The sequence below is a fragment of the Osmerus mordax genome, chromosome 27 (assembly GCF_038355195.1).
Source record: "Osmerus mordax isolate fOsmMor3 chromosome 27, fOsmMor3.pri, whole genome shotgun sequence".
In the NCBI taxonomy this organism is placed as follows: Eukaryota; Metazoa; Chordata; class Actinopteri; order Osmeriformes; family Osmeridae; genus Osmerus; species Osmerus mordax.
In genome coordinates, this window is record NC_090076.1 from 2,284,648 (window position 1) to 2,573,005 (window position 288,358).

The following is a 288,358-nucleotide window of genomic DNA, read 5'->3' on the forward strand; positions in this document are numbered from 1 at the left end:
TAAACACAAACGTTATTAGCTATTGAGCCTATATTTAACACAAATGTAATACACAAGCACTATAAAGCAAAAGTTTATAAAATGTTGCGCTGATAATGCCAGTGTTGTCTTACTGCTGCGAGTCCAGGGTATTGCGCAATAGCCAAGAAAACACGCATCTCAACCTCGCGTTCTTAGCGTTCTTCGGATTGATAAACAGCCTTTAGAGGCCACAAGGTGAACCACGAAAAGTCTTTTAGAAAATGATTCCCGCTCCATAGTCTGGCATCTACACAATCTTTAGCTCATAAAAAAAGAACGAGTCGTGCTTAGCTACCAAAAAAAAGTTTGGCGCTAAAATTCCAGTCGATTGTCGAAGCGTCTATGTTTTATGCAGAACTAGTTTCTTCAGAGCGTAATAGGATTTTGGTGGCACTGTTCGACACGTGATCGTTATTTAGCAGACGCTTTTGCCATGCAAGGATTTCCAGTACAGAATCATGCCAGTTTTTTATGCATTGCCTGAAGATCACAGGTATTTTTAGTATTTATTTCCCCCTTGTCCCTTACACAGAGATTTTTCCAAATTCTCAGATTTATTATATTATGTACTGTAGATGATGAGATATTCAAAGTCTTTGCAATTTTACATTGAGGAACATTATTCTGAAATGGTTCCACAATATGTACAGTAAATGCAGGTTTTCGCAGATTGGTGAACCTCTGCCCATCTTTACTTCTGAGAGACTGCCTCTCTAAGATACTGATTTTATACACAATCACGTTACTGACCTGTTTGCAATTAATTAGTTGCAAAATGTTCCTCCAGCTGTTGTACATGTCTGAAATAGAAACCAAGGCTTCTAAGTAAAAAAAAAAAAAAGATATAACATGAAACATTTTGTAAGGAGCGCAAAACTTGATTTAGTCTCTTCCAAAAAAAATTGATAACAAAAAAAACGTTTGCTTATATTTTATTGAAACACTAGTTCTTCATTTGCATTTTTGGATACAATTAATTTTTTCCAACAGGACAACAACCCTGAGCACACAGCCAAGATAACAAAGGAGTGGCTTCGGGAAAACTCTGTGAATGGCCTTGAGTGGTCCTGCCAGAGCCCAGATTTGAACCCGATTGAACATCAGTGATCTGAAAATGGCTGTGCACCGACGCTCCCCATCCAACCTGATGGAGCTTGAGAAGTTCTGCAAAGAAGAAGGGGAGAAACTGCCCAAAAATAGGTGTGCCAAGCTTGTAGCATCATACTCAAAAAGACATGAGGCTGTAATTACTGCCAAAGGTGCTTCAACAAAGTATTGAGCAAAGGCTGTGAATATTTATGTACATGTTATATTTTCGTTCTTAATATTTGCAAATCTAGAATTGTGAGGAAAAAAATGAATAGAATCCATTTTGGAATAAGGCTGTAAAATAACAATGTGGAAAAAGAGAAGCGCTGTGAATACTTTACGAATGCAATGTAAGGTCCTACAATTCAGTGTCGGTCATTACGGTCTACTATTTTAATACAGACATACCGTAGAATGATAAATCATGCACTTTTCTGTCTCAAGCTAACAAAAGCATTTACTAGCTACGAAAGCCTGTTCTCGTTTGTTCTCTCCATTGTACGTTAAATAGTAGACTAGTAGTACACTGTAGGAACTTGATTATTAGGTGCTTAATTATTACCAAAGTTATTTTTTATTTTTTAGCTAATGTGACCGCAAGTACATGTTCATTACATGTCTGGTTTGTTTACTATACAATTCAGTGAGCAAGTAAGCCTTGTCAATGACAAGGCTTACTTGCTCACTAACCCTAACCGGTGACAACGTTGTTAGAATAGCTTGTCTCAAAGGGGGTTCAGCTTGTTTCATATTAAATGGACCCATCTGCAACCGACGCAAGCAAGCAAACCCTACAAATTGTACCCTCTCTAGTTTTTGTTACATTTTGTTACATTTTGTTTAGATAAGGGGGAGGGGGGGGGGCTCCCCGGGGCTCCCCGGGGCTCCCCTCCCTACACATACACCACCAGATGCCACTGTAGAGCAGAGTAATGACACCGCGAATACGGACGTTTATCATCATTATTATTTTGTATTATTATTAAGAGGCCCCTGATTGGTCGAGGCCCCGGGCTTAAGCCCAGGTAAGCCACTAAGCCCATTAAGGCGCCACTGCTTGTCATGGCTCATACCGAACCAACTATACAATAGCTAGCCTGCAAGCTCTGAAGCACCAGCTTCAGTTTACACTTACAGTTTTGGCATTTCACATTAGCCGACGCACACTATTATAACTTATACAACTCTGAGTACAGAAAAATAATAGTCGGTCAACATATATTATTCCCTATTGTTTAAGAAATGCCATTTTACTTGCTGCTAATCAAAATTCCTGCTATCCTTGATGATTTAGTAACGTTAAAATAAACTGACACGAGGGATGGAGGAAAGAGACCTGGGGCCTCTTCCATAAAGGCTGCTCAAAAATAGATTTCTTTTGTCTGGAATCCTGTATTTACTTGCCACATTGCAAAGCAACCACATCTCAGCTACCAGGCACAGTGAACAAAAAAGAAGTGGAAGAATAACATCTGAATTACTTAAACAGACAATAAACCTTTGTTAATCTCACAATCATGGAACTCGCACACGAGCAGAGCAGTCGAACACACACACGCATGCCTGGGCGTCCACTGGAGAAATTTGCCTCTGCTTTCATCCAATCCTGCTATCCTTTTCCAGGGCAGCCACAAATACAGTGTAATAAACATATATTGATTACTGTAGTTAGCTAATAAATGTTTGATGAACAGAAAAATAACAGTGCAATAGTAACACCTCAATTCCTCAGCTACATTCTTACAATGTCTCAATTTCAGTCATGCATAGGCTACAGTCCAGCAAAAACATAAGTGCAACATCAGACTCTTCATGGACGCTGTCTCTTGCTGTACGGTGTAGGGAACCACAGCCTCATCTCAACTCCAAACATAAACACCTTTGAAGGTGTCAGTGACAAAACAAAAAACACTATGGAAAATTGGTTGGAAAAAAAGAGGATAATAATCTATGCCAGTACATTTTGAATTGAAAATAGATATCCACTGCCCTTTAGTATTTTATTTCAGTATTCAGACTGATGCATTACAGTAAGAATATGGTTCTGGTTGGATCCTTGGCCAGCAGTGTTGATTTCTTTTTACAATTTATTCTAAATTGCCTGAACCCAGCTTAAGCTATTTTTATGATATTCCATTTAAAGCCACAACATTGGTTATTAGTTTATAGTTTACTTTAAATAAGGCATTCAATTGTATCAGCGTCAAGATGAAAACATTTAATTCCGGTAAATGAAAAAAAAAATTGGATTAGAAGTTTCTTGAATATCAAGAAAGGCACATCAAGAAAGTGTCCATAAAGGTGCATTCAAACCTAACAAAGAATTTGTATTTATTTAACCGAACATGATATCACATTTCCCTGTCTGATAGCTTTTTGTTTTACTGTATAATGGTGGTCAGTCATGTCCTATCATCACTTATGTATCTCTATAGCAGTGTTTCTCAAATCAGTGCCTTTTACATTCACAATAATGTTGGTGCCCCAGATATCACACTCTCAACAACACCGGAACATTAAAGAATGTTAAATAGAAGGGACCTTTAGACTGTTTTGAAACCATTAAAATTTGTTATTGATAATAAAAGAATGTACTTGTTTTTTATTTCAGTAAAGTCTTCTTACAAAGACCTTTCTCGGACAAGTGTTTCAATTTGCCTTCCAGAGTGAAAAAATGTTTCATTTAAGTTTTAGTTAAATACTTTTTTTTAAATGGAAATAAAATCCCCAGTATTGCATCTACACAAGTATAATGTCAATTAAATTATTAAAACAATTATATTCTTTTTGTAAAGAGTCGTTTGCACTAAATGTTTCATAAGGCTTAAAGGCTGACAACAGGTAAGATTTCCTATTTTTCCATGTACATCAGAATCAGAATTCGGTTTATTCGCCATGTATGTTATACAAACACGGAATTTACTGTGGCAGGGAGGTGCAAACACTAAACATATACGAATCTTAAATTAAGTAAAGGTACAGAAGTTTAACTATTCCTAAGAACTAAACAATCTAAGAATAAAACAATTCAAATATAAAATAAAATATATATAAGAATAAGAATGAGCAGCATAATGTCTATATACTTTTTGATGGATGCCTCATAGGACATGTCATACCAAAGGATAAAAACAAATAAAAACTGTTGTGTATTTCTACATGAAATGCAAAACAAATGAAACTATTGTAAATATTGAATTTGTTTTCTTGTCACACCTTTCTTTTGGTGTGACAAGGTAAAATCTGGGTAAAATCCATGCATCTTGCACCACCGAAAATATCTGATTTGTTCTGCTGTTAAGTGTGGTTTCTCAAGAAACCCATTTAACTTTTGACAGATAGGTTCTTGTATTAAATAAACACAGTACATTTATGACAACAAAGCTTGCTAACCTTTCAAGAATTTGTCTTAAAACTAAATTGAAATATAAAAGTATGTTTACCTGATAATGTTGAGCAGATGAAGACTCTGATCACATTGGACCGAGGTTCAAACCCATGAGTTGACTGACCTCTCAGCAACTCCATCAATTGTTTTTCTCTCTCAGCAGTCATCCTCAACACTCTCTTTTCTTTAAGTTCTTTAAGCAAGTTCTTTTCTGCAGACGGAAGCAAATGTGTCTCTAAGATATCATTTATAAAAGTGTCATAAAAATAACATAACATTTCTTTCTCTTAAATGTAACCCTCTAAAACCTTGCATTACTTTTTATGTCTTCGTTTTTAAGCCGCACAACTCACTTGGCAAACACACTTACTTTGCTTTGTCTTCACCCTCCAATCCCATTCGTCACTTGTTCCTTAGAGATATCACTCCAAGACAACTCCTGTTGTTGCAGACTGTACCTCACAGGAACAAATAAGGCCCAGAGGGGCAAAGACAAGGAGGGTTCCCAATGCAGCTGAGGCTCATCTTTAATTGCACACCAGTCAAAGACAAGGGAAATAAGGTGGTTTATGGTATTGGAGCTCTTGTTGCTGAATTCTAGACAAGTGAATTTAAGAGTCAATGGACACCAAAGGGAACACTTTATCACAAACACTATATTGATCAATTCACTACATTTAGTGTTTTTCCAAAACAACCTCAGGTACTACATTAAGAATGGCTTTAACATACTTTACATTTTAATGTTGGACTTTGTTGACCTGGAATCACAGTGGGTCATGTTTTCTCATCAGTTAAAGCCTGAAGCTATTTTGACACCTGCTCAGTCTTACCTTATGTAATTCTGCTCTTTATTACATGATCATTCATGTTATACAGATATCATAGAATAACATGATTAACGTGCCATTTGAAAGCTTATGCTTTCTGTTGTAAGCAACTGGTTTGTTCTCTGACTAATTATAATAATAATGATGCAATACTGTTTACATTTATTCATTTAGCAGACGCTTTTATCCAAAGCGACTTCCAAGACAGAGCTTTACAAAGTGCATAGGTCACTGATAACAACAAGATAGCCCCAAAAAACATTGCGGGTAGCCAAAACATGAAGCACATATTGTGAACAACCAAAATAAGTGCCAAAGGGAAGAACCACAAGAGCATGTAGTTAAACAAGTTACAATGAATCACTATAAGTGCAAGTGTACCTGTAGAAAAGCAAGCAACAGTAAAAAATATTTCAACAATTTAAATCAGTTACCACTAAGCAAGGCTCTAAGCAAGAGTCATTGTGATCCTTGAGGAAACTAACATGGGGTCCAGCAAACCATTCCTAAGTACCGTTGTACTCCCGGAACAAGTGCGTCTTTAGCCTTTTCTTGAAGGTGGAGAGACAGTCAGTGTCTCTGATGGAGGTGGGGAGTTGATTCCACCACTGGGGGGCCAGACAGGAGAAGAGCTTGTGTTGGGACCGGGCGGTCTTGAGCGGTGGGACCACCAGGCGGTTGTCTGAAGAAGACCGTAGGTGACGGGTGGGGGTGTAAGGCTGCAGGAGAGACTTGATGTAGACGGGTGCAGTCCCGTTCACTGCTCGGAAGGTCAATACCAGGGTCTTGAATCTGATACGGGCCATGATAGGTAGCCAGTGGAGAGAGACGAGGAGCGGGGTAACATGGGAGCGTCTGGGTAGATTGTAGACCAGGCGGGCCGCTGCTTTCTGAATCCTCTGAAGAGGGCGGGTTGCACATGCTGGGAGACCAGCGAGCAGCGAGTTGCAATAGTCCAACTTGGAGAGGACAAGTGCTTGGACTAGCAGCTGGGTGGAGTGCTCAGACAAGTATCTCCTGATCTTCCGGATGTTGTAGAGGGTGAATCTACACGACCGGGAGACCGCAGCAATGTGGGCCGTGAGGGAGAGCTCGTCGTCCATGGTAACCCCAAGGTTCCTGGCAGAGGATGAAGGGGTCACCGTCGCAGATCCCAGGGTGATTGAGAGATCGTGGGAGATGGAGGGTTTAGCCGGGATGATGAGAAGTTCTGTTTTGGTGAGGTTCAGCTGGAGGTGGTGCTCGGTCATCCAGGCGGAGATGTCTGTGAGGCAGGCCTCAATCCTAGCTGAGATCCCCGGATCGGTCGGGGGGAACGACAGGTACAGCTGCGTGTCGTCAGCGTAGCAGTGGTAGGAGAAGCCATGGGAGGTGATGATTGGTCCAAGTGAGGTGGTGTACAGAGAGAAGAGGAGGGGTCCAAGGACGGAGCCCTGTGGGACACCAGTGGAGAGCTGGCGAGGTCCCGACAGTTTGCCTCCCCAGGAAACCTGGTAGGATCTTCCCGACAGGTAGGATGAGATCCACTGGAGTGCAGTGCCAGTGATGCCCATCTCAGAAAGTCTGGCGAGCAGGATCTGGTGGTTAACCGTATCAAACGCTGCAGAAAGGTCCAGCAGAATGATGACGGATGACCTGGAAGCCGCTCTGGCAGACTGGAGGGCAGTGGTGACTGAAAGGAGGGCAGTCTCTGTGGAGTGGCCAGTCTTGAAGCCCGATTGGTTGGGGTCAAGCAGGTTGTTCTGAGAGAGAACGTTAGACAGTTGGTTAGATACAGCATGTTCAATTGTTTTTGAAAGGAAGGGTAACAGTGATACCGGTCTGTAGTTCTGGAGGACGGCAGGGTTAAGGGAGGGTTTTTTGAGTAGAGGGGTATCTCTAGCCTGTTTGAAGGCAGAGGGGAAGGTGCCAGAGGTAAGAGAGGAGTTTAGGACATGGAGAAGAAAAGTTATGATGGAGGGGGAGCTGGTTTGAAAGAGAGGGGAGGGGATAGGATCAAGGGGACAGGAGGTGGGGCGATGAGAGAGAATGAGGTCAGAGATCTCTGCCTCAGACAGGGGAGAAAAAGAGTTTAGACATTTAGTTGGGTCAGTCATGGAGGGTGAGAGGGTAGGAAAGGTGGGTTTAGGGAACCAACTGCTAATGTCGGCGACTTTTTTCTCAAAGGAGGAGAAGTCGATATATATATAATATTACAATTAATATTAATATTACATTACAGGCTGTTCTTTGCCGGTAAATATAACTTTTATTAATTGAACTTGTTTGTAAAAAAACATCCTTTCTAATTTTAAATGTGTACTATTATCCTGAATAAACCAGATTTGCGGGGGGAAAAACAATTTGTAATTGTACAAACATATGTATGTTGTGTACGTTCACATTATAAACCCATGTTATGACACGTTTTTTTATTACTTCAGTGTAAAAATACAGCATTTTCAATAAATAAAAATATTCTAGAAAGCCAAAACAAGATATAACGATTTAACATGTTCATTCCAAAAAGTCGTGTGCACAACATACAGCATCCAGATGCTGTAATCAGTATCCAGATATTTACAACTGTAGCGTCAGCTAGTGATGGTCCGCTCGGTACTGCGGTGTTGAAACTGTCCGACACATTCAACACTCACTGCATTGGAACGTTTCGAGACGGGTTTTAAACACCCTTCCGGTCACGTGTCAAAATGTTTCGAAACGTTTTGTGACGTGATCTTGAACGAAACCTGTCTCGTACTTGCCAAAAGACTCTGACGTGTCGGGGTATAAAATTAGGCGGCAAAGCCAAGGTTTTGAATGCGTGAGACCTTGGTTGAGAGATTTGTGAGAGTTTGAGACAGTTAGAGACGGTTAGAGAACGTCAGAGACAGTTAGAGAATGTTAGAGAAAGTTAGTTACTTGTGTGCCATTAGCGAATTTGCCCATCACTAGCGTCAGCTAGCTGTATGAATTGGAGAGGAATATTGCTCGACGCACGTTTGGCTTTTAAGACAGGTTAGATCGCCATCTAACTGGACAACAGTCACACTCAGGGTGAACACTGAATTTATCCAAACTACAGACCATCACATTACACATAGAGAGAGCTTTACTAAAAGTGCATTGGTCAATGATCATAAACAACGAGATAGCCCCAAAAAGGCTTTTGTAGTCTTTGATATTGACTGGTGCATGCTGGGATTGCATGACGTCAACTACCCGAGCTCAGTTCACAATTCAAGGTTCCTATGTCTAAACCAAAAATTATGTTATTAAGAAGTTATTTGTCCGTGGGATGAAAGTAAATACATGCAAAATAACTGTTAAAAGAGGCGATCTGCCTCTTTATAAAATACTTTTGATATAATTAACATTTTATAAAGAAGGCCTATACTACAATGATAGGCTATCTATGGCCTATTTTCCACCAAACAGATTTGACTAATTAGCCTAAATAAAGGTCTATAAATAGGCTGAGGAACTCAACGTGCTGTTCATTGGCAATCATGGCGTGTTCTTTCATTGACGAGGTGGTAAACGAGGGGGCTGTTATCATGCGAAGGGCTCTTCAAAGAGAGCGTACATTCAGGGACCGGTCAGACCCGTTGGAATATACTGACAATTATCTCCATGAGCGGTACAAGTTCTCCAGGGAAGGAATCTGATATTTGTAGGTTGCTAAACCCATATCTTGAAAATTCCACCCGCCGCAATAAAGCTCTCACAGTCCCACAGACTGTGTGCATAGCACTTCGTTTACAATTGGAGACGCAGAGAATATTGACAAAGCCAGTTTGCTGCTCTGTAAGAGCAGTTTACATGGCTTTAAAAAAACTGCTGAATATATTCATCACCTTACCTGGTCACAGAGGTCTTCGTACCATTAAGGAGGCCTTTTATGGAATCGAAGGTAGGCTAAGGTCCAGCATTAACTGCATGAATGATGTTGGTGTGTAGAGAGAGGTGACAATTGTTGGCTAACCTATTTACTGACCCTTTGTGGCTTTCCCAAATGTTATTGGGGCTGTGGACTGCACCCATGTCCGTATAAAGAGTCTGTCCGGTCCGCACGAGGCAGACTTCGTAAATAGGAAGTCATTGCCCAATATCAATGTGCAGGTAAGGTAGCCTACTATTAATTGACATGAAGCTTGTGGGCATTGTAGAAGGAAGAAGGGAGTCAGATGGCTGAGCGGTGAGGGAGTCGGGCTAGTAATCTGAAGGTTGCCAGTTCGATTCCCGGTCATGCCAACTGACATTGTGTCCTTGGGCAAGGCACTTCACCCTACTTGCCTCGGGGGAATGTCCCTGTACTTACTGTAAGTCGCTCTGGATAAGAGCGTCTGCTAAATGACTAAATGTAACTGTAGAATAGATTGTGATAAATGGCCTAGCTTATAGCGCTATATGGTTAGGTTATGTTCCATCTGCTTTAGGTTTTAAAATCTTGTCAGAGTTGCCTATAGGCCTAATTCAACACTTGCCAAAATTGGAAATGTAGCCTACTTACTCACATTTATTTTTACACTTTTCATGGCTATTATTCCAGTTAAATGACCAACATTTTTTCCGATGATCTGTGATGCTGAATGTGTCATCACAAATGTGGAGGCAAAGTGGCCTGGCTCGGTGCACGATTCACAAATCTTTCGCGCCTCATCAATTTCCGGACAATTGGCACAAGGTAGTCTCAATGTAAAGGCCTATCGTAAATGTAATTTCAATGTACAGATTTACTTAAATTTGTCAGCAAAAATTTGTCAGATTATTTATTTGTACTCTACCCAGGCGAAGTCTCAAGGGTTTTGCTGGGAGACAAGGGATATGCCTGCCAGCCTTATCTCTTGACCCCCTATCAGGAATCGCAGCGCAAGTACAATCTTTCCCACGCACGCACAAGGGCGTGTATTGAGATGGCGTTTGGCTCATCAAAATTAGGTTCTACTGCCTACAACACCTCCGAGTGACTCCACAAAGGGCATGCAACATCATAATTGCATGTGTTGTGCTCCATAACATCGCCTGCCTGAGGAGAGAGAGACCACCAAGGGTGGTTGTAGAGGAGGATTGGAACATTGAACCAATATTTGAAGACAACAAAACGGGCAGGGCAATAAGGGATGTATATGCAAATAATTATTTTGGTTAGCATAAGGTTGCTGTATATGTTTTGTTGATTTTGAAACGTCCCCTCTTTCCTTTAGTGTAGCCTATAGTTGGCCCACCCGTTGGTGGTAATTTAAGTTCTTAATGCCCAATTCCCTAATGGAAATTTGTTAGAAAGATTGTCATAAGTCACAATTTGTAGAATATTTTTATGTTTTACTTTGAAGATGCCTGTTGGGGGAGAAGGCACACAGTTAGTTAAAACCAGATCAAGTTTAGTTTGAGGCATCCTCTGTGACATTGCTTGTAAAAAAGGCTATACAAATACATTTTGATTTGAGGTGCAGTTTTATGGGCGTTTGTGAAGCCCTCTGTGACATTGCTTGTAAAAAGGGCTATACAAATATTGTACTCGCCGTGAAATATATTATTGTTGCTTGCTTTGGTTTTTCCACAGGTACACTCTTGAACTTTAGAGGTTCTTGCTGTTTAATTGTAACTTGTCTAACTACATGCTCTTATTGTTATTCCCTTTGGGACTTATTTGGTTTTCACAATGTATGCATCATGTTTGGCTACCCGCAATGTTTGGGGCTATCTCGTTGTTATGATCAGTGACCTATGCACTTGACCTATTGTAAAACTCTTTCTTGGAAGTCGCTTTGGATAAAAGCGTCTGCTAAATTCATAAATGTAAATACATTTAGATTTGAGGCGCAGTTCTATGGGCATTTGTGAAGCCCTCTGTGACATTGCTTGCAAAAAAGTCAACAAATAAAATGTGATTTGATAAGTGTGGGTGCGCTTTTATTTTGTATTTATTTGTTTATTTTTCAGGGACAATGCAGCGCACATTATTACATACATAGATAATGTTGTAGATGTGTTGCATAAAAGGTTTTTAGCCAATAGGCTAATTTGCAACCCCAGTCCCTGGTCAGACCTTTCTAAAAAGTTAGGCAAATACAATTTACTGCATAATGTGAGTTACACAATCATGCAGCAGATGCAATGTATTGGTATATCAACATTTCACAGATTCATGACCACATTACACACAACAGCACATCACGTAACACAATACATTACAACAGGGACATAACAACACAATACATTACAACAGAGACACACTGTGTGCTCCTGCCTTTATGGACCTGACTTAGTGGCTACATGTTACATTTACATTTAGTCATTTAGCAGACGCTCTTATCCAGAGCGACTTACAGTAAGTACAGGGACATTCCCCCCGAGGCAAGTAGGGTGAAGTGCCTTGCCCAAGGACACAACATCATTTTGCACAGCCAGGAATCGAACTGGCAACCTTCTGATTACTAGTCCGCTTCCCTAACCGCTCAGCCATCTGACTCCACTTAAGATCAAAGTGGGCATTTGCCCGGTATGCCAGATGGGCATTTTTGGGCCGAATCGCCGATATAATCTATAGTTTTTTTTTTGTTTTGGTCGGGCCGGCCCATAAAGAACTGACAGCGGCCCATTGGTAAAAAATGTTTTTGTCGAGCCGGCCCATAGAGAACTGACAGCGGTCCATTGGTTAATTTTCTTTATTGGCACTGGCCTGACCCAATCAAATCCAGGAACCCCCTTCCCCTGATTCATAATATCGCCGCCCTGAGACATGAGCTGTTGGCTAATGCGTATGCTGGTTTAGCATCGTTAAAGTTTAGCATCGCTAAAATGGAGAAACAACAACCAGTTAAGGGAGAAAAATATAAAAAATCTTCAGGCAAATGCCACAAAATGTGCAAAAAATTCTAACATGTTTGGGGGGGGGGGGCTTTAGCTGCTTCAACATCAGCATTACCTGTAGAGGAAGGAGGAGAGGTAGCTGGTTCAGAGAGGCAGAAACAATATACTGACAGGGTCAGGGAAGAAGCCGAGGAGGAGAGTGACCATGACAGGGCCATGGGAGTGAGTGAGGAAAAGATGGAAGAAAGAGTAGCCTAGTTGACGACGTGGTAAGGAGTGGGCAAATTAACAGGGACTCAGGAAGGGAGGGAGGCTGTGTGTGTGTTTCTGTATTGTATTTAGCAGACACTTTTGTCAAAAGCAACAAAATATGAATCTTACAATAATTAAACTGAACAGTAAACAGTTTTAAAAGTTGCTAAGCCAATATTAAGCAAAATAGTAATAATAACAATACAATATCAAATATCAATATGTATATATTTTTTATACCATAAATATACAAATCATAATAAGAATTAATTAATTATTTAAATGTAAGATCAACAGATAAGTGTTACGGTATTTGCAGGAATGAGGAGGCAAGTGCAGATTCGATGGTTCTTTTAATAACTCTCCTGGGATTTGCAACAACGGAGGCCTGATGAAGAAAGTGTTTGTCCGTCTCCTCATAAACGGAGTGACTAAGTTCAGTTGAGTTCTGGATTTTAATACGTATTTATCAATCTGCAGATTGGGAGAGAAAACCAGTCTTCTGACCATAAATGACAACACAACAGCAAGCTTAGGTCTCAACCAGGTCTCTCTCCGCTCCGAAAGCCGGAGGACCATCTTTTATAGGGCACAAGAATGTAAACATAGATTGTGACAGTCAGGCAGGAATGACGTTACAACAGTCTCAGAGAAAAAGATTCACTGCTCCCAACACATAACAACTCTCACACTAGAGAGTTCATAGTTGGAGCTCTCCTTGTAGTCATGACAAGGACCGTTTAGCCAGTACTTTCTCCTGACGCCGAACATCCATTAACCTGACACATAGACACAATATACTGTTATTAATAGCAAGCTTACATGATAAACCTACTAACTAGTATCCAATGACTAGTTCTATTGATTAGTGATTAATGTAAGCACACAGGAAATCCCAATTTCTTCTACAGGCCCATACTCCGAACAATAATCAAAACCTCTGACACGAGATAGGTCAGGACAGTGTAACGCATAATAACCGACAACCAAGTAAAACAAAAACCCAGGTTATATACTCTACTAACGATAATCAGAAACAGGTGAACAAACAGAAACACAGGTGTGCTCAATGGTGCGTAACACACTGGACAGCGCCGCCCTTAGTACTCTGGTGAATCCGAGCGTTGACTTGGAGCCGCGGGTCCAGACGTAACAGTAAGTCTTGAGACCCTTCTGAAAGGATCCCAAACTATCACATGAACGCAGAACACTAGGCAACTCATATTATAGAATGCACGCATATTTTAAGGACTGTATGCAGGGAATGTGTCTGACCAGTCACGGTGGGCGTGGGCCGCCTGGGACAAAAATGCTAGGGCCGGTTTTTGGCCCAGTCCAGCCCTGGGACTATGCATAATAATTTAGTCATAGAAAGGGAAGCCTACATAATAGGCTACTGGGGTTTTTGTGGGCCCCCCCTGGGCTGTGGGCCCCTAGAATTGTCATCACCGTTCACCCCTAAACGACGGCCCTGCTGAGCACACAGCCCTGGTGGGTGCCTGTATTGGTGATCAGCAGAGGTGTCAAAAGTATTCACATTCATTACTCAAGTAGAAGTATAGATACTAGGGTTTAAAAATACTTCTGTAGAAGTATCAATTCAAGCTTTTTACTCAAGTAAAAGTATAAAAGTACTGGTTTCAAAACTACTTAAAGTATAAAAGTAAAAGTAGTAAGGGGAAAAAATGCCATTAAGGACAAAAGCGTAGGCACAGGGGTCTATAATGCACGACCCCACCTCCCCCAAAAAAACATTTTTCCAAAGGGCCAAACAGGCTGCACCTGTTTATGCCCATTGAAAATGAACGCATTTTAGTACAATGCAAATACATTAACCCTTGAGTTATCTTCGGGTCATTCTGACCCATCAGTCATTGTGACCCACCGTCGTATTGCGACAAATTTACCGCATACAAAAACAAAGTGAAGCATTTTCTTTTAACCGTTGGGCTGTCTCAGACCCCCGCATTGCAAAGGTTAAAAGAAAAATATATATATTTGTTTTTGTATTGGGTAAAATTGGGTAAACACAATGATGGTTCGTTATGAACCTTGTGCGCAGAGCTTGCAGCGCATTCGAAAGGAGTTGTTTTTGCATCCAAACATGTCGAAAAATTCTTCCAGGTACGGCCAGGGATGTAGAAGGGTTGGCTAATCTTCCTAGCTACCAACCTCCTCACTTGTGCTTGGTTCGGACATTTTGCTCGAGTTCTCTTGAGTCTCTGCCACGGACATCTTCGTAGGCTACATACGTCTGCTATTTCCTTGCTGGAGTTTGATGTGATTTTGTGTCATGTGCAGGTGATGGATCACGTATAAACCAATAGGGTGTCGGAATGGTATATGTTTATACTTCTCATCCAACCACAATCAAATTCACTCTATCCGGATGGCGCGTTTTTTCTGGATAGTTTTTTTTGTGTGTGTTTTTTTGAACGATGACAAGCCGGAATGAAAACAAGCCAAACTGAAATTGGAGTAACGAGGCTATTTTAAAAATGTAAGGAGGAGAAAGTACAGATAACTGCGTGATCAGTGTGGTTGAGGTGCGGTCACCAATTCTCATCACCTGTGGCCTCCCCGTCAGGAAGTGGAAGATCCACTTGCATAGGGAGGTGCTTACAGTGCGTTTGCACTGCAGCGACGCAAATCGCTTGCCATCGCTCGCCTTCCCACAGTTCACCACGCGCGGGGGCGTATCAAACAGATTAATATAGAATTGTAGTTCTCTAAAGTCACTGTTGTAGTTGTCATGGCTAAGTGTGCAGACTTGGGTTTACGTACTCGTAACATCGATCAAAATACAACTTGTATGCAAAATACAAAACTGTTTAATAGACATACACGTTGACATGTGTAAAAACGTTTTATTATATTACTCAAAGTCTCTGCTAATCTGTCGATACGACCAGGGAGTTCCAGACGGGCTACTACTGTAACTAGCTAGTTACCAGAACAAAGTTACGTAACTAATGTGACGAGAGACTGAATTTGAAAGTACAAAAAACCCACCAGGAGCACCGACAACGTCGGCAAACCTGCGCCTGGCCTTATTCTTTTTATTAATGTCTTTGTACAAATACAGAGACGTATCGTACAGGACTGGATATGCAGCCACACAGGCGATTAGTTTCTCCTCCATCTTAAAAACTGAAAGCTAGAAATGTTTACCATGGTTGCTACGTTACGAGAAACTGCGATTGGCCAATGCTAGCGAAAATCGCTCCTCATTTGCATAAAGTTGAGAAAATCTCAACTCGATCGCATTGCGTCGCTACCCACAATGCACCACGCAAGCGATTCGCCTCGCTCCATTGAAAATGAATAGAAAACATGTTGTCGCTCGCATCGCGTCGCTGCAGTGTAAACGCACCGTTAGTCCCAGATCCACAAGCTTGGAGACCAGTCTGGAGGGGATGATGGTGTTGAATGCTGAGCTGTAGTCAATGAACAGCATCCTTACATACGTATTCCCTTTGAGTTTTTCCTTGTCTTCCTTGAGGGTTTAGGTTGGTTGAGGGGCAGTTCTATGGGCGTATGTGAAGCCCTCTGTGACATTGCTTGTAAAAAGGGCTATACAAATACATTTTGATTTTACCAGGAGACTGTATCGGAGGCTGCAAGATAACTTCAGAGAATTTTGTTTAGTTTACATTTAGTCATTTTTTTAGCAGTCATTTAGCAGACGCTCTTATCCAGAGCGACTTACAGTAAGTACAGGGACATTCCCCTGAGGCAAGCAGGGTGAAGTGCCTTGCCCAAGGACACAACGTCAGTTGGCATGACCGGGAATCGAACTGGCGACCTTCGGATTACTAGCCCGATTCCCTCACCGCTCAGCCACCTGACTCCCTAGTCCTTAGTTAATGAAGTAATGCGATTAACAAAGGCATTTTCAATTAACCCTCACGCTCTCCTCATTGTCTATGCAGCCTGAACTTATCGTTCGTGCTGTCTCCGGGTCATTGTGACCCACAGCGTTGTCTATTACGCCACCTTCGCACTGTGTCAGGGGTCGTTGTGATCCACAGCGTGGGAATAAAAGGTTTCACTTTATTTATTTTTGTATTATGAAAAGTTGTCAGAAGACCGCTGTGGGTCACAAGGAAACGGAGACAGTGCGGGGTCTCGTAATAGACAACACAATTAGACGTTGCCGTGTCTAACAAAAAGGCAGAGACAGCGCAATAAATAAGTATCTCCCTGGTGGTCTAGTGGCAAGGCTGTGGGGCTTTCAAATCCGCAGACCGGATTTGCTTCTCGGTCAGGGCAAATGTGATTTATTTTTTATTTCGACAGATAATGTTTCACATTTTTGTATTACGAAAGGTTGTCAGCACGAAAGTGGCGTAACAGACTAGGTATGGTGAGTCACAGCGCAGACTAGGATACAGCGCGAGAGTGTACTAATAGGCTAGGCAGACAAGGCTAGAAATAAAAGGTTTCACTTTATTTATTTTTTATTATGAAAAAGTTGTCACAACGTCAGTTTGACTCACCACGACCCCGAAACGGCACGAGAGTGGCGTCATAGACTAGGCAGACAACGCAAGGAATAAAATCAAATGTTTCACTTTATTTTTGTATCATGAAAAGTTGTCACACCATGCATGACACCGTGCTTCACAACGACCCGCAGACAGCACTAGGGATAGACCTCCAGCCCGCCGTCCTGATACATAATCTATACATCCCATGCGTGTGGTCGTCCAGGGTCAACGGGAACCTCTCCTTGGCCGAAGCCCAGCTCGGTGGGGCATTTGGGGCAGTATACATGCCAACAGGATTTTCAGACAGGCCTCTTACACCCGCAACAAATGGTGAACGTTTTACGGTCCTTCTTCATCCGGGGATCTCAGCTAGGATTGAGGCCTGCCTCACAGACATCTCCGCCTGGATGACCGAGCACCACCTCCAGCTGAACCTCGCCAAAACAGAACTTCTCATCATCCCAGCTAAACCCTCCATCTCCCACGATCTCTCAATCACCCTGGGATCTGCGACGGTGACCCCTTCATCCTCTGCCAGGAACCTTGGGGTTACCATGGACGACGAGCTCTCCCTCACGGCCCACATTGCTGTAGATGCCGGTCGTGTAGATTCACCCTCTACAACATCCGGAAGATCAGGAGATACCTGTCTGAGCACTCCACCCAGCTGCTAGTCCAAGCACTCGTCCTCTCCAAGTTGGACTATTGCAACTCTCTGCTCGCTGGTCTCCCAGCATGTGCAACCCGCCCTCTTCAGAGGATTCAGAACGCGGCGGCCCGCCTGGTCTACAATCTACCCAGACGCTCCCATGTTACCCCGCTCCTCATCTCTCTCCACTGGCTACCTATCATGGCCCGTATCAGATTCAAGACCCTGGTATTGACCTTCCGAGCAGTGAACGGGACTGCACCCGTCTACATCAAGTCTCTCCTGCAGCCTTACACCCCCACCCGCCACCTACGGTCTTCTTCAGACAACCGCCTGGTGGTCCCACCGCTCAAGACCGCCCGGTCCCAACACAAGCTCTTCTCCTGTCTGGCCCCCCAGTGGTGGAATCAACTCCCCACCTCCATCAGAGACACTGACTGTCTCTCCACCTTCAAGAAAAGGCTCAAGACGCACTTGTTCCGGGAGTACAACGGTACTTAGGAACGGTTCGCTTGACCCGATGTTAGTTTCCTCAAGGATCACAATGACTCTTGCTTAGAGACTTGTTGCTCTTGTGGTTAGTGGTAACTGATTTAAATTTTTGGTTCTCGCTGTGATATATTGTTTTATTACTGTTGCTTGCTTTTTTCCACAGGTACACTTGCACTTATAGCTGTTCATGTTGTTTGGTTGTGACTTGTTTAACTACATGCTCTTATGGTTCTTCCCTTTGGCACTTACTTTGGTTGTTCACAATGTGTGCTTCATGTTTTGGCTACTCGCGATGTTTTTTTGGCTATCTTGTTGTTATGATCAGTGACCTATGCACTTTGTAAAGCTCTCTCTTGGAAGTCGCTTTGGATAAAAGCGTCTGCTAAATGAATAAATGTAAATGTAAATGTCTTCACCGGACAGACTTGACATTCTCTTACTGGCAGGGACTGGCGAGGTCGGTCCTGCCGATGAGGAGGCGGCGGCTGCTGCTGCTGCGCCATCCTCTCCGGGTTGCCGTTGAGGAGGTGGATCGCGACAGCTGGCAATCCGTAGATCTTTCACAACCGCGGCAGCAGCTCCCGTGCAGGGCAGACATCGTCTTCTTTCGATCAGCGGAGTCACGAGGGCCCTTCCGAGCTGCTCGAGGAAAAACCTCCTCTTGTTGCGCTTACGCGGCATCCAGTTGGGGTTGACCTCTCTCCATATCACAAAGGCGTTGTAGGAGGAGACGTCAACGATGTTGCTGAAGATGACGAGGGGCCAGCGGGCCGCCTTCCTTTTACAGCTGTAGGCCGTGATGACCTTATCCAGATTGTCGACACCTCCTTTGTTGAGGTTGTAGTCTAGGACGATGGTCGGTTTGCCGTCGTTTCTGTCACTGATTTCAGCATCTGTGTGGCGTGTGCTCATGAGTAAACCGTTCTTATTTTTCTTCGCGAGGTAGGAAACCAGAGTGGTGGTGGGAGTGAAGGCGAACTGCGACGAGAGCACCCGTCGCGTCTTCGTCGTCAGCAGCTTGGACGGGAGCTCGGTCCTGTTCTTTCGCACGGTGCCAACCATGGTCATGTTTCTCGTCGCCATGAGCTCTCGTCCGAGTTCGTAAGAGGTGAAGAAATTGTCACACTTGATATTGCAATCCTTCAGGCCCTCTGTCACGTCGAGCACGACGCGCATCCCCTGGTTCTTCTCCGGGACTCCGTCCATCGGCTTCCCGGTGTAGACTTCCATCTTCCAAGCGTAGCTTGATTTTGCATCGCACGCGACCCACGACTTGATGCCGTATTTCGCCGGTTTGCTTGGCATGTACTGCTTGAAAGGACACCATCCTCTGAACGCGAGCAGTTGTTCATCCACGGTCACTTCGGGTCCTGGGTCGTAGAGGCGTGGTAATCTCTCTACCCACATATCCCAGCGCGTCTCGCCGCTCGTGTCCCACAGTCGTCCAATCGTATCGACGTCGAATAGGTGTAGAAGAGTTTCAGCTGCATGGTAGCGCGGAAAATCGCTCTGCCGCTTTGCGCGTCCCATAGACTGGCAGCCGCTTCGCCTCGGGACTTGTACACCCCTGCCAGGATTAGCAGCCCTATGTAAGTCAGTGGCGTCCATGGCTTTCCACTCCTCTCTGCGTTTCAGATAACCTTCCCGATTTGTCACGTCCAAGATTACTCTTTCGATTTGTGGTGTGACAAAGAGTAAGAACGCGGAGACAATGTCGTGAGCGTGGGAAACGGCGTAAGCTGTGGGTCCTCCGATACGCAATCGAACACCATTCCATTTTGCCATTTTTCGACACGAAAGTATCTCTGTCGATTTGAGGGGCTTGGTCGGCGGCGGCGTCATCGTCGTGGTTGACCGTGTCGTACTCTTGCCCGTCTTCCTCTTCTGACACATGCTCCGCGTACTCTTGCCCGTCTTCTTCTTCTTCCTCTTCCTCCTCTTCTGCCACATTCTCTGCACACTCTTCCCCGTCTTCTTCTGACACATCCTCGGCCTCCTCTTCACACTCACTTTGCTCGATATTGGCAAATATCTGCTGTAGAACTTGCAGCGCACTGAAATCCCCGAGCCATAGCTGCGTGACCCTAGACGACAACTGTCCTGACCCCCACGGGATGGGGAGGGAATCAGATGGCTGAGTGGTTAGGGAATCGGGATAGTAATCAGAAGGTTGCTAGTTCAATTCCCGGCTATGCCAACCAAATTATGTTGTGTCCTTGGGCAAGGCACTTCACCCTACTTGCTTCGGCGGGAATGTCCCTGTACTTACTGTAAGTCGCTCTGGATAAGAGCGTCTGCTAAATGACTAAATGTAAATGTGTGTTAGTAGCACTTGCCTACAGCTTACGTGATTACATGGACAAATGATTCTAAGAACGCCTCCCTAATTCGACCGCCAAATAGCCAACCAACTCCCCACATCCATCAGAGACAATGACTGTCTCCCCACCTTCAAGAAAAGGCTCAAGACGCACTTGTTCTGGGAGTACAACGGTACTTAGGAATGGTTTGCTGGACCCCATGTTAGTTTCCTCAAGGATCGCAATGACTCTTGCTTAGAGCCTTGCTGCTCTTGTTGGTTAGTGGTAACTGTTTTAACCCTCGTGCTGCCTTCGGGTCACATGACCCAAAGGTTCATAACGAACCATCATTGTGTTTACCCAATTTTACCCAATACAAAAACAAATAAAAATAATTTTCTTTTAACCTTCGCAATGTGGGGGTCTGAGACAGCCCAACGGTTAAAGAAAATGCTTCACTTTGTTTTTGTATGCGGTAAAGTTGTCGCAATACGACGGTGGGTCACAATGACTGATGGGTCAGAATGACCCGAAGATAACACAAGGGTTAAATTGTTTTTATTAAGTAATATTGCCATCGAAAAATAGCAAGGATATCTGGGTAATATTGTTGTCAAAGATTCTATAGCCCGCCCACCCACACATGTTGCGATTGTTTCCCATCCTGTTGTGTTGTGTTGCATTGCGTTGCGTGTTGAGTAAGCGATAAGTAGGCTACCAGGGGCGTAGCCAGGACATTATTTCTGGGGGAGCCAGCTCTGGCCAGTCTTTTATTTGGGGTGGCACTTGATTGTCAAAAACTACTATTTTCAAACTCACACACCGCATCACTCAGAGCAGCAGTTTTCTAACGGTATCCAGTGGTTAGCTGCTAGTCTCCATTGAAGCGCTGTCAGAATGCAGGTATGTTGGTTTGTGTCTTGCGCTGTTGATGGGGGCGTGGCCCAACATGTTGCGAATATGGGGCTTGTAGCATAAGTGACAAATCCCAATACAAGACGACTTTATAAAAAAAATACTAATGCATTTATTTCAGCTTTATACCGTTTCTGTCCAGGAAGGTTTAAAAAAATAAATAAAATAAATAAAAGCCCCCCCCCCCAACCTTTTTGTGAGGTTGGGGGGGGCCGGCAGGGTGGCCAATGGTCAGAGAATAGCCACCACGTAGCCACCACGTGGCTACGCCCCTGTAGGCTACCCCATGCCCTTCAAACACAAAAGTGGCTGCAGGAAGCGGCACGAACGCAAAGAGCAGGATGAAAGGGTGGCAAAAAATAGTGCTGCTGCCAACGAATAATGCACTTAATAATATGGTTCCTGCAGTGCCACGGCGGGCCGGACCAAATGATTTTGCGGGCCGTTCTCCACCCCTGGCCTATAGGCTAAGGCAGCAGCCAGGTTAGATATTGTAAACTATGTGCAGGATGTAGTCAGAAAATAGCTAAAGCTATTTCATTAAAACATATTGTAGCAACCCTTAATGTGTATTGTACATCATAAGTACATTTCCCTGCACCTCGCTAAGCTCAACACTCAATAATTTTGCCTGCCGATAGGTCGGTAAGGGGCCCGTTGGTGAGATCTGCACTCGGGCCCGCCAAGTCATTGTTACGCCGCTTGGGCTATCTTGTTGTTATCAGTGACCAGATGCACTTTGTAAAGCTCTCTCTTGGAAGTCGCTTTGGATAAAAGCGTCTGCTAAATGAATAAATGTTAAATGTAAATAATCAACCATGTCACCAGAGCGCTTGGGTTGAATTCGTTTTCAACAAACAACATACTACGTTGCTCTGATTGGTTGTAGGTCTATCCAATTGAGCGAAGAGGCATTTTTTTCCCGGGTTCGGTTGAAACACGCCCCATACTCACAGCCCAACGGAGCAGTATCAGACTCATATTCTGACTAGAATTATGAGTATGACAACGTCAGGCTATGCACTATCTATAGTTCAAGTAATTTGTATTTGTGTGTTTCACTGACATCTTAAGCACCTACTGCATCACGGGTACTATGCACTATTAAAATAAATTGTTAAAACTCAAATATTAGATTTTACTGGGGCACTGCAGATTTATACTGGGGTACGTGATAGTTAGCCTACTGATTTAGTTTTAGCCTATAGTTTTCTTAAAGAGTGCTCTTGTTTATTTTCGTTATTTTATTTGTACATGCGTTTTGCTCCCATATTCGGAAATATTATCATGGTTACGTTGAACAAAAACATAAATTAGTCGCATGACCTTTGTTTTGAAATTCTTGAGAATAAGAACCGGAAATAAATTCCATTTAGAGCAACAACAACCTGGACCTCACATCTGTTCGAACTTTGTGACACAACCCTGAAACATGGCACCGACAGGTGAGCGTTGTAATTGAAGTAATGTAACAGAATGCTAGTAAATAATTAATAGTTTAGTGGAAAACTAGCTCTCCGTTAAAAGTGTCGTTAGCTTGCTACTAGCTGTAATTTTCCATGTTTTACGCTACATGCAAGCTAGTCTACAGTAGCTGCCCGCTAAAACAACCGCAGTGACGCTAGGCTATTTACTTTGACTACTAGCAGCAGCTAGCTTGTCGAGGTAGAGCTAGCTAACGGTAGTTCATTAGACCAGATCGAAATGTAATGTCAGCAATTGAGTCCATGTTAGACAGCTTGCTAACATTTAGCAAATTAATTAGTGTTTCCGTTTTCTATTGTCGTCGCCAGCTAACGTTACTAGTAACATTAGAGCTAGCTAGTTAATAGTAGTAATTACTGTAATCTCATCCATCCAATTTAGCCGGTACTGTATTGCCGAATTCTATTCAAATGGCTGCCTAAATTCTGGTAATTCTGAGAATTAACTACTTTAAAATCCCTGTTAGCCACTATTATTGTAATTTATGAAGGAAGGTAGACTAGTACTTCATTCCCAAAGGAGAATTGCGGATTTTACGTAGTTGATCAAACTCGCACGTTATCAAAAACGGCATGTAGCACACTGCTTCTATTGTGCCACACTGGACTTGATTACAATGTTATTACCTAGTTAGAAGTCGTTTACCAGGGTCCATTTACCGTTTACATAAGCATTTCATGTATTTTCATGAAACTGATTTTTAAATTTCTACCAGAGTTTTAGTCACTAATCCAAAATGTAGGATATCTTACATCCAAATTGAAATGCAGAAATGGTTTGTATGTTGATCTTCCTGCATAATATAGCCTCTGCATGTTGTTCCAATACTGGAGGAAGTGAGTGAAGGTACTTTTAAACTGTAGACAAATACAACAAGGGACCTAAATAAGGAGAATATTGAATATATCTTGTAATGCGGGACTCGGTGCTATCCACGTTTTCCTAAAACAGTTTATGCAGATCATTTCTACATGGATCGTGGTTGTCTTGGAAAGTAAACCAAGTAAAAGTATTGCAATTCTTTCATGAAATTTGACAGGAAAAATAGTATTTGGTAGTCCGGCACAAGTATGTGCCAACAACCGTCTACGGTGGGACCTGACCCCAGATCAGATCCACCAGCTCTCTGATGACCTGATTTCCAAGACCAAGATGGTTTATGATTCGGTTGGGTCTTTGGAATTGACCTCCGTGATGTATGAGAACACACTGAAAGCCCTTGCTGATGTAGAGGTGGAGTACACAGGTGAGTGGTAATTCAGCATACTACTATTTGATTGTCGAGCCCCTAATCCTAATTTTCAGCTCTCCCATTATTGTATTGTAGTCATCAAGGGGCATGCATTATCAGTTTTTTTTTATGTTATTGGTGAAAACCAAACACTTTAATCCAGTGCATTTGCATCTTTTCATACATTATTTCTAACAATTTAGTAAGAGCTAAGTGTTAATAAGAGTTAGTCCTAAGTAAAAAAAAAAAAAAAATGGTTAGAAGTCATCCTTCTACTATTCACTTTGATAAGAACTGGGACACCTTTCACAACAACACTCAGGAGATGTTGTAACCTTCATTCATTTGATCCATCTGATTCAATTTCAACAAATCCAAATACTGACTGGAGGTATTAAACAACAATGGTTGCAAAACGTCTGCGTTGGCAGGAAAGAGGTATGCAGTTGTATAGACAAATCAGCACTTTTTACATAAAGGCTAGCTAAACCATCTGACAACCTACTGTTCATTGGCTTTGTTTTGAATCCAGTAAATAGACAGAGTTGTATGTTAGCTCTTGCATGGTTGTAGCCTTTTATCAACAGAATAGTAACAGACTCATTTAAATGACACAAAATACAATTCCTTGTACCTCTACAAACTAAGTGTGGACCAGTGTAGTTTTTACCACAGTTTTTCACAGAATTAGTCACCCATAATAATAGATGCATCTCAGTTGAAGTGATCTAAGTAGTAATGCATGTGATGTTTACCTCTAGTCCAGAGAAATATGCTGGATTTCCCTCAGCATGTGTCCTCCTGCAAGGAAGTGCGCACAGCCAGCACTGAGGCTGACAAGAAGTTGTCGGAGTTTGATGTAGAGATGAGCATGAGAGAGGATGTCTACAAGAGGATTGTAGCCCTGGAGGTGAGAGTCGTGGAATCTGTCCCAAATGCCCCTTCCCCAGATCTGAGAAAATGACAGCTGCATGCCAGTTACAGGGTGTGAAACTATTTACAAAGACTGCATTTTGTAACATTGATTAATACATAAATTTTTGCAGAGAAGCTGCAATCCAAAAATCCTATTCCAACATTCTATTAGGCTTTATTGTGCCACTTTCTCAATTTCATGCACACACGCAGACAGTCTTAAGCATATCTAACCAAATCAGAATACAGTTTTAATAGCCAAGTAGTTTAAACGACAAGGAATTTACTTTGCAATACACCTGCGAGGATGAGCAACTGGAACCGTGAAAGGACATCAATTACTCGCAAAGTCATGACAACCAAATAAACAACAGCGCAAGTACAGCAACGCACTTTCTGCTTGCTCAGTCAGGCAGTGACAAACAGGGCTGAGGATAGTATAGGATACTACTTACTAAAGTAGCACTACTACTAGTAGCTAAGGAACTCCGGCTGCTCATTTTAAATTGTTTGTGCTTTATGAATGGTTCTTGTACAACCCCAATTACCAAAAAGTTGGGACGTTGTGTAAAATAAAATAAAAAACAGAATACAATGATTTGCAAATCTCATAAACCCATATGTTATTCACTATAGAACATAGAAAACATATCAAATGTTTAAACTGATGAAATGTACAATTTTAAGGAAAAAATACAGTAATTTAGAATTTGATGGCAGAAACAGGTCTCAAAGTTGGGACAAGCCCATGGTACCACTGTGTAGTTGTCCCTCTTCTTTTAACAACAGTCTGTATATGTCTGGGTACTGAGGAGACCAGTTGCTGGAGTTGTGGGAGAGGAATGTTGTCCCTTTTGTGTCTGATACAGGATTCTTGCTGCCAATGGTCCTGGGTCTTTGTCATATTTTCAGTTACATGTTCCACCTAATGTTTTTAACTGGTGAAAGGTCTGGACTGCAGGCAGGCCAGTTCAGCACCCGGACTCTTCTATTACGAAGCCATGCAGTTGTGACAGATGCAGGGATTGGGTTAACATTGTCTTCCTGAAATATGCAAGGCCTTCCCTGAAAAAGATGTTGCCTGGATGCAAGCAAATGTTGCTCTAAAACCTGTATATACCTTTCAGTATTAAGGGTGCCTTTCCAGTTGTGCAAGTTGCCCATTCTACAAACACTAATGCACCCCCATACCATCAGAAATGCAGGCTTTTGAACTGAGCGCTGATAACAAGCTGGATGGTCCCTCTCCTCTTTAGTCCAGAGGACGCAGCGTCCATGCATTCCAAAAATAATTTCAAATTTCAATTTGTCTGACCACAGAACAGTTTTCCCACTTGTTTCGGGATCATGTTCACATATGGCTTCTTCTTTGCATGATAGAGCTTTAACCTGCATTTGTGGATGGCACGGCAAACTGTGTTCACAGTTAATGAGTTCTGGAGGTGTTTCTGAGCCCATGCAATGATTTACATTAGAGAGTTATGCCTGTTTTTTATGCAGTGCCGGAAGATCACAGGCATGCAGAATAAATGTTCTCCCTTGTCCCTTATATAGAGATTTCTCCAAATTCTCAGATTTTTTATTTCTTTATGCACTGTATATGGTGACATATTCAAAGTCTTCACAATTTGACGTTGAGGAACATCATTCTGAAATGGTTCCACAATATGTAGATGCAGGTTTTCTCAGATTGGTGAACCTCTGCCCATCTTTACTTCTGAGAGATGCTGCCTCTCTAAGATACTCTTTACATACCCAATCATGTTATCGACCTGTTGGCAATTAACCTAGTTATTACCAAATGTTCCTCCAGCTGTTTTTTTGTTAGTAACACTTACTTTTTCCAGCCTTTTACTGTTTATTTTTCATTGTCCCAACTTTTTTTAGACGTGTTGCGACCATAAAATTTTATTTTTTCCATAAAATGGTACATTTACTAAGTTATTTTTTTTTTGATGTTTTCAATGATCTATTGTGAATGACATGAGTTTCTGAGATTTTCAAATCATTGCATTCTGTTTATATTTACATTTTGCACAGCGTCCCAACGTTTTTGGAATTGAGATTGTAGTTAATGTGCCCCAATTATTGTTTAAATACAACTTCAACTTTGAAAAGCCGTGCATTTTGTATCCTTTGTCCTTATTGATTTATCGATTATTGATTGTTAACGTGTTCAACTAGGAAAATGCAAGAAATGTGCAGCCCTAATTTCTACTCATGAAATGTCAACATCGGACTCACAAATTAATTCAGAATTTCCCCCTCCCTGTCTGAATGAATGCAAGTTGACCAAAGAACCGCCAGGTGGCACATGGGAGAGTTTAAAATATTTAGATATTGCAATAGGACTGGGGAGTATATTACTATATTGCTTTGTTGAAGACTCAATTGTGATTGGTTTATCTTGCCATTCAATGGTCTGTTATTTTGGAATAGTAGACTGCTGCTATGAATAACATACCTTTGCTATGGACACAGTTCTGATCCTAGATTTTGGAAACCCCCGGCAAGAAGCAAACAGAATGATTGAGGTAGAAACATTAACATCAACATTCCCAAGGAAGTCCAATTCAGCTCCTTATCAATAGAAATGTTCAGTTTAATGTAATTTAGCTGAGAAGGCTACAGGGTTTATTTCTGCATTTCCAACCATATCATTTTTAGCAGAAGCAATAAAATAATTTCTAAATCGATATTTTCTGTTTTAAATTATTGATTTCACTAGTAAGTACCTGTGTGTGGATAATGCACAGTGAATCGTGAATCATTGCAACATGAAGTTGTTCAATCCCCAGAACAAGCACTTAACATACTGTTAGAAAAGCATTGCAGGTGACTACCTCATAAAGCTAGTTGAGAAAGCCGTTATCCAGGAAAAGGATAGCTACACTCAATAATCACAAATGTAAAATATATTTATATTAGTTTGACCCTTACTATAAAGAATCCATGTAATGTCCATGTTTAGATCTCTTCATTGTCACTATACAAAGTAGAACATTTTAAAAATAAAGATGCCCTAAAATGAGTAGGTATCTCAAATTTGAACTGGCACTGTAGTTTATTAAATTGTTTTAAAGAGCGCATGTACAAAATTAATTTGATCAAATTTGATTATTGTAGGTCTACAAACTTTAGGCAATTACTAAACTTTTCAGGGTGTGCAAGGATGGCATTAAAAGGGGCCACTGAAGCACCTCAGAATTCCTTTTTTTCCTGGGAATATAGGCAAGCGTTTGAACAGTCTCTCAGTTTAATATATAAGAACTTTTACTGATATTTAGGAAAACCTTTAGTGGTAAGACAAAATGTTTTGTGAAGATGGCCCTTGTGCTATAATCGTCCACGTGTGTGTGTGTGTGTGTTTGTGGGGTACAGAGTTTGGAAAGAAATATTAAACCGAGAGAAAGGGCGGGGTTGACCTTGTTGTTAGAACTATGTCAACAAGCTTACTAACTTTGACCCAAGTGATTTCATCAACGATGGTATCATGTTGCCATATTCAAATAATATTTTCATGTTGCCTTTTAAGGGATGTGTATAAATGACGTTTATTTAAGTGTATTTATGGCAAAAAAAATATAATCCTGCCCTATGTTAAAGTGTGCTAACTCAGAACTTTATAATGTATATCGGGTGTTCTCATAAACACTTTCTCCATTTTCAGAAGCTTGATGTGGACTCCCTGAACCCTGAATCTAAGAGGTATATGGAGAGACTTATCAAACTTGGCAAAAGGAATGGTCTCCATCTGCCCAAGGAGACACAAAATGTAAATATACACATTTTCTGTCTGGCAATGGCAAGAGTAGTTCACATCCAATGTTCTAACCCTTTCAAAACGTAAATTCATAAACTTATTTTGATTCTTTGTAACAGATGATCAAGAATATCAAGAAAAAACTGAGCAACCTATGTATTGACTTCAACAAGCATCTAAATGAGGACACCACTAGCTTGGCTTTCACCAGAGAAGAGTTAGGTGAGTGTAAAAGCCAAACTTTCCTGAGGTGGGTTATGAAAGTGTCTTAGTTGATTTCTTTACCTTGTAGGCAACAGTCAACTTTAACAGAAAACTTTATTGTAAAGAATAACATAATTAATAATTTGATCCACGATCATATGTTTTCATCCAAATTGTGTCATTTGGTGCAGTGTTGAAAACAGTTGCAGCAAATGGAATGGAAATTGAGTGTTTTTCTTTTTTGGATTCATCCCCTTCAAGTGCCGCAGTGCATATGACAGTTCTAGGAAAAGTTAAGCAGTAGATCATTTACAGACATTCTCTGCTTAATTTCAGTATTATTTTATATAGAGTATATAACTTGGTTTCTTATATACTAGTATAATAATTGGACCAATAAGCTGTTCCTATTGGTCTAGAAGACGTTCTCAAAAGTTAATAAATCCGTTTATATACCTCCTGAAAGTTCGCAGAGGTAAATAATCGTTTTTACGGACCTAGCAACAAGCGGTTGCCTTGGAGATGTAGCCATTGACCTTAACAATGTGGCATCTGCTCAGCAACAAAGTAGCCTAGATTGCAAAAAAAACAAAACTAAAACAACCAAATGGTTTTTGCACAGGTCCGCAAACGCCCCGCAATCGCTTCCCGTTTTAAAGAAGTATCTGAAGCAGACAGAAGACGAATTGATGTTGTTGATATGTTGCCTTGGAGATGTAGTGACGTCACCAGTGCAAGTGCAGCTGATTGCTCTGACAACATGGCGTCTGCTCCAGATTCGACGTGTTTGATTTGGGATCAGTTTGGGAGTCAGTTGGCTGAGCGGTGAGGGAGTCGGGCTAGTAATCCGAAGGTTGCCAGTTCGATTCCCGGTCATGCAAACTGACGTTGTGTCCTTGGGCAAGGCACTTCACCCTACTTGCCTCGGGGGAATGTCCCTGTACTTACTGTAAGTCGCTCTGGATAAGAGCGTCTGCTAAATGACTAAATGTAAATGTAAATCTTCCCACGTATTGTTGTAGTATATAAGAAACCAAATGTTTACTCCTCGACAGGTCAGCAAACGCTTTGTCGCCTCGATTTGTTTGTAAACTTCGACCTGCGGTCTCGGTTAACAAACGTTTTAACAAATCTCGGTTTACAAAGGCGTTTGCAGACCTGTCGAGGAGTAGCTAAACATTTGCAGTTTACGTAATCTTCAAAATGGTATGATTTATTTTAATTTTTTATTGTTACATCACAGGGCTCCAGACTAACTTGTTGCCTTGGTTGCACTGGGCCCCTTTCGTCGTAAGGGTTGAAGCTAAGTTAATCAATTGTCCCTTTAGCCCGTTAACATTAGCAAGCTGATTGAGAACAGCAAATATCGGTTCGTCAACGGCTAATCTGCATCCAAATCATGTGGTTAATTTCAATCAGGCTAAACTGGGGAAATTGCACGTGCACGTCCTACTTCAAAAGGCAGGAAAGGTCGATCACCAAAACCGTGATTTTCTAACGGTATGATGGCGGAAAAGACGAAAGAGAGAGCGGTGATATTCTCGCCATCCGAGCAAACTAATATAATGAGTCTCTACGAAGACAATAAGCATATTATGGCTAAGTCAAAAACCGCCATTAGTGATGTGTCGTTCATGAACGATTCGTTCATTTTGAACGAATCCTTACAAGGACTCGGGAGTAACGAGTCCTCTCAAAGAGTGATTCGTTCATTTTCTCGTGGCCGTGCATCGGGACTGTTGCATAGGCTCGTCCAAGTAAACAGAAATGATTCGTTCATTTCCCGACTCGGTCTTCGGGTACGAGTCTTTGGATCATTTTTCACGTGACCTGCATAGGCTCTGTAGTGGTAGCTAGAGGAACCGCTAGAGGGAACGATTCGTTCATTTCCCGACTCGGTCTTTCTACGTTTTTTTCACGTGACCCGCATTGTATTTTTTAGTAAAGGAAACTGTTTCCTCATTCCCTGTCGTGTGGCCGCTGTTTTAGTAAGACGTGAATGATATTCGCTCAAGTAATCATACTGACTGGTTTTGTTATTTTCACTTTACATTTACACTTACAGTTTAGTGCAGTGTAATTGTTTGCCGTGATAATTAAATGCTAGTGTGATAATAAATGACCAAATCATACAAACTGTCATGATACATCATTTTAGATCTTGCTAGCGAAAATAGACACTTATGAGGATATATGTACTGAAAGCGCTTATATCATGTACTATGTATGTGTATGCATGTAGGCCTATGTGTAAATCCCTCTTTCATTGACTTTTTCATTGACTGGGACATGGCAGGGAATATGATGAATTGATTCATCAGCTGGTTAAGCGCCAAGTACACTTTTCTTACAGCAATGCATGCTGCGGCTTTGCCAATGTTTTCTGCATCGCCTATACTGTATAAAAATGTACCTGACGCAAAAAACCTCAAGGCTATGCAGAGAGTCTGAAGCACAGTTAAAGTTTCAAGTAGCTTTATTGTCAATTTCTTCACATGTCAAGACATAAAAAGGAATCGATATGACGTTTCCCACTCTCACGCTTTTATCATGCTGTTTTAAAATTTTATTTCCATCCCTGCGCTCCATATACATTCATATATTTACATTTAGTCATTTAGGAGACGCTCTTATCCAGAGCGACTTACAGTAAGTACTGGGACATTCCCCCGAGGCAAGTAGGGTGAAGTGCCTTGACCAAGGACACAACGTCATTTTGACACGGCCGGGAATCGAACCAGCGACCTTCTGATTACAAGCCCGACTCCCTCACCACTCAGCCACCTGACTCCACATATATATTATGTAAATGATCTTAAACAAGAATAAGGTGTAGGTAAATATATTTTTTATTGGAAGCACAATCATACTGTATATAAAAAAAATATATATTTTAAGTGCTTCACTGAGCTGCCAAACTAAAACATTTTAAGCAAAATAAAACATTTCAAAATAGAAAGTGCTACTGTTTAAAAGCGCTTCCCTGAACTGAGACCTAACATTTCATGGCTCAAAGTCTTATAGCGGGTCCCACCTTGCTGTCGCATGCCCTTCAGATGGCCAACACCTGTAATTTGGCCTTCTTGCCCTTTAGCCTTGGCTAAATCATCTTGCCACACTCTCCCTAGCATCATAATTCTAGCTCCATGGGTTAGCTCCATGGCCCTGCTCCGTAACTCAGGGGTCCACAATTCATTTTTACAAGGGGCCACATGAGAAACCTGAACTGTGTTGGAGGGCCGCATCAACGATAACTTGAACTTAATTCTGCTCACTATTCATTTTCTCCAATTGTAAAAAGCAGTAAAATATATTTTGATTAGCTGCTACTGGTTATCAGAAGAATAAGGATATTCTGTAAATATTTATATAAATATTTTAGATGTTGGTGTAGGTCAAATAGGAAAAGACTATAGAAGTAATAAACAGTAAAAACAACAACAGTGTTTCATTAGGATTCCTCCTAAAGGCCGAATTATACTTCTCCGACTCCGTTACGGACAGACGCACGCACGGAGTCGGACGGATTGGTTGAATTTATAGTACTCCGAAGGCTGTGGGTCCTGAAAACAATTCACTGCCAGAAGAGCAGTTGGCGCTGCACTGCGATGCTAACTAGGTTATCGAAAAGTTATAGCAAATTTACAAATTGTCCGTTTCATCAATAAAATAAGCACATTTTCAGCAACTACACTGCCCATTTCTCGTCACATTTTAATTCAGATGCTGATTTACATGTACTGTTTAGCTGAAATATGAATTGTAAAAACTTACAACAATGGCGGTCAAAGGATTTTGTTAACTTGTTGGTCACGGCAACCCCGCCCCTGACGCAAGCGGTTCTTAATACGGACCAATCACGGCCAAGGGGTATCCGTAAAATGACGGACGGACGGATAGTCAGGAAAATCAGGAGGTGCACGTAGAGCTCTCCGAGGGGCTCGGAGAGGGCACGGAGAGGGCGTTCCCTGTCTCCATCTCTGTAAAAACGCAGAAGTATAAATCGGCCTTTAGACATCTAGTCTTTATATATATCTATGGTTCGGCCCACCAGAGGAGGTTGGAGGCTAGCTGTCCTATGGATGAACCATAGTTCTATCACAGAGAATGCTGTTGAGTTACCGTAGACCTTCAGTTCAATACTGTGTATTTTTTATACATTTTCCGGTGACATATTAATATATTTAATATAGTTTCACCATTTTCTTTTCTTCCAAATTTCACTGAGGAGGACGATGATGAGCCTCCCCTGATGAGCCTCTACTGCACTTTTCCTTTATGTTAAGGTCCCATGACATGCTGTTTTTGGATGCTTTTATATAGGCCTTAGTGGTCCCATAATACTGTATCTGAAGTCTCTTTCCCGAAATTAAGCCTTGGTGCATAATTACAGCCACTACGAGCAGTCCCACAATGAGCTTTCCTCAAGACGCGCTGTTTCTGTGTCTGTAGCTTTAAATGCTAATGAGGAGGAGAGGGGCGGTCGACTAAAAGTCTGAGCATTTTAGTCTTATTTTAGTCAGACTTATCCATGACCGTTTTAGTTGACGAAAACTGATGACATTTTAGTCTAGTTTAAGTCAATGAAAATTGTATTTTAGTCTCTTTTTAATCAAAACAGAAGTAGTCTAAGCAGTAGTCTCGGGAGGCATGTTAATGCCAAAACCATTTGTTTAAATGTATGTCTAGAATAAGGTATTCTAGGTACTAGAAAGGGAGTCAGGTGGCTGAGTGGTTAGGGAATCGGGCTAGTAATCTGAAGGTTGCCAGTTTGATTCCCGGCCGTGCCAAATGATGTTGTGTCCTTGGGCAAGGCACTTCACCCTACTTGCCTCGGGGGAATGTCCCTGTATTTACTGTAAGTCGCTCTGGATAAGAGCGTCTGCTAAATGACTAAATGTAAATGTATTCAAAGTCATGTTGTTGATGCCAAATTCAGTTCAGTGTGATTGCTATGTGAATGACAAAACTAGCTACAGTATTTGGCCAACAAGGGATACTTAGTAGGCTACACATGCAGTCAGTCAGGTAGGAACTAAGAACCCACTTTACACCCTCATAAGTACACACACTAGTCACACATGTTAACCCACTTTACACTTTCTCACAAACACACACACGCTAGTCACACACGTTTGTCTCACTCAGTCGTTTTCAGCGCCAGTGGCTAACGTATAAAGCTAACGTTAAAATGAGACACATTAACCACAGCCTCATGAGTTGGCTAATAATAATAACGCGACTAAACGAGACGAAATAACATAACATTTTGTCTCGTTTTTATTCGTCAACAATATTGCATTATACATTTAATTATAGTCATCGTCACATGACCAGCATTTACGTTGCGTCTCGTCTCATCTCGTTTTCATCACATTATAAATAGGGGATGGGGATCGTAATCTTTTCATCGATATCGATACCATTTTCGAGACTGCTTAACGATCCGATACCACTATCGATTACTTTTCTGGGGTGAGCTTGAGCTAACCACCATTTAAATGAATGAATTTGGCAAATGTTAAACATATAGCAGCACCCACACAACCAACACCACACTTTATGTAAACATGATTACTGAACAACATTTATAACAATAACTTAAGTAAAACAGATGTCAAATAGAACAAGGGGAATGTGTTGCTCTCAGGAGGACGCTGGATAAAAGGAGCACATATTGGCACAATGGATCCTGGCTCTGGCTAAATCTACAATTGTCCACTACAGATGTACTACCACAACCTGGATGAGTAACTAGTATAAATGACTGTGATTGGTTGGTTGACAAAAAGTGACATTGACAAGCCATCATTGTTCAAGACTATGAAAAGTTTAACACGTTTCAACAAAAGGCACCTGATATAGCTAAATGACCAGCTAACCAAACCCAAACTTTCCTTATCTCATCCCTATTTTGTTCTATCTCTGTTATTGTTTAACAAGATGTTTAAAGCAGCCCACAGAGCCATGCTCCCGGTGACTATGTTTTGAATGATCAGCAGCGGGGCGGGGGAGGCTAGTCTTTACTACTTAAATAAAATAAAAAAAATCCTGTTTGCGCACGCATCAAATTTTAGGGGCATATGCGAGTGAAAAAGTTGCACTGTAGAGCCCTGGCTCTTATTATTGAGGCTTATTATTGTCAACGATGGATACTTGCTATGAAGTTGTGGTGCGCTGACTGCGCTCACCATGCATACCTTGGGTGGAGGAGGAGGATTGTCCGGCAGCTGGAGTTGGCACCCTTGCTTCTCGAAGACAGTCGAATGCATTTTACTTTTAGCTGATGCACAACATTGAGGAGTAGTGTTCCCCCACCCCCCCCTTACAATAAATTATCTTCGAACGTATGTTACATGTCGCTTTGTCCTTATCTTTGGTTTTATTAAAATGTAGCCAAGCCTTTGACCGCTTAGTACGTTCAGCCATCGTAGCTAGCAACAAAATGAGAAATGAAGTAGGGCGTGAGCCAATTCAATTCTTCTTCTTTTAGTTTAAAGGCGGTTGGCAGGCCATTCAATTGAATTTAGTAATTTTATTAGACAATCGATGCATGTTTGTGCACCAGTGATTTAATTTAAGTGACATGACTTATCTCTCGAGACATAAGTTACATTATATTAGCCTACCTAGTCTCGATAGCGGTATCGATAAGCTCGGACCTTATTGATCTTCGGGTTTTGAGAAATTTGGAACCGGGTCCTTACAGAACCGGTTATCGATCCCCATCCCTAGTTATAAAGGTTTGTTGACGACGATATTTAGTCGTAATTTTTGTTGACGAAAGCAACACTACTTAGGACTTTCCGTTTTTGTGTCTGTAGCTTTAAATGCTATGAGGAGGAGAGAGGTGGGGCTAACTGCCATGCTTTGGTCATTTGCAAGCCATGATGTCTCTCGAGGAAAAAACAATATCGGCTTGCACAGTCATAGCTCATTTTCTCATTGGTGGGCCAAATTCTCTGGGCTGGCAAAGCAGAGAAATGGGAGGTAACCTTTCCCCTTATGACAACGTAAGTGGAAAATTCCAGATCGGACCATTTGAGCTTTTCTCAAAGGCGGAGAAGAATACCCAGGGCTTGGTTTACACTTATCAAAATGTATAGCCGCTGGGGGACCAAAGGCAGGCTAGGAGAACTTGTATTAATGTTAAATAACCTCATAAAGTGACATTTACATGCTATGGGACCTTTAAAGCTTGGATAGGTAATGTTTGAGTTAGGTAATCCACAGACTAAATAGAATAAATAAGGTAATCTCGGGCATTGCATTGTGCACAGGATTAATTGTTATTACTTTGACCTGGTTAATCGTGATTACATCTTTCAGGCTGTTTGGAAGTAGGGATGCAGCAATTAACTGGTTTTACTATTAACCTCTATTTAGAACGTCTCGGTTTTGCAACCCTAAAGACTCAGCTACATTGTGTTTCTGTTCTCACCCTCAAAAAAGAGACATTATGGTACATATATTTTCTATGAACAACCATTGCACAGAGGGAAATTAAAGTTGCCAGAGTTTGCAAACAGTTTTGGAGAATTCAGATCCCGTTTCCCCTTTAGCGCGCTTGTGCAAAATCATGATGTTTTCTTCTGTTGCTAGCTTGAGCTGATAGTATGTGATTTAACATTGCATGTGTTAGTTTATAGTTTATTGTCTACTTACCATCAGCATAAGGTACATTTATAGTTGTTTGTTAGTTAATTTCCAAATACAGGTTTCAAAGTAATGTATTGTTTTCAGAGATTTTATTGCTCAATTGTTAGTTAGATGTACATACTAATTCTATATTTTGTCCCTGTGTAACAGCTAATGTATCCCAATTACAACAGAAAAAGCCTAGTTCTTAAGGAGCATTCTCTTGTTTGGACGGTCGTTTATATATTAGTTTATTGTTATTAATATTATTATTATTGAGTGTCATTTTTTTGTTTGTTGCAGACACAAACAGTATATTGCACTGTACGATAAGTAGCCTGCGTTATTATTTTAGGCTAGTCATCTCAGTTAAGCACTAGGGATGGGGATTTGACATGATTTCACTATTCGAATAGTATCTGAAATTATTTTCGAATATCCGGATAATCTATTTTTATTAATGCGGTTCTGTTATCTAGGCTAGTTAGCCTGACATGAAGCAAAGCATACAGTAAACACATGAACCACAACACATTCTGTCAATAATTGTGACTGTTAAACTAGATTAAATAAGGGTTAAATAAAGAAAACAAATGAAATATAAATTTATTGACGAAAAGACAATGAACTTGAGAAAACGCTGCGTCTTCAGACGTAGGCTCTTAAACTTGGTGGAATAACGCTTAGCCTATTATTATGTGAAATAAAAAGTAAAAAATACATTGGACGAAATTAAACACATTGGGTAGGCTATCCTTGATAAAAACGAAAGACACGCATGGAAAAAATATTGCATATTAACTTGGATATTAACTTGGAACCAGAATCCTATAGGATACGGTGCGCCACCACACAAAGGATCTGAGGTTGCTACGAGGTACTGCTTGGCCAGGACACTAACCTTCTACACTAACGGATTCAAATAAATAGGTCATTATCAAGCTCAACCGAAGCCTGATAACGACCCATTCATTTGAATCAGGTGTGTTGGAGCAGGGAAATATTTAAAACATGCAGGCTAGGGGGGCATAAGGACCAGGATTGAGATGTCCCTTTTGGGGGTATTTCACACTGTTCCTTAAGGTCTTCGAATAGGGTATGTAACATTGTTTGGGCTGAAAATGGCCCGGGTGCTGTTCCATGCCCCCTTGTGCTTCCTGTGAAATTGTCCCAGGAATAAACGCTAGGTTTTCTCCTTTTATGGTATGCTCATGAATATATAGATGAGCTGCGTGCTGATTGGTTGGTTTTCAACGAGTGAAGCTGCGGAACAAAAACGCAACACGGCCAACAACACTCACTGAAACATCGAAGGTGGAGACTTGAAATAAAAACGTGCAAATAAATCTATTGTGTCTACACAACACTGTTTTCAACAGATTGACTAGATATCCTTTGAAATGATAACATTAGTTGTTTCCCCTTCTGTTGTCGAAGCAAACGGGAACGACTTAAGGCCGCAATATGCTTCTCCGACTCCGTTTACGGATGGGCGGGCTTAAGTATACGGACGGATACGGATGGATAGACTGCGTTTATGGTTCTCCGTAGGCTGTGGGTGCTGAAAACAATTCACTGCCAGAAGAGTAGGTGGCGCAACGTTTTTTTGTCAAACGACCTTAGAGAAACCGTCTTTGTGTGCAAGTCGTCGTCGAGTGTTTATTTACCTAGGTTATCGAGAAGTCGGAGCAAATTTACAAATTAGCCGTTTCATCAATAAAATACTCTTTTCAGCAACTACACTGCCCATTTCTTGTCACTTTTTAATTCAGATGCTGATTTACATGTACTGTTTAGCTGAAATATGAATTGTGCAAACTTGCAGCAATGGTGGTCAAAGGATTCTGTTTGTCCTGTTGATCACGGCAACCCCGCCCCGCCCCCGACGCAAGTGGTTCTTAATACTGACCAATCCCAGCCAAGGGGGTCTCCGTAACTATCCGAAATTACGACGGATAGTTAGAAAATTCAGGAGGTGCACGTCGAGCTCTCCGGCCTCGGAGAGAGGGCGTTCCCCATAGAGGAGGGCGTTCCCATGTGTCCGTTTTTTGGAAAACGGAGAAGCATATATCGGCCTTTAGGTGGGTAACGTTACAGTTTAGCAACCAAACTATATCGTGATTCAACTCAGCTTCAGTTAGCTAGATATCTTGCTGAAAAACAAAATGAAAAATAACCTGACAAAGATCTGGACAAACATGCATCGTGAATTGTAGATTTACATGACATGGGTTATTTATTCGAATGAAACAGTCAGGAACATGAAATAACGTGTTAGTCCCATTGCCAATAAACTAAGCTAAATCATCACACATTCTACCTATGCTCTTGCATTAGCAAGCTAAACTAGTTTACATGCCTACATTCTAGGTGTTTTCGCTATCTAGCTGTTCTTGCATTTCTTGCAAATCAGCGTTAATAAAATGCAAATGAGCTAGAGTCTAGCTAACATTGACTCGACGGGCATGGCTGATGTTTGTCTATACCGTAGCGTAGAAGATCCGTGTGCAGTTCGACCCTCAATTACACATTTGCTCGAACCATTTCACCAAGGACTGTTTTGAAAATCTGAGACAATGTAAAGTAGGATTTGCTATGAAGCTGTTCCTGAAAAGAGGTGCGTTCCGACCTTATGTTCATCACAACCGCAAACTGTAGTATGATTTTGTCGGTAAGCAAACAGCAACAGCGGCTTAGCAAATCCTTCTTTAAATTGTCCAAGGTTTTCATTCAAAACTGTCTTTGGTGAAATGGTTCGAGCAAATGAATAAATGAGTGTCGAACTTCACAGGGATCTTCTCATAGAAAAACATCAGCCCTGCCCGTCGAGTGTTTGGTTCCTTAGGAAGACTCTGAAAAGTGTCAGCATTCCCAGTACAGCCTGGAACACTGCATTTACGATGGTCCATTTTCAATATACTTTAAAAACTTTCAAACTCTCTCCTTTGTTGTTCGCGTGGAAGTACACAGAGCAGCGCGCAGCTAAACTAGTGTTTGAGATCCTGGGCCAGAACACCAGCGGGCTGGTCTGTATGTAAATGATAGGGCTTGACAAGGGATATTTTTCGAAACCGATTGTTTTACAGCTGCAGTTTCAAGTTCTGAGATTTTGATAGGAAAGAGGTGTCAATGGACTTTGAGGTTCACTGTATGTCCATTTTACCCACCGAACTGTCATTATTCAACTATGACAAGGTAAAATCGGTTTTGCAATCAATGACCCCTTTTAATGTATAGTCCACTCAAGTCAAGTTACCTTCAAGATTCCAAGCATTTCAATGCTTACACAGCTCTTTCACCACCTCAAGAATAAGCTTACATTTCCTTTAGCTTTCTAAGATGTTGTAGAAAACTAATTTACTCATATGTAGTAACTCACTTGACTCATTAATATCTCTATTTCAGAAATGCATTTATTTTTGTATCCGCTTTCCAAAATGTACTTCATTTTACCATTACAATTATTGTAGAGGCAAATGTTATAACATAAGAATTGCGCTTACCTGTCTACTCAAATGGCTATGTAGTGAAGCAAATACATGCTGTACATATACATATTATTTATGTTATGACCGTCTGAATTACATACTTTTGCAAGGGATCCCTTGTGACATCTGATAGAAAACCGAATCGCAGCCTTGAAAGGCAGGGACAAAATGGCCAAATGCGCATCCAGCAGCAATTTAATAAAAACAGGAGGAAAATGGGAAAATCCCGGTGTGATTTAATACAAAAAAGTTTAAAAAAAAGTATCCTCTGGGTGATAAAACACAGACACATCTAGGATAAGTCAAGAAAGCCGGATCCTGGATTTTGATTGAGTGCAAAGGTATATTAATTTTTACTATTCACTGCATTAAAATGACCGGTGCTCTGCGCTTCCAACACAAAAACAATCACACCCTGTGTGAAGGTGTGAAACTGTTTACAATCTTTCAAGTGGGATTTCTCTGCTAGAGCATTCCAGGTTTACCAACATTCAGATTTTTTATTTCAATGTATGACAAATCATTTGAAAGATTACGATCTGCATTTAAAACTGAGGAATGACCTTGGCTGACTTAAGCACCTTTTTATGTTCTGTAATATTCAACAGAGACAGGCGAATAACTGTATAGTATGATTTGGTCATGTCAGACCAGGGGGGGGGGGGGGGCGGGGGGGGGGTTTATTTATTTACAGCGCACAGTCCAAGTATTGCAAAAATGAGAGAAGTGTATTAGTTTGGAACTTCTAAGCTAGAAGCTACGATCTCTGCTTGCTCTCCCGTGTATCCAGCCCTCAAATGTTTGCTCCCTGAACAATAAATTGGACTGTGGCTTGTGTGTTTACATCAACACAAAATGGTGCAAAAACTCTATGCTAGTTTCTAATTGGGCTTTTGCTCATCGCTGGTGGAGCTTATGACTGTTGTGTTCACACTCGTAGTTCGTTTCTCTTGAGTCTTGGATCTCTTGGTCCGGACCAAAAAAATAAAATGTGTCTGTAGCCTACATTTAGTCCTGCTACTGACAAGCTGACCCGCTAACCCAAAACTCCCTTTGCCGGGTCGCTACACTACTTTTGACTGGAGACATCGAAGTGATTGTCAGCTGACAAAATGTTGATAATATCGGGCTACGCATTCATAAACTAACTGCAGTCTAACCTGCAACTTGTGTAACATCCTTTATGATAAATTAGATTTTACTGAATGATTGAAGGGCTAAACAACAAACGCTCTAATGAAATAATCACTGACTAACAACACAGACATAAATGACAGATTGACAAAGGAACGTTCATTTTCCAACTGTGCCTTTGCTCGGTGCAAGAAGCGCCATCTAGCGACAATATGTGTCAGTAACATCGTCCCTGTCTCAAGACTCGGGTCATTTGACACCTGCGCTATATGTAGGAAAAACCTTATAGCGCCGGTAGGGGTCAAATTGACCCATTAACTTCCTCTGGAGATTTTTTTGTTGAAGTACAAGCCTTGTACAAGCCTTTGACCCGTGCAACAACCACCATCTAGCGATCATTACATGTCAGTAACAATGTCCCTGACTGTTGACATGTGGGTCAATTTATAAGTTATAAGCGTTATAAGTAGGGGAAATGGATTGGCGCTTCTAGTGTTAATTTAGTAAGTGTCCCAAAATAGCTCAAGCTCCATGCTACATTAAAACAATTTATGTAATCTACTGTATAATTTAAGGTGGTCTCCCTGAGGATTTCCTGAGCTCGTTGGAGAAGGACGTAGAGGACAAGCTGAAGATCACCCTGAAGTACCCCCACTACTTTCCCACCATGAAGAAGTGCTTTGTTCCAGAGACCCGCAAAAAGTTGGAAGAGGCCTTCAACTCTCGCTGCAAAGAGGTGAGGTGGGTTAGAGGCAAAATTCACAAAAAGTATTAGGGCCCTTAGTTTGGGTTGGCTTTTTGTTTTGTATTTTATTGACTAAAACAGGTATTTTGAACGCTAAACTTTAGTTTGGGTTTTTATTGAAACATGCACAACAAACACAAAGAAAATAGTTTTTGTTCCCCCTACATGGTTAACACTAGAAGCTGGGGTCATTTGACCCCAGTGAAGAGAGAATATTATTTTATTTTCGCACTCGATCAAATTCCAGGACCCTGCTTTCTTGACTTTTCCTAGATATGTATGTGTGTTTTATCACCCAGTATTTTTTTATGTTCAAAATCACACAGTGAAAGCTAATTTAAGGCTATTTTGCTCATGTTTTGGTTTATTTGCGCACTCAGACATTTGTGACACGCTGTGGTGAAAATGAGCTGTTGTCGGTATTCTGTACTTTACTAGCCGCAAATCCTGTCTGAAGGCGTGAAAAGGTCTATAATCTTTCAAGGGGGATTTCTCTGCTAGAGCATTCCAGGTTTACCAACATTCAGATATGCGTATCTACTTCAACAAAACATTATTTGAAAGCTTACAATCTGCACTTTCATCATCTGTAAAAAACTGAGAAATGACCTTGGCCGACAACTGCCGGAGCATTTCACATGGTTTAAGATAATAAGATAAGATATGTCTAGCAAAATATTTTTAGTTTATACATATATATATATACAAATGTAAGTGAATTCTATGAAGTGCATTAGCTTCACATGGGCGTTTGTGTGTTGACTGCCAAGCACATGTCTTATGTCATGACATAGCGGGAACAGTAATTGTAATCGTAAAATTCTAATATGTTTTGTAAAGCGTATAATAATAACATAAATTAATTTAGCATATTCACACGAGCGAAACTAATCTTATTATATTACTTTGGTAGTTTGCAACTATTTTGCAAATGTAGGCTCAACCATTTATGAATATAATAAGGTAGGCCTAATAAAATGAGATGACGGCATGAATCTGGCCGCAATGAATGCCCATATATTGTACAAAAAGTGTGTGAAAGTAACAATAAGATAAATGAAATTTACTCTTAAGCTGTAAGTATATATCAGAATTGAATGCTTGGAATGTTGGGTAACTGGATTTGAGTAAGCTAGACAACATTTGAAAGTAAATGTAACATCAAGTAAGCCTATAGCGTAGAATTTCCAAACAAATTACACATGGCTCCAATTTTTGCAATACTTGGACCGTGTCCTGACAATAAATGAAGAACATTACATGTTTTGCCAGTATAACTGGATCTACAGACCATTGAAGTTTTTTGATATCCCTGTGTGTTTATACTTTTGACTGGGGGAAAACAACGTGATCTTTTCATCCGATAATAATTGATAATAATGGGCTACTATAGACCAACTGCAGTCTAACCCGCAACATGTTTGACATTCTTTAGCCAATAAATTACCTTTTGCAGAATGATTGATGGGCTATACAACAAACGCTCACTGACTAACAACACGGAAATAAATGACAGGTTGACGAAGGCACGTTCATTTTCCAACTGTGCCTTTGCTCGGTGCAAGAAGCGCCATCTAGCGACCAATATATGTCAGTAACATCGTCCCTGTCTCAAGACTTGGGTCATTTGACACCTGCACTATATGTAGGAAAAACCTTACAGCGCCTGTAGGGGTCAAATTGACTAATTAACTTCCTCTGGTGATTTTTTTTTGCTGAAGTACAAGCCTAAACTACAAGCAGTTCATGATTTGAACCTAGATGCCAAGTGTAGTGGCTGGCTAGTGTAACTAATCTGACATTTGTGGGGAAAGATTTAAAGGGGTGATTGACTGTTTTTTTTAGGTATTTCACACTGTACCCTATGTCTACGAATAGGGTATGTAACTTTGGTTGGGCTGAAAATGGCCTGGGTGCTGTTCTATGCCCCCTGATGCTTCCAGTGAATTTGTCCTGGGAAAAAACGCTAGGTTTTGTCCTTTTATGGTATGCTCATGAATATATAGATGAGCTGCGCGCTGATTGGTTGGTCTACAACGAGTGAAGCTGCGGAGCAAAGACGCAACACGGCCAACAGCACTCACTGAAACATCGAAGGTGGAGACTTGAAATAAAAACGTGCAAATAAATCTATTGTGTCTACACAACACTGTTTTCAACAGATTGACTAGATATCATTTGAAATGATTACATTGGTTGTTTCCACTTCTGTTGTCAAAGCCAACAGGATCGACTTAGGTGAGTAACGTTAGCACTACAGCTTAGCAAACAAAGTATCGTGATTCAACTCAGCTTCAGTTAGCTCTAGCTATCTTGCTGAAAAATAGATCTGGACAAACATGCATCTTGGATTGTAGATTTACATGACGACACAGGTTATTTATTTGAATGAAACACAGTCAGGAAAATGAAATAACGTTAGCCCCATTGCCAGTAAACGAAATCATCACACATTCTACAGATGCTAGATACAGGATACGTTGGCATTGCTAATAACTGTTAGCGACAACATCATACTACAGCTTGAAGCTGTGATGAACATAAGGTCGGAACAGCACCTCTTTTCAGCAATGGCTTCACAGCAAATCCTGCTTTACATTGTCCCAGGTTTTCAAAACTGTCCTCGGTGAAATGGTTCGGGAAAATGTGTAATTGAGGGTCGAACTGCACAGGGATCTTCTCATAGACAAACATCACAGACCGTCGAGTGTTTGGTTCCTTGGGAAGACTCTGAAAAGTTTCAGCATTCCCTGTACAGGCTGGCACACTACATTTATGACCGTAGTCCATTTTCAATATCTTTGAAAAACGTTCTTCTTTGTAATTCCGTGGAAGTACACAGAGCAGCGCGCAGCAAATTTTGGGGCGTGACAAAGGTACAGACCAGAGCCAAAAAAAAGTGGAGCCTTAAAAAAAAAATTGGGAAAAAGACTACCGTTTTACAGCTACATTTTTTAATTGTGAGATTTGCATAGGAAAGAGGTGTCAATGGACTTTGGGGTTCACTGTATGTCCATTTTACCCACTGAACTGTCGTTATTCAACTGACAAGGTAAATTCGGTTCTGCAATCAATGACCCCTTTAAAGAAAGACCAGCAATTGCTCTTGGTTTTCTCTTGGCAGCAAACCATTGACTGATTTGACTGTGCTTTCCATACACTATACCATTGCTATTAAACTGATTAATGACAGAAACAATAACTTGAAAAAACCTTACTGTTGTCCTTGACAAGCTGGTGCTTGTGCCAGCTAGTGCCAAGCTTGCAACCAGGTTGGATTTTCATTAACTTGTATCTAGGACAAAGATAACCAGTCAGACAAAATTGCATTTGGTCAGCAATTGGGCAACATTCCAGAGCTATAACCAGGTAACAACCGTAGATACTAGCTTGCCACATTTATATATAAATTACACTTTTTATACAAATTACAACAAATTACACTGATTTAGGATGCTGGGACGGGGGAATATTTAGTTAAAATAGCTGCAAAAGAGTCTGCACCAACTCAGTGTGGCACAGAGCTGCTAATATCTGACAGCGCTGTTATTCCAATAGCCCAGCAAATAGACTATATTTGTACACTTGAAAAGCACCAATGTCCTCCAAGGATCAGTGTATTTGCAGAAGACTTTCTGAGTTATGGTGTGTAGCTGTTACTCTGGGGGGAGACATTGAAGTTATGTCCTAGTACTGTAGATTTCTTGAGGTAAGCAAGTCAATTTTGTTGACAAAACAATCTGCTAGCTTGTATTTAAATGACCTGTAACTGGGTACAGCAATATCTGAGTCTTCAAATGAATGGATTCCAACCTTCCTTATTTCTGTCATTTTTTTATTAGGAGAACTCAGCCATCTTAAAGGAACTGGTACAGCTGAGAGCCGAAAAAAGTGCCCTGCTTGGCTTCAGCAGCCATGCTGACTTTGTCCTGGAGATGAACATGGCAAAGTCTGGCAACAAGGTGGACACTTTCCTAGGTGGGTATTTCTGATTAGAGAAAATTAACTTAAATTATTAGAACATTTTATAAACTTGGGGAACAGCTACAGCAGGGGAGTCAGGTGGCTGAGCGGTTAGGGAAGCGGGCTAGTAATCAGAAGGTTGCCAGTTCGATTCCCGGCCGTGTCAAATGACGTTGTGTCCTTGGGCAAGGCACTTCACTCTACTTGCCTCGGGGGGAATGTCCCTGTACTTACTAAGTAAGTCGCTCTGGATAACAGCGTCTGCTAAATGACTAAATGTAAATGTAAAATGTAATGTACAGCAGTTATTTACATTTAGTCAATGGACAAACATAGTTGCTAAATGTATGTTTGAATAGGTTCTTAGTACACACATCTGAAATTGTTATTATTGTTTTAAGTTACAATTTTTTTGTTGTTGTTGTTTGATTAGTCAAGTCTTCAACTGGTATGTTTTTTAGAGGAGCTGGCCCATAAGCTGAAACCCCTTGGCGAGGAGGAGAGGGCAGTGATCCTAAAACTAAAGGAAAAGGAGTGTCTGAAGAGAGGCCGGCCCTTCAATGGGGAACTGTATGCCTGGGACACACGGTATTACATGACCCAGGTAAAGAACTAAATTGCCAACTGATGCAAACAAAGGGAAATATTTTGCTCCCACTCTGCTCCATTTTCTCTGCTCAATTTTGCTCCATCTGCAAAGTTTGCCTAGGCTTGTCATGGGTGTTTGGGTGCCCATTAGAGTCGTGCTGCTCCTCCACCCAAATGGCCTCTTCATCAGCGATTGCTTTACAGAACGTAATTTACAAAATCACAATTTGAATAAAGATCATCAGTCAACAACCAGGGCATCATTCAGCACAGGTAAATAGGGACCATTTGGGCAAAATGTTGTTTACTGCTTGGTAAGTAAATACCCATAGATGTCATTGTCAGTGGGGGATGTTGAGCTTGTCCTTAAATATATATTTTTTTTTAATGGTGAACTTCCATCTTGGTCAATAACTTTTATAAGCATTTCAAAACCAAAAACTTGTGATAGACGTTGTCTTCCGTAGGAACTCCCTAAGAGTACCATCACACAGGGGCCTGGGTTTGAATCTGACAAAGGCCATTTCCTGCATGTCTCTGTTTTTTCTCTGCACATAATTGTGCAGAGAATCATTCAAATCATTCAAGCCTTCGGCGAGAGCACAAGTTCTTTCACATATATATCATTTTTCTTCTTTCTTTTCCCACCCCTAAGCATCCCTCAATATTTGGGCTACATAGACAATGTCGGTGTCAAAAGGTTCATTTTGTTAGCGATTGCGTTGCTTGTATTTTTATTTACGTTCCGTTGCACAGTTTAGGATGAAATTAAGGTTTTGTGCCAAAAAGTGCCTTGTGTCAACAAAGGGAACTCAGTGCTAACGTCACAACGTCAGCACACGTTAGCAGCAAAAAAAATGCTTTTAAATCTATGTAATCTTTATAAATTATAAGTATGCATTTTTATATAAAATATACTGAAATATCAGTTGTAAAGATTTCATTAAAAAACGGACCCCTCTGCAACCGAAGCAAGCAAGCACACCCTACAATTTCCCAAGAAATACCCTCTCTAGTTTATATTGTGTAGTTGTTGCCAATTTATTGAATCCATGGATTACTTTCTTCAAGATATGGCATAAACATTTCAAAAGGCTTGTATGCAAAGTTTAGCGCCCTTGGTGTGCAAAGTGCATTACTTCTGCATTGCATCTTATATTTAAACCTTTCCTGCCTAAACCAAAATGCAGAAAATTCAATTTGCTGTTGGAATATGATATTGATATGCATATTCATATTTATAAATGTGTATATTAAATCATACACCATAACTGTTTATAGTATACCATATTGAAGAGAAGAACTAGGGTTTTTGTAATGATATAAATAAATAAATACATATATGATTACTTAAGGAAAATCAAAATGTATCAAGGAGATTTCAGGAAGCCATTTTTTTTTTCTTTTACAAAAATCTTCTCTGTTTCACCATACTTCATCAGACAACTTCATTTTCAACCACTTTAATTACAAGATAGAGGAAAAATTAGAGCATATGAAACTAGAGAGGGTACAATTTCTGGGGAAATTGTAGGGTGTGCTTGCTTGCGTCGGTTGCAGATGGGTCCGTCCCCTTAAGTTTTTCCCTTCTAGTGATATTTTCAAGCATTTAGCTCATACTCATATTGCATAATTCATTAAGAACCCCCTTTGAAACAAGCTGATCCCCCTTTGAAACAAGCTATTGTAACAACGTTGTCACCGGCAGTATTTCAGATGGAATCGCGATTCAAACAGTACCATCTGCTAACTGAAAATATGCCCCCAAAAACTTAAATAAGCTTGACATTTATTTAGGGGGAAATGGCTAAAGCGTCGGAAATGAGAATGTTTCTTTTGACATAAAGTTTAGGCTGTGGCATTGAAGACAGCAACGCACCACACAAGCTTGAGTTTGAATACATTGTGACATTACTTACTGTACTTGCGAGTCTTGATTTGCTTAAATGTACATGTGCTGCTAGTACACCACGGCACGATAAGATACTCGCTGTGCAACAGCACATCTATGTACGTTGTATCCATGCGTCGTTGCTAACGTGTGCTGACTTTGTGACGTAGGCTAGCACTGAGTTCAACTTGTTGACACAAGGCACTTTTTTCCACAAAGACTTAATTTCAGCCTAAACCATGCAACGGAACGTAAATAAAAATACAAGCAACTCAATCGCTACTGAGACGAAACTTTTGACACCGACGTTGTCTATGTAGTCCAAATATTGACGGATCCTTAGGGGGGCAAAAATAAATAATAATAATAATATATATGTGAGAGAACACTGGTTGTGCTCGCCGAAGGAATGAGCACACCCAATAAACATAAATCTGTGGGCAATGTAGAACAGAAGACAGATTAGAAATATCATATTTTGCTTAAGTTATGATGACTCTAGTGATTAGTGGAAACATTTGAAAAAAAGTAGATAACGCTATGGCTGAATACTTTCTTCTACAATCGCCAAATTGGCTAAACAAGGTATATACATTTAGCTTGAAGTGTAATTTTTTTTTTTTACAGAAATATGCTGAAATCGAGGCTAAACAGTGTTACTACTGTCGTGGCTGCCTGTCACGAATGGCGAAACCGGGTCACGGGTTCTTTCCTGTAATAACTTGCGTTACTCCAAACAAATTCTTTGTGACTAAAAAGTTTAGACTTTCAATTGACAATATTGACAACACATATCAAGAAACTTGTCTTTACTCATAATATCGTCTCTGATTTCAATTTGAAGTGGTAAATCTAACACTGTAGGCAATCTCCCATGGCAGTGTTTCCCACACATAGACTAATTTGTGGCGGTGCGCCACAGAATCAACACCGCCCGCCACATATTGCGTTTCGTTATTATTATTTTTATATTATCGATATTTAAAACACGCAGCATATTCGTTCAGCTGCATTTCCTTTCCCTGCTCTCCCTCCGTCTCTCTATCACTCACGTGTCTCTCACATACACACACACAGTCAGAACGTCAGCACAAGTTAGCAACGACACTATGCGATATCAGCGAGCCTTCAGCATTAGTACCGTAGCTAAAAGTCTAGGAAAGTTGAGGTTACTTTTCCCTGGGTACCTACGAACATGTCTTAATCTGCTAGAAAAGTGGGTTCCCCATTGTTCTTTTAGTGAGCTGTCTCACGAGCCCTGCTTACCCGGCGTCATGGAGCCAACCAGCTAAATAGTTATTTAGCACTAGCGTTGCTACCTGCATATATGCAGAAATTGTTTACAATATTTTCAGGCTTCAACCAGTGCTGCTCAAGCAGAAAGACAGGGTCAGGGAGAGAAAGAGATAGATTTGTTAGGCATTGAAGAAAGAGTAGGAGAGGAAGACAGTATCCAACATGCTGCTGTGAGAGAGCCAGCTGAACATATATATGAGCTGAATACATATTGAATAAAAAATATTTAAAAAGTTCTGTGTAATGATCTGTGTAACGACACTCACCATCTCTAATGTCCGATCAAACCCCTCTCTTATGTTCCCTTTTGTCCTCAACCCCCAGTTCACCCCTTCTACTCTGAGCCACAGCCCTCTTCTCTGGCTTGTGTTCTATGGGTTTCTCCTTCTAAACTTTGGCATGACCCCTATTCTTCTCCCCAAATGAACATAGATATGACGGCCCTGGGTTTGAGTTACTTCGGACACAAGCACACACCACAGTCCCCCATAATGCTGACTCACCCTGGCCCTCCTTTCTCCTTCGAGAACATTCTATCTTCCTTTGGCACCATATCTGCTGTTGTCCTCTTCTCAACCTTCCAAACCCCCTGCTTCCACATTCCTTACTGAGACTAGTTCAAGACATGTTTCTGCTGTGTAGACCATACAGCTCAGACCTAGGCTTTTCTCCTGAGTACCCCTGGATACCACACATATGCCTGCCACCCTGCCCAATAATCAATAAACTACGACAAGCACTAGTGCAACATTCACAACAAATGTTGTTAATTTACATAAACGTTTCTCTATCGCAACAATCAGCAGGCAAGACTAGGCTAATTTAAGTTTAATGTGCTGGCTATAATTTATTATCATAGTCATTAAGTCAACACACAAGCTTGCCAGTCATGCTACAGTTTCATTAAACAAATTAACTTTTAATTTACAGTATTAGATGCTAATATATGATGGTTTCTATACAGTGTCTTTAAGACTATAGTTGGCAACTCTCACTTCAGCTACGTTCATTTTGCTGTCCAATTCAATCCGTACATTTTTGTTCTATTAAGTACTAAACTATGTGACGCATGAAACTGCTATGTTTACACTGGCACACATGCCATATATCATTGGAAAGCTAAAATTAGTGTAATTCTATTGACTAGTACACAGTGCCTGTGATTCAGTCGGTGATTAAGATGTCAGTGAAACACACAAATACAGTTTAGTTGAACTATACGACTCAACGAAAAGTTGAGAAGGACAATTTTGAGTGAGGAACTGTCCTTCTGAACTGTTTATTTACTTTATTTATTTTTGGGTTATTTGGGGTTTTTTAGTGGAGAAACCTGTTACGACCCTCCCTGAACTTATATGGCTGAATGGTGTAATCCAATGTCTTGGGGCAAAATGAGGGTCTAACAACTATAGCCAACACAAAGCAGACAGGGAGTCAATAACCATGTGTTTATTTACAAAGAAGGCTTAACAGGAGAACAAGGGGACCATGAACGGTGCCAAAGAAAAGAAAACAATAAAAGTGCTAAATACCCTGCCTAACCCAAATAATGCCACCGTTCCTTGCCTACTTTGGTAACAGGGAGTTAGCTGCGTGATGGTAGTGTATTCCCATGGGCGGCTTACCTGTCCCCTCTCTCCTGTGAGCGATTGAACGAACCAAAATAAACCATAAAACGCAAACGACTTAGATTTAACAGACAAAGCTCGTAAGCTACTTCAAAAACACACGACAACGTTGCAACAGAACACGGATGGCTGGCTTCCCAACCGAGGACAGTTCCGGCTTTTTAAAAGGCAGCGGGGCAGACAGACGGGAACATGATTGGGCAGAAACCGGAGCGAACACGATGATCCTGGCCAATCGCGGACAGACACCTGCGGAGAACGAGAGAGGGGCAAACACAACAGGGGAGACAACACAAACCGCAAGGCCCTTTAGGCCGTAACACTCCCGCCCATAAAACGAAATGTTGTAGGGCCAATAGTAGGGCCAGAGTCTCTTGCTCTATCATAGAGTACCTAGACTGGGCCTGAGAATTTACGAGAAAAATAACAGACAGGGTGATCAATTCCATCTGCAGCTTCCTGGATCAATACTGCTCCGGCCCCCAGAGCACTTGCGTCCACCTCCAACTTGAAGGGCTTGCTAAAATTTGGGCCAGAGAGAACAGGAGAACTGCACAAAAGGGTTTTAACAGTGGCAAAGGCAGACTTGCATGCATCAGACCAGGCAAACATCATCGAGGGGCTCAGTAAATCGGTTAGCGGAGTGACAACGGTCGAAAACCCCGATAGTAACCCACCATTCCCAGAAAACTACGGAGGTCATCTGCACGTAGTAGGGGGTGGATATGCATCTATGGCAGAGACTTTTGCAGACACCAACCGCACTTGACCGCGGCCAACCTCATTACCCAGATAGGTGACAGTAGCCCTCCCAAAGTCACATTTGGCCAAGTTCAAGGTTAAATTGGCCTGAGCCAAGCGCTCAAACTGTTAGCAGTGTGCTGACATGCTCATCCCAACTCTGGGTGTAAACCACTAGGTCATCCAAATAGTACAGTACTGCACCTCCAACAGCACAATGTTAATAAGGCACTGGAAAGTCACCGTCACTATATGCCGAAGGGCATAACGGTGTACAGTAGAAAATTGTCTGGAGTAACGAAGGCAGACATCCCAATGGCCAGTCCGCTACTGCGGGGCTGTGCCACGGTGGTGGATTTTCAAGTCATATTTTAAATTCTCGTGCTGTCAGGGGGTGCTGCAGCACCCTCATCACCCCTAGTTCCCGTGGCCATGAGTATTCCCTCCACTGAAATCCAAAACTCAGCCAGTGTCTTGGCTGAGAACGCTGCTTTTAACGTTCGGTGGCTTGAAAGTTCAACTAATGCGTCCTCCTGGTTGGATGTCAGATGGTTTGCCGTACTTACAGTGAATGGAAAATCAAAAGGCTGATGGATTTTTTATTTGCATGCATTAATTTAACTACTATTTTTAACTTGTAAAAATGTTGGCTAAATATGCTATTTCAAATTGTTTTAAAAGGTTCCTTGATTTCTGGAAATCATCTCGCGACCCCCCCCCCTCGCTGTCTTGTGACAAGGAATGGGGATCGATACCCGGTTCTGTAAGGACCCGGTTCCAAATTTCTCAAAACCCGAAGATCAATAAGGTCCGAGCTTATCGATACCGCTATCGAGACTAGGTAGGCTAATTTAATGTAACTTATGTCTCGAGAGATAAGTCATGTCATTTTAAATTAAATCACTGGTGCACAAACATACATCGATTGTCTAACAAAATTACTAAATTCAATTGAATGGCCTGCCAACCGCCTTTAAACTAAAAGAAGAAGAATTGAATTGGCTCACGCCCTACTTCGATTCATTTCTCATTTTGTTGCTAGCTACGATGGCTGAACGTACTAAGCGGTCAAAGGCTTGGCTACATTTTAATAAAGCCAAAGATAAGGACGAAGCGACGTGTAACATACGTTAGAAGATCATTTCTTGTAAGGGGGGGGGAACACTACTCCTCAACGTTGTGCATCAGCTAAAAGTAAAATGCATTCGACTGTCTTCGAGAAGCAACGGTGCCAACTCCAGCTGCCGGACAATCCTCCTCCTCCACCCAAGGTATGCATGGTGAGCGCAGTCAGCGCACCACAACTTCGTAGCAAGTATCCATCGTTGACAATAATAAGCGCCAGGGCTCTATAGTGCAACTATTTCACTCGCATATGCCCCTAAAATTTGATGCGTGCACGAACAGGATTTTTTTTACGAGCACAGTCAGTGTGTGAGTAAAGACTAGCCTCCCCCGCCCCGCTGCTGATCATTCAAAACATAGTCACCGGGAGCATGGCTCTGTGGGCTGCTTTAAACATCTTGTTAAACAATAACAGAGACAGAACAAAATAGGGATGAGATAAGGAAAGTTTGGGTTTGGTTAGCTGGTCATTTAGCTATATCAGGTGCCTTTTGTTGAAACGTGTTAAACTTTTCATAGTCTTGAACAATGACGGCTTGTCAATGTCACTTTTTGTCAACCAACCAATCACAGTCATTTATACTAGTTACTCATCCAGGTTGTGGATAGTACATCTGTAGTGGACAATTGTAGATTTAGCCAGAGCCAGGATCCATTGTGCCAATATGTGCTCCTTTTATCCAGCGTCCTCCTGAGAGCAACACATTCCCCTTGTTCTATTTGACATCTGTTTTACTTAAGTTATTGTTATAAATGTTGTTCAGTAATCTTGTTTACATTAAGTGTGTTTGTTGTGTGGGTGCTGCTATATGTTTAACATTTGCCAAATACATTCATTTAGATGGTGGTTAGCTCAAGCTCACCCCAGAAAAGTAATCGATAGTGGTATCGATAAAGACTCGGATCGTTAAGCAGTCTCGAAAATGGTATTGATATCGATAAAAATTGACGATCCCCATCCCTACTCGTGACTCCTCAGGGGGAGAACCACTGCTTTAGAAGACCGTTCTGTTCAAACTAGCTAAGAACATTAAATGTAGCGAACTAGCAAGCTTGTCTAAAGCAGTGTTGGGTAAGTTACTTCAAAAAAGTAATTAATTACTAATTACTTCATCAATATTGTATTTAAAATACTTTTGTAATTACTGTCTGAAAAGTAATTTAATTACTCAATAAGTAATGTAATTCATTATTTCTTACAATCCCTATAAACCTTTACCAGATAGACAACAGAAAGGAAACTCTTTCAATAAAAAGTCAAACTTGGAATAGTTTAGCCTTTTAGCTTTTTAAAACATACTAATACTTAAAGGTCCCATGACATGAAATGTTCACTTTAGGAGGTTATTTAACATTAATATGAGTTCCCCTAGCCTGCCTTTGGTCCCCCAATGGCTAGAAATTTCGATAGGTGTAAACCAAGCCCTGGGTATTCTTCTCCGCCTTTGAGAAAATGAAAGCTAAAACGCTCGGTTTAGAAAATGTCCCTATTGTGACGTCACAATAGGGAAGGTTACCCGCCTAGCTCAGACCCTCCAGATTTCAAATATTGCATGACCTCTGTTTCAGCTGAGTAGACACAATCCTCCTCAAATGAAAAAAAGTCATCAGTGGAGTCAGCAGGCTTACATTTACATTTAATCATTTAGCAGACGCTCTTATCCAGAGCGACTTACTGTAAGTACAGGGACATTCCCCCGAGGCAAGTAGGGTGAAGTGCCTTGCCCAAGGACACAACGTCATTTTGCACAGACAGGAATCGAACCGGCAACCTTCTGATTACTAGCCCGATTCCATATCCGCTCAGCCACCTGACTCCCAGGCTTGTTGTCATGTTGAGCTTTATGCTGTTGGTCTTCAAGGGGCAACCCACGGCACTCTGTTGTAAGCATTGCCCTAACAGTGTCTTTTTTCTCTTCTTCTCTGATCCAGCGTAATTTAAATTTGGGCAAAGTGACTGTAGCCAGGAGAGCTTCTTTATTGCCCATCATAAAGGAAAAGCGTATCTTGATCGTCTATGAGGGAAAACAAATACATCAGACACTTCACATTCTACAGGAGTATGAAAGATAATATACTAATATATTTAAGACATGGGTAAACCAAGAATTGAGCAATCTCAGATTACCTGAACAATGACATCAGGGAGAGATGCTGTCATCCTAAGCTTGTCCCTTGTTCCAAACTGAGTGCAAACAGTATTTAACGCAGCAACTGGAATGTCAGTGATCCTGGACAGGGCGTCGTGAAATTAATTCCATCGTGTTGAAGTTGGCACTATTGAGTTTTTTTCTTGAAAAAATACTCTGAAGCCACAGAAGAACGGTTTGCTTTTGTCCACAGTGCAGAACACTTTGAAATTGCATTTTTGTAGATTACTTTGGACTCGTTTGCTTTAAGCCATTTCTCAACATCATGAAAAATTAAGTTTAATTAAGTGGACAGTTTTCTCTCCCTCCTCACGTGTGCATCACGTGAGGAGGGAGAGAAAGTCTGTGGAGAGTCTGTTGAAGTCTGTGGAGAGTCTGCTCCATATATATGTCTATGGTCTGCTCAACATCAGTAAATGTCACCTCTTCCTCTGACTCCTCATCAGAATTTGATTGTTTGAACATTCTAAAAGCTTTGAGAAAATTTGGCCCGTTATCTGTAACAGTTGCAGTCACTTTAGAGTTAAGTCCATAAGCTGAATGGACTTGCTCGATTTCATTGGCGATTACATCACACGGGTGTCTCCCTCTAACTCTTTTACAAGCTAATGCTGCATGTCCACGTACGAAAGAAAAAGGATCAATCCAATGTGCCGTCATTCCGAGAACTTTTGTTATGGCTCGTCCAAATGTCGGCAGTTGTGGAAATATATTCAAAACTCTCGAATGTCATTTTAAGCTCTGTTTCCATGTCGATCTAACACTTATCTAGGTAAGAGGAAAAGTTTTTCAATCAGGTAGGGCTGCTTTTTTTCTACACACAGGTACTTTGTTTAATATGCGCCTAAAAGACGGAGATTCTACAGTACGCAGCGGTAGCATCTCTTCCGCTATGTAGCCTGCAAAAAAAAAATTAAGCTCACCTTCAGACACTTTCTGCACTGGCGATGTAAAATCACGTTTTGCCTGCTTAATAGGTGTTGCTGAGGTGTTATCAGTCGATGAACATGGATCACTCAAATGTGTTCGTCGATGCTGCCCTGTGAGGTGCTTCAGTAGGTTACTTGTGCTAACCACAGCCGCAGATAGTTTTTTCTCCCCAGGACATAGCTTGCACTTTACATTAATGTTCTTGTCAACCTGTGACAAAAAGGTGAAGTACTTGGAATATTTCCATTTGCTAAAACAGCTATAGCTACTCGCTTCGGCCGAGTCCTACATCTTCCACTTCAAACTGCTAGAGCCCACGCTTATGCAGCAAACTCACGTCTCACGTGCAACTGCACTACAGCTAACGATTTTAAAGAGGCAGCGTTCACTTTTACCCTAAGACAATAAATTTAAATTCAATATTGATTTATACAGAACTGTTTGACTAATTTACAGTATGTAACGCAAGTACATTACAAGTAACTGTAATTAAATGACCTAAAATTGAACAGTGATCCCTTACTTTACTTTTTCAGTGGATAAGTAATTTCCACACCAAACACTGGTCTAAAGACACATTAGCATGCTAGCACAGCTAGCCCAGAATACCGTATTTATTAAATTAAACGGCACCCTCAAATAAACGTTGAACAAAAAATGAACATTGTGTAATAAACGCTGTGGCGTTAAATAGAAGAAATAGTTCTTTCACAGGTTGCATCAGGGCGCATAGAACAGCACCCGGGCCATTTTCAGACCAACCAATGTTACATACCCTATTCGGAGACCTTAAGGAACAGTGTGAAATACCCTATAAAATCTGTCCCCTTTTAAAAAGTGGAATAAAAAAAACAAAACTCTTTGTCAAACAAACCATTGTTCTCTCATATATATTATTATTATTTTCCCACCCCTAATGATCCCTCAATATTTGGACTACATAGACAACGTTGGTGTCAAAAGGTTTGTCTTGTTAGCAATTGCGTTGCTTCTATTTGGGATTTACGTTCCGTTGCACGGTTTAGGAGCTTACAACGTTTTTGTGGCAAAAAGTTCCTTGTGTGGCAGAAGGGTCCTCAGTGCTAGCCTAACGTCACAACATCAGCAACGATGCATAGATACGACGTGCATAGATACGACATGTAAGACTGTTGCTCAGCAAGTATCGTGCCGTGGTGTACTAGCAGCATCATACATTTAAGCAGTTCAAGACTTGCATGTAAGTAAGTGTTTCCTCTAATTTAGCCACGGCTAAATTTCTGTATAACTTATGTTGTCAGTTAATTTAAGCCTGTTATTGTATTAGTCTATAGTTCTTGCAAATTTAAATTAAGTTAACTGGTGATTTTCGTTGTTTGTATTCTTCCACTGCTAGCTAAATTGCACGTCTGTGGTTCGATAGCGATTGCTGCCTTCGCTGACGTTTGTATTTTAGGTGGATTATTATGCTGAAGTAGTTTTAATTAAGAAATAGTGGGTTTATTGTTATTATTTGCTACAGAATGCTTAGCCTATCAAGATCAAATGAAGGAGACAGTGTAGGCTACATGCTTCAGAGTGGCCTACCTTAATCGATAGGCTAGGCTACTGACCATTTACAATAAGTTGTTACGTCAAATATTAATTGGCAGCATTTATGCCATTGAGAACATACCTTGAGTGGAAGGTGTCTTTAAGTAGCCTAACCTTATTGATTTAGGGGAAATAGGATGAAAATATGTGCAATATTACATTAGCTATTAGACTTAGGGTTAGAACTTTGTTTGGCGGGGGGGGGGGGGGGGGGGGGGTCTTTTTAATCTGTCATCTTCATAAATACTGTAATAAGTATGCATACTTATTTAAATTACCCAAATATGACTTGTACAATTTAAGTTTAAAAAACGCACACATCTGCAACCAACGCAAGCACACATTACCCTTTCTAGTTCATCTTAATGTCACATTGGAAAAAAAGATCCATAATCCAACCTCTTCAATTGAAGTAGATTTATTTTGAGAGAAAAAAATCTGTTGGAGGTTGGATCACTGTGAAAGTTGTATTTCTTGCATTTTTTCCAACATGACACTAAGCTGAATATAATTGTGTGAGAATGGCCATTGCTCATGATTTCCCTGTACTGACTCTTCTAAGGTGGAGGAGACCCAATATGCAGTGGACCAGAACCAACTGAAGGAGTTCTTCCCCATGGAAGTGGTGACGCAGGGTTTGTTGGAAATCTACCAGGAGTTGTTGGGCCTTTCTTTCGAACTTGTGGAAGGCGCCCCTGTGTGGCACCCAGACGTCTCACTCTACTGTGTTAAGGACAGTACATCAGGCCAGGAGCTGGGCCAGTTCTACTTGGACCTCTTCCCACGGTAAGCATATTTTTAAATATCCAAATAGTTGTATGGACTTCATCAATCCAATGTAGTGATTTTACATAATTGGGAGTTTTTGTGTTTGGTAAGGCACAACCTATATTCTCTTTCATATTATTGGGTGTGACTGCCTTTGGCAAGGCGCAACCTATAGTTTCTCTCTTATATATATATTATTATATATATATTTTTTTTAAATTATTTTCACACCCCTAAAAAACATATTCTTGCACTACATAGACAATGTCTGTGTCAAAATGTTCATCTTGGTCCCGATTGCTTTGCTTGTATCCGCGTGAACTTTCCGTTTGACAGTTTAGGCATAATTTAGAAAAGTTAAGCTAACAGTGGCTAACTAGCTAGCCACAGTCACAAACCTCACTAATGTCACAAACCTCACAAACCCATTACCTATAGTAGAACATTAGTTTAGCTGGGCTAGCTACCTAAAACGGCAAGACAGCTGCAGAAATGCCACAGGAAAAGGCCAGGGTGATAACTATTTTCTCATTTAACATTGTGATAAAAATAAATAAATTTGGAAATGTAATGTACAATACAATATACGTTGATATTATTAGTACATCTACTATTGGAAACAGTAGTCAATTTTTGCTATTTCACTGAGGCGTTAGCATTAGCCTGTGTTGGATGACACATATGACAGCAGGTTGTAATACATCGGTTTTCAATCGTTAAAATAACAAACTAAATAAGAGGGTACAATTTCTGGGGAAATTGTGAGGTGTGCTTGCGTCCGTTGCAGGTGGGTCTGTTTTATTGCTTACATTTTACAACTAATATTTCCGTATATTTTAAATAATTTGCCTATTTTTTAAGATTACATAGATTAAAAAGCATACATTTGTTGCTGCTCATTTACACTTGAAAATTCTAAGAGTGAAGTGTAGAATGAAACAGGGTTGTCTTCTCATTTCCCTTAGTGCAAAAGGTAATCGTGATAGGCTTTCTGGTAGCCTCACATAGTTACATACCATCCCCCAGATATGGTGTGTCTAGGGCTGAAAAGGGGAATGCAACTGCTGACCCAAGCACGTACGTTACGATGGTGGACTATGTAGGGAACACCGGACCCCAGAGATATACAGTGAGGGGAAAAAAATTGTTGATTTGAACAGTGAGGGACAGAAGAACAGTGAGGGACAGAAGAACAACAACAAAATACTGAAAAACACATGTCGAAATTGTTAGAAATTGGTTTGCATTTTAATGAGTGAAATTTGACCCCTCTGCAAAACATGACTTAACCCTTGTTGGCAATCACAGGGGTCAGACGTTTCTTGTGGTTTGCACACATCTCAGGAGGGATTTTGTCCCACATCTCTTTGCAGATCTTCTCCAAGTCATTAAGGTTTTGAGGTGTGAGGCTGACCTTTGGCAACTCGAACCTTCAGCTCTCTCCACAGACTTTCTATGGGATTAAGGTATGGAGACTGGCTAGGCCACTCCAGGACCTTAATGTGCTTCTTCTTGAGCCACTCCTTTGTTGCCTTGGCCGTGTGTTTTTGGGTCATTGGTCGTGGATGGGTATTCCAGCATGACAATGACCCAAAACACACGTCCAAGGATAATTGCTTAGTGGCAAACGTACACAATCAGCAGGGGATCCCAAAAACATTCCCCTCACTGTATATGTAAATAATGTTTATTTTAAACTAGTGCTGTCAGTTAAATGCGTTAACGGCTAATTTTAACGGCGTCAATTTTTTTATCGTGAGATTAACGTTCTTTTTGGCCTAACAAACCTTTTCGTTTTTTCACATGCTGTTGGAAGAACTACTGACGTTAGAAAAACTACAACACCACAGCGGATCTAGCTAGACCGGAAACAAAACAACCGGCACGCCGCACACATTTGTTTGGGCTTGCGAGCCGGCTAAAGAGTAGTAGGCTAACGTTACGTTTTGAGTGGATGGCGAGCGCGAGACGCCGAAATGGATGCCAATAAGATTCTGAATGGAAAATTTACTTTTAAAAAGTTGCCAAATGGTTCCATTGACAAGACCAAAGTGATCTGTGTGTTTTGTCATTGTAAACTGAGCTATCATTGCAGCACGTCCAGTCTGAAATACCACTTGATGGCCAAGCACACAGCTGATGCGAATTCTCCGCCCCCTCGTTAAAGCCAGCCGATTGCCGATGTTGTTTTCAATAAAAAAAAAAACCTTTGCACTAGGCAATCTGATCCACTTTTCCATGTTGATGAGAGCATAAAAATGAGAAAAAAGAATTGGACAAAAAGAAATCAAGGGACATTTAGAATAGATAAAAATGTGCGATTAATTGCGGTTAACTATGACATTAATGCGATTAATCGCGATTAAATGTTTTTATCGTTTGACAGCACTATTTTAAACTAGGGAACGGAGAGTGGTGCCAAATAAAAAGAGTAAAATGCCCTGCCTTACCATATACCAACTACACAAGTACCCGCTCCTTACCTAATGTTCTTCAACAGGGTTTTAACTACGAGATGGGAGAGTAGACCCATGGGTAGCTTTCCTATCCACTTATTCCTTGTCGGGGAAACGTAAAACACGACACTTGAGTGTACACACAAAAAGGTACAAAAAGAAACTATTACAAAAATACGTACAGCTCAAGACAAAGCAACTCAAGACAGCTCTCCCTGACAACACTCGACACTATAACACGCGACAAGTCAAATACACACACAAGACTTGGTCTGGAGGTGACAGCGAGTGGGCTTTATGTGTAGGGATGGGAGTTGGCGATTGGTCGGTATGGGATGGACAGGTGAGTGGTTGGCTGAGGGAACCGGCATGAACCCATCAGGACAGTTCTGTGAGATGGATGAAGTAGGAGACAAAAAGATGGGGAGAGAACACAAAACACAAATATAGCTGCAAGCAGCAATGGGGTGGCCAAGCAGGTCAGATGCCCCAGAAGAAACTTAGGACATCCTCAGAAGAAGGTTCCGAGTACACGCAGCAAGTTTGGCGTGAATCCATCAAAGATTTGCTTAGATACGACACAACTTTCTGTTTGACGGTTCTGCTGCCGATTTTGGCTGTACCGGACAAACGGTATCAAATTATTTTGATAGTTTGTGTGAGGATTGCTTTGACTATATACAGCTAGACTACAGGTAGCTAGCGACTGCGGTGTACCTGGCTTCCTTTGCAGTGGCTTACAGTCTCGCCAAACAGAGAATCAGAGGCATGACAAGCTCGTCGGCTTTGGCTGGATTCGAACCTCTGACGTTGCCGTTGCCAGGACACCAATTTATCCTAGTGAGCTATTCTCAGTGCTGGATATCAGAGTTCAGTTACTGGGTAAAAATATAAGCAGTTTTTCCTGTGGCAAGCGGTTGTCAGATTTGGCCCAAGTTTAAACAGCTGTAATTCAGTCCTATGTCAAGGTGATTGTGGTCTGAAGATAATCTGTGCCAAATTTGGTGAATATTTGATAAGTTAACAGAATTTTCAAGAGGCAGAATCCCCGCAAAGCAGCTGGGCCGGACTCTGTCTCTCCAGCCACTCTCAAGCACTACGCTGACCAGCTGTCTCCGGTGTTTACCTACATCTTTAACATGTCCCTTGAGATATGCCATGTGCCAGCCTGTCTCAAGTCCTCCACCATCATCCCTGTGCCCAAAAAGCCAAGGCCAACAGGACATAATGACTACAGACCCATCGCCCTGACCTCTATGGTAATGAAGTCTTTCGAGCGCCTGGTGCTGGCACACCTTAAATCCATCGCAGACCCTCTACTGGACCCCCTGCAGTTTGCCTACAGAGCCAACAGGTCTGTGGACGATGCAGTTAACATGGCCCTCCACTTCACCCTACAGCACCTGGACTCCCCAGCATCCTATGCCAGGATCCTGTTTGTGGACTTCAGCTCTGCCTTCAATACCATCTTCCCCGCCCTGCTTCAGGACAAGCTCTCCCAGCTGAACGTGCCTGATTCCATCTGCAGGTGGATCACAGACTTCCTGTCTGACAGGAAGCAGTGCGTTAAGCTGGGAACACAAGTCTCTGACTCCCGGTCCATCAGCACTGGATCACCCCAGGGCTGCGTCCTTTCTCCTCTGCTCTTCTCCCTGTACACCAACAGCTGCACCTCTAGTCATCCGTCCATCAAACTTCTGAAGTTTGCGGACGACACCACCCTCATTGGGCTCATCTCTGGTGGAGACAAGTCTGATTATAGGTGGGAAGCAGCCAACCTGGTGACCTGGTGCAGCCAGAACAACCTAGAGCTCAATGCTCTTAAGACAGTGGAGATTGTTGTGGACTTCAGGAAGAAAACAGCCCCACTCACCCCCATCACCCTGTGTGACTCCGATGTCAACACTGTGGAGTCCTTCCGCTTCCTGGGCACTATCCTCTCCCAGGACCTCAAGTGGGAACTGAACATCAGCTCCCTCACCAAGAAAGCACAACAGAGGATGTACTTCCTACGGCAGCTGAAGAAATTCAACCTGCCAAAGACAATGATGGTGCACTTCTACACAGCCATCATTGAGTCCATCCTCACCTCTTCCATCACCATCTGGTACGCTGCTGCCACTGCCAAGGACAAGAGCAGACTGCAGCGTATCATCCGCACTGCTGAGAAGGTGATTGGTTGCAATCTGCCTGCCCTTGAGAACCTGCACACCTCGAGGACCCTGAGGTGAGCAAGGAAGATTGTGGCCGACTCCTCCCACCCTGGTCACTCCCTGTTTCAGTCACTCCCCTCCAGCAAAAGGCTGCGGTCCATCAGGACTAATACCACACGCCACAAAGCAGTTTCTTCCCTTCCGCTGTTGGCCTCTTCAACAAGGCCAAGGGCTCACACTGACTTCATGACTCAATGCCCTTAAAACACACTGCTTTTTGCACTGCACAATGCAATCTTGTACCATTTGTATTTTTTGTAATATTTGTATTTTTATATTGTAAATTACTGCAACTTATATTTTATTTTATATTTTATTTTATAGTTTATTTTAATCTAATTCCACTTAGTATTGCTAGTTATGTACCCTTAGTATAGTTAGTCCTCGTATTTAAATTTTAGATTCCTATATGTTTAATGTTTGCACCTTCCTGCCAAAGCAAATTAGCCTGGTCCTAACCAGACTCTCATACATTTCATTTGTACAGAGAGTCTGACCTCGCTCCATTGACAAGCGTTGACTTCCTTGTAGGCAGGTACTCTGTTGAAGTTTAAAACTATTGGATCTGTCCAGAGCCACTCTGATCTGCCATAACCAATCGCTAGCGTTCGCCAATTCCTTCACCACTACTGTAACAGAGCTAGCTGTCGTAGCTGCAAAATAAAACTGTTCCCGAACCCCGTGGGGAGGAGAGCCACAACATCATGGCCACCAACAAAACTCAGCAAAACTTGTTCTTGCTCTGGGTTTAGCTTATGGATATTCGGCAGCTTTGCCACAACGGACCGAATGGCTTCGCTCGCATCTTTCTCCGCCGCCATTACGGAACTACAACACAAACTAGCGCACAACATCAATGTCATCATTCTCAGCCACTCCCTCTGTTCGCTGATTGGCCGGTTGAAAATCAACCTGAAAAATCTGACTTGCGTACCGAATGGCCAGACCTAGTACAGAACCAAAATAAAAATTGAGCGGAAGTACGTCGGAGGGCAGATCCAGGCTAAAAGCAAATTCCTTGTCTGTGCAAACTTTCATGGCGAATAAAACCCATTCTGATTCTGATAATCATTCAAAATTCAGTCCTATTTTGATGTCAAGGTGATTGTGGTCTGAAGATAATCTGCGCCAAATTTTGAATGAATAAAACGTATTTGGTGAATATTTCACAAAATGTTTTATTCATTCATTCAAAATGGCGGCCGCATCAATTTAGCTGGTATCACAATTTAACATTTGTCAGACACGGGATTGCCCCCTAGCGGTTAGATGACACAACCTTTTGTGAACCTCCTTGGAACAGGGTCCTGAGCGCCTGTACCATGTTTGATGTCAATTCAGCAAATATTTCCTAAAATATGATCTCAATTCCTGTTTTGGCGGCTTCATCGCCGACTTTGATCAGCTTTACCAGAAAAACTGTTTTGAAAATCAAAAACCATGTGAAAACTTTTGTGAGGCTTGATCTGAAGATAATTGGTGCAAAATTTTTGCTTATTGCAGCGCCACCTAGAGGTGAAATGTAGTGTTATTTACTTATATCAAACGAAATTCGCTGCTAATGGAGTTTAGTTAAAACTGTAGACATGCATGGAGTCCATTCAAGGCTAATCAGAGAAATGTGGGACTGTTGTGCAAATCAGCAATGCAATTTTTTTAAACATTTCAATTAAGAACATGGTTGCAAATACATATGTACAGGACTGTGTAGACCACAAAACAAGACTGTCATAATTTTTTAATCAATGATTTAAGCCGAAAATATTACATTTATGGAACTCTGGATGATCTGTCCGCCATTGTTGCAGGTTGAGCAGGATTCACATACCCCTAGGTTTCAAGTAAGCTCCCGAAAACACTTGGTTTTAAGGGGTGTATACCCCTTCGTCTAAGCCCTACCCCTCGATCAAAAAGAGTATTGGGACGCCACTTACTCTAATGTGAACGCGCAAAAATAAGGGGTAGGGGTAAGACAGCATATTAAGATTCGGCCTATGACTTCCCCTCAAGTTTTTTCCTTCTAGTGATATTTTTTAACATTTACTCATATTGCATTTCATTAATAAAGAACATCCTTTGAAACAAGCTGATTCTAACAATGTTGTCACTGGCAGTATGTTCGCTGGAATTGCAATTCTAGTACCACCTGCAAACTGAAAATATGCCCCAAAAAGTATGCAGCCTAAGCTTGAAATGTATTTCTGGAAAACTGGCTTCTATAACAAGTTTACTGGAAGCAAACTGCCATTTGGTCACAGTCTACAACCCTGACTGGAGAAGCCAGCTGTGCTCCGTTTTGCTCCTAGTTTCAGACTTTACCCCCGGTAAGTTGTACAACTGAGCTAGCTAATTACTAGACTACCGCTGTGTGGGAATTGCTGGAGCTAACCAGTTGGAGGGTACACAAAAATACAGGGTGTTGATATCACAGCCTGGAAACATAGCTAGCTACATGTTATCACCCTGGCCTTTGCCTGCTTCGTTTCTGCAGCTGTCTTTCTGTTTTAAGTAGCTAGCCTAGCTAAACTGTGTGGAAGAACCTGACTGGCCTGCACAGAGTCCTGACCTCAACCCGATAGAACACCTTTGGGATGAATTACAGCGGAGACTGCGAGCCAGGCCTTCTCGTAACCCAGCCTTCCCATAAACACACTCCTAAACCTTGTGGAAAGCCTTCCTAGAAGAGTTGAAGCTGTTATAGCTGCAAAGAGTGGGCCGACATATTAAATCCTATGGTTTAAGAATGAGATGTGACTCACGTTCATATGCGGGTGAAGGCAGACGAGTGAATACTTTTGGCAATATAGTGTATCTCAATTAACCTCTTAGCGTTTAAGTACTAAACCATGCAACGCACTTTTTTTATTGGTAATACATTTCAAGCTTCTTATGTTTTTTGGGGCATATTTTCAGTTGGCAGATGGTACTGTTTGAATCACAATCTAGCTAAGATACTGCCAGAGTGACAATGTTGTTTGAACGATGTTTGATATCAGTTTTAAAAAGGTTTTTGGGGTGAAATAAAAACTGCCCCAGTGCAGCAGATGCAAGCACAACCTCACCATTTCCCCCAGAAATTGTACCTTCTTGAGTCTTTTTGTTGTGTGTTCAATGAATGCTGAAGCAGTCCTTGTGGGCAGAATGCTAGGCGGCAAACTATGGAAAATTGTGACACCTTCTGGTGAAAAGGGTCTGTCGTCTGCATTCCATATTCCAAGGTTTTTTGGGGTGTTTTTTTGTTTTCTTTTCCTTGCATATGTTAAAGTGTTGAAGTCACTCAATATAATAAACGACATGTTTAGGATCACAAAATACTAATAATTTGTTCTTGTTTACCGAAGCTTACAGTTGTTAGACTGCAGTTGGTTTATACATGCGATATCTGACATTATGAACATTCTATTGTTGGCTGACAATGATCACGTTGTTGTCCCAAGTCAAAAGTATAAACACACAGGGACTTCATAAACATTCAATGGTCTGATAGATCTAGTTATCCTGACAAAACAATTATTGTTTATCATTTTATTGTCAGGGCACGGCCCAAGTATCCTTATTGTAAATATGAGGCAATTTTAACTTGTATGGAAATTCTCAAATTTCTTCTGATATTTGTCATTTTACTTATTACTGTAACATTAGGACTCCATCTCCCAGTGTGGATCCCGGATTACAGTGCGTTCACACTGCAACGACGCGATGCGAGCGACAACATGTTTTCCATTCATTTTCTATGGAGCCAGGCGAATCGCTTGCGTGGGGCATTGTGGGTAGCGACGCGACGCGACCAAGCTGAGATTTTTATGTAAACGAGGAGCGATTTTCGCTAGCGATGGCCAATCGGAGTGTTTTCTTGTTTCTCGTAACATAGCAACCATGGTAAACATTTCTAGCTTTCGAGGTTTCAAGGTGGAGGAGAAACTAATTGTTTGTGTGGCTGCTTACTCAGTCCTGTACGATACATAGCTGTATTCGTACAGATGTAAAAAATAAATAAACGATGCATGGCGCAAGGTTGCCGAAGTTGTTGGTGCTTGTACTTTCAAATTCAGTTTAGTCACATTACGTAACTTCGTTCTGTGGTAACTAGCTAGCTAGCCCGGATGGAACTCCCTACTGTATCGTATCGACAGATTAGCAGAGACTTTAATAATAATAATGATTAAATAATAATAATAATTATTAACTTTAGTAATATAATAAAAACGTTTTTTACACATGTCAACGTGTATGTCTATTAAACAGTTTTGTATTTTGTATACAAGTTGTATTTTGATCGATGTTGCGAGTACGTAAACCCAAGTCTGCACACTTGGCCATGACAACTACAACAGTGACTTTAGAGAACTACATTCTACATGAATCTGTTAGAAACGCCCCCGAGCGTGGTGAACTGTGGGAAGGCGAGCAATGACAAGTGATTCGCGTCACTGCAGTGTGAACGCACTGTTATGCATGAGCGGCACATTGTGTGCAAACAAAATTTGCATTTGATAAATCTAAGCTGGCGGCCTATCTACAACAACTAGAAGGACCTGATAAGACGGTTAACCTTATGTCATAAAAGAAGCAAACTACCCCTATTTCCCAACTCCATTCAGTAGGCTAGGCATATCTTTCTAGTGCAGTTCCCATAGAAGTCGATCAGCCTGTTATGTAATGTTTCGTATGAAGGCAGTCTTTGTCTGTACAAAGTGCAATATCCTATCCACCCTCCTAATCACCAAGTGAATTGGCAGATTTGGTCATGAGTCAAATACCCTGTGAAGTCAATTCCATGATTTGCTTCTCAGTACATTATATACGTATGAAATGAGTTCCTGAAAGCATGTGCAAAGCGCTAAAACTTTGTCGCACCGAAATGTGTAGTAAGACCATAGAACAGTTTCTCTTCCGTTTTCGGATCAGGTTTTAATGGGCGGAGCCCAAAAGTTACCCATCTACATAATTTCGACCCATCTACGTCAGATCACTGACTGCTGTACTGTTATTGTAGCCTATATCAGCTAGCTAGCTAGCTTCAGGATGTCTCCCTCCACCCGCAACTGCATCTTCCCTGGATGCAAAAACTTCAGCTGTGCTGCAACACTATTTAATTTCCCTATTGATGAGGAAAGGAAAAATAGGTGGATTGATTTTGTGAAGAGCCATGCTGATGGAAAGCTTCGGATAAACTCCAACAGCCGCCTCTGCAGTGGATAAGAGAGTCTGCTAAATGACTAAATGCAGTGACCATTTCGCGGCGGATAGTTTTAACATGGACCAGAGACAGACGGGGTTCGCGGACACACAGCTTCTCTTGCAGCGTGGAGCCGTACTGAGCATCGCCCTCCCGGCCGTTCCTCCTCCAGTCACACCTGGACAATCCACCTCCGCCAGCAGTTCATCACTCTGTTATGTGTGCTTGTTATAATTAAACTAGATAACTTTTCCAGAGGTGTCTCTGCTTTGAGTTAGTGCAAACCGCTAAATTGATACTAGGCTACTCGGTGTAGAATGATGGTATCTTGGTGAAATGGTAGCTAATGTGTTAGAAGTAGCCTAGTTGGAGAGCTCACTGTCTGCTGTCTCTGGTGTCCATTTTTACTGTTACAGCTCAGGGGAACATTTCATTTATATGCATCTGTATGTTTCACTCATTGAACAAATAAATTCAAATTCTCGGTTTTGTTCGGCTTGACGTAGCTTCCATTATCTGAGTCGTAGGTAGGCAGCGAGGGGCGGAGCTTCAGCTCCTTCAGGCGACACGCCCCCCCAGTCTCAAGCAGAGAAGACTGCTGATAGGCCGCAAAGTAACCACGATAAGTCTTTTAGAAAATGATTCCCGCTCCACAGTCTGGCATCTACACAATCTTTAGCTCATAAAAAAGAACGAGTCGTGCTAAGCTACAAAAAAAATGTTTTCGCTGAAATTCCAGTCGATTATCGTTGCATCTATGTTTTATGCATAACTAGTTTCTTCAGAGCGTAATAGGATTTTGGTGACACAGTTCGACACGTGATCGTTCTACACCAATAAGGTAGCTGCTTTTTGTCAACATGGATGGATATGTTTGGCAAATAGAGGATGGGACCTTGCACGTAACAGAAATTCGGCCCCTGACAGTGTTTTGCATGTGATACACTGTGGCTGCAAAAGTGCCTGAGAGACAGGCAGATGTTCATGTTTTTCTGCAGGACTGTGTTGCACAGACTTATGTCGTTGTTGTAATTGTGCCAACACAAAAGAAACTGAGGAAGTGGAAGATAACTGTCCTGACACTGACAGAGGACTGTGTCCTTAATCTGTTATTCCTTATTCTGTTTTGTACAGTTTTATATTTCATATTTTTCACAATGATTGTTTTTATGGTTGATCAGTGTTTTCATTTGTGGAAAAATGAATGAATTGAATGTTACAACAATGAGGGGGGGGGGGGAGACAATGTCTGTCTCTCCCCCCCCCCCCCCCCCCCCCCAAGTTTATGTAATAGTTTAATAACTAATGTAATATTGCACATATTTTCGTACTATTTCCCCTAAAGCAATAAGGTTAGGCTATTTAGAGACCTTCCACTCATAAAGTATGTTCTAAATGGCATAAATGCTGCCAATTATTAATTGACGTATTAATAATTGAAGTTGGTCAGTAGCCTATAGCCTAAGGTACTCGAAAGCATGTACTCTGTCTGCTTCATTTGAGCTTGATAGGCTAAGCATTCTGTAGCAAATAACGTGCAATTTAGCTAGCAGGGGAATAATACAAACAACGAAGATCACCAGTTAACTTAATTTTAATGAGCAAGAACTATAGACTAATACAATAACAGGCTTGAAGGTCTCATGACATGCTGTTTTTGGATGCTTTTATATAGGCCTTAGTGGTCCCCTAATACTGTATCTGAAGTGAGCAGTCCCACAATGAGCTTTCCTCAAGACGCGCTGTTTCTGTGTCTGTAGCTTTAAATGCTAATGAGGAGGAGAGGGGTGGCACCATGCGTTAATGTTTACAATGGATGTATCGTAGCCCCTTTGCTGTAAGATGCCTCGAATTTGCCCATTCTCATCTGATCACCCTGGTTTGCAGAGGTGCACACTCATAGTCATTTCAATGAGGGGAAAGGCGGATATAGCGCGCGCCATAACACCAAAAGCAGAACGGTTATCGAAATAACAAAGAAGTTTACAACACTCGCGTTACAGCATGTGTATTCACACATACTTGATGCTATCTACCTTTACATTAGCGACAGTAACTCAGCTGTTAGCTGCAGAGCTAATGTTACAGCCAAATTCTAAGGGTAGCAAGCTAGGTAACCATATACAGTAAAGCAACAAAATTATATAGCGTTAGTTAACTACTTGGTTTGTAGCTGGACCAAGGAGAGTTAGTACTGATCCAGAATTTAATTTCAGCAAGTCCAGCTTTGTATTGTCCCGAGTTGTGGAAACAGTTGTCGCTGAAATGTTTGGCGCAGACATGCAAAACTTTGGGAAGTTGTGTCGGCGCATTTCCAGCGAATATAAAATTAAGATACTGGTTGTGCAGAGGCTTGGATGAAGGAACTAAAAAAATACTTTATCTTTTCATTTGTACATCCAAGCACTGAGCAACTGTTATGCTTCGTTCGATTGCTCGCCATGATGTCTCTCCAGGAAAAAACGATATCGCACTCGCCCTTGCACGGTCGTAGCTCAGCTTCTCATGGGCGGGCCAGATTATTTGGGCGGGCAAAGCAGAGAGAGGGGAGGTAACCTTCCTCCTTGTGACGTCACAAGGAGGAGATTTTCAAACAGAGCAATTGAGCCTTCATTTTCTCAAAGGTGGAGAAGAACACCCAGGGCTTGGTTTACACCTATCGAAAGTTCTAGCCACTGGGGGACCAAAGGCAGGCTAGGGGAACTCATATTAATGTTAAATAACCTCCTAAAGTGAAGTTTTCATGTCATATGACCTTTAAATTAACTGACAAGTTATCTATACGACTTCTCAAAGACGAACACTCATCTGCGGTGTGAAGCGCGTATCCGTGCTATTCTCAGACATGCACTCTAACAATCACATAGACGTCCTTACATTTTGTACAGCCCTATTTCTGATACCATGGCGGCAGAGATGTAGTCGTGGTGGGCCGCCACGGCAAAATAAACAGAGGAAACACTGTAACGTGCAAGGTCCCATCCTCTATTTGACAACCATATCCATCCATGTTGACAAAAAGCAGCTACCTTATTGGTGTAGAACGATCACGTGTCTACCCGTGCCACCAAAATCCTATTACGCTCTGAAGAAACTAGTTATGCATAAAACATAGACGCATCGACAATCGACTGGAATTTCAGCGAATAACTTTTTTTCGTTCTTTTTTCAAATCAAATCAAATTTATTTGTATAGCCCTTTTTACACGCAAGCATGTCACAGAGGGCTTCACATATGCCCATAGAAGTGCCCCTCGACCAACCTAAACCCTCAAGGAAGATGAGGAAAAACTCCCAAAAAACTCAACAGGAGAAAAAAATTGAAGAAACCTTGGGAGGAGCAATTCAGAGAGGGATCCCCTCCTCCAGAGACGGTTGGTGAGAGAGAGGAGCAGAACACAGGCTAAACATAGTCATACAGTGTCGATGGGTTTTTAAAACACCAAAATCCATTGTTCAACTTTATAGATGTAGGACAGGACCGGGAGACTCGCGACCAGGTCCAGCGTTGGCTGACCGACGACCAGGTGCTGACAACTCAAACCCCCCACACCACAAGGGATGTGTGTGGGGGGGGACAGAGAGAGGAGAGCAGGGATTAGAGAATGCCAGGAGCAGCTAACAGTTACAGTCATAATAGAATGAGATCCCCACCGGTCAAGTGTGGACTGGTGCAGCAATTTAACAGAGCAAAAAAGGGGAATTTGATGCAACCCCACACACCAAGACAGCGACAGCCCCTCTCATTTGGAACATGAAATCTGTTCCAGGGGAAGAGAACTCTAAAATAAGTTATACTTATAGAATAAGGATGGAAGCAACCCGTCCCCCGTTGCCTCCAACTAGTAACATACTTACCTTTAACAGTCGTAGAATTGACTAAACAATAAAGTTTTTAACCTAATTTTAAATGTCGAAACAATATCAGACTCCTTAATTGAGACGGGTAATTTGTTCCAGAGAAGAGGTGCTCTATATGAGAACGCCCTACCTCCAGCTGTTTTTTTCTTAATTTTGGGAACCACCAGATAGCCGGCATCTTGAGATCTAAGTGTCCTTGCGGGGCAGTAGGGTACAAGGAGACCGGAGAGGTACAGTGGTGCCAATCCATGCAGAGATTTGTAGGTTAGTAGTAGAACTTTGAAGTCAGCTCTGGCTTGGATAGGGAGCCAGTGTAGAGAGACAAGAGTAGATGTTATGTGATCAAACTTTCTTGATCTGGTCAATAGTCTAGCAGCAGCATTTTGCACCCGCTGTAAAAAAATTTAGGTGGGTAATTGGGAGGCCAGAGAACAACACATTGCAATAGTCCAATCGGGACGTAACAAATGCATGTATTAGTTTTTCGGCATCATCCTTTGAGAGAAATTTTCGTATTTTGGCAATATTACGTAGATGGAAAAATGCAGTTCTGGTAATTTGCTTAATATGGTACTCAAACGAAAGGTCTGGGTCCATTGTGACTCCTAAATTTTTTACTAGCTGGCTTTGAGAGACTTTGACGCCGTCTTGGTCTAAGGTCAGATTGGAGAAAAAAAAATCTATATTTTTTTGGACCGAAAATTTGAACCTCGGTTTTATCCTAATTTAGAAGAAGGAAATGTGCAGTCATCCAAGCTCTCAACCTAGAAACACATTTTTCCATAGCATGTGGAAATTCTCCAGACTTTATAGACATATATAGCTGAGTATCATCTGCATAACAGTGAAAATTTACCCCAGAGCTTCTAATTATGTTTCCTAAAGGCAGCATATAGAGAGAAAATAACAGAGGGCCTAGAACTGAACCCTGTGGTACTCCGTATTTTACAGTGGAGCTCCTGGATGAGCAGCCATCATAGTGGACATATTGTGATCTATCAGATAGATACGATCTAAACCACTGAAGTGACGTACCAGAAATCCCAACATAGTTCTCCATACGTTCCAAGAGAATCTCATGATCCACCGTGTCAAAAGCTGCACTTAGGTCTAGAAGAACCAGGACAGAGATAGAACCCGCGTCAGAGGCTAACAGTAGATCATTGACTACCTTGGCTAATGCAGTTTCAGTGCTGTGGTGGAGACGAAATCCAGACTGGAGAGGTTCATAAAGCTGATTTGAGGAGAGGTGCTCAGTGAGCTGTTGTGCCACAGTCTTCTTTAAAATTTTGGAGAGAAATGGCACATTTGAAATTGGCCTGTAGTTGCTAAGACAACCTGGATCCAGGTTTGTTTTTTTTAAGAAGGGGCTTAATAATAGCTTGTTTGAAATCATTGGGGACTTGGCCAATTACAATAGATTCATTAATAATACTAAGCATGGGTGGTCCAATAATAGGGAGAAGTTCCCTACAGAGTTTAGCAGGGAGGGGATCGAGAAGGCAGCTAGTGGGTTTCGAGGAGTCTATCAGCTCGATGAACGCTTCCATAGAAATAGGGTTAAAGTGAGTGAGAGCCTCAACATGCAGCATGCTTGGTATAGGGGAAAGTTCAGTGTTGATGGCAACTCCTCCAGGACTAGTCTGTAGTTTGTCCCTTATTGCATAGATTTTTTGGTCAAAGACATCATTGGGAGAGAAATCTGAACTAACACAGTGTACTTTTCTTAGAGAGATTTGCAACAGTATCAAATAGTAACTTAATGTTGTGTTTGTTCTTACTAATCAACCTAGAGAAATAATCTGATCTGGACCTGATGAGGACTTGCTTGTACTCCATTAGGCTGTCCTTCCAGGCCAGGCGGAAAACCTCCAATTTAGTGGTACGCCACTTATGTTCTAGTTTTCTAGTGGACCTCTTAAGAGTGCGGGTTTCCTCTGAATACCATGGAGCCAGTTTCTTGTCCTTTCTTTTCCTTGGTTTGAGAGGGGCAACAGAGTCTAGGGATAGCTGAAGAACCAAATTCAGATCCCTCGTTTTAGTATTTAATGATTTATTTGGGACGTCAAGGACTTCTAGTGCAGCGGGTAGAATATTAGCCAGTTCCAGAGCTGTGTTTGGGGTTATGCAGCGGCTAGTAGAAATATTCTTAGTGCCTCCAAGGCTCTGGCAGAGGTCCATTTTGAAGGTGACCAGGCAATGGTCTGATAATATAGGATTGTGGGGGTGGACAATGACGTCACTAATCTTGATTCCCCGCGTGAGAACTAAATCCAATGTATGCGAGTGAAGATGGGTAGGTTTGGAAACCACCTGAGTGAGACCTGTGGAATACATTAGAGCAGTAAAGGCCTTACTTAAAGGATATTTTGGGTCATCCACATGAATGTTAAAATCACCGTTATCAGTAAATGTCACAAGATCAGCACTAAAATCTGCAAATTCCTCCAGGAAGAGAGAATAAGGGCCGGGGGGCCGGTATAGAGTAACTATACAAAATGAGGGAGGGGGGCCAGGAGTAGTAACATTATTCCTTTTTAAAATAGTTGGTGGTTTCATGCAAATTACTTCAAATGATTTAAAGGTATTTACATATTTTAGGCTGAGGTTGAAGCTAGCTTTATATATCATAGCAACACCACCACCTTTCTTTGATACACGAGGGATGTGTGAGTACGCAAAATCCGGAGGCGATGCTTCATTCAGGGGGGAATATTCATCAGGTTTTAACCAGGTTTCGGTGAGTCCAATCAAGTCCAGGCTGTATTCAGACATTAGATCATTAATAAAAACGGCCTTTGTGGATAGAGATCTGATGTTTAGGAGCCCAACATTCCAGTATGGGTTTTTGGCAGATTTAGACGTAGATAATTATTCTGAGAAGGTGGCACTGTCATCAGAAAACTTAGTAGGAAGCGCAACGGGGGAGCAAGGCTGAATACATATTAAATTGGTATAATTCCTAATACTTGAAGGCCGAAATTTAGAGAAAGGGCGGGGGACCGACACTGTCTCAATGGGAGAAATGACATCAGCAACCTCACTGACTACACTACAAGCTAGGCTATCGGGCCCCCAACAGCTCACAACATACCTATCAACAAACCTATCAGACTCTCTAAGAGACTGTGGCCCGGCTTGTTCTAGTGAGTGTCAGGCCTGCTCTAAAATAGCTTCAATATTCCTAGACAAAAGAAAAGCACCTCTCCAGCTCGGATGGAGCCCGTCACTTTTCAACAAGCCAGGTTTGGCCCAGAAACAAGACCAATTATCTACAAATCCTAAACCCTGTTCTGAACAGAAGCGAGCCAACCAGCGGTTAAGAGAAACAAGTCTGCTGTAGATCTCGTCAGTCCCCCTAACAGGTAGTGGGCCAGAGACTATTACTCGATGCCGACACATCTTTTGGGCAAGGTCACATGCCCGAGCTATATTAACCTTCGTGACCTCTGACTGCCTTAGCCTAACATCATTGGTGCCGACATTAATGACAATATTCTCATACCTATCATCAGTGCGTGCGCCATGTGCCTTAGCTTGGGCCTTTGCCTTAGCCCTAGTGCTAGCCAGCACCCTGAGATTAGCTTTTATATCAGTAGCTCTGGCCCCAGGTACACAGTAAACTGTCGCTGGTTGCTCCAATCTAATGTTACGAGTGATGGAGTCACCGATCACTAACGTCTGAGGAGTCCCACTCCCACCATGCTGCAAAGGTGAAACCGGTGGGGCTAATCTTGAGTCCTCCCTAGCGCTAGGACTCCCTGCCAGTGATGATGCGCCAGTCGCATCTAAAGTTACTAGCATACGTTCTTCCTCAAGCGACTGAACGCGACTCTCTAACAGAGTCAACTTTTCGAGCAAAATGGCACATGTAGGACAATGTGAGTGGGTGTGAGACATTATAGTTAACTTACGTTAATAGTTTATGCCAGCCAGGGAAATCCGTCAAGAGCGTTGAGTTGGCTAGTTCAAGAGGAACAGTAGTGTCGGGCTCCAAGGAAGAAATCCGCGAAGAAAGCTACGCCGAGTAAACCTATAAGTAAGATAGTAAATGTATAGGTTAAATCGGGAAGGACAAAATAAATGAATAAATTAAGTAATATATATATTCGATTAACAAGGAGCAAGAACAAAAGCTTGGGAAAAAGTTTGGAGCAGTAGCTCAGGAGCAGCGTGGTGGCAGCCGGAAGCACGTCAGGTGGGGTGTGTATCCATGCCACGTTACAAGATTTAGCCATTAGATTTTTTATGAGCTAAAGATTGCGTTGTGCACAGGATGAATTTTTCTTAGTTTGAAAAACAGGGCACTTAATTGGGTGTGCTCAAGCCTTTGGCGAGAGTAGCACTTTCTATTTTGAAATGTTTTATTTTGCTTAAAATGTTTTAGTTTGGTAGCACAGTGAAGCACTTAATATTTATATATATATATATATATATATATATATATATATATATATATATATATATATATATATATGTAGTATGATTGTGCTTCAAATAAAAAATATATTTACCTACACCTTATTCTTGTTTAAGATAATTTACATAATATATACGAATGTATATGGAGCGTGATAAAAAGGTGACCTTGAAATTGTGGCGACGCAAGGAACAATTTGGGTGCACCTAAATTTTGTGCTGGTGCACCTAAATAAAAAAGTTAGGCGCACCAGTGCAACCAAGGCAACAAGTTGGTCTGGAGCCCTGCATATATATTATTATTATTATTATTTTTGCCCCCCTAAAACTCAGTCAATATTTGGCCTACATAGACAACCTAGGTGTCAAAAGTTTCGTCTTGGTAGCGATTGAGTTGCTTCTATTGGGATTTACGTTCCGTTGCATGGTTTAGGCTCAAGTTACGTTTTTGTGGCGAAAAGTGAAGCTAACAGTGGCTAATTTGCTAGCCACAGTCACTGACGTCACTAACGTCACGAAAACACGCGTGACTACCTGTAGCAGAACATTCGTTTCGCATCTGTTAATTTGGGGGATAGCTAGGCTAACTATAGCTTTACTGCAAGGCAGCTGCAGAAACGCCACAAGCAAAGAGGCCAGGGTGATTACTATTTACTCATTTTACTTTGTGATGTGAAACACAATTGTAAAATGTAATGTACAATATTAGCTGATATTATTAAGGAAGTAGGCCCACATCTACTTTCGGAAACGGTAGTCTACTATTTCACTGAGGCATTAGCATGACATTAGCCTCTGTTACCCGGGCAACACATACTACAGTGGTCTATGATGCATCTATTTTCAATCATTAAAATAAACATTCCTCACAAATACATTTTCGTTGTAGGATTTATTATGACATTACAGGGTTTTTCCTGCATAGAGAACATTTTGGCGCGCGCCAAAGCCGTTTTCCCGAGCGCCAATGACAAATCCCGAGCGCCAAAGGCAAAAAAAAGTCAGTGATGTAGAAAAGAAAAAAACAATGTTCATCACGCGTGCAATGCATGTCAGCGAATATGTTCTCATTAGTATGTTTCAAGTAGGCTACAGCCAAACCCTCGTTCTGTTTTGATCAATAGCAATCGAGTTGATAAGCGTGTCTTCTTGTCTGATCAATACGCAACTGTGAGGTGCGCGAATGGACAGAGTGGCCACTAAACTGTCGTTCCGCTGCGAGGGCCAGCCCGCCGTGCACGAGTACACCTGTACAAATGCAAATGAAATTTCCACTCAAAATGCTGACAAAAGTTTGATTTACGATTTCAAACGCAGCCTCCATTGGTATTCTTAAACTGGAATGATAATATATAGTGCAGTGTGTCCTGTATGGCTAAATTTCTACCGCCACGTTATCAGAAATCAGGCTGTACAACATTTTAGGCCGTCTATCAGAGTGCATGTCGGAGAATTGCACGGACACGCGCTTCACACCGCAGTTGAGATTGCGTGTGTGCGTCCTTGAGAACTGCAAGTCGTATAACTTATGTTGTCAGTTCATTTAAGCCTGTTATTGTATAAGTCTATAGTTCTTGCAAATTTAAATCAAGTTAACTGGTGATTTTCGTTGTTTGTATTCTTCCCCTGCTAGCTAAATTGTCTGTTGATTCGATAGCGATTGCTGCCCTTGCTCAGGTTTGTATTTTAGGTGCATTATTATGCTTAAGTAGTTTTAATTAATAAAAAGTGGGTTTATTGTTAGTATTTGCTACAGAATGCTTAGCCTATCAAGATCAAAAGAAGCAGGCAGTGTACATTCTTCAGAGTGGCCTACCTTAATCCAGGCTACTGACCATTTACAATAAGTTATATGTCAATTATTAATTGGCAGCATTTATGCCATTTAGAACATACTTCATGAGTGTAAGGTGTCTTTAAGTAGCCTAACTTTATTGCTTTAGGGGAAATAGGACAAATATGTGCAATATTACATTAGCTATTAGACTATTACATTAACCTGTTAACCTGGGAGGGGGGGGATGCAAAACACCTGTGAATAAATACATTGATTAGAAAAAAAGAAGAAAAAAAAGAATATATATATATATACATATTTATTTTTTATTTTTTGGAGCACCGAAGACCCATTTTGACCCAGGAAAAACCCTGCATTACAAGTAAACGATTTGTTGGTGAAATTATTATTACCTGTGGTTTCAAACCAGTGTTGCTCACTGCAACGCTGTAGCCTACGCGGGACACACTACAAAAACATCTACACAGCTGTTTAGGAAGTCAAACGGCGACAGAACATGTTCGGCACTCCCCTTACTTAAATCAAAAGTCTTTCAATAGGTGAAACTATCTGACTACTAACCTGAACTTCATTGCCACAGCCTAAACTTTGTCAATCTGTTCATGAAAATAATTAATTTCAGCCTAAACCGTACAACGGAACGTTAAATCGAATTCAACCAACGCAATCGCTACCAAGACGAACACAGCAGTAGTCTAGTACTGTACTGTAGTAGTAGAATTTATCGGGGCAGCTTCTCCACACAGGGCTATATCGCATTTTGCATTGTTACTGACAATGATCGCTACCAGTGAGCTTTTTATGAATGAGCGATTTTCCACTAAATAAATGTCAAGCTTATTTAAGTTTTTGGGGGCATATTTTCAGTTAGCAGATGGTACTGTTTGAATCGCGATTCTATCTTCTACTGCCGGTAACGTCGTAGAATAATCTTCAAAGGGGGTTCTTTATTAATGAAAGAATGCAATATGAGTAGGCTAAATGCCTGAAAATATCACGAGAATGGAAAACTTAAAAGGACGTTTAAGTCATAGAGATTAGGTCCATTTTTACACCGGTCTGCCAAATGTATCCGTTTTGATTCAGCTATGAGGCTGCCTCTTGCAGGGGAAATGAGAAGATATCATATTTCATTCTACACTTCACTCGTATTTTGAGTTGTAAATGAGCAGCAAAAAAAAGATGCTTTTAAATCTATGTAATCTTTATAAATAATAAGTAGGCCCTATGCATTTTTATATAAAATATACAGACCCCTGTGCAACCGACGCAAGCAAGCACACCCTACAATTTCCCCAGAAATTGTACCCTCTCTAGTTACCATTACAATTATTGTTACAGCTAATGTCATGACATAAGAATTGCGCTTATACACAAATGGCTATGTAGTGAAGCAAATACAATTCATAAAATTCAATAACATTTCATAATTTTGCATAGGCTATATATATAATCGTATTTAGGTTATCTGTCTGAATTACATACTTGTGCAAGTGACCCCTTGCAACATCTGCTGATAGAAAAGTGAATCACAGCCTTGAAAGGCAGGGGGAAAAAATAGTTTAAACTAGCTTTTCCCGGTGTGATTTTGAGAATGAAAAAAAAGATATACTGGGTGATAAAACATACACAGGATAAGTCAAGAAAGCAGGATCCTGGAATTTGATCAAGTGCGAAGATACATTTATTTTTCTCTTCACAAAAACAATCACACACTGTGAAGGTGTGAAAAGGTCTAGAATCTTTCAAGGGGGATTTCTCTGCTAGAGCATTCCAGGTTTACCAACATTCAGATACGCGTATCTTCAACTATTTTCAGATTTCAATGTATGACACAAAATTTGAAAGCTTACAATCTGCACCTTCACAATCTGTAAAAAAAACTGTGAAATGACCTTGGCCGACAACAGCCCCATTTCACCAGAGCGTGTCACAATTGTAAACGGACTGCACCTCTGTGGCGCGTTTTCTATCTTAAAGATACTCAAGGCAAATTTTTCCCTCTCATTCACCCATTCACACACACACATACCAAAGGCAGCGGAGCTGCCAAAAGAGGTGCTGCCCTGCCCATTAGGAGCATCATGGGGTTCAGTGTCTCACTGATTACAACACATGGACAGGAGGAGCCGCACATCAAACCACCAACCCTGCGGTTAGAGGATGCCCCGCTCCACCTCCTTAGCCACCTCCGCCTAGAACCCGTTATATATTTGCCGTCTGACCGTCCTTAGGACCTGAGCCATGCACATGCATGTGGATGCCTTAACCCTTGTGCTGCCTTCGGGTCACATGACCCAAAGGTTCATAACGAACCATCATTGTGTTTACCCAATTTTACCCAATACAAAAACAAATAAAAATTATTTTCTTTTAACCATAGCAATGTGGGGGGTCTGAGACAGCCCAACGGTTAAAAGAAAATGCTTCACTTTGTTTTTGTATGCGGTAAAGACGGTGGGTCACAACGACTGATGGGTCAGAATGACCCGAAGATAACACAAGGGTTAAAAGTGAAAGGACATAAAAAACATTTGCAATGCAATTAACCATTTCTAGCACACGATTCATGTGTAGGAAATGTTTGTGGTTGATGGTTTTAACCTTAGTGTGAATTTAAGCCTTAAAGTTTTGACCAAAAAGGTACACAGTTGTTAAATGGAGACTTTCTTAGCTGGTGAAAAAAGATTGAAATATAAAACTGTATAAACAGATTTAGTGCTATCTATTTAGCCTTCTTAAGCTTTTAAGTCATAAACTAACCATCCTTGCATTATTTTTATGTTTCCATTAAAGAGAGGGTAAGTATGGCCATGCTGCCTGCTTTGGCCTGCAACCTGGCTGTCTGCTGCCCGATGGTACCCGGCAAATGTCTGTTGCAGCTATGGTGGCCAACTTCAGCAAGCCCACAACTGACGCCACCTCATTGCTGCAGCACGACGAGGTGGAGACCTACTTCCATGAGTTTGGCCATGTCATGCACCAGCTGTGCGCTCAGGTCAGGAACCAACTGCACACACAAGACAACTTGGTGTAACGTGATTGGAATAAGTATTTTCACTTTCCAAGGCTAATGAAAATAATAGGTATCTCTTTACGTTCGCTCTTTACGTTAGTGTTTTTCTTACTGTAATCACATAAGTACTGTGTTATAAGCAATCTAACTACCAAGGCAGGAATTATGCGCATGCATGTGTGGCTTGAATACTTTGAGAACTGGACACTTTGTATTTGATGTTTTGTTCTTAACCGAAGGACAGGCACTGCAATGTTGCATGTAAAGTTGTTTGGATGAGCAGTTTACGACACACGGTATACACACATTCACCGTTGGATCACTCACACGTTCATAGTGCCAGAGTGAGTGATCCATTGCTTCATTGCTTGGTGCAGCCAAGTGTTACCTTAATATTATTCCCATGTTTCAGACTGATACTGGTTGCTAGTTCTTCTAGTTAGACAGATTCATTTCCCAATTTCTAATCAAATGGCATGTTGAAGATGTAGAGAGGGTACAATTTCTGGGGAAATTGCCAGAAATTGCGTCAGTTGCCGATGGGTCAGTTTTGTTACTGAAATTTCGGTTCATTTTAAATAAGTATGCATACTTATTATTTAAGATGGCATAGATTAAATACATTTGTTGCTGCTCATTTACACTTGAAAATACTAAGAGTGAAGTGTAGAATGAAACAGGGTTCTCTTCTCATTTCCCTTAGTGCAAGAGGGAATAGGGATAGTGATGTTACAGCCTCACATAGTTGAAAAAGTTGCATCAAAACTGATAAATTGGGCAATCCTGTGAAAATGGGTCCTAACCTATCTATAAACTGAACCATAAAACGTAAATAAGCTTGACATTTATTTTTGGAAAACATAAGTAGTTTACTGGAAGCGATCATTGTCAGTAACAATGTCCCTTTCTGAAGACTAGGGGCTCATGTGACCGGCTATCCGGTGTATCCACATTGTAAGTGGGGAAAAGTGCATTTAACTTTGCTTCTCTTATACTCCCTCTATATCAGCCTCTCTTAATCCTGGTCATTGATCCTGGGCCTACTGTAGCCCTGCATGGTTTTAGATGTTTATCTGCTCCAAATGACTGGGTTGTCAAAACAAAAGCTGGAAGCAAGTTAGATACCACTAATAAGTGTGCCCTTTGTGCACCTCCCTCCACCTGTCACTGAAAGTTAGTCTGCTGCTGTCACTTGTCAGCCAACCTTCACTGAGGGGATTGTTTGAATGCCCCAGGATATATATTTTTCTTTATGTATATTTGAGACCACACATTCGTAGATATACATTTCCACTAGGGCTGTCCCCAAGTACGATTTTTTTGGGTTGACCAAGACTCGACTAAACACTTAAAAATCGACTAATCTAAATTTGATTATTTTATTTTTTTGCTATAAATGTCACAATGTTTTTCATCAAACCATTTTGTGTGATGTTTTACCTCACTGTTTTAAGAGAAAATCTGAAAGAAATACTTACGTACGAAGGGAGATTGACAACTAGATAAACATAAATGTACAAACATTTTCCCGATCTGACTCAATGTAGCTGCTGGACATTCCAGATTCAGCTGCTATCCAATTTGCTATTAGGCCACTAATTATAAGCCTTGTGTCACCAGTCCTGTTGTTACCGAATGCCGATATAATAAAAAATGACTGATTGTAAGAGATAATAACCAATGTACTACATATAAAAAATATTGTTTCTTTAACATGCAAATCAGAGCACGCTGATCACTGCCTGAAAGTGCAGCATGCAAATTTATGTAGAAGAGGAGTGGGGAACAGTGCAACAGAGAAAGATTTTGTTGTTGGAGAAGATAATGTAATTCGATTTGGATGTGATATCTTTAACCTAGATTATTCAAATTGTAAACTTCAATTTAGGGAATAAACGTGCTATCTTGCTTCATGTCTTTGATTATACACACGTATACAGAAATAGCTATTTGACTAGTAACAAGAGTCTAACAACTTTGCACATCCAAAGCCGACATAATTGTTGAAAGCGTGCGGTCTCTCAAATCGAAAACTAGGCTGTTGTTCAAAATAAAATGCAGATGATTAGACCTACAGTAGCACAGCATAAGCAGACATAACCTAAAGCTTTAGTTCCCGAAACATAAAAATCCTATGCCTAGCCTATAGGCTACACACTGTAAAATAATGATCCGATGGCCAAATTACGGTTTTCAAGTGGTAGGCTACATCATATTCGACGTCAAATTATGGAATATGAACCATTGTTGGCAGAGTGTGCATTCAACATGTTTTGAGTGACCCAGTACTTTGATAAAATGCTTCCATACCACAGATATATTTGCCATTTTGCCTAAAGGATTAATAACACCAATTGTAGACAAAGTATGGTAGAGTTTGGCTAACCGCTACAATTGTGCTCATGTGCTGTGCAACAAACAAAACAAAACACAGATTAGCGAAAGGGAAAATGGTAACACCGGCAGCTTGACTAAAAAAAATCTTAGTCGACCAAGAGCATATCGACCAAACAATCGACTAGTCGACTGAGTGGGAACAGCCCTAGTTTCCACTATATGAAAACGGATTATGAGGTCGATCCGAATAAATGAGCGAAAACGAGGCACAATTTTCCCTCCTTTGTCCATATTTTTATTGTGCAGCCGGGAGGGAAATGCTTGTGGCAAGTTGACTAGCTAGATAGAGCGAAGGGCAGTTTGTCAACGCTCAAAATGTAGCTCTAAAACAGGGGCACTCATCGGACCCTGGAAAGTCCCAACTGGAAAATGTTAGCTGTTTTCTCAGCCCTGTAGAGGAGACCTTCGTAAACAGATTGACATAAAGTTAAGGGTGTGGCATTGAAGTTCAGGTTGGTAGTCAGATTGTTTCACCAATTGAAAAACTAATCTGGGACTTTTGATTTAAGTAAGTGAAGGAGTGCCGAAAAAGTACTGTCGCCATTTGGCTTCCTAAACAGCGGTGGAATTGTTTTCATCAGTGTGTCGCATACAGTGTTACAGTGAGCTACACTGGTTTAAAACTACAGGTAATCATAATTTCACCAACTAATTGTTTACTTGTAATCTAATGTTATAATAAATCCTAAAACTGAACATTTATTTGCGAGGAATATTTATTCTAAAACGGGTGTATCACAGACCGCCGTCGTATGTGTCATCCAACAGAGGCTAATGTCATGATGCTAATGACTCAGTGACTACCAGACTAGTGACTAGCAGTCTGTTGTTTCTGAAAGTAGATGTACTCATAATATCAGCGTATAGTATATGGGTAGATGACATGACACATGATTTTTCTGTAATTAAATGTATGAATGTTTATTTAGATGTATTTTGCATTTTACCACTTAAACAACACATGGTAGTGAAGCATATTATGGTTCTTTGTTTTAAACTTATGATTTTGCATGAAATATCTGTTATGTTTTGATTATATTTTAAGGTGAATACGCAAAATGTCCTGCGGTGTGACCGTAACATAGGTGAAGCATTAAACTTACATATGAACAAAATAAACCAGAAATATCTGGAGCAGCTAATAACTGCCTTGGCATTATATTGTATATATTTACATTATTAATAGTAGGTTTTAATATGCGCAAAACTAGTAAATTAGTATTTACAGCAAAATAACTTTCGTAACACAAATGCTGTCCTGTGGCGTGACATGGAAAATCAGATTTTTGAAACGGCAGTTACATGGACAACTATAGGGGTCCTTAGTCAACCCCCCCTACCAGGAAGCCCCCCAGATGTTGGAATGTACAGTGAAGGTTAAAAGGTGAGCGTTTACATCTGATTAATTTAATAAATTTCACTGTTTCTGTCAGACAATGAATGTACCGGTGTACAAATGAGGTCCATTTGTACACCGGTCTGCCAAATGTATTCGTTTTGATTCAGCCTGTCAGCTGCCTCTTGCAGGGGAAATGAGAAGACATCATATTTCATTCTACACTTCACTCGTATTTTGAGTTGTAAATGAGCAGCAAAAAAAAGATGCTTTTAAATCTATGTAATCTTTATAAATAATAAGTAGGCCCGATGCATTTTTATATAAAATATACAGACCCCTGTGCAACCGACGCAAGCAAGCACACCCTACAATTTCCCCAGAAATTGTATCCTCTCTAGTTTTGTCATAGTGACATGTCACACCGCAGGACAAATTGTGGCTGAAGCTATAAGAAAAGCTTCAAAAATAATGAAATTATATAAAAAATCTACGGAACACTAGCAGTTTAAAAGAATTCCGCATTTGAACACTATAATTTCATACAAAGTTCATTAGAACTTTATTTAAAAAAATACAGTTTCACCCTTATTTGTCAACTACCCATATCGTATTGTACATTACATTTTACAATTGTGATTTTATCACAATGTTAAATGAGCAAATAGTTATCACTCTGGCCTTTGCCTGTGGCGTTTCTGCAGCCGTCTTGCCGTTTTAGGTAGTTAGACTCTCCCAGAAGTTAACGAGCTGCTAAACTAATGTTCTACTATAGGTAATCACGTGTGTTTGTGATGTTAGTGACTTTTGGTACTGTGGCTAACTAGTTAGCCACTGTTAGCTTCACTTTTTGTCACAAAACCTTTATGCCTAAACCGTGCAACGGAAAATCCAATACAAGCAACGCATTTGTGACCAGGACGAACATTTTGACACCGATATTGTCTATGTAGTGCAAAAATTGAGGGACGAGTTAGGGTGGGAAAATAAATAATAATAAGAAAATATAGCTGCAGGCAGCAATGGCGGGTTCCTCCTCAACATTGCAAACTTTTGCAAAATTGACATGATACAGACATGTATTTCATACATATATACAATAGGGATGGGCATTTGAAATTATTTCACTATTTGAATAGTATCCAAAATGATTTTCGAATATCCGGATAATCTATTTTTATTAATGCTGCTGCAATTCCGTTATTTAATTAGACAGACATGACGCAAAGCATACAGTAAACACATGAACCACCACACATTCTTGCAATAATTGTGACTGTTAAGATATTAGATTAAATAAGGGTTAAATATAGAAAACAAATGAAAGATCAATTTATTAAACATGACGAAAAGACAATGAACTGCGTCTTCGACGTAGCCTCTTAAACTTGGCGGAATAACACTTAGCCTATTATTATGTGGAATAAAAAGTTACAAAAATACATTGGACAAAATTAAACACATTGGGTAGGCTATCCTTGATCAAAACGAAAGACACGCAAATATTGCATATTAACTTGGAACTGGAATCCTATTCATAGTTTCCAGTCACGTGACATGCTCGGTGACCTGGAGGGCAGAAAGCTGCCGGCGATAGCAGCTCGCACCATTGACACGCAGCAAAATACAGCAAATTTACCTTTGGATCACCTCTCAGCTAAAGAAAAGGAAAGATATGGACACAAACTGCTAGTGTTGGTGTCTAACACAACAACCCAACCATTTAGCTAACTTTATCTCACTATGACCACTGCAGTTGGTCGCCTCGATACACAACAAACTATGTCAAACCAATTACATGAAGATTTATGGCTAAAAATACAAGAATTAATATACTTGTTTAACTTTGCTTGTGCTTAGCTTTGAAGTGTTCGCTGCAAATACGTGTATATTTGGACGGCTGCCATTGTATGCCCTCCCCGGGGACAGAGGTAGCGCTACGTTTAATGGAACAAATCAACAATCTTCTCCTCTATATTTTCTTTATCGGACGGAATTCTGTAGAAACCCAGCCCAGGCTTGTCTCCTCTGCAATTAGTGCATCCGATAGCACAACAACTATCCGGCATTATGCCTAAACAAAAGCAGCAGACTCAAAGTAAATGTATGACTTTATAATGGGTGGCGGGCAGCGGAAAGTCTTTTTTGCCCTCCAGGGGGGCGTGTCCCTTGGAACGTGAGGTCACGTGAAAACTATGAATAGGATACGGTGCGCCATCACACAAATGCCCCAAATAATTGCCGATTACGCTACATGGCTACTGGTAAAAAATTTAATAAGCCACAACTGCATTAGCCATACGCATTTTTATTCAGGAAAATGAGCATATCCACATGCTCAGGGGAGAGGCGAGTACGGAGTCGATTTACGAGCAGGCCGGCAGTAGAAAATACTCTCTCTGCAGGAACTGAGGTTGCGGGTACTGCAAAGTACTGCTTAGCCAGCACACTAAGCTTCTTGTACCGGTCCTGGTTGATTCTCCACCACTCCAGTGGGTTGGCCTGGGGTGGGATGCATGGCTCGCTGAAACACAGCGCAACTTCGCTTTTTTGGTTATCATTATAGTTGTAGTAGTCCTCTACAAAAATTGTGTTGAGGGTTGCAGCCCTGGCGATGTGGGTGCGGGAGTGCGTCAGCTGCTCATCAAAGACATATGGCTGAGCATTATCGGTGTGGCTGGTGTTGGGATTAGGGGTGCACGATATATCAACTCAATATCGTTTTTGCGATATCACGTTGTGCAATATCAATATCGAAAATGTCCCAAAAAGTATGCAATATTTTGTGGAGAGATGCGCAGGGGGCTGTGTGTTGTGATCAATTTAGAGCCCGCATAATTCATTGGCCAGTTGCCCCGTCACACATGCACACTTCGACAGCGTGAGTGAAGAGGGAGATAGAGACAGCGAAATAAAGAAGCGAGAAGTGAAAGGACAGAAAGAGAAAGTGCGAACTGCGAATCGAGTGTGTGGAGCGAAAGGAAAGAAGAGACAAAAAAGTAAGAATATGAGTGTGGCTCAGGGAGACGACGAAATTATGGAGATTGAAGAGGAAATGTTAGTAGCCTGGAGATAGAAAAACTGGAATAGGAGAAGAAGGTAGTACATGACTGAATGAATGAATGAATGACAGTAAACTTAGTTACACTGACATTCTTTTTCTGTGTTCCTAGGAAAGGGAGAACACATGAGGATGTATTTTTTAAACTTTTTTCTATGTTTTGGTCTTTTTATACCTTTTTGTGGCTTGTCCCAAATACTTTTTTGTTGTGCCTTTGAGTCTTTTGTGGGGGTTTTCATCATTTCTTTCTTTCAATGTCCTATTTATTGTTTTTGAAAAACGCTATAAAAGTGAATGAAACATCCAAATTCAATAAAAGTAGTGAAATGATCATTTATTTAACTTGTGAAGAGCATTGTACAGTACCATACACGTTGTTCTTTTTGGTTTGAAATGTTTTGGTTGAAGGAAACCCAAATTTCTGGGGCGGTGCTTTACCGGTTGATCTCTGATCTCCAACTTAACCTGCTCCCGACCAGGTTAGGCGTTCAGCATGAGTTACAATGGCGATCTAACCCGGTAAGAAGTGATCCACCGTCGTGATACAGAAAACCCTGGGTTGAACCTGAAGTTACCTTGTTAACGCCAAATCATGATTCGTAGTACAGGCCCCTGCTCGACCTTTGCCTGTAAACAGTGATTCTGACTGTCAGAGACCTTTAAATAGGCTGACCGAGTGAAGCAGGCAAAACTAGCCTGGCTATGACGAATGAAACAGGCTTGCTTTGAAAAATCCTAGATACTGGCTATCTTCAGCAGGCTCGTGTCTACAAAAAGCAGTCCTCCCTGACGTTTTTGGAGTAGAATTGAGTGAAATACAAAATTGTTTACACACGGCCAGTGAGCGACCCAAGTCTAAATCTGAGGCTAACGTCAAAACAATGCACTCTCACTCAAATTGCAAGTTTTCCACATATCACAAAAATAATCGGACCATCTGGCTAAAAGCACAATTCCCACATCTCTTGAAGGCTGCCCTGCTCGACTTTTTTGGTGTAGAATTGTCCGAACTGTAAAATGGTGAACTTATGTCATGAACATGACGCGACCAAGATATGGCTGCCGCGTAAGACTATGCGGTCCAATACACAGCTACCACACCATTTAATGGAGAAATATAATAATAGGAATACTAACAAAAACAATAGGTTTCCTCCTACCGGAGGAACCCTAATAATAGGAATACTAACAAAAATAATAGGTTCCCTCCAACCGGAGGAACCCAAAACTTCAGTATTGTCTTTAGGAGTGTGCTTAAAGACATGGGCTGGTCGTTCTTTCAAATATCACTGCCTCTGAGTGAACAATTCTTTGTAGACGTTTAAACTTTTGACTATTGGCAGTTTTTTTATTTGAAAACCATAAAGACTCCCAAAAATACTCAACGCAATAATATATGTTGTTGTGAGGTGTGTTAGTGAGGCTAACGGAGTAAGCCATTATGGATGACAACAAATAGTCAAGATCCAGTCACATGAGGACATGCTAAACAATTACCATCAAAGAGAAACAGGCCATAACTATGTTTTTGTTATTCAACTATGACAAGGTAAACTCGGTTTTGCAGTCAATGACCCCTTTAACATGTGCACCATATCTTTGTTTACTCCCCAGTTCAAAAGTTGTAAGATAATTTGAATTCTATAAACTCTGGTAGTTACATTTACAGTAACATGTCTTTTATATTATGCATTTGTTCAGACAAACATTTGTAACACAGAAAAATTGTTTCTGCATTTTTAAGTTTGCAATGACCTATCTGCTGCTGAGTTGAGGCAATAGATGTTTGGTAAAAAGATCTGTAACAGTTTTCTAATTTTCTCGCCTCTCATCCCCCTCAGACGGACTATGCCATGTTCAGTGGAACCCATGTAGAGCGTGACTTTGTGGAGGCACCTTCTCAGATGCTGGAGAACTGGGTGTGGGAAAAGGACCCACTACAACGCATGTCCAAACACTACAAGACTGGAAAGCCCATCCCCGATGACCTGCTGGACAAACTCATTAAGTCCCGGCTAGCCAATACTGGTGGGTGAGTCCTCTTACTTAAAAATGACATGTCTAGGTAACATAACCTATTTTAAGGATTTATAAACTAGTTATTTGAATATTTATTGGAAAGTTCCTGTACTACTATTTTACCGATCCACAAACAAGGTTTATTCCAGTACACAGCTACCACACCTGTCACAGATGTTGGTTTAATGTACTTCTAACTTCCAATCAAAAAACACCTTTTTGTGCATCGGTAGAGTTAGGGTTTAATTTACGAGATTTGTTGTATTTCGATTGGATGAGACAAATGCACATTCACAATACTCATTGGATCAGTGTTGCCAATTTAGCGATTTGTTCGCTAGATTAGGCGAGTTTTCACCTCCCCTGGTGACAAATTCTCATGTAGCGACTACCGACAAATCTGCTGACTATCTGCTACTTTAGCAATCTCCGTTTTTGTTGTTGAGCAGCAGCAAAATAACTGTAATTGTACTTCTATGTTGTCATAGAAAGTTGCCAATAGTGACTTCTGGTGAGATTTTTTGGGCAATACCGCATTGGATAGAATGCGCTGCTAGAGACAAATAGGTTGTGCTACACTTGGGGAAACGGCTCTTAGTACTAAAAAAATTTAAGCTCTTTTAAATTAATGTTGACTTCAATATTACACTTGATGATATTCGTTCCCTATTGACACGGATTGTGGTCCACAATTTTAGTATGACTGGCCTTAAGCATATAGATTTTCTTGCCTCCCATTAAAAGTACAGTAGGTTTTTTTTTTCCCCAAATGTCTACTTATAAATTGTTGTGCAAATGTATACGGTCCACTGAAAGGTGTTTAACAACACAGACAGCTCAGAAAATAGGAAACGGAAATGTCAATTTATAGTTTTGACGCGGCCCGCTACTTTCCAGACAATTATGTTCCAGAAATTATGTTTCAGCCAATCACCGTAGTCTTTCTCCTTGGCTTATTTTGTGAATCCACTGTCAATCAAACTCAGCGGAGGAAAGCATGGGAGAGGTTAGACAATAATTGGGGGTGTTATGTCTCATATTTGAATTTTATAATGTTACCTACTGCAACTTTAAACTGATGTATTTTAACTCAGCATGCCTAATATAAAACATACTCTATGTTTTGCATTGAAATAATGACAGGGGCTGAGAGATACAATTGAATTACCAGGCCGATCTTGAACGCTTGACCAGTTAGTTGATAGTTGAATCCTGTCAACTCCTCCTACCTTACTGCTTTTGTAAGTCATAAAAGAACTGAAGATAGCGTTTATGTAATTTTCACAATTTATTCCATAATGCAGGTACCATAATGCAGGGGGAACCAGCAAGTCTCAATAATCTGACAGCAAACAGCACTGCTGACATGATTATACTGTAGTGGGTTTACAGGAATCTGCCTGTGCAGAGACAGTAGTCCCTTTCGGGGTGAGAATATGGCCATTAACCGTATTTTTGTCGGTTGCTAGGTGTTGTTACATTTAAGTAATTTACTGGTAACTTGTACATATTAAAGGATAAATTCAATCATTTGTTAACCTCCTAGGCCTGTTCAACCTGCGGCAGATCGTACTGGCCAAGGTGGACCAGGCACTGCACACCAAGAATGGTCTGGACCCAGCTGAGGAGTATGCCAGACTGTGCCAGGAGATCCTAGGAGTGCCCGCCTCTTCAGGTCAGAGGGACAAGCATGTGTGCATGTACACACACACATTCTTGTGGTCTAGCTTGGCATGAGCACTGATATTGCCAAGAGGAAAAGTAGTGATCAAAATTGTTGTCTTACCAACCCAATCTTTACCCGCTGTGCTCTACAGGGACCAACATGCCTGCTACATTTGGCCATCTGGCTGGTGGTTATGATGCCCAGTACTATGGCTACCTATGGAGTGAGGTCTTCTCCATGGATATGTTCTACGCTCGCTTCAAGCAGGAGGGCATCATGAACCCCAAGGTTAGAGCTGTGCGATATGACCAAAATCTAATATCCTGATATAGATCCTTTCATATCCCGATAACAATACATATCACGATTTGGCACATTTTCTGAAAATTCTATGAATAAAATGAAATGACCACATAGAGACGCCAGTTTCTAATTACATTTTTTATGATATACTCAACAAATAAAAGTACCGTATTTTTAGGAAATAAAGCCGCGGCTTGTACCCCGATTTTACAGTTTTCTTGTGGTTGTACGGCTTATATTTCGAAGCATCTTATAGCCCGGTTTTAGAACAAAAAAGTGGCTTCATCCCAAGATCTCTACAGGCCGTGCAGCTAATTTAATGCTCAACACTTGAACGGGGGCTTATTACTTGAAAGAGGAATTCTTTCTACTGAGTCAGTTACACTATCAGGGCTTGGAAATACAGTGACTTGCAAATGGCTAGTAGAACATAAGATTTCAGAACATAAGATTTCAAAGCAAGCTAACGCTAGCATCGCTAACGACATTGGCTAATTCAACTTCGGTAGTGTTACGACCCTACCGGCCTAACACAGGGGAGAAACAATGGAACGACGAACGGTGCCAAAGAAAAAAACAGAAAAGTGCCCTGTCTAAAGAAACCATAATTCAAACTCAACATTCCCGAACTCAATCAAATGAAGGACACGGGTCCGTAACAGGTAGTGTAACCGAGCTCTTTGTAGGTTCGTTTTAGATATAATTTTATATGGTCTTGTGGACAATAACACACGGACGCGGTCTCTTTTCACAACTTGTATTTTCCCACTGCTCTTCTTGACATCGCCATTCGAACAGCCCTCACTGACTTCACGTAATGCTTACGTCTGCATCATGGCTACGGCAACTCCCGAGGGACAAAACACCCTTGTCCGTTTAACATAGAAAGGTCTGCTACAGTAGGCTATCCTCATGATTTGCAAGCTAGCTAAAATTATACTTTATCTAAAATAATTTTGTAGACATAACAATGGATTTTGCCACTGAATGAGTGACGTGGCTTTATTTCTGGACATACTATACACAACCGAAGTGTGTTAGACAATTCTGTAAGATCGCCTATACTCGTGCATTGCTTGGTATTGTAGCGACAATGCTCTTGGTACCCAGAATGCCCTGCGGCAAGCTGAAAAGCTACGAAGTTAAGGGCATTAGCTTAGTTAGATAAGCATTGTTTGGAGTTCTGTTGTTGTGTTCGTTCTGTTTTGATATGTGTAATGCTATGGTCTGTAGTTAAGATAATTTGAGTGTTCACCCTGATTGGGAATGTTGTCTAGTTAGATGGCTATCCAAGGTGTCCAAGGGAAAAGTGCTTCTGGGCAAATAAACAGTCGTGAGCATTGTTCCGCTCAACGCTAGTCGGTGCTACGGTATCGTTGTTCCCGTTTAAAGTGCGGCCTATATTCCAGTGCGGCCTGTACTCCGATTTACAAACATGAAGCTCCCATTCTGGTGGGGTGCGGCTTATAGAAAATGCGGCTTATTTTCCAAAAAATACGGTTAAAATTGTGACCATTTTGGTCACATCTACTCCCAAAATGTTATCTGTGCGACCTCAAAATATATTTGGGAGTGTAGCGGCCTACTTGTACATAATTCACTGGACAGGTTCAAGTGGACACTGCACCTTTAAGGGCTCAGTGAGTTATGGGCTATGCTGTAGATAGCTAGCTACGTTTTCTGTTAAAGTATTGCCTACTTAAACGACACGCAAAGTTGTTTGCCGACTTCACGTCCTTCCAACTCCTTAGGAGCATTTGTGCAAACTACAAATTATTATTGTGGTGCGACCTGTTTTAATTTCTCTACAAAACGTTCCCTAATTACTGCACAGTATGTGCCTTCTGTGAGCTGATAGTGACTGGTCCACAGGGCTGGACTGGGACAAAAAAATTGCCCTGTCATTTTTGCTCAGAAGGGCCCACCACAATCAGTCAGACTCTGAGCCACTGCATCAGACACAAGAAACAGAGGGGGAGGGGTGGAGCCTGTTAAGAGATGTGATTGGGCCAGCCCAGTGTCAGTATGGAAAATAAACTAATGGGCCGCTGTCCCTGCTTTATGGGCCAGTCGTTGACCAATTTTACGTTTATAAAAAAAAAAAATACATATCATATCGGCCCACCAGGCATTGGCCCGGTATGCCAGATTACCAGTCCAGGCCTGCCGGTCCATCCAACGTTACATAAACAATTAAACTTCATCTTTAGATTCTTAACTTCTATGCATATGTTATTTTGTTTAATTTAACCTGTCAATCACTCCCTTTCACTGCGCTTCGTATATTTATAAATATTGCGGTAACGAGTGGGATTTTACGATATAAACGATAGGAAAACGTCTATCGTTTCATATTATGCTCTATCATCAAACAATATATATCGGCATATTGCCCAGCCCTACCCAAGGTCCTCATTCACATTGTGCTTCTCAATCATTAATGACTCCCAGTCTATGACTTGCTTATTCAGGCAGAGGACAAATTTTAGTCTGTGTCTGGACAATATGGGATATAGTTTTCTCACATTCATGCTTTTCAGTGTGCCTTAACTCAGTGTTGTTTTGGGTTGTTGTTTGTATTGACTCAAGCTTGACTGATAGCTAGGCAGATATTTTTATTCTAGAACACATGCATTGCTTGTGTCAAGAAAGAAATGCAGAGCATTTTCACATATGATTTGAAAGAAAGTTCCTGTGTAAAAGATTTGTGGATGCAGTGGATATTGAATTTTAAAATCCTTCAGAATTGTTACTAGGTGAATAGCTGTTGTACTAAGGCGGGAAACATTTAGCAAATGGGTAAAATAACCAATATAAAAAAATAATCATACAAAACAATCCTACTTGGAATGGGCTTTACATAAGCAGGTACTTCATAACAACAAAGTGTTGTTTCAACATTCCAGGTTATTCTTGTCACATACACGTTAGTTTTTGTTGTTTCGACTGAAACCGTATGTGGAATCACTTTCCAACCACACAATTAAATTAAAATAAGGGCAATTTGGTACAAGTTTGACCGTAACAGTTTGGTGGCCCTGTTCTCTAGCTTTTCATGTCTTAAGGCCGATTTATACTTCTCCGTTTTTACGGAGACGGACACAGGCAACGCCCTCTCCGACGAGGAATTCTCTCTCTGTGCCCTCTCCGAGCCCCTCGGAGAGCTCTACGTGCACCTCCTGATTTTCCTGACTGTCATTTTACGGATACCCCTTGGCTGTGATTGGTCCGTATTAAGAACCGCTTGCGTCAGGGGCGGGGGGGGGTTGCCGTGATAAACAGGACGAACAGAATCCTTTGACCGCCATTGCTGTGAATTGCAAGTTTTTACAATTCATATTTCAGCTAAACAGTACATGCAAATCAGCATCTGAATTAAAATGTGACGAGAAATGGGCAGTGTAGTTGCTGAAAATGTGCGTATTTTATTGATGAAACGGCTAATTTGTACATTTGCTCCGACTTCTAGATAAACTAGGTAAATAAACACTCGACGACGACTTACAAAAAACCGTTGCGCCACCTACTCTTCTGGCGGTGAATTGTTTTCAGCACCCACAACCTTCGGAGTACTATAAATTCAACCAATCCGTCTGACTCCGTCCGTCCGTCTGTCCGTAACGGAGTCGGAGAAGTATAATTCGGCCTTTAAACTACCCGGAAAAATTGGAGATGGAGACTGACCTCGCTTGAACATGCACCATATCCAAACTGGTCCTTTTCCTGGTTGCTTAACCCTTGTGCTGCCTTCAGGTCACATGACCCAAAGGTTCATAATGAACCATCGTTGTGTTTACCCAATTTTACCCAATACAAAAACAAATAAAAATAATTTTCTTTTAACCATTCCAATGTGGGGGGTCTGAGACAGCCCGACAGTTAAAAGAAAATGCTTCACTTTGTTTTTGTATGAAGTAAATTTGTCGCAATACGAAGGTGGGTCACAATGACTGATGGGTCAGAATGACCCGAAGATAACACAAGGGTTAAGACACAAAGAACTAGAGAACCAGGCCAATATGTTCCAACATGACAAAACAACGTCTGCATTTTCAAACCCGTCTGCTTGACTGTCACCATGTTATTGAACTATTTCATGCCCTTATTCTGCTTCTACAGTAGACTGTTTAATTTGCCTTAGTTATACTGTTACAAACTATAGTCTTCCTGGCCCTTTCGTAATCATGAAGTAATGTATTGTACTCAATACCACAACTCTGTATTAATTAGTTTCACTATTTAACTCAAATGGAATCAAGACATTGGCCACCAAAATACAGGTTAATCAACCTATATTTTGACCACAGGAAGTCCAAATAGTCTCCTGAAAATGTTTCTCAAATTATCCTTATTCTTACAGGTTGGTCTGGACTACAGAAACTGTATTCTGAAGCCTGGTGGCTCTGAGGACGCTGCTGCAATGCTCAAAAACTTCTTGGGCCGGGAGCCAAAGCAGGAAGCGTTCCTCCTCAGCAAAGGACTGACAGTGGATATAGAGTCAGGCACTCCATGTGCCTGTTGACCAGTCACATCCAGCTCACTGTACTCACTGCTGATCAACCATACACACAGGATTAACGTTTTAGAAACAATGTAAAAAATAAAATAAACACCTTAATGTTTATTCCTATGCAGCTCCACATTATACTTTTACTGTTTCCTTTTTCCACTTGTGGAATGGAGTACTGTGTTTTGGGAGATTTGTCAACTGATTTGAAATTGTATTTGATAATGGTTGAAAAAACTACATAAACTATTAATTGAGTCAACCCATTTGCCACTTGCTGCTTTCTCTTGCTAGTCACCATTTTTGTCTCAGGTGTATTTATTTGTAGACACAAGGGTTGCATTGAGGACAAAGGTTTTACAGGTCTACATTTCAAACATTTTAACATTTACTTTAACAATAACTGATGACCTAGGGTACAATAACCAGCATACTTGATTTTTTTCTTTCTGTACTTTTGGTTCTTAATTCAATTATGAAGTGCGTCTCCAAGAATTTGAATATTGTGGGGGGGGGGGGAATCCCCGTAAGTGACACCATATATTCTAGAATCATAACACAGTGAAATATTTCAAGCCTTTTTTGTTTTAATCCTGATGATTACGGCTTAAAGCTCATGGAAATCCAATCCAGTATCTCAAAATATTAGAATAAAGAATGTATAATACTGAAATGTAGACCTGAGAAGAGCTCTAGTCAGCGAATTAACTCAAAACACCTGCAAAGATCTCTGTCTGGTTCAGTACACGTAACCACAATTATGGGGAAGACTGCTGACTTGACAGTTGTCCAGAAGACACTCATTGACACCCTCCATGAGGAGGGTAAACCACAAAAGGTCATTGGTCATTGTAAAGAAAATACGGTAAATGAGGGCTGCCAGCCTAGTATAACCTTTTACTTGATGCCTCACAAAGTTCACCAACTCTAATGCTTTCTGCTTCTCATAGACCGTCGTTAGCTTTAGCATTGTATTTTTTTGAGTGTTACTAACAGAGAAGCCAAAAGGCCTGTGGTAAATTAAATTAATTGGACATACTTAACAAAGGCACACAGCTATGGCGTGTGATACGGGCCAAAAATTAGTCATAGGAGAGTCACTCACCTAATGCAAGCGGCATCTCACTACTACTACTGATTGGCCAGCACCGATAAATGATATGCCCGCGTGAGCAACTGATAGGCTGCCTATAAAGACACTCACTCAAATTTCCCTTGCCCAGTCACTGACTTTCCTAGGCAAGTCAAATCAATTTAAAGCATATTTAAAAACCAGTTCTGAACAAGGTGCTGTACAAAGATGTGCACCAATCAAAGAAGACAGACCACAATATATAAATACAGTGCATCAGGAAAGTGTTCACAGCGCTTCACTTTTTCCACGTTATGTCACATCCGTATTCCAAAATGGATTAAATCATTTCCTCAAACTTCTACACACAATACCCTATGATGATAACGTAAAAAAAAGGCAAATTTATTAAAAAATTATCACAGCAGTATTCACAAAATTTGACATGGCATTCAAAATTGAGCTCAGATGCATCCTGTTGCCACTGATCATCCTTGAGATGTTTCTACAACTTGATCTGAGTTGACCTGTGGTAAATTCAGTTGATTGGACTTGATTTAGAAAGGCAGACACCTGTCCATTTAAGGTCCCACAGTTGACAGTGCATGTCGGAGCACAAACCAAGCCATGAAGTCCAAGGAATTGTCTGTAGACCTCCGAGACAGGATTGTGTCGAGGCACAGATCTATGGAAGGGTATAGAAAAATATATGCAGCATTGAAAGACCCGATGAGCACAATGGCCTCCATCATCCGTAAATGGAAGAAGTTTGGCACCACCTGGACTGAATGACTGGAATGATCGAGAGAGAAGGGCCTTAGTCAGGGAGGTGACCAAGAACCTTCACAGTGTTGCTGTGAAGAGGAGAAACTTCCAGAAGGACAACCATCTCTGCAGCACTCCACCAATCAGGCCTGTATGGTAGTGACCAGACGGAAGCCACTCCTCAGTAAAAGGAACATGACAGCCCATCTGGAGTTTTCCAAAAGACACCTGAAGGACTCTCAGACCATGAGAAACAAATGGTCTGATGAAACAAATCTTGAACTCTTTGGTCTGAATGCCAAGCGTCATGTCTGGAGGAAACGAAGCACCGCTCATCACCTGGCCAATACCATCCCTACAGTGAAGCATGGTGGTGGCAGCATCATGCTGTAGGGATGTTTTTCAGTGGCAGGAACTGGGAGACGAATGTAGAGGGAAAGATGAATGCAGCAATGTACAGAGACATCCTTGATGAAAACTCATGATGAAAAATCCTTGAGTGGCCCAGCCAGAGACCAGACTTGAACCCGATTGATGGAGCTTGAGAGGTTCTGCAAAGAAGAATGGGAAAAACTGCCCAAAAATAGGTGTGCCAATCTTGTAACATCATACTCAAAAAGAAAACGTTTTATGGGGTATTGTGTGTAGAATTTTGAGGAAACAAATGAATTGAATCCATTTTGGAGTAAGGCTGTAACATAACAAATGTGGAAGAAGTGAAGCGCTGTGACATTCCAGATGCACTATGTTCTATCCCTTGTACTGAAACTTTGCTAGCTTCCCTAATTAACTCATAAAATGAGTTAATTATGGATTATGTAATCATGTCCAACTATATGTATAGTATGTGTAGGTAGTCTCTTACCTCAACCATTTAGAATATATATTTTGGAAATCCAGCTGCCAATCCTCTGTCACTGAATATTTTAGCTGCTGCTAACCCTCCTCCATTTGTGAAGAGAGCATTAGCAAGCTCCTAACATGTCACCCCTGAACTCTCAGATACATTTTAGTCTGCCTCCCAATTTCCCCAAGATGGCTAGCATGCGAAGACTCTGCAGTGTGTCCTGTCTCTAGCATCAGACATTAAATATTATTTCTTCATTAGTGGCATTCTTCTGACTTATATTGCCTGTTACCTACTCTCCTTCAGCAAAGAAGCCAGTCGGGCATGGATATAATTTGCCAGATGGTTCTCAAGTTTCCCACTGGCCATCATATTTGGTCCCCTGTCCTCCTTTTGTCTAAAGGGCTTCATAGAGGTTCTGATATGCCTTCCCCTGCCTGTCTCTTTCTACTTCCTTCACTCTTTTCTTCTAATGCTGCAAACCCATGGTCTATAATCAGGCATAATTTAACACTATCAAGGCCGTAGCCATGGAGTCAACATTGGGGGGGAATAATTATTTTTTTAATTATAATTTCAGACAGCATGCGTGGTTGCCTGTCGTAGCGTAGCATATTTATATTTGTATTTATATTTTTATATCAATATATGGGGGGGGACATTTTGACCAGATTTGAATATGGGGGGGATGTGTCCCCTCCAATATATATTATGATTACGGCCTTGAACACTATCATACATCCCTTTAAATCTCTTCAGTGTTTTTCAATAAACTAAGCAGTGGGAAATTAAACATGGATGAATTTGAAGTGTGGGTGAAATCAGTGTTACTGTAAATACTAGCCTACTATAATATGATCCCATATGTGTGCTTACATTATAATTTCACTTTAGTATATCCATTAGTACTTTGATTAAATTCTCTCTGGCTATGTTAATATGAATGATTATCATGTTATGCTGTTTATTTGTTACAGTGAGCTTTGTATGCTATAGCTGTACTCAATAGGCCTACTTTTATCTGAGCAAGGTCAGTTTTATTGTGGTAACAACCGTAGTTCGCGGACGAGAACTGGCGGAAGATTACTTCGGTGGAAGGAAAGCAATGAGTCGCGGAGCTAATTTGAGTCCCGATATTTGCGCAGCAAGAGCTTTGGGACAGACACATGCTTACCTATTTCGACCAATGGGCTACCATTCTGTATTTTAGAGGCAAAGGTGATCTCATCCAAGTGCAAATAGTTCCTAAAGTAGGACATCATTATTATCTCCGTATTCAGCTTCGAATAAATCTCTTAGACGATGTATCAAAAACACGAGATGCAAACTATGCGACACCTGTTGGTGTTACGTAAGCGTTGTTGGCAACAGAACGTTCCTCTTAGTTTAAGTATCAGTCGTGATCCTTGACTATTCCCTCCACATGCGCAAATGACGCTTTTGTCCAGTACGCAGTAAAGCGGATTACATGCCGACGGGCAGGATATCTCGTCACAGTACACATTTCATTCAAATCATACTGATAGACCAAACGGAATATCCATACTAGGCAATTTCAAGACGCCGTTCGAGCATGGGCCTGATAGAAGTGTTAACTAAAGTCAAAGATCGAGCAGAAAACTTCTTAAATGAGAAAAATATTGTTACAGACTGCCTTGGGAAACTAGAAGAGAAAACAGGAATTAAGAAAAAGATAATAGCATTGGGTTTGTATTTTCATACTAGCAACTGGATATACTTGACTAGGTTGATCCTTTATGTGCTGTTAGATTATGTTTTTGTGTCACGCTGTTGCATTTGTCTTAACTTCCTTCAAATATTAGGTAGGTTATTACTATAACAGCTATGTGATTGAAATCAAAACGTCAGCCACTATAAAATTGACAAAGGATTCAATTTCATTGTGAATAGGTATTCACAAATGTGTATATTTTGTTCAAGGGAGGAGGACTAGCCTACTTCACACTCTCACACCTCTGTAATATTACATTTTATTTTTTTCTTCAAAAGTAAAATAATTATTACCAATACAATACTGCAGCCTATGTAAAATTGTATTACCGTATTTCTTCGAATAAATGCAGCAGCGTTTATTAAATAACGTTAATTTTCGGTGCAGCGTTTATTCAAGGGCGGCGTTTATTCGAGGGCGGCGTTTAATTAGTAAGGGTGATTTTGTGAATTGTAGCTGCAGTGCAGCCATAAGCAACTTCGTTGCTGGCATTGTGACAAATGAATCATGCTGCTAAAAATGCAGGTTTCATTTACTACCGCTGACCTCCTTGTCTATTCTTTGTTTGTCTATGAGTGCGGCAACTCCCTTTCTCATTGGCTATCAATTAGGTGTGCGTTGGTAGTACAACTGTCTCAAATACAGGTGTTCTACATTGTGTAGAAATCTGAAGCAGCATGCCTAAATGTTCATACACGTTAGCTTTCAAACAGAAAGTTATGTACCTGTGTAATAAATACTGGGGTTGAATTTAACCAATTAAATAACCGTTTTTTTAACAGATTTTTTTTGGTGCAGCGTTTATTCGAGGGCGGCGTTTATTACACAACGTTCATTTTTGGTGCGGCGTTTATTCGAGGGTTTATTTGCAGAAATACGGTACTACATTTAGTTGTTTAGGTCAGTAGGTCACAGATAAACATGACATTGGTACAAATAACTATCCTATTATTCAGTAGTAACATTGAAATTATGTAATATAATTATAGCATAATTATATATATGTAATATTTTTTATTATTATTACTATACAAATTGTACAACTGTATACAAACAGTATAGGCCTTCAACACTTCAAATAGAATAAAACATTTTACCGTATATGTCGTAACATATTTGAATGTGATGACAAAACATTATTGCAATATCAATAAAAACAAATACAGATGCTTTTGAGAAACATTGTACAGTACACATTTCAGTTGTATCCGTCCCTACCTGCCCCCCCTCCATGTCTAAAGATACACATGAAAAAGCGAGGCTTAACCTGATACACACCCCAGAATGATACAAAATGTCAGGATTATCCATTTTTTAATACTAACTATTACTTGTATTATCAACAGGTACTGTATCTCTAACGGGACTTTATTTGGTGTATGGATATGGAGCTGCCCTTCTATGTAACATGATTGGTTTTGTGTATCCTGCATATTACTCGTAAGTATTGCTATGATAGTGGATAGGAGATAAGAGCATCCATTGTATCCATGTCTAGCCCATTGAGCGAGACTGAATTTGACAAAGCTGATTTGTAATTGCTTTAAGTGGCAAAAAAATTAATGTTAAATTTGTAATTGTTCTACTTCAGGGTAGTAATACATCAACATTGTTAGGTTTTAGAAGTTTTCACAATGACTTCCCTTTTGTTTTTGTTAGTCTTAGTTTGATCCATAATTAGTTAATACTAGGACTGCACTAACTCATAGCAGAGATACCTCTGGAAAAGTTATCTAGTATAATTATAACAAGCACACAGAACTGAGTGATGAACTGCAGGCGGCGGTGGATGGTCCAGGTTAAAACTGTCCGCGTGAAATGGTCAGTGCAGAGGCGGCTGTTGGAGTTTATCCAAAGCTTTCCATGAGCGTGGCTCTTCACAAAATCTATCCACCTATTTTTCCTTTCATTATCTTTAGGGAACCTAAATGGCGTTGCAGCGCAGCTGGAGTTCTTGCATCAGGGAAGATGCAGTTGCGGGTGGTGGGAGACATCCTGAAGCTAGCTAGCTAGCTGATGTAAGCTACAATAACAGTACAGCAGGAGGAGCCATTCAGTGATCTGACGTAGATAGGTCGAAATGACGTAGATAGGTCGTTTTCTGACCTCGCCCATTAAAACCTGATCTGAAAACGGAAGAGAAACTGTTCTTCGGTTTAACTCCACATTTCAGTGCGACAAAGTTTTAGCGCTTTGCACATGCTTTCAGGAACTCATTTCACACGTATATAATATACTTAGAAGCAAAACATGGAATTTACTTTACAGGATCTTTAAGGGTATTACACTACCTTTCAAAAGTTTGGGGTCACCCAGACAATTTCGTGTTTTCCATGAAAACTCACACTTTTATTTATCAAATAACTTTCAAAATGAATAGAAAATATAGTCAAGACATTTACAAGGTTAATTATTATTATTAGAAATAATTATTTTTATTTGAAATATAAATGTTGTTCTTCAAACTTTGCTTTCGTCAAATAATGCTTCATTTGCAGCAATTACAACATTGCAGACCTTTGGCATTCTAATTCTAATCCTTCTAATCATCCATTAGTTTTCTAAGGCAATTAGCAAACACAATGTACCATTCGAACACATACAGTAATAGTTGCTGGAAATGGGCCTCTATACACCTATGTAGATATTTCATTAAAAACCAGACGTTTCCACCTAGAATAGTCATTTACCACATTAACAATGTATAGTGTATTTCTGATTCATTTACCGTTATCTTCATTGAAAAAAACAGTGATTTTCTTTGAAAAATAAGGACATTTTTAAGTGACCCCAAACTTTTGAACGGTAGTGTATTTCGCCAAGTCTCGCTTACTTCAGCGAGAGTTCCGTTCCATTAAGGTGGCTTATTCTAGTTCTAGCTACGTAACTTATACTTCGGAACTAGTCTGCTCCGTTTCAGGCTAAAAGTCGAGCTAAACTAACCAACATTTTGATGGTCCGTCTGTTGACACACTATAGGTTATCAGTAACTACTCAGTAGCATATCAACAATGTATCAGTTTACATTCAACAAAACGGTTTCAACAGATATGTAGTTATGCATTCAACTAACTGTAGATTATCAGGTGCATTTCAAGTGTTGATCTACAGATTTTACTGAATGTGTCTGCTGACTTTCAAAGCTTGTTTTCAACAGGTCTAACCCTAACCCATAAACCAATATTGAACTAATTGTCGGTAGATTGTGTGTTGCATTTTGATAGTCCATCTGTTGGCACATTATAAGCTGCAAGTAGCTACTCAGTCGCATGTTATCAATGTATCAGTTGACGTTCAGTTGACGTTCAACAGTTTCAACAGACAAGTACCATGTATTCAACTAACTGTCTGTTGACTATCAGGTGCATTTCAAGTGTTGATCTACAGATTTTACAAAATGTCTGCTGACTTTCAAGGTTTTTTTAACCAACATTCAACTAATTGTCAGTTAACTGATACGTTTACTATCTGTTGATAATGCATTGATTCTCAACTAAAGATAGTGTGCTTCTCTTCTTGATTATTTACTAACTATTAATAGGCATTCTCCACTAAATGTTTGTAGACGTGTTTTAGGACCATCCAATTAAAGTTAAAAACCATTGAGTGTAGTAGAATGCCTATAAACTATCAACAGAACGCATATTAACCATTTGTACATAAAGAGGAAAGTTTTGCAAAACTGATCACTAACACTGGTTAACTAAAGTCAATACCAGGCTATAAAGTACAGTAAAACAAACATGATAGGCAGCAAATGAAAGAAAAAAAGCTATTTTATTTGTACTTTTTTATTTTTTTTACACATTTTGGTCAATACCTGACCAAAAATAAAACATAAATACAATCACCACACTGGCGACGTTTCTTTTTTTTACAGTTACAGTAACAATTTACAGAAGAACAGAACATACTGCCAACTGTTAGAAACACTACATCACCCCCTAATCTTGTTCATGAACTTGAAGCTTGTTACAAGCATTTAGTGTTTTACAGTAAAAGGGATGAGCTCTTTGTTGCTTTTCATCTTGATTTCCCTTACTGCTAATTCGCCAACTATTTACCACTTTTGTGTAATAAATCCTTGTGGTGTAGCGTTAGTGTAGCTTCTGAGTAATGACAAGCAGGATTACGTTACAACTCTTTACTCAAACTTCAGCAGCATGAAGGTACATAACTAGTCGCATGGCGGTTGACTGTTCTTTTGCCCCCATGTACGTAAACTAACTAGCATTCATTTCGGAACAGTGCCTCCTAGTGGTAGCACCATATAGAACAGTATTACAGAACACAACATCTCCTCTTTCTGTAAAAGAATACTCTTACTTACTTCAGCACTTATATCTCTCCAAGAACATACAGTTACATTAGCCAGGTAGAGTAAAAGGAAAGGCTCTAATGTAAGTAAATCAAGTCAATAAACAACATAGTCCTGATGCCACATAGGTTTGACTCTGGTGCGTGAATGGTCTGTAGGAGTGGGTGTATAGTCCTGTGAGTGAGGTAGAGTGTTGCTGTTTGCATGTGTATCAGTTCCCAGTGGAAAGTGGCCTGGTGGTCTGTGTGCAGAGTAAAACGATGGCCCCATAAGTATGTCCTCCATTTTTCTGTAGCCCACACACATGCCAACGCTTCCTTTTCCACTATTGAGTATTTGCGCTCTGTTGCAGTCAGGGTGCGGGAAGCGAATGCCACTGGTTTCTCCGTGCCATCAGGCTGTGTTTGGGCAAACACAGCACCCAATCCGTAGTCACTCGCATCTGTAGAGATCACTGAGCGGAGTGTGGCGTCATATAGGGCAAGCGCTGGACTAGCTATCAGGAGCTGCTTAACTTCATCAAAACTGCTTTGAGCAGCTTCAGTCCGTTTCTGTTTCTTTGGCACACTCACGCATAGGGCAGCAACTGTAGCAAAGTTGGGTAGAAATTTAGAGTACCAAGACACAAGGCCCAAGAAAGACCTCAAGGTAGCTGCATCAGATGGGGCCGGGGCATTTAGAACTGCATCAATGTGTTCTTGGTCAGGCAGAATCCCCTCAGCAGTGATTACGTGACCAAGGAAGCGCAGTGAAGTCTGCTTAAAATTACACTTGTTGTCGTTCAGCACTAAGCCTGCCTCTTTTAGTTTCAGCAGGACAGTTTCGAGGTTATGGTCATGTGCAGTAGGCGTGGCACCATAAATTATCAGGTCATCAAGGTAGTTTTGAACGCCAGGTACGCCTTGTAGAATTGTTGCCATCATTTTTTGGAAAGCAGAGGGTGCGGACGCTAAGCCATAGGGCACCCTGCGAAATCTGAAGAGCCCCTCGTGTGTAATGAAGGCTGTAAGTAAGTAAGTAAGTAAGACTTTATTTATATAGCACATTTCATACAAGAATTGTAGCTCAAGGTGCTTTACATAAAATCAATAAAAACAATAATACAAGTGATAAACAATTCAAACAAAAATAAAAATCCCAATAAGATCTCTGTTCAAGAGAGAAAACAACTTTAAAAGTAGGAAAACCCTTTTGAGATAAAATTACTTAAATGCTTCGGTAAAAAGGTAGGTTTTAAGCTGTCTTTTAAAAATGTCTAGAGTGTTTGCTTCCCTAATATTTATGGGTAATTTGTTCCATAGTTTTGGGGCGTAATTGACAAAGGCCAAATCACCAATCTTCTTATGACTGCTTCTGGTGACCTCTAATAGGCCTGCATTTGATGATCGCAGTGTTCTAGCTGGTGTGTAGTTTATAAAGGAGTTAGCAATGTAGCTAGGTCCTTGTCCGTGTAGAGCTTTGTATGTGAGGTAAAGGACCTTAAAGTCAATTCTGAAGGTAACAGGGAGCCAGTGTAAAGTAGCTAGGACAGGACTAATGTGTTCTCTCCTTTTAGTTTTGGTTAATAATCTAGCTGCAGAATTTTGAATGAGCTGTAGTCTTTCAGTGGTTTTCTTGGGAAGAGTGAAAAGTGTGTTACAGTAGTCCAGCCGGCTGGATATAAAAGCATGAATTAACTTCTCTGCATCATTTTGGTTTATGAATGGTCGTACCTTTGCTATATTCCTCAGGTGAAAGAAAGCTGTTTTGGTCACTTTATTAATGTGAGAGTTGAAATTCAACTCTGAGTCCAGGATTACACCGAGACTCGTCACTTCTGGTTTAAGACAGGGGGTTAAGCCTCCAAGATTCTTAATAAGCATCTCTCTTTTGGATTTGGGGCCACATAGTAGGGCTTCGGTTTTGTCTTCATTTAATTTAAGAAAGTTATCATTCATCCATTTGTTTATTGCCAACAGGCAGTTGGTAATGGAATTGATGGCCGTTGCATCGTTGGGTTCTGTGGATATATATAGTTGTGTGTCATCCGCATAGCTATGGAAATCTATGTTATGTTCTCTGATTATGTCGCCGAGTGGTAACATATAAAGAGAAAAAAGTAATGGACCTAAGCAGCTTCCTTGAGCAACCCTGTAGCAGTTCTCATGTTTCTTGGACCTATGGTCACCTAAACTAACATAAAACTTCCTTCCTGTGATATATGATTTCAGCCAGTTCAATACACTATACGTGAACCCAATAAGCTTTTCCAGTCTATTGATTAGGATGTCGTGATCAATTGTATCAAATGCTGCACTGAGATCTAAGAGGATAAGGATAGAGACTTTATTTGCATCAGAGTTTTGTCTGAGGTCGCTAATTATTTTGGTGAGAGCAGTTTCAGTACTGTGATATTTCCTGAAACCTGACTGCGAGACTTCCAGGATGTTATTTTCTTCAAGAAAATAATTTAATTGGACTAAAACTATCTTTTCCAGTACTTTACTAATAAATGGAAGGTTTGATATTGGTCTGTAATTTGCAAGTAGACTGTTATCCAATTTGGGTTTCTTTAATAGGGGCTTTACAACAGCTGTTTTGAAGACATCTGGGAAGACGCCAGTTCTAAGGGATGTGTTTATAATCTCTAGCACCGGACCTGAGACACTATCAAACACTCGCTTAAAGAATGTTGTGGGTATAGGATCAATATCTGAGGTTGTGGAGTTAGATTCGCTGACAATTTTGGAAAGTTCACTAAGTGTGATACAGGTAAAGGTGCTCATGGTTATGTTGCAGAATCTACTGATGTCAGTTTCGACCCCACTATTAATAATACTCGCTCTGATCAGAGTTATTTTGTTCTTGAAGAACAAAAGCAAGCTCTTCACATTTAACTGCTGAGGATGGAGGTGGGGCAGGGACAGTGTTTAGCAGCTGGTCAATGGTGGAGAAAAGAACTCTGGAATTTCTGGCATTTTCTGTAATAATGTTGGAGAAATATTCTCTCCTTGCTAGACGGATGGTTTTGTTATAGGTGGTTAGTGTATCTTTGTAGATATTGTAGTGGATAGTGATCTTTGTTTTCCTCCATTTTCTCTCTGCTGCACGGCATTTTCTTTTCGTTTCACTAACATTTTTATTTCTCCATGGGGAGGTTCTGCTTGTGCACTTCTTTTTGGTTTTCAGTGGTGCAACAGAGTCTAACACAGATAATAGTGCATCATTGAGGTTCTCTACCATTTCATTCAGAGAGCAATCATGGTTAGTCGGCTCATATAGAGCAAATTGTTCAGAAAATGTCTTCATAGCTGTATCGTCTAAATATCTTCTATGGACTAAGAATTCTTTTTTGGTTTTTGTTAGGATAATTTCCACATTAAAAAATATATAATGATGGTCTTAGAGGGGTAGATCAGTTATTGAAATATTATTGATATTTAGTCCAGTTGTTATCACTAGATCTAGTGTGTTTCCGTGCCGGTGTGTTGGGTCTGTTATGTGTTGAGTTAGATTGAAACTGTCAAGGAGATTTAAGAGCTCAATAGTTCTTGGGTCTGCTTTTTTATTTACTTGGATATTTAAGTCTCCGTTTAAAACTACTTTGTCATATCTAGTGACACATAGTGATAATAGTTCAGAGAATTCTTGTATGAATATTGGCGAGTGCTTGGGTGGCCGATATATAATAACAAAAAGTATTGATTCGGTTTTGATCTCTATAGCAAGATATTCATATGATGTGAATTCACCTAGCTCAGTGATTTTGAACAACAGTTTAGAGGAGAAAATAGCTGCGACTCCTTCACCTTTTTTTGATGTCCTTGAAACTTGGTGAAAGTTGTAATCAGGCGGACACGCTTCTATCAAAGTTGCTGTTGCCGTGTCATTGTTTAGCCAGGTTTCTGTTAGACAGATGCAGTCTAAGTTGTTTTCTTTGACCAGATCATTAACTAGGAATGTTTTGTTATTTAGTGATCTAACATTTAGAAGGGCCAGTTTCATCTGTGGGGTATTAACAGATAAAACAGGGGTAGATAAATCTGTTTGAAGAATATGGATAGTTCTGTGACTTCTAACACTAGTTTCAGGTTTGTAACCATGCATTTTACCATGCCATTTTCTGTTTGTGATGATGACCGGTATGTCCAATGAAGTAGCATGGTGGCTGTCCTAGCGTAGCTTTTCTTTGGGAAAGTCTCTGTCACTGAGCTGTTCCATCACAAGGGAATTCATCCGGGGGGTGCAGATCTGTGCAGGGCCCATGTCCTTGCAGGAGGCTGTTTGAATGTTCTGTTCTGTTCCATGGGAGGTTGTTTGGGATGCGTCAGTCAGCTTAGACACAACAGGGATAGGGAGAGAAGCTTGATTTGTGGTCAGGAGCACGTGATTGATGTTTGCTGTTAGTAGTCGAGATCCTCTACGGTTTGGGTGGAGTCCGTCAGCTTGAAAACGGTCTGCACAGTTCCAGAACACATTGAAGTTATCGATAAATCTCAGTTTGTGTGTCAGACAGACAGATGCCAGCCATGTGTTGAAAGATAGTAGTCGACTGAAGGCTTCTTTTCCTCTGCGAAAGCATGCAATTGGTCCACTGATGAATACATCTTGATATCTGTTAAGTGTGTTCAGTAGCTGGGTGAAATGTTTTTTAAGTATCTCAGTGCCAGTTTTCTTGTGTAGGATATCAAACGAGCCAGTGTGGATGATAATCTTAGGGTTGTTTGGTTTATTGTTGAAGATTGTTTGTACCTCTGAGGACAGTTCCTCGACAGATGTGTTGCTAAGACAAATATTTTCTGTCTTTGCCAGTTTAACATGTGCTGTCATGGCATCTCCAATCAAGATAGTGGCCATATGTGGTGTTGTGTGTGCATTTCTAACGTTTGCCTTATCAGTAGCTGCGGGGCCAGTTCTTCTTGGGTTAGCAATGATAGGACCTTGTGCTAGACCAAGGTTAGACACTGCGTTAGTGCTAGCAGTAGATTCTATAGTGCTAGCTCCTCTAAGTGTTGATGGGCTGTGGGTAGTCTTAGCATACCTTGGATCTTGATAATCCTGTGATATTGTTGTCTGATTAGGCTTGATAGGGGGTCGAACAGCGCCCCGAGTGGTCCGAGAGGGGCTTGGAGTGAAATGGGGGACTCCCGGTCGCAGCACACGATGATGTGTTGGATTTGCATGTGTGTAGTAGCTACCATCATGGTGTGTCGGCGATCTGGGCCCTTCATGTTTGTTAGCTGCGTGGCTAGCACTCCTGTGCCTTTTTCGCCTTGGATTCCACACACAAGGGAGAGAAAGTTCCCAGTGGTTCGAAACTGTTTCTGAGTGTGACAGGAGGAGAGGTGATGCGGGAAGAGTTTCTGCCTTGCTTTTTTTTGCTGTTTAACCTTGGTGACAGTCCCATCTCTGATGAAGGTAGAAGCGGCGCTAGGCCTCTTTGGTTTAGCGCCGAGAGCAGGCCATGACTCATCCGGTCCAACGGCCGGTGGAGAGAAAGCTGGTTCCAAGGGTGGCTCATTGGCAGGTAGCTTAGCCTCCGGGCTAGGTAGCATGGAATCTATGAAGTCTTCGGTCTCTCTGATATCTAAGAGGGTTCTGACTCTTAGCTCCAGTTCGACTATCCTCTGAGTAAGTTGTTTGCAGTCATTACAAGCCATAGTTCTACAGGGAACAAGCTTTAGTTTGCTTGCCTGTGGTCAGTCTTGGAGGGCAGCCCAAAATACTTCTGTTCTCCTTGGGCTTCAGTCCTCTCAGGTTGTTCCTTTTTGTAGTATTTGATTTTGAGTAATATCTTCAAAAACTATCCAAATGATTGAAACTTCAGAGCATTTCTCTGTGAATAACTAAACAATATGATAGAATCCAAGCAGGGAAGCAAGCAGGGAAAGTCAGGGGGAGGAGAGGGAAAGAAAATGTGACTGCCTTCGTTGAGAGCGTACTAGCTAGAGTAATGTCTCTACTGTCCTCATGGAGGGGCAACTGGTAGTATGCATTGGCAAGATCAATGGTAGAAAATACCTTAGCACCTCGCAGGTTGGCAAGCATTTCGTCGATGTGGGGCAGCGGATAGCTGTCGATTACCACCGCCTTGTTCGGTTCCCGGAGATCAGTACACATCCGGATTCCACCATTTTTCTTTGCTGTGACCACAATGGGGGACACCCAGGCAGAGGCATCGATCTTCTCTATGACGCCTGCATTCAACGGGCGATTCAGCTTGGCAGAGACGCTTTCTCTAACGGCAAAAGGCAAGCGCCGCAGCTTCTGGCGCACCGGTCTGATGGTAGGATCAAGTTTCACTTCATGCACAAAAGTCTTAGCACACCCAATCCCAGGGGTATTGGTATCAGTATGTGTTGCGGTGTTTGTGGACATCACCGGTGTGGGTGGCACTGAAGCTGAGGTGAGGACAGTATCCTCTCAGTCAGCAGACATTTTGTAAAGTCTGTAGATCAACCTTTGAAATTCATATGATAATCTACAGACAGTTAGTTGAATGTATGGTACTTGTCTGTTGAAACTGTGTAGAATGTCAACTGATACATTGTTTACATGATACTGAGTAGCTGCTTACAGCTTATAGTGTTCCAACAGTTGGACAATCAAAATGCAACACACAATCTACAGACAGTTAGTTGAATATTGGTTTATGACCTGTTGAAAACAAGCTTTGAAAGTCAGCAGACACATTCAGTAAAATCTGTAGATCAACACTTGAAATGCACCTGAAAGTCTACAGACAGTTAGTTGAATGCACAACTGCATATCTGTTGAAACAGTTTCCATCGAAATCAAGTGTTACAGAATGTATTAATTTAAATAAACACGTTAAGAAATAATGTAATGTTTTCAAAAGCCATTGGTTAATTGACATAAAATAAGGCCTTAGAAACTAAGCAGAGCGTCTAGACAAGTTACAATCAATTATGGCGTTTGCGTTCTTTGACAACCCTGTGGATGAAGGTGCTCAGATTATACAAAGAGCGTTTATCCCACCAGCCCCAAGGGTCTTCATAGACAGAAGTAATGCTTCCCTGACCAGTATACAGTCATGGCCGAAATTGTTGGCACCCCAGAAATCTTTCCAGAAAATCAAGTATTTCTCAGAAAAAGTATTGCAGTAACACATGTTTTGCTATACACGTTTATTGCCTTTGTGTGTATTGGAACAAAACAAAAAAAGGGATGACAAAAAGCAAATTGGACATAATGTCACACAAAACTCCCAAAATGGGCTGGTCAAAATTCTTGCCACCCTTAACTTAATATTTGGTTACACACCCTTTGGAAAAAATAACTGAAATCAGTCGCTTCCTATAACCATCAATAAGGTTCTCACCTCTCATCTGGAATTTTGGACCACTCTTACTTTGCAAACTGCTCCAGGTATCTCTTATTGGAAGGGTGCCTTTTCCCAACAGCAATTTTATAATCTCTCCACAGGTGTTCAATGGGATTTAGATCTGGACTCTTTGCTGGCCACTTTAGAACTCTCCAGCGCTTTGTCGCCATCCATTTCTGGGTGCTTTTTGACATATGTTTGGGGTCATTGTCCTGCTGGAAGACCCAAGATCTCGGACGCAAACCCAGCTTTCTGACACTGGGCTGTACAGTGCGACCCAAAATCCTTTGGTAATCCTCAGATTTCATGATGCCTTGCACACATTCAAGGCACCCAGTGCCAGAGGCAGAAAAACAACCCCAAAACATAATTGAACCTCCACCATATTTCACTGTAGGTACTGTGTTCTTTTCTTTGTAGGCCTCATTCCATTTTCGGTAAACAGTAGAATGATGTGCTTTACCAAAAAGCTCTATCTTGGTCTCATCTGTCCACAAGACGTTTTCCCAGAAGGATCTTGGCTTACTCAAGTACATTTTGGCAAACTGTAGTCTTGCTTTTATGTGTCTCTGTGTCAGCAGTGGGGTCCTCCTGGGTCTCCTGCCATAGCGTTTCATTTCATTTAAATGTCGACGGATAGTTCGCGCTGACACTGATGCTCCCTGAGCCTGCAGGACAGCTTGAATTTCTTTGGAACTTGTTTGGGGCTGCTTGGCTACTTGGCTGCCACCATCCGGACTATCCTGCGTTGCAACCTTTCATCAATTTTTCTCTTCCGTCCACGCCCAGAGAGTGCCATGGGTTGCAAACTTCTTGATAATGTTGCGCACTGTGGACAAAGGCAAATCTAGATCTCTGGAGATGGACTTGTAACTTTCTGAGATGGGCATCACTGGCACTGCACTCCAGTGGATCTCATCCTACCTGTCGGGAAGATCCTACCAGGTTTCCTGGGGAGGCAAACTGTCAGGACCTCGCCAGCTCTCCACTGGTGTCCCACAGGGCTCCGTCCTTGGACCCCTCCTCTTCTCTCTGTACACCACCTCACTTGGACCAATCATCACCTCCCATGGATTCTCCTACCACTGCTACGCTGACGACACGCAGCTGTACCTGTCGTTCCCCCCGACCGATCCGGGGATCTCAGCTAGGATTGAGGCCTGCCTCACAGACATCTCCGCCTGGATGACCGAGCACCACCTCCAGCTGAACCTCGCCAAAACAGAACTTCTCATCATCCCGGCTAAACCCTCCATCTCTCAATCACCCTGGGATCTGCGACGGTGACCCCGTCATCCTCTGCCAGGAACCTTGGGGTTACCATGGACGACGAGCTCTCCCTCACGGCCCACATTGCTGCGGTCTCCCGGTCGTGTAGATTCACCCTCTACCACATCCGGAAGATCAGGAGATACTTGTCTGAGCACTCCACCCAGCTGCTAGTCCAAGCACTTGTCCTCTCCAAGTTGGACTATTGCAACTCGCTGCTCGCTGGTCTCCCAGCATGTGCAACCCGCCCTCTTCAGAGGATTCAGAACGCAGCGGCCCGCCTGGTCTACAATCTACCCAGACGCTCCCATGTTACCCCGCTCCTCATCTCTCTCCACTGGCTACCTATCATGGCCCGTATCAGATTCAAGACCCTGGTATTGACCTTCCGAGCAGTGAACGGGACTGCACCCGTCTACATCAAGTCTCTCCTGCAGCCTTACACCCCCACCCGTCACCTACGGTCTTCTTCAGACAACCGCCTGGTGGTCCCACCGCTCAAGACCGCCCGGTCCCAACACAAGCTCTTCTCCTGTCTGGCCCCCCAGTGGTGGAATCAACTCCCCACCTCCATCAGAGATACTGACTGTCTCTCCACCTTCAAGAAAAGGCTCAAGACGCACTTGTTTTCCGGGAGTACAACGGTACTTAGGAATGGTTCGCTTGACCCGATGTTAGTTTCCTCAAGGATCACAATGACTCTTGCTTAGAGACTTGTTGCTCTTGTGGTTAGTGGTAACTGTTTTAAATTTTTGTTCTCGCTGTGATATATTGTTTTTATTACTGTTGCTTGCTTTTTTCCACAGGTACACTTGCACTTATAGCGGTTCATGTTGTTTAATTGTAACTTGTTTAACTACATGCTCTTATGGTTCTTCCCTTTGGCACTTTCTTTGGTTGTTCACAATGTGTGCTTCATGTTTTGGCTACTCGCAATGTTTTTTGGCTATCTTGTTGTTATGATCAGTGACCTATGCACTTTGTAAAGCTCTCTCTTGGAAGTCGCTTTGGATAAAAGCGTCTGCTAAATGAATAAATGTAATGTAATGTAATGTAACCTTGAGATTGTTGATATTTTTCCACAATTTTGGTTCTCAAGTCCTCAGACAGTTCTCTTCTACTCTTTCTGTTGTCCATGCTTAGTGTGGCACACACAATGCAAAGCCTATGTGAACTTCTCTCCTTTATATCTGCTTTCAGGTGTGATTTTTATATTGCCCACACCTGTTACTTGCCCCAGATGAGTTTAAAGGAGCATCACATGCTTGAAACAATCTTATTTATCCACAATTTTGAAAGGGTGGCAAGAATTTTGACCAGCCCATATTTGGAATTTTGTGTGACATTATGTCCAATTTGCTTTTTTTCCTCCCTTTTTTTGTTTTGTTCCAATACACACAAAGGGAATAAACAGCCACAGTCTGCCACTTTCCAAGCCCACTCTGGATCTGTGGAGGCAGACTGTTAATTGGAAATATTGGGCAGCTGTCCATACACTATCAGCCAGAATAGTAATAATTGGATTTGGATTAAATATGCACGCGTAATATAATAATGATATATTCTTAGTCATGCTGAGCAATTTTAAATGACTGTTCTGCCAAGCAAAGTGTGCTACAGTTTGGGTCACCTTCTGATTTAAATGTTTGTGCTGGATCTGTGCAATATTACTTATTTCAGTGATTTCCCATTTTAGTCATGGTTATCTTCCATTTTATCTTAAAGCTCAGCATTTAGCCTATCAGTTAATAAATGTGCGTGGCAAAGTTATTTTGAAGTAATTTATGAATTTTGTTCAAGATGTGGACAAAAACATTATTAGCCCACATCAAGTGCAATTAACCATGGCCTTCTTCAGTGTTTTGAATTTTATCGTACAATTTTCAATTGCTGCCACGTTCTTTTTTGGGCTATTACTCTCAATCTCCTGTTGAGAATATTGGCCATAGGCTACTGTCAGAACGGTTTCATGAGCCAGACGACAACAGAACTTGACTTATTTTATTGAGCCATCTTATTACATACCACATACATACTTTCTTGTATCCACATACCAATTACATCATTATGTAATATACATGTTATAGCACAATACATTACACCCTGTGTACATGTAAACGGTATTTCCCACACTGTCAATAAGATGCTTGTCTTAATGCACTGGTCAAAGTTATTGTAAGAGTTATGTTAGACAAATGTTGGTCTTATTGTCAGTGTGGGAAATCACAGTGGGGAAATCACAGTGGTGTTTACATGTATACGGAGGAAACACAGTTACATTTAGAGATGAGCAGTTATGAGCCCATGGATGCCATTCAGGTGTTTGAGGATGTTGATGGTCAGTTTGCCTCAATTTCTAAGGAGAATGGTAAACAGTGAATGTGACTTACAGATTTTTGAAAGGCTTCTCATAGAACCAAGGCATATAAACAGCAGGCTGGAGTTTGATGCTTTTTAAACAGGACAAGTCTTGAAAACAGCTATCAAAACTAGAAAATGATTGGAAAGCACAAGTAAGCTACTATCCATTGCTAACTTGCTTGTGAGAGCCTTTTGTCATTGGCTTCTTTATTTTTTACTCAATCTAATTAAAACAACAAGTTAGTCATCAAGTTCTGATGTAGTAAACCATTTTCAAATCATTGCACTACTGCCAGAGCTCTTCAGTAATTATGGATCTCCATAATGTTTGTTTTTACTTTTTAATTTTCCCATAAAGAGGTGTTTAGTTGCCTTGCACATCAAACAAATTAAATACTCATTCAAGTTTGTCAGCTAAGTTATACTCCCTCTACATCAACCTCTCTCAATCTGAATTTTAGGGTCTACTAGCTTGCATGTTTTAGATGTTTATCTGCTCTAAATGAATGGGTTGTCTAAAAAAAGAGTTGGAAGCAAGACACCACTAATAATCATCGGTAATCAACCTTTACAGAACATTTCTTACGCATTTTCTTCATGAAACACCTCATCAGATTAGTGCTGAGCATAGTTCACCTATTACACATTTTACACACTTTGCACACAATACTTGTACAAAGTGTACATTTGTGCATGTTTTTATGTCATGTTTTCCCTTAGTGTTTCCACACAGGCCAACATCCCAATCAATTTAGCACAACTCTATCAACACATCAGCCACTGGATACATCAAACACTGGACGTTTAGATGTCAAAGTTGTCTGTGACCCTCTGAAACTCAATGGAATCAAATGACAAGGATGAAACCACCCTGATAATACACCTTCTAATCGCTAACAATCCAAACGTCACTTTTTGCCTTTTAAAAATCCGCCGGTGAAGTTTAATCAACCAAACACAGCTTGGTCATGTTTTCCCTTTCTTTTGCATAGTGAAACTAAAGACTAGACTTACACTTATAAAAAAGCATGGGCCTGACCAGAGCATAGGTGGCCCTATAGACCACACCTCAAAGTTGTCAATTTCAAAAGGATGGCATTTTGACCCCATCAGGCCAAAATGTCCCCTTACGCGCGTGGGCACCAAATCTTCACTGACTCATCTAGGCCTCAGACACACACGCAAGCTTGGGGAGTCACACACACATCCAAGGCTTTCTGGAAAGGGTGGCCTAGCCCCCACCCCTAGCCCCAACCACTCCTTGGCTTGAAGCAAAGGCCCTTGTGGATCTTGGTGGTATTGCATTTCTGATTTGGTATCCCATTGGTAAAAAGTTTTCCGCATTTTGGCACACTGAAACTATAGGCCACACGTAACACCACAAATGGTCAGGCCCATAGGTGGCGCTACAGGCCACGAAAACAATTTCCATTTTAAAAGTGATGGCACTTTAATTAGTGAAAATTCGCTTTCATAAAAAGCTCACTGGTAGCGATCATTGTCAGTAACAACGCAAAATGCGATATAGCCCTGTGTGGAGAAGCTGCCCCGGTAAATTGTACTACTACAGTACAGTACGAGACTACTGCTGTGTTCGTCTTGGTAGCGATTGCGTTGGTTGAATTGGATTTAACGTTCCGTTGTACGGTTTAGGCTGAAATTAATTATTTTCATGAACAGATTGACAAAGTTTAGGCTGTGGCAATGAAGTTCAGGTTAGTAGTTAGATAGACTTTTGATTTAAGTAAGGGGAGTGCCGAACATGTTCTGTCGCCGTTTGACTTCCTAAACAGCTGTGTAGATGTTTTTGTAGTGTCTCGCGTAGGCTACAGCGTTGCAATGAGCAACACTGGTTTGAAACCACAGGTAAGGATAATTTCACCAACAAATCGTTTACTTGTAATGTAATGTCATAATAAATCCTACAACGAAAATTTATTTGTGAGGAATGTTTATTTTAACGATTGAAAATAGATGCATCATAGACCACTGTAGTATGTGTTGCCTGGGCAACAGAGGCTAATGTCATGATGCTAATGCTTCAGTGAAATAGTAGACTACCGTTTCCGAAAGTAGACGTGGGCCTACTTCCTTAATAATATCAGCTAATATTGTACATTACATTTCACAATTGTGTTTCACATCACAAAGTAAAATGAGTAAATAGTTATCACCCTGGCCTCTTTGCTTGTGGCGTTTCTGCAGCTGCAGTAAAGCAGTTAGCCTAGCTATCTCCCAGAAGTTAACAAGCTGCTAAACTAATGTTCTGCTAGAGGTAGTCACGCGAGTTTTCTTGACGTAAGTAGCGTCATTGACTGTGGCTAGCAAGTTAGCCACCGTTAGCTTCACTTTTCGCCACAAAAACTTAATTTCTACTTAAACCGTGCAACGCAACGTAAATAAAAATACACGCAACTCAATCGCTACCAAGACGAAACTTTTGACACCGACGTTTTCTATGTAGTCCAAATATTGACGGATGCTTAGGGGTGCGAAAAGAAACGAGAAACAATAAATATATATGTGAGAGAACAAAGGTTGTGCCCTTGCCGAAGGCAAAGCACACCCAATAATAAGAATAGGTAGAAACACTAAAGGTGGCTTCGCCGCTTCGCCACCAATTAATTGATGGGTCAGACAGGCAAAACACAGGGATCCAGAGCAGCTACGACAGACTTTACCACCCCATCCAATCCAGACAGGGAACATATTCATCTTCAGTCACTTAAAAGGATTGTTCCCCCAAATTACAAAATGACATGTTGGTTCCTTTATCAAGTATGTCTGTGGACAATGTATGAGACCAGTGCCCTGCCATGCAGCACACTTCTTCACGACACAGAATATATAAACAGAACGGACACTTTACATAATTTTCATAAAACCTTAAAAGGAGGCAAATCTGTTATAGTCTGAAACCTCTCAGTTCATTTTGATTTCCATGGGGAGTTATCAACGGGTACAGACCAAAAGTCTCTGGATGTAATTGGATAGCATTGGATAGATGTTCATGCTGTTTATACAAATGTAGTAATAGCTTACTAACTATATGTTCTTTGATAGCTAGGAACATTTGACAACATAAAGGAATGGTGGAAAGAGATGAACATGGACACCATTTGATTGTCGCTCAATGACACAGTGGCAAAATTTGCTTGCAATTAGCGAGTGTGACTGGTGCCTGTAGCAATGTAGACTACCCAGAATTTAGTGTAAAAATAACACAGTTTTGGTTGCTGTTTCTACCATTTCTTTGTAGAATTAAAGCCATTGAAAGCGAAAACAAAGAGGATGACACAAAATGGTTGACGTATTGGGTGGTCTACGGAATCTTCAGTCTGGGTGAATTCTTCTCAGATATTTTCCTCTACTGGTTCCCATTTTACTATGCCTTCAAGGTAAGATGTGTTGTTATACAAGGAGAAAAAGCCTTGTTATACAGAATCATATTAATGCTTGGTAACAGTTATGATCTGTGCAATACACAGCTTGTAAAGCCAATTTTTGCATCTATCATGAAACAAAAGCTTTTTCTTAAACAGTTCATATAGCCTTATATAAAACAGTTATATATATATATTATTAACTGTTAAATATAAGGCTTATAGCCATATTACTACACTAGCATCTGAGTGATGCTGCTATGTGACCATGATATGGTTTTCTAGAAAAAAACCGAGTTCAATGTATTCATAGTCATATTGTTTTAATATGGTAATATCTTGCACACTTATAATGTTAGTCCAGTCATTTAAATGGGGGTAAACCTACGACAAATTGCAACAGAAGCAAACTCAACTGATTTTGTATCCTCAATATGTCCTGAGTAAGGGAAAGAAAAGCCAGTAGATTTCCATTAGGGCAAAGTTTCGAAAAAGACCCAAATATAGCCTATTCATTCTTTTTCTCATGTGAATAGGCTAAAGTTTTTAACTTTTAGATATCGCCAAAAAATGAAATGAAAATTACTGAGTAGATTACTTACATTAAGACAAACAAAAAATGTATTACAAGTCTTTTGAATGTTTTTGTTAACATGGCCAAACGGTGCATAATTAGGATTCCTCCGTCAGGAGGAACTCTATTGGAATTGGTGGTATTATTAGTTTTCCTCCGGTAGGAGGGAACCTATTATTTTTGTTAGTATTCTTATTAGGGTTCCTCCGGTAGGAGGGAACCTATTGTTTTTGTTAGTATTCTTCTTATTATTATTAGGGTTCCTCCGGTAGGAGGGAACCTATTGTTTTTGTTAGTATTCTTATTCTTATTAGGATTCCTCCAGTAGGAGGGAACCTATTGTTTTTGTTAGTATTCTTATTATTATTATTAGCGTTCCTCCGGTAGGAGGGAACCTATTGTTATTGTTGGTATTCTTATTCTTATTATTATTTTTCTCCTTGCGCCCCAATATCTCAAAAAGTCCCTGGTCATAAATTTTCTAATTTGGCACATTGATACTACATCCAAGTGGGTACCCCCACACCAAATATGGGCCACATCGGACCATAGGGGGCGCCACAGGCCACGCCCAAAAGTCCGATTTTCAAAGTGATGGCATTTCCACCCCATTGCTCCAATTCTTCTGAAACTTGGTGTGCATGCCTCATTTTTCATGGGGAACAAAAAAGCCTCAAGGACCCATAAGGTCCGCCATGATGGATTTTCCTGTACTGTGATAATTTGGGAAAACCTTCAAAATTCATCTTCTCTTGAACCAAAGGTGAAATTGACTTGAAATTTGGTACAGATATGTATCATTGACGTATTTAAAAACGTTACTTAAGGCAATTGAATCCAGTACAAAATGGCTGAAATGGGTGTATTTATGTAAATGTACACATTGCCTCAATATGTTTGTGTCACTAAATCAAATGTATTTTTGAAGGATGGTTCAAACCTAATAAGCTTTAAGGTGACATGCCTCTGAAGTACCATGCAAAGTTTCACCGTGATATGTCAAAATATGACTGAATTACAGCTGTTTGAACTTGGACCAAATCTGACAATGCTCGCCATTGGAGAAACAGCTTTTTTTAATTATCCAGTTATTGAACTTTGTGTATTCCATGCCTGGGAATGGCTCAATTGGCTGAGATGTTGTGCTGGTAATCAAGGTTCAATACCATTCAGAGGCATAGTTTTTAATTTTTTATTCTGACCAAACGGTTTCTAGTCTCCCGATAAATCCTCCGGTTGTAAAACATAGCAATGCGTGTTTATTTGAGCCCATCACAACACATCTGTTTAGCGAGACTGTTTAAACCACTGCAACACAAGCCAGGTTCACCACAGTAGCTAGCTACACATGGTAGTGTTAGATTCACAACTGAGTTAGCTCTAATGAAGTATATTGATTATTGAGGTGGACCCCTTGCCTGTTGCGCAAATTATTTCAGTGACCTAAGCTAGGACACACGGCCACTGATGCTAGGCATGATTTGAAATTCTCTTCCATGACTTATGTTGAGTTATGGCACCCCAAACAACCTAATCTAAGCACTATGAGTAATATATTCTTTACAGCAGCAACCAGGTCTAGCCTGACGTTGTCATACTCATAATTCTAGTCAGAATATGAGTCTGAAAACTCTCCGTTGGGCTGTGACTACGGGGCCTGTTTCAACCGAACTCGTAAAACAAATGCCTCTTCGCTCAATTGGATAGACCTACAACCAATCAGAGCAACGTAATATGTTGTTTGTTGAAAACGAATTCAACACAAGGGCTCTTTCGTGACGTTGTTGATTACGTTACTGTTGATCATCTGTCCATCATCGTGTAAAGCCCGCCCTGGCAATTTCATTGGTCCGTCCAGATCCTGGTTTTATGTAGTTGTTCCCAATACGAGACCCTCCAGACCCAACTTCCCGACCAAATTCTTTTGTGGGCGGGGAGAAGTTGGGCTGGCAGCCAGGCTAAACCAGGTCATCCCCATGTCTTGTTTTTATAGGAAATTTATGTATCTTGATTGTGGACAACTTTTTGTTCCCCAATCTCAATGAACAGCCAAATACAGCAACAGCATTGACATTGTTTAACAATTACCACAGTCATTTTCTCACTTGTTGTACTTCTAAACTCGCAGAATGAAATCAAAACAACCACTAGCGCGGTGGTTTCATTCCACCTTAGATTTAATGAATGGTCACATTTATAATCTTTGAAATAATTTGATCAGTCTTCAAAATATTATAATTATATATGCATATGGAAAACGTTTCAACAACAATGATATGGTATGCAATGCCATAGATTAATTCTACATTACATGTTAATAATATTTTGCCATTTTGCGGAGAAACCTGCATCGCTGCTTGCAGCTATATTTATTATTATTATTATTGTAATTTATCTCATGAACACATTAGTAAAAAGTTTTGAAATTTGGCATATTGATACAACATGCCACAAATACCGCCCAAACACAGACTGGCCCACATCAGACCATAGGGGGCGCCACAGGCCACGCCCAAATGTCCACTTTTCAAAGTGATGGCATTTCCACCCCATTACTCCAATTCTTCTGAAACTTGGTGTGCATGCCTCATTTTTCATGCGGAACAAAAAAGCCTCATGGACCCATAAGGTCCGCCATGATGGATTTTCCTGTACAGTGATAATTTTGGAAAACCTTAAAAATTCCTCTTCTCTTGAACCAAAACTCTAATTGACTTGAGGTTTCGTACAGATATGTATCATTGACGTATTTAAAAATGTTACTTAAGACAATTGAATCTAATACAAAATGGCTGAAAGTGGTGTATTTATGTAAATGTACACATTGCCTCAATATGTTTGTGTCACTAAATCAAATGCATTTTTGAAGGATGGTTCAAACTTAGTATGCTTTAAGGTGACATGCCCCTGAAGTACCATGCAAAGTTTCACTTTGATATGTCGAAATATGACTGAATTACAGCTGTTTGAACTTCGACCAAATCTGACAATGCTCGCCATTGGAGAAACGGCTTATTTTATTATCCAGTTACTGAACTTTGTGTAATCCATGTCTGGGAATGGCTCAATTGGCTGAGATGTTGTGCTGGTAAGCAAAGGTTTGTAGGTTCAAAACCAGTCAGAGGGATAGTTTTTATTCTGACAAAACAGTTTCTAGTCTTCCGATCAATCCTCCGGTTGTAAAACATAGTGTAGCGGGATTTGCTCGTTTAAAGATAGAAATACTTAATTTATCATAAAGTCTCGGGGCACCACCCTAATATTGGTTTAGGACATTAGGGAATCCTATGTTTAATATGTAATAATCAGTCTCATCTTTAGGAATGAATTCGTTCTAAGTGTAGAGCCAATCGTAACATCAGTGAACACGCACGTCAAAATATCTTTACAATGAATTTATTCAAGTAAGGTAAACAGATCTTATGAACAAGTTGGATTATGGGTTTGATATGAGAGATTGGTTTCAATGAACAGAATGAAATGGTCTAACTTAAAGAAAGACAGAAATTGTACAGTCAATGATTACATCCTTACAAATCATAAACAGAGCTCACGCCAATGCCATGTCGAGGAGGAAAGAGCGTTAGCCATAGTTACGTTTGATCAGGGGTTGATCAATGATGTTGAGGGCGGTTTGCGCCAAAGGTCCTTTTGAAGAATCTGAAGTCACAGCGCGGCTGCGCTGGGTCATGTCACTGAGTCTGCGGGATCTCAGTGAAGTCGCATTTGGAATTGCGTTTTTGGTTCTTCTGTTGAAACGTCCAGATAGTGACGCGTTCACTATGAAGTTGAATCTCAGGAGAAGCTTGGCGACGTCCTTTGGAACGCCAATCCTGATGGCGTTCATGCCATGGTCGGTTTCGCTGGAGTCAGAGATTGATGGTCATTTTAGGGCTTTATACAGTTCGAGAGAGGACCCGTCTGGGGTCAGATGTGGATTGGGGGAAGCTGGGTTCTCAACTCCCCCCTCCTTCCTTCACACCTACCAAAGGTGTGATCTGATCTCTGACTGGTTCATTCGATGGTTCAAATATTGTTCTGGACATCTTGGTACAGTTACAAAATATAGTTGACTGATTGTTTTATTATGATAGCTTTGTGTAGATACCAAGAATGACGTGGTTATCTTTCAGGAAGAAGGAGTTGTTACTAGAATCAAGATTTCAGTGAACACAACATTAAAACAACATTAGAGGCAGAACCCCCGCAAAGCAGCTGGGCCGGACTCTGTCTCTCCAGCCACCCTCAAGCACTGCGCTGACCAGCTGTCTCCGGTGTTTACCCACATCTTTAACACCTCCCTTGAGACATGCCATGTGCCAGCCTGTCTCAAGTCCTCCACCATCATCCCTGTGCCCAAAAAGCCAAGGCCAACAGGACATAATGACTACAGACCCGTCGCCCTGACCTCTGTGGTAATGAAGTCTTTCGAGCGCCTGGTGCTGGCACACCTTAAATCCATCACTGACCCTCTACTGGACCCCCTGCAGTTTGCCTACAGAGCCAACAGGTCTGTGGACGATGCAGTTAACATGGCCCTCCACTTCACCCTACAGCACCTGGACTCCCCAGCATCCTATGCCAGGATCCTGTTTGTGGACTTCAGCTCTGCCTTCAACACCATCATCCCCGCCCTGCTTCAGGACAAGCTCTCCCAGCTGAACGTGCCTGATTCCACCTGCAGGTGGATCACAGACTTCCTGTCTGACAGGAAGCAGTGCGTTAAGCTGGGAACACAAGTCTCTGACTCCCGGTCCATCAGCACCGGATCCCCTCAGGGCTGCGTCCTTTCTCCTCTACTCTTCTCCCTGTACACCAACAGTTGCACCTCCAGTCATCCGTCCGTCAAACTCCTGAAGTTTGCGGACGACACCACCCTTATTGGGCTCATCTCTGGTGGAGACGAGTCTGATTATAGGTGGGAAGCGGCCAACCTGGTGACCTGGTGCAGCCAGAACAACTTAGAGCTCAATGCTCTTAAGACAGTGGAGATGGTTGTGGACTTCAGGAGGAACACAGCCCCACTCACCCCCATCACCCTGTGTGACTCCCCAGTCAACACTGTGGAGTCCTTCCGCTTCCTGGGCACTATCCTCTCCCAGGACCTCAAGTGGGAACTGAACATCAGCTCCCTCATCAAGAAAGCACAACAGAGGATGTACTTCCTTCGGCAGCTGAAGAAGTTCAACCTGCCAAAGACAATGATGGTGCACTTCTACTCAGCCATCATTGAGTCCATCCTCACCTCCTCCATCACCGTCTGGTACGCTGCTGCCACTGCCAAGGACAAGAGCAGACTGCAGTGTATCATCCGTACTGCTGAGAAGGTGATTGGCTGCAATCTGCCTACCCTCGAGGACCTGCACACCTCGAGGACCCTGAGGCGAGCGAGGAAGATTGTGGCCGACTCCTCCCACCCTGGACACTCCCTGTTTCAGTCACTCCCCTCCGGCAGAAGGCTGCGGTCTATCAGGACCAATACCTCACGCCACAAAAACAGTTTCTTCCCTTCCGCTGTTGGCCTCTTCAACAAGGCCAAGGGACCACACTGACTCAAATGACTTATTGCTTAAAACACACTGCTTTTGCACTGCACCACAACATGGTATCTTGTACATTTGTATTTTTTGTAATATTTGTATTTTTGTATTTTTATATTGTAATTTACGGCAACTTATATTTATCCCACTTAGTACTGCTAGTTTATGTACCCTTAGTATAGTTAGTCCATATATTTAAATTTTAGGTATATGTTTATTGTATGCACCTTCCTGCCAAAGCAAATTCCTTGTCTGTGCAAACTTTCATGGCGAATAAATCCCTTTCTGATTCTGATTCTGATTCTAAAACAAAGTAACAAACATAACACAAATATCCCTCTCATAATTCTCAACCTTGTACTCTTGTGGTAAAGGTGAAGTCTCAAGAACTTTCCTCAAAAGTTCTGATCAAGGTATGTTCTTTGTTCAAATCGCCGCCGAAACGGATAGCAAATGGTCGCTGGAGACGTGTTGTCTAAATCAGGCCCTTTGAAGCTCGCAAGCTAGCAGGAGGGCTGATTAGGTAGATTGGGGAGGTCCCCCCCCCCCCAATTCTATGGTTCCTTTGCATCGGCGTTTGGTGGGTAATCAGCATACTGAGGGTGTCACAAGGGCTGATTAGGTTTGTCTGATGTGATTGAATCACTCTTCAGGTGTGGCAAGATGTTGGCTCCGTGTGGTCTTGCGGACCTCACTACAATAGCAATGCGTGTTTATTTGAGCCCGTCACATCACTCCGATCGTCTGTTTAGTGAGACTGTGTAAACCACTGCCAAACAAGCCAGGTTCACCACAGTAGCTAGCTACTTGTAGTCTAAGCATGGTAGAGATAACTCTAATGGCTATCTCTAATGAAGTAAATTGATTGTTCAGGTGGATCCCTTGCCTGTTGCACAAATTCATTTCAGTAACCTAAGCCAGGACACATCCCCACTGATGCTAGGCATGATTTGAAATTTGACAAGTTATGGCACTCCAAACAACCTTTTAAAAAAACTATGAGTAAGTTTTTCTTTACAGCAGCAACCCAGTCATTCCGTTGTCCCATTTTTATAGGAAATGTACAAGCAGTTTCAACATTGGCTGAATCTAACAATGCTTACCACAGGAGAAACAGCTTACTTTTGTATACAGTAACTGAACATGACAATATTCAACACTGAGAATAGCTCAATGGGCTGGGATGGTGACCTGTAAAGTATAAGGTAGTAGGTTGGAATCCAGCCATTATCTTTTGGCTTGTCATAATTTTGATTATCTGTTTAGCTAAACAGGATGACATCATTCTGAAATACCATGCACAATTTCATGCAATTTCACCTTGAAATGTCAACTGTTTCTTAACCTTTGTCCCAAAATTGACCAAAGCTAATACTCTGCCCTTTCTATTCATACATTCTCAACAGTTGGTGTGTAGCAGAGAGGATAGAGAGACTGACTTGTAACCTTATGCTCATGAGTTCAAATCCCCATTCAGCCTGTTGTTGGCCAAACATTAAGTAGTTTTGCTCTCTTGTTGTCCAACTCTCGATCTTCGATAGTGTACATGTTTATAATATTTTGCCATTTTGCGGAGGAACCCGCATCGCTGCTTGCAGCTATATTTATTATTATTTTTCTTCTCCTTGCGCCCCAATATCTCAAAAAGTCCCTAGTCATACATTTTCTAATTTGGCACATTGATACTACATCCAAGTTTGTACCCCCACACCAAATATGGGCCACATCGGACCATAGGGGGCGCCACAGGCCACGCCCAAAAGTCCAATTTTCAAAGTGATGGCATTTCCACCCCATTGCTCCAATTCTTCTGAAACTTGGTGTGCATGACTCATTTTTCATGAGAAACAAAAAAGCCTCAAGGACCCATAAGGTCCGCCATGATGGATTTTCCTGTACAGTGATAATTTTGGAAAACCTTACAAATTCCTCTTCTCTTGAACCAAAGATCTCATTGACTTGAGATTTGGTACAGATCTGTATCATTGACGTATTTAAAAACGTTACTTAAGACAATTGAATCAAATACAAAATGGCTGAAAGGGGTGTATTTATGTAAATGTACACATTGCCTCAATATGTTTGTGTCACTAAATCAAATGTATTTTTGAAGGATGGTTCAAACCTAATAGGCTTTAAGGTGACAAGGCCCTGAAGTACCATGCAAGGTTTCACCTTGATATGTCAAAATATGACTGAATTACAGCTGTTTGAACTTGGACCAAATCTGACAATGCTCGCCATTGGAGAATCAGCTTTTTTTTATTATCCAGTTACTGAACTTTGTGTAATCCATGTCTGGGAATGGCTCAATTGGCTGAGATGTTGTGCTGGTAAGCAAAGGTTTGTAGGTTCAAAACCATTCAGAGGCATAGTTTTTATTTTGTATTCTGACAAAACGGTTTCTAGTCTTCCGGTCAATCCTCCGGTTGTAAAACATAGCAATGCGTGTTTATTCGAGCCCATCACAACACTCCGATCATCTGTTTAGCGAGACTGTGTAAACCACTGCAAAACAAGCCATGTTCACCACAGTAGCTAGCTACTTGTAGTCTACGCATGGTAGAGATAACTCTAATGGTTATCTCTAATGAAGTAAATTGATTGTTCAGATGGATCCCTTGCCTGTTGCACAAATTCATTTCAGTAACCTAAGCCAGGACACATCCCCACTGATGCAAGGCATGATTTGAAATTCCTTTCCATGACAAGTTATGGCACCCCAAACAATCTTTTTAAAGCACTACGAGTAAGCTATTCTGTACAGCAGCAACCCAGTCATCCCGTTGTCCTGTTAGTTATGTCCCATATATAAATGGGACTACATTACAGCTGTTTGAACTTTAACCAAATCTGACAATGCTTGCTATTGGAGAAATGTCTTATTTTCTGATACAAAAACTGAATGATCAAATGTCTAAGTCTGTGAATGGCTTAGTAGGATGAGATGCAGTGCTTATGTGTGAAGGGTGGTGGGTTCTAATCCAGTCAGAGGTATAAACATTTTTTTATTATGACAGAAATTACAGTTTCAAGTCTTCTGGTTAATCCCAGTGTAACTATTTATTATGTCAATTTGACAACATTTTGCCATTTTGAAGGAGGAATCCGCCATTGCTGCTTGCAGCTATATTCTAATTAGGTATGTGCTAATTTTCATAAATACCACAACAGATCTAAACGTTGGGTATAGCCAGGTGAAAATGTATTGTTGAATCTTGTTGACATAACAGTAAGAGACTTAATGTTAAGGTCTGAATGGAACAAATTTAGGCTACCCATGAGCATTAATACATAGAGGCAGGAAGAACTACTTTAAACCAGCCTTTATCAATTATTATTGCAGAGATGGGGTTTGGGGCTGGGTCGTTTCACCAATAATAGTCATACCACAGCACAAACACACATCCAGATGTTCCCAATAAATTGTAGTTGATCACCAGGTATGTTTTATTAATGTAGGTTTAATAATCCATGTAGGAGAAACAAAAGGAAATCTTTCTTACCTGAGTGACAGCTTAGTGACAGTTGATTGAGTGGACCTTGAATGAACGACTGAATCTCTGCCCCTTATGGTGACATTTGTTTGCCTCTATAGTCTTTTACTGTAGGATGTCAACAAGATTCTACAAGACATTTTCACCTGGCTATATCCAATGTTTAGATATGTTGTGGTATTTATGCAAATTAGCGCATACATTATTATGCAGCGTTTGCTCATGTTACGAAACAAAATTTAAAGACTTGTAATACATTTTTTGTTTGCCTTAATGTAAGTAATCAACTCAGTAATTTTCATGGTGATATCTAAAGGCTAAAAACTTTAGCCTATTCACAAAGAATGAATAGGCGTATGAATAGGCTATATTTGGGTATTTTTCAACACTTTCCCCTACTGGGGTTCTTCTGGGCTTTTTTTCCTTACTCAGGACATATTGAGGATACAAAATCAGTTGAGTTTGCTTTTGTTGCAATTTGTCCTAGGTTGACCCCCATTTTGGCTTAAAATGACTGGACTATGTGGATAATACTTTATATTACATTGTAGCTACTGTATGTTCTATGGAATTCTGACCTGACTATCTTAATTGTGTTTATTCATCTTCGAACATTCATAGCATGGTTTGAATTCCCATAGATCAACTCATAAAGAAAATGTACCAACTCAGAAAGGCATGACTGTGCATGATGTTTTAAGTGCACATTTATTCAACAAATGTATTCAATATATATAAGGTAGTCATTGTTGTATACAAATTGACAACAAAAAATGCCAAAAGGAAAACCATTTTCATGAAATAATTTATATTTTTAACAATTAATATATCTTGCTTTCTCCCCCAATCCTATTTAATATATACAGTATATATAAATAAAAAATAATAATCTGCACAATAAGTTGACAGTCCTCATTAACATATTTTATAGGTAAGTAATTTGGTGAACAAAAAGTGAGACCACCACTGTTTCTGGAGGTTGGATGGTCCTCAACCATAAAGACAATTTTATGATTTTGATATGTCATATTTGATCCCAAAGAGCTATTGTAAAAACTATTTTTTAATCCATTTCCTAAATGAAAAATGGGCTGAGAATCGTCTTCCCTTCTTTTCCCAATGAATATGGCCACGGTGGCTTGCGCCACCTCAAGTTCTTTATGCAAATCTGCATAAAGCAACACGTAATTTAGGAAAACTATTCCAAAATGTTTGGGAATTAAATGTATGCCCTTGCTGTTACCAATGGTGTATAGTACATTGGACTGGGCAGCTCCATAAAAGTTGGCTATTATTAATCTTACTTTCCCATTTATCACTTCATGGTCATCAGAAATTAAACTGGTAACTTACCCCCCAAAAAGTAGCTTCAGAGATGAAATACATTTAACCAGTTAGATTTCTAGTCATCAAGTGCACTATAAAGATAGTTACAGGAAATGTTTTTCCCTTTCTTTTTAAACTACTACAGTATTTTACAATCGCTATGACAATTTTTTCAATACTTTTAACAAGTTTCCTAAACTCTTGACACAGTTAGCACAACATCCCTCTGTGTTGGCTATAAAATTAACACATTTCTTGTTGCTTTTACACGAAATGCATAGAGTAAACACACATTTAAAATGCTTGAACTTCTTTTGCACACAAGCTCAACCAAGACCAAAACAATCGATTTTTACAGCCCAATTTACCAATTATTTCACACTGTATGTCAGAACAGATAACATCATGTTCAAAACCTAACTTATTGGCTAAAGTCAAAGTGAACAGCTGTTCATATTGTGAATTGAAACACAAATATATCCCCTGTATTTTATTCCATTGCTACTGAGAAACAGCTGGTTGAAGTTATGCAAATACTGTAAATCACAGCTGATTCCCAACTAGGAAACACTCAGGTGTTGAGGTTCTTTCAATCGCATGACCATATGGTATATACAGTAAAAAGGACCTCTTTGGGCTGATCTTGTGTGGAAAAAGAACAATGTAGAGCAACACGAAGAAAGTAAGAATAATGCCTGCACGAGGGAGAGGAAGACAAGTACCAGGACAAGGGAGAGGAGTGGGACAAGGGCAAGGGAGAGGATTTAAAATGCGTGGTGGCGCTCAGAGAAGGGCCTGAGCTAGGGTAACTGATGAAATACTGTAATTGCCACCTCCAGCTGAACCTCGCCAAAACAGAACTTCTCATCATCCCGGCTAAACCCTCCATCTCCCACGATCTCTCAATCACCCTGGGATCTGCGACGGTGACCCCTTCATCCTCTGCCAGGAACCTTGGGGTTACCATGGATGACGAGCTCTCCCTCACGGCCCACATTGCTGCGGTCTCCCGGTCGTTTAGATTCACCTTCTACAACATCCGGAAGATCAGGAGATACTTGTCTGAGCACTCCACCCAGCTGCTAGTCCAAGCACTTGTCCTCTCCAAGTTGGACTATTGCAACTCGCTGCTCGCTGGTCTCCCAGCATGTGCAACCCGCCCTCTTCAGAGGATTCAGAACGCAGCGGCCCGCCTGGTCTACAATCTACCCAGACGCTCCCATGTTACCCCGCTCCTCATCTCTCTCCACTGGCTACCTATCATGGCCCGTATCAGATTCAAGACCCTGGTATTGACCTTCCGAGCAGTGAACGGGACTGCACCCGTCTACATCAAGTCTCTCCTGCAGCCTTACACCCCCACCCGTCACCTACGGTCTTCTTTAGACAACTGCCTGGTGGTCCCACCGCTCAAGACCGCCCGGTCCCAACACAAGCTCTTCTCCTGTCTGGCCCCCCAGTGGTGGAATCAACTCCCCACCTCCATCAGAGATACTGACTGTCTCTCCACCTTCAAGAAAAGGCTCAAGACGCACTTGTTCCGGGAGTACAACGGTACTTAGGAATGGTTCGCTTGACCCGATGTCAGTTTCCTCAAGGATCACAATGACTCTTGCTTAGAGACTTGTTGCTCTTGTGGTTAGTGGTAATTGTTTTAAATTTTTGTTCTCGCTGTGATATATTGTTTTTATTACTGTTGCTTGCTTTTTTCCACAGGTACACTTGCACTTATAGCGGTTCATGTTGTTTAATTGTAACTTGTTTAACTACATGCTCTTATGGTTCTTCCCTTTGGCACTTACTTTGGTTGTTCACAATGTGTGCTTCATGTTTTGGCTACTCGCGATGTTTTTTGGCTATCTTGTTGTTATGATCAGTGACCTATGCACTTTGTAAAGCTCTCTCTTGGAAGTCGCTTTGGATAAAAGCGTCTGCTAAATGAATAAATGTAAATGTAATTGGCAGCTATATTGCATATTTCTTGCAGTAATGTATTGTTGCAAATGAAGCCTTTACTGCAGCAATTATGTTTCTGTCTTCTTTTTTTTCAATACAGTAACCATACATTCTATAAAGCTACTCTGAGATGGGTCATTCATTTTTTGTTCTGAATTTCTGCAGCAAAAGAAACAAAATGCATGCATTTACTAAACCCAACAAAACAAAAATGTAGAGAGGCTTTAAAAGAAACTTTATTGCAAACACAATCTATAATCCATATACTGTGAGACCTGACACATATATAAAAGAATGCAGTTTCTGTAATTCCATCTGATGTTAGTGTTTTTTATGACATTGTGCTATGATTGACTAAATGTTCCTGTGGAAAGAGAACGTGTGTTAGTGTTTTGGTAGACATGGTGTAATGTTTAGTGTATTTTTGTGTTATCTCAATTAGTGTTTGAGTTTAGTTAAAAATGTGTGATTTTGAGCATGAAATTAACTGTTTTGCCAATTGTGTGTTGTAGGTGTGTTGGTGCGTTAAGAGTTTAGGAAACTTGTTGGAAGTATTGAAAAAATTGCGTCATAGCGATTTGTCATAGCGACTGTAAAAACTAATGAAAATATATCAACTACCCTACCATGATGCCCACAAAACAAGATAGACCCTCACCAATAATATAATTACGAAAATATAGACTGTCAAAACATTCTGTATTTGTTAAAAAAAACTTTCATGCTATGTTGTCTATCATTCTGGCAAAGAAGTTATCTAACATACCAGTGTTCTCTTACTCTATGTCAAACAGTTGGGTTGGATAAGACAACTCTCTTCTGCAAATCTCCACTCAAGACAGAGGGCCGTCCTATATCAATCTATTTCAGTTACATCACAACCAAATTGAGATGCCTTCACATTGAAAACTTCAGGCTTGTGCTCCTCAGGCCTCTTTGCCAAAGCATCAAATTAAACAATCTAGTTGGTGTAGATAAATGTATAATTTTCTGCCATTAGAAGGACAAGTAATTATTTGTTTTTCAGTGTATTATCTTATGTCTCTCCTTATTCTTGTCTAGTGCTTGTTCTTGTTGTGGTGCATGGCCCCAGTAACATGGAACGGGTCTCAGATTCTGTACAACCGTGTAGTAAGACCTATCTTCCTGCGCCACGAGGCCACAGTGGACAGCATGGTCAGCGACCTGAGTGGAAAGGCCATGAATGCAGCAGAAACCGTAACCAGAGAAGGTATTAAAATTGTGTCATTGGTTCCAATAAAGCTTTGCTAGGTGAGTTTGGCGAGAGTCTCACTGTACACAGTTCTTACTAGCTCCTACCCACAATGCCCTCAATATGTAAAGGGGAACATGGTGGTGGACATAAACATCACAGCCCACCCATTAGCACAGGAAATAAACAATATTACCATTGTTACCTCATGTGGAGTTATCTTTAGTTTGTCTGGGGGTTGAGCAGGGGTATGTGCATAGGAGTGCAGTACATTCAGTAAATCCTCTATAGATGTGGCAGTGTGGTGTTTCCCTAGTTTGAGCATACATCTTTACTGATGAGATATTGTATCAAGTAGTCAAACAACGCATCTATACAATACAAATATGCTATGCTTGGCCATCTGATAAACAAAAAAATGTGTAGCAAAATACTCAAATTAATATAAAAAAGTGCTTTGGAGTGAAGAGTTGTATATTCACATGCATATTCATTTAAGAGTAGATGAAACAGTCTGACACTTTGTCACACACAATTATGTTAATCATCTTAGCTAGATAGTAAAAACGAGCAATAAATAAGGAATTCTTTGAAGTGCAAACCTTTCACAAATCCTAATGTCATTTAGCAGACGGTCTTATCCAGAGCGACTTAGAGTAAGTACAGGGACATTCCCCCCGAGGCAAGTAGGGTGAAGTGCCTTGCTCAAGGACACAACGTCATTTTGCACAGCCAGAATCAAACCGGCAACCTTCTGATTAATAGCCCGACTCCCTAACCGCTCAGCCATCTGATCCCCCTTACTAAGACTATTAGAGTTAGTCTACATCTTTAAGTGCAGTCACCTTTCTAACTCACCTCTCTGCTACTAGGTCCTGCCTGCTTACTGTCCTTCTGACCTCCCCTTGTCTACTGACTGACCTCCCTCCGCTTACTTAATACTACAGTACATAATAAAACTCACCTTCAGCCATACAATCCTGTTAATATTAACACTAGAAGCGCAGAGTGGATCCACAACTTCCTGACGGGAAAGCCACAGGTGGTGCGAATCAGCACACCTCATCCACAATGATCCCCAACATAGGCACCCCCCAGGGCTGTGTGCTCAGCCCTCTCCTGTTCTCCTTGCACAGCTCCAACCTCCTTGTTAAGTTTGCTGACGACACAACCATTGTGGGCCTCATCTCTGGCAGTGATGAGTCAGCCTACAGAGAGGAGGTTGATACCCTGACATCATGGTATCAGGACAATAACCTATCTCTCAACGTCAGCAAGACCAAGGAGATGATTGTGGACTATAGGAGGCGGCAGGAGGAGGAGCATGCACCCCTTCACATCAACAGATCCGAAGTGGAAAAGGTCAGCTGCTTCAGGTTCCTTGGGGTGAACATCAGCAATGACCTCACCTGGTCTGCTCACACGGACAAGGTGGTCAAAGCGGCCCGGAAAGGCCTCTTCTTCTTGAGGAGAAGTTTGGCATGGACTCAGTCATCCTCACTAACTTTTACAGATGCACTATAGAGAGCATTCTGACTGGTTGCATCACAGTGGGGTATGGGAGCTGCAAAGACGGGCTGCAAGGCCCTACGTAGTGTGGTCCGGTCTGCTGAGTTCATCATTGGCAGGAAGCTCCCAGCCCTACAGGACACCTACCACACACGATGCCTCAGGAAAGCAGGCAAGATCCTAAGAGACTGTTACCACCCATCCTTCAGTCTCTTTATCCTGTTGCCTTCTGGCAGGCGCTAACGTAGCATTCGGTCTCGCACTAGCAGACTGGACAATAGTTTCTATCCAAGGGTCATCCGGCTTCTAAATGGACACTGATATTGACATTGATACATTTCTCACTGGTCACTTTACATTGATACTTTTCTCACTAGCCACTTTACACACTGTCACTTTCAGTTCAGTATTGCACTTACCCCCCTTGTCTGAGGTTAGTATAGGTCTTGTCTTAGGTTAGTTAGGTCTATAAGGTTAGTATACAGTCCCTGACAAAAGTCTTGTCACTTATCAATTTTGTAGAAACAACTATTTATAACCTGACTTTTAATTAATCAATTGGTTTTAGAAATGGCTCATATGAAAGCTAAAACCCTCTCAAATTATGTTTAATATACTCAAATAAATTTGCTTCACTGAAGAAAGATTGATCATTTAATGAACACAGAAAGGTCAGATCGCGAATACAAGCGGCCGAAATGAGTTTTCTCCGCAGGGTGTCCGGGCTCTCCCTTAGAGATAGGGTGAGAAGCTCGGTCATCCGGGAGGGGCTCAGAGTAGAACCGCTGCTCCTCCGCGTCGAGAGGGGCCAGTTGAGGTGGCTCGGGCATCTGATAAGGATGCCTCCTGGACGCCTCCCTGTTGAGGTGTTCTGGGCACGTCCCACTGGGAAGAGGCCCCGGGGAAGACCCAGGACACGCTGGAGGGACAATGTCTCTCGGCTGGCCTGGGAACGCCTCGGGGTCCCCCAGGAAGAGCTGGTGGAAGTGGCCGGGGAGAGGAAAGTCTGGGCCTCCCTGCTTAGGTTGCTGCCCCCACGACCCGACCCCCGGACAAGTGGAAGATGATGGATGGATGGATGGAGAAAGGTCAGATTTTGGCAAGACAAAAGTTTTGTCGCCTACAGAAAGTAATGTGAAAATTTAAGAAATAATTTACTTCAAATACAAAAATATGTTGCATAACATCAGTGAATTAAGTAGTGGTGCTGTGACATCCATATTTAATATCTTGTATGACTTCCATTAGCTTGAAGAACTGCATCCATGCGGTTCGACAATGATTCATACAATTTATTGATGAAGTCATCAGGAATAGCAAAGAAAGCGGTCATCAAGATTCTTTGGTTGCATCTTCCATGCTTCCTCTTTCATTCTACCCCAGACATGCTCAATGATGTTCATGTCTGGTGACTGGGCTGGCCAGTCCTGAAGCACCTTGATCTTCTTCGCCTTGAGGAACTTTGATGTAGAGATGGAAGTATGCGATGGAGCACCATCCTGCTGCAAAATTTGACCCCTTTTATGGTTGGGAATGTAAGAGGTAGCTAATACTTCTTGATATTTTAGGCTATTGATGTTGCCTTCCACCCTGCAAATCTCTCGCACACCCCCATACTGGATGTAACCCCAGACCATGATTTTTCCCCCACCAAACTTAACAGTTTTCTGGGTGAGTCTCGGATCCATGCGCGCTCCAGTAGGTCTCCTGCAATATTTGCGGCGGCTGTGATGTAATTCAACCGAAGATTCATTTGAGAAATCCACCTTCTGCCACTTTTCCAGCGTCCATCCTTTTAGCAGGCTGTGGGCCTTGGCAAATGCCACACGTTTTTTTAATTGACTTTTGTTTAGTGCTGGTTTCTGGGCACTGATTCGACCATGGAGGCCATTTCGAGACAGAATTCTACAAACTGTCCTGGTTGACAGGGGGACTTGAGGTGACCACCAGGCCTGCAGCAGAACTGCAGGCCTGGTGGAGTTCTGCTGCAGTGGAAAAGGGGCTGGCCTTGGATTTTCGAGCCAACAAACGGTCCTCCCGAGCAGTTGTCTTGCGGGGTCTGCCGGACCTAGGCTTGTCAAAAACATCTCCAGTCTCTTCAAATCTTTTTTTAATTCTTTGTACTTGGCGCTGAGACACATTGAAGGTGTCGGCCACCTCAGCAGTGGATCTGGTCTTCAGCCTCTTGATAATCAACGCTTTGGTCTCAGACTGAATCTTAGGCATGTTGTCAGAGGTCAAGTTGCAGTTGATGTGAAGGTCTGGTGTGCTGGGTTCTTTTTATACACACCCACTAATTGATTGATCAATTATTGATCACAGGTGAGGCTGTAATCTAGGATTGGGTGCATCATATGACAAGGCGACAAGACTTTTGTCTTGCCAGAATCTGACCTTTCTGTGTTCATTAATTGATCAATCTTTCTTCAGTGAAGCAAATTTATTTTAGTATATTAAACATAATTTGGGAGGGTTTTAGCTTTCACATGAGCCATTTCTAAAACCAATTGATTAATTAAAAGTCAGGTTATAAATAGTTGTTTCTACAAAATTGATAAGTGACAAGACTTTTGTCAGGGACTGTAGGTCATTATGTGTATTAGAGGTCTAGTATATTGTATTGTATATTGCATACTATTGTATATTTAGGAGGTTTATTATTATTTTATTTCTAATCTATTTTAGATTATCATAGATATAATCTATGTTCTTAGTACTTCTATGTTATGTTATGCCAGGTCGCTTGCGTTGACTTGTCCCAATAATTTCAGTGCCCAGTCTGACCTTGTGTTGTTCTGTGCACCTGACAATAAACTTGAAACAGGTGAGGGGTAATTTGACCCCAGTAAAGATTTATTTTACATAATCATCTTCGCCCTTGATCAAATTCCAGGACCCTGCATCCTTGACTTTTCCTAGATATGTGTTTTATCACCCAGTATTTTTACATTTTCAAAATGACACCAGAGAAAGCTAATTTAAGATTTTGCTCCTTTTGATTTAATTGCACACTTGGACATTTTTTACCCCTGCCTTTCAAGGCTACAATTCACCTTTCTATCAGTAGATGTCGCAAGGGTTCCCTTGCACAAGTATGTAATTGAGACAAAGTTTATTTAACCTAAATATGTATAGTTTATATATCCTAGTCTATAATTATGTGCAAAATGATAAATGAGGACATAAATGAAGACAATTACATATTTTGCCAGTATAATTGGATCTAATTAGACCATTGAATGTTCATGATGTCCCTGTGGGTTTATATTTTTGACTGGTAACAACAACGCGATCTTGTCAGACGACTAAAATGTTGATAATATCGGGCTACTATAGACCAACTGCAGTGGATCGGGTGTGAAGATACAAATGTTTTTCTCTTCACTGGGATCAAATGACCCCTGCTCTGCGCTTCTTAGGTTTAGGGTTGCAAAGGGGAAAAACATTTCCGGAAACTTTCTGGAAACTGTCCATGGGAACTTAACATGGGGAATTTTGGTAATATTTGGAGTTGGAAACTTCACGGGAAGGTGGAACTTAAAGGGAATTAATTGGAAATTTGGGGTAATTTTACAAGAATGCTATCAAAATATAAAATGGATGTAGTCCTGAAGGAGTAATCCTAATAATATTAATAATACTAACAAACACAAATGTCTTTCAAACACGTATTTATTAACTAATAAAAATGTATCACAGAAACAACCATCTTTCACACAAAAACATTAGACAATACACACACAAAACCATCTGGCCATGAATCAGATGATGATCAGAATCCGCATGAGGTACATCATTGATGCTTTTTTTTAAATATCTGCTTCTTTTCTTTATTGAAGCTGAAGTACCTATCTTCAGCTTCAATATTTAAAGGACCACCCTGGATTTTGTCAAGCATCTGGTTTAAGGCAATTATCAATCAGTCAGACAGCTAGTGTCCAACAGGAAACAAAACTTTTTGAGGGAGAGGGGAAGGGGGCTATGAAATAAAAATCAGTTCACACCAGACATGCCGCGTTTAGAAGCATCCCAGATGCAACCCTCCACGCAGCTTCATGAGAGCTAGGTATATTTTCTAATTTTGACAGAGGTCATGTCCAAGCCGTAAGGTAAAATACAAAATAAAAGTATGAAAATCGTGTGCCTTTCCATAATGCGAGTTTACCAAATAAACGGGAAAGTAACTGACATGCCTGGCTTAAATTCGCTTTATGGTATATGCCCCTGGTCACAAAAAATTAATATTATTTCACTTCACTACTTCAGTTGCAAAAGGCCAGATTTTACATCATGGATGACAAGAGATTCATCCTAGAAGTTGAGCAACACTAATTGTATGACACCACAAATCCACAAATAGATTACACTATTTTGTATCTCGCAAACTCGCCAATACAGCTGCCTCACAGTTCCTCTTCTGAAATGCTGTACAACTAAACCTATACAAGTAAACCTGGGGCCTGTACTACGAATCAAGATTTGGCGTTAACGAGGTAACTACAGGTTCAACCCAGGGTTTTCTGTATCACGACAGTGGATCACTTGTTACCGAGGTAGATTGCCATGGTAACACTGCTGAACGCCTAATGTTGGGGAGAGCTAAGGGGACTGTAAACCTTAGGGGTGTTGTCGGAGTGTGTTCGCCCTTGGGTGTCGGTTAGAACACAAATGGATCCAGAAACGATCAGACTTATGGAGTTTTAATGAGTAGTGAAAGTAAGGTGTGGTCTACAAGAAATAAGAGAAATACAATTACTAATGTATATCATACACAAAGGAATAATACACAAATCATCTTGTTAAAGAGACCAATTAAACATCAGAGCCTACTGCCTTCAGAGCTCCGCGTCTAAACTGTCGACTCGCGCACCTCAGTAAACAACGTAGCATCAATAGCTTCTGAACCAGCGCGTCCGTTATAACATTTAACACTGGCGCTCTTCACGATTTATAACGAAACTCTGTAATAACAATCCTACTAACAAAAGGCAGCATACATCTATGAACAAACATACAGATACTTACAATTCGTTCATTGACGCACACCGCTTGGCTCATGCACAACATTAAAATCTAACTAGCAACGTAACTCTCCTCTCGATGCTAGTCACGCTACTAACGAGTCGCACTGCACTCGCGTCACTAACGGGCGGAGCTACTGTTTAACAGGTAACCTACAACACACAAACACAGTAGCTCTATAGCCTTTTGTACACCTAACCTGGTCGGGAGCTGGTTAAGTTGGAGTTCAGAGATCAACCGGTACAAAATCCCCGCCCACTAACTCATGGAGTTAGTGAGTCTTGAGGATAATGGCGTCACCGTTCATAGAAGATCCTATGGAGCTTGGTGCGCGGATAGTGAGAGGTGCGCTCAGAAGAGCCAGAACATTTAGAGTCCGACAAATCCCTTTGGCATTCCCTGATGAGTATCTTTATTAAAGATATATATTCTCAGCTGAGAGAATTACGTATCTTTGCTCATCTCAGCTTTTTGAGCTGTATGTTGCCAATGTGACACATCGAAGCGAAAAATAATAAATAGGACATTGAAAGAAAGAAATGGTGAAAACCCCCACAAAAGACTCAAAAAGCACAACAAAAAAGCCACAAAAAGGTATAAAAAGGAAAAAACTTGTCTCGTGTTCAGACCACCACCATTAGCAAGTCATTACAGACACTTCAATCACATCCACACGTTCACACACTCTCACCATCTGTGTTGCAAGTGGTAAAGAAAACTCAAAAGTGTACCCCCAAAATGCTCTCTGGGCAGGCAGACACAGTTTCCTGATCATCTAGGACCTCCACTTGAGAAAGTAAATGGCATATTTGATCAATATTCAGCAACCACGTATGGCATACATACTGGCGTATGACTATTAGTTTCACTGTTACCTCTGTATGGCACAGTGGGACGACAGTGGGTGGTGGCAGCAACACCACTGTATTTCCTGTCACTGCAGAGAACAGTAATACATTTTCCTCCTACAATATTCATAAATAATTGTTGAATGAACATGGTCACACAGATGACTTGAAACATACATATGCCTGGGTTTCCGAGCTGCTGCCACCAGGGTCTGAAGATATGCCCCCTTCCACTCCTTCCATCATGGGGCGACCCTGATAGCTGGAGAGGGCCAGCTCCTCAGCAGGAGTGAAGTCCTGTGGAGGAGGGCCCCCTCCAGTTTTCTTTGCCAAATTTTTCTTCCTGTTGGCTGCAAGCAATTTTATTGTTCGATAGGCCCTTTGTATACCAATATCCTACAAAAGGGACTCAGGTAATTCAGCCTTGTACTTGTTGGCCTTAAAATATATGCAAGTATTGCCTACTGCTACTTACCGTTTAGATTTTTTTTTTTAATTATTATTATTATTTGCTCCCATGATCGTTTGCCACTACCAGGGTTGCAACTAAAATAATACAGCAACAGAAGTTTAACGTTATGGAATGCACAAGTGTAATTATGGTCACATCTTGTGCCTGGGGTAGTGATATCAATAAGTCATGTAGCTTACGCATTTACAGCGTCTGCTATTTTCTGCCAGCTTGGCAGCAGCGACTTTGTTGATTTTTGCCTGTATTATATGTCTGTATTCCTGATATGTTTGTATTACAATATTTCACGCAGGAGGAGTAGACAAAGTTTGTAAGATTGTCGGCTCCTCCTGCGTGAAAAATATCCCCTTTAAGAGAGTGTGGGGCACAGAGACCCATCTCCACGTCATGTTTTATTTTAGTTGAAGCAGCCTTTTGACTTTTGTTTCTACACCCTTCAACATGCCTTGACACTATAACGCACTCACCCACACATTCACACCACCGATCTGCCGACTAACATACCTCGTCAGTTATGTTTGTATTTTCTTTAGTTAATTAATAAATTACTTTGTTGCAACTCAACACTGGTGCATGCTCACCCATTTTTGCCACAAACCTTGAGATGTGTTTGTGACAGCCAGACTAAATTTATATCACAAATTCGAATTCAAAATGTTGAATGGAGAATATGGGTCCCCTAGACAAATTTCCAAAAGGAGAAAACAAAGCAGAAAAATGACCATGACCTACATGCGGACAAAAATACCAGCATCTGTCACATATGATTGTGAGCTACATTGTTTATTCAATGCAGATGAATTCTACTTTTAGTGTCAAACACACTCACTGGCCACTTTATTACGTACACCTCGCCAGTACCGGGTTGGACCCCCTTTTGCCTTAAGAGCTGCTTTAATTCTTCATGGCATACTTTCAACAAGGTGTTGGAAACCTTCCTCATAAATGTTGGTCCATATTGACATGATAGCATCACGCAGTTCCTGCAGATTTGTCGGCTGCACATCCATGATGCGAATCTCCCGTTCGACCACATCCCAAGTTCTCTATTGGATTGAGATCTGGTGATTGTGGAGGCCATAGGAGTACAGGGAACTCATTGTCATGTTCAAGAAACCAGTTTAAGATGATTTCAGCTTTGTGACATTATCCTGCTGGAAGTAGCCATCAGAAGATGGGTACACTGTGGTCATTAAGGGATGGACATGGTCAGCAACAATACTCAGGTAGGCTTGTTGCGTTTAAACGATGCTCAATTGGTACTAAGGGGCCCAAAGTGTGCCAAGAAAATATCCCTCACACCATTAGGCCACCACTACCAGCCTGGGCTGCGTTTCCCGAAAGCGTCGTAAGCCTAAATTGATTGTAGAATCCATCGTAGGACGAATCTTAGTTTTACGGGCCCTTCCTAAAGACATCGTAGCTAAAGTGTCTCTTGAAAATTCGTAACTCTTGAAAGTGCATAGATTAGCCTACTCCTTATGAGCATGTTTGGGAAACGCACGTAAGAAATATCGATGGTTTCGTTTCGTTCGTTTTTTGCTCGATCGTTGCTACGATCCATCGTTATCGGGAAACGCAGCCCTGAACCATTGATGGATCCATGCTTTCATGTTGTTTACGCCAAATTCTGACCCTACCATCTGAATGTCACAGCTGAAATCGAGACTCATCAGACCAGGCAACGTTTTTCCAATCTTTTTTTGTCCAATATTGGTGACTATGTGAATTGTGGCCTCACTATCCTTCAAAAGAGAGCCTTAAGAATTGTAAATAAAACCACTTATAGAGCACCAACTACTCTACTGTTTATTAAATTAAAAGCACTAAAATTCAGAGATATTGTTGACTTCAAAACTGCACAAATTATGTACAAAATAACTAATCAACAGCTATCGAGGGTTCAAGGGTTGTTTCAAATGAGAGAGAGCAAACATCTCTTAAGAGGAACATTTGTATTTAAAAAGAAACTTATGAGAACAAATTCTAAATATCACTGTATCACAACCAAAGGAGTTAATGTATGGAACAGCTGCAGTGAAGAGATGAAATTAGTTACAACAATTAGTAATTTTAAAAGACTATTTAAACTGAATATATTAAATGGATACGAAAAGGACTCGAGGTGATAGTGTTGTATACAGGTTCCTTGGTCTACTTATTAAGTCTAGTATGGAGGTGTTATTATTTGATTTGCTATAGATAGACAGAAATGAAGAAGATAGATGGAAAAGAAAGAAGATTTTTTTTTGAATGTGTATACATGTATGTATGCATCTGTATCTATGTGAATGCATGGGTTTATGTGAACAGTAGGTAGGTAGATTTATGGTGTATGTAAAGATGTATGTATAAGAGAAGCATCAAATTGTTTTGTATTTAACTAAAGGATAAAGATAGAGAAAGGGGGTAGGACTTGAAAAGTTTGTTATGAACTTCTTCCTACTCCTTTTTGAACATGGGAATTTGTAATTTGAATGATTTATAATAATGTTGGAAGATTATGCTGAGAAGTACATGACCTTTATTTAAGCTGTAGTTTTAATTTTATATATGTATGCATGTCTGTATATAATTGTTTTTATTTTATATATTTATTTACATGTTCAAAAACTACTACTACTACTACTACTTCTTCTTCTTCTTCTTCTTCTTCTTCTTCTTCTTCTGCCCGTAGCCCATCTGTTCCAGGTTCGACATGTTGTGTGTTCAGAAATGGTATTCTGCATACCTTGGTTGTAACGAGTGGTTATTTGAGTTACTGTTGCCTTTCATCTCAAACCAGTCTGCCTATTCTCCTCTGACCTTTTTGTCCACACAACTGCCGCTCACTGGATATTTTCTCTTTTTCGGACCATTCTCTGTAAACCCTAGAGATGGTTGTGCGTGAAAATCCCAGTAGATCAGCAGTTTTTGAAATACTCTGACCAGCCTGTCTGGCACCAACAACCATGCCATGTTCAAAGTCACTTAAATCCCCTTTCTTCCCCATTCTGATGCTCAGTTTGAACTTAAGCAAGTTGTCTTGACCACGTCTACATGCCTAAATGCATTGAGTTGCTGCCATGTGATTGGCTGATTAGCTATTTGTGTTAACAAGCAATTGAAGAGGTGTACCTAATAAAGTGGCCGGTGTATGTATGTAACGTGTGTTTCAGCCGGAAGCTAGTGCACGCGAGTATTGCAAACTTTAACAGAAGCTTTTTAGAAAAACTAGCACTCCCTAAATCACTGCCCATAACACCACCCTCTCAAATTGCACACAATTCTCAAGATGATTCCATGTGTACACACAGACCAGGCTAGCATTATCCAGCAGGGATTATTTCTGTCAACTGAGCTCATAGACAGCTTATAGAAGTGCAGATCCAGGTCAAAGAAGTTAAAGATAGAACTACTGTGTGTCAGCTAGTTCAAAAGAAATGTTCCAGTAAACAAAATACTCATCAGTCTAGGTATTCTGTCAGTATATCTTCAAAAGAGGGGGTCAGGTGGCTGAGCGGTTAGGGAATCAGGCTATTAATCAGAAGGTTGCCGGTTAGATTCCCGTCCGTGCAAAATGACGTTGTGTCCTTGGGCAAGGCACTTCACCCTACGTGCCTCTGGGGGAATGTCCCTGTACTTACTGTAAGTCGCTCTGGATAAGAGCATCTGCTAGATGACTAAATGTATAACACTTTTTAAATGCTAACTTCCATGAAAATGAATGGCTGATTACATTAGTATATTTTCGAAGACTTCTTCAGCCTTTGACAGCCTCTGACAAGACTGACTGGCTCAACCTTTAAATGTGACACAGTCCAGTGAACAGGGGCTCTTGTCGGCCTTCCATGTTGTCAGCTAGAAGCCGAGAACATTTATTTTAATTTTTTTTCATTTTCGTGCATATTACAAAAGTGTTGAAGTGTTGAAGAAGCCACTCAATATAATAAACAACATGTTTAGGATGTTGTTTATTATACTAATAATTAGTTGTTGTTTACCTAAGCTTCCAGTTGAGTTGTGGGCACGTCATGTGATTTGATTTGCATCACGGTGCAGACGGTTTTCCCTAGGCTACTTATAGGCGGTTAGGTGGTCAATGGTTCTCTGATGATCACTAGATGGCGCTGTCATTCATATCCGTGTTGATATAGTCGGTGCGCACTGGATACAATGTGTACGGTGGCCGACATGTGCAAACGCGCTGCAAATTAAGAAAACACATGCATATAGACAAAACACAAGCAAATTAAGAAAACATCTTAATTAATTTGACAACACATGCGCAGCATTCAGCAAATACACGGTCCGTGTACCTTCTGGCCATTGGTTTTTTCTATTTTGCAACCCGTGTTGACAAACGCAAAATAGGGCCGTAATATCGTTTTGTCACTTTAGTAAATCGAACACACATTTAAGTATAACGCCTTGTTTTTGGTTGTTTCGTTTTTTGGGGGAAAAATGAAATAACCATATAACACAAATGGTATAACGAGACATTAATCGATGTTTTGATTATTCCATATCCTTTATGCTGATATCTGCAAAAGATGAAAAACAGGCTCGTAATATCGTTTTGTCCATTTCGGATGTCAGAACCGGATTATGGGGAAATGCTTGGATTCCGTTGTTTTGTTTTATTTTGGAATAACTGAATAACCATATAACACAAATGGTATAGCGAGCCATTTCCTTGTTTGTTTGATTATTCCATATCCTTTATGCTGGTATCTGCAAAAAATGAAAAATAGCCTCGTAATATATGTTTGTCCATTTTGGATGTGAGAACCAGATTATGGGGAAAGGCTTGGTTTCCGTTGTTTTGTTTCATTTTGGAATTACGGAATATCCATATAACACAAACGGTATAACGAGCCATTTACTAATTTGTTTGATCGGCCGTATTATGCATACTGGCACAAGTGAAAAAGAGAGAGAGGAGGAGAGATGTGAAACTATTGGGGGGGTTATTACTTGCGAACACCAGAGGGCAGCAACGACTAGCTTTAAAAAAAAAATCCTGTGATCTGCAGGCCTACAATCTTTACGACATGGCAGCAGGTTCTTTAGTAGAAGACACACACACACCAAACTGAGGGCACGCGTTTGCTAGTTGCTACTTAGTTAATAAATCTTTGATGAACCCAAGTTTCTTTAATATATATTAGAAACATTACAAGACGGGGCTCCAGTGTGTGTTCAAACAAGGCCAAAAGTGCCAGACGGTATCAGTTGAAAAAGACAATCACACCCGTGCAAGTAACACTCCACGCCCCAACCCTCCCTCCCCCCACCTAAATGACCGCTTTCATATCTGTTGTACGTTTTAATGAAGTGCATTGAGGCAATCATAGTAAGAAAGTTGAGGTCATGTGGGCTACCTTTGCAGTTTACATAGACACACAACTGACAGAGGCACTGTTGTGGATACTTTTTTCAAAGTTCAGATCATATTCCAAATTCAACTTCTTCAAAGTCCAAAAACAGCACGGAGCAGCAACGAAAGGGTTCCCAGGAAATGTGATTTCCTTTGTCTGTGCTACACCTTTTATATCCAACAAATTACACCCCTGAACTTTTAAAACAGATCTATTGGCCTACTACAATTGTAAATATCCTATGACTTCTGCTCCAATTGGGCCTTGATGCAATGCCATCGAATATTTTCTGCTGTTTCTGCCACGTTTTTGGGGACTAACCAGGGACCAAACCAATAACTTGTGCCCAGTTCCTCTATTCTGCCCTACTACATGTGTTTTCCAACACCAGTTGCAATCAACCCTGGGTTATAGCCCTTCACCATTGCATGGTGCCATTCATTCTTCACAGGTCACACCCATCAAGTCAAAGTGACTAGTAACTGGTCCAACTCCATGTCCAAGCCCATGGTATCTGTGGAGGAATACAGTCATCACATTTGTCAAACCCTCCCCACACAAGTCCAATGACTTAATAACTTTCGTGTAGGCCCATACTATAGCAGTTTGCAGACATACAACACAGATGAGACTCTATATAATAATGGTAATAGGAGGGTGTTGCACTTTTCTGCATCTCTTTTTCTCCACTCACTTCTTTACCTTCTCATGTTTTCCAATTGTTTAAACAAGTCTTTATACTCTATTCTCTCTGTATTCTGCACAAAAGATGACTGTGTACTGTATATAAAACATTCCGGCATAAATCCACGTATCTCCACACTCAGATCCTGTCACCCTTCCCCAGTCCGCTGCTGTTTTCAACTAACCTATATACTACAACTGCATAATACAATTCCTGAAATTCAGTTATGGCTTTTGATTTTGGAAAGCCACCCCAGGATTTCAGTGGCCATCTGGGGCCACTCCTATAAAACATTTCTGGGGGTGCCACTGCTTTTGCCTGTTAATGCCTGCACTGCAGCGAAGAAAACTATATGACAACAATAATGTTTAATGTAACTGGCCCCTCTAACAGAACCTCTGGCCCCAATGTAACTGCCGCTCCCCCCCCCCTCCCCCTGCTGTCTGAGGTCGTCAAATGTAAGCACTCATGGACTGCCTCCTGTCCATTTAAAGTAGACCTACTTGGTTGGAACTAGCTGTTGTGTACACATTTATATGCAAATTATAAACATACAACAAGAAAAATTGTATGTAGACACAGCCACCCCTCTAATTGTATTCACTCTCATTCCCATAGCTATGGTGGTCTCAAACTAGCATACTAACTTTAAGCGCAGACGTGTAGGTTGATATACGAATCGTCACAAGCAGAACAGCAATTTTCTTTCAAAGGACATTTTTAAATTGTGTGTAACAGGGTATGAATGCATTGATGTAGGCTAAAACGTGTTGTACATTGATCGATGTAAGGACAACAATTGTATTGTCACTACAATGGCCTTTTGCAAAATTTAATAGATTTAAATGTAATGTTTTGGGTCAAGTTAACTCTACATTTAATCCAAACTGAATAAAAGTTACATGAGAAAATAATATAGTTTTTTTTTGTGGTGGGCCGTTATCGGCGTTAACGCGCTGCGACTCTTATCGACGATAAAAAAAAATATTGCCGTTTATCTATTCTCAAAGTTGGCTTGGGAGCTGGGTCTATACCACGCAAGCTATGATGACTTTCACCTTGATATTTTAGCGCGGATGTATACCTAGCCGAATTGCACTGTAGGGGGCTAGAACGAGTCTTCGAACCTGTGTGTATGCCTTGTGTATGAAATTATCACATCAAACGTGACGTGCTAACATGGATGCAGCTATGAAGCCGCCTGGTTTGCTATTTTTAAGAAGCTTCCCAATGGAAACCTCGACAAGACTAAGGTTCGTTGCACCTTGTGCTATGTGGAATTATTTTCCGTAGGAGTTCTTCCAGTCTCAAATACCACCTAAACGCAAAGCATCCCTTAGCTAATGCGGAAGATGCCGGGCCAAGCAATGATGTAGCGCAGGGGAAGAGTCGTCGTCAAACTACAATGTTTGAGTGCAACCGAGGCAAGCCCGTCAGCACAGCTCTATCAGCCAAGCTAACTAATCTAATAAACAGTTAGAAAATACAAGTACATTTTATTGAACATAATTTATTTTCATCACCAATTATCATAGTAGAACATCTTTCTCAAGCAGTTTGTGATGCATTTTGGAAACAGGAGATGAACTCCTGGTCTAATGCGCCACCTGACTTGAGAAACCCGTTCTCAAAGACTTACTTTTAGTCATTATTTGGGTAGCACACATATTCTGAATGCCTTCGGCGGAATTAAAATGAGCCATTTTAATCTAGATTAATCTAGATTAACGCCAATATTACAGTGAGATTAATCTAGATTTTTTTTTAAATCTATGCCCACCACTAGTTTTTTTATAAATAAAAAGGGAAGATTGGCTCAATTGCCTCAATGCACTTCATTAAAGTTCAGGGGTGTAATTTGTTGGATATAAAAGGTGCAACACAGACAAAGGAAATCAGATTTTCCTGGGAACCCTCTCGTTGCTGTTCCGTGCTGTTTTTGGACTTTGAAGAAGTTGAATTTGGACATAGAATCAGAACTTTGAAAAAAGTATCCACAACAGTGCCTCTGTCAGTTGTGTTTCTATGTAAACTGCAAAGGTAGACCACATGACCTCAATTTGCTCACTATGATTGCCTCAATGCACTTCATTAAAACGTACAACAGAGCTGAAAGCGGTAATTTAGGTGGGGGGAGGGAGGGTTGGGGCATGCAGTGTTTCTTGCACGGGTGTGATTGTCTTTTTCAACTGATACCGTCTGGCACTTTTGGCCTTGTTTGAACACACACTGGAGCCCCGTCTTGTAATGTTTCTAATATATATTAAAGAAACTTGGGTTCATCAAAGATTTATAAATTAATTAGTAACTAGCAAACGCGGTCAACATGTGCCTTCAGTTTGGTGTGTGTGTCTTCCAGTGGCGAATTTAGACTCTTTTTAGGGGTCAAGCACCCCTAAATTTCATCTCAGCACCCCTAAAAATTATTAAAAAATCTAAATTATTATTGTTTATTATCATTTGATGCTGGTAGTTTAAGAATAAAGGGACATCCTTAGTTTTTTTATTCATTCAGTATTTTGCATAATAATACATAAATGTATTAATTGTTATCCAGTGAAATTAGCGGCATGGCGGGTAGTGGCCGTGGCCATCACAGCATTTTACCCTTGCTTCCCAACTTTACAACTGGCTCTGGAACCAATCGTCACTTCTAATGCCCTAAACCTCACAGCCAATCAGAGGCAAAGTGGGGAGAGGTTTACAGACCCACCTTACATCATCTAGTAGAAACTATTTTAATACAATACCAAAAATGATGTCTATTGATGTGTGCTAGCTTTACAGTAAGTGATGCTTTTGACTTTTGCTTTTTAAAGTAGTTCAACACAGGTAATCCCATTTGTTTAATAGTTTTTTATGATGTATGCTATACCAAAAATGTCTTTATGGTTAAAAGAACATGACATTGTTTACAAGAGCACAGATTCTACATAGATCTCATAATTTTGCTCTCAAAGTGCACCAGATTCATGCGTTTAACTTTATAACGTAATACATTTTCTTACGGGGGAGCAAACGAAACAACCAAAAACAAGCCGTTATACTTAAATGTGTGTTCGACTTACTAAACTGACAAAACGATATTACGGCCCTATTTTGCGTTTGTCAACACGGGTTGCAAAAAAAACAATGGCCACAAGGTACACGGACCCACAACACAACCAAATACATAAACGCGCTGCAAAAACAAAAGCACGCAAACCAAAAACGCTGCAGTACATAAACGCGTTGCAAAAACTAAAGCACGCAAACCAAAAACGCTGCTTCCAGTTTTCACAACGGAAGTTCTCCAGGCCTCTAGGGGGAGCGCTAAGTGGAACAGCTTGATTTTTGGCCCAACGGAGCGAGAGAGAGAGCATATGAGAAGTTTGGACCAACATGGAAGTAAAGAGGCGACATAAAAAGGTTAGTATTCATTTTTACATTTGGCTCTCCTCTTTTACAGTTTTTCAGAAGAGCAACTTCGATTTTGTTCCCTTTTCCAAAACAAACTTCTCATATGCTCTCTCTCGCTCCGTGGGGCCGAAAATTAAGCTGTTCCACTCGTTTTTTGGTTTGCGTGCTTTCGTTTTTGCAACGCGTTTATGTATTTGCAGGGTGTTTATGTATTTGGTTGTGTTGTGTGTATTTGCAGCGCGTTTGCTGAATGCTGCGCATGTGTTTGTGTGTCAAATTAATGAAGATGTTTTCTTAATTTGCATGTGTTTTCTTAATTTGAAGCGCGGTTGCACATGTCGGCCACCGTAAATGTGGGATGAAATCGCGATGCATCGTTTCTAACATCTTTGCATCGGTATAATCCGATGTACGCCGCCCTCGAATAAACGCCGCACCAAAAATGAACGTTGTGTAATAAACGCCGCCCTCGAATAAACGGCGCACCAAAAATGAACGTTATTTAACGTGAACGTTTCTTAAGCGCGCTCTCATCTCCACTGCTGTCAGTGGCCGATTCTCGTGAAGTCTCTCATCCACGTTTCGCGTGAGTTGGAGGCGAGTGTTATCATGGCGGAGGAAGAATTACACGTTCCTACGAATTGCAATAAATCCAAGGTTTGGCAACACTTCGGATTTTACAAGAAAGCTGGGAAATTTGACAAGACCCATGCAATTGGCAAGATATATCGTGCTGCTATAAAGTACACAGGCAGCACAGCTAATTTAGGTAGTCACCTGAAGAGGCTACATGGTATTTGTGTGGCGACGTCTGCCTCCCCCTCGGATTCAGCTATGGCTACAGTCAGTGGCTAGCTCCACCGGTACCCCTAGCAAGAATAGGAAGCTATAGAGGGTTTTCACGACGCGTCATCAGACCGCAAGTCGCCATATTGGAGGCACTCTGCATCACAACAAAGCACAGGCACTGAAGTATATCCCGAGCGTCGTCAAGGAAAATGGTTAATTATTGCCGTGTTTCAGGTTGTACCAATAGGACAGATCGAGAAAAACATTTGGAATATTATCGACTTCCAAAAGTTATTAAAAACCAGGGAGAGGAATGCCAGAGATTGTCAGAGGAAAGGAGGCGCTTGGCTACACCTTGAGTATCGCAATGATATCATACAGTTAAGGTTAGGTTGATTAAAGACGTTATTGCATTACTTACTTTGGCCTTCACAACACAACGGTCGTTGATAACTTGGTACTGCGTCTCCCTCACCCATCCACACACCATCTGGTTATAGGCCTCCAAACCTTTGTAGGATTTAAGGTCTTCCGCTGTGTATGGGCTCGGCAAGAAAACCAGGTAGTTGACTATATCGGGATATGCAACTTAAGGAAGAATCACCGGGTCGTCACGGATCCAAGAAGAGGGAGCTAACTCGTAGGGATCTGCACCGCCAATAAATCGTAATTTCTCGAAATATCGTGCCCTTTCTTGTGGTCCAAGTCCTTCCCTATATGCCTTTGCATCTTGGACGCGTTTTGATGAGCTTTTAGGTTGTTTAGACATGGCTACATTCACTTAAAGTATCCAAAGCGCACAATACGCCATTGTACTCTGTCAGTTTTTTACACAGAGTGCCTCCAGAATGGCCGCGCATCCGGGTTACCGCCAAGAACGTGACGTCGGTGAAAACCCTCTATTCTCCAAGAAGCAAATCCCTGTTGTGTACGACAAAGACGAGAGATAGCTGAGTCATTGAGAAAAACCTTAAAGTAGGACGTATGAGTTCAATTTAGTGTGTTGTGTTATGACAGTCTTTACAGCAGCTTGTGACTGCCAGTAATAGTTTACCCATTTTTTACATTCAGAGAACACATACAACAGGAAAGAAGGACTGGTTTAAGGCAAGGTCCAGGCCTGATGTTATTTTATCTTTTGTCAGAGACTTTGTTTAATATGTGAAATAAAACTTTCACTTGTTTAGTTAATTGATGATTTGCAGTCTGACAAAGAAATAAATCATTATGTACCATATTAAATTGCATAGCATCATATTCCCTTTGCTTCGCATATCATTGAATCGCATCGTGTCGAATCGCACTGCATCGCAATAGGGGTGAATCGTATCGCATTAGTAGTTGCTTTTATGTATCTTTAATGTATCGGATTGTTGGCAGTGCATCGAGATGTGTATCACATCGTCCTCAGTGATGGAGATGCACATCCCTACTCTGCATCCCTACTTCCAACACCTATGGTAGGTGAACAATATCCCCCTTGAATGCCTTTCATTCTTCCACTCAAAACAGAAACCAACTGAGCTGTTGCCATAATCAGCCTTCAGAATTACTGTTTGGAAGTCAAAATAGTCAACCAAAGATTAAACATGCTCTTTGTAAAATCTTTAACCAAAGGTAGCTTCTGCCTGCATCATATATGATCATTAATTACAAGACAGTAAAACAAAAAGAAGAAATGTATTTGAAATGCATGATCAAAGCTCATCTGTTATCTCAATTGGACACTAATTATCCAGACAGGCTTACATCTGTCCATTGTAGTGTGACCATAGATCGTGTGACCCTTGATAACATGGCTGCATTTACTTGTAAATAAGCACAGGATATTAGTTTATATTTGAGTAAGCATAACCTAAACTGTATGTTATATAAAATATTTTCAATATGGATAATAAGGCAAGCAGAAAACATTTACGCTACTGCCATTAGGTCAATAACCAGGTAATCTGTATTTTCCTGTAAAAATTGTGTGTGGGGTAAGACTTAACTACATTAAGACGGGTCAAAATATAGAAGAAAACATTGCAAGCTAATTCAACTTGAAGAAGGGTCAACCAAAGCAATGCAAGTGGAATCAATCAAAACACAGTTGTCAAAAAAACGATGCTCGGATACTAATCGATACAATTCCTTTTTTATTAGATTAGATTCTCATTTGCAATAGTATCGATATCAACACTGCCGTCTTCGCCTCCTCCAGTTGACACACAACTTCACACACAGCAGCAGAGGGGCAGCGGTGAAACATCCTCCAACCTTGATTGACAGCTTCCGTTACAGGAAGTGATCATATAGGCTACTACACCAGACAGTGGATGGAACAATAGCAGCGACACCTGAAGATTTACATGTAGGCCTATAATACCATGTGATATTGTGATACTGATATTGACAGATGGGGGCCTCTTCTAACAATCCAACAAGTTACTCAAAATGTACTCTGAAAACTCTGAACATTAGCTAATAAATGTGAAACGTAGTGTAGTATCACTCCGTGCTTCTTACCAAAAAATATTGTTTTTGGCACTACCTTTTTTTATATATATTTATAATATATTTTTGTCATGTATACCTTAATTATGTCTTTTTTGGGGGGGGGGCATTACATTTGACAACTTAAAAATAGTGTTGTCATTTATGTTATTTTTGTATTGTTGTAATGTTTATTAAAATAAATATGTCTGCCTCTTAATTTTTTTGTCATTTTCCCCCCGTGGTATCCAAAATTGTATTGAGTATTTTCCTGGGTATCTGTATCGAGTTTGAAATTCTAGTATCATGACAACCCTAAATCACAATAGGTTAATTTAGTTTGCCATTGATGCTGTGTTCCATTTGTCCTCGGAAGTTTGAATTTCCGGAAGTGTCAAATGGAACGCCTCAGGTAGGAATTCCAACTCGGAAAGTCGGAGGAACCCCTGGATTCTGGAAAGAGATCAACTAGGGTTAACTCTGGTGTGACAAAATTCCAGTTCAGACTCCCTAGGCAAATGGAACGCAGCATAACCACCAAAGATGTACCTTCTTCCATCATCCTAACTATTGTGCTATTACTGTGTGCCACAATGCCGCCAAAAGAATGGCCAACTTTAGTAGGAAACTGTCTTTTATGTACTTACAGTTTTTCTCGATTGGTTACACACATTTTCTGAATGCATACCTCATACTCTCAGAACTCTACACACAAATCAAAAAAACACACACACAATGGGCAAAACCCCTCACTTCTCCTGCAAAATTAAACTTTACATTCAAAACAATGTTATTTAATCTCAAAATGGTATTTTGTTTTCAAATGACAAACACAAACCATCATATGAATAGACATTTATAAGAACCATTTGAACACTGATGTGCTCAATGTAAAACACTATGATGAATGGAAAACACTTCTTCTTCATTCATCATAGTGAGTTAGGCCTTTTTTTGTTCAGTGTTACACTTACTACAGCTAGTACATTCATAAGTGTGGTAAAATATTTGAGAATATTGTTTTTATACTCAGAACACAGAAATACACGGTAACAAATATATTTCACGTATTTTTCCCAGAAAAACAATGTACACAAAGTTGCACATACAGTGCTCTACATACAAATCAACAGAATCATTTACTGTATTGTGTACACAGTTACATTATGATTATTTTTCTTTGTGTTTGCCGTAATGTTATGGCGTTATTTTCTAGGACCATGTTCATGATTTCAGTTTCCCGTTCAGGAGACAGAAGATGTTCCTGACCACCTTGTGTTGGTAATCTTTCAGTTCTGCCAAACAAATAGTAAAATACTGTAAATACTGTGTAGGAATACAAAGTAGGAATACATTTCCCAAATACTTGAAACATACTTTATTTTTAAAGTCCTACAGAACAGTCCACAGGCAATACTGTACTACTGTACTCATTGAGTACTGTATTGATATGCAGTAGGCCTACTGCAATTTTGTAGTGAGAGTAGATTTCTTACCTATTCTCATTTCGGAAAGTCCGGATGATGGATGCTACAGTGTACCTGCTCAAATTTGTCTGTACTCTTTGCCCAGCCTCCTTCATTGTTCAACCATGGTTGACTACATGGTCAACCAAAGCGGCTCGGATCTCATCAGAGATTATGGTCCTTGGCCTTCCTCATCCTTGTCCTCCCCGTCCTCTTACTCTCACTCCTCTGCCTCTGTTTCCAATGTTGGCATCCATTGCTCAAAAACAGAAGATGTCACTTGTTGCCCTTTTATGCTAAAGCTCTGATTGCTAATTGTAAAACTGTGTGACAGGTGTTTGTCCATGCGATGAGTCAGAGTGCGTATTTGAATGGCAGTGTGTTCCTTGTGAAAACAAAAGATTTTCTTCATGAGAATTGTGCCAAATGCAGAGAATTGTGTGTAGTGTTTTGAAAAAAGTGTGTTTTAGAACTGCAATTTGAGTGTAAAGCAGGAATTGTGCTTGTAGTTTAGCAGAATTGGTTCATGGGGTTGGTGCATGAGTTACATGTTGTGGTCATTGTGTCTCAAGTACCAGTATTTGTGTGTAAACAATTGAGAAAAACTGTAATACTTAATGTATGTATTTTCACTCTTCTCTGGCTGCAGTCCTTCAAACACTGGTGAAAAACAAGACTCTCTCTGCAGCACAGATGCAAACTGCCAAAGGCCTACCCAGCACAGATACATCAGTATGTAAACCAATTACACTTTTTTTCCCTCATCACCTAAGTAGTCCTAATAGCACTAGAACTGGCTCAAATATGATATGAAATCATTTTATAAGAAAAACATCTTTAAATCTGTATATCGGTATAAATTGTAATAATTTATACTAATGCGACCATTTTAGAGTTTAGAGCCCTGCGTGGAGAAGCTGACCATGGTAAATTGTACTATGAGCTAGCTAGAATAACTACTAGACTACTGCTGTGTGGGAATTGCAGGAGCTAACCTGTCGAAGGGCGTACAAAAATCCAGGGTGTTGATATCACAACCTGGAAACATACCTAGCTACATGTTTGGCATCTCCATTGTGTATGTAGTGCAAATTTAGCAAAACATTTTTTTAAGGGTGGGAAAATAGGTAGGCTAAGTAGAGCTACCACTACTAGTTTTGCATTTCAACCACGTGTCCTGCGATAACACCAGCCTGGGCTGTATTTTTTGTCAACTGTAGGTATATGCTTCTTACAGTCACTGTACTGTTGCACAGTATGATACAGTAATCCACCAGACTGACCAATCATGCAGTGCACTGCAGTCAATGGATGCATGGGTGCTAAAATAAATGTTTGTGCATAGTATACCGTGTATTGTGCTGAAACAGCTATTATATGTACATTAGAACATGTGTACATTACAGTAGATACAGTTACATACCTGTTATCATTTCTACATTAAAGGTTCAAATTATACCCACCACTGTAAATCGACTCAAATAAGGCTATTTATAGGCCTATTCTAAAGCCATGATTGGTTGGTGTTGAGTAAAGCAATGAGTGTTTGCACATGTGAGGAGTTAGTGTGAGGCACTGATGAATTAGTGTGGCATTTTGATTGGTTGTGTTTGAAAAAGGAAATCATGACGCTTCCTGTTAGAATTTTGTGTGTTACGTGGATAATTGTGTGATGTGAAAAAAGTTTTTATGAAATTGAAAACTGAGTCAAAGGCCAAAATGTGCGTATGGTTTTGCAGATTTGAGGTGTGGTTCTGGTGTTTGAGTGTCAGGTTTCAGAAAATTGTGTGAAAAGTAAGGAATTTCTGTGTAAGCATTTGAAAAAAACTGTAAATGTATGATGCGCTTGTCGATAAGTCCTCCTACACCACGGCATGATACTTGCTGAGCAAAAGCACAAGGATACAGTAGCTAACAACGCTAGTGCTAAATAAGTATTTAGCTGCTCGGCTCCATGACGCCAGGTAAGTAGGGCTTGTGAGACTGCTAACCAAAAGAATGAAGGCGAACGCACTTGTCTAGCAGACAAGTTCGTAGGTACCTAGCGAAAAATAGCCTCAACTTTCCTTGACTTTTATCTACGGTACTAATGCTGAGGGCTAGCTGATCTCGCTGTCTGTCTTACTAGCATGTCGTCTATGCGTCGTTGCTAACATGTGCTGAAGTTGTGACGTAGTGTCTAGAAAACTAGCTAGCATCAGTGCGACTCTGGAAACTTCCGGCTTCTGAACTGGTTGCAGTTCCACTCTGGTTCCATATGAGGGCGCTCACCAGTGAGTGCAGAATGAATCAGAATCAGAAAGGGATTTATTCGCCATGAAAGTTTGCACAGACAAGGAATTTGCTTTGGCAGGAAGGTGCATACAATAAACATATACCTAAAATTTAAATATGTAGACTAACTATACTAAGGGTACATAAACTAGCAGTACTAAGTGGGATAAATATAAGTTGCCGTAAATTACAATATAAAAATACAAAAATACAAATATTACAAAAAATACAAGTGTACAAGATACCATGTTATGGTGCAGTGCAAAAGCAGAGTGTTTTAGGCAATAAGTCATTTGAGTCAGTGTGGTCCCTTGGCCTTGTTGAAGAGGCCAACAGCGGAAGGGAAGAAACTGTTTTTGTGGCGTGAGGTATTGGTCCTGATAGACCGCAGCCTTCTGCCGGAGGGGAGTGACTGAAACAGGGAGTGTCCAGGGTGGGAGGAGTCAGCCACAATCTTCCTCGCTCGCCTCAGGGTCCTCGAGGTGTGCAGGTCCTCGAGGGTAGGCAGATTGCAGCCAATCACCTTCTCAGCAGTACGGATGATACGCTGCAGTCTGCTCTTGTCCTTGGCAGTGGCAGCAGCGTACCAGACGGTGATGGAGGAGGTGAGGATGGACTCAATGATGGCTGAGTAGAAGTGCACCATCATTGTCTTTGGCAGGTTGAACTTCTTCAGCTGCCGAAGGAAGTACATCCTCTGTTGTGCTTTCTTGATGAGGGAGCTGATGTTCAGTTCCCACTTGAGGTCCTGGGAGAGGATAGTGCCCAGGAAGCGGAAGGACTCCACAGTGTTGACATCGGAGTCACACAGGGTGATGGGGGTGAGTGGGGCTGTGTTCCTCCTGAAGCCCACAACCATCTCCACTGTCTTAAGAGCATTGAGCTCTAAGTTGTTCTGGCTGCACCAGGTCACCAGGTTGGCCGCTTCCCACCTATAATCAGACTCGTCTCCACCAGAGATGAGCCCAATAAGGGTGGTGTCGTCCGCAAACTTCAGGAGTTTGACGGACGGATGACTGGAGGTGCAACTGTTGGTGTACAGGGAGAAGAGCAGAGGAGAAAGGACGCAGCCCTGAGGTGATCCGGTGCTGATGGACCGGGAGTCAGAGACTTGTGTTCCCAGCTTAACGCACTGCTTCCTGTCAGACAGGAAGTCTGTGATCCACCTGCAGGTGGAATCAGGCACGTTCAGCTGGGAGAGCTTGTCCTGAAGCAGGGCAGGGATGATGGTGTTGAAGGCAGAGCTGAAGTCCACAAACAGGATCCTGGCATAGGATGCTGGGGAGTCCAGGTGCTGTAGGGTGAAGTGGAGGGCCATGTTAACTGCATCGTCCACAGACCTGTTGGCTCTGTAGGCAAACTGCAGGGGGTCCAGTAGAGGGTCAGTGATGGATTTAAGGTGTGCCAGCACCAGGCGCTCGAAAGACTTCATTACCACAGAGGTCAGGGCGACGGGTCTGTAGTCATTATGTCCTGTTGGCCTTGGCTTTTTGGGCACAGGGATGATGATGGAGGACTTGAGACAGGCTGGCACATGGCATGTCTCAAGGGAGGTGTTAAAGATGTGGGTAAACACCGGGGACAGCTGGTCAGCGCAGTGCTTGAGGGTGGCTGGAGAGACAGAGTCCGGCCCAGCTGCTTTGCGGGGGTTCTGCCTCTTCAAAAGTCTGTTAACTTCACCCTCCTGAATGGAGAGAGTCGTCACTGTAGAGGGGGGGAGGTGGGAGGCCTCCTGGGTGGGAAGGGGTAGTTCAAGACTGTCCAATTGTCTTTCAAATCTGCAGTAGAACTCATTCAGGTCGTTGGCCAGGCGGGAGTCGTTAGTGGAGTGGGGGGCTCTGGGCTTGTAGTTGGTAATTTGCCTGAGCCCTCTCCAGACAGAAGCAGAGTCGTTTGCAGAGAATTGGTGTTTTAGCCTCTCTGAGTACAGTCGTTTAGCCTCCCTCACCGCCTTGCTAAACCTGTTCTTCGACTCCTTGAAACTGTCTTTGTCCCCGCTCTTGAACGCGGCCTCTTTCTCTGACCTCAACCTTCTGAGTTTAGCTGTAAACCAAGGTTTGTCGTTGTTGTAGCTTACCCTGGTGCGTGTTGGTATACAGCAGTCCTCACAGAAGCTGATGTATGATGTCACAGCCTCTGTGAGCTCATCCAGACTATTGGTAGCAGTCGTGAACATGTCCCAGTCAGTGCAGTCCAAGCACGCCCGCAGATCCTCCATAGCTTCACTGGTCCACTGTTTTGATGTCCTCACAGCAGGCTTACAGCGCTTTAGCTTCTGCCTGTATGCAGGAATCAGGTGGACCATGGCGTGGTCAGAGTGACCCAGTGCTGCTCGGGGGACCGCATGGTATGCTTTGCTGATTGTAGAGTAGCAGTGATCCAGGGTGTTTCCTTCTCTGGTAGGGCATTTGATGAATTGTCTATATTTTGGGAGTTCTTGAGTGAGATTGCCTTTGTTAAAGTCGCCTAGCACAATAACCAAGGAATCCGGATTTTCATGCTCCACACTCAGTATCTGGCTGGCAAGCACACGTTGAGCCTCGTTGACGCTAGCCTGCGGAGGCATGTAGACGCCAACCAGAATGAATGATGCAAACTCTCGTGGCGAGTAAAAAGATCTACAGTTAATAAAAAATTATTCCAGATCAGGAGAACAGTGCTGCAGAATCACTGTCACATCTTCACACCAGCCACTGTTAATGTAAAAACAAATACCACCGCCTATCGTTTTGCCAGAGAGCACAGGGTCACGATCCGCTCTCAGCAGTTTGAAACCTGCTAGCTGTAGCGCAGAGTCTGGGATCAGTTCACTCAGCCATGTCTCCGTAAAGCACAAAACGGAAGATGAATGAAAGTCTCTGTTTTTCCACACCAGTAGCTGAAGTTCATCCAGTTTGTTGCTCAGTGAACGCACGTTGGAGAGAAATATCCCCGGTAACGCTGTGCGTGGAGGTCTATGAAGCTATACCCCTCAAAATCCACTTTTCTCAGGATACATTTTTTTGTCTAGTAATTTGAATGTTGCATTCGAAAGGGGAGGCAAAGAAAATACACACTGCTGGGTGTTAGATTTTTTTTGTTTTGCTTTTTTGTTCTAAAAAGCCTTAAAAATGTCAATGACGTCATACAATCAGCATTCATTAGCAGAATGCTAGCGTGTTATGGGCAACAACGACTCACCCTGTAAGAAATCGAAAGGACATAAGTACTCGTTCATTCAACTTTCGACCTATAATCCATGTTGAACTTGCAAAAACTACAATCAAATCTGAGATTTCTCAACGACAATCAGGCGAAAGAGACAAATTTAGCTGTCTAGCTCCATAGACCCCCATTCATTTTGCACTCGCCCGCGATCACCCCCAGTGGAACAATGGTGGAACTGCTACCAAATTCGGTACAATGGGGATTACAGTTTTTCACGATTGCTAAAACACATTTTTTGAAACAGTCAACCGTTTTCTCAAAACTGTAAACACAAAACCAAATATTCAAACTCAATTTCCAAAACCTCTGACTCTTCTGGCAAAATCAAACACTCGCTCCTAAACCTGTGCTCAAAATCACAGCAAATCAATGGATTTTGAAACACTGGATTTTGGTGTTTCAACACCCATTGACACTTTAATTTATTGATCTTATATAGCGCTTTCTACTACTCAAAGTACTCAAGGTCGCTTTACAGAGTCCAGTATTCATTCAGACACAGTCAAACCGGTGGTGATAAGCTACAACTGTAGCCACAGCTGCCCTGGGGCAGACTGACAGAAGCGTGGCTACCAATCAGCGCCTACGGGCCCCTCCGACCACCACCAACATTCATTCACCAATATTCATTCACATTCATACAAATTCACTTTCCTGATGTATGACTATGTTTAGCCTGTGTTCTGTACCTATCTTTTGCCAACCGTCTCTGGAGGAGGGGATCCCTCACTGAATTGCTCCTCCCAAGGTTTCATAAATGTTTTCTCCTCTAGTGAGTTTTCCTGGGAGTTTTTCCCTGTCTTCTTTGAGGGTTAAGGTTGGCTGTGGGGCAGTTCTATCAGCGTATGTGAAGCCCTCTGTGACATTGCTTGTAAAAAGGCCTATACAAATACTGTACATTTGATTAGAAAATATTACAGTAACCATCACAACTTCGTACTGTCAACAAAGAACAAAGAAAATTAGGGTAAAAACCCTCTGGTGTGCTGGATCCAGCCTTAAACACTCCACACCTATGTCACCTACCATTGCCTGTAGGAGATGTACCCTGGTATATGGGTTCAGGCAGGAGGACTCAGTATAGTATCTACTTTAGGGTTGCAACTAACTATTATTTTACTAATCGATTAATCTGTCGATTCTTTTTTCGATTAATTGATGAATCGGATACAAAAACAAAAAAGCATTAATTTCCAACCCTTTATTCAAAAACAGAACTGACAGTGCAAATTCACAGTGCAAAAAATCTTCAGAATGTGCACAAACAGGCACACAATTTTGAAAAAGTTATTAATATTAGCGTGGATTTAATGCTATTTTCCAAGATGAGCAATTTATTTGAGTTTTGTTTAAAACTTTATTAAAAATAGAAAGGTTGTGGAATACCAGACTTAGGCCAGACTTTATTAGAATAATCTGTTGTATATTTAAGATTTTTTGACACAATTTTGAAAAAAGTTAAGATTTGCGAGGATTAAGCTATTTTCAAAGATTAGTGATTTTCTATCATATTATCTGAAACTTCATTGAAAAAGGCTGTGGAAGTATACCAGACATTGTTAAGATACTCTGGTGTCTGTTTGAGGTTTTATATTCCTAAAAATATTATAAAAACAACCCATACCATTCAAAATGGTATGGGTTGTTTTCACCCGGTCCCTAACGCGATGCTGCAAAGTAGCGTCTTCCGAATGTGAGACGAATGTTGAATATGAAACGAACTTCACCTCGGTCAATTAACACACTGTTTCGATGTATTTAGTGTGAAATGCTCCCACAACTTGGATGACTTGGGTCGTACTGATTTCTCTGCCTCCGCCATGTGTTTCAGAACAACGTTACTCAACAACGTCTCTCCGATGGCCTTTCCTCTACCTCCTCTCCGCGCTCAACTAAACTTTTTTTTTTTATACTCAAACATCTCCGCGACATATTGAGTGGCGTAATAATTGCGCGACACAACAAATCGATAAAATTTGTTGCCAACGCTTCGTTGCCAACGCTTTTAATAATCGATTTAATCGATTCGTTGTTGCAGCCGTAATTTACTTTATACTTTATTGCACACGATACAATACATCATTGTAATACTTGATTTGGCATAATGGTTCTGCTTGCATCGGCTCCCTGCCGCACCCAACGGAGACACCGTCTCAACCTCCGAGCAGAGAGCAGCGACGCATTCCCCCTAAGAAAGGAAACACAGAACCAAGGGTTGGAGGCGGAGGTAGCAGGATGACTGACGTCTGTGTCGCACTAGCAATGCATATGCCGGGATACCCTGCTATATACCCCGCCCTATTAGGAAGGTGTGCCCTGCAGCGTGATATGATGCGTTGCTAGTGACACGCTATGTCTCGCGTCCCCTGCCTGAACCAGCTCCGCTTGTTTCAGGCAGGAGGACTCAGTATAGTATTTACTTGATACTTTATTGCACACGATACAATACATGATTGTAATACTTGATTTGGCATAATGGTTCTGCTTGCATCGGCTCCCTGCAGCACCCAACGGAGACACCTTCTCGACCTCCGAGCAGAGAGCAGCGACGCATTCCCCAACACAAAACCACATGCCAGACGAGACAACGTATGAGACTGCTGTGTGTATGTGGTGCCCCTGTCGTGTTAGAATGTGAATGAGATGAGCGTCGTATTGCCATACTTACCCTCAGCATTATATCTCAGCGCAACCGGTGCCCCTGGAGTATCTATCGTGAATGAATTGAATCGATTGAAGTGTACCAACCGAGGCACGCCTCGACTTACCAACGTTGTCGGTGACATGTCACCTTCGTTAACGTGCTGCTGTATACCCGCGCCCGGCCAGCCACCTGACGAACATTTCTTATCATTAGCCTGGAACACATACACATGATATTGAGTGAATACAGAAACATGCAATACACAAACGTGAAGAGTGAAAGTTATTGAGAGGTAGGGAGAGTGGAAGCCATTCTCCTCTGGCCTTCCAGAACATCACTGGCATTCAGACTGATGTAACTTTGAACAGTTGCAGATGACCAACCCATCACTTTGAGCGTCGAGGCTGAGACCACTTGAGAAGCTGACGTAGCCGCTCCAATTCGGAACGAGTGAGCCGTGTACAGTTTCGGGTCCAGACCACAGCGCCGGCACAGGATTGCGAGCCTCCCGGTGAACCAGTATCTGCTCATGGCTTTCCCGGCATCGGTGACGAACAGGGGCTCGCTCATTGCCGTGGATGAACGCCAGCGGAGGTATTTCACCATGGAAGAGAGGGGACAGAAAGCTGAGTTAATCTTCGATATGACAACAGGAGTACTCACACCAGCTTTCACACTCTTGCTGTGTTTCAGCACCACTGTGTACATACGCGTATCTAAGGTTAAGTCGCAGAGGGTGAGATCGTGCATAGGTTGAAATGTGCTTGACCGACACATGAATTTGTCGCACCGCAGAAACCCATAAAAAGCCATAAGACACGCAGCTTCTAACATGATCAGTGGGAGCATTAAAGCATCCCGCCCGCATCGACATCGGAGATGAAACTGAATCCCGGCTACAGCTGCCTTGATAGTCGACGGCTGGAGCTTCTGGGAGGTGAAGCAGTGAACGACATGTGCGCATACGATAGGCAAGCTCACTGGATGATGGGGTGTATTGAGTGCGCGGCAGAAAGAACAGTAATACATCCAAGCATAATCATATGATTTTAATGTACCCTTGCCCATGCCTGCTAGCATGTACTTAGCGGCGACCTTCATGTAGCCCTCCAGCGTCTTGTCTAATCTAAAAGAGCCTCCTGAAAGGCTGGGCACACCAAGCTGTCCGGCTTCGCCTCCGGACACAATGCTCGGAATTCCTGAAAGTGGAAACGTGATAGAGCATCAGCCACATTATTGAGTAACCCAGGGATGTATGCGGCCCGCAACACGAAGTTGCCTGTGATGCACGTCCAGGTCAGGGGGGTATTCGTCGTAGCTCGCTAAGCGGTTTAGCGAGCTAATTTTCAGGCTAAGATAAAAACCCTCTTTTTGGTTCGTGGAAGCAACTTTCAATAAATCACCATAGTAACATATCAATTAACACTAACCTGCTTCAGAGCAGGCTAACGTAAGTGTATCTGGTTAAGCTTGGCACACCCCTGGAAAATAACATGGCAGCTCCCTTTTTGAGAGACCCAGTTGACCAAGGAGCTATATTCTAGTTTGATTAGCTTTCCATACCAATAGAGTTCTTCATGATCTCCAAGATCCTTTATTTCACACGGATGAGTTCTTGTTTGAGCGATATATCGATTCAGCCGATAAGGACTCATTCACGAGTTCAGTAATCACACCATAGATTGAATAGATAGCTTTTATTGAAGCAGAGCTGGTAGCAGAGCCACGCCCGATGGTGGAGGAGGCCGGTTGCAGAGCCGGGCCTGGTGTCCGGGCATGGACTCGGGGTGTGGCGGAGAGTCCTAATGGGTCACGGCCGAGCAGCAGGGTGGGAGGGTGACAACAACATGCTAGCACAGGGACCCGAAGAATGGAAGATACTTTATACAGAACTCTTAATTGACCAAGGGGAGTTTAGTTTGATTGGAGAAGGAGGAGTCTTGGTGTGCCACCTTCCTCCCGAACTTTAGTTAACCCTTTCAGGCCTAACTCCATTTTATTTGCAAGACCTTCTTGGGCCGTACATTGCAAATATCACACGCCGCAGCAACCTTTATGCTTTATTATGAGCTTATCAAATCAAATGTATTTGTATAGCCCTTTTTACACGCAAGCATGTCACAGAGGGCTTCACATACGCCCATAGAACTGGCCCTCAACCAACCTAAACCCTCAAGGAAGACAAGGAAAAACTCAGGAGAAAAAATGGAAGAAACCTTGGGAGGAGCAATTCAGAGAGGGATCCTCACCTCCAGAGACGGTTGGTGAGAGAGAGGAGCAGAACACAGGCTAAACATAGTCATACAGTGTCGATGGGTTTTGAAACACCAAAATCCATTGTTCAACTTTATAGATGTAGGACAGGACCGGGAGACTCGCGACCAGGTCCAGCGTTGGCCGACCGACGACCAGGCAGGTGCTGACAACTCAAACCCCCCACACCACAAGGGATGTGTGTGGGGGGGACAGAGAGAGGAGAGCAGGGATTAGAGAATGCCAGGAGCAGCTAACAGTTACAGTCATAATAGAATGAGATCCCCACCGGTCAAGTGTGGACTGGTGCAGCAATTTAACAGAGCAAAAAAGGGGAATTTGATTCAGCCCCACACACCAAGACAGCGACAGCCCCCCTCGGTTGGAACATGAAATCTGTTCCAGGGGAAGAGAACTCTAAAATAAGTTATACTTATAGAATAAGGATGGAAAAAACCCGTCCCCCGTTGCCTCCAACTAGTAACATACTTACCTTTAACAGTCGTAGAATTGACTAAACAATAACGTTTTTAACATAATTTTAAATGTCAAAACAGTATCAGACTCCATGCTGCTGTATGTGAATATGTAACGCTATGTTTTAGGAAATGTCTTGTCTTATCTGTTGTGCCTGTGCTTTTTATATGTTTCACTGTGGGAGAGTGGGAAACGTCATATCGATTCCTTTTTATGTCTTAACATGTGAAGAAATTGACAATAAAGCTACTTGAAACTTTAACTGTGCTTTAGACTCTCTGCATAGCCTTGAGGTTTTTTGGGTCAGGTACATTTTTATACAGTATAGGCGATGCAGAAAACATTGGCAAAGCCGCAGCATGCTTTGCTGTAAGAAAAATGTAGGCTACTTGGCGAATCCCTGGCCATGTCCCAGTCAATGAAATCAAAGAGGGATTTACACATAGGCCTACATGCATATACACATATATAGTACATGATATAAGCGCTTTCAGTACATATATCCTCATAAGTGTCTATGAATTCGTATCAATTAGATACTCTTTGGCCTTGTTTTTATCTACTTATTCTGAAAGAGTTGAGATCATTATTTTCGCTAGCAAGATCTCATTCAATGATTAATTTCCATTAAGCCTACTGCCAGCAGGCACATTTAAAGAAATGTGATCTGATTGATTGGGGTAATGAGGCACTTAAGATGAGCCTATACATTTTCCCAAAACGTACGCATTTAGCAATACCTACCACCTTCAGGCCTTTGTTTTCAAAACAAAATCTAGTCGGAGATAGAAACTTTCAGTTTCCTTGTGTTCAAGCTTCTATTACTCAACACCAGAAGGACTTACAGGGGTCATAACAACAGGGGAAATAACTTCAGTGTCACCTTTCAAAAGAGACCATTTACATGCATGTACTCCAAATGGTTCAACAACAGCTTTCAATGTACTTTGGGTATGTTGTTTAGGTGTTTTCAGGCACATTTAACAGGACTATTAAAAGGTTAAACAATTAAAATGCTAAGTTTAATAATGGATTAAAAATCGATATGCTCAGTTTAATAATGCGACACGCGAACGTTTGCTGATGACACACGCCACCCCGATAACGTGAAATGATCAATAAGACCAATACTAATGGGAGACGAATGCCGGAGCTAAAATGTATGCTTCAAACGACGGGACAGAAGATAACTAGATCGACTACACACAATAAAATTGCTTCACACAGTAACAAGTGGTTGTGATCACTTTTTAGCAGTTTAGCTCTACCTTAGATAGTTAGAGATGAAGCGCGAACGTTAGCTGCGCTGCTGCATGCATCGAACACATGACGTTCCAGTAACTTCATTCCATGCTGTGTGTTCAAATGCTTCTTCATATTTGTAGTATTTCCTCCCTTCGACGAAATAGACTTTTTACACGCGTTAAAAGTGGCGTTGTTGTCATTTTGTCGTGTGAAATACAACCAAACGTTAGAATGCTTCTTCCTAGTTGTCATGTTTGCTGCAGTCTGTCTTCGCGCATGCGTGCGCAAACTTTTATAGTTTATTCAGACAGACGTTCGCGTGTCCCATTATTAAACTGAGCATATCGATTTTTAATCCATTATTAAACTTGGCATTTTAATTGTTTAACGGCACCGAGAATCGTTAACAGAATCGTTAAGGAATTTTGCTAACGATTCCAAGGAATCGATTCACTGGGAATACCCATCCCTAGTTGCCACAACGGACCAAATGGCAACGCTCACATCTTTCTCCGCCGCCATTACCGAACTACAACACAAACTAGAGCTCTGTTCGCTGATTGGCCGGTAGAAAATTACCGGAGACATCTGACTTACTTACCTCATGGCCAGACCTAGTACAGAAGCAAAATCAAAATTGAGCGGAAGTTCGTAGGAGGGCAGAGCCAGGCTACCAACAAATACCCCTTGCCGGATTCCTAAGCTAGCAACGCGTCGACCACGTCGGGCTCCTTGAGCGCCGATTGCAAGTTGTTACACATGAGTGACAGTGGGCACACATTCCACCCCAGCCATAAATCTCTCCCGCAACCCAGTGAGGAGATAGTTCACAAAACATCGGTTGGGGTGGCCACTCAGGGCTTCAGACAGACGACCAATGTCAACAGGGGTAGAAGGATGTTTAATTATTTCATGGCCTTGCCCGCCGGTCGGAACCGACGCGGGCAGGTCGACCTCGGATGGCTGTCCGAGCACTGACTGAAGACATGTAGAAATCGACAATTAGGATAGGTACAACACCCCTATGCATTGAAATACATGCATACAGGAGGAGCGGAACCTGCAGTAGGCACCTGGCGTTTGAACAAGCGGCGCTCCGTGCCACTGTTACCAGGTTTCACATCATGGGAAGGATCCCCCACTTTACATTTACATTTAGTCATTTAGCAGACGCTCTTATCCAGAGCGACTTACAGTAAGTACAGGGACATTCCCCCGAGGCAAGTTGGGTGAAGTGCCTTGCCCAAGGACACAACGTCAGTTGGCATGACCGGGAATCGAACTGGCAACCTTCGGATTACTAGTCCGACTCCCTCACCGCTCAGCCACCTGACTCCCCTTTAGAAGTCACCGTGAGAGGGCAAAGCCCAGTAGGATGGGAGAATGATCTGCACACCACACATGATAGAGGACGAAGCCCAGTGAATGTGCGGCTAACCAGCTCCAGATCCAACACAGACCAGTCCAGACGCAGATTGAACCGCTGGATGTACAGGGCAGCCTTAGCAGAAAGACTTTTGTGGTATTCGTGGAACAAAGCTCCCCCATAGGAGAGCGATAGGTCAGCAATGATGGCCAGATACGTGTCTAGTTCAACGCGCCTCTCGGGGAATCCATCGCACATGATGTCACGGAAAACCCCAAAAGCCACGACAAATTCGGACATCGTCAGAGTCTTGGTTAGACGAAACACAGCCACGTTCCCACACTCCACCAAGCGGCTTTCGACCGATTCAGGCCCACACAGCAGGACTTTCACGAGGTTCACATCTTTACCTGACAATATCAGCTCGCGGAGACTCGCCGGAACAGCAGCTGATGGAGGCAGAAAGGAGGCCCCAGAGACTACGGCGGGCACCGCGCTGGCCAGGGTGTATGAGGGCCGAACCTCCTGCGCAGCAATCACGCCCACAGGCGCGGCGACCAAGGCCCCGGCTCCCTCGAGGTGCTGAATGCGGGCATCCATGGCAGCGGGCACACCCCGCATATCGATTAAAGCCGCCAGCACAGGATCAGGCTGTTGCTCGACAGAGCCGGCTGCGGACCCCCGTCTGGGCTTCTTGGCCACACTAGCAACCGCAGCGGAACCCCGCTTGCTCTTCCCCGGAGCTTTGGGGGGGACAGGATCCGCTGGCTCCTCCTCGCAAATGTCCATGAACTGGAGGTATAAATCTTCATGGGACAGCCTGACTGGAGGCGTGAGTCCCCTGCCATAGAAACCAGCCAGAAGGCGAGGAATAGGCCATTCCTCGATCGGTACCAGCTGCCTCAATGCCAGGCGAGAACTACAACGGGGTTTAGATCCGCCGGCTGAAGGAATTCCTGCTCCATCAAAAGGTTCACCGCCGACCAACGAAACCTCATTGCACTCTTCCAGATCGGAACCGGACTGATCGGACATAGCGACTCCCTCACTCAACATCAGCAGGATGACTGACGTCTGTGTCGCACTAGCAATGCATATATGCCGGGATACCCTGCTGTATACCCCGCCCTATTAGGAAGGTGTGCCCTGCAGCGTGATATGACGCGTTGCTAGTGACGCGCTGTCTCGTGTCCCCTGCCTGAACCAGCTCCGCTTGTTTTCGGTCATAGACCTTTCACTGCCACACAAAGGGTTGAGAAAATGGCTGTATGGTGGAAGGCAAACATTTACAGTAAAAATGCTGGTTGATGTTGAACTATTCTTGTATACGGACACCACGGTGAAAGCTGACATTGTCCCAAACCACCATTAGAAAAAAGTTACATAATATTATTACTTAATTGAGTAACGAAGTAGTTCGCGTTCGTTTTTGACATTGAGTAATATTATTTCAGTTACTTATTTAAGTCCAACTTTGACCCGTTGGTGGCGCTAGAGTGGCAAAACAATTTTGAGTGGAAAGAAGTTCGACACTAGCCTAGCCTACTGTATGAATGAATGAATGAACAATATACGGAAAAATATTAAACTCAAAGGAAATGTGGGAATTAGGTTAAACTGAAACAAGGAATGTGGTGTATAATTGTATGAAATGTATGATGAAAATTGGCTAGCAATTTCACCAGGCAAATACCAAGAAATAGGTTGCAGCAGTTTTTGTCTTACGACTACACTTTCAAAATCCGAGATGGGACTGAGCTCGAATAGCTTCGGCGACTTTTTATAGTACAAAATCGCTGTCAATCAAAAGGAGATGCAGTCTTTCGACAGACCCTCCAATCATCACGCAGAAGGTGTCCAGGCCAGCCCACTCCTCCATTCACTCCCAGAGATGCTGAGCGTCCGTGGGCGGGACATAATCGCAGCATTTATCCAATGACCGTATAGTTTCGAAGCACTGAAAAAAATGATCAAAGCAATCGCTTCGCGTTTAAAAAAAGTATCTGAAGCAGACAGAAGACGAATTGATGTTGTTGATATGTTGCCTTGGAGGTGTAGTGACGTCACCAGTGCAAGTGCAGCTGATTGCTCTGACAACATGGTGTCTGCTCCAGATTCGACCTGTTTGATTTGGGATCTTCCCACGTATTGTTGTAGTATATAAGAAACCAAATGTTTACTCCTCGACAGGTCAGCAAACGCTTTGTTGCCTCGATGTGTTAAAACGTTTTAACAAATCTGGGTTTACAAAGGCGTTTGCAGACCTGTCGAGGAGTAAACATTTGCTGTAAATTCAACCCCAGTATTTATTACACATGTAGGGCCTACATAACTTTCTGTTTGAAAGCTAACGTGTATGAACATTTAGGCATGCTGCTTCAGATTTCTACACAATGTAGAACATCTGTATTTGAGACAGTTGCACTACCAACGCACACCTAATTGATAGCCATGAGAAAGGGAGTTGCCGCACTCATAGACAAACAAAAAATAGACAAGGAGGTCAACGGTAGTAAATGAATCCTGCATTTTTAGCAGCATGATTCATTTGTCACAATGCCAGCAACGAAGTTGTCTATGGCTGCACTGCAGCTACAATTCACGAGATCACCCTTACTAATTAAACGCCGCCCTCGAATAAACGCCGCCCTCGAATAAACGCTGCACCAAAAATGAACGTTATTTAATAAACACCGCTGCGTTTATTCGAAGAAATACGATACATATCATAAAATGTTCAACCCATTTGTGACCTCAACCTGGCAACCTACAACCCAGTTGCTCTGTTGATATCTGCGCAGGTAGACGGGAGAATTTGAATAGTAGACGGGGAATCTGAATCAAGAATCAGGGGAATAAATGGCATTAAAAGTCTCAGGTGGTGCTACGGCGAAGAAACAAAAATATGGCTGCAAATGTAACAATATGGACAGAGGCATTTAATTTCTCATCTCCAAGCCGCATCGACAATTCCCACGCCTTTTGTAAAGTGTGTCACACTGATTTTAGTATCGCACATGGTGGGAAAAATGACATAACGCAGCACAATAAGTCACAATGGCACAGTCGCGCTGCGGAGACACAAAAGGGCACACCGGCGATTTCGAGCTTTATAACTAAGGGACTTATTTATGTGTATTTAGTCTGACTCTGGCATCCTCTGTCTCTGACCAACACCCCATGAAACTCACTCCTCAGGTATGTAGCAGGCCACCCGCGTCAACGAAGAGCTAGCTTTTCGTTGGCTTAGCTGGTAGTGGTGGCGCTTGAGAAGTCAGAGACGGCGGGTTCGATTCACGGTTATGGATGAACACGATCCGGAAAAGCCTGACAGAGCTTGCAAGACCACGTCTGTTGCATACAATGGTGACATCAGACACAACGCACGATGAGTACTAACAACCGCTACACTTGCACAAATGGAAAATGTGGTTACATTGTTTATATTGCATTTTAATTTTCCCATTTGCATTAACATTTGAATATATGTAGCATTTGGATTATTGCATTTTCATTCGAATATTGTCTCAAATAACACTTACATTGAAAATGATCATGTATTTCTGAAACTACATTATCATTTGAATATAAACCTCAATGGGCTTCCATAGTTTCCTAAGTGTTTTGATAATCAACTAGTCAACCATTCGGTGAAACCCCTACTCAGATGAAAGTTGGACTTCTTACTCCCAGGAAACACTTGGAAGGAGTCAATGTCAGCCAATTCAAAGGTCAAATGTATCAAACTGTGTAAATGAATCTGCAAAAGTATGCGTGCAAAACTGGAAAACTCAGTAGGCAAAGTTTTTCTCCGATTTATGAGGACTGCGTACGTGACTGTTACGTTTGTATTCATAGATTCCATTTAACTTGTGATCAAGTTTGTTGTCCACAGCCCATCAACTCCTATATTTCACCTTACATGGTTGTTGAAATACTCATAATTTGTCAGGTATCTCAATAAACTTCTCAATTGACCAAATGTGAACAATGAATGATTATTGATGAGAAATGACTAAGGCAAAGCCTGTAATGACCAATGCCCATCGTCAATGAGTGACAATACCTCTAACCTCTAGCACTACATTTCAGGATCCGCACCAATGAACATGAGCAGTTCAAATCAATTTTTGCCTCAGCAACCTTTAGTTCCCCATTGAGACAGTATTCAAATGGATGTTTCCCAGTCAATGTAACATAGCATAAAAGTCAGTAAAAGCATTGCCACTGACAAGTTTCTACAACAGCCATTCCCAACCCTTTTCACTTTGCGGCTTTGCACTTTCATTTTTCGGTCATGTTGAATAAAAGGCAAAATGTCATTTAAAAAGGTACAAGAATTTTTATAACCATTCAATCAACAGTATATATAAATATTTCAATATTTATTCATTTTTCATATTTTAGTTTTCAATGGTTTGGCGGCCCACCTGCATTTCTCACAGGTTGGGAATCACTGTTCTACAGTATATCAAAGATAAGACTTGGACCTGTAGATAAATCAGTACACATGCATATTCCCATCAGGGGCCTGGTCTAAAGTGACTGGAATCCAGTTCAAACCCCTTAGGGATGATGATAAATAACAATTCAGACCCCAGCTCCCTCCACAAATAAACCTTCCATTGTCAAGATATTAAATCCCCAGATGACATTAAAAAAAGAAAACCCTTTATCCACTAGTGGAAATTCCTCTTAATCTATCATAACTAATATGGAAGTACTATTTTAATCTTGAATACTATTTTTTTGTATAACAACCAATTTATTTTGTTTAGTCTGACATGCGAACATTGACATTATTATTATTGAAAAATGTATATGCAAGATATGCCTAAAGTCACATTTAACTGTACAACTTTCTTTGTGACAACATATATTTATTAACTTCACTTTTTGACAGCACATACAGTACATCTTCAGAAAATATACTTTTCCAAGTTCTAGATTTGCCACACAAAAATAAACTCTTTCATGCTTTCTCACCTTCTGTTTCATGTATACTCCATAGACTGAGCCCAGCGTAGATTAATGGTAAGTGTTTTTGGTTAGTGGAAAGTGACATTTTATACTGTGGGTCAATAATATCCTTCACACAGTCAACAAAGGCCATCCACCTGCTTTGGTGAGCCAGTGCAATAATCTGTTAGCATCTGGTAAATGGATGCGTAAATGAACATTTAGTCGCAATAAGTAGTGTTCTTGTGTAAATTAATATTGTTTGACTGAACTGGGTCTCACACCTAATTTTTCACTTTAATGTCTTTTGTCATACAGGCCAACAGGGACAACATGTACACTGACGGTAATGAAGGAAAGAAAGAAATAAAGCACAAGCAGAATTCCAGATTCACTTGAAGAACTTCTACTGATAAACACCTGAAGCATCTGCTGGAACAGATACACCATGAATGCTTGTACAAAAATACTAGCAATAAATTATAGTAGAATTGTGGACTGTAATTTTAATAGAACATGAAGTAATCTGTGCTGTAGCGAATCAAAATCAGTTTTTAAATTCATAGGTAGCTAATAACTTCTGAAGTAGTGGGTATAGGACATTAAATTGTAAAGGTCACACTTTATAATAACCGATGAAATGGCGAAGCTCTATATACACAATTTGATCAACACAGTTGCAAATTGTTTATTCTTGATTAATAGGTTAATTCTTGAGATGTTTTCATACTTTATTTTATTATATATTATATGAAGTGTAAGGCTAGTCGCTTACTTCAGTTATGTTATTGTCTTCCCATTTCTCGACACGTCTGCCCCTGGCCCTTGTGGCAGGGGTGAAAATTGCTGAAGCTAGCATATCACCGTCGGAGCTGTCACATCACGGTGCACAGAATCATCAATACTTTGTTTGAGCGAGGCTATAGGATAACCTACATTGATGCAACATTCTTCTAGTTTAGTCCTATAGCACTTGTCTTTTTGGAGCGGACTGCAGCTCTGTTAACTCTTTGTGGAAAGCAATATTTTGCATTCAGGAGAGTTTGTAGTTTCCAAATATCTATAATACACAGAAATGTTCACCCTGTGAAGGGTTTCCACAGGCCGCCACACATATAGTCTACTCAAGTCAAGTTACCGTCAACATTCCAAGCATTCCAATGCTTACACAGCTCACCACTTCAGGAATAGGCCTCCTTTAGCTTTCTAAGATGTTGTAGAATTCTTATTTACTCATTTATTGTAACTCTCTTGACTCATTTATACCTTGTAATATTTCAGAAATGCATTTGTGTATCAACTTTACAAAACAGACTACTTCATTTTACCATTACAATTAGGCTATTGTTGCTGCTAATGTCATAACATACGAATTGCGCTTGCCTGTAGTGAACTTCATAGAATTCAATAAACATTTTGTCATGTGGAATTTTATATATCTCTCTATATATATTTTTCATTGTAGTCTTCTCAAAACACATCTAAAACAGGGTTTCTCAAGCCTCATGCGCATTGACCGTGAGACACACGCATTTCAACCAGTTCACACGCCACACCTTGTATTTCTCACGCTGAGAAGGCAACGCCAACCAATAGTCCTGCTAACGTTGTATACATTAATGGACTAGGCGCAAGCACACAGTGAAGTTTCCTGCCGCCAGCACGTATCGTGTTCCCCTGTGTCAAAGAGTATGGAGTTCTTTGCCGTGCGTTCGTTACTAGGCAACATAGATGCACAAACACACGGAACAGTCTCGGCCATCGTACGTTCGTTACTAGGTAAGCGATAGACGCGCGAACACACGTGACGGAGAAGGTAAATTGGAAGAAAGCTTGTCTAACATTTTTTATATTTACTCCAGAGAGGCTAGAACATTTGGTAATACAGCCCATTTTTGGCTGAATTATTATTGATGCAGTCAAAAACTATACAACTGCTTTGCAACCAGAAGCTTTGGCTCAGTTTGGCTGGCTTAGGCCTCCATTATCTGAAACTAAGGGAAATGTTAGAGGGTATGGGAAGGACTGAAGATGTCTTTCTTCATTTTATTTCAAATTATACTGTATTAATAACCTTTCTAGTTAGTGATTTCCAGAGTGCTCTGGATATCTGAATATCACTTAGGAGTCAGGTGGCTGAGCGGTTAGGGAATCGGGCTAGTAATCATAAGGTTGCCAGTTCGCTTCCCGGCTGTGCCAAATTATGTTGTGTCCTTGGGCAAGGCACTTCACCCTACTTGCTTGGGGGAATGTCCCTGTACTTACTGTAAGTCGCTCTGGATAAGAACGTCTGCTAAATGACTAAATGTAAATGTATTATTTCTGTAATGTTTCATATCCTGTCAAAACATAGGCCTACATTAAATCTCGCTCCAAGCTTTTGATCAAACCTGAGGACCCTGTCTAAAATAATAAACTCATTGCAAGGCAAGGATGTGGCGGCACATAACAGGTGTAGGAAAATCCGGAATGCAAACACCAACACAAAAGAGAAAAACTGGTGAAGAAACCGAAAATGTTTCGGTTTCAAAGGAGACAAAGAAAAAACAGTTCAACAAAAATTGTGGCTAATGAAATTGCTGAGTGGCTAGTAACTTTGGAAAACCACTAGCCACAGTGGCTGGTGAGCAATTTTTTTTATGTCAAGCCCTGGTTATGATATAGGTTCATACAGTGCCGGTCCTAGCACACTTGGGGCCCTAGGCAAGGTTTACCCCTGGCGTTCATAACATATATGCAAGACGCATATTAACTTCATTCATATCTAGCACCATTCATTACACAAACAATGACTTGGTCTCATTTCGAGGGTGTTGTTTGTCGAAAATGATGTGTCAAAAACAGGAGAGAACATCAGGAACCTGCTGTTCCAGAAACTCTTTGCGTTTGGGAAGCAGAAACATGCTAGCTTGGCTGCAGTGGCGGTTCTACACGGGGGCCTACAGGGGCCAGGGCCCCTATAAAAATGTCCCTGGCCCCCCCTGAGCTGACTTTATAATATATATATATTTTTTTTTATTTTTTCAGGGGTCCATGCCCACCTTTTGCAGCATTGTCCTACTGTATTTAATTTCTAATTGTTGAAGGCCCTACCTCATTGTTTCAGTTGAAACTCTTTATGTAGAAAATAAACGTTTGGATGATTTTAATGTAAAGCTAAATTATAGTATTTAATATTTAAATATCAGTTTGCGTTTTTTAATGTGCCCCTCTGATTAAACACTGGCCCCACCTTGGCCCCCCCAGTAAAATTTGTCTAGAACCGCCACTGCTTGGCTGAGTACTCCAACCAAATTCGAGAGCGATACCAACTTGGGTTGAATGCCCGAGGACCTTGGCGCATGGGGTACGTTTGCAGAACCGGCTGCATTGGAGTGCTGTCATTCAAACCATGCTCGCCTTCACCCAGTTCAACTTTGCGTTAAACACTGATGTGTAAAAAATGCTTTCTAGAGGCGGGATGTCGTCACTTTGCCATAACAAAATAGAAATGCATTGTGAGAGATGTAGTTTATGGTCAATGCACGCTGTAAAACAGCGTAGACTTATTTCAATACACCATTTAAGCTTCCGCGGGCCACATAAAATGACGTGGCGGGCCACATTTGGCCCGCGGGCCAAATTGGGCCTTGAGTTTGACACGTGCTGTAGATGGACATGGGAAATTATTATGCTTGCCACTAATAAAATCTGCATAAAACTGACATGTGTAGTGTTCTGTGGGGGAAATAGCTAAAGTAATACTAAACGTTTCTATCATGTTTTTTTCTGAAATAAAAAGTGGGCACTGCAGCAAAATACAACTATAAAGATACAATTTGCCTGTTCCCAGCATTAGCACAACACTTTGCGATGGTTAGCTTGTTACCTGTGACGATATGCTAAATTTAACGTCTCTTTCACATTAGCAAGTGACTGACCTATCTGGGTGCGTTTTGAGATTTCCTGATGAAGTTCGACATTGTTGATCATACATCATTTATCTTGGTGCCACACACCTTGCATGTAGCTGTTCGCTTCCTGCCACTACAAGTTATTGAAAACAAAACTAATGACAAAACTCCAGGAGGACTTGGTGTCGCCATCTTCAATGCATTTTTTGATATGTGAGTGCGCGCACATATAGGCATAGCGCATGCATTAGGTTGCACATTATGGCAAAGGGCAGGGGACATGCAGCTTGTCATACGTTTCCCCAACGTAAATGCGCAAATAAAATAGAAATAAATGAATACGTTCAGATTTAAAAAGCAATAATTGCATGAAAACAGGTTGTTGACGAGTCTCGAAGTCCAAGTCAAGTCTGAAGTCACTGTTTGTGCGACTTAAGTGCGACTCAAGTCCGAGTCTCAGACTCGAGTCCCCATCTCTGCTGCTAGTGGACCATGTTGTGTTTGTCACTGACCGCAGAGCCAACATAGTTGCTGCCCTACATGAATACCCAGGCTGAACTGGGTCTCACACCTCATTTTTTGGCCTTTCCTGTGTGTAAAAAACATGAAGGGAAGCAGGTCGAGGATTTGACGAGAAGACACAGGATGGCGTGGGTAGCTGCAATAAGGGGGAAAACACTTACCTTCATACATATTTCAAAATGAATGAGTGTGTTCTCAGCTTTTTGATATCTATTCAACTTTTTTCAATATCACTGATTATGTTTCATGACTTTTTCAAGCCGTTTCTGAGATTTACATGGGTGTGTACGTGAAAGAGTGCAGACTGAAATGCTTAGAGTGGAGGGAAGCTTCGGATGTTGTTGAAAAACAATTTTCGCTCTTCATGCTTCATTTTTGGATCAATAGATAGCTAATTTTGTGCTGATCGTAGACAGTTGTCTGTTGAATCCAACAGACGTACACATTTGTTCAGAGCCCCACGAAAGCGAGACAAAGTCCAACTCTCGCCCCATAGAGACCAATGCAAATCTGGTGACAAAATCGTCAGAGAAAGCAAAAAGAACAAGATTTTAAAACTGCCAGTAGAGTCGTATGTCAGACATATAAAGGACATCTCTAGTTTCGGCAGAGTCTTGGGTCTCGGAAAATATCCTCATTTTATTGATTGGACGTGTAGTTTTGTGTCTAGGTCAACTTGTTTGAGGTGTGGATGCTAGGTAAATGTTCGTTTTTCTCTCTGTCTAGCTCGTTAGCGATCGCAGCTGCTCCATCGCCGTGGCAACCAAACAAACACGCACCAGGAAAGCAAAAGGAACACGTTTTTGAAACTGCAGGTAGAGTCGTATTTCTGACTGCACAGACATATAAAGAATATCTCTGGTTTCGGCAGAGTCTTGGGTCTCGGAAAATATCCTTATATTTTGGATTGGACGTACAGTTTTGCGTCTAGGTTATCTTGTTTGAGGTGTGGATTCTAGCTACATTTCTCTTATTCTCTGCCCTCAGCGCGTTAGCAATCATAGCTGCACCATCACCGTAACGACAGACACGCACCACTCAGTCTCTCACACACGTGATTGGTGCGTTTACTTGACCATGAGAAACCCGATTACTAGTAATTGTCGGTTTATGCCAATGATACGATTACTCCGTTTACATGTGTAATTAGTTATGCGATTACTCAATAAACGCGTCTACATGATTCTTTTTTATTAATCGTTGTATGCTCCACGGACAAAACTTGCACCATCATCCTTCTGCAACAAAGTGTCGCCGTGTCTTCCTGTATCGGCCCTACTGCTGTATGTTTCATTCCATCAACACATTGAATCCAACTAAAAAAGCTGAGTAAACGCACTCAATGGTAGGCTACATCTGCTACTGCTATTACTATCCCAACTATAATTTCAGCTGTTAAAACGATAATATTCTTGTTACGACTACCTAGCCTACTTCTTCTTCTGTTTAACAGTTCAGCTTTCAGCTTCTCCCGCATTGTAGGCTATTTAAGCTCTTAGCTTTGTTAAGATGATGCAGTTCAGCTTCCACACTGCCTCTTTTGTGTGACTCACACATTTTTGAAATTCATTTCAGCTTGCGGGTATTTTCTCATTTATCACTTTTATACTTTTTTAAATATTAAGGTTTTTGTGCAAATTATTCTCCCTTTAAAAGTAATGGTAAATCCTTTCAAATCATTGTTGGAATGCTGCTCCAGCCCCTTTCAAAAATACCTTTCGGTTGCTTTGAAGCTTCAGCTTATAACTTTCTACAAAATTTTCACTTTTCAGCTTTTTTAGCATGGTCAGCTATCCCCATTCCGGTTTTTAGCATTCTCACTGCTGTTTCGCAGGAACAGCCTTTTCTAGTTGTGAGAATGCTGTTAAGCATTCTCACTATTGTTTTCCTGTTTCTCTTTATTGTGAGAATGCTGTTAAGCATTCTCACTATTGTTTTCCTGTTTCTCTTTATTATTATTATTATATCAACTTCTTAGTTCTTCCACCGTTTTTTGGCCTTTAACTAGTTCTGCATACTTTCACCGATTCCTACAATTTTTGTATCAAAACGTTCAGCTCCTTCAGGAGATGTTGGCTATGACTTTTGGTATTTCTCACTTTTATACTTTTTAAGACATTAAGGTTTTTGTGCAAATTATTCTCCCATTAAAAGTAATGGTAAATCCTTTCAAATCATTAAAAAGCTTCCTACTCTTTCAAACGTAACTACTTCAGCATACTTTCAGCTAGAGACACCATTCAACCTTTAAAATGTTCACAAGACATTCAGCTATTCCCAAATGATTCAGCTTTTTCAAATATTCAGCCAATTTTGAATTATGACAGTTTGAAATACATTAAAATGTTTGCTCCTTCTTGATTTTTATGAGCAGCAAGCAGAGTGGCACACTCTGCTGGCTGCTCTTTTTCTGATATTCAACTAAATTGTCAAACAAATTCCTCTAACGTTCATATAGTTTAACGTACAGAAACAAGTTATACCTTAAAATGTAGGAAAAATTGTCCTCTTTCAGCCAATGTAACTACTAAAGAGCTCACATTTACAGATTTTCAGCTATGGGCCTTGAAGCGAGAGCAGCCTTTCAAATTCTCTCACTAACTTCAATGGAGAGGTGGTAAAGAATGTATAATACATTACAACACATATTCTAGAACTGTAATCACCAGCTGCATATCAGGCACGGCACTAACTATGATCCCAGTTATTAATATCTGTGGCATTTTAATCACTGAATGCATCACGGGCACTGTGCACGAGTGAATATAACAACAGGATTTATGAAGGAGGCATGTATTAAAGTTATGCATTGTGCTTATTAAAGTTATGAAACTTAGAAGTGTGCTCAGGCTTAAACATTGGGTCTCACACTGGGTGTGGGAAGCAGGCTGTTCTTTGTGTCTCTATCTCTTCATTTTCAGAAACAACCTTGAAACCGGGTGGAGACGGCACCCGAGCAGGTGGGACGCGCGTAGGCAAGAACAACTCCCTGACGCACGAGAGAACAAGCTGAACCCTTTTTTTTGATACTTGTGTTTCAATTGCACTGTATAAATATATGCTGGGGAGGGACAGATAGCCAGTTGGACTTCGTGAACCAACCCAAACTCTGTTGCGGGTAGGGAAACGTAGACAACTCCAGAGCTCTGTACTTGTTGATTTCCAACTGCTGCATTAAAGCTGATATTATCGGACCTCTGCGACTCCAGACCACTCTTTCTAGAACACAGATTTGTGTCATTGAATACTATCATTACATATTGGAATAGACACATAGATAAATGAATCCTTCAAATGGTGACCCCGACGCTGAAAAGAGGGAGTCCAGAGGGTTCCGGCCCGACCGACAGATCGGGAGAAAGATCCATACACCGGTACGAGGAGTCAGACGTAATCGTCAGAGGCGCCTCAACATAAAAAAAAAAAAGGTAAGCAGACACCTGTTAATTCAAAGTACTGCTATTCGGAACTGAGAACCAAATTTAGACGATTACTATGTTTCATCGTACCTAGTCAAACCAACAGTGGTGGGAAATCAACCGTTTTTGTGTTTTGTCCTTGTCCAAGGGGAGGTTAGAGTCCTCTCCAGGGGTTAGAGTCCCTAAACTCGTTGTCTTGTCCAAGGGGAGGTTAGAGTCCTCTCCAGGGGTTAGAGTCCCTAAACTCGTTGTCTTGTCCAAGGGGAGGTTAGAGTCCTCTCCAGGGGTTAGAGTCCCTAAATTCGTTGTCCTTGTCCAAGGGGAGGTTAGAGTCCTCTCCAGGGGTTAGAGTCCCTAAATTCGTTGTCTTGTCCAAGGGGAGGTTAGAGTCCTCTCCAGGGGTTAGAGTCCCTAAATTCGTTGTCCTTGTCCAAGGGGAGGTTAGAGTCCTCTCCAGGGGTTAGAGTCCCTAAATTCGTTGTCCTTGTCCAAGGGGAGGTTAGAGTCCTCTCCAGGGGTTAGAGTCCCTAAACTCGTTGTCCTTGTCCAAGGGGAGGTTAGAGTCCTCTCCAGGGGTTAGAGTCCCTAAACTCGTTGTCCTTGTCCAAGGGGAGGTTAGAGTCCTCTCCAGGGGTTAGAGTCCCTAAATTCGTTGTCTTGTCCAAGGGGAGGTTAGAGTCCTCTCCAGGGGTTAGAGTCCCTAAATTCGTTGTCTTGTCCAAGGGGAGGTTAGAGTCCTCTCCAGGGGTTAGAGTCCCTAAATTCGTTGTCTTTGTCCAAGGGGAGGTTAGAGTCCTCTCCAGGGGTTAGAGTCCCTAAATTCGTTGTCTTGTCCAAGGGGAGGTTAGAGTCCTCTCCAGGGGTTAGAGTCCCTAAATTCGTTGTCTTGTCCAAGGGGAGGTTAGAGTCCTCTCCAGGGGTTAGAGTCCCTAAATTCGTTGTCTTGTCCAAGGGGAGGTTAGAGTCCTCTCCAGGGGTTAGAGTCCCTAAATTCGTTGTCTTTGTCCAAGGGGAGGTTAGAGTCCTCTCCAGGGGTTAGAGTCCCTAAATTCGTTGTCTTGTCCAAGGGGAGGTTAGAGTCCTCTCCAGGGGTTAGAGTCCCTAAATTCGTTGTCTTTGTCCAAGGGGAGGTTAGAGTCCTCTCCAGGGGTTAGAGTCCCTAAATTCGTTGTCCTTGTCCAAGGGGAGGTTAGAGTCCTCTCCAGGGGTTAGAGTCCCTAAATTCGTTGTCTTGTCCAAGGGGAGGTTAGAGTCCTCTCCAGGGGTTAGAGTCCCTAAATTCGTTGTCTTGTCCAAGGGGAGGTTAGAGTCCTCTCCAGGGGTTAGAGTCCCTAAATTCGTTGTCTTGTCCAAGGGGAGGTTAGAGTCCTCTCCAGGGGTTAGAGTCCCTAAATTCGTTGTCTTGTCCAAGGGGAGGTTAGAGTCCTCTCCAGGGGTTAGAGTCCCTAAACTCGTTGTCTTGTCCAAGGGGAGGTTAGAGTCCTCTCCAGGGGTTAGAGTCCCTAAATTCGTTGTCTTTGTCCAAGGGGAGGTTAGAGTCCTCTCCAGGGGTTAGAGTCCCTAAATTCGTTGTCCTTGTCCAAGGGGAGGTTAGAGTCCTCTCCAGGGGTTAGAGTCCCTAAATTCGTTGTCTTGTCCAAGGGGAGGTTAGAGTCCTCTCCAGGGGTTAGAGTCCCTAAATTCGTTGTCTTGTCCAAGGGGAGGTTAGAGTCCTCTCCAGGGGTTAGAGTCCCTAAATTCGTTGTCTTGTCCAAGGGGAGGTTAGAGTCCTCTCCAGGGGTTAGAATCTCTGAATACTGTCTATTTGTGTGGAGTCAGATTGAGTGTAATAAAAATAGAGAGGAGTGTGGTGTGTCTTCTTTTTGTCCTCTCCGGTACAAGAGGGTTACAGAATTGAATTGATGTGAAAAAGTAATATTTGTGTGGAGTCGGGTTGAGTTGAACGGTATTTTAAACAGATCTGTCGTTCTTTAAAAAATAAAATAAAAATAAAAAGATCCACTAGGTGTCCTCCAAGGACCATAATTGCCTTCAGTGCAAAATCTAACAAGTTGTCAAATTGTGAGATCACTCACTTTTATCAATCTCGTGCTTTTTTTCTTTGACCAAGAAGTTACAGAAATCCAGAGGAGAGTTGGAGAAAGGTGGGGGCTAAAAGAGCCCTGTCACTTGAGATCTTACAAAGGTGATCCCAGAGGGTATGGTTCTGCATAATTATGTGAGTATTAATGCTGATAGATGTGTTCGTTTAGATGAATCCCAAGTTTGGTGGTTAACAAATGCGTGATCAACATTTGTTATAATTCCTAGCCAAACAGGGAGGTTTTTTGAAGCCTTTCCGACCAGAACTTGGATTTATAGGCGGAAAATCTGTGATTTGTGATGGTATTCAGTAAAAATGCAGAAATTGAACCCCTGGTTTATAAATTGGTCCTAATACAATTGGAAGAGTTATACTAGAGCAAACCAGCTGTGTTGGTCAAAGAATGGTTTGAGGAAATGTATGTGAAAAATTATGAGGAAGCAACTGGAAAGGTATATGGATAACATTTTAAGTCAAAATAGTAAAATCTAGGGTTTTTAAGAGTTTTGATAAAGGTATTAGATATAATTTGGTTAAAAATGAGAAAGAGAAAATAACTAAATGTACTTTTATTTGGAGTTTAATTGTAATTTGGTTTTAAGTTTTATTTGAGAGTTTTATCGGAGCCTGGCATACTGTTTGGGATAAACAGTTAGGCTGTGATAATGTTGTATTATGAAGAGGGTTATTATAACATTCAGTTCTGAAATAATTTGGGAAAACTCATCAAGTCTGATAAATTGTGGTTATGATGGTTTGAGCTAATTGGCTCGTTTTGAACTGCAGCAAAACGAGTTATGAAGTTCTACCTATCTGACCTTTATAGAAAATATAGTTGGGAAAAATGTTTGGTTAATAGCTACATTAAGAACATGATTTGGTTTATATTTCATTTAAGAAGCATACGGATTCTGGTTTGGCATAATGAAAATTGCTTTGATCATATCTTTGATAAAAAGAGCTGTGATTTGGTAAAACAGAGAATCTAAAACAATATTGGTCTTAAACTTAGCTGTTTTAAAAGACAGAAAAGGTTTTTTGGAGTGAAAGAAATTAGACTAACAGTTGATTTTCTAAAGAAGGGAACAAAGAAACAGATGTATGGTCTTATTAGATGCTGTTACATGTGTTTGCTCAACAATAAGAAAACTGAAGGGTCAATACTGCCTGGTAATTATAGATACAGTATGTTTACTATGTGAATTGAAGTCTTTCCCAGTCCTATACCAGATGCATAACACCATTTGAATTGATTTATTGGAGATCATATGTAATACCGCAACTTAAACCTTTCACATAGCATGATGAAGAGGCGAATCAAATGGTTAACCAATTTTATAAAAAATGCTAACTAGAAAAGAGATGTCTTCTGCTAAATTCTGTTCCAGGTGAAGCAGTAAACCAAAGAGTGGAGGAGTCAAACGAGGAGATTGGGTATTGATTAAAGTTATCAATGAAAGGAGGGATCTTATGAAATCTTTAAAATATCCTGTCTAATTTCTGGTTTTTCTATTTGTTTTTCGAATGTAGTTTATTTTATTACAATTCTAAAAGCTTGGCTGAAGTTGTATGTATGTGGTGAAGGGGGCCTGTGAGCATGTCCAGGTCTGCCGTGGATACATGGATGTCGAATGTCCACTCTGTGGAGTGACGGTGGGTTTTCCCCTATAACATCATTAGGGTTTTCCCACTGTGTCCAGTGTGTCCTCACCACTTGGCCATAACGCTGCATAGTCTCATCATTATTGTTGATTTGTATGCCAACATTGTGTAATCAGTAATGGGATATTTTTAAATTTGTGTTTGTTGTCACACCCTAAAAGGGTGTGAAAGGAGGGATTTATTTGAACTTTAAAAATATCCACTTTAAATCCTTAAATGGGTTCTTGATTTCAATATCTGTGTTTAATCATTGGTGTTCGACTGTTCGCATCTCATTTGACTCAGTTACTGCTTGATCATGGGAGATAAGGTGATGCTGGGACTGTAACTCTTTTCTGCTTCAGGACGAGTCAGACCGGCGGGTCTGACTACCTAACCCCTGTTCTAAGGCCCCATTCCCCTGGAGACCATGTCCCACCTGCCCCAATATATCATCAGATGTTCTGGGAAGCCTGTTGTACATTTATGGACAGGACCATTCAAGGTCATCGAGAGAACCTTGCACGCCCTAAGGGTGCTGGGGAAAGGAAGTACGTGGTACCACTGGAGCATGTGTTGTGCTGCTCCAGAATCCAGTTGTACGTTGCAGGAGTTGGTTGAGAAGGGCCAGTGAACCTTTTGCTATTGCTACGAATGTGAGAGTCCGGAAAAGAGGGTTACGACTAGGCCAAGAGTGATACTGCTTGACCACACTAGAATTGTACTGGACTAAGAAGGTTTCCGCTATTTTACTTAAGAGTGTGCTATATCAATATCAACATGACTGTTGCTGTATCCCATGTATCAGGTCCCTGTGTAACAGGATCATTGTCTCGGCTGTGGAGAACCCGACGAAGGGGTTCCAAATGCCATTGCTGGGGCTGGCTGACCAGGACGAGGAGGCGGTGGTTGGTCCGGGCTATGTTGATTGATCTCTGGTGTTTTCAGAGATCAAAAGAGGGATTAAAGAATGTATAATACATTACAACACATATTCTAGAACTGTAATCACCAGCTGCATATCAGGCACGGCACTAACTATGATCCCAGTTATTAATATGTGTGGCATTTTAATCACTGAATGCATCACGGGCACTGTGCACGAGTGAATATAACAACAGGATTTATGAAGGAGGCATGTATTAAAGTTATGCATTGTGCTTATTAAAGTTATGAAACTTAGAAGTGTGCTCAGGCTTAAACATTGGGTCTCACACTGGGTGTGGGAAGCAGGCTGTTCTTTGTGTCTCTATCTCTTCATTTTCAGAAACAACCTTGAAACCGGGTGGAGACGGCACCCGAGCAGGTGGGACGCGCGTAGGCAAGAACAACTCCCTGACGCACGAGAGAACAAGCTGAACCCTTTTTTTTGATACTTGTGTTTCAATTGCACTGTATAAATATATGCTGGGGAGGGACAGATAGCCAGTTGGACTTCGTGAACCAACCCAAACTCTGTTGCGGGTAGGGAAACGTAGACAACTCCAGAGCTCTGTACTTGTTGATTTCCAACTGCTGCATTAAAGCTGATATTATCGGACCTCTGCGACTCCAGACCACTCTTTCTAGAACACAGATTTGTGTCATTGAATACTATCATTACATATTGGAATAGACACATAGATAAATGAATCCTTCAGTGGGTAAAATCCGTCAGAGAAAGCAGGAAGGAAGACGATTTCGAAACTGCCGGTAGAGACATATTTCTGACCGCACATACATATAAAGGACAACTCTAGTTTCGGCAGAGTCTTGGGTCTCGGAAAATATCCTCATTTTATTGATTGGACGTGTAGTTTTGCGTCTAGGTCAACTTGTTTGAGGTGTGGATGCTAGGTAAATGTTCGTTTTTCTCTCTGTCTAGCTCGTTAGCGATCGCAGCTGCTCCATCGCCGTGGCAACCAAACAAACACGCACCAGGAAAGCAAAAGGAACACGTTTTTGAAACTGCAGGTAGAGTCGTATTTCTGACTGCACAGACATATAAAGAATATCTCTGGTTTCGGCAGAGTCTTGGGTCTCGGAAAATATCCTTATATTTTGGATTGGACGTACAGTTTTGCGTCTAGGCTATCTTGTTTGAGGTGTGGATTCTAGCTACATTTCTCTTATTCTCTGCCCTCAGCGCGTTAGCAATCATAGCTGCACCATCACCGTAACGACAGACACGCACCACTCAGTCTCTCACACACGTGATTGGTGCGTTTACTTGACCATGAGAAACCCGATTACTAGTAATTTTCGATTACTCCGTTTACATGTGTAATTAGTTATGCGATTACTCAATAAACGCGTCTACATGATTCTTTTTTATTAATCGTTGTATGCTCCACGGACAAAACTTGCACCATCATCCTTCTGCAACAAAGTGTCGCCGTGTCTTCCTGTATCGGCCCTACTGCTGTATGTTTCATTCCATCAACACATTGAATCCAACTAAAAAAGCTGAGTAAACGCACTCAATGGTAGGCTACATCTGCTACTGCTATTACTATCCCAACTATAATTTCAGCTGTTAAAACGATAATATTCTTGTTACGACTACCTAGCCTACTTCTTCTTCTGTTTAACAGTTCAGCTTTCAGCTTCTCCCGCATTGTAGGCTATTTAAGCTCTTAGCTTTGTTAAAATGATGCAGTTCAGCTTCCACACTGCCTCTTTTGTGTGACTCACACATTTTTGAAATTCATTTTAGCTTGCGGGTATTTTCTCATTTATCACTTTTATACTTTTTTAAATATTAAGGTTTTTGTGCAAATTATTCTCCCTTTAAAAGTAATTGTAAATCCTTTCAAATCATTGTTGCAATGCTGCTCCAGCCCCTTTCAAAAATACCTTTAGGTTGCTTTGAAGCTTCAGCTTATAACTTTCTACTAAATTTTCACTTTTCAGCTTTTTTAGCATGGTCAGCTATCCCCATTCCGGTTTTCAGCATTCTCACTGCTGTTTCGCAGGAACCGCCTTTTCTAGTTATTATTATTATTGTGAGAATGCTGTTAAGCATTCTCACTATTGTTTTCCTGTTTCTCTTTATTATTATTATTATATCAACTTCTTAGTTCTTCCGCCGTTTTTTGGCCTTTAACTAGTTCTGCATACTTTCACCGATTCCTACAATTTTTGTATCAAAACGTTCAGCTCCTTCAGGAGATGTTGGCTATGACTTTTGGTATTTCTCACTTTTATACTTTTTAAGACATTAAGGTTTTTGTGCAAATTATTCTCCCATTAAAAGTAATGGCAAATCCTTTCAAATCATTAAAAAGCTTCCTCCTCTTTCAAACGTAACTACTTCATCATACTTTCAGCTAGAGACACCATTCAACCTTTAAAATTTTCACAAGACATTCAGCTATTCCCAAATGATTCAGCTATTTCAAATATTCAGCCAATTTTGAATTATGACAGTTTGAAATACATTAAAATGTTTGCTCCTTCTTGATTTTTATGAATGAGCAGCAAGCAGAGTGGCACACTCTGCTGGCTGCTCTTTTTCTGATATTCAACTAAATTGTCAAACAAATTCCTCAAACGTTCATATAGCTTAACGTACAGAAACAAGTTATACCTTAAAATGTAGGAAAAATTGTCCTCTTTCAGCCAATGTAACTACTAAAGAGCTCACATTTACAGATTTTCAGCTATGAGCCTTGAAGCGAGAGCATCCTTTCAAATTCTCTCACTAACTTCAATGGAGAGGTGGGTAAAATTCGTCAGAGAAAGCGAAAGAAACAAGATTTTGAAACTGCCGGTAGAGTCGTATTTCTGACCGCACAGACATATAAAGGACATCTCTGGTTTCGGCAGAGTCTTGGGTCTCGGAAAATATCCTTATATTTTGGATTGGACGTATAGTTTTGCGTCTAGGTTAACTTGTTTGAGGTGTGGATTCTAGCTACATTAGTTATTATCTCTGCCCAGCTCGTTAGCGATCACAGCTGCTCCATCGCCGTGGCAACCAAACAAACACGCAGAAGGAACACGTTTTTGAAACTGCAGTTAGAGTCGTATTTCTGACTGCACAGACATATAAAGAATATTTCCGGTTTCGGCAGAGTCTTTTGGATTGGACGTACAGTTTTGCGTCTAGGTTAACTTGTTTGAGGTGTGTATTCTAGCTACATTTCTGTTATTCTCTGCCCTAAGCGCGTTAGCAATCATAGCTGGACCATCACTGTGGCAACGACAGACACGCACCACTCAGTCTCTCACACAGGTGATTGGTGCGTTTACTTGACCATGAGAAACCCGATTACTAGCAATTTTCGGTTTATGCCAATTATACGATTACTCCGTTTACATGTGTAATTAGTTATGCCATTACTCAATAAACGCGTCTACATGAGTCTTTTTTATTAATCGTTGTATGCTCCACGGACAAAACTTGCACCATCATCCTTCTGCAACAAAGTGTCGCCGTGTCTTCTTGTATCGGCCCTACTGCTGTATGTTTCATTCCATCAACACATTGAATCCTACTAAGAAAGCCGAGTAAACGCTATTACTATCCCAACTATAATTTCAGCTGTTAAAACGATAATATTCTTGTTACGACTAGCTAGCCTACTTCTTCAGTTCAGCTTTCAGCTTCACCCGCATTGTAGGCTATTTTAGCTCTTAGCTTTTTTAGATGATGCAGTTCAGCTTCCACACTGCCTCTTTTGTGTCACTCACACATTTTTTAAATTCATTTCAGCTTGCGGGTAATTTCAAATTTCTGAAGGATTCAAAATCTTTGTGTCTATTCCAATATGTAATGATGGTATTCTATGACACAAATATGTGTTCTAGAAAGAGTGGTCTGGAGTCGCAGAGGTCCGATAATATCAGCTTTAATGCAGCAGTTGGAAATCAACAAGTACAGAGCTCTGGGGCTGTCTACGTTTCCCTACCCGCAACAGAGTTTGGGCTGGTTCACGAAGTCCAACTGGCTATCTGTCCCTCCCCAGCATATATTTATACAGTGCAATTAAAACAGAAAGATGAAAAGAGGGTTGAGCTTGTTCTCTCGTGCATCAGGGAGTTGTTCTTGCCTCCGCGTCCCACCTGCTCGGGTGCCATCTCCACCCAGATTCAAGGTTTTTTCTGAAAATGAAAAGATAGAGACACAAAGAACAGCCTGCTTCCCACAGTGTGAGACCCAATGTTTAAGCCTGAGCACACTTCTAAGTTTCATAACTTTAATAAGCACAATGCATAACTTTAATAAGCACAATACATAACTTTAAGACATGCCTCCTTCATAAATCCTGTTGTTATATTCACTCGTGCACAGTGCCCGTGATGCATTCAGTGATTAAAATGCCACACATATTAATAACTGGGATCATAGTTAGTGCCGTGCCTGATATGCAGCTGGTGATTACAGTTCTAGAATATGTGTTGTAATGTATTATACATTCTTTAATCCCTCTTTTGATCTCTGAAAACACCAGAGATCAATCAACATAGCCCGGACCAACCACCGCCTCCTCGTCCTGGTCAGCCAGCCCCAGCAACGGCATTTGGAACCCCTTCGTCGGGTTATCCTCAGCCGAGACAATGATCCTGTTACACAGGGACCTGATACATGGGATACAGCAACAGTCATGTTGATATTGATATAGCACACTCTTAAGTAAAATAGCGGAAACCTTCTTAGTCCAGTACAATTCTAGTGTGGTCAAGCAGTATCACTCTTGGCCTAGTCGTAACCCTCTTTTCCGGACTCTCACATTCGTAGCAATAACAAAAGGTTCACTGGCCCTTCTCCACCAACTCCTGCAACGTACAACTGGATTCTGGAGCAGCACAACACATGCTCCAGTGGTACCACGTACTTCCTTTCCCCAGCACCCTTAGGGCGTGCAAGGTTCTCTCGATGACCTTGAATGGTCCTGTCCATAAATGTACAACAGGCTTTCCCGAACATCTGATGATGTATTGGGGCAGGTGGGACAGGGTCTTCAAGGGGAAGGGGGGGGCAGACCACTCATAGGTCTGATGAGGCATAGGGGCAGATGGGGCAGGGTCTGCAGGGGAATGGGGCCTTAGAACAGGGGTTAGGTAGTCAGACCCGCCGGTCTGACTCGTCCTGAAGCAGAAAAGAGTTACAGTCCCAGCATCACCTTATCTCCCATGATCCATGATCAAGCAGTAACTGAGTCAAATGAGATGCGAACAGTCGAACACCAATGATTAAACACAGATATTGAAATCAAGAACCCATTTAAGGATTTAAAGTGGATATTTTTAAAGTTCAAATAAATCCCTTCTTTCACACCATTTTAGGGTGTGACAACAAACACAAATTTAAAAATATCCCATTACTGATTACACAATGTTGGCATACAAATCAACAATAATGATGAGACTATGCAGCGTTATGGCCAAGTGGTGTGGACACACTGGACACAGTGGGAAAACCCTAATGATGTTATAGGGGAAAACCCACCGTCACTCCAGAGTGGACATTCGACATCCATGTATCCACGGCAGACCTGGACATGCTCACAGGCCCCCTTCACCACATACATACAACTTTAGCCAAGCTTTTAGAATTGTAATAAAATAAAATAAATTCGAAACAAATAGAAAAACCAGAAAGTAGACAGGATATTTTAAAGTTTTCATAAGATCCCTCCTTTCATTGATAACTTTAATCAATACCCAATCTCCTCGTTTGACTCCTCCACTCTTTGGTTTACTGCTTCACCTGGAACAGAATTTAGCAGAAGACATCTCTTTTCCAGTTAGCATTTTTTATAAAATTGGTTAACCGTTTGATTCGCCTCTTCATCATGCTATGTGAAAGGTTTAAGTTGTGGTATTACATATGATCTCCAATAAATCAATTCAAATGGTGTTATGCATCTGGTATAGGACTGGGAAAGACTTCAATTCACATAGTAAACATACTGTATCTATAATTACCAGGCAGTATTGACCCTTCAGTTTTCTTATTGTTGAGCAAACACATGTAACAGCATCTAATAAGACCATACATCATCATTTGATAGTCAACTCCTATTAGTCATGCCTAGAAATGACAATCAGTTTCTTTGTTCCCTTCTTTAGAAAATCAACTGTTAGTCTAATTTCTTTCACTCCAAAAAACCTTTTCTGTCTTTTAAAACAGTGAAGTTTAAGACCAATATTGTTTTAGATTCTCTATTTTACCAAATCACAGCTCTTTTTATCAAAGATATGATCAAAGCAATTTTCATTATGCCAAACCAGAATCCGTATGCTTCTTAAATGAAATATAAACCAAATAATGTTCTTAATGTAGCTATTAACCAAACATTTTTCCCAACTATATTTTCTATAAAGGTCAGATAGGTAGAACTTCATAACTCGTTTTGCTGCAGTTCAAAACGAGCCAATTAGCTCAAACCATCATAACCACAATTTATCAGACTTGATGAGTCTTCCCAAATTATTTCAGAACTGAATGTTATAATAACCCTCTTCATAATACAACATTATCACAGCCTAACTGTTTATCCCAAACAGTATGCCAGGCTCTGATAAAACTCTCAAATAAAACTTAAAACCAAATTATAATTAAACTCCAAATAAAAGTACATTTAGTTATTTTTTCTTTCTCATTTTTAACCAAATTACATCTAATACCTTTATCAAAACTCTTAAAAACCCTAGATTTTACTATTTTGACTTAAAATGTTATCCCATATACCTTCAAAGTATATTCATAGTTTCCTCTTCAAAACATCAGTGTTTAAACCAATCATCTCTTCACATCCACAAAACTTTCTTGTTTTATTTCATAACCTTCCATGATCCTCTCTAAACCAATCCTTTATGTAACTTTCCAATTGCTTCCTCATAATTTTTCACATACATTTCCTCAAACCATTCTTTGACCAACACAGCTGTTTAGCGTTTACCGTCTATTCACTTAATTTTGCTCTAGTATAACTCTTCCAATTGTATTAGAACCTATTTATAAACCAGGGGTATACCCTCTGGGATAACCTTTGTAAGATCTCAACGTAACTGACTCTTTTAGCCCCCACCTTTCTCCAACTCTCCTCGGGATTTCTTTAACTTCTTGGTCAAAGGAAAAAACACACCACACTCCTCTCTATTTTTATTCAACTCAATCTGACTCCACACAAATAGACAGTGTTCAGGGATTCTAACCCTTGGAGAGGACTATAACCTCCCTCTGGACAAAGACAACGAGTTTAGGGACTCTAACCCCTGGAGAGGACTCTAACCTCCCCTTGGACAAGGACAACGAATTTAGGGACTCTAACCCCTGGAGAGGACTCTAACCTCCCCTTGGACAAGACAACGAGTTTAGGGACTCTAACCCCTGGAGAGGACTCTAACCTCCCCTTGGACAAGACAACGAGTTTAGGGACTCTAACCCCTGGAGAGGACTCTAACCTCCCCTTGGACAAGACAACGAATTTAGGGACTCTAACCCCTGGAGAGGACTCTAACCTCCCCTTGGACAAGACAACGAATTTAGGGACTCTAACCCCTGGAGAGGACTCTAACCTCCCCTTGGACAAGGCAACAAGTTTAGGGACTCTAACCCCTGGAGAGGACTCTAACCTCCCCTTGGACAAGGACAACGAGTTTAGGGACTCTAACCCCTGGAGAGGACTCTAACCTCCCCTTGGACAAGACAACGAGTTTAGGGACTCTAACCCCTGGAGAGGACTCTAACCTCCCCTTGGACAAGGACAACGAGTTTAGGGACTCTAACCCCTGGAGAGGACTCTAACCTCCCCTTGGACAAGACAACGAATTTAGGTACTCTAACCCCTGGAGAGGACTCTAACCTCCCCTTGGACAAGACAACGAGTTTAGGGACTCTAACCCCTGGAGAGGACTCTAACCTCCCCTTGGACAAGGACAACGAGTTTAGGGACTCTAACCCCTGGAGAGGACTCTAACCTCCCCTTGGACAAGGACAACGAGTTTAGGGACTCTAACCCCTGGAGAGGACTCTAACCTCCCCTTGGACAAGACAACGAATTTAGGTACTCTAACCCCTGGAGAGGACTCTAACCTCCCCTTGGACAAGACAACGAGTTTAGGGACTCTAACCCCTGGAGAGGACTCTAACCTCCCCTTGGACAAGGACAACGAGTTTAGGGACTCTAACCCCTGGAGAGGACTCTAACCTCCCCTTGGACAAGACAACGAGTTTAGGGACTCTAACCCCTGGAGAGGACTCTAACCTCCCCTTGGACAAGACAACGAATTTAGGGACTCTAACCCCTGGAGAGGACTCTAACCTCCCCTTGGACAAGACAACAAATTTAGGGACTCTAACCCCTGGAGAGGACTCTAACCTCCCCTTGGACAAGGACAACGAGTTTAGGGACTCTAACCCCTGGAGAGGACTCTAACCTCCCCTTGGACAAGGACAACGAGTTTAGGGACTCTAACCCCTGGAGAGGACTCTAACCTCCCCTTGGACAAGGACAACAAGTTTAGGGACTCTAACCACTGGAGAGGACTCTAACCTCCCCTTGGACAAGGACAAAACACAAAAACGGTTGATTTCTCACCACTGTTGGTTTGACTAGGTACGATGAAACATAGTAATCGTCTAAATTTGGTTCTCAGTTCTGAATAGCAGTACTTTGAATTAATAGGTGTCTGCTTACCTTTTTTTATGTTGAGGCCTCTGACGATTACGTCTGTCTCCTCGCACCGGTGTATGGATCCGTCGGTCGGGCCGGAACCCTCTGGACTCCCTCTTTTCAGCGTCGGGGTCACCAGTTGAAGGATTCAAAATCTTTGTGTCTATTCCAATATGTAATGATGGTATTCTATGACACAAATATGTGTTCTAGAAAGAGTGGTCTGGAGTCGCAGAGGTCCGATAATATCAGCTTTAATGCAGCAGTTGGAAATCAACAAGTACAGAGCTCTGGGGCTGTCTACGTTTCCCTACCCGCAACAGAGTTTGGGCTGGTTCACGAAGTCCAACTGGCTATCTGTCCCTCCCCAGCATATATTTATACAGTGCAATTAAAACAGAAAGATGAAAAGAGGGTTGAGCTTGTTCTCTCGTGCATCAGGGAGTTGTTCTTGCCTCCGCGTCCCACCTGCTCGGGTGCCATCTCCACCCAGATTCAAGGTTGTTTCTGAAAATGAAAAGATAGAGACACAAAGAACAGCCTGCTTCCCACAGTGTGAGACCCAATGTTTAAGCCTGAGCACACTTCTAAGTTTCATAACTTTAATAAGCACAATGCATAACTTTAATAAGCACAATACATAACTTTAAGACATGCCTCCTTCATAAATCCTGTTGTTATATTCACTCGTGCACAGTGCCCGTGATGCATTCAGTGATTAAAATGCCACACATTAATAACTGGGATCATAGTTAGTGCTGTGCCTGATATGCAGCTGGTGATTACAGTTCTAGAATATGTGTTGTAATGTATTATACATTCTTTAATTCTCACTTTTATACTTTTTAAAATATAAAGGTTTTTGTGCAAATTATTCTCCCTTTAAAAGTAATGGTAAATCCTTTCAAATCATTGTTGGAATGCTGCTCCAGCCCCTTTCAAAAATACCTTTCGGTTACTTTGAAGCTTCAGCTTACAACTTTCTACAACATTTTCACTATTTTCAGCTTTTTTAGCATGGTCAGCTATCCCCATTCAGGTTTTCAGCATTCTCACTGCTGTTTCGCAAGAACAGCCTTTTCTAGTTAGTGTGGTTGCTGCAAGCAAAAACACTATCGTTATTCTGCATACTTATTATTTTTATTTTATTTTTAGTGTGTTTGCTGCAAGCAAAAACACTATTGTTATTCTGCATACTTATTGGGTGTGCTTTGCCTTTGGCAAGGGCACAATCTTTGTTCTCTCACATATATATTTATTATTATTATTTATTTTTGCCCCCCAAAATCTTCGTCAATATTTGGCCTACATAGACAACCTATTCGTCAAAAGTTTCGTCTTGGTAGCGATTGAGTTGCTTGTTAAGTTACGTTTTTGTGGCGAAAAGTGAAGCTAACGGTGGCTAATTTGCTAGCCACAGTCACTGACGTTACTACATTTACATTTACATTTAGTCATTTAGCAGACGCTCTTATCCAGAGCGACTTACAGTAAGTACAGGGACATTCCCCCGAGACAAGTAGGGTGAAGTGCCTTGCCCAAGGACACAACGTCAGTTGGCATGACCGGGAATCGAACTCGCAACCTTCGGATTACTAGCCCGATTCCCTCACCACTCAGCCACCTGACTCCTTCACCTACTAACGTCACTACATCACTAACGTCACGAAAACACGCGTGACTATCTGTAGCAGAACATTCGTTTCGCATCTGTTAACTTGGGGGATAGCTAGGCTAACTATAGCTTTACTGCAAGGCAGCTGCAGAAACGCCACAAGCAAAGAGGCCAGGGTGATAACTATTTACTCATTTTACTTTGTGATGTGAAACACAATTGTGAAATGTAATGTACAATATTAGCTGATATTATTAAGGACGTAGGCCCACATCTACTTTCGGAAACGGTATTCTACTATTTCACTGAAGCATTAGCATGACATTAGCCTCTATTGCCCGGGCAACACATAGATACTACAGTGGTCTATGATGCATCTGTTTTTAATCGTTAAAATAAACATTCCTCACAAATACATTTTCGTTGTAGGATTTATTATGACATTACATTACAAGTAAACGATTTGTTGGTGAAATTATAATTCCCTGTGGTTTCAAACCAGTGTTGCTCACTGCAACGCTGTACGCGAGACACACTACAAAAACACATCTGTTTAGGAAGTCAAACGGCGACAGAACATGTTCGGCACTCATCTTACTTTAATCAAAAGTCTATCTAACTACTAACCTGAACTTCATTGCCACAGCCTAAACTTTGTCAATCTGTTCATGAAAATAATTTCAGCCTAAACCGTACAACGGAACGTTAAATCCAATTCAACCAACGCAATCGCTACCAAGACGAACACAGCGGTAGTCCAGTACTGTACCGTAGTAGTACAATTTACCGGGGCAGCTTCTCCACACAGGGCTATATCGCATTTTGCGTTGTTACTGACAATGATCGCTACCAGTGAGCTTTTTATGAATGAGCGATTTTCCACTAAATAAATGTCAAGCTTCTTTACGTTTTTGGGGGATTATTTTCAGTTAGCAGATGGTACTGTTTGAATCACGATTCCATCTTCTACTGCCGGGTAACGTCGTATAATAATCTTCAAAGGGGGTTCTTTATTAATGAATGAATGCAATGAGTAGGCTAAATGCCTGAAAATATCACGAGAAGGGAAAAACTTAAAAGGACGTTTAAGTCATAGAGATTAGGTCCATTTTTACACCGGTCTGCCAAATTTATTCGTTTTGATGATGAGGCTGCCTCTTGCAGGGAAAATTAGAAGCCATCTATTTCATTCTACACTTCACTCGTATTTTCAGTTGTAAATGAGCAGCAAAAATAAATACTTTTAAATATATGTAATCTTTATAAATAATAAATATGCATTTTTATATAAAATATACAGAAATATCAGTTGTAAAAATGTCATTCAAAAACGGACCCCTGTGCAACCGACGCAAGCAAGCACACCCTACAATTTCCCACTAGTTAGTGTGTTTGCTGCAAGCAAAAACACTATTGTTATTCTGCATACTTATTATTAGTGTGTTTGCTGCAAGCAAAAACACTATTGTTATTCTGCATACTTTTTTTTTTTCTTTCACTTTTTTCCGTCGCCTACTCTTTTCACACCGTTTAAGCTAGAAATACCATTCAAACTTCATTTGATAAAGTCTGAACTGCTCTAGTGTGCTATTACTTTTCTCATTGATAACTTTTAAAGTTTTTAAGGTATTAAAGTTTAAAGTGCTAAAAAAAATGAATGGGTTTCAATGGTTCAGAATGTTCAAGTCAAATTCAATTGTGACGTCATGCACTGACAGAACTGTTTCTCACCGCGTCAATCTTTGACACTGTTTAACACTTTCCTGCCTGAATATGCAGACTTTTTCAAATAATATACCTGAACTGTTTATACCATTTTGAATACACAATTTAGGGCTTTCTAATGATGTAAATATTTATATGATCATGTTAGGCAAATCATCCTTTATCAAGACGATTTCACGGAGCCATTCTGACAAAAATCTTCTCCGTCTGCATTACTTTTTTAGAAAACCTAATTTTTAACCACTTTCACTACAAGATAGAGGATAAGTTAGAGTATGAGTATGTATGAAATGTGCGTACTTTTGTCGTGAACTCAGAACAGCTGACAGATTTAAGATAGACTATTTTGTTTAAAAGTTATGACCACTGAAGTGATGAGTGGGATAACGCAATTCCAAGCTAGCACGATGGCTCTCCATAACTAAAAACGGTTCTACTTTTTTCCACAATCGACCAAATTGGCCAAACAAGGTATGTACATTGAACTTAAAGTGTACATAATCTATCTAGATTATTTTTCTTTAAGAAAGTTTCACAGAAATCTGCAAAAATCGAGGCTCAACACTATCATATCCGACTGTCAAGAACAGCCAAACCGGGGTCACGAAAGGTTTACTGCAGCTGGCGTTACTACGAACAAAAGATTCGTAACTGAAAAGTTTTTACTTTTAGTTGACGATATTGAACACAGACGTTAAGAAACTTGTCTTTCTCCGTTTTCAATTTGAAGCAGTGATCTTTTGTTTTAAAGTTATGGCCATTCTAGTGACGAGTGCGTACAACGCTGTCATCATAGCTGCCATAGAACGGCGAAACAAGTTCACATAGCTAGCTAGTTACGTCTATCGTTCGTTACCTACAAACAAATGCTTCGTAACAGTATTTACTTTTTATCGGCGTTATTGACAACAGAGGTTAAGGAACTTGTCTGTAATAAAAATATCGTCTCCGTTTTCAATTTGAAGCAGTAGATCTAGCTTACTGTAGGAAATCTCCCATTGAATCCTCTCTAGCTTCGCTTCGGCCAAAGATGGACGACGATGATGACCATGCATGCATTATTCACGCCTACAGTACGGTGTTCTGTACAAATACCACTTTGACATACATGATCTGCTGGCTAGATGTAACATGATCTTATCTACTACCCACAATAGTTCAGCCTTTTTGCAGCAGCATTTTGATCAGAGTTAGAGTAGCTTTTGCAGTTGCACAACAAAGTCACGTAATGTGACGAGATTGAATTTAAAAGTATAAAGAAAACTCACCAGGGACAATGACAACATCGGCAAACCTGCACCATGGATTATCATATTTATGACATCTTTAAGTTCAGTTTCTGAACAGGACTGGGTGTGCAGGCACACATGATTAATTTCTCCTCCATCTTGATACTGAAACGTAGATTCTACGTTTGCTGACAATGACAACCGTTGCTACGTTACAAGAAACAAGGAACCAATCCGATTGGCCACGCTCTTCATCACTATATAGAAAAACTGTTCCACTGTTCAAACTGTATTTCTGTTTTTTACATCTTTCAATTATTAATACTTTTCAGAATCAGAATGGGTTTTATTCACCAAGAAACGTCAAACAGACGTGGAAGTAGAAGTGCACCATCATTGTCTTTGGCAGGTTGAATTTCTTCAGCTGCCGTAGGAAGTACATCCTCTGTTGTGCTTTCTTGGTGAGGGAGCTGATGTTCAGTTCCCAATCGCGGAAGGACTCCACAGTGTTGACTGGGATTGCACAGGGTAATGGGGGTGACTGTCTTAAGAGCATTGAGCTCTAACATAACGCTTTAACATTTATGAAATTAAAGATACCCTTTTCATTTCACTCTTTTTTCTCCTTTGTCAACCGTAAGAAAATATTGCAATGCATGACAATGACAGATATACCTTTAACACTGTCTCACCATTCTGGTTTCAAAGCAACACTTTTTTCACCTTCATACTGCTGACATACTTTTGTCTGCTATGATATTGATAAAACTAACTGTTGTTATTTATGCAATATGGCAGCACAAAGCACTTAAAACATTAATAGGTTTAAATGTCACAAATGTAGGCTACTTCCTTGCTGCTCACTACATGTTTAAGCTACCTACTCCATTCAAACATCAATGTGTTCTATTGACCAGCTGTTTACAGCTTTAAACCCCCCATCTTTCTATATTTTGAAATGGTCATGTTTTAAAATCAATGGAAGTCAATGAAACATAGGTTGCTATGTTTCATTGACTTCATGATAGGCATGATCTTAGTTGCGCACTCTATTGAACGGAGTGGGTGAGCGTTCGCAATCGAAAGGACTGCCGGCAACGAAGATAGTTAAGGAGGGGATCAAAAAACTGACCTATACCGATCGAACTGAGGATCTTACTACGAAGTCCAGCGGACGTTCTTCCTGGGAAAGCAGACGGCGTCACAAACTCAGACCCCGGGGGAGGGTCTCGCCAAGTGTCGAGTTAAGTACACTCATAACTGTGTTTGTCTTGTGCAATTTTAAGTAGAGTTATTTAAAGTACCGGTAGCCTACCAGCGTGGGAGGCGAGAACAGGATACGGGGAGGTGACTATAGTCAGAAGTGGGGTATTTGGGTCTCCCTCGCACGTGAGTAATTGAGTGCTGGATTTGCAGTGATGCCAGGGTGCCCCGTTTATGAATGAGAAACAATTGTCTGGGTTAATAAAGACTTGCACTGTGGTTCTTTAAGGCTGACGTTCCTAGCAGTAATTTCCTGTTACATAAGGGAACCCACATTTATTACAGTATTTACACTGAGCATGTTTACAAGCGTTGGCATTTGATTTTGCATTAGTTTAAATTAAATTCAAACTGCGTAGAGAATGAATTGACCGAAATTCATTCTTGATTTAAATACCTTAACAAATATATTTCCTTATAACAGTATTTACAGCTGCATTACGAACACGGTGATGAAGAATCTGCTCTTTCGCGGGCCTAACCTGCTCGTGCAACCTACTTTCGCCAGCATCCATGGAACCAACACTTTAGTGACCGCTCGAGCAGTACTTGACCAGCTCACGAGAATAAGGCGCTTGGTACTTTTGTCAGAAACTGTAGTGCCTGAGCCTTGACGCAAGACGGTAATACCCCTTTAAAATGTAGAAACTTAGCTAGCTAATTAATGTTATTTTGTAACTATTATTTGGCTAAATGTATTCTATTACGTTTTTGTACTATGTCCTAACTGTCAACATTAGAGTAACTTTCGAGTAACTTTTTACACAAGTCACCGTTTTTGATATTGTAGCTAATAAATGTAGCTAGCACTAACGACTTGGACTGTAGACTTCAACAACTAGCAAATACTATTTCTAATCCTATTTGGACTAGTAACTGGATAATTTATAGTATTCTGTGGATAAATAGAGCAGTTATCATTTCTGATATTTTTATATTTCTGTAGTGTGACAGAGGCAGGCACTAAATGTTAAGGACTGAACAGTTGGATTGGTAGGACACCAGATAACTAAAATTTACTAATGGTAGTATTGTGTTGTTTACTTACAGACTTCTACAGAAACAACATCTTCACATTGATCAAGGTAAGTCGATTCGCTGAACATGACACCAATGTGTCATGAATGCCTTTTTTTTACACTTTAAAATCTCTGCTCAGGGGGCACAAATTTAGCAAAGACTGTTTGACACCCCTGGCCTAGGCATTGCGACTGTTGGCAAGCAATGCAAACATTTTGGTAAATGAGATTGAGACTTAAGTAAATGTGATATTCTAACTGAGTGTTGGCTAATATTTTTTACTTTCACTAGCTACCTAACTCGCTGAATTTACTCACTAACATTTTTCAATTTATTATACTATTGTAATTTTAATTGCAATAAAGAAAAGAAACACAGTAATACTGAAAACAACTACTACATAAGAATACTACTGAACGATTTAATAAACAGACATAGAAAAAAACTGATACAACTAACTACACTACTATAATATACCTAATAAACTATACAACTATACAACTAATAAATAAAATAAACAGGCAGAACTGGAAGAACAAATTGGAACAGGGAATACAATTAGGAACGACATGCCATTGAAAAGGAAAATAACTAGGCCTTTTGGATCACCTGGAAAACAGAAAGGATGCAGAGAAAATGGGACTAGCAAAACTATAGATTCTGAATAATCTTTTCTCATTGTTTTTCCCCTAGCATGGACGCAGTGACCTTAACCCAGATCTATTGGCCTACTACAATTGTAAATATCCTATGACTTCTGCTCCAATTGGGCCTTGATGCAATGCCATCGAATATTTTCTGCTGTTTCTGCCACGTTTTTGGGGACTAACCAGGGACCAAACCAATAACTTGTGCCCAGTTCCTCTATTCTGCCCTACTACATGTGTTTTCCAACACCAGTTGCAATCAACCCTGGGTTATAGCCCTTCACCATTGCATGGTGCCATTCATTCTTCACAGGTCACACCCATCAAGTCAAAGTGACTAGTAACTGGTCCAACTCCATGTCCAAGCCCATGGTATCTGTGGAGGAATACAGTCATCACATTTGTCAAACCCTCCCCACACAAGTCCAATGACTTAATAACTTTCGTGTAGGCCCATACTATAGCAGTTTGCAGACATACAACACAGATGAGACTCTATATAATAATGGTAATAGGAGGGTGTTGCACTTTTCTGCATCTCTTTTTCTCCACTCACTTCTTTACCTTCTCATGTTTTCCAATTGTTTAAACAAGTCTTTATACTCTATTCTCTCTGTATTCTGCACAAAAGATGACTGTGTACTGTATATAAAACATTCCGGCATAAATCCACGTATCTCCACACTCAGATCCTGTCACCCTTCCCCAGTCCGCTGCTGTTTTCAACTAACCTATATACTACAACTGCATAATACAATTCCTGAAATTCAGTTATGGCTTTTGATTTTGGAAAGCCACCCCAGGATTTCAGTGGCCATCTGGGGCCACTCCTATAAAACATTTCTGGGGGTGCCACTGCTTTTGCCTGTTAATGCCTGCACTGCAGCGAAGAAAACTATATGACAACAATAATGTTTAATGTAACTGGCCCCTCTAACAGAACCTCTGGCCCCAATGTAACTGCCGCTCCCCCCCCCCTCCCCCTGCTGTCTGAGGTCGTCAAATGTAAGCACTCATGGACTGCCTCCTGTCCATTTAAAGTAGACCTACTTGGTTGGAACTAGCTGTTGTGTACACATTTATATGCAAATTATAAACATACAACAAGAAAAATTGTATGTAGACACAGCCACCCCTCTAATTGTATTCACTCTCATTCCCATAGCTATGGTGGTCTCAAACTAGCATACTAACTTTAAGCGCAGACGTGTAGGTTGATATACGAATCGTCACAAGCAGAACAGCAATTTTCTTTCAAAGGACATTTTTAAATTGTGTGTAACAGGGTATGAATGCATTGATGTAGGCTAAAACGTGTTGTACATTGATCGATGTAAGGACAACAATTGTATTGTCACTACAATGGCCTTTTGCAAAATTTAATAGATTTAAATGTAATGTTTTGGGTCAAGTTAACTCTACATTTAATCCAAACTGAATAAAAGTTACATGAGAAAATAATATAGTTTTTTTTTGTGGTGGGCCGTTATCGGCGTTAACGCGCTGCGACTCTTATCGACGATAAAAAAAAATATTGCCGTTTATCTATTCTCAAAGTTGGCTTGGGAGCTGGGTCTATACCACGCAAGCTATGATGACTTTCACCTTGATATTTTAGCGCGGATGTATACCTAGCCGAATTGCACTGTAGGGGGCTAGAACGAGTCTTCGAACCTGTGTGTATGCCTTGTGTATGAAATTATCACATCAAACGTGACGTGCTAACATGGATGCAGCTATGAAGCCGCCTGGTTTGCTATTTTTAAGAAGCTTCCCAATGGAAACCTCGACAAGACTAAGGTTCGTTGCACCTTGTGCTATGTGGAATTATTTTCCGTAGGAGTTCTTCCAGTCTCAAATACCACCTAAACGCAAAGCATCCCTTAGCTAATGCGGAAGATGCCGGGCCAAGCAATGATGTAGCGCAGGGGAAGAGTCGTCGTCAAACTACAATGTTTGAGTGCAACCGAGGCAAGCCCGTCAGCACAGCTCTATCAGCCAAGCTAACTAATCTAATAAACAGTTAGAAAATACAAGTACATTTTATTGAACATAATTTATTTTCATCACCAATTATCATAGTAGAACATCTTTCTCAAGCAGTTTGTGATGCATTTTGGAAACAGGAGATGAACTCCTGGTCTAATGCGCCACCTGACTTGAGAAACCCGTTCTCAAAGACTTACTTTTAGTCATTATTTGGGTAGCACACATATTCTGAATGCCTTCGGCGGAATTAAAATGAGCCATTTTAATCTAGATTAATCTAGATTAACGCCAATATTACAGTGAGATTAATCTAGATTTTTCTTAAAATCTATGCCCACCACTAGTTTTTTTATAAATAAAAAGGGAAGATTGGCTCAATTGCCTCAATGCACTTCATTAAAGTTCAGGGGTGTAATTTGTTGGATATAAAAGGTGCAACACAGACAAAGGAAATCAGATTTTCCTGGGAACCCTCTCGTTGCTGTTCCGTGCTGTTTTTGGACTTTGAAGAAGTTGAATTTGGACATAGAATCAGAACTTTGAAAAAAGTATCCACAACAGTGCCTCTGTCAGTTGTGTTTCTATGTAAACTGCAAAGGTAGACCACATGACCTCAATTTGCTCACTATGATTGCCTCAATGCACTTCATTAAAACGTACAACAGAGCTGAAAGCGGTAATTTAGGTGGGGGGAGGGAGGGTTGGGGCATGCAGTGTTTCTTGCACGGGTGTGATTGTCTTTTTCAACTGATACCGTCTGGCACTTTTGGCCTTGTTTGAACACACACTGGAGCCCCGTCTTGTAATGTTTCTAATATATATTAAAGAAACTTGGGTTCATCAAAGATTTATAAATTAATTAGTAACTAGCAAACGCGGTCAACATGTGCCTTCAGTTTGGTGTGTGTGTCTTCCAGTGGCGAATTTAGACTCTTTTTAGGGGTCAAGCACCCCTAAATTTCATCTCAGCACCCCTAAAAATTATTAAAAAATCTAAATTATTATTGTTTATTATCATTTGATGCTGGTAGTTTAAGAATAAAGGGACATCCTTTGTTTTTTTATTCATTCAGTATTTTGCATAATAATACATAAATGTATTAATTGTTATCCAGTGAAATTAGCGGCATGGCGGGTAGTGGCCGTGGCCATCACAGCATTTTACCCTTGCTTCCCAACTTTACAACTGGCTCTGGAACCAATCGTCACTTCTAATGCCCTAAACCTCACAGCCAATCAGAGGCAAAGTGGGGAGAGGTTTACAGACCCACCTTACATCATCTAGTAGAAACTATTTTAATACAATACAAAAAATGATGTCTATTGATGTGTGCTAGCTTTACAGTAAGTGATGCTTTTGACTTTTGCTTTTTAAAGTAGTTCAACACAGGTAATCCCATTTGTTTAATAGTTTTTTATGATGTATGCTATACCAAAAATGTCTTTATGGTTAAAAGAACATGACATTGTTTACAAGAGCACAGATTCTACATAGATCTCATAATTTTGCTCTCAAAGTGCACCAGATTCATGCGTTTAACTTTATAACGTAATACATTTTCTTACGGGGGAGCAAACGAAACAACCAAAAACAAGCCGTTATACTTAAATGTGTGTTCGACTTACTAAACTGACAAAACGATATTACGGCCCTATTTTGCGTTTGTCAACACGGGTTGCAAAAAAAACAATGGCCACAAGGTACACGGACCCACAACACAACCAAATACATAAACGCGCTGCAAAAACAAAAGCACGCAAACCAAAAACGCTGCAGTACATAAACGCGTTGCAAAAACTAAAGCACGCAAACCAAAAACGCTGCTTCCAGTTTTCACAACGGAAGTTCTCCAGGCCTCTAGGGGGAGCGCTAAGTGGAACAGCTTGATTTTTGGCCCAACGGAGCGAGAGAGAGAGCATATGAGAAGTTTGGACCAACATGGAAGTAAAGAGGCGACATAAAAAGGTTAGTATTCATTTTTACATTTGGCTCTCCTCTTTTACAGTTTTTCAGAAGAGCAACTTCGATTTTGTTCCCTTTTCCAAAACAAACTTCTCATATGCTCTCTCTCGCTCCGTGGGGCCGAAAATTAAGCTGTTCCACTCGTTTTTTGGTTTGCGTGCTTTCGTTTTTGCAACGCGTTTATGTATTTGCAGGGTGTTTATGTATTTGGTTGTGTTGTGTGTATTTGCAGCGCGTTTGCTGAATGCTGCGCATGTGTTTGTGTGTCAAATTAATGAAGATGTTTTCTTAATTTGCATGTGTTTTCTTAATTTGAAGCGCGGTTGCACATGTCGGCCACCGTAAATGTGGGATGAAATCGCGATGCATCGTTTCTAACATCTTTGCATCGGTATAATCCGATGTACGCCGCCCTCGAATAAACGCCGCACCAAAAATGAACGTTGTGTAATAAACGCCGCCCTCGAATAAACGGCGCACCAAAAATGAACGTTATTTAACGTGAACGTTTCTTAAGCGCGCTCTCATCTCCACTGCTGTCAGTGGCCGATTCTCGTGAAGTCTCTCATCCACGTTTCGCGTGAGTTGGAGGCGAGTGTTATCATGGCGGAGGAAGAATTACACGTTCCTACGAATTGCAATAAATCCAAGGTTTGGCAACACTTCGGATTTTACAAGAAAGCTGGGAAATTTGACAAGACCCATGCAATTGGCAAGATATATCGTGCTGCTATAAAGTACACAGGCAGCACAGCTAATTTAGGTAGTCACCTGAAGAGGCTACATGGTATTTGTGTGGCGACGTCTGCCTCCCCCTCGGATTCAGCTATGGCTACAGTCAGTGGCTAGCTCCACCGGTACCCCTAGCAAGAATAGGAAGCTATAGAGGGTTTTCACGACGCGTCATCAGACCGCAAGTCGCCATATTGGAGGCACTCTGCATCACAACAAAGCACAGGCACTGAAGTATATCCCGAGCGTCGTCAAGGAAAATGGTTAATTATTGCCGTGTTTCAGGTTGTACCAATAGGACAGATCGAGAAAAACATTTGGAATATTATCGACTTCCAAAAGTTATTAAAAACCAGGGAGAGGAATGCCAGAGATTGTCAGAGGAAAGGAGGCGCTTGGCTACACCTTGAGTATCGCAATGATATCATACAGTTAAGGTTAGGTTGATTAAAGACGTTATTGCATTACTTACTTTGGCCTTCACAACACAACGGTCGTTGATAACTTGGTACTGCGTCTCCCTCACCCATCCACACACCATCTGGTTATAGGCCTCCAAACCTTTGTAGGATTTAAGGTCTTCCGCTGTGTATGGGCTCGGCAAGAAAACCAGGTAGTTGACTATATCGGGATATGCAACTTAAGGAAGAATCACCGGGTCGTCACGGATCCAAGAAGAGGGAGCTAACTCGTAGGGATCTGCACCGCCAATAAATCGTAATTTCTCGAAATATCGTGCCCTTTCTTGTGGTCCAAGTCCTTCCCTATATGCCTTTGCATCTTGGACGCGTTTTGATGAGCTTTTAGGTTGTTTAGACATGGCTACATTCACTTAAAGTATCCAAAGCGCACAATACGCCATTGTACATTGTACTGTCAGTTTTTTACACAGAGTGCCTCCAGAATGGCCGCGCATCCGGGTTACCGCCAAGAACGTGACGTCGGTGAAAACCCTCTATTCTCCAAGAAGCAAATCCCTGTTGTGTACGACAAAGACGAGAGATAGCTGAGTCATTGAGAAAAACCTTAAAGTAGGACGTATGAGTTCAATTTAGTGTGTTGTGTTATGACAGTCTTTACAGCAGCTTGTGACTGCCAGTAATAGTTTACCCATTTTTTACATTCAGAGAACACATACAACAGGAAAGAAGGACTGGTTTAAGGCAAGGTCCAGGCCTGATGTTATTTTATCTTTTGTCAGAGACTTTGTTTAATATGTGAAATAAAACTTTCACTTGTTTAGTTAATTGATGATTTGCAGTCTGACAAAGAAATAAATCATTATGTACCATATTAAATTGCATAGCATCATATTCCCTTTGCTTCGCATATCATTGAATCGCATCGTGTCGAATCGCACTGCATCGCAATAGGGGTGAATCGTATCGCATTAGTAGTTGCTTTTATGTATCTTTAATGTATCGGATTGTTGGCAGTGCATCGAGATGTGTATCACATCGTCCTCAGTGATGGAGATGCACATCCCTACTCTGCATCCCTACTTCCAACACCTATGGTAGGTGAACAATATCCCCCTTGAATGCCTTTCATTCTTCCACTCAAAACAGAAACCAACTGAGCTGTTGCCATAATCAGCCTTCAGAATTACTGTTTGGAAGTCAAAATAGTCAACCAAAGATTAAACATGCTCTTTGTAAAATCTTTAACCAAAGGTAGCTTCTGCCTGCATCATATATGATCATTAATTACAAGACAGTAAAACAAAAAGAAGAAATGTATTTGAAATGCATGATCAAAGCTCATCTGTTATCTCAATTGGACACTAATTATCCAGACAGGCTTACATCTGTCCATTGTAGTGTGACCATAGATCGTGTGACCCTTGATAACATGGCTGCATTTACTTGTAAATAAGCACAGGATATTAGTTTATATTTGAGTAAGCATAACCTAAACTGTATGTTATATAAAATATTTTCAATATGGATAATAAGGCAAGCAGAAAACATTTACGCTACTGCCATTAGGTCAATAACCAGGTAATCTGTATTTTCCTGTAAAAATTGTGTGTGGGGTAAGACTTAACTACATTAAGACGGGTCAAAATATAGAAGAAAACATTGCAAGCTAATTCAACTTGAAGAAGGGTCAACCAAAGCAATGCAAGTGGAATCAATCAAAACACAGTTGTCAAAAAAACGATGCTCGGATACTAATCGATACAATTCCTTTTTTATTAGATTAGATTCTCATTTTCAATAGTATCGATATCAACACTGCCGTCTTCGCCTCCTCCAGTTGACACACAACTTCACACACAGCAGCAGAGGGGCAGCGGTGAAACATCCTCCAACCTTGATTGACAGCTTCCGTTACAGGAAGTGATCATATAGGCTACTACACCAGACAGTGGATGGAACAATAGCAGCGACACCTGAAGATTTACATGTAGGCCTATAATACCATGTGATATTGTGATACTGATATTGACAGATGGGGGCCTCTTCTAACAATCCAACAAGTTACTCAAAATGTACTCTGAAAACTCTGAACATTAGCTAATAAATGTGAAACGTAGTGTAGTATCACTCCGTGCTTCTTACCAAAAAATATTGTTTTTGGCACTACCTTTTTTTATATATATTTATAATATATTTTTGTCATGTATACCTTAATTATGTCTTTTTTGGGGGGGGGGCATTACATTTGACAACTTAAAAATAGTGTTGTCATTTATGTTATTTTTGTATTGTTGTAATGTTTATTAAAATAAATATGTCTGCCTCTTAATTTTTTTGTCATTTTCCCCCCGTGGTATCCAAAATTGTATTGAGTATTTTCCTGGGTATCTGTATCGAGTTTGAAATTCTAGTATCATGACAACCCTAAATCACAATAGGTTAATTTAGTTTGCCATTGATGCTGTGTTCCATTTGTCCTCGGAAGTTTGAATTTCCGGAAGTGTCAAATGGAACGCCTCAGGTAGGAATTCCAACTCGGAAAGTCGGAGGAACCCCTGGATTCTGGAAAGAGATCAACTAGGGTTAACTCTGGTGTGACAAAATTCCAGTTCAGACTCCCTAGGCAAATGGAACGCAGCATAACCACCAAAGATGTACCTTCTTCCATCATCCTAACTATTGTGCTATTACTGTGTGCCACAATGCCGCCAAAAGAATGGCCAACTTTAGTAGGAAACTGTCTTTTATGTACTTACAGTTTTTCTCGATTGGTTACACACATTTTCTGAATGCATACCTCATACTCTCAGAACTCTACACACAAATCAAAAAAACACACACACAATGGGCAAAACCCCTCACTTCTCCTGCAAAATTAAACTTTACATTCAAAACAATGTTATTTAATCTCAAAATGGTATTTTGTTTTCAAATGACAAACACAAACCATCATATGAATAGACATTTATAAGAACCATTTGAACACTGATGTGCTCAATGTAAAACACTATGATGAATGGAAAACACTTCTTCTTCATTCATCATAGTGAGTTAGGCCTTTTTTTGTTCAGTGTTACACTTACTACAGCTAGTACATTCATAAGTGTGGTAAAATATTTGAGAATATTGTTTTTATACTCAGAACACAGAAATACACGGTAACAAATATATTTCACGTATTTTTCCCAGAAAAACAATGTACACAAAGTTGCACATACAGTGCTCTACATACAAATCAACAGAATCATTTACTGTATAGTGTACACAGTTACATTATGATTATTTTTCTTTGTGTTTGCCGTAATGTTATGGCGTTATTTTCTAGGACCATGTTCATGATTTCAGTTTCCCGTTCAGGAGACAGAAGATGTTCCTGACCACCTTGTGTTGGTAATCTTTCAGTTCTGCCAAACAAATAGTAAAATACTGTAAATACTGTGTAGGAATACAAAGTAGGAATACATTTCCCAAATACTTGAAACATACTTTATTTTTAAAGTCCTACAGAACAGTCCACAGGCAATACTGTACTACTGTACTCATTGAGTACTGTATTGATATGCAGTAGGCCTACTGCAATTTTGTAGTGAGAGTAGATTTCTTACCTATTCTCATTTCGGAAAGTCCGGATGATGGATGCTACAGTGTACCTGCTCAAATTTGTCTGTACTCTTTGCCCAGCCTCCTTCATTGTTAGACCATGGTTGACTACATGGTCAACCAAAGCGGCTCGGATCTCATCAGAGATTATGGTCCTTGGCCTTCCTCATCCTTGTCCTCCCCGTCCTCTTACTCTCACTCCTCTGCCTCTGTTTCCAATGTTGGCATCCATTGCTCAAAAACAGAAGATGTCACTTGTTGCCCTTTTATGCTAAAGCTCTGATTGCTAATTGTAAAACTGTGTGACAGGTGTTTGTCCATGCGATGAGTCAGAGTGCGTATTTGAATGGCAGTGTGTTCCTTGTGAAAACAAAAGATTTTCTTCATGAGAATTGTGCCAAATGCAGAGAATTGTGTGTAGTGTTTTGAAAAAAGTGTGTTTTAGAACTGCAATTTGAGTGTAAAGCAGGAATTGTGCTTGTAGTTTAGCAGAATTGGTTCATGGGGTTGGTGCATGAGTTACATGTTGTGGTCATTGTGTCTCAAGTACCAGTATTTGTGTGTAAACAATTGAGAAAAACTGTAATACTTAATGTATGTATTTTCACTCTTCTCTGGCTGCAGTCCTTCAAACACTGGTGAAAAACAAGACTCTCTCTGCAGCACAGATGCAAACTGCCAAAGGCCTACCCAGCACAGATACATCAGTATGTAAACCAATTACACTTTTTTTCCCTCATCACCTAAGTAGTCCTAATAGCACTAGAACTGGCTCAAATATGATATGAAATCATTTTATAAGAAAAACATAGTGTTTAAATCTGTATATCGGTATAAATTGTAATAATTTATACTAATGCGACCATTTTAGAGTTTAGAGCCCTGCGTGGAGAAGCTGACCATGGTAAATTGTACTATGAGCTAGCTAGAATAACTACTAGACTACTGCTGTGTGGGAATTGCAGGAGCTAACCTGTCGAAGGGCGTACAAAAATCCAGGGTGTTGATATCACAACCTGGAAACATACCTAGCTACATGTTTGGCATCTCCATTGTGTATGTAGTGCAAATTTAGCAAAACATTTTTTTAAGGGTGGGAAAATAGGTAGGCTAAGTAGAGCTACCACTACTAGTTTTGCATTTCAACCACGTGTCCTGCGATAACACCAGCCTGGGCTGTATTTTTTGTCAACTGTAGGTATATGCTTCTTACAGTCACTGTACTGTTGCACAGTATGATACAGTAATCCACCAGACTGACCAATCATGCAGTGCACTGCAGTCAATGGATGCATGGGTGCTAAAATAAATGTTTGTGCATAGTATACCGTGTATTGTGCTGAAACAGCTATTATATGTACATTAGAACATGTGTACATTACAGTAGATACAGTTACATACCTGTTATCATTTCTACATTAAAGGTTCAAATTATACCCACCACTGTAAATCGACTCAAATAAGGCTATTTATAGGCCTATTCTAAAGCCATGATTGGTTGGTGTTGAGTAAAGCAATGAGTGTTTGCACATGTGAGGAGTTAGTGTGAGGCACTGATGAATTAGTGTGGCATTTTGATTGGTTGTGTTTGAAAAAGGAAATCATGACGCTTCCTGTTAGAATTTTGTGTGTTACGTGGATAATTGTGTGATGTGTTTTGAAAAAAGTTTTTATGAAATTGAAAACTGAGTCAAAGGCCAAAATGTGCGTATGGTTTTGCAGATTTGAGGTGTGGTTCTGGTGTTTGAGTGTCAGGTTTCAGAAAATTGTGTGAAAAGTAAGGAATTTCTGTGTAAGCATTTGAAAAAAACTGTAAATGTATGATGCGCTTGTCGATAAGTCCTCCTACACCACGGCATGATACTTGCTGAGCAAAAGCACAAGGATACAGTAGCTAACAACGCTAGTGCTAAATAAGTATTTAGCTGCTCGGCTCCATGACGCCAGGTAAGTAGGGCTTGTGAGACTGCTAACCAAAAGAATGAAGGCGAACGCACTTGTCTAGCAGACAAGTTCGTAGGTACCTAGCGAAAAATAGCCTCAACTTTCCTTGACTTTTATCTACGGTACTAATGCTGAGGGCTAGCTGATCTCGCTGTCTGTCTTACTAGCATGTCGTCTATGCGTCGTTGCTAACATGTGCTGAAGTTGTGACGTAGTGTCTAGAAAACTAGCTAGCATCAGTGCGACTCTGGAAACTTCCGGCTTCTGAACTGGTTGCAGTTCCACTCTGGTTCCATATGAGGGCGCTCACCAGTGAGTGCAGAATGAATCAGAATCAGAAAGGGATTTATTCGCCATGAAAGTTTGCACAGACAAGGAATTTGCTTTGGCAGGAAGGTGCATACAATAAACATATACCTAAAATTTAAATATGTAGACTAACTATACTAAGGGTACATAAACTAGCAGTACTAAGTGGGATAAATATAAGTTGCCGTAAATTACAATATAAAAATACAAAAATACAAATATTACAAAAAATACAAGTGTACAAGATACCATGTTATGGTGCAGTGCAAAAGCAGAGTGTTTTAGGCAATAAGTCATTTGAGTCAGTGTGGTCCCTTGGCCTTGTTGAAGAGGCCAACAGCGGAAGGGAAGAAACTGTTTTTGTGGCGTGAGGTATTGGTCCTGATAGACCGCAGCCTTCTGCCGGAGGGGAGTGACTGAAACAGGGAGTGTCCAGGGTGGGAGGAGTCAGCCACAATCTTCCTCGCTCGCCTCAGGGTCCTCGAGGTGTGCAGGTCCTCGAGGGTAGGCAGATTGCAGCCAATCACCTTCTCAGCAGTACGGATGATACGCTGCAGTCTGCTCTTGTCCTTGGCAGTGGCAGCAGCGTACCAGACGGTGATGGAGGAGGTGAGGATGGACTCAATGATGGCTGAGTAGAAGTGCACCATCATTGTCTTTGGCAGGTTGAACTTCTTCAGCTGCCGAAGGAAGTACATCCTCTGTTGTGCTTTCTTGATGAGGGAGCTGATGTTCAGTTCCCACTTGAGGTCCTGGGAGAGGATAGTGCCCAGGAAGCGGAAGGACTCCACAGTGTTGACATCGGAGTCACACAGGGTGATGGGGGTGAGTGGGGCTGTGTTCCTCCTGAAGCCCACAACCATCTCCACTGTCTTAAGAGCATTGAGCTCTAAGTTGTTCTGGCTGCACCAGGTCACCAGGTTGGCCGCTTCCCACCTATAATCAGACTCGTCTCCACCAGAGATGAGCCCAATAAGGGTGGTGTCGTCCGCAAACTTCAGGAGTTTGACGGACGGATGACTGGAGGTGCAACTGTTGGTGTACAGGGAGAAGAGCAGAGGAGAAAGGACGCAGCCCTGAGGTGATCCGGTGCTGATGGACCGGGAGTCAGAGACTTGTGTTCCCAGCTTAACGCACTGCTTCCTGTCAGACAGGAAGTCTGTGATCCACCTGCAGGTGGAATCAGGCACGTTCAGCTGGGAGAGCTTGTCCTGAAGCAGGGCAGGGATGATGGTGTTGAAGGCAGAGCTGAAGTCCACAAACAGGATCCTGGCATAGGATGCTGGGGAGTCCAGGTGCTGTAGGGTGAAGTGGAGGGCCATGTTAACTGCATCGTCCACAGACCTGTTGGCTCTGTAGGCAAACTGCAGGGGGTCCAGTAGAGGGTCAGTGATGGATTTAAGGTGTGCCAGCACCAGGCGCTCGAAAGACTTCATTACCACAGAGGTCAGGGCGACGGGTCTGTAGTCATTATGTCCTGTTGGCCTTGGCTTTTTGGGCACAGGGATGATGATGGAGGACTTGAGACAGGCTGGCACATGGCATGTCTCAAGGGAGGTGTTAAAGATGTGGGTAAACACCGGGGACAGCTGGTCAGCGCAGTGCTTGAGGGTGGCTGGAGAGACAGAGTCCGGCCCAGCTGCTTTGCGGGGGTTCTGCCTCTTCAAAAGTCTGTTAACTTCACCCTCCTGAATGGAGAGAGTCGTCACTGTAGAGGGGGGGAGGTGGGAGGCCTCCTGGGTGGGAAGGGGTAGTTCAAGACTGTCCAATTGTCTTTCAAATCTGCAGTAGAACTCATTCAGGTCGTTGGCCAGGCGGGAGTCGTTAGTGGAGTGGGGGGCTCTGGGCTTGTAGTTGGTAATTTGCCTGAGCCCTCTCCAGACAGAAGCAGAGTCGTTTGCAGAGAATTGGTGTTTTAGCCTCTCTGAGTACAGTCGTTTAGCCTCCCTCACCGCCTTGCTAAACCTGTTCTTCGACTCCTTGAAACTGTCTTTGTCCCCGCTCTTGAACGCGGCCTCTTTCTCTGACCTCAACCTTCTGAGTTTAGCTGTAAACCAAGGTTTGTCGTTGTTGTAGCTTACCCTGGTGCGTGTTGGTATACAGCAGTCCTCACAGAAGCTGATGTATGATGTCACAGCCTCTGTGAGCTCATCCAGACTATTGGTAGCAGTCGTGAACATGTCCCAGTCAGTGCAGTCCAAGCACGCCCGCAGATCCTCCATAGCTTCACTGGTCCACTGTTTTGATGTCCTCACAGCAGGCTTACAGCGCTTTAGCTTCTGCCTGTATGCAGGAATCAGGTGGACCATGGCGTGGTCAGAGTGACCCAGTGCTGCTCGGGGGACCGCATGGTATGCTTTGCTGATTGTAGAGTAGCAGTGATCCAGGGTGTTTCCTTCTCTGGTAGGGCATTTGATGAATTGTCTATATTTTGGGAGTTCTTGAGTGAGATTGCCTTTGTTAAAGTCGCCTAGCACAATAACCAAGGAATCCGGATTTTCATGCTCCACACTCAGTATCTGGCTGGCAAGCACACGTTGAGCCTCGTTGACGCTAGCCTGCGGAGGCATGTAGACGCCAACCAGAATGAATGATGCAAACTCTCGTGGCGAGTAAAAAGATCTACAGTTAATAAAAAATTATTCCAGATCAGGAGAACAGTGCTGCAGAATCACTGTCACATCTTCACACCAGCCACTGTTAATGTAAAAACAAATACCACCGCCTATCGTTTTGCCAGAGAGCACAGGGTCACGATCCGCTCTCAGCAGTTTGAAACCTGCTAGCTGTAGCGCAGAGTCTGGGATCAGTTCACTCAGCCATGTCTCCGTAAAGCACAAAACGGAAGATGAATGAAAGTCTCTGTTTTTCCACACCAGTAGCTGAAGTTCATCCAGTTTGTTGCTCAGTGAACGCACGTTGGAGAGAAATATCCCCGGTAACACTGTGCGTGGAGGTCTATGAAGCTATACCCCTCAAAATCCACTTTTCTCAGGATACATTTTTTTGTCTAGTAATTTGAATGTTGCATTCGAAAGGGGAGGCAAAGAAAATACACACTGCTGGGTGTTAGATTTTTTTTGTTTTGCTTTTTTGTTCTAAAAAGCCTTAAAAATGTCAATGACGTCATACAATCAGCATTCATTAGCAGAATGCTAGCGTGTTATGGGCAACAACGACTCACCCTGTAAGAAATCGAAAGGACATAAGTACTCGTTCATTCAACTTTCGACCTATAATCCATGTTGAACTTGCAAAAACTACAATCAAATCTGAGATTTCTCAACGACAATCAGGCGAAAGAGACAAATTTAGCTGTCTAGCTCCATAGACCCCCATTCATTTTGCACTCGCCCGCGATCACCCCCAGTGGAACAATGGTGGAACTGCTACCAAATTCGGTACAATGGGGATTACAGTTTTTCACGATTGCTAAAACACATTTTTTGAAACAGTCAACCGTTTTCTCAAAACTGTAAACACAAAACCAAATATTCAAACTCAATTTCCAAAACCTCTGACTCTTCTGGCAAAATCAAACACTCGCTCCTAAACCTGTGCTCAAAATCACAGCAAATCAATGGATTTTGAAACACTGGATTTTGGTGTTTCAACACCCATTGACACTTTAATTTATTGATCTTATATAGCGCTTTCTACTACTCAAAGTACTCAAGGTCGCTTTACAGAGTCCAGTATTCATTCAGACACAGTCAAACCGGTGGTGATAAGCTACAACTGTAGCCACAGCTGCCCTGGGGCAGACTGACAGAAGCGTGGCTACCAATCAGCGCCTACGGGCCCCTCCGACCACCACCAACATTCATTCACCAATATTCATTCACATTCATACAAATTCACTTTCCTGATGTATGACTATGTTTAGCCTGTGTTCTGTACCTATCTTTTGCCAACCGTCTCTGGAGGAGGGGATCCCTCACTGAATTGCTCCTCCCAAGGTTTCATAAATGTTTTCTCCTCTAGTGAGTTTTCCTGGGAGTTTTTCCCTGTCTTCTTTGAGGGTTAAGGTTGGCTGTGGGGCAGTTCTATCAGCGTATGTGAAGCCCTCTGTGACATTGCTTGTAAAAAGGCCTATACAAATACTGTACATTTGATTAGAAAATATTACAGTAACCATCACAACTTCGTACTGTCAACAAAGAACAAAGAAAATTAGGGTAAAAACCCTCTGGTGTGCTGGATCCAGCCTTAAACACTCCACACCTATGTCACCTACCATTGCCTGTAGGAGATGTACCCTGGTATATGGGTTCAGGCAGGAGGACTCAGTATAGTATCTACTTTAGGGTTGCAACTAACTATTATTTTACTAATCGATTAATCTGTCGATTCTTTTTTCGATTAATTGATGAATCGGATACAAAAACAAAAAAGCATTAATTTCCAACCCTTTATTCAAAAACAGAACTGACAGTGCAAATTCACAGTGCAAAAAATCTTCAGAATGTGCACAAACAGGCACACAATTTTGAAAAAGTTATTAATATTAGCGTGGATTTAATGCTATTTTCCAAGATGAGCAATTTATTTGAGTTTTGTTTAAAACTTTATTAAAAATAGAAAGGTTGTTGAATACCAGACTTAGGCCAGACTTTATTAGAATAATCTGTTGTATATTTAAGATTTTTTGACACAATTTTGAAAAAAGTTAAGATTTGCGAGGATTAAGCTATTTTCAAAGATTAGTGATTTTCTATCATATTATCTGAAACTTCATTGAAAAAGGCTGTGGAAGTATACCAGACATTGTTAAGATACTCTGGTGTCTGTTTGAGGTTTTATATTCCTAAAAATATTATAAAAACAACCCATACCATTCAAAATGGTATGGGTTGTTTTCACCCGGTCCCTAACGCGATGCTGCAAAGTAGCGTCTTCCGAATGTGAGACGAATGTTGAATATGAAACGAACTTCACCTCGGTCAATTAACACACTGTTTCGATGTATTTAGTGTGAAATGCTCCCACAACTTGGATGACTTGGGTCGTACTGATTTCTCTGCCTCCGCCATGTGTTTCAGAACAACGTTACTCAACAACGTCTCTCCGATGGCCTTTCCTCTACCTCCTCTCCGCGCTCAACTAAACTTTTTTTTTTTATACTCAAACATCTCCGCGACATATTGAGTGGCGTAATAATTGCGCGACACAACAAATCGATAAAATTTGTTGCCAACGCTTCGTTGCCAACGCTTTTAATAATCGATTTAATCGATTCGTTGTTGCAGCCGTAATTTACTTTATACTTTATTGCACACGATACAATACATCATTGTAATACTTGATTTGGCATAATGGTTCTGCTTGCATCGGCTCCCTGCCGCACCCAACGGAGACACCGTCTCAACCTCCGAGCAGAGAGCAGCGACGCATTCCCCCTAAGAAAGGAAACACAGAACCAAGGGTTGGAGGCGGAGGTAGCAGGATGACTGACGTCTGTGTCGCACTAGCAATGCATATGCCGGGATACCCTGCTATATACCCCGCCCTATTAGGAAGGTGTGCCCTGCAGCGTGATATGATGCGTTGCTAGTGACACGCTATGTCTCGCGTCCCCTGCCTGAACCAGCTCCGCTTGTTTCAGGCAGGAGGACTCAGTATAGTATTTACTTGATACTTTATTGCACACGATACAATACATGATTGTAATACTTGATTTGGCATAATGGTTCTGCTTGCATCGGCTCCCTGCAGCACCCAACGGAGACACCTTCTCGACCTCCGAGCAGAGAGCAGCGACGCATTCCCCAACACAAAACCACATGCCAGACGAGACAACGTATGAGACTGCTGTGTGTATGTGGTGCCCCTGTCGTGTTAGAATGTGAATGAGATGAGCGTCGTATTGCCATACTTACCCTCAGCATTATATCTCAGCGCAACCGGTGCCCCTGGAGTATCTATCGTGAATGAATTGAATCGATTGAAGTGTACCAACCGAGGCACGCCTCGACTTACCAACGTTGTCGGTGACATGTCACCTTCGTTAACGTGCTGCTGTATACCCGCGCCCGGCCAGCCACCTGACGAACATTTCTTATCATTAGCCTGGAACACATACACATGATATTGAGTGAATACAGAAACATGCAATACACAAACGTGAAGAGTGAAAGTTATTGAGAGGTAGGGAGAGTGGAAGCCATTCTCCTCTGGCCTTCCAGAACATCACTGGCATTCAGACTGATGTAACTTTGAACAGTTGCAGATGACCAACCCATCACTTTGAGCGTCGAGGCTGAGACCACTTGAGAAGCTGACGTAGCCGCTCCAATTCGGAACGAGTGAGCCGTGTACAGTTTCGGGTCCAGACCACAGCGCCGGCACAGGATTGCGAGCCTCCCGGTGAACCAGTATCTGCTCATGGCTTTCCCGGCATCGGTGACGAACAGGGGCTCGCTCATTGCCGTGGATGAACGCCAGCGGAGGTATTTCACCATGGAAGAGAGGGGACAGAAAGCTGAGTTAATCTTCGATATGACAACAGGAGTACTCACACCAGCTTTCACACTCTTGCTGTGTTTCAGCACCACTGTGTACATACGCGTATCTAAGGTTAAGTCGCAGAGGGTGAGATCGTGCATAGGTTGAAATGTGCTTGACCGACACATGAATTTGTCGCACCGCAGAAACCCATAAAAAGCCATAAGACACGCAGCTTCTAACATGATCAGTGGGAGCATTAAAGCATCCCGCCCGCATCGACATCGGAGATGAAACTGAATCCCGGCTACAGCTGCCTTGATAGTCGACGGCTGGAGCTTCTGGGAGGTGAAGCAGTGAACGACATGTGCGCATACGATAGGCAAGCTCACTGGATGATGGGGTGTATTGAGTGCGCGGCAGAAAGAACAGTAATACATCCAAGCATAATCATATGATTTTAATGTACCCTTGCCCATGCCTGCTAGCATGTACTTAGCGGCGACCTTCATGTAGCCCTCCAGCGTCTTGTCTAATCTAAAAGAGCCTCCTGAAAGGCTGGGCACACCAAGCTGTCCGGCTTCGCCTCCGGACACAATGCTCGGAATTCCTGAAAGTGGAAACGTGATAGAGCATCAGCCACATTATTGAGTAACCCAGGGATGTATGCGGCCCGCAACACGAAGTTGCCTGTGATGCACGTCCAGGTCAGGGGGGTATTCGTCGTAGCTCGCTAAGCGGTTTAGCGAGCTAATTTTCAGGCTAAGATAAAAACCCTCTTTTTGGTTCGTGGAAGCAACTTTCAATAAATCACCATAGTAACATATCAATTAACACTAACCTGCTTCAGAGCAGGCTAACGTAAGTGTATCTGGTTAAGCTTGGCACACCCCTGGAAAATAACATGGCAGCTCCCTTTTTGAGAGACCCAGTTGACCAAGGAGCTATATTCTAGTTTGATTAGCTTTCCATACCAATAGAGTTCTTCATGATCTCCAAGATCCTTTATTTCACACGGATGAGTTCTTGTTTGAGCGATATATCGATTCAGCCGATAAGGACTCATTCACGAGTTCAGTAATCACACCATAGATTGAATAGATAGCTTTTATTGAAGCAGAGCTGGTAGCAGAGCCACGCCCGATGGTGGAGGAGGCCGGTTGCAGAGCCGGGCCTGGTGTCCGGGCATGGACTCGGGGTGTGGCGGAGAGTCCTAATGGGTCACGGCCGAGCAGCAGGGTGGGAGGGTGACAACAACATGCTAGCACAGGGACCCGAAGAATGGAAGATACTTTATACAGAACTCTTAATTGACCAAGGGGAGTTTAGTTTGATTGGAGAAGGAGGAGTCTTGGTGTGCCACCTTCCTCCCGAACTTTAGTTAACCCTTTCAGGCCTAACTCCATTTTATTTGCAAGACCTTCTTGGGCCGTACATTGCAAATATCACACGCCGCAGCAACCTTTATGCTTTATTATGAGCTTATCAAATCAAATGTATTTGTATAGCCCTTTTTACACGCAAGCATGTCACAGAGGGCTTCACATACGCCCATAGAACTGGCCCTCAACCAACCTAAACCCTCAAGGAAGACAAGGAAAAACTCAGGAGAAAAAATGGAAGAAACCTTGGGAGGAGCAATTCAGAGAGGGATCCTCACCTCCAGAGACGGTTGGTGAGAGAGAGGAGCAGAACACAGGCTAAACATAGTCATACAGTGTCGATGGGTTTTGAAACACCAAAATCCATTGTTCAACTTTATAGATGTAGGACAGGACCGGGAGACTCGCGACCAGGTCCAGCGTTGGCCGACCGACGACCAGGCAGGTGCTGACAACTCAAACCCCCCACACCACAAGGGATGTGTGTGGGGGGGACAGAGAGAGGAGAGCAGGGATTAGAGAATGCCAGGAGCAGCTAACAGTTACAGTCATAATAGAATGAGATCCCCACCGGTCAAGTGTGGACTGGTGCAGCAATTTAACAGAGCAAAAAAGGGGAATTTGATTCAGCCCCACACACCAAGACAGCGACAGCCCCCCTCGGTTGGAACATGAAATCTGTTCCAGGGGAAGAGAACTCTAAAATAAGTTATACTTATAGAATAAGGATGGAAAAAACCCGTCCCCCGTTGCCTCCAACTAGTAACATACTTACCTTTAACAGTCGTAGAATTGACTAAACAATAACGTTTTTAACATAATTTTAAATGTCAAAACAGTATCAGACTCCATGCTGCTGTATGTGAATATGTAACGCTATGTTTTAGGAAATGTCTTGTCTTATCTGTTGTGCCTGTGCTTTTTATATGTTTCACTGTGGGAGAGTGGGAAACGTCATATCGATTCCTTTTTATGTCTTAACATGTGAAGAAATTGACAATAAAGCTACTTGAAACTTTAACTGTGCTTTAGACTCTCTGCATAGCCTTGAGGTTTTTTGGGTCAGGTACATTTTTATACAGTATAGGCGATGCAGAAAACATTGGCAAAGCCGCAGCATGCTTTGCTGTAAGAAAAATGTAGGCTACTTGGCGAATCCCTGGCCATGTCCCAGTCAATGAAATCAAAGAGGGATTTACACATAGGCCTACATGCATATACACATATATAGTACATGATATAAGCGCTTTCAGTACATATATCCTCATAAGTGTCTATGAATTCGTATCAATTAGATACTCTTTGGCCTTGTTTTTATCTACTTATTCTGAAAGAGTTGAGATCATTATTTTCGCTAGCAAGATCTCATTCAATGATTAATTTCCATTAAGCCTACTGCCAGCAGGCACATTTAAAGAAATGTGATCTGATTGATTGGGGTAATGAGGCACTTAAGATGAGCCTATACATTTTCCCAAAACGTACGCATTTAGCAATACCTACCACCTTCAGGCCTTTGTTTTCAAAACAAAATCTAGTCGGAGATAGAAACTTTCAGTTTCCTTGTGTTCAAGCTTCTATTACTCAACACCAGAAGGACTTACAGGGGTCATAACAACAGGGGAAATAACTTCAGTGTCACCTTTCAAAAGAGACCATTTACATGCATGTACTCCAAATGGTTCAACAACAGCTTTCAATGTACTTTGGGTATGTTGTTTAGGTGTTTTCAGGCACATTTAACAGGACTATTAAAAGGTTAAACAATTAAAATGCTAAGTTTAATAATGGATTAAAAATCGATATGCTCAGTTTAATAATGCGACACGCGAACGTTTGCTGATGACACACGCCACCCCGATAACGTGAAATGATCAATAAGACCAATACTAATGGGAGACGAATGCCGGAGCTAAAATGTATGCTTCAAACGACGGGACAGAAGATAACTAGATCGACTACACACAATAAAATTGCTTCACACAGTAACAAGTGGTTGTGATCACTTTTTAGCAGTTTAGCTCTACCTTAGATAGTTAGAGATGAAGCGCGAACGTTAGCTGCGCTGCTGCATGCATCGAACACATGACGTTCCAGTAACTTCATTCCATGCTGTGTGTTCAAATGCTTCTTCATATTTGTAGTATTTCCTCCCTTCGACGAAATAGACTTTTTACACGCGTTAAAAGTGGCGTTGTTGTCATTTTGTCGTGTGAAATACAACCAAACGTTAGAATGCTTCTTCCTAGTTGTCATGTTTGCTGCAGTCTGTCTTCGCGCATGCGTGCGCAAACTTTTATAGTTTATTCAGACAGACGTTCGCGTGTCCCATTATTAAACTGAGCATATCGATTTTTAATCCATTATTAAACTTGGCATTTTAATTGTTTAACGGCACCGAGAATCGTTAACAGAATCGTTAAGGAATTTTGCTAACGATTCCAAGGAATCGATTCACTGGGAATACCCATCCCTAGTTGCCACAATGGACCAAATGGCAACGCTCACATCTTTCTCCGCCGCCATTACCGAACTACAACACAAACTAGAGCTCTGTTCGCTGATTGGCCGGTAGAAAATTACCGGAGACATCTGACTTACTTACCTCATGGCCAGACCTAGTACAGAAGCAAAATCAAAATTGAGCGGAAGTTCGTAGGAGGGCAGAGCCAGGCTACCAACAAATACCCCTTGCCGGATTCCTAAGCTAGCAACGCGTCGACCACGTCGGGCTCCTTGAGCGCCGATTGCAAGTTGTTACACATGAGTGACAGTGGGCACACATTCCACCCCAGCCATAAATCTCTCCCGCAACCCAGTGAGGAGATAGTTCACAAAACATCGGTTGGGGTGGCCACTCAGGGCTTCAGACAGACGACCAATGTCAACAGGGGTAGAAGGATGTTTAATTATTTCATGGCCTTGCCCGCCGGTCGGAACCGACGCGGGCAGGTCGACCTCGGATGGCTGTCCGAGCACTGACTGAAGACATGTAGAAATCGACAATTAGGATAGGTACAACACCCCTATGCATTGAAATACATGCATACAGGAGGAGCGGAACCTGCAGTAGGCACCTGGCGTTTGAACAAGCGGCGCTCCGTGCCACTGTTACCAGGTTTCACATCATGGGAAGGATCCCCCACTTTACATTTACATTTAGTCATTTAGCAGACGCTCTTATCCAGAGCGACTTACAGTAAGTACAGGGACATTCCCCCGAGGCAAGTTGGGTGAAGTGCCTTGCCCAAGGACACAACGTCAGTTGGCATGACCGGGAATCGAACTGGCAACCTTCGGATTACTAGTCCGACTCCCTCACCGCTCAGCCACCTGACTCCCCTTTAGAAGTCACCGTGAGAGGGCAAAGCCCAGTAGGATGGGAGAATGATCTGCACACCACACATGATAGAGGACGAAGCCCAGTGAATGTGCGGCTAACCAGCTCCAGATCCAACACAGACCAGTCCAGACGCAGATTGAACCGCTGGATGTACAGGGCAGCCTTAGCAGAAAGACTTTTGTGGTATTCGTGGAACAAAGCTCCCCCATAGGAGAGCGATAGGTCAGCAATGATGGCCAGATACGTGTCTAGTTCAACGCGCCTCTCGGGGAATCCATCGCACATGATGTCACGGAAAACCCCAAAAGCCACGACAAATTCGGACATCGTCAGAGTCTTGGTTAGACGAAACACAGCCACGTTCCCACACTCCACCAAGCGGCTTTCGACCGATTCAGGCCCACACAGCAGGACTTTCACGAGGTTCACATCTTTACCTGACAATATCAGCTCGCGGAGACTCGCCGGAACAGCAGCTGATGGAGGCAGAAAGGAGGCCCCAGAGACTACGGCGGGCACCGCGCTGGCCAGGGTGTATGAGGGCCGAACCTCCTGCGCAGCAATCACGCCCACAGGCGCGGCGACCAAGGCCCCGGCTCCCTCGAGGTGCTGAATGCGGGCATCCATGGCAGCGGGCACACCCCGCATATCGATTAAAGCCGCCAGCACAGGATCAGGCTGTTGCTCGACAGAGCCGGCTGCGGACCCCCGTCTGGGCTTCTTGGCCACACTAGCAACCGCAGCGGAACCCCGCTTGCTCTTCCCCGGAGCTTTGGGGGGGACAGGATCCGCTGGCTCCTCCTCGCAAATGTCCATGAACTGGAGGTATAAATCTTCATGGGACAGCCTGACTGGAGGCGTGAGTCCCCTGCCATAGAAACCAGCCAGAAGGCGAGGAATAGGCCATTCCTCGATCGGTACCAGCTGCCTCAATGCCAGGCGAGAACTACAACGGGGTTTAGATCCGCCGGCTGAAGGAATTCCTGCTCCATCAAAAGGTTCACCGCCGACCAACGAAACCTCATTGCACTCTTCCAGATCGGAACCGGACTGATCGGACATAGCGACTCCCTCACTCAACATCAGCAGGATGACTGACGTCTGTGTCGCACTAGCAATGCATATATGCCGGGATACCCTGCTGTATACCCCGCCCTATTAGGAAGGTGTGCCCTGCAGCGTGATATGACGCGTTGCTAGTGACGCGCTGTCTCGTGTCCCCTGCCTGAACCAGCTCCGCTTGTTTTCGGTCATAGACCTTTCACTGCCACACAAAGGGTTGAGAAAATGGCTGTATGGTGGAAGGCAAACATTTACAGTAAAAATGCTGGTTGATGTTGAACTATTCTTGTATACGGACACCACGGTGAAAGCTGACATTGTCCCAAACCACCATTAGAAAAAAGTTACATAATATTATTACTTAATTGAGTAACGAAGTAGTTCGCGTTCGTTTTTGACATTGAGTAATATTATTTCAGTTACTTATTTAAGTCCAACTTTGACCCGTTGGTGGCGCTAGAGTGGCAAAACAATTTTGAGTGGAAAGAAGTTCGACACTAGCCTAGCCTACTGTATGAATGAATGAATGAACAATATACGGAAAAATATTAAACTCAAAGGAAATGTGGGAATTAGGTTAAACTGAAACAAGGAATGTGGTGTATAATTGTATGAAATGTATGATGAAAATTGGCTAGCAATTTCACCAGGCAAATACCAAGAAATAGGTTGCAGCAGTTTTTGTCTTACGACTACACTTTCAAAATCCGAGATGGGACTGAGCTCGAATAGCTTCGGCGACTTTTTATAGTACAAAATCGCTGTCAATCAAAAGGAGATGCAGTCTTTCGACAGACCCTCCAATCATCACGCAGAAGGTGTCCAGGCCAGCCCACTCCTCCATTCACTCCCAGAGATGCTGAGCGTCCGTGGGCGGGACATAATCGCAGCATTTATCCAATGACCGTATAGTTTCGAAGCACTGAAAAAAATGATCAAAGCAATCGCTTCGCGTTTAAAAAAAGTATCTGAAGCAGACAGAAGACGAATTGATGTTGTTGATATGTTGCCTTGGAGGTGTAGTGACGTCACCAGTGCAAGTGCAGCTGATTGCTCTGACAACATGGTGTCTGCTCCAGATTCGACCTGTTTGATTTGGGATCTTCCCACGTATTGTTGTAGTATATAAGAAACCAAATGTTTACTCCTCGACAGGTCAGCAAACGCTTTGTTGCCTCGATGTGTTAAAACGTTTTAACAAATCTGGGTTTACAAAGGCGTTTGCAGACCTGTCGAGGAGTAAACATTTGCTGTAAATTCAACCCCAGTATTTATTACACATGTAGGGCCTACATAACTTTCTGTTTGAAAGCTAACGTGTATGAACATTTAGGCATGCTGCTTCAGATTTCTACACAATGTAGAACATCTGTATTTGAGACAGTTGCACTACCAACGCACACCTAATTGATAGCCATGAGAAAGGGAGTTGCCGCACTCATAGACAAACAAAAAATAGACAAGGAGGTCAACGGTAGTAAATGAATCCTGCATTTTTAGCAGCATGATTCATTTGTCACAATGCCAGCAACGAAGTTGTCTATGGCTGCACTGCAGCTACAATTCACGAGATCACCCTTACTAATTAAACGCCGCCCTCGAATAAACGCCGCCCTCGAATAAACGCTGCACCAAAAATGAACGTTATTTAATAAACACCGCTGCGTTTATTCGAAGAAATACGATACATATCATAAAATGTTCAACCCATTTGTGACCTCAACCTGGCAACCTACAACCCAGTTGCTCTGTTGATATCTGCGCAGGTAGACGGGAGAATTTGAATAGTAGACGGGGAATCTGAATCAAGAATCAGGGGAATAAATGGCATTAAAAGTCTCAGGTGGTGCTACGGCGAAGAAACAAAAATATGGCTGCAAATGTAACAATATGGACAGAGGCATTTAATTTCTCATCTCCAAGCCGCATCGACAATTCCCACGCCTTTTGTAAAGTGTGTCACACTGATTTTAGTATCGCACATGGTGGGAAAAATGACATAACGCAGCACAATAAGTCACAATGGCACAGTCGCGCTGCGGAGACACAAAAGGGCACACCGGCGATTTCGAGCTTTATAACTAAGGGACTTATTTATGTGTATTTAGTCTGACTCTGGCATCCTCTGTCTCTGACCAACACCCCATGAAACTCACTCCTCAGGTATGTAGCAGGCCACCCGCGTCAACGAAGAGCTAGCTTTTCGTTGGCTTAGCTGGTAGTGGTGGCGCTTGAGAAGTCAGAGATGGCGGGTTCGATTCACGGTTATGGATGAACACGATCCGGAAAAGCCTGACAGAGCTTGCAAGACCACGTCTGTTGCATACAATGGTGACATCAGACACAACGCACGATGAGTACTAACAACCGCTACACTTGCACAAATGGAAAATGTGGTTACATTGTTTATATTGCATTTTAATTTTCCCATTTGCATTAACATTTGAATATATGTAGCATTTGGATTATTGCATTTTCATTCGAATATTGTCTCAAATAACACTTACATTGAAAATGATCATGTATTTCTGAAACTACATTATCATTTGAATATAAACCTCAATGGGCTTCCATAGTTTCCTAAGTGTTTTGATAATCAACTAGTCAACCATTCGGTGAAACCCCTACTCAGATGAAAGTTGGACTTCTTACTCCCAGGAAACACTTGGAAGGAGTCAATGTCAGCCAATTCAAAGGTCAAATGTATCAAACTGTGTAAATGAATCTGCAAAAGTATGCGTGCAAAACTGGAAAACTCAGTAGGCAAAGTTTTTCTCCGATTTATGAGGACTGCGTACGTGACTGTTACGTTTGTATTCATAGATTCCATTTAACTTGTGATCAAGTTTGTTGTCCACAGCCCATCAACTCCTATATTTCACCTTACATGGTTGTTGAAATACTCATAATTTGTCAGGTATCTCAATAAACTTCTCAATTGACCAAATGTGAACAATGAATGATTATTGATGAGAAATGACTAAGGCAAAGCCTGTAATGACCAATGCCCATCGTCAATGAGTGACAATACCTCTAACCTCTAGCACTACATTTCAGGATCCGCACCAATGAACATGAGCAGTTCAAATCAATTTTTGCCTCAGCAACCTTTAGTTCCCCATTGAGACAGTATTCAAATGGATGTTTCCCAGTCAATGTAACATAGCATAAAAGTCAGTAAAAGCATTGCCACTGACAAGTTTCTACAACAGCCATTCCCAACCCTTTTCACTTTGCGGCTTTGCACTTTCATTTTTCGGTCATGTTGAATAAAAGGCAAAATGTCATTTAAAAAGGTACAAGAATTTTTATAACCATTCAATCAACAGTATATATAAATATTTCAATATTTATTCATTTTTCATATTTTAGTTTTCAATGGTTTGGCGGCCCACCTGCATTTCTCACAGGTTGGGAATCACTGTTCTACAGTATATCAAAGATAAGACTTGGACCTGTAGATAAATCAGTACACATGCATATTCCCATCAGGGGCCTGGTCTAAAGTGACTGGAATCCAGTTCAAACCCCTTAGGGATGATGATAAATAACAATTCAGACCCCAGCTCCCTCCACAAATAAACCTTCCATTGTCAAGATATTAAATCCCCAGATGACATTAAAAAAAGAAAACCCTTTATCCACTAGTGGAAATTCCTCTTAATCTATCATAACTAATATGGAAGTACTATTTTAATCTTGAATACTATTTTTTTGTATAACAACCAATTTATTTTGTTTAGTCTGACATGCGAACATTGACATTATTATTATTGAAAAATGTATATGCAAGATATGCCTAAAGTCACATTTAACTGTACAACTTTCTTTGTGACAACATATATTTATTAACTTCACTTTTTGACAGCACATACAGTACATCTTCAGAAAATATACTTTTCCAAGTTCTAGATTTGCCACACAAAAATAAACTCTTTCATGCTTTCTCACCTTCTGTTTCATGTATACTCCATAGACTGAGCCCAGCGTAGATTAATGGTAAGTGTTTTTGGTTAGTGGAAAGTGACATTTTATACTGTGGGTCAATAATATCCTTCACACAGTCAACAAAGGCCATCCACCTGCTTTGGTGAGCCAGTGCAATAATCTGTTAGCATCTGGTAAATGGATGCGTAAATGAACATTTAGTCGCAATAAGTAGTGTTCTTGTGTAAATTAATATTGTTTGACTGAACTGGGTCTCACACCTAATTTTTCACTTTAATGTCTTTTGTCATACAGGCCAACAGGGACAACATGTACACTGACGGTAATGAAGGAAAGAAAGAAATAAAGCACAAGCAGAATTCCAGATTCACTTGAAGAACTTCTACTGATAAACACCTGAAGCATCTGCTGGAACAGATACACCATGAATGCTTGTACAAAAATACTAGCAATAAATTATAGTAGAATTGTGGACTGTAATTTTAATAGAACATGAAGTAATCTGTGCTGTAGCGAATCAAAATCAGTTTTTAAATTCATAGGTAGCTAATAACTTCTGAAGTAGTGGGTATAGGACATTAAATTGTAAAGGTCACACTTTATAATAACCGATGAAATGGCGAAGCTCTATATACACAATTTGATCAACACAGTTGCAAATTGTTTATTCTTGATTAATAGGTTAATTCTTGAGATGTTTTCATACTTTATTTTATTATATATTATATGAAGTGTAAGGCTAGTCGCTTACTTCAGTTATGTTATTGTCTTCCCATTTCTCGACACGTCTGCCCCTGGCCCTTGTGGCAGGGGTGAAAATTGCTGAAGCTAGCATATCACCGTCGGAGCTGTCACATCACGGTGCACAGAATCATCAATACTTTGTTTGAGCGAGGCTATAGGATAACCTACATTGATGCAACATTCTTCTAGTTTAGTCCTATAGCACTTGTCTTTTTGGAGCGGACTGCAGCTCTGTTAACTCTTTGTGGAAAGCAATATTTTGCATTCAGGAGAGTTTGTAGTTTCCAAATATCTATAATACACAGAAATGTTCACCCTGTGAAGGGTTTCCACAGGCCGCCACACATATAGTCTACTCAAGTCAAGTTACCGTCAACATTCCAAGCATTCCAATGCTTACACAGCTCACCACTTCAGGAATAGGCCTCCTTTAGCTTTCTAAGATGTTGTAGAATTCTTATTTACTCATTTATTGTAACTCTCTTGACTCATTTATACCTTGTAATATTTCAGAAATGCATTTGTGTATCAACTTTACAAAACAGACTACTTCATTTTACCATTACAATTAGGCTATTGTTGCTGCTAATGTCATAACATACGAATTGCGCTTGCCTGTAGTGAACTTCATAGAATTCAATAAACATTTTGTCATGTGGAATTTTATATATCTCTCTATATATATTTTTCATTGTAGTCTTCTCAAAACACATCTAAAACAGGGTTTCTCAAGCCTCATGCGCATTGACCGTGAGACACACGCATTTCAACCAGTTCACACGCCACACCTTGTATTTCTCACGCTGAGAAGGCAACGCCAACCAATAGTCCTGCTAACGTTGTATACATTAATGGACTAGGCGCAAGCACACAGTGAAGTTTCCTGCCGCCAGCACGTATCGTGTTCCCCTGTGTCAAAGAGTATGGAGTTCTTTGCCGTGCGTTCGTTACTAGGCAACATAGATGCACAAACACACGGAACAGTCTCGGCCATCGTACGTTCGTTACTAGGTAAGCGATAGACGCGCGAACACACGTGACGGAGAAGGTAAATTGGAAGAAAGCTTGTCTAACATTTTTTATATTTACTCCAGAGAGGCTAGAACATTTGGTAATACAGCCCATTTTTGGCTGAATTATTATTGATGCAGTCAAAAACTATACAACTGCTTTGCAACCAGAAGCTTTGGCTCAGTTTGGCTGGCTTAGGCCTCCATTATCTGAAACTAAGGGAAATGTTAGAGGGTATGGGAAGGACTGAAGATGTCTTTCTTCATTTTATTTCAAATTATACTGTATTAATAACCTTTCTAGTTAGTGATTTCCAGAGTGCTCTGGATATCTGAATATCACTTAGGAGTCAGGTGGCTGAGCGGTTAGGGAATCGGGCTAGTAATCATAAGGTTGCCAGTTCGCTTCCCGGCTGTGCCAAATTATGTTGTGTCCTTGGGCAAGGCACTTCACCCTACTTGCTTGGGGGAATGTCCCTGTACTTACTGTAAGTCGCTCTGGATAAGAACGTCTGCTAAATGACTAAATGTAAATGTATTATTTCTGTAATGTTTCATATCCTGTCAAAACATAGGCCTACATTAAATCTCGCTCCAAGCTTTTGATCAAACCTGAGGACCCTGTCTAAAATAATAAACTCATTGCAAGGCAAGGATGTGGCGGCACATAACAGGTGTAGGAAAATCCGGAATGCAAACACCAACACAAAAGAGAAAAACTGGTGAAGAAACCGAAAATGTTTCGGTTTCAAAGGAGACAAAGAAAAAACAGTTCAACAAAAATTGTGGCTAATGAAATTGCTGAGTGGCTAGTAACTTTGGAAAACCACTAGCCACAGTGGCTGGTGAGCAATTTTTTTTATGTCAAGCCCTGGTTATGATATAGGTTCATACAGTGCCGGTCCTAGCACACTTGGGGCCCTAGGCAAGGTTTACCCCTGGCGTTCATAACATATATGCAAGACGCATATTAACTTCATTCATATCTAGCACCATTCATTACACAAACAATGACTTGGTCTCATTTCGAGGGTGTTGTTTGTCGAAAATGATGTGTCAAAAACAGGAGAGAACATCAGGAACCTGCTGTTCCAGAAACTCTTTGCGTTTGGGAAGCAGAAACATGCTAGCTTGGCTGCAGTGGCGGTTCTACACGGGGGCCTACAGGGGCCAGGGCCCCTATAAAAATGTCCCTGGCCCCCCCTGAGCTGACTTTATAATATATATATATTTTTATTTATTTTTTCAGGGGTCCATGCCCACCTTTTGCAGCATTGTCCTACTGTATTTAATTTCTAATTGTTGAAGGCCCTACCTCATTGTTTCAGTTGAAACTCTTTATGTAGAAAATAAACGTTTGGATGATTTTAATGTAAAGCTAAATTATAGTATTTAATATTTAAATATCAGTTTGCGTTTTTTAATGTGCCCCTCTGATTAAACACTGGCCCCACCTTGGCCCCCCCAGTAAAATTTGTCTAGAACCGCCACTGCTTGGCTGAGTACTCCAACCAAATTCGAGAGCGATACCAACTTGGGTTGAATGCCCGAGGACCTTGGCGCATGGGGTACGTTTGCAGAACCGGCTGCATTGGAGTGCTGTCATTCAAACCATGCTCGCCTTCACCCAGTTCAACTTTGCGTTAAACACTGATGTGTAAAAAATGCTTTCTAGAGGCGGGATGTCGTCACTTTGCCATAACAAAATAGAAATGCATTGTGAGAGATGTAGTTTATGGTCAATGCACGCTGTAAAACAGCGTAGACTTATTTCAATACACCATTTAAGCTTCCGCGGGCCACATAAAATGACGTGGCGGGCCACATTTGGCCCGCGGGCCAAATTGGGCCTTGAGTTTGACACGTGCTGTAGATGGACATGGGAAATTATTATGCTTGCCACTAATAAAATCTGCATAAAACTGACATGTGTAGTGTTCTGTGGGGGAAATAGCTAAAGTAATACTAAACGTTTCTATCATGTTTTTTTCTGAAATAAAAAGTGGGCACTGCAGCAAAATACAACTATAAAGATACAATTTGCCTGTTCCCAGCATTAGCACAACACTTTGCGATGGTTAGCTTGTTACCTGTGACGATATGCTAAATTTAACGTCTCTTTCACATTAGCAAGTGACTGACCTATCTGGGTGCGTTTTGAGATTTCCTGATGAAGTTCGACATTGTTGATCATACATCATTTATCTTGGTGCCACACACCTTGCATGTAGCTGTTCGCTTCCTGCCACTACAAGTTATTGAAAACAAAACTAATGACAAAACTCCAGGAGGACTTGGTGTCGCCATCTTCAATGCATTTTTTGATATGTGAGTGCGCGCACATATAGGCATAGCGCATGCATTAGGTTGCACATTATGGCAAAGGGCAGGGGACATGCAGCTTGTCATACGTTTCCCCAACGTAAATGCGCAAATAAAATAGAAATAAATGAATACGTTCAGATTTAAAAAGCAATAATTGCATGAAAACAGGTTGTTGACGAGTCTCGAAGTCCAAGTCAAGTCTGAAGTCACTGTTTGTGCGACTTAAGTGCGACTCAAGTCCGAGTCTCAGACTCGAGTCCCCATCTCTGCTGCTAGTGGACCATGTTGTGTTTGTCACTGACCGCAGAGCCAACATAGTTGCTGCCCTACATGAATACCCAGGCTGAACTGGGTCTCACACCTCATTTTTTGGCCTTTCCTGTGTGTAAAAAACATGAAGGGAAGCAGGTCGAGGATTTGACGAGAAGACACAGGATGGCGTGGGTAGCTGCAATAAGGGGGAAAACACTTACCTTCATACATATTTCAAAATGAATGAGTGTGTTCTCAGCTTTTTGATATCTATTCAACTTTTTTCAATATCACTGATTATGTTTCATGACTTTTTCAAGCCGTTTCTGAGATTTACATGGGTGTGTACGTGAAAGAGTGCAGACTGAAATGCTTAGAGTGGAGGGAAGCTTCGGATGTTGTTGAAAAACAATTTTCGCTCTTCATGCTTCATTTTTGGATCAATAGATAGCTAATTTTGTGCTGATCGTAGACAGTTGTCTGTTGAATCCAACAGACGTACACATTTGTTCAGAGCCCCACGAAAGCGAGACAAAGTCCAACTCTCGCCCCATAGAGACCAATGCAAATCTGGTGACAAAATCGTCAGAGAAAGCAAAAAGAACAAGATTTTAAAACTGCCAGTAGAGTCGTATGTCAGACATATAAAGGACATCTCTAGTTTCGGCAGAGTCTTGGGTCTCGGAAAATATCCTCATTTTATTGATTGGACGTGTAGTTTTGTGTCTAGGTCAACTTGTTTGAGGTGTGGATGCTAGGTAAATGTTCGTTTTTCTCTCTGTCTAGCTCGTTAGCGATCGCAGCTGCTCCATCGCCGTGGCAACCAAACAAACACGCACCAGGAAAGCAAAAGGAACACGTTTTTGAAACTGCAGGTAGAGTCGTATTTCTGACTGCACAGACATATAAAGAATATCTCTGGTTTCGGCAGAGTCTTGGGTCTCGGAAAATATCCTTATATTTTGGATTGGACGTACAGTTTTGCGTCTAGGTTATCTTGTTTGAGGTGTGGATTCTAGCTACATTTCTCTTATTCTCTGCCCTCAGCGCGTTAGCAATCATAGCTGCACCATCACCGTAACGACAGACACGCACCACTCAGTCTCTCACACACGTGATTGGTGCGTTTACTTGACCATGAGAAACCCGATTACTAGTAATTTTCGATTACTCCGTTTACATGTGTAATTAGTTATGCGATTACTCAATAAACGCGTCTACATGATTCTTTTTTATTAATCGTTGTATGCTCCACGGACAAAACTTGCACCATCATCCTTCTGCAACAAAGTGTCGCCGTGTCTTCCTGTATCGGCCCTACTGCTGTATGTTTCATTCCATCAACACATTGAATCCAACTAAAAAAGCTGAGTAAACGCACTCAATGGTAGGCTACATCTGCTACTGCTATTACTATCCCAACTATAATTTCAGCTGTTAAAACGATAATATTCTTGTTACGACTACCTAGCCTACTTCTTCTTCTGTTTAACAGTTCAGCTTTCAGCTTCTCCCGCATTGTAGGCTATTTAAGCTCTTAGCTTTGTTAAGATGATGCAGTTCAGCTTCCACACTGCCTCTTTTGTGTGACTCACACATTTTTGAAATTCATTTCAGCTTGCGGGTATTTTCTCATTTATCACTTTTATACTTTTTTAAATATTAAGGTTTTTGTGCAAATTATTCTCCCTTTAAAAGTAATGGTAAATCCTTTCAAATCATTGTTGGAATGCTGCTCCAGCCCCTTTCAAAAATACCTTTCGGTTGCTTTGAAGCTTCAGCTTATAACTTTCTACAAAATTTTCACTTTTCAGCTTTTTTAGCATGGTCAGCTATCCCCATTCCGGTTTTTAGCATTCTCACTGCTGTTTCGCAGGAACAGCCTTTTCTAGTTGTGAGAATGCTGTTAAGCATTCTCACTATTGTTTTCCTGTTTCTCTTTATTGTGAGAATGCTGTTAAGCATTCTCACTATTGTTTTCCTGTTTCTCTTTATTATTATTATTATTATTATTATTATATCAACTTCTTAGTTCTTCCGCCGTTTTTTGGCCTTTAACTAGTTCTGCATACTTTCACCGATTCCTACAATTTTTGTATCAAAACGTTCAGCTCCTTCAGGAGATGTTGGCTATGACTTTTGGTATTTCTCACTTTTATACTTTTTAAGACATTAAGGTTTTTGTGCAAATTATTCTCCCATTAAAAGTAATGGTAAATCCTTTCAAATCATTAAAAAGCTTCCTACTCTTTCAAACGTAACTACTTCAGCATACTTTCAGCTAGAGACACCATTCAACCTTTAAAATGTTCACAAGACATTCAGCTATTCCCAAATGATTCAGCTTTTTCAAATATTCAGCCAATTTTGAATTATGACAGTTTGAAATACATTAAAATGTTTGCTCCTTCTTGATTTTTATGAGCAGCAAGCAGAGTGGCACACTCTGCTGGCTGCTCTTTTTCTGATATTCAACTAAATTGTCAAACAAATTCCTCTAACGTTCATATAGTTTAACGTACAGAAACAAGTTATACCTTAAAATGTAGGAAAAATTGTCCTCTTTCAGCCAATGTAACTACTAAAGAGCTCACATTTACAGATTTTCAGCTATGGGCCTTGAAGCGAGAGCAGCCTTTCAAATTCTCTCACTAACTTCAATGGAGAGGTGGTAAAGAATGTATAATACATTACAACACATATTCTAGAACTGTAATCACCAGCTGCATATCAGGCACGGCACTAACTATGATCCCAGTTATTAATATCTGTGGCATTTTAATCACTGAATGCATCACGGGCACTGTGCACGAGTGAATATAACAACAGGATTTATGAAGGAGGCATGTATTAAAGTTATGCATTGTGCTTATTAAAGTTATGAAACTTAGAAGTGTGCTCAGGCTTAAACATTGGGTCTCACACTGGGTGTGGGAAGCAGGCTGTTCTTTGTGTCTCTATCTCTTCATTTTCAGAAACAACCTTGAAACCGGGTGGAGACGGCACCCGAGCAGGTGGGACGCGCGTAGGCAAGAACAACTCCCTGACGCACGAGAGAACAAGCTGAACCCTTTTTTTTGATACTTGTGTTTCAATTGCACTGTATAAATATATGCTGGGGAGGGACAGATAGCCAGTTGGACTTCGTGAACCAACCCAAACTCTGTTGCGGGTAGGGAAACGTAGACAACTCCAGAGCTCTGTACTTGTTGATTTCCAACTGCTGCATTAAAGCTGATATTATCGGACCTCTGCGACTCCAGACCACTCTTTCTAGAACACAGATTTGTGTCATTGAATACTATCATTACATATTGGAATAGACACATAGATAAATGAATCCTTCAAATGGTGACCCCGACGCTGAAAAGAGGGAGTCCAGAGGGTTCCGGCCCGACCGACAGATCGGGAGAAAGATCCATACACCGGTACGAGGAGTCAGACGTAATCGTCAGAGGCGCCTCAACATAAAAAAAAAAAAGGTAAGCAGACACCTGTTAATTCAAAGTACTGCTATTCGGAACTGAGAACCAAATTTAGACGATTACTATGTTTCATCGTACCTAGTCAAACCAACAGTGGTGGGAAATCAACCGTTTTTGTGTTTTGTCCTTGTCCAAGGGGAGGTTAGAGTCCTCTCCAGGGGTTAGAGTCCCTAAACTCGTTGTCTTGTCCAAGGGGAGGTTAGAGTCCTCTCCAGGGGTTAGAGTCCCTAAACTCGTTGTCTTGTCCAAGGGGAGGTTAGAGTCCTCTCCAGGGGTTAGAGTCCCTAAATTCGTTGTCCTTGTCCAAGGGGAGGTTAGAGTCCTCTCCAGGGGTTAGAGTCCCTAAATTCGTTGTCTTGTCCAAGGGGAGGTTAGAGTCCTCTCCAGGGGTTAGAGTCCCTAAATTCGTTGTCCTTGTCCAAGGGGAGGTTAGAGTCCTCTCCAGGGGTTAGAGTCCCTAAACTCGTTGTCCTTGTCCAAGGGGAGGTTAGAGTCCTCTCCAGGGGTTAGAGTCCCTAAACTCGTTGTCCTTGTCCAAGGGGAGGTTAGAGTCCTCTCCAGGGGTTAGAGTCCCTAAATTCGTTGTCCTTGTCCAAGGGGAGGTTAGAGTCCTCTCCAGGGGTTAGAGTCCCTAAATTCGTTGTCCTTGTCCAAGGGGAGGTTAGAGTCCTCTCCAGGGGTTAGAGTCCCTAAACTCGTTGTCCTTGTCCAAGGGGAGGTTAGAGTCCTCTCCAGGGGTTAGAGTCCCTAAACTCGTTGTCCTTGTCCAAGGGGAGGTTAGAGTCCTCTCCAGGGGTTAGAGTCCCTAAATTCGTTGTCTTGTCCAAGGGGAGGTTAGAGTCCTCTCCAGGGGTTAGAGTCCCTAAATTCGTTGTCTTGTCCAAGGGGAGGTTAGAGTCCTCTCCAGGGGTTAGAGTCCCTAAATTCGTTGTCTTTGTCCAAGGGGAGGTTAGAGTCCTCTCCAGGGGTTAGAGTCCCTAAATTCGTTGTCTTGTCCAAGGGGAGGTTAGAGTCCTCTCCAGGGGTTAGAGTCCCTAAATTCGTTGTCTTGTCCAAGGGGAGGTTAGAGTCCTCTCCAGGGGTTAGAGTCCCTAAATTCGTTGTCTTGTCCAAGGGGAGGTTAGAGTCCTCTCCAGGGGTTAGAGTCCCTAAATTCGTTGTCTTTGTCCAAGGGGAGGTTAGAGTCCTCTCCAGGGGTTAGAGTCCCTAAATTCGTTGTCTTGTCCAAGGGGAGGTTAGAGTCCTCTCCAGGGGTTAGAGTCCCTAAATTCGTTGTCTTTGTCCAAGGGGAGGTTAGAGTCCTCTCCAGGGGTTAGAGTCCCTAAATTCGTTGTCCTTGTCCAAGGGGAGGTTAGAGTCCTCTCCAGGGGTTAGAGTCCCTAAATTCGTTGTCTTGTCCAAGGGGAGGTTAGAGTCCTCTCCAGGGGTTAGAGTCCCTAAATTCGTTGTCTTGTCCAAGGGGAGGTTAGAGTCCTCTCCAGGGGTTAGAGTCCCTAAACTCGTTGTCTTGTCCAAGGGGAGGTTAGAGTCAGGGGAGGTTAGAGTCCTCTCCAGGGGTTAGAATCTCTGAATACTGTCTATTTGTGTGGAGTCAGATTGAGTGTAATAAAAATAGAGAGGAGTGTGGTGTGTCTTCTTTTTGTCCTCTCCGGTACAAGAGGGTTACAGAATTGAATTGATGTGAAAAAGTAATATTTGTGTGGAGTCGGGTTGAGTTGAACGGTATTTTAAACAGATGTCGTTCTTTAAAAAATAAAATAAAAATAAAAAGATCCACTAGGTGTCCTCCAAGGACCATAATTGCCTTCAGTGCAAAATCTAACAAGTTGTCAAATTGTGAGATCACTCACTTTTATCAATCTCGTGCTTTTTTTCTTTGACCAAGAAGTTACAGAAATCCAGAGGAGAGTTGGAGAAAGGTGGGGGCTAAAAGAGCCCTGTCACTTGAGATCTTACAAAGGTGATCCCAGAGGGTATGGTTCTGCATAATTATGTGAGTATTAATGCTGATAGATGTGTTCGTTTAGATGAATCCCAAGTTTGGTGGTTAACAAATGCGTGATCAACATTTGTTATAATTCCTAGCCAAACAGGGAGGTTTTTTGAAGCCTTTCCGACCAGAACTTGGATTTATAGGCGGAAAATCTGTGATTTGTGATGGTATTCAGTAAAAATGCAGAAATTGAACCCCTGGTTTATAAATTGGTCCTAATACAATTGGAAGAGTTATACTAGAGCAAACCAGCTGTGTTGGTCAAAGAATGGTTTGAGGAAATGTATGTGAAAAATTATGAGGAAGCAACTGGAAAGGTATATGGATAACATTTTAAGTCAAAATAGTAAAATCTAGGGTTTTTAAGAGTTTTGATAAAGGTATTAGATATAATTTGGTTAAAAATGAGAAAGAGAAAATAACTAAATGTACTTTTATTTGGAGTTTAATTGTAATTTGGTTTTAAGTTTTATTTGAGAGTTTTATCGGAGCCTGGCATACTGTTTGGGATAAACAGTTAGGCTGTGATAATGTTGTATTATGAAGAGGGTTATTATAACATTCAGTTCTGAAATAATTTGGGAAAACTCATCAAGTCTGATAAATTGTGGTTATGATGGTTTGAGCTAATTGGCTCGTTTTGAACTGCAGCAAAACGAGTTATGAAGTTCTACCTATCTGACCTTTATAGAAAATATAGTTGGGAAAAATGTTTGGTTAATAGCTACATTAAGAACATGATTTGGTTTATATTTCATTTAAGAAGCATACGGATTCTGGTTTGGCATAATGAAAATTGCTTTGATCATATCTTTGATAAAAAGAGCTGTGATTTGGTAAAACAGAGAATCTAAAACAATATTGGTCTTAAACTTAGCTGTTTTAAAAGACAGAAAAGGTTTTTTGGAGTGAAAGAAATTAGACTAACAGTTGATTTTCTAAAGAAGGGAACAAAGAAACAGATGTATGGTCTTATTAGATGCTGTTACATGTGTTTGCTCAACAATAAGAAAACTGAAGGGTCAATACTGCCTGGTAATTATAGATACAGTATGTTTACTATGTGAATTGAAGTCTTTCCCAGTCCTATACCAGATGCATAACACCATTTGAATTGATTTATTGGAGATCATATGTAATACCGCAACTTAAACCTTTCACATAGCATGATGAAGAGGCGAATCAAATGGTTAACCAATTTTATAAAAAATGCTAACTAGAAAAGAGATGTCTTCTGCTAAATTCTGTTCCAGGTGAAGCAGTAAACCAAAGAGTGGAGGAGTCAAACGAGGAGATTGGGTATTGATTAAAGTTATCAATGAAAGGAGGGATCTTATGAAATCTTTAAAATATCCTGTCTAATTTCTGGTTTTTCTATTTGTTTTTCGAATGTAGTTTATTTTATTACAATTCTAAAAGCTTGGCTGAAGTTGTATGTATGTGGTGAAGGGGGCCTGTGAGCATGTCCAGGTCTGCCGTGGATACATGGATGTCGAATGTCCACTCTGTGGAGTGACGGTGGGTTTTCCCCTATAACATCATTAGGGTTTTCCCACTGTGTCCAGTGTGTCCTCACCACTTGGCCATAACGCTGCATAGTCTCATCATTATTGTTGATTTGTATGCCAACATTGTGTAATCAGTAATGGGATATTTTTAAATTTGTGTTTGTTGTCACACCCTAAAAGGGTGTGAAAGGAGGGATTTATTTGAACTTTAAAAATATCCACTTTAAATCCTTAAATGGGTTCTTGATTTCAATATCTGTGTTTAATCATTGGTGTTCGACTGTTCGCATCTCATTTGACTCAGTTACTGCTTGATCATGGGAGATAAGGTGATGCTGGGACTGTAACTCTTTTCTGCTTCAGGACGAGTCAGACCGGCGGGTCTGACTACCTAACCCCTGTTCTAAGGCCCCATTCCCCTGGAGACCATGTCCCACCTGCCCCAATATATCATCAGATGTTCTGGGAAGCCTGTTGTACATTTATGGACAGGACCATTCAAGGTCATCGAGAGAACCTTGCACGCCCTAAGGGTGCTGGGGAAAGGAAGTACGTGGTACCACTGGAGCATGTGTTGTGCTGCTCCAGAATCCAGTTGTACGTTGCAGGAGTTGGTTGAGAAGGGCCAGTGAACCTTTTGCTATTGCTACGAATGTGAGAGTCCGGAAAAGAGGGTTACGACTAGGCCAAGAGTGATACTGCTTGACCACACTAGAATTGTACTGGACTAAGAAGGTTTCCGCTATTTTACTTAAGAGTGTGCTATATCAATATCAACATGACTGTTGCTGTATCCCATGTATCAGGTCCCTGTGTAACAGGATCATTGTCTCGGCTGTGGAGAACCCGACGAAGGGGTTCCAAATGCCATTGCTGGGGCTGGCTGACCAGGACGAGGAGGCGGTGGTTGGTCCGGGCTATGTTGATTGATCTCTGGTGTTTTCAGAGATCAAAAGAGGGATTAAAGAATGTATAATACATTACAACACATATTCTAGAACTGTAATCACCAGCTGCATATCAGGCACGGCACTAACTATGATCCCAGTTATTAATATGTGTGGCATTTTAATCACTGAATGCATCACGGGCACTGTGCACGAGTGAATATAACAACAGGATTTATGAAGGAGGCATGTATTAAAGTTATGCATTGTGCTTATTAAAGTTATGAAACTTAGAAGTGTGCTCAGGCTTAAACATTGGGTCTCACACTGGGTGTGGGAAGCAGGCTGTTCTTTGTGTCTCTATCTCTTCATTTTCAGAAACAACCTTGAAACCGGGTGGAGACGGCACCCGAGCAGGTGGGACGCGCGTAGGCAAGAACAACTCCCTGACGCACGAGAGAACAAGCTGAACCCTTTTTTTTGATACTTGTGTTTCAATTGCACTGTATAAATATATGCTGGGGAGGGACAGATAGCCAGTTGGACTTCGTGAACCAACCCAAACTCTGTTGCGGGTAGGGAAACGTAGACAACTCCAGAGCTCTGTACTTGTTGATTTCCAACTGCTGCATTAAAGCTGATATTATCGGACCTCTGCGACTCCAGACCACTCTTTCTAGAACACAGATTTGTGTCATTGAATACTATCATTACATATTGGAATAGACACATAGATAAATGAATCCTTCAGTGGGTAAAATCCGTCAGAGAAAGCAGGAAGGAAGACGATTTCGAAACTGCCGGTAGAGACATATTTCTAACCGCACATACATATAAAGGACAACTCTAGTTTCGGCAGAGTCTTGGGTCTCGGAAAATATCCTCATTTTATTGATTGGACGTGTAGTTTTGCGTCTAGGTCAACTTGTTTGAGGTGTGGATGCTAGGTAAATGTTCGTTTTTCTCTCTGTCTAGCTCGTTAGCGATCGCAGCTGCTCCATCGCCGTGGCAACCAAACAAACACGCACCAGGAAAGCAAAAGGAACACGTTTTTGAAACTGCAGGTAGAGTCGTATTTCTGACTGCACAGACATATAAAGAATATCTCTGGTTTCGGCAGAGTCTTGGGTCTCGGAAAATATCCTTATATTTTGGATTGGACGTACAGTTTTGCGTCTAGGCTATCTTGTTTGAGGTGTGGATTCTAGCTACATTTCTCTTATTCTCTGCCCTCAGCGCGTTAGCAATCATAGCTGCACCATCACCGTAACGACAGACACGCACCACTCAGTCTCTCACACACGTGATTGGTGCGTTTACTTGACCATGAGAAACCCGATTACTAGTAATTTTCGATTACTCCGTTTACATGTGTAATTAGTTATGCGATTACTCAATAAACGCGTCTACATGATTCTTTTTTATTAATCGTTGTATGCTCCACGGACAAAACTTGCACCATCATCCTTCTGCAACAAAGTGTCGCCGTGTCTTCCTGTATCGGCCCTACTGCTGTATGTTTCATTCCATCAACACATTGAATCCAACTAAAAAAGCTGAGTAAACGCACTCAATGGTAGGCTACATCTGCTACTGCTATTACTATCCCAACTATAATTTCAGCTGTTAAAACGATAATATTCTTGTTACGACTACCTAGCCTACTTCTTCTTCTGTTTAACAGTTCAGCTTTCAGCTTCTCCCGCATTGTAGGCTATTTAAGCTCTTAGCTTTGTTAAGATGATGCAGTTCAGCTTCCACACTGCCTCTTTTGTGTGACTCACACATTTTTGAAATTCATTTCAGCTTGCGGGTATTTTCTCATTTATCACTTTTATACTTTTTTAAATATTAAGGTTTTTGTGCAAATTATTCTCCCTTTAAAAGTAATGGTAAATCCTTTCAAATCATTGTTGGAATGCTGCTCCAGCCCCTTTCAAAAATACCTTTCGGTTGCTTTGAAGCTTCAGCTTATAACTTTCTACAAAATTTTCACTTTTCAGCTTTTTTAGCATGGTCAGCTATCCCCATTCCGGTTTTTAGCATTCTCACTGCTGTTTCGCAGGAACAGCCTTTTCTAGTTGTGAGAATGCTGTTAAGCATTCTCACTATTGTTTTCCTGTTTCTCTTTATTGTGAGAATGCTGTTAAGCATTCTCACTATTGTTTTCCTGTTTCTCTTTATTATTATTATTATTATTATATCAACTTCTTAGTTCTTCCGCCGTTTTTTGGCCTTTAACTAGTTCTGCATACTTTCACCGATTCCTACAATTTTTGTATCAAAACGTTCAGCTCCTTCAGGAGATGTTGGCTATGACTTTTGGTATTTCTCACTTTTATACTTTTTAAGACATTAAGGTTTTTGTGCAAATTATTCTCCCATTAAAAGTAATGGTAAATCCTTTCAAATCATTAAAAAGCTTCCTACTCTTTCAAACGTAACTACTTCAGCATACTTTCAGCTAGAGACACCATTCAACCTTTAAAATGTTCACAAGACATTCAGCTATTCCCAAATGATTCAGCTTTTTCAAATATTCAGCCAATTTTGAATTATGACAGTTTGAAATACATTAAAATGTTTGCTCCTTCTTGATTTTTATGAGCAGCAAGCAGAGTGGCACACTCTGCTGGCTGCTCTTTTTCTGATATTCAACTAAATTGTCAAACAAATTCCTCTAACGTTCATATAGTTTAACGTACAGAAACAAGTTATACCTTAAAATGTAGGAAAAATTGTCCTCTTTCAGCCAATGTAACTACTAAAGAGCTCACATTTACAGATTTTCAGCTATGGGCCTTGAAGCGAGAGCAGCCTTTCAAATTCTCTCACTAACTTCAATGGAGAGGTGGTAAAGAATGTATAATACATTACAACACATATTCTAGAACTGTAATCACCAGCTGCATATCAGGCACGGCACTAACTATGATCCCAGTTATTAATATCTGTGGCATTTTAATCACTGAATGCATCACGGGCACTGTGCACGAGTGAATATAACAACAGGATTTATGAAGGAGGCATGTATTAAAGTTATGCATTGTGCTTATTAAAGTTATGAAACTTAGAAGTGTGCTCAGGCTTAAACATTGGGTCTCACACTGGGTGTGGGAAGCAGGCTGTTCTTTGTGTCTCTATCTCTTCATTTTCAGAAACAACCTTGAAACCGGGTGGAGACGGCACCCGAGCAGGTGGGACGCGCGTAGGCAAGAACAACTCCCTGACGCACGAGAGAACAAGCTGAACCCTTTTTTTTGATACTTGTGTTTCAATTGCACTGTATAAATATATGCTGGGGAGGGACAGATAGCCAGTTGGACTTCGTGAACCAACCCAAACTCTGTTGCGGGTAGGGAAACGTAGACAACTCCAGAGCTCTGTACTTGTTGATTTCCAACTGCTGCATTAAAGCTGATATTATCGGACCTCTGCGACTCCAGACCACTCTTTCTAGAACACAGATTTGTGTCATTGAATACTATCATTACATATTGGAATAGACACATAGATAAATGAATCCTTCAAATGGTGACCCCGACGCTGAAAAGAGGGAGTCCAGAGGGTTCCGGCCCGACCGACAGATCGGGAGAAAGATCCATACACCGGTACGAGGAGTCAGACGTAATCGTCAGAGGCGCCTCAACATAAAAAAAAAAAAGGTAAGCAGACACCTGTTAATTCAAAGTACTGCTATTCGGAACTGAGAACCAAATTTAGACGATTACTATGTTTCATCGTACCTAGTCAAACCAACAGTGGTGGGAAATCAACCGTTTTTGTGTTTTGTCCTTGTCCAAGGGGAGGTTAGAGTCCTCTCCAGGGGTTAGAGTCCCTAAACTCGTTGTCTTGTCCAAGGGGAGGTTAGAGTCCTCTCCAGGGGTTAGAGTCCCTAAACTCGTTGTCTTGTCCAAGGGGAGGTTAGAGTCCTCTCCAGGGGTTAGAGTCCCTAAATTCGTTGTCCTTGTCCAAGGGGAGGTTAGAGTCCTCTCCAGGGGTTAGAGTCCCTAAATTCGTTGTCTTGTCCAAGGGGAGGTTAGAGTCCTCTCCAGGGGTTAGAGTCCCTAAATTCGTTGTCCTTGTCCAAGGGGAGGTTAGAGTCCTCTCCAGGGGTTAGAGTCCCTAAACTCGTTGTCCTTGTCCAAGGGGAGGTTAGAGTCCTCTCCAGGGGTTAGAGTCCCTAAACTTGTTGTCCTTGTCCAAGGGGAGGTTAGAGTCCTCTCCAGGGGTTAGAGTCCCTAAATTCGTTGTCCTTGTCCAAGGGGAGGTTAGAGTCCTCTCCAGGGGTTAGAGTCCCTAAATTCGTTGTCCTTGTCCAAGGGGAGGTTAGAGTCCTCTCCAGGGGTTAGAGTCCCTAAACTCGTTGTCCTTGTCCAAGGGGAGGTTAGAGTCCTCTCCAGGGGTTAGAGTCCCTAAACTCGTTGTCCTTGTCCAAGGGGAGGTTAGAGTCCTCTCCAGGGGTTAGAGTCCCTAAATTCGTTGTCTTGTCCAAGGGGAGGTTAGAGTCCTCTCCAGGGGTTAGAGTCCCTAAATTCGTTGTCTTGTCCAAGGGGAGGTTAGAGTCCTCTCCAGGGGTTAGAGTCCCTAAATTCGTTGTCTTTGTCCAAGGGGAGGTTAGAGTCCTCTCCAGGGGTTAGAGTCCCTAAATTCGTTGTCTTGTCCAAGGGGAGGTTAGAGTCCTCTCCAGGGGTTAGAGTCCCTAAATTCGTTGTCTTGTCCAAGGGGAGGTTAGAGTCCTCTCCAGGGGTTAGAGTCCCTAAATTCGTTGTCTTGTCCAAGGGGAGGTTAGAGTCCTCTCCAGGGGTTAGAGTCCCTAAATTCGTTGTCTTTGTCCAAGGGGAGGTTAGAGTCCTCTCCAGGGGTTAGAGTCCCTAAATTCGTTGTCTTGTCCAAGGGGAGGTTAGAGTCCTCTCCAGGGGTTAGAGTCCCTAAATTCGTTGTCTTTGTCCAAGGGGAGGTTAGAGTCCTCTCCAGGGGTTAGAGTCCCTAAATTCGTTGTCCTTGTCCAAGGGGAGGTTAGAGTCCTCTCCAGGGGTTAGAGTCCCTAAATTCGTTGTCTTGTCCAAGGGGAGGTTAGAGTCCTCTCCAGGGGTTAGAGTCCCTAAATTCGTTGTCTTGTCCAAGGGGAGGTTAGAGTCCTCTCCAGGGGTTAGAGTCCCTAAATTCGTTGTCTTGTCCAAGGGGAGGTTAGAGTCCTCTCCAGGGGTTAGAGTCCCTAAATTCGTTGTCTTGTCCAAGGGGAGGTTAGAGTCCTCTCCAGGGGTTAGAGTCCCTAAACTCGTTGTCTTGTCCAAGGGGAGGTTAGAGTCCTCTCCAGGGGTTAGAGTCCCTAAATTCGTTGTCTTTGTCCAAGGGGAGGTTAGAGTCCTCTCCAGGGGTTAGAGTCCCTAAATTCGTTGTCCTTGTCCAAGGGGAGGTTAGAGTCCTCTCCAGGGGTTAGAGTCCCTAAATTCGTTGTCTTGTCCAAGGGGAGGTTAGAGTCCTCTCCAGGGGTTAGAGTCCCTAAATTCGTTGTCTTGTCCAAGGGGAGGTTAGAGTCCTCTCCAGGGGTTAGAGTCCCTAAATTCGTTGTCTTGTCCAAGGGGAGGTTAGAGTCCTCTCCAGGGGTTAGAATCTCTGAATACTGTCTATTTGTGTGGAGTCAGATTGAGTGTAATAAAAATAGAGAGGAGTGTGGTGTGTCTTCTTTTTGTCCTCTCCGGTACAAGAGGGTTACAGAATTGAATTGATGTGAAAAAGTAATATTTGTGTGGAGTCGGGTTGAGTTGAACGGTATTTTAAAGATCTGTCGTTCTTTAAAAAATAAAATAAAAATAAAAAGATCCACTAGGTGTCCTCCAAGGACCATAATTGCCTTCAGTGCAAAATCTAACAAGTTGTCAAATTGTGAGATCACTCACTTTTATCAATCTCGTGCTTTTTTTCTTTGACCAAGAAGTTACAGAAATCCAGAGGAGAGTTGGAGAAAGGTGGGGGCTAAAAGAGCCCTGTCACTTGAGATCTTACAAAGGTGATCCCAGAGGGTATGGTTCTGCATAATTATGTGAGTATTAATGCTGATAGATGTGTTCGTTTAGATGAATCCCAAGTTTGGTGGTTAACAAATGCGTGTTCAACATTTGTTATAATTCCTAGCCAAACAGGGAGGTTTTTTGAAGCCTTTCCGACCAGAACTTGGATTTATAGGCGGAAAATCTGTGATTTGTGATGGTATTCAGTAAAAATGCAGAAATTGAACCCCTGGTTTATAAATTGGTCCTAATACAATTGGAAGAGTTATACTAGAGCAAACCAGCTGTGTTGGTCAAAGAATGGTTTGAGGAAATGTATGTGAAAAATTATGAGGAAGCAACTGGAAAGGTATATGGATAACATTTTAAGTCAAAATAGTAAAATCTAGGGTTTTTAAGAGTTTTGATAAAGGTATTAGATATAATTTGGTTAAAAATGAGAAAGAGAAAATAACTAAATGTACTTTTATTTGGAGTTTAATTGTAATTTGGTTTTAAGTTTTATTTGAGAGTTTTATCGGAGCCTGGCATACTGTTTGGGATAAACAGTTAGGCTGTGATAATGTTGTATTATGAAGAGGGTTATTATAACATTCAGTTCTGAAATAATTTGGGAAAACTCATCAAGTCTGATAAATTGTGGTTATGATGGTTTGAGCTAATTGGCTCGTTTTGAACTGCAGCAAAACGAGTTATGAAGTTCTACCTATCTGACCTTTATAGAAAATATAGTTGGGAAAAATGTTTGGTTAATAGCTACATTAAGAACATGATTTGGTTTATATTTCATTTAAGAAGCATACGGATTCTGGTTTGGCATAATGAAAATTGCTTTGATCATATCTTTGATAAAAAGAGCTGTGATTTGGTAAAACAGAGAATCTAAAACAATATTGGTCTTAAACTTAGCTGTTTTAAAAGACAGAAAAGGTTTTTTGGAGTGAAAGAAATTAGACTAACAGTTGATTTTCTAAAGAAGGGAACAAAGAAACAGATGTATGGTCTTATTAGATGCTGTTACATGTGTTTGCTCAACAATAAGAAAACTGAAGGGTCAATACTGCCTGGTAATTATAGATACAGTATGTTTACTATGTGAATTGAAGTCTTTCCCAGTCCTATACCAGATGCATAACACCATTTGAATTGATTTATTGGAGATCATATGTAATACCGCAACTTAAACCTTTCACATAGCATGATGAAGAGGCGAATCAAATGGTTAACCAATTTTATAAAAAATGCTAACTAGAAAAGAGATGTCTTCTGCTAAATTCTGTTCCAGGTGAAGCAGTAAACCAAAGAGTGGAGGAGTCAAACGAGGAGATTGGGTATTGATTAAAGTTATCAATGAAAGGAGGGATCTTATGAAATCTTTAAAATATCCTGTCTAATTTCTGGTTTTTCTATTTGTTTTTCGAATGTAGTTTATTTTATTACAATTCTAAAAGCTTGGCTGAAGTTGTATGTATGTGGTGAAGGGGGCCTGTGAGCATGTCCAGGTCTGCCGTGGATACATGGATGTCGAATGTCCACTCTGTGGAGTGACGGTGGGTTTTCCCCTATAACATCATTAGGGTTTTCCCACTGTGTCCGGTGTGTCCTCACCACTTGGCCATAACGCTGCATAGTCTCATCATTATTGTTGATTTGTATGCCAACATTGTGTAATCAGTAATGGGATATTTTTAAATTTGTGTTTGTTGTCACACCCTAAAAGGGTGTGAAAGGAGGGATTTATTTGAACTTTAAAAATATCCACTTTAAATCCTTAAATGGGTTCTTGATTTCAATATCTGTGTTTAATCATTGGTGTTCGACTGTTCGCATCTCATTTGACTCAGTTACTGCTTGATCATGGGAGATAAGGTGATGCTGGGACTGTAACTCTTTTCTGCTTCAGGACGAGTCAGACCGGCGGGTCTGACTACCTAACCCCTGTTCTAAGGCCCCATTCCCCTGGAGACCATGTCCCACCTGCCCCAATATATCATCAGATGTTCTGGGAAGCCTGTTGTACATTTATGGACAGGACCATTCAAGGTCATCGAGAGAACCTTGCACGCCCTAAGGGTGCTGGGGAAAGGAAGTACGTGGTACCACTGGAGCATGTGTTGTGCTGCTCCAGAATCCAGTTGTACGTTGCAGGAGTTGGTTGAGAAGGGCCAGTGAACCTTTTGCTATTGCTACGAATGTGAGAGTCCGGAAAAGAGGGTTACGACTAGGCCAAGAGTGATACTGCTTGACCACACTAGAATTGTACTGGACTAAGAAGGTTTCCGCTATTTTACTTAAGAGTGTGCTATATCAATATCAACATGACTGTTGCTGTATCCCATGTATCAGGTCCCTGTGTAACAGGATCATTGTCTCGGCTGTGGAGAACCCGACGAAGGGGTTCCAAATGCCATTGCTGGGGCTGGCTGACCAGGACGAGGAGGCGGTGGTTGGTCCGGGCTATGTTGATTGATCTCTGGTGTTTTCAGAGATCAAAAGAGGGATTAAAGAATGTATAATACATTACAACACATATTCTAGAACTGTAATCACCAGCTGCATATCAGGCACGGCACTAACTATGATCCCAGTTATTAATATGTGTGGCATTTTAATCACTGAATGCATCACGGGCACTGTGCACGAGTGAATATAACAACAGGATTTATGAAGGAGGCATGTATTAAAGTTATGCATTGTGCTTATTAAAGTTATGAAACTTAGAAGTGTGCTCAGGCTTAAACATTGGGTCTCACACTGGGTGTGGGAAGCAGGCTGTTCTTTGTGTCTCTATCTCTTCATTTTCAGAAACAACCTTGAAACCGGGTGGAGACGGCACCCGAGCAGGTGGGACGCGCGTAGGCAAGAACAACTCCCTGACGCACGAGAGAACAAGCTGAACCCTTTTTTTTGATACTTGTGTTTCAATTGCACTGTATAAATATATGCTGGGGAGGGACAGATAGCCAGTTGGACTTCGTGAACCAACCCAAACTCTGTTGCGGGTAGGGAAACGTAGACAACTCCAGAGCTCTGTACTTGTTGATTTCCAACTGCTGCATTAAAGCTGATATTATCGGACCTCTGCGACTCCAGACCACTCTTTCTAGAACACAGATTTGTGTCATTGAATACTATCATTACATATTGGAATAGACACATAGATAAATGAATCCTTCAGTGGGTAAAATCCGTCAGAGAAAGCAGGAAGGAAGACGATTTCGAAACTGCCGGTAGAGACATATTTCTGACCGCACATACATATAAAGGACAACTCTAGTTTCGGCAGAGTCTTGGGTCTCGGAAAATATCCTCATTTTATTGATTGGACGTGTAGTTTTGCGTCTAGGTCAACTTGTTTGAGGTGTGGATGCTAGGTAAATGTTCGTTTTTCTCTCTGTCTAGCTCGTTAGCGATCGCAGCTGCTCCATCGCCGTGGCAACCAAACAAACACGCACCAGGAAAGCAAAAGGAACACGTTTTTGAAACTGCAGGTAGAGTCGTATTTCTGACTGCACAGACATATAAAGAATATCTCTGGTTTCGGCAGAGTCTTGGGTCTCGGAAAATATCCTTATATTTTGGATTGGACGTACAGTTTTGCGTCTAGGCTATCTTGTTTGAGGTGTGGATTCTAGCTACATTTCTCTTATTCTCTGCCCTCAGCGCGTTAGCAATCATAGCTGCACCATCACCGTAACGACAGACACGCACCACTCAGTCTCTCACACACGTGATTGGTGCGTTTACTTGACCATGAGAAACCCGATTACTAGTAATTTTCGATTACTCCGTTTACATGTGTAATTAGTTATGCGATTACTCAATAAACGCGTCTACATGATTCTTTTTTATTAATCGTTGTATGCTCCACGGACAAAACTTGCACCATCATCCTTCTGCAACAAAGTGTCGCCGTGTCTTCCTGTATCGGCCCTACTGCTGTATGTTTCATTCCATCAACACATTGAATCCAACTAAAAAAGCTGAGTAAACGCACTCAATGGTAGGCTACATCTGCTACTGCTATTACTATCCCAACTATAATTTCAGCTGTTAAAACGATAATATTCTTGTTACGACTACCTAGCCTACTTCTTCTTCTGTTTAACAGTTCAGCTTTCAGCTTCTCCCGCATTGTAGGCTATTTAAGCTCTTAGCTTTGTTAAAATGATGCAGTTCAGCTTCCACACTGCCTCTTTTGTGTGACTCACACATTTTTGAAATTCATTTTAGCTTGCGGGTATTTTCTCATTTATCACTTTTATACTTTTTTAAATATTAAGGTTTTTGTGCAAATTATTCTCCCTTTAAAAGTAATTGTAAATCCTTTCAAATCATTGTTGCAATGCTGCTCCAGCCCCTTTCAAAAATACCTTTAGGTTGCTTTGAAGCTTCAGCTTATAACTTTCTACTAAATTTTCACTTTTCAGCTTTTTTAGCATGGTCAGCTATCCCCATTCCGGTTTTCAGCATTCTCACTGCTGTTTCGCAGGAACCGCCTTTTCTAGTTATTATTATTATTGTGAGAATGCTGTTAAGCATTCTCACTATTGTTTTCCTGTTTCTCTTTATTATTATTATTATATCAACTTCTTAGTTCTTCCGCCGTTTTTTGGCCTTTAACTAGTTCTGCATACTTTCACCGATTCCTACAATTTTTGTATCAAAACGTTCAGCTCCTTCAGGAGATGTTGGCTATGACTTTTGGTATTTCTCACTTTTATACTTTTTAAGACATTAAGGTTTTTGTGCAAATTATTCTCCCATTAAAAGTAATGGCAAATCCTTTCAAATCATTAAAAAGCTTCCTCCTCTTTCAAACGTAACTACTTCATCATACTTTCAGCTAGAGACACCATTCAACCTTTAAAATTTTCACAAGACATTCAGCTATTCCCAAATGATTCAGCTATTTCAAATATTCAGCCAATTTTGAATTATGACAGTTTGAAATACATTAAAATGTTTGCTCCTTCTTGATTTTTATGAATGAGCAGCAAGCAGAGTGGCACACTCTGCTGGCTGCTCTTTTTCTGATATTCAACTAAATTGTCAAACAAATTCCTCAAACGTTCATATAGCTTAACGTACAGAAACAAGTTATACCTTAAAATGTAGGAAAAATTGTCCTCTTTCAGCCAATGTAACTACTAAAGAGCTCACATTTACAGATTTTCAGCTATGAGCCTTGAAGCGAGAGCATCCTTTCAAATTCTCTCACTAACTTCAATGGAGAGGTGGGTAAAATTCGTCAGAGAAAGCGAAAGAAACAAGATTTTGAAACTGCCGGTAGAGTCGTATTTCTGACCGCACAGACATATAAAGGACATCTCTGGTTTCGGCAGAGTCTTGGGTCTCGGAAAATATCCTTATATTTTGGATTGGACGTATAGTTTTGCGTCTAGGTTAACTTGTTTGAGGTGTGGATTCTAGCTACATTAGTTATTATCTCTGCCCAGCTCGTTAGCGATCACAGCTGCTCCATCGCCGTGGCAACCAAACAAACACGCAGAAGGAACACGTTTTTGAAACTGCAGTTAGAGTCGTATTTCTGACTGCACAGACATATAAAGAATATTTCCGGTTTCGGCAGAGTCTTTTGGATTGGACGTACAGTTTTGCGTCTAGGTTAACTTGTTTGAGGTGTGTATTCTAGCTACATTTCTGTTATTCTCTGCCCTAAGCGCGTTAGCAATCATAGCTGGACCATCACTGTGGCAACGACAGACACGCACCACTCAGTCTCTCACACAGGTGATTGGTGCGTTTACTTGACCATGAGAAACCCGATTACTAGCAATTTTCGGTTTATGCCAATTATACGATTACTCCGTTTACATGTGTAATTAGTTATGCCATTACTCAATAAACGCGTCTACATGAGTCTTTTTTATTAATCGTTGTATGCTCCACGGACAAAACTTGCACCATCATCCTTCTGCAACAAAGTGTCGCCGTGTCTTCTTGTATCGGCCCTACTGCTGTATGTTTCATTCCATCAACACATTGAATCCTACTAAGAAAGCCGAGTAAACGCTATTACTATCCCAACTATAATTTCAGCTGTTAAAACGATAATATTCTTGTTACGACTAGCTAGCCTACTTCTTCAGTTCAGCTTTCAGCTTCACCCGCATTGTAGGCTATTTTAGCTCTTAGCTTTTTTAGATGATGCAGTTCAGCTTCCACACTGCCTCTTTTGTGTCACTCACACATTTTTTAAATTCATTTCAGCTTGCGGGTAATTTCAAATTTCTGAAGGATTCAAAATCTTTGTGTCTATTCCAATATGTAATGATGGTATTCTATGACACAAATATGTGTTCTAGAAAGAGTGGTCTGGAGTCGCAGAGGTCCGATAATATCAGCTTTAATGCAGCAGTTGGAAATCAACAAGTACAGAGCTCTGGGGCTGTCTACGTTTCCCTACCCGCAACAGAGTTTGGGCTGGTTCACGAAGTCCAACTGGCTATCTGTCCCTCCCCAGCATATATTTATACAGTGCAATTAAAACAGAAAGATGAAAAGAGGGTTGAGCTTGTTCTCTCGTGCATCAGGGAGTTGTTCTTGCCTCCGCGTCCCACCTGCTCGGGTGCCATCTCCACCCAGATTCAAGGTTGTTTCTGAAAATGAAAAGATAGAGACACAAAGAACAGCCTGCTTCCCACAGTGTGAGACCCAATGTTTAAGCCTGAGCACACTTCTAAGTTTCATAACTTTAATAAGCACAATGCATAACTTTAATAAGCACAATACATAACTTTAAGACATGCCTCCTTCATAAATCCTGTTGTTATATTCACTCGTGCACAGTGCCCGTGATACATTCAGTGATTAAAATGCCACACATATTAATAACTGGGATCATAGTTAGTGCCGTGCCTGATATGCAGCTGGTGATTACAGTTCTAGAATATGTGTTGTAATGTATTATACATTCTTTAATCCCTCTTTTGATCTCTGAAAACACCAGAGATCAATCAACATAGCCCGGACCAACCACCGCCTCCTCGTCCTGGTCAGCCAGCCCCAGCAACGGCATTTGGAACCCCTTCGTCGGGTTATCCTCAGCCGAGACAATGATCCTGTTACACAGGGACCTGATACATGGGATACAGCAACAGTCATGTTGATATTGATATAGCACACTCTTAAGTAAAATAGCGGAAACCTTCTTAGTCCAGTACAATTCTAGTGTGGTCAAGCAGTATCACTCTTGGCCTAGTCGTAACCCTCTTTTCCGGACTCTCACATTCGTAGCAATAACAAAAGGTTCACTGGCCCTTCTCCACCAACTCCTGCAACGTACAACTGGATTCTGGAGCAGCACAACACATGCTCCAGTGGTACCACGTACTTCCTTTCCCCAGCACCCTTAGGGCGTGCAAGGTTCTCTCGATGACCTTGAATGGTCCTGTCCATAAATGTACAACAGGCTTTCCCGAACATCTGATGATGTATTGGGGCAGGTGGGACAGGGTCTTCAAGGGGAAGGGGGGGGCAGACCACTCATAGGTCTGATGAGGCATAGGGGCAGATGGGGCAGGGTCTGCAGGGGAATGGGGCCTTAGAACAGGGGTTAGGTAGTCAGACCCGCCGGTCTGACTCGTCCTGAAGCAGAAAAGAGTTACAGTCCCAGCATCACCTTATCTCCCATGATCCATGATCAAGCAGTAACTGAGTCAAATGAGATGCGAACAGTCGAACACCAATGATTAAACACAGATATTGAAATCAAGAACCCATTTAAGGATTTAAAGTGGATATTTTTAAAGTTCAAATAAATCCCTTCTTTCACACCATTTTAGGGTGTGACAACAAACACAAATTTAAAAATATCCCATTACTGATTACACAATGTTGGCATACAAATCAACAATAATGATGAGACTATGCAGCGTTATGGCCAAGTGGTGTGGACACACTGGACACAGTGGGAAAACCCTAATGATGTTATAGGGGAAAACCCACCGTCACTCCAGAGTGGACATTCGACATCCATGTATCCACGGCAGACCTGGACATGCTCACAGGCCCCCTTCACCACATACATACAACTTTAGCCAAGCTTTTAGAATTGTAATAAAATAAAATAAATTCGAAACAAATAGAAAAACCAGAAAGTAGACAGGATATTTTAAAGTTTTCATAAGATCCCTCCTTTCATTGATAACTTTAATCAATACCCAATCTCCTCGTTTGACTCCTCCACTCTTTGGTTTACTGCTTCACCTGGAACAGAATTTAGCAGAAGACATCTCTTTTCCAGTTAGCATTTTTTATAAAATTGGTTAACCGTTTGATTCGCCTCTTCATCATGCTATGTGAAAGGTTTAAGTTGTGGTATTACATATGATCTCCAATAAATCAATTCAAATGGTGTTATGCATCTGGTATAGGACTGGGAAAGACTTCAATTCACATAGTAAACATACTGTATCTATAATTACCAGGCAGTATTGACCCTTCAGTTTTCTTATTGTTGAGCAAACACATGTAACAGCATCTAATAAGACCATACATCATCATTTGATAGTCAACTCCTATTAGTCATGCCTAGAAATGACAATCAGTTTCTTTGTTCCCTTCTTTAGAAAATCAACTGTTAGTCTAATTTCTTTCACTCCAAAAAACCTTTTCTGTCTTTTAAAACAGTGAAGTTTAAGACCAATATTGTTTTAGATTCTCTATTTTACCAAATCACAGCTCTTTTTATCAAAGATATGATCAAAGCAATTTTCATTATGCCAAACCAGAATCTGTATGCTTCTTAAATGAAATATAAACCAAATAATGTTCTTAATGTAGCTATTAACCAAACATTTTTCCCAACTATATTTTCTATAAAGGTCAGATAGGTAGAACTTCATAACTCGTTTTGCTGCAGTTCAAAACGAGCCAATTAGCTCAAACCATCATAACCACAATTTATCAGACTTGATGAGTCTTCCCAAATTATTTCAGAACTGAATGTTATAATAACCCTCTTCATAATACAACATTATCACAGCCTAACTGTTTATCCCAAACAGTATGCCAGGCTCTGATAAAACTCTCAAATAAAACTTAAAACCAAATTATAATTAAACTCCAAATAAAAGTACATTTAGTTATTTTTTCTTTCTCATTTTTAACCAAATTACATCTAATACCTTTATCAAAACTCTTAAAAACCCTAGATTTTACTATTTTGACTTAAAATGTTATCCCATATACCTTCAAAGTATATTCATAGTTTCCTCTTCAAAACATCAGTGTTTAAACCAATCATCTCTTCACATCCACAAAACTTTCTTGTTTTATTTCATAACCTTCCATGATCCTCTCTAAACCAATCCTTTATGTAACTTTCCAATTGCTTCCTCATAATTTTTCACATACATTTCCTCAAACCATTCTTTGACCAACACAGCTGTTTAGCGTTTACCGTCTATTCACTTAATTTTGCTCTAGTATAACTCTTCCAATTGTATTAGAACCTATTTATAAACCAGGGGTATACCCTCTGGGATAACCTTTGTAAGATCTCAACGTAACTGACTCTTTTAGCCCCCACCTTTCTCCAACTCTCCTCGGGATTTCTTTAACTTCTTGGTCAAAGGAAAAAACACACCACACTCCTCTCTATTTTTATTCAACTCAATCTGACTCCACACAAATAGACAGTGTTCAGGGATTCTAACCCTTGGAGAGGACTATAACCTCCCTCTGGACAAAGACAACGAGTTTAGGGACTCTAACCCCTGGAGAGGACTCTAACCTCCCCTTGGACAAGGACAACGAATTTAGGGACTCTAACCCCTGGAGAGGACTCTAACCTCCCCTTGGACAAGACAACGAGTTTAGGGACTCTAACCCCAGGAGAGGACTCTAACCTCCCCTTGGACAAGACAACGAGTTTAGGGACTCTAACCCCTGGAGAGGACTCTAACCTCCCCTTGGACAAGACAACGAATTTAGGGACTCTAACCCCTGGAGAGGACTCTAACCTCCCCTTGGACAAGACAACGAATTTAGGGACTCTAACCCCTGGAGAGGACTCTAACCTCCCCTTGGACAAGGCAACAAGTTTAGGGACTCTAACCCCTGGAGAGGACTCTAACCTCCCCTTGGACAAGGACAACGAGTTTAGGGACTCTAACCCCTGGAGAGGACTCTAACCTCCCCTTGGACAAGACAACGAGTTTAGGGACTCTAACCCCTGGAGAGGACTCTAACCTCCCCTTGGACAAGGACAACGAGTTTAGGGACTCTAACCCCTGGAGAGGACTCTAACCTCCCCTTGGACAAGACAACGAATTTAGGTACTCTAACCCCTGGAGAGGACTCTAACCTCCCCTTGGACAAGACAACGAGTTTAGGGACTCTAACCCCTGGAGAGGACTCTAACCTCCCCTTGGACAAGGACAACGAGTTTAGGGACTCTAACCCCTGGAGAGGACTCTAACCTCCCCTTGGACAAGGACAACGAGTTTAGGGACTCTAACCCCTGGAGAGGACTCTAACCTCCCCTTGGACAAGACAACGAGTTTAGGGACTCTAACCCCTGGAGAGGACTCTAACCTCCCCTTGGACAAGACAACGAATTTAGGGACTCTAACCCCTGGAGAGGACTCTAACCTCCCCTTGGACAAGACAACGAATTTAGGGACTCTAACCCCTGGAGAGGACTCTAACCTCCCCTTGGACAAGACAACGAATTTAGGGACTCTAACCCCTGGAGAGGACTCTAACCTCCCCTTGGACAAGACAACGAATTTAGGGACTCTAACCCCTGGAGAGGACTCTAACCTCCCCTTGGACAAGACAACGAATTTAGGGACTCTAACCCCTGGAGAGGACTCTAACCTCCCCTTGGACAAGGACAACGAATTTAGGGACTCTAACCCCTGGAGAGGACTCTAACCTCCCCTTGGACAAAGACAACGAATTTAGGGACTCTAACCCCTGGAGAGGACTCTAACCTCCCCTTGGACAAGGACAACGAGTTTAGGGACTCTAACCCCTGGAGAGGACTCTAACCTCCCCTTGGACAAGGACAACGAATTTAGGGACTCTAACCCCTGGAGAGGACTCTAACCTCCCCTTGGACAAGACAACGAGTTTAGGGACTCTAACCCCTGGAGAGGACTCTAACCTCCCCTTGGACAAGACAACGAATTTAGGGACTCTAACCCCTGGAGAGGACTCTAACCTCCCCTTGGACAAGACAACGAATTTAGGGACTCTAACCCCTGGAGAGGACTCTAACCTCCCCTTGGACAAGGACAACGAGTTTAGGGACTCTAACCCCTGGAGAGGACTCTAACCTCCCCTTGGACAAGGACAACGAGTTTAGGGACTCTAACCCCTGGAGAGGACTCTAACCTCCCCTTGGACAAGGACAACGAGTTTAGGGACTCTAACCACTGGAGAGGACTCTAACCTCCCCTTGGACAAGGACAAAACACAAAAACGGTTGATTTCTCACCACTGTTGGTTTGACTAGGTACGATGAAACATAGTAATCGTCTAAATTTGGTTCTCAGTTCTGAATAGCAGTACTTTGAATTAATAGGTGTCTGCTTACCTTTTTTTATGTTGAGGCCTCTGACGATTACGTCTGTCTCCTCGCACCGGTGTATGGATCCGTCGGTCGGGCCGGAACCCTCTGGACTCCCTCTTTTCAGCGTCGGGGTCACCAGTTGAAGGATTCAAAATCTTTGTGTCTATTCCAATATGTAATGATGGTATTCTATGACACAAATATGTGTTCTAGAAAGAGTGGTCTGGAGTCGCAGAGGTCCGATAATATCAGCTTTAATGCAGCAGTTGGAAATCAACAAGTACAGAGCTCTGGGGCTGTCTACGTTTCCCTACCCGCAACAGAGTTTGGGCTGGTTCACGAAGTCCAACTGGCTATCTGTCCCTCCCCAGCATATATTTATACAGTGCAATTAAAACAGAAAGATGAAAAGAGGGTTGAGCTTGTTCTCTCGTGCATCAGGGAGTTGTTCTTGCCTCCGCGTCCCACCTGCTCGGGTGCCATCTCCACCCAGATTCAAGGTTGTTTCTGAAAATGAAAAGATAGAGACACAAAGAACAGCCTGCTTCCCACAGTGTGAGACCCAATGTTTAAGCCTGAGCACACTTCTAAGTTTCATAACTTTAATAAGCACAATGCATAACTTTAATAAGCACAATACATAACTTTAAGACATGCCTCCTTCATAAATCCTGTTGTTATATTCACTCGTGCACAGTGCCCGTGATGCATTCAGTGATTAAAATGCCACACATTAATAACTGGGATCATAGTTAGTGCTGTGCCTGATATGCAGCTGGTGATTACAGTTCTAGAATATGTGTTGTAATGTATTATACATTCTTTAATTCTCACTTTTATACTTTTTAAAATATAAAGGTTTTTGTGCAAATTATTCTCCCTTTAAAAGTAATGGTAAATCCTTTCAAATCATTGTTGGAATGCTGCTCCAGCCCCTTTCAAAAATACCTTTCGGTTACTTTGAAGCTTCAGCTTACAACTTTCTACAACATTTTCACTATTTTCAGCTTTTTTAGCATGGTCAGCTATCCCCATTCAGGTTTTCAGCATTCTCACTGCTGTTTCGCAAGAACAGCCTTTTCTAGTTAGTGTGGTTGCTGCAAGCAAAAACACTATCGTTATTCTGCATACTTATTATTTTTATTTTATTTTTAGTGTGTTTGCTGCAAGCAAAAACACTATTGTTATTCTGCATACTTATTGGGTGTGCTTTGCCTTTGGCAAGGGCACAATCTTTGTTCTCTCACATATATATTTATTATTATTATTTATTTTTGCCCCCCAAAATCTTCGTCAATATTTGGCCTACATAGACAACCTATTCGTCAAAAGTTTCGTCTTGGTAGCGATTGAGTTGCTTGTTAAGTTACGTTTTTGTGGCGAAAAGTGAAGCTAACGGTGGCTAATTTGCTAGCCACAGTCACTGACGTTACTAACGTCACTACATCACTAACGTCACGAAAACACGCGTGACTATCTGTAGCAGAACATTCGTTTCGCATCTGTTAACTTGGGGGATAGCTAGGCTAACTATAGCTTTACTGCAAGGCAGCTGCAGAAACGCCACAAGCAAAGAGGCCAGGGTGATAACTATTTACTCATTTTACTTTGTGATGTGAAACACAATTGTGAAATGTAATGTACAATATTAGCTGATATTATTAAGGACGTAGGCCCACATCTACTTTCGGAAACGGTATTCTACTATTTCACTGAAGCATTAGCATGACATTAGCCTCTATTGCCCGGGCAACACATAGATACTACAGTGGTCTATGATGCATCTGTTTTTAATCGTTAAAATAAACATTCCTCACAAATACATTTTCGTTGTAGGATTTATTATGACATTACATTACAAGTAAACGATTTGTTGGTGAAATTATAATTCCCTGTGGTTTCAAACCAGTGTTGCTCACTGCAACGCTGTACGCGAGACACACTACAAAAACACATCTGTTTAGGAAGTCAAACGGCGACAGAACATGTTCGGCACTCATCTTACTTTAATCAAAAGTCTATCTAACTACTAACCTGAACTTCATTGCCACAGCCTAAACTTTGTCAATCTGTTCATGAAAATAATTTCAGCCTAAACCGTACAACGGAACGTTAAATCCAATTCAACCAACGCAATCGCTACCAAGACGAACACAGCGGTAGTCCAGTACTGTACCGTAGTAGTACAATTTACCGGGGCAGCTTCTCCACACAGGGCTATATCGCATTTTGCGTTGTTACTGACAATGATCGCTACAGTGAGCTTTTTATGAATGAGCGATTTTCCACTAAATAAATGTCAAGCTTCTTTACGTTTTTGGGGGATTATTTTCAGTTAGCAGATGGTACTGTTTGAATCACGATTCCATCTTCTACTGCCGGGTAACGTCGTATAATAATCTTCAAAGGGGGTTCTTTATTAATGAATGAATGCAATGAGTAGGCTAAATGCCTGAAAATATCACGAGAAGGGAAAAACTTAAAAGGACGTTTAAGTCATAGAGATTAGGTCCATTTTTACACCGGTCTGCCAAATTTATTCGTTTTGATGATGAGGCTGCCTCTTGCAGGGAAAATTAGAAGCCATCTATTTCATTCTACACTTCACTCGTATTTTCAGTTGTAAATGAGCAGCAAAAATAAATACTTTTAAATATATGTAATCTTTATAAATAATAAATATGCATTTTTATATAAAATATACAGAAATATCAGTTGTAAAAATGTCATTCAAAAACGGACCCCTGTGCAACCGACGCAAGCAAGCACACCCTACAATTTCCCACTAGTTAGTGTGTTTGCTGCAAGCAAAAACACTATTGTTATTCTGCATACTTATTATTAGTGTGTTTGCTGCAAGCAAAAACACTATTGTTATTCTGCATACTTTTTTTTTTTCTTTCACTTTTTTCCGTCGCCTACTCTTTTCACACCGTTTAAGCTAGAAATACCATTCAAACTTCATTTGATAAAGTCTGAACTGCTCTAGTGTGCTATTACTTTTCTCATTGATAACTTTTAAAGTTTTTAAGGTATTAAAGTTTAAAGTGCTAAAAAAAATGAATGGGTTTCAATGGTTCAGAATGTTCAAGTCAAATTCAATTGTGACGTCATGCACTGACAGAACTGTTTCTCACCGCGTCAATTTTTGACACTGTTTAACACTTTCCTGCCTGAATATGCAGACTTTTTCAAATAATATACCTGAACTGTTTATACCATTTTGAATACACAATTTAGGGCTTTCTAATGATGTAAATATTTATATGATCATGTTAGGCAAATCATCCTTTATCAAGACGATTTCACGGAGCCATTCTGACAAAAATCTTCTCCGTCTGCATTACTTTTTTAGAAAACCTAATTTTTAACCACTTTCACTACAAGATAGAGGATAAGTTAGAGTATGAGTATGTATGAAATGTGCGTACTTTTGTCGTGAACTCAGAACAGCTGACAGATTTAAGATAGACTATTTTGTTTAAAAGTTATGACCACTGAAGTGATGAGTGGGATAACGCAATTCCAAGCTAGCACGATGGCTCTCCATAACTAAAAACGGTTCTACTTTTTTCCACAATCGACCAAATTGGCCAAACAAGGTATGTACATTGAACTTAAAGTGTACATAATCTATCTAGATTATTTTTCTTTAAGAAAGTTTCACAGAAATCTGCAAAAATCGAGGCTCAACACTATCATATCCGACTGTCAAGAACAGCCAAACCGGGGTCACGAAAGGTTTACTGCAGCTGGCGTTACTACGAACAAAAGATTCGTAACTGAAAAGTTTTTACTTTTAGTTGACGATATTGAACACAGACGTTAAGAAACTTGTCTTTCTCCGTTTTCAATTTGAAGCAGTGATCTTTTGTTTTAAAGTTATGGCCATTCTAGTGACGAGTGCGTACAACGCTGTCATCATAGCTGCCATAGAACGGCGAAACAAGTTCACATAGCTAGCTAGTTACGTCTATCGTTCGTTACCTACAAACAAATGCTTCGTAACAGTATTTACTTTTTATCTGCGTTATTGACAACAGAGGTTAAGGAACTTGTCTGTAATAAAAATATCGTCTCCGTTTTCAATTTGAAGCAGTAGATCTAGCTTACTGTAGGAAATCTCCCATTGAATCCTCTCTAGCTTCGCTTCGGCCAAAGATGGACGACGATGATGACCATGCATGCATTATTCACGCCTACAGTACGGTGTTCTGTACAAATACCACTTTGACATACATGATCTGCTGGCTAGATGTAACATGATCTTATCTACTACCCACAATAGTTCAGCCTTTTTGCAGCAGCATTTTGATCAGAGTTAGAGTAGCTTTTGCAGTTGCACAACAAAGTCACGTAATGTGACGAGATTGAATTTAAAAGTATAAAGAAAACTCACCAGGGACAATGACAACATCGGCAAACCTGCACCATGGATTATTATATTTATGACATCTTTAAGTTCAGTTTCTGAACAGGACTGGGTGTGCAGGCACACATGATTAATTTCTCCTCCATCTTGATACTGAAACGTAGATTCTACGTTTGCTGACAATGACAACCGTTGCTACGTTACAAGAAACAAGGAACCAATCCGATTGGCCACGCTCTTCATCACTATATAGAAAAACTGTTCCACTGTTCAAACTGTATTTCAGTTTTTTACATCTTTCAATTATTAATACTTTTCAGAATCAGAATGGGTTTTATTCACCAAGAAACGTCAAACAGACGTGGAAGTAGAAGTGCACCATCATTGTCTTTGGCAGGTTGAATTTCTTCAGCTGCCGTAGGAAGTACATCCTCTGTTGTGCTTTCTTGGTGAGGGAGCTGATGTTCAGTTCCCAATCGCGGAAGGACTCCACAGTGTTGACTGGGATTGCACAGGGTAATGGGGGTGACTGTCTTAAGAGCATTGAGCTCTAACATAACGCTTTAACATTTATGAAATTAAAGATACCCTTTTCATTTCACTCTTTTTTCTCCTTTGTCAACCGTAAGAAAATATTGCAATGCATGACAATGACAGATATACCTTTAACACTGTCTCACCATTCTGGTTTCAAAGCAACACTTTTTTCACCTTCATACTGCTGACATACTTTTGTCTGCTATGATATTGATAAAACTAACTGTTGTTATTTATGCAATATGGCAGCACAAAGCACTTAAAACATTAATAGGTTTAAATGTCACAAATGTAGGCTACTTCCTTGCTGCTCACTACATGTTTAAGCTACCTACTCCATTCAAACATCAATGTGTTCTATTGACCAGCTGTTTACAGCTTTAAACCCCCCATCTTTCTATATTTTGAAATGGTCATGTTTTAAAATCAATGGAAGTCAATGAAACATAGGTTGCTATGTTTCATTGACTTCATGATAGGCATGATCTTAGTTGCGCACTCTATTGAACGGAGTGGGTGAGCGTTCGCAATCGAAAGGACTGCCGGCAACGAAGATAGTTAAGGAGGGGATCAAAAAACTGACCTATACCGATCGAACTGAGGATCTTACTACGAAGTCCAGCGGACGTTCTTCCTGGGAAAGCAGACGGCGTCACAAACTCAGACCCCGGGGGAGGGTCTCGCCAAGTGTCGAGTTAAGTACACTCATAACTGTGTTTGTCTTGTGCAATTTTAAGTAGAGTTATTTAAAGTACCGGTAGCCTACCAGCGTGGGAGGCGAGAACAGGATACGGGGAGGTGACTATAGTCAGAAGTGGGGTATTTGGGTCTCCCTCGCACGTGAGTAATTGAGTGCTGGATTTGCAGTGATGCCAGGGTGCCCCGTTTATGAATGAGAAACAATTGTCTGGGTTAATAAAGACTTGCACTGTGGTTCTTTAAGGCTGACGTTCCTAGCAGTAATTTCCTGTTACATAAGGGAACCCACATTTATTACAGTATTTACACTGAGCATGTTTACAAGCGTTGGCATTTGATTTTGCATTAGTTTAAATTAAATTCAAACTGCGTAGAGAATGAATTGACCGAAATTCATTCTTGATTTAAATACCTTAACAAATATATTTCCTTATAACAGTATTTACAGCTGCATTACGAACACGGTGATGAAGAATCTGCTCTTTCGCGGGCCTAACCTGCTCGTGCAACCTACTTTCGCCAGCATCCATGGAACCAACACTTTAGTGACCGCTCGAGCAGTACTTGACCAGCTCACGAGAATAAGGCGCTTGGTACTTTTGTCAGAAACTGTAGTGCCTGAGCCTTGACGCAAGACGGTAATACCCCTTTAAAATGTAGAAACTTAGCTAGCTAATTAATGTTATTTTGTAACTATTATTTGGCTAAATGTATTCTATTACGTTTTTGTACTATGTCCTAACTGTCAACATTAGAGTAACTTTCGAGTAACTTTTTACACAAGTCACCGTTTTTGATATTGTAGCTAATAAATGTAGCTAGCACTAACGACTTGGACTGTAGACTTCAACAACTAGCAAATACTATTTCTAATCCTATTTGGACTAGTAACTGGATAATTTATAGTATTCTGTGGATAAATAGAGCAGTTATCATTTCTGATATTTTTATATTTCTGTAGTGTGACAGAGGCAGGCACTAAATGTTAAGGACTGAACAGTTGGATTGGTAGGACACCAGATAACTAAAATTTACTAATGGTAGTATTGTGTTGTTTACTTACAGACTTCTACAGAAACAACATCTTCACATTGATCAAGGTAAGTCGATTCGCTGAACATGACACCAATGTGTCATGAATGCCTTTTTTTTACACTTTAAAATCTCTGCTCAGGGGGCACAAATTTAGCAAAGACTGTTTGACACCCCTGGCCTAGGCATTGCGACTGTTGGCAAGCAATGCAAACATTTTGGTAAATGAGATTGAGACTTAAGTAAATGTGATATTCTAACTGAGTGTTGGCTAATATTTTTTACTTTCACTAGCTACCTAACTCGCTGAATTTACTCACTAACATTTTTCAATTTATTATACTATTGTAATTTTAATTGCAATAAAGAAAAGAAACACAGTAATACTGAAAACAACTACTACATAAGAATACTACTGAACGATTTAATAAACAGACATAGAAAAAAACTGATACAACTAACTACACTACTATAATATACCTAATAAACTATACAACTATACAACTAATAAATAAAATAAACAGGCAGAACTGGAAGAACAAATTGGAACAGGGAATACAATTAGGAACGACATGCCATTGAAAAGGAAAATAACTAGGCCTTTTGGATCACCTGGAAAACAGAAAGGATGCAGAGAAAATGGGACTAGCAAAACTATAGATTCTGAATAATCTTTTCTCATTGTTTTTCCCCTAGCATGGACGCAGTGACCTTAACCCTTGTGTTATCTTCGGGTCATTCTGACCCATCAGTCATTGTGACCCACCGTCGTATTGCGACAACTTTACCGCATACATAAACAAAGTGAAGCATTTTCTTTTAACCGTTGGGCTGTCTCAGACCCCCCACATTGCAAAGGTTAAAAGAAAATTATTTTATTTGTTTTTGTATTGGGTAAAATTGGGTAAACACAACGATGGTTCGTTATGAACCTTTGGGTCATGTGACCCGAAGGCAGCACGAGGGTTAAGAAGCGTACTTGTTGGCAAAGCATATGCAGGGCCCTACAGCCGACCTCCACCGATAACGGTGACTGTTGTAGCTACCAAAGAGTGGACCAAAGTCCTGGAATGGGACGAAGAGGTGGTGGCTGCAAAGTCATTGAAGTCTAACCTGACCTGTGTAGTGTCTGATGGGTTCACTGTATCCAAATTCAACCTAATGGATGAAAACATGGGGAAGATATCAGTAGGGAATACTTACATCATTTGGCAGTATGGCATATACAGCATCAGGGGGAAAGAACCACTTCTTTCTATAAAGAGAGAGAAGCAGTTTTTTAAAACTATGCCAAAAGTGGTGGCACCAGACATACAAAAGCAGGCAGAGGAGCTGTTAAGCCCCCCCCTCTACAATGCACCACTTAAGTGATGGTGTAACTGGCCATGGCACTGTCCAAGGCTTTGTGACCTATGTAAGTACAGGGACTCGCCAACACTCAACCCCCTCACTCTCCTCCTCTTCCTCCTTTAGCTTGGTCCACGGACGTGGGTCAGACCTGCCAGTGGGGGCTGTGCCCTCAGGGTGCTTACATTGAAGCAGGACGGTGTTGAAGCTGACATCGTCCTGTGGCGGGAGCAGGCGCTACTCCCCATCTCCCTGGGAGTCCACGTCTCCATCAGCCATCTTAAACAGGGCAAACCTGGCTCCTTCTCCAGTACCTTTTACACCACAATAGAAGTAAGTAATTGTTTCCAGGCCCATTAGGAATGTTGAATGGTCTGTGCAAATGTAAAAAAAATGACATTACTGCTATGCATGTCTGTTTTCACCTTCCAGGAGGTTCAACAGAAGGCCATCGCCGCCATCCCCGCCATCGACACTATCAGCATCCTTGGCATGTCTGAGGAAGAGGGACAGCGGTCTTTCTTTTTGGAGGATGGCCGTTTTATCAATGTCAAGGAGGAGCTTTGGACCGGCCACCTCCAAGACAGAACTCCAACTCTGCCCTACACTGTCCAAGTCACTCTGGACGGGATGTCCATCACATCCTTTGTGCCCTTATCCGAACTGTAATGGCAAGCATTATAGAGGATATGGGGTAACAATAAACCCCCCCCCCCCATCATCAGCATTCTAGTTTTGTTCTTATTCTCTGACGTTCTTTGTGTGATAGACAGACGAAAATGTCCAATGATACTAGACACAGAAATGGCTATATTTGATTGGCTTAGATGGTTTGGGGAGCAGTGTTCCCGCCTTCTTCTACGGAGACACAAAACATTTTTTTACAAGTACACAAATCTTTTTCTTCTACGGAGACACCAAACTTTTTTTTACAAGTACACAAATCTTTTTTGCAAGTTACAAATCTTTTTTGCAAGTACACAAATCTTGCCTTCTTCTACGGAGACACAAAACCTTTTTTTGCAAGTACACAAATCATTTTCTACAGAGACACAAATCTTTTTTGCAAGTTTTTACAGAGCTCGCTCTCCTGGCACTAATTTCACGCCATACTAACGAAGCCCCTGACCTGACACCTTACGGTGCGTTCACACTGCAGCGGAGCGGGCGGCGCGGGGCGTCGGCTTCCAATTCATTTTCAATGAAACCAGGCGTTGACGCTTGCGTAGGGCATTGTGGGAAGGCGAGCGGGGCGGAGCGTTGCAAGTTGGATTTTCTCAACTTTATGTAAATGAGGAGCGTGAAAACGCTAGCGTTGGCCAATCGGATTGGTTTCTTGTTTCTTGTAAGGTAGCAACTGTTCGTCATGGTAAACATTTCTAGGTTTGACAATTTCAAGATGGAAGAGCAACTCATCGTCTGTGTCTGCACACCCAGTATTGTATGATACGTCTCTGTTTGATTACAGAGACATTAACAAAAAAAAATGATGCCTGGCGCAGGGTTACCGAGGTTGTCGGCGTCCCTGGTGTGTATTTTGTACTTTTGTAATTCAGTTTCGTCACATTACGTAACTTTCGTCTAGCTAGCTCACAGCACACGATTGACATCCACCGTTGAAATGCTGGCTGGCAGCCACTCGCTAGCCATAAATGTGTAGTGGCTAGTCATGATCTAGCGATTGATTTGCAGAGATTTCGAGTAATATAATAAAAGGTTAGTACACATGTCAACGTTTATGTCTTATACATCTTTCTTTCTAGTCGATGTATGCAAAAAGAAATGGAAGACTTTGAGGGACGGATACAAAAAAGAAAAAAATAGGGAGAAAGAGCGGTGCAGGAGTGGAGCGGGTCTAGGGAGTAGTAGACCGTGGAGGTACGCTGCGGTCATGAGCTTCCTAGGTCCATTTCTTGAATTTAGGGAGACAAGTGGCAACTTCCCCAGCCAGCCAGAGCCCCCAGCCAGCCAGCCAGAGCCCCCAGCCAGCCAGCCAGAGCCCCCAGCCACCCAAGATGGGCAAGACACCCAGGCCAGAGATCAGCCTGCCAGTGAGGCTGGAATTTCCCATGTAATTTGGGGCCAGCCTGTAGCATCCTCTCACTGTCAGGCTAGGAAGAGGGTGCGGAAGGAGAGGTTCACAAGTTTTGAGGAGAGGGTGCTTGATGCTCTTCAAGCACCTGCACCTCAACCACCACCACCACAGGAAGACGAGGATGAGCTTTTTTTTAAAAGCCTCCTCCCTTCACTAAAAAGAATGCCACCAGCCAAGCGTTCAGAGCTTAAATTTAACGTACATCGTTTGTTTTTTGAGGCAGAGGCTGAGATGAGGGCCACAGAGTGACAGGCCTACTAAATATTTTTTTTTGTCACTGACAGAACCTTGTGTCCATATTATGTAATTGGTACTATGAATGGTTGGTATAATTTTAGTTTAAACATACACAAAGGATCTGTAATGATTGGACTGGAGGGTGTTCAGTATTGTTGTTCAGTATTTCACTATTTAGGAGCACATGTTTGCTACTGCTTGTGTAACTGCCTTTAGAAGTGGTTTAGAAGTGCAAATTAGATAATATAAGAAACTACACAACCATACACTGATTTTATGAAAATAACATGTAGGAACTGCTTTTCTGGTGATTAGTATGTGTGGCTCTTAAAAGAACCTTTGGTTTTCAATGCCACAGGCTATATGACATGTTGCTGCCAGGGCACTGCACCCTCTGCATTGAAGTATGCAGTGAATGCGTCCCTTACACGAATGGCTGCACGTGCAGCATTGTTGCTGCCGATTCGTGGAGCCTCCTGGAGACCTGCCGACTCCTCCTGGTCAGGACTGGCTGCTGGAGATCCCCTGGCACCTCTCCTGGACCTCCGGATGTAATTGTGGAGGATGCAGGTGGCCTTCACACAAACTCCGCCTTTGCTGGGTTGACACCAATGACACGCCGATACATTCTCCACTGGCTGGAGAGTATGCCAAAGGCATGTCAACCTGGCACGGCTGAGGCGGTAGTTGAAAAGCCTCTTCTCCCTGGAGAGGTTTGTCCCAGGGAAGTGGCGCATGAGGTTGCTCCGCAGAGGAAAGGGCTCATCACCCACAAAGACGTGCGTCAGTGGTCCACATGGCTCTGCTCCAGGGATGATGCAGTTCTCTGGGAGGTCCAGGGTTCCATCCTTCAGGGCCAAACATTACATTTACATTACATTTTACATTTTGTCATTTAGCAGACGCTCCTATCCAGAGCGACTTGCAGTAAGTACAGGGACATTCTCCCCGAGGCAAGTAGGGTGAAGTGCCTTTGCCCAAGGACACAACGTCATTTGGCACGGCCGGGAATCGAACTGGCAACCTTCAGATTACTAGCCCGCTTCCCTCACCGCTCAGCCACCTGACGCCCAAACCAAACGCAGAGTTGCCCAGGGTCCCACCGTCACTGTTGCGACCGTAACCCCCCACATCAATGACCCGGAACATAGCAGTCGGCGTCCACAACAGCAAGGAGAACGATGGACAATGTTCCCTTGTAATTGTGATACAGTGACCCTGAGTTGTGAGGGGCCTGGATGACAACATGCTTGCCATCGATGGAACCCAGGCAGTTTGGGAAGTTCCACTTCTGAAGGAAGCCTTCAGCAATGGCCCTGCAGTCCTGCTTGGTTGGCACAGGCATGAACTCCTCCACCAGGCAGTCCCAAATGGCCTGAGACACAGCCCCAACAATACCTGCCACAGTGCTTGAGCCCACACGATAGCTGAAACTGATCATCATGAACGAATCCCCCGTGGCAAGGTATCTACAAAGAAATACCATACATTTAAAATAATGCATAGAAAATAACTGCACTATATTTTAGTCTGAGAATACTGAAATATAACAGTTTACTGTAAAGACTATTAAAGCTTACCGTAGACAAATAGCGAGGCGTTCAGCTGGGCTGATCGCCTCGCGGAAAGAGGTGTTTAGCCTCGCTATCCTGGGTCCCACTCTGGTCAGCAGGTCATCGAACTCGGCCCGGTTCAGCCTGAAGTACCGCTGGAACAAGTCGTCGTTCAGTCGCAGCTCCTGAACCAGCCGGTGATGAGCTCCGGTGTCTACCCGCAAACGGCAAATGGGATGAACCCAAAAGCGTCGGCGAGGTCTTCTCCGGCAGAGCAGGGCAATGACAGCAATCCTCTGACGGTTATTCATGATGAATGATAGAATATTGATGGAGAGCATCTATATTTATACCAATGTATTCCCTCCAAAAATATATAAATAGCGGGAATTTAGTTCGTTGGTTCTGAATTCAGCGTGTGGTTATCAAAATCCAGCTATGCATACAACTATTTTCAATGTTACTGGAAAAAGTGCTAGCTAGCTTGCAGAAATTGTAACTATTACAATACATTAATAATAAAAATGAGCGTAAACACTATAAATACAAATACAACATGGACCATAGACAACTCTGTATTCCAGCCGGCACAAGACCGGTTACATAGAGTGCGGGTGGCATTTAATCTTTCACTCGGCCTAAAAAGTGTGGAAAGAGATAACCTATTGTGTGCAGTAGATAAGATCATGTCAGATCTAGAAAGCGTATCGGATTTTTGCTTAATGTGTGCAAAAGTTGTATTTTGTCTGCACACTTTGCCATGACATTATACGAACTACAACAGCGATTTAAGAGAACTACAGCTCTGCATTAATCTGTCTGACATGCCCCCGAGCGTGGTGCACTGTGGGAAGGCAAGCGGTGCAGAGCGTTAAAAAACTTTGCAGTGTGAACGCAGCGTCTATGCGGCGTAGTATGCCTGACACTGACCACCCCCATACACTCCCGAACAGTAAGTGGCGGTAATGCACCCCATACGGTTGCAATCTGCATGTAACCTCAACAGGCGAAAAAGAGGAAGTTGTTCAGCAGGAAGAATATTTGAGTTAAGCAGAGACTACGTAAGCACTGACTCAAGGTTCGCTAGATGTATTTAAGGTTGATTAACTTACTCTTGTAGCTAACTCTTGGGTATCTTGGCAACAAGTACAAGGCTTTCTACGGAACACGTAGTCTAGCTAGCTGCAGAAAGCTTGAAAGCTAACGCGTTAGACACTCAAATTGCAGCTGCAACACTAACATTCAGTCATTTTTAAATTTCCTGTCTCTAGAACGAATGGGTTCTAAAAACAAGAAGCGAGGGGTGCTTCCAAGTCGACCAGATCAGCCGACTGTGGAGCAAATGATTGATGACGTTAATAAAGCCTATCCAAATGATCCAATATTCAGTGTCCTGAAGGATAGCAAACAAGGTATTGTAAAATGACGTTTCAAAAGACAAGGTAGCCTATTGATATTTTTTTGGTTTAAATCGTTGAAATGAAAGTTGTTATGAATGATACTTAGCTTAAGAATAGTTTAATAAACATCTTAAATGTGTTTGTAATACTTATGAAGTCAATGTATGAAGAAATACATCTAATAAATGCCAAGCTCTAAAAGAGGCATAGTTCCTAACATTCAGGGTATCCTGTCATGTCTAGTATCTGACATCTCTTTATGTAAAAGTGTATCAGTCTACCCTCTCATCATCAGTAGCCTAGATGTTATAATGATAGGCCTATTTTGCATTGCATTGGACACACAACCATTCTGCACAGGTAAAAAGTGTGATATGGTGACACTGGGTTTTAAAGACAGAGGGAAAGTGCATGCATACATAATGACAGTTGACTGTATCTACAGTGGATGTTACCTGTCAATATAGGGGGTCAGATGGCTGAGTGGTTAGGGAGTCGGGCTAATAATCAGAAGGTTTCCGGTTCGATTCCCAGCTGTACAAAATGACGTTGTGTCCTTGGGCAAGGCACTTCACCCTACTTGCCTCGGGGGAATGTCCCTGTACCTACTGTAAGTCGCTCTGGATAAGAGCGTCTGCTAAATGACTAAATATATTTTAAGACGCTGGTGATTATGTTTTTGGGCCACTAGTGAATTATACCTAATATACGGACAATGACAATTACAATAATTATAGAGGTAGAATAGGTAAAGGATAATACCAGACGAGGTGTCCATCTCTCTAATAATACCAGGAATCTCTGTCTGTCTTTGTGTGTGTGTGCCACACAGCAAAGCAAATTCCATGATTTGCTTCTCAGTACATTATACGTACGGTTGAAATGAGTTGCCGAAAGCATGTGCAAAGCGCAAAAACTTTGTCGCACTGAAATGTGGAGTTACAGTGCGTGTCCACTGCAGCGACGTGATGTGAGCAACAACATGCTTTCCATTCATTTTCAATGGAGCCAGGCGAATCGCTTGCGTGGTGCATTGTGGGTAGCGACGTGACCAAGTTGAGATTTTCTCAACTTTATGCAAATGAGGAGCGATTTTCGCTAGCGATGGCCAATCGGAGTGTTTTCTTGTTTCTTGTAACGTAGCAACCATGGTGAACATTTCTAGCTTTCTAGGTTTCAAGGTGGAGGAGAAACTAATCGTTTGTGTGGCTGCTTACCCAGTCCTGTATGATACATAACTGTACAGAGATGTTAATAAAAAACGATGCATGGCGCAAGGTTGCCGAAGTTGTTGGTGCTTACTTGTACTTTCAAATTCAGTCTAGTCACATTACGTAACTTCGTTCTGTGGTAACTAGCCAGCAAGCCCGGCTGGAACTCCCTATCGTATCGACAGATTAGCAGAGACTTTGAGTAATATAATAAAATGTTTTTTACACATGATTTACGATTTCCAACGCAGTCTCCATTGGTATTCTTAACCTGGAATGATAGTATATAGTGCAGTGTTTCCTCTATGGTTACATTTCTGCCGCCACGGTATCAGAAATCAGGCTGTACAACATTTTAGGCCGTCTATCAGCAGTGATTGTTAGAGTGCATGTCGGAGAATTGCACGGACACGCGCTTCACACCGCAGTTGAGATTGGGTGTGTGCGTCCTTGAGAACTGTAAATCGTATAACTTATGTTGTCAGTTCATTTAAGCCTGTTATTGTATAAGTCTATAGTTCTTGCAAATTTAAATCAAGTTAACTGGTGATTTTCGTTGTTTGTATTCTTCCCCTGCTAGCTATATTGTCTGTTGATTCGATAGCGATTGCTGCCCTTGCTCAGGTTTGTATTTTAGGTGCATTATTATGCTGAAGTAGTTTTAATTAATAAAAAAGTGGGTTTATTGTTATTATTTGCTACAGAATACTTAGCCTATCAAGATCAAATGAAGGCTAGGCTAGCCTACTGACCATTTACAATAAGTTGTTATGTCAATTATTAATTGGCAGCATTTATGCCATTTAGAACATACTTTATGATAGGGATGCTCCAATCTGATCGGCGCCGATCCATATCGGCCGATATTCCCATTATCGGTTTTGATCTGCGTTCTCAAAATGGCCGATCAAACATGGCCGATCAGATGACATAACATCTGCGAGAACTATCAGAGACGTTTCAATAAAACGTTAGATAGGCATTTCAGGCCGCCAATGGTAAGAAATGATTCTTTAACCTTTTAGATGCGTGAGTTCTAAATATTTCCGACGCTTCCACCAGAGTTTGTTTTCCAAAACGGAAGCTAGTTACCTAGCAACCTAGCATAATACTCGTAGCAATGCTACTACCTGCTAGTGTTACTTGTTAGCCTCTAATTGTACATTTTGAAGCAATACTATAGCGTTTGTCATCGTTTTTGCCTATCGGAAAATAGTCGGTTGGAATTTTCTGAATCGCACATGTTCGATGTTACTCTGTGAGACCCGCATTCGAACGAAAACAGTCACGGACAGCCACTGCTTTTTGGAAGGCTCTCGCACAAGCAGCACAAGTCTTCCTCTCCGCACCTTGTACAAGTGTAGAGAGCGAGCGACTTTTCAGCACAGCAGGACATATTTTAGATAAGAGGAACAGGTTGACTCCTAAAAATGCTGATATGCTTATATTTATCAAGGCAAATCTTCCAGTGATGCTGCTTAATCCGAAGTAAGGTTTGAAGCAGCCCCCTCTCCGAGTGAGTGTGTGCGTGAAGTGAGTGAAGTGAGAGAGTGAGTAAAGGATGTGTGAGTGAGTGAGTGAGTGAGACACTATACAGATAGATATACATGTTTTTTTGTTTAATTGCTGACTTCCTGTGCACCTTTTATCTTTATTCTGTCTTATCTCCTCCTAAATGCAGACAAATTGACTTCAAACATATTGGATATTTGGCTATAGCCTGTTTATGTTGCAGTTAAGTTTGTATTATTTTTCCACAGGAAAGCTACTGTATAAGCTCCAAGTTCTCTTGAGAGCCTCTAGAGAGTGGAATGTTGCACATGTGATTCTATTGTTGTGATTTTTATTTAAAGATTTATATTTGTATTATTATTTTAATATTTATTATTATTTACACATTTTATAGTAAGCGAGAAAGCTTCTACACTGAATGTTGCACATTCCCTGCAATAGAACGGATGGTTGTCAATTCATGATACTCTCTCGTCTCGTAATTTAAATACTTAAAATACAATACCAATGTTGTTAAGAATAATTAATTTCATAAATAATGCTACACAATAAATAGAATGCTTCAATCGACACCGTGATCGGTGATCGGTATTATCGGATCGGCAGATACTGATTTCGGTGATCGGCACCAAAAAACCTGATCGGAGCATCTCTACTTTGAGTGTAAGGTGTCTCTAAGTAGCCAAACTTTATTGCTTTAGGGGAAATAGGACGAAGATATGTGCAATATTACATTAGACTATTACATTAACCAGGGGGGGGGGGGGCATGCAAAACACCTGGGAATAAATACATTGATTAGAAAAAGGAAGAAAAAAAAGAATATATAAAAACTAATTTGGGAGCACCGAAGACCCATTTTGACCCAGGAAAAACCCTGCTGTGGTGTGATGAACTTAACTCTTTTTCAGTTCTGCTTTACAGCATCTTTAATGAACTTAAATTAAATTAACAAAGGAATTAACAAAGGCATTCGCAATGAAATGAAACCGCTTAACACACCGGAGTTCGTAGTAAAGAAAATAGGGACGTTTTGTTATTTAGAACCAAATTCACTTTTGCAACCGATATGGCCAAGTTAGCAGTGCTGACTGCTGGCATAACATTGAGAATCAGCTGCTTTCAAATCCATTAAAAAAAACTTTTAATGGATGAAATGCAGGCTAGCAGAACAACAATATAAAGTAGATACTTTTTGTAGGCCAGGGGTGCCAAACCAGTCGATTGCGGTCTACCAGTCGATCGCGGCCTGAGTTGCAGTCATCGCGAGAAATGTTGTGTCACTCGTGTTGTGTGTAGCCTACTCCACTGTTGTGTAAAATATATTAAAACTTAAAACATCTTAAATAGGCACAATGAATTGCCGATCGCGTGAAGCAGTGTGTAGATTTGTAGCCTACAATAGGCTATAATGAAAAAAGATCTAACGTGCTTCTTTCTATCTGCGCATGCAGGGTATGATTGCTAGGTTGTAACTAAGGACTCGATAGGTCACGAGAAGCTAGACTAGAGCAAGTGGATAGGCTACTACCATGGCAGAAGCAAAAAAAAATCTAAAACTTTATTCTTTTTTCGTGTATTCAAATGCATAGTCCATCTGCAATGCAAACGTGGCTTTACCAAAGAAAAAGGGAATTTGGAGCAGCATTTCAAGACTGTCAACACGAGCTACAATACAAACTTCCCAGCTAAATCACCTCTGCCCGCCCGAAAAGTCCAGGAATTGAAAAGTCAGCTAGCAGCACAACAGTCCGTTTTTACCAGGCCCAACACCAAAAGTAAGGCTGCAACCATAGCATCTTATCGTGTCAGTCGTGTTCTTGCAAAAGGAAAGAAATCTTTCAAGGATGGCGAGATTGTGAAAGAAGCGTTCATGGAAGCCGCAGATGTGCTCTTTGCCGATATTAAAAATCGATTGTGGAATTCAGGACTTGCAATTATCAAGAAATTCTGTTACACGGCGATGCGAGGGAATGGCGGAGGATGTTGAAAAGCAATTGAGGAATGATATTGACACTAGGGCTGTCAACAAATATTCTATATTCGAATAGTGGTTAAAAACAGAAATTCCAATGTGAAAATTGAAATGTGAAAAAAAAACAAAATACAACCGTGGCAGCAGCGGCGTGTCTGTCTGCTTTGCGAGTGGGCGCACGCCTCAGCGTCACTGCTGACAGTTGACTTGCGTGGAAGATGGCAGAAAGTGCAAAACCCAGCTTGACCGCAGCAGAGAAAGTGATTGTAACCCCCAAAAATCTTAAGAGTGATGTCTGGAAATATTTCGGATTTTAGTCAGTTGATGGTAAACTTGTTGAGCCTACAGCTAAAGTACTGTGTAAGCTATGTAAGCTAGAGTTAGCTTACCATTTAACAACTAGCAACTTGAGGCTACATCCCCATGTTTACCACAGCACAGCTCGCTCGGAGCGTTCAATGTCGGTTCTATACTGTAAAACTTCAAATAATGTTAATATTTGTTTCAATCACTGAATGAAGCCTGCCATATTTGGGACAAGAATCGCGACCTTAAATTGCTTGCACAAAACTCTTGATCAGAACTCAGCATTTGTTTATTGTTGTCGTTCATTTTACACCGCTATGCGCAGAGAGCACGACGGTGCGGGAGAGAAAGAGAAAGAGTGCGTGTGTGCGAGCGAGAGGCCAAGGTCTGCGGTCTTGGCCATTAGTTAATTTACTACTTTTTGTGTAGGTAATATGTTGTTAAATATGTTTAAACTTAAATAAATTAGGCCTACCTACAGTATACAAGTAGTTGTATCTCGTTGTATTAATTGGGTGTGCTTTGCCTTCGGCAAGGGCACAAAACTCGCGTGACTACCTCTAGCAGAACATTAGTTTAGCAGCTCGTTAACTTCTGGGAGATAGCTAAGCTAACTGCTTCACTGCAAGGCAGCTGCAGAAACGCCACAAGCAAAGAGGCCAGGGTGATAACTATTTACTAATTTTACTTTGTGATATGACACACAATTGTGACGTGTAATGTACAATATAAGCTGATTTTATTAAGGAAGTAAATCTTCTTTCGGAAACAGTAGTCTACTATGTCACTGAAGTATTAGCATCATGACATTAGCCTCTGTTGCCCGGGCAACACATACTACAGTGGTCTATGATGCATCTGTTTTCAATCGTTAAAATAAACATTCCTCACAAATACATTTTCGTTGTAGGATTTATTATGACATTACATTACAAGTAAACGATTTGTGGGTGAAATTATCATTACCTGTGGTTTCAAACCAGTGTTGCTCACTGCAACGCTGTAGCCTACGCGAGACACTAGAAAAACATCTACACAGCTGTAGGAAGTCAAACGGCGACAGAACATGTTCGGCACTCCCCTTACTTTAATCAAAAGTCTATCTAACTACTAACCTTAACTTCATTGCCACAGCCTTAACTTTGTCAATCTGTTCATGAAAATAATTAATTTCAGCCTAAACCGTACGATGGAAGGTAAAATCCAATTCAACCAACGCAATCGCTACCAAGACGAACACAGCAGTAGTCTAGTACTGTACTGTAGTAGTAGAATTTACCGGGGCAGCTTCTCCACACAGGGCTATATCGCACTTGGCGTTGTCACTGACAATGATCGCTACCAGTGAGCTTTTTATGAAAGCGATTTTCCACTAAATAAATGTCAAGCTTATTTACGTTTTTGGGGGCAGATGGTACTGTTTGAATGCGATTCCATCTTCTACTGCCGGTAACGTCGTAGAATAATCTTCAAAGGGGGTTCTTTATTCATGAATGAATGCAATGAGTAGGCTAAATGCCTTAAAATATCACGAGAAGGGAACAACTTAAAAGGACGTTTTAGTCATAGAGATTAGGTCAATTTTTACACCGGTCTGCCAAATTTATTCGTTTTGATCCAACGATGAGGCTGCCTCTTGCAGGGGAAATGAGAAGACATCTATTTCATTCTACACTTCACTCGTATTTTCAGTTGTAAATGAGCAGCAAAAAAAATCTATGTAATCTTTATAAATAAGAAGTATGCATTTTTATATAAAATATACAGAAATATCAGTTTTAAAAATGTCATCCAAAAACGGACCCCAGTGCAACCGACCCAAGCAAGCACACCATACAATTTCCCCAGAAATTGTACCCTTTCTAGTTTGTCCTGTTATTGATGTGCCTAATGGGCAACCAGAAATTCTAATATATGTGTTTTTTTAAAGGGAATATTCGAACGTAATTTTTGAGCGATTTTGACAGCCCTAATTGACACGTGAGTGTTTTTCTCTTGACACTCCAGTTCGACGAATCCACTAATGCTGTGGAGTGTGGATGTGGCTCAACTGTGTTTTCGTTAGAATGGTTTTTGACGACATGAGTGTAAAAGAAGAGCTGCTGACCATTTTGCCGTTAGAAGGGCACACGAGAGGCACAGATATTTTTCACGTTTTTATGGAATTTGTTAATAAGAGCCAGTTGCCCCTCTTCAAACTCGTCTCCATTACAACCGATGGGGCTCCAGCGATGGTTGGACACACTGCTGGGTTCATTGGATTGTGCAAACAGTGTGAATCTTTCCCGGATTTCCTGAATTACCATTGTATAATTGACCAGCAAGGGTTGTGCGGGAAGATTTTAAATATGAAAGATGTGATGGATGTGGCTAACAAGACTGCGTGTTCTGTTCAGGCCAGGAGACTGCAGAGGCGATTATTCCGTACGCAGTTGGAGGACACAGGTGCAGAAACACACAGATCTGCTGCTGCACACAGACGTTAGGTGGCTCAGCAGAGGTACATTTCTGGAACGGTTTTCTGAATTGTTGCCCGAAATGTAAGAATTTCTGAAACGTCAGTGTCTCTTGGATTTAGCCTTTCTTACTGATCTGACTGACAAGCTCAATAACTTGAATCTAGAGCTGCAGGGTAAGGAGAAACACATCATGAACATGATCAGCTCTAGCCTGGTCCTAACCAGACTCTCGTAAATTTCATTTGTACAGAGGGTCTGGGATCGCTCCATTGACAAGTGTTAACATCTTTGAAGGCGGGTACTCTGTTGAAGTTTAAAACTATTGGATCTTCCCAGAGCCACTCTGGATCTGCCATAACCAATCGCTAGCGTTCGCCTTAGCCAACTCCTTCATCACTAACGGAGCTAGGTGGAAAATCAAACTTTTTCCAAACCCCCTGGAGAGGAGGGCCACAACATCATGGCCACCAACAAAACTCAGCAAAGATTGTTCTTGCTCTGGCTCTAACTTCTGGATATTCGGCAGCGTTGCCACAACAGACCTAATGGCTTTGCTCGCACCTTTCTCCACCGCCATTACTGAACTACAACTCAAACTCAGGCGCGACATCAACGTCATCATTCTCAGCCACTCCCTTTGTTCGCTGATTGGACCGCCAAAAATGTTTCTGGCAAAAACCGACTAATATACCGAAAGCCCAGACCTAGTACAGAAGCAAAATGAAAATTGAGCGGAAGTACGTAGGAGGGCAGAGCCAGGTTAGATCAGCTCTGTGAACATGTTTAAAAGCAAGTTACGCCTGCTATCAAGCCGGTTGCAAGAGTGTGATCTGCGGAACTTTCCACACATGGACACAGAACTTAAGCGTCAGGGCAAAGACTGCGGAGCATGAGAGTGCACGTTATGATGATCAAGTGCAGAGCATCTTGTCAGAATTTGACAAGCACTTTACTGACTTTGCATCCATTGAGCCTGTTGTCAGTTATTTTTGTTTTCCATTTGGGGAAAAAATAGATGCGGATTGTATAACGTCCAAAGTGGCATCACTCTTCAACCTGAATAGCTGTGCTATTGAGAAGGAGATCCTCACACTGAAAAATGACATTGAGCTCAAATCCAGAGCAACACCTGACATGAATGTCCAATTCTGGAATCTAATGCAGAAAGAGAAGTACCCCACAACTGCAGAGAATTTGACTGCACTTTTTGGATCAGGAGTTTTCACATATGAAAATCATCAAGGCAAAATACAGATCCACCATGACTGATGACCACCTTGCAGTCTGCTTACGGCTGGCACTCAGCTCCTTCTGTCCAGACTATGAGAGACTAGCTTTCTCCTCTCAGTGCCAGAAATCCCACTAAGGTAGAGAAATCCCACTTTTCCAACTTGAATTAGAAATTGTATTATTTGGGTTGTTTGTTGTGTTGTTATGGGCCAGTCCTAGGCCTACTTGTGCTTATTCTTTGCACCATGCACATTTACATTTACTTCAATAAATGTATTATTATTGTTAACTTTTTCTATGTGTCAGAAAACAGTGTCCTATATAGGTGCACAATAAATTGTGGCTACGCTACAGCTTTCGATATGGCTTGGTAGATCTCGATACACTATCAACTTTAAAAGTAGATCTTGGTTAAAAAAAGGTTGGGAACCCCTGCTGTAGGCTATAGATCAGGGATTTTTGTTACGTAAATTACTGGTTTACAGGGGGGTGTTCCATCAACGTCGATTAAGAAAAAGCGAGACTTATTTTGCCAAGTCTCACTTACTTTAGCGAGAGTTCCGTTCCATTTAAGGTGGCTTATTTTAGTTCTAGCTACGTAACCAAGGTAACTTATACTTCGGAACTAGCCTGATCCGTGTCAGGCTAAAAGTCAAGCTAAACTAAAATGTGTTCTCCAAGAGCCCTCGGAGAGCCCCGGAGAGCTCGATGTGCACCTCCTGAATTTTCTAATTATCCGTCGTAATTTCGGATAGTTACGGATACCCCCTTGGCTGTGATTGGTCAGTATTAAGAACCGCTTGCGTCAGGGGCGGGGTTGCCGTGATAAACAGGACGAACAGAATCCTTTGACCGCCATTGCTGTAAGTTTTTACAATTCATATTTCAGCTAAACAGTACATGTAAATCAGCATCTGAATTAAAATGTGACGAGAAATGGGCAGTGTAGTTGCTAAAAATGTGCGTATTTTATTGATGAAACGGCTAATTTGTAAATTTGCTCCGACTTCTCGATAACCTAGGTAAATAAAAATTAATAAAAGTCAAGCTAAACTAAAATGTGTTGCAAATAATTTCAAACAGGCGGAAACAGAATCTCAAAAGACAGTTCCGTCGAGTAAATTCCTGCGCGCAAAGCACGCACTAGTGTCCGGAACACGGACACTAGCGAAACGTAAATTCAGACTTTTTGAAGTGCAGACATGAATTATTTACGTGTTTACTTCATCTCCAAAAAATATATTAATTTAAATAAACAAGTTAAGAAATAATGTCACTTTAACTGTTTTCAAAAGACATTGGTTAATTGACATAAAATAAGGCCTTAGAAGCAGAGCGTCTAGATAAGTTACAATCAATTATGGCGTATCCGTTCTTTGACAACCATGTGGTGGATGAAGGTGCTCAGATTATACAAAGTGTTTATCCCACCAGCCCCAAGGGTCTTCAGAGATAGAAGTAATGCTTCCCTGACCAGTATCTGTGGAAGAAGTATAGGTTCAGCAGGCCCAGCATAGTTTATCTAGATAGATTTAATTGTCATTCTTAAAAAAATAAATACATTAAAAAAAAATATATATATATGAAATAACACTATCAACTCTTAAGGATGGCAATGAACACATAAGAGCAGCCTTCCATCCTTTGTAGAAAGTAATTGAAAGGAGAGTAGTAGACTATAATAGTAGAAAGGAGGGTAGTAGATTGCAGTCTATGTAGGTAGGCCTAGACTATGTAGTCTGCTGGAATCACAGACAAGGAAGCAAACTCACTGTAACCAAGCCTTGACACTGTTCAGTCTGTCTGCATCTCTTTGTCTTTGCATGTGGGACATTCTTGAACGGGAAACTATGCCAGGAAATATGAAGGGTATACCTTGCTCCAAAGCAGTACCTGAATATTATCATCAGTTTTTCAGGTCATCTTGAAACACAAAGAATCAAGGATACTTTTTATTCAATTGTATAAAGTATTTTCATTGTTTAAAGTAGCCTAAATGTTGACAAGCCTCTATGTTACCTCTCCTTCTGGCTTCCCCAATATTATAGGTGCAATATACTGTCCCCGTGGGTGTATCCAGGCCCACTGGAAGACTCAGGGGGTGACTGCCTGGTGCCCCCATGGTTGAAAAAGTGTTCCTAAAATGCCCTCTAGAGTGGCAAAAATTAGACCAAGTGCCCTACTGTCTGCCATTCACATTGTGAAATATGCTTGAGTGCACAGGATGCCCCATGCAATAAATGACAGTGTGCCCTCTATAAATGTAAAAACATGTCTTCATGAGTTCCTTTATAGTAGAGAAAATGTGATGCAGTACCTTATAAGGTGCCCTTCCAATGGAAAAGGGTGCTGTTATGAAGTGCCCTTTATGTTGCCCCTACATGACAGTGTCCCAAATGTTGCCCTTTCCAAAGAAGACGATTAGATGCTGTGCCCAACAGTCTCCCCTAATGTTCCCACTAGGGCATGCTTTCCCAAAGTGAGGCTGTGAAAACCCTTGGCACAACCACAGTCTGTCAGTGTCCAAAGCCCCCTCTGGATCTGTGGAGGCAGACTATGTTAATTGGAAATATGGGGCAGCTGTCCATACTGTCAGCCAGAATAGTAATAATTGGATTTGGATTAAATATGCACGCGTAATATAATAATGATATATATTCTTAGTCATGCTGACCAATTTTAAATTACTGTTCTGCCAAGCAAAGTGTGCTACAGTTTTGGTCACCTTCTGATCTGAAGTCGGTGTTGGATCTGTGCAATACTAGTTATTTCAGTGAATCCCCATTTTAGTCATGGTTATCTTTCCCTTTTATCTTAAAGCTCAGCATTTAGCCTATCAGTTAATAAATGCGTGTGGCAAAGTTATTTTTAAGTAATTTAATAATTTTGTTCAAGATGTGAAGACAAAAACATTATTAGCCCACATCAAGTGCAATTAACCATGGCCTTCTTCAGTGTTTTGAATTTTATCCTACAATTTTCAATTGCTGCCACGTTCTTTTTTGGGCTATTATTCTCAATCTCCTGTTGAGAATATCGGCCATAGGCTAGCCTACTGTCAGAACGGTTTCAGACAGCTCATCAAATGACGCTAATTATCAGTAGGCCTAAATGCATATATATATGTTAAGTAGATTTGGTAGGTCTACAATTTACGCATTTTAACAGTCGTAATGGTTTGACAAGTTGTCTCCCTTGCCATGTTAATTGCGGCAACATTGCCCTTTTTGGGGACAACTCCAAAAAAACTCAATCAATTTACGCTGCTGAAACAACACCACTCTGCTGGTTTACGCTTTGCTTTTTGCGACATAACTCCTCTTTTCGACGATCGCCTGATCTGGGCTGCACAGTCTAAACTTATTGAGGTCTAGCTTGAATTAGCGTTGCCTGTTAGTGGAACGGAACGTTAGTGGAACGGCTTGAGGCTTAAGTCTAAGTTGACGTTTACCCAAGTGAGACTTATTTGTGTTAGCACGACTTGCGTTAGCGACGTTGATGGAACACCCCCCTGGTGTCAAATCTGCCTACACATTGCTGTTGAGAGTAGAGCCTGAGAGTAGAGCCCGACCGATATATCGGCGGGACGATATTATCTGCCGATATTGGGCATTTCCCAAACTATCGGTATCGGCATTTATAATGGACGATAAATGAATATGAATGTTTTTTTTTGTGTGTGTTTTTGTTCAAAGGACTTTAAGTTTCATATCTTAAGTTTCTATTTTTATACATTTTATTTATCAGAAACTGCATTAACATATTATTTTAGTGAGGAAATAATAACAGGAGTCAGATGGCTGAGCAGTTAGGGAATCGGGCTATTAATCAGTCCCCCCAGGATTTCTACACTGCCTCTTTTGTGACAGTTGCGGGCTAAAATTCCTGATTTCGCGGGAGCTTTTCCAAAAAGTTGCGATGAAAGTTGCGGTGTTTTTTAGGTGTTTGTTGCGATGAAATTGCGGGAGCAAGTAAAAGTTGCGATAAAAAGTTGTGAATTTCCCTCTTTGTAATTTTAATTGAGTTATTGGTTGAAAATGAAGTAATTAACAAACATTTATCAAATAATAAATCCATTGAGAAATGGTCCCCTAAATAACCTTACCAACATGCCAATTTTCATCATATCCCATTCTTAATCCTTATCCAACCAGGATTTACATTCGCATGCATTGAAGGGAGGAATCTCCCTTTTTTTAACAAAAAAGATTGAAATCTCTCTGTCTGCAATACCGCTCTCGGCCTCTACGCAACTCGGCACTCTCACGCTTGCCAGGCATAAACAGTAGAAGAAAGCACACGCAGCAATTGACTGGTTGGGCAACCCTGGATACAGGACTGTTAACGGTGTGTTTTTCGCCTGGAAGTCTCTAGACCTCTCTGGCACCTTATTGAACGAAATAAAAAAGAGTGAAAGAGTTCACAGACACCAGAATGAACGCGTTCACAGTATCGTTCATCGGGCATGTAATACAGTACGTTCAGTTCATGTTCACCCAAATTATCAACGAGTTCATGAACTTTCGTTCAATGAACGCGTTCAGGCGCAACACTGGATTTAACCCCTACTGGAGATAGTTGTGGGAGACGACGATGATTGGTCAAAGTTGCGGGAAAATTGCGGTGATTGATTAAAATTGCAACGTCACGCTGAATTCGCGGGGAATCGTTGAATTTGCGTGAATTGGTGCGATCGCGACTTCCTGGAGGGTCTGATTAATCAGAAGGTTGCTGGTTCGATTCCCGGCCATGTCAAATGACGTTGTATCCTTGGGAAGGAACATAACCCTACTTGCCTCGGGGAATGTCCCTGTACTTAGTCGCTCTGGATAAGAACTTCTGCTAAAAGTGACTAAATGTAAACTACAAATAACTACTGTTAGGGAAATCAGTTTGTTTTGTGACGCGTTTCTGGAATTTTAAAATATTTTTTTATATCAGCCGATGTCGGATTTTTAAATCACCAAATATTTGTATCGGTATCGGCCTTAAAAATCCTTTATCGGTCGGGCTCTAGATGAGAGTACAACATTATAATCTCCAGCTGCAATTTAAGTGTTGAAATGTGACCTGTAGCCTACTGTGTTTTATATGATCAACCTACAAAACTGTTATTGTATGACATTGTTGTGGTGTTAACCGACATAATGTTGCGCAACCATAACAATATTATGGTTATTAGTTAATGTATTAATCTTCGTCTTTGCTCCAGATAAACATGTCAACAATCTATGCTCACACCTTAACATGTCACTTGACATAATAAAATAATTGCCTTTATCATGTCACGAACGTAAAATAACAGGAATAAACCCTATATACCATTTGCAAAACTGGCTACAGCAGGGCAGGTAACTAGATTATCAAACCCTTTCTCCCTGTTCTCAGTCAGCTCCAGGTAAATTAGCAATTGGCTAATGCTCCCTTTTGTGCTTGTGCCCTGTATGTACCCGCCTGCCCGGTACGTACCCGCCTGCCCTGTACGTACCCGCCTGCCCTGTACGTACCCACGTGCCCTGTACGTACCTGCGAGCACAGTTCCAGGCAACTTTTCTTGACTTAAGCAAATAAATGGGGTGCTAGTTTACCCATTTTGTATTGGTTTCAAACTTAGCAAAAGCTAGTGGTATGAGCCAGGTTCGAGAATATCTTTGTTTTTATTGGGGGAGATATTTTTTGATATGTTGACTTGAGTTAAAAGAATAAAATCGACCAGACAAGCCGGGTACCTAATCGGAAATGCAATACCACCAACATCCACTGGGGCCATTGCCTCAAGCCGAGGAGCGGGGTTCTGAAGCGTGCACCAGCCTTGGAGCTAGGAGCATGGCGAGTCACTGTTCTGTGCAAGACTGGACCAGCTGGAAGTTGAAAATGGCGCTGTCTGTTTCTCGGTCTCGCTTGCCTCACTGCGCCATTGAGCACTTTCCATAGAAATGAACGGGGGCGCTTTAAAGAGCTCCTTTGCTTGGTTTACTTAATAATATCGTCTATGGTAGAGGCTCATACTAAGTAGCCAGCGCAGTAATTTAGAATGGTGAACAGTTTTACTGCACCTACTTAGTAGGTGTACATTATCATATAATATGGACACCCCTGCAGTCAATCAGAATCGAGTATTCACCCAGACCATGGTATAATAAACTTAGTTGTAGCTTTATGCCAGCCTTGTCATGATTTTTCATTTTACATTTGATTGAGAAATGGAAAGCGCAATTTGATTTGTTGAACACGCGAGCATCGTGAATTGAGTCGTTGAGATTAAACGGCAGTAGTGTAACAGTATTTCACAAAATAGTGGTTAAACATATTGATCCGCGGTTCACATGCATGCCGAACCGTAGGGGGTGATACATAGTGATCACGGATCAACTACGGTCTGTTACACCGCTAACAGATTGACAAAGACAAATTCATTTTACGACCTTGCCTTTGGCACCATGCAATAAGCGCAATCTAGCGTTCATTACGTGTCCGCGCTATAAATAGGGAAGAA

At 41.4% G+C, this 288,358-nt stretch overlaps 3 protein-coding genes and 1 long non-coding RNA gene across 5 annotated transcripts; 3 read left to right on the plus strand and 1 right to left on the minus strand.

Moving 5' to 3' along the window:
• The first annotated feature begins 22,592 nt into the window (after positions 1-22,592).
• Positions 22,593-96,969, plus strand: thop1 (thimet oligopeptidase 1). Its single transcript, XM_067230674.1, has 14 exons — positions 22,593-22,666; positions 23,746-23,952; positions 24,699-24,847; positions 28,523-28,627; positions 28,735-28,837; positions 41,655-41,815; positions 45,667-45,802; positions 46,249-46,391; positions 58,271-58,494; positions 81,199-81,400; positions 90,054-90,240; positions 91,778-91,906; positions 92,049-92,185; positions 96,561-96,969. Exons 1-14 carry the CDS (start codon positions 22,654-22,656, stop codon positions 96,720-96,722), a joined length of 2,058 nt encoding a protein of 685 aa, XP_067086775.1. The 5' UTR covers positions 22,593-22,653; the 3' UTR covers positions 96,723-96,969.
• LOC136937067 (uncharacterized) lies at positions 75,290-75,999 on the minus strand. Its single transcript, XM_067230814.1, has one exon. It carries the CDS (start codon positions 75,987-75,989, stop codon positions 75,339-75,341), a length of 651 nt encoding a protein of 216 aa, XP_067086915.1. The 5' UTR covers positions 75,990-75,999; the 3' UTR covers positions 75,290-75,338.
• Positions 96,970-100,910: 3,941 nt separating the features above from the next.
• reep6 (receptor accessory protein 6) lies at positions 100,911-175,032 on the plus strand. Of its 2 annotated transcripts, XM_067230464.1 has the most exons (7): positions 100,911-101,097; positions 102,470-102,563; positions 119,655-119,793; positions 133,734-133,902; positions 156,559-156,641; positions 174,387-174,409; positions 174,653-175,032. In XM_067230464.1, exons 1-6 carry the CDS (start codon positions 100,965-100,967, stop codon positions 174,405-174,407), a joined length of 639 nt encoding a protein of 212 aa, XP_067086565.1. In that variant the 5' UTR covers positions 100,911-100,964; the 3' UTR covers positions 174,408-174,409; positions 174,653-175,032. The 2 variants fall into 2 exon arrangements, with proteins under 2 accessions (XP_067086565.1, XP_067086564.1); XM_067230463.1 differs by lacking the exons at positions 174,387-174,409; positions 174,653-175,032 and adding an exon at positions 172,574-172,639.
• Positions 175,033-212,333: 37,301 nt separating this feature from the next.
• On the plus strand, positions 212,334-230,808 carry LOC136937018 (uncharacterized). The gene is made up of 3 exons (XR_010875205.1): positions 212,334-212,409; positions 230,163-230,185; positions 230,429-230,808. It is a non-coding gene; the product is annotated as an uncharacterized lncRNA (long non-coding RNA).
• Positions 230,809-288,358: the final 57,550 nt, after the last annotated feature.

Coding starts and splice junctions, on each gene's coding strand:
- thop1 (XM_067230674.1), top strand. Junction 23,953..24,698: donor TGTAGAGGTGGAGTACACAG/GTGAGTGGTAAT, acceptor GTTTACCTCTAG/TCCAGAGAAATATGCTGGAT. Junction 24,848..28,522: donor AGAGGATTGTAGCCCTGGAG/GTGAGAGTCGTG, acceptor CTCCATTTTCAG/AAGCTTGATGTGGACTCCCT.
- LOC136937067 (XM_067230814.1), bottom strand. CDS start 75,989: ATGCTAGTAACTTTAGATGCGACTGGCGCATCATCACTGGCAGGGAGT.
- reep6 (XM_067230463.1), top strand. CDS start 100,965: ATGGGCCTGATAGAAGTGTTAACTAAAGTCAAAGATCGAGCAGAAAAC. Junction 102,564..119,654: donor GTGTATCCTGCATATTACTC/GTAAGTATTGCT, acceptor ATTTCTTTGTAG/AATTAAAGCCATTGAAAGCG. Junction 133,903..156,558: donor AGAAACCGTAACCAGAGAAG/GTATTAAAATTG, acceptor CTCTGGCTGCAG/TCCTTCAAACACTGGTGAAA.